The 284,519-nt window shown below is 51.8% G+C and overlaps 7 protein-coding genes and 1 non-coding gene across 18 annotated transcripts; 1 reads left to right on the forward strand and 7 right to left on the reverse strand.

The window, feature by feature from the left end:
• Positions 1 to 23,698: 23,698 nt before the first annotated feature.
• On the reverse strand, positions 23,699 to 62,414 carry CENPC (centromere protein C). 9 transcript variants are annotated; one of them, XM_029073477.2, is made up of 20 exons: positions 62,265 to 62,414; positions 59,309 to 59,355; positions 57,792 to 57,859; positions 55,445 to 55,542; positions 54,743 to 54,839; positions 52,049 to 52,367; positions 50,296 to 50,511; positions 45,748 to 46,619; positions 43,262 to 43,483; positions 41,228 to 42,029; positions 39,818 to 39,958; positions 39,343 to 39,425; positions 38,760 to 38,801; positions 36,876 to 36,944; positions 35,019 to 35,123; positions 33,800 to 33,925; positions 31,449 to 31,544; positions 29,537 to 29,691; positions 26,630 to 26,720; positions 23,699 to 24,071 (listed from the first exon to the last, which is right to left on the reverse strand). In XM_029073477.2, the coding sequence occupies exons 1-20, from the start codon at positions 62,295 to 62,297 to the stop codon at positions 23,953 to 23,955; spliced, it is 3,801 nt and encodes a 1,266-aa protein (XP_028929310.1). In that variant the 5' UTR covers positions 62,298 to 62,414; the 3' UTR covers positions 23,699 to 23,952. The 9 variants fall into 9 exon arrangements, 7 of the variants coding, with proteins under 7 accessions (XP_028929310.1, XP_028929312.1, XP_028929309.1 ...); XM_029073479.2 differs by having other exon boundaries at positions 23,699 to 24,012; positions 39,818 to 39,961; XM_029073476.2 differs by having other exon boundaries at positions 39,818 to 39,961.
• Positions 62,415 to 71,448: 9,034 nt separating this feature from the next.
• On the forward strand, positions 71,449 to 99,874 carry STAP1 (signal transducing adaptor family member 1). 2 transcript variants are annotated; one of them, XM_029073239.1, is made up of 11 exons: positions 71,449 to 71,615; positions 84,341 to 84,415; positions 85,372 to 85,485; positions 86,470 to 86,526; positions 88,224 to 88,393; positions 90,118 to 90,246; positions 95,217 to 95,286; positions 96,144 to 96,240; positions 96,718 to 96,816; positions 98,098 to 98,157; positions 99,073 to 99,874. In XM_029073239.1, exons 1-11 carry the CDS (start codon positions 71,496 to 71,498, stop codon positions 99,084 to 99,086), a joined length of 1,005 nt encoding a protein of 334 aa, XP_028929072.1. In that variant the 5' UTR covers positions 71,449 to 71,495; the 3' UTR covers positions 99,087 to 99,874. The 2 variants fall into 2 exon arrangements, with proteins under 2 accessions (XP_028929072.1, XP_028929073.1); XM_029073240.1 differs by having other exon boundaries at positions 99,076 to 99,874.
• A 1,104-nt stretch (positions 99,875 to 100,978) lies between these two features.
• Positions 100,979 to 151,573, reverse strand: UBA6 (ubiquitin like modifier activating enzyme 6). Of its 2 annotated transcripts, none has more exons than XM_029073237.2 (33): positions 151,169 to 151,573; positions 147,136 to 147,201; positions 141,285 to 141,379; positions 140,589 to 140,617; positions 140,092 to 140,186; positions 139,491 to 139,602; positions 136,810 to 136,890; positions 135,383 to 135,505; positions 131,619 to 131,742; positions 129,782 to 129,885; positions 128,005 to 128,067; positions 127,176 to 127,252; positions 126,269 to 126,335; positions 125,109 to 125,252; positions 124,214 to 124,281; positions 123,600 to 123,678; positions 122,168 to 122,248; positions 120,548 to 120,625; positions 119,370 to 119,551; positions 116,936 to 117,041; positions 114,021 to 114,110; positions 113,783 to 113,863; positions 112,990 to 113,118; positions 112,422 to 112,473; positions 112,270 to 112,333; positions 109,726 to 109,795; positions 108,545 to 108,616; positions 107,554 to 107,671; positions 106,371 to 106,564; positions 105,359 to 105,486; positions 105,016 to 105,103; positions 104,655 to 104,749; positions 100,979 to 103,777 (listed from the first exon to the last, which is right to left on the reverse strand). In XM_029073237.2, the coding sequence occupies exons 1-33, from the start codon at positions 151,225 to 151,227 to the stop codon at positions 103,642 to 103,644; spliced, it is 3,150 nt and encodes a 1,049-aa protein (XP_028929070.1). In that variant the 5' UTR covers positions 151,228 to 151,573; the 3' UTR covers positions 100,979 to 103,641. The 2 variants fall into 2 exon arrangements, with proteins under 2 accessions (XP_028929070.1, XP_028929071.1); XM_029073238.1 differs by lacking the exon at positions 151,169 to 151,573 and adding an exon at positions 146,884 to 147,045.
• Positions 151,574 to 158,549: 6,976 nt separating this feature from the next.
• GNRHR (gonadotropin releasing hormone receptor) lies at positions 158,550 to 168,519 on the reverse strand. The gene is given in 3 exon segments (NM_001123358.1): positions 158,550 to 160,208; positions 161,610 to 161,829; positions 167,978 to 168,519. Coding segments are annotated over 3 exon segments (999 nt in total). The 5' UTR covers positions 168,512 to 168,519; the 3' UTR covers positions 158,550 to 159,963.
• A 6,283-nt stretch (positions 168,520 to 174,802) lies between these two features.
• LOC100080862 (transmembrane protease serine 11C-like) lies at positions 174,803 to 216,036 on the reverse strand. Its single transcript, XM_039913289.1, has 8 exons — positions 215,940 to 216,036; positions 212,373 to 212,491; positions 198,607 to 198,674; positions 197,750 to 197,913; positions 180,767 to 180,956; positions 178,837 to 179,096; positions 177,933 to 178,075; positions 174,803 to 176,545 (listed from the first exon to the last, which is right to left on the reverse strand). The coding sequence occupies exons 1-8, from the start codon at positions 216,034 to 216,036 to the stop codon at positions 176,384 to 176,386; spliced, it is 1,203 nt and encodes a 400-aa protein (XP_039769223.1). The 3' UTR covers positions 174,803 to 176,383.
• Positions 216,037 to 233,810: 17,774 nt separating this feature from the next.
• On the reverse strand, positions 233,811 to 233,947 carry LOC114814868. Its single transcript, XR_003762664.1, has one exon. It is a non-coding gene; the product is annotated as a small nucleolar RNA SNORA7 (small nucleolar RNA).
• Positions 233,948 to 242,859: 8,912 nt separating this feature from the next.
• Positions 242,860 to 249,430, reverse strand: LOC120638660 (transmembrane protease serine 11D-like). Its single transcript, XM_039913377.1, has 5 exons — positions 249,407 to 249,430; positions 248,587 to 248,764; positions 246,541 to 246,800; positions 245,124 to 245,266; positions 242,860 to 244,114 (listed from the first exon to the last, which is right to left on the reverse strand). The coding sequence occupies exons 1-5, from the start codon at positions 249,417 to 249,419 to the stop codon at positions 243,953 to 243,955; spliced, it is 756 nt and encodes a 251-aa protein (XP_039769311.1). The 5' UTR covers positions 249,420 to 249,430; the 3' UTR covers positions 242,860 to 243,952.
• A 943-nt stretch (positions 249,431 to 250,373) lies between these two features.
• LOC100080936 (transmembrane serine protease 11D) lies at positions 250,374 to 278,869 on the reverse strand. The gene is made up of 5 exons (XM_007668394.4): positions 278,752 to 278,869; positions 265,673 to 265,794; positions 262,601 to 262,719; positions 254,011 to 254,078; positions 250,374 to 250,599 (listed from the first exon to the last, which is right to left on the reverse strand). Exons 1-5 carry the CDS (start codon positions 278,757 to 278,759, stop codon positions 250,374 to 250,376), a joined length of 543 nt encoding a protein of 180 aa, XP_007666584.3. The 5' UTR covers positions 278,760 to 278,869.
• Between the last annotated feature and the right edge of the window lie 5,650 nt (positions 278,870 to 284,519).

Below are 284,519 nucleotides of genomic sequence, written 5' to 3' on the forward strand. Positions count from 1 at the left end.
GTGCAGAACTGTGCATGCTGCCAATGTTCAATAAATGTTAGATAAGGCTAATATCCTATCTCTCCCCTTAAATGAGGGTTTGATTTATCTTACTGCAGGTCTGGAGGGCTGTGAATGTTCCCAGATGATCTAAAAATCCCTCCTTCATCAGTAAAATGACTGCTCATTACCTGTATTAATTTTTTCTGCTTTTCTGCATTCAATAACTCCATCTGCTTCAATTCCCTCAGTGGAAAAAAGGAAAGTGAGACACTTGCTCACCCAACGCAGAGACGCCGCAGGTTAAAAACGGTCCTCTCAAGCCAAAGAGGAAAAATGGTTCCTTTTTTCGGTTCTCCAAAATCCACTGCGGTGAACACAACTAACTAAAATAACCAAACAAGATGTGATTTTATTTCTAATCTCACCAAACTGTTTCTGACCGGTTGCTTACTACTGCATTTATTATGTGCCCTCTAGCTATCAGCTAGACTGTAAGGATTTTGAGAGCCGAGGTCACGGCAACGTTGTTTTTCTATCCTTCTTGACTCCCAGGCCCATTGCCCTAGCCAGTTGTTTCAGATGTTTAACTGTCTCCTCCTCCTGTTCCCCGACCTCCCCCACCTTCCCTTGTCCCTCATGTCCTGGTCACATACCGAATTAAGAAAATTGAAACCATCAGGCGTGATCTCTCTAAAATCTGCCCGGCTCCTTTCCGGGCTCTACCTACCTCCTCCTTCTACCTACTCATCCTTCAACTCTCTCATCTTTTCCAACAGTATCTCAAGAGGAGAGCTCCCAACTCCTCTCAAAAGCCACCCCCTCCAACTGCACCTCTGACCCCATCCCTCTGCACCTTTTCAAACTGCTTGCTCCCTCCCTTCTTGTCTCTTTTATCACTAACTTCAACTGTTTTCTCTCCAATGGCTTCTTCCCCACTGCTTTCAAACATGCTCGCTCCTTCCCCATCTACAAAGATCCCCACTTAACCCCACGGTTCCCTCCAGTTACAGCCCCATCTCCCTCCTACCCTTCATCCCGAAACTCCTCGAGCAAGTGGTCTATACTAATTCTCTCCTTCGTCTCGTCCATTCGCTCTCAGAAACCGCCCTCTCGAAGATCGCCAATGAAATCCTTCTTGCCAAATCCAAAGGCCTCTCTACTCCATCCTAATCCTTCTAAAGCTCTCAGCTGCTTTTGACACTGTGGATCACCTTCTCCGGAAAACATCCTCCAACCTCGGCTTCACTGACACTGCCCCATCTCTCCGACCACTCATTCACAGCCTCTTTTTCGGCTCGTACTCTGCCTTTTCCACGCCCTGAAAGTGGGAGTCCTTCAGGGCTCAGGTATGGGTCCCATTCTATTCTCCGGCGACAGCCCCTCCCTTGAAGAAGTCATCTGATCCTATGACTTAAACTACCATCTCCGTGTGGATGATTCCCAAATCTCCAACTCCAGCCCTGACCTCTCTCCTTTTCTACAGTCTCGCATTTCCTCCCTCCTTCGAGTCCATCTCTGCTTAGAAGTTCCATCAACCCCCCAGACTTAACATGTACAAAACTCCTCCTCATATTTTCACCCAGAGCCTATCTTCCCACTGACTCTCCCATCTCTGTGGACAACACCACCCCCTTCCCTGTCTCCCAAGCCCGTTACCTTGGCATTTTCCTCAGCTAATCTCTCTCGTTCAACCCACAGATTCAATCCGTCACCAAATCCTGTTGGTTCAACTTTCACGATATCACGAAAGTCTGCCCTTTCCTCTCCAACCAAAGTGCTACCACTTTAATCCAAGAGCTTATCCTATCCTGACTGGATCGCTGCATCAGCGTCCTTGCTGACTTCCTTGCCTCCTATCTCTCCCTACTTTTCTATACTCTGCTGCCCTGGGCATTTTTCTATAAAACTAAAGGTGCATGTTGCCTCACTCCTCATTTATGTGGATTGCCCCCCTGCCTCCTCACCAAGCCTTAAAGCACTTGATCATCTTGCCCCCTCCTGCCTTACTTCCCTGGTCTCCTACTAGAAGCCAGCCCGCAACTTCCCTCCTCTAATGCCAACTTACTCACTATACCTCGATGTCATCTACCTCACCGCCTACCCCTCGCCCACTTCCTACCTCTGACCCGGAATGCTCTCCCCCTTCATATCCGACAGACGATCGCTCTCCCCGGTTTCGAAGCCTTATTAAAAGCACATCTCCAAGAGGCCTTCTGTGAATAAGACCTCATTTCCTCTTCTCCCACTCCTTTCGACAGTGCGCTTTCACTTGGATTTCCGCTTTTTACTCACCCCTCCCTCAGCCCTACGGCACTGATGTACATATCCGTAATTTATTTATTCATATTGATGTCTGTCTTCTCTCTAGACCGTAAGCTCACTGTGGGCAGGGAACTGTGTCTACCAACTCTCTCAGGTTGTACTCTCCCAAGTGTTTAGTAGAGTGCACTGCACCCAGTTACTGCTAAATAAATATGATTGATGGCTTGACTGATTGGTTGGTTGGTATCCTCAATGGAAAGCATTTTTCCCTTCGTGGAGACCCAACGAAATTCTGAGAGTTAAAACCCAGAAGGATTTAAGAAGCGATCCACTCAATGGGTCGTGTCTGTAATGTCACAGTTTTGGTTGTAATCAAAAATGGCTCGGTTGTAGTCATCCGTTACTATATGCTAGATAAGATTTGATTGATTTATTTACTTGCGAGTTATTTCCCAGGATTACCTCGCAATATTACGGATGATTGGCGTATCCTTTCCCAAGGTTGGAGAGAGTAACACCGCAGTGGCAGAAGCCCGGGGAACTAGATAACTGAAACAGTTCTGAAGACAGTGATTCAGACCAAACAGAACACCTTGTTGACACAGCAGAATGCTTATTAAAGAGTTTCGGGTATCTTAAGCCGTATTTAAAATGGGAAAAGTCATCAGTCCATCCCTGAGAATATGGTCAAAGTTATTCTTTACCACAATTTCGCAGGGCGAGCAGGTGTCTGGAAACGGCAAACCTGAGGTGAGAGTAAAACGCACCTTGAAAGTAGAAAGAAGATGGGCCCAGCCTGCCTCGTGACTAAGAGAAGGGAGTCGGAGGTGTTTCACTAGAGACTCTCTGTTTCCAAAGACTCTTTTCTTCAACCTTCTTGGTTCCTTCTCTGAAAGGGATTAATGGAGTCCTTCTTGTTCTTCCAGTATCGTTGAATCTGTTTTTCAAGAGAGGAATCGGACAAAGAAATGATAGAAGTCGGTCGTCCAGGTTCACTGGGAACCAAGGTAGACCAATCAGTCAATCGGTCAAATTATTCGTTGAGCACTTACTGTGTGCAGAGCACTGTACTAAGCCCTTTGGAGAGAACAACACAAAACCGAACGTTCCCTCCCACAGTGAGCTTACAGTCTAGAGAGAGAGATGGTCATTAATATAAATTGATAAATTACGGATAACAATAATAATGATGGTATTTGTTAAGCACTTACTATGTGCCAAGCACCAACCAAAGAACTAGGATAGATACAAGGTGATCAGATTGCCCCACGTGGGGCTCACAGTCTTAATCCCCATTTTACAGATGAGGTAAATGAGGCAAAGAGAAGTTAAGAAACTTGCCCAAGGTCACACACAGACAAGTGGTGGAGCCGGGATTAGAATCCATGACCTCTGACTCTCAAGCCTGGGCTGCCTTCCCAGACTGAGCTTCCCCTTTTGCCTCTGCTCCCTCTCTGCCCCCGCCCTTCACTTCCCCTCAGCTAAGCCCCCTTTCCTCTCCCCTTCCCTCTGCTCTTCCCCCTCTCCCTTCCCCTCCCCTCAGCACTGTGCACGTCCGCTCATTTGTATAGATTTTTATTATCTCATTTATTTTGTTAATGAGATGTACATCCCCTTGATCTATTTACTGCTATTGTTTCGGTCCGTCCGGCTCCCCCGATTAGACTGTAAGCCCGTCAACGGGCAGGGATTGTCTCTGTTGCCGAATCGTACATTCCAAGAGCTTAGTACAGTGCTCTGCACATAGTAAGCGCTCAATAAATATTATTGAACGAACATAAGTGCTGAGCTAGTTAATAAAGGGAGCAAGTCAGGGCAATGCAGAAGGGAGTGGGAAAAAAGGACATGAGGGCTTCATCAGGGAAGACCTCTTGGAGGAGATGTGCTCTCGATCGGGCTCTGAAGGTGGGGAGGGTAATTGTCTGTCAGGCACGAAAAGGGAGGACGTTCCAGGCCAGAGGCAGGGCGAGAGTGAGAGGTCAGCGGCGGGATAGACGGGATCGAGGTACGGTGAGTAGGTTGGCGTTAGAGGAGCAACGTGTGCGGGCTGGGTTGTAGTAGGAGAGCCGTGAGGTGAGGCAGGAGCGGGCAAGGCGATGGAGGGCCTTAAAGCTCACGGTGAGAAGTTCTGTGGCCTGGACCACCCTATCCAGAGGGGAAGAGTTACAGCGAGTCTCTGCTCCAGGAAGAGCGGAGGTCTTGAAGTGCTTCTGATGGTCCCTTGGACCCTTTTGGCACATTCTTGTTCAGTCCCCTGTACTCCTTGCCCCCACCCCGAGGAGAAAGCAAAAATATAACTTGTGTAAGCAGAGACAAGGGTGGGAAGAGAAAGCTGGCGTTAAAAGATATAGCGGAGGGAGCTTCTTCCTTGAAGCCTGTGAGCACATCGGGGTAGGGAGAAGAGAATGGTCAGAATGCCCTAAACACAGCAGAGACAGACTCTCCGGCCCAGAAGGGAGCGTCTTCGTTGAAGTGGGAACTCTTGGTAGAAAGAGAAGGGGTCACTGGGCAGGGATCGTCTCTATCTGTTGCCGGATTGTATATTCCAAGCGCTTAGTACGGTGCTCTGCACCTAGTAAGGGCTCAATAAATACTATTGAATGATTAAATCGATCAGCATGCGTTGGATGCTTATATGGCCCAGATCACTGAACTAAGCGCTGAGGAACGTACAGTAGAACTAGTAGACACGATCCTTGTCCTTGAGGAAATGATAGTCTCTTGGAATATGGTCAGGAGGGTGGAGGAAGACCGTCGATCAATTAATTATCAGCCATTAGTATTTATTGAGCACTTACTCTGCACAGAGCTCAAAAGAGAGTAGTAGATATGATCCCTAGCCTCAAGGAGTTTTCTATTCAGCAGATTGTCCTCTATCAAGGACAAAACTGGTGGTGACGAGAGTTTAGAAAGGCGGAATACAGGAATGTATAAGTGAATATATCCCTGCGCATAAATATAGTTGGAGTGATATAAACACACAAGGGCAAAGAGGGGTTTTAAGAACCGGTGTTCTCATTCCTACTGCCCCACTTATTACTCATGTTCATTTTCTGATACTCTGTTGCTTCCTCTTACCTGAAATTGATAATAATTATAATAATTACGATCATTATAATACTTGTGGTATTTGTTAAGTGCTTACTACGTGCTAGACACTGTACTCAGCACTGGGTGGATACAAATAAATTGGGTTGGTCACAGTCCCTGGCCCACATAGAGCTCACGGTCTTATTTCCCATTTTACAGATGAGGTAATATTGGTATTTGTTAAGTGCTCACTATGTGCAGGACACTGTTTTTTACCATTGTTTTTTACCATTGTTTTTACGAGATGTTCTTCCCCTTGACGTTGTTTAGTGCCATTGTTCTCGTCTGTCCGTCTCCCCCGATTAGACCGTAAGCCCGTCAAACGGCAGGGACCGTCTCTATCTGTTGCCGACTTGTTCATCCCAAGCGCTTAGTACAGTGCTCTGCACATAGTAAGCGCTCAATAAATACTATTGAATGAATGAATGGACACTGTTCTAAGCAATGGGGGAGATACAGGGTAATCAGGTTGTCCCACGTGAGGCTCACAGTCTTAATCCCCGTTTTCCAGATGGGGTAACTGAGGCCCAGAGAAGTTAAGTCACTTACCCACAGTCATACAGCTGACAAGTGGCCGAGCTGGAATTCGAACCCATGACCTCTGACTCCTAAGCCCAGGCTCTTTCCACTGAGCCACGCTGCTTCACCAATACCATCATTATTATTGTTATTACCGGGAGCAGGATCCAGCCATGGCTATCCAGCAGACTGAGGATAGCAGATCCTTCTAGATCGGGAGTTCATTTCGGGCAGGGATCGCGTCTAACAGCTCTGTCGTACTGGCCTCTTCCAAGCATTCGATAAGCACTCTACACACGATAAGCGCTCGATATATAGGACCCATCGATCGATTGAATGATCGGGCCCTTCCATGGCTTACTTCATCGTGACAAGAGGAGAGGATCCACATCTCCATGCTCATTCAAGTCTTTTTCCGGTTTCCCAAAATGGACATGGCAGTGAGACGAGAGGCTGGATTCTGCTGCTCTTCCTGGCCCCATCCCAAAAATCAGGAAAAAGGAATGATGTCAACTGCGGTTTTTGTAGAGCGCTCATTTTGCGCCAAGCACTGGGGTAGATAGGAGATAATCAGGTCCCATGTGGGGTTGAGAGTTTACGTAGGAGGGAGAAGAGCTACTGAATCCTCATTTTGCAGATGAGAGAACTGAGGTACAGTGAAGTGACTTGTCCAAGGTCACACGGCAGGTAGATGGAGGAGAGGGGGTTAGAACTCAGGTCCTCTGACTTCCGGGCGAACGTTCTTTCCACTAGGCCTTGCTGTCTCCCAGATGAAGATAGCAAGGGGATGAAACCGCAGCCCCGAAGAGAAGGGCAGCCGCCGATGGCACGTGCAGACTCCGGATCTTTGGTGTGTTAAACTGGGCCGGCGGCGACGGCGTACGGATCGTTTGCGGGAGGCCGACCCAACTTAGAGGGTGGGTCTGGTCGAAAGGGTGACCCCCACCCTCGTCCCTTCCTTCCCCCAGATCGTTGCGTTCCTCTGAACCAATCCAATCAATCAGTCGCACTGACTGGGCACTTTACAGCGTGCAGAGCGCTGCACTGAGATCTTAGGAGAGGACAGTATAACAGAGGCGGGTAGACGCACGTTCCCTGCCCTCGGTGGCTTAGTGAATAGAGTACGGGCCCGGGACTCAGAAGGACCTGGGTTCTAATCCCGGCTCCTCCGCGGGTCTGCCGTGTGACCTTGGGCAAATCGTTTCATTCTCTGGGCCTCGGTTACTTCACCTGCAAAACGGGGATTAAGAGTGTGAGCCCCGTGGGAGACGGAGACTGTGTCCCTCTGGATTAACTTGAATCTACTCCAGCCCTTAGAACGGTGTGTGGCACACGGTAAGCAGTTAACAAGTACCATTATTATTATTATTATTATTATTAACTGCAGGACCTAAAGGCAGGAGCAAGGAGACAGAGTGGCAGGGTTTTTCTGATGAGGGTCCCAAACGTTAAGGTGGACAGACCAACTAGAAACTGGACTCTCCATTATAATAACAATAATAATAATAATAATAATAATGATATTTGTTAAGCGCTTACTATGTGCCAATCACTGTCCTAAGCGCTGGGGGGATTCAAGATAATCAGGTCGTCCCAGGTGGGGCTGACAGTCTTAATCCCCATTTTACAGATGAGGTAACTGAGGCACGGAGAAGCTGAGCAACTTGCCCGGAGTCACGCAGCCGACAGACGACGGAGCCGGGATAAGGAGCCGTGACCTCTGACTCCCGCGCCTCTGCCCTTTCTTTCCGCTGAGGCACGCCGCTTTGAATGGGAGCTCCGGGCGGAAAAATCATTTCCCAGAGGTGGGCAAGCCATTGCCTGCCGGCGGCAGGCAGACAAGCGAGGGCTTTGGAGGGAGGGGTGGTCCCTTGCCTTATCCTGACATCTAATGGCCACCTAAGGCTTTGAAGGGAATAGCTAAATTCTTGTAAATGACTAGAAATGCATTCCCTAAATGAGCAAGCATACACACACACACACACACAACCCACCCAACACACATGCACGGATGCACACGCGTCTAAACCTTTTTTCTAGTCCTCTCTCCTCAAGTCTCATTGTCCAATTACATTAAAGTCAATGAAATGTAAATGCCTGGTGCCCTCTTCTTTTTTTTTTTAATTTTAATTTTCTCTTCTACCTTCACTGTTCTCCCTCCTCGCCACTCAGTCACTCTCCAACCTCTCCGTCAACCGGAGTCTGAGGGAAAAATCTCGCCTCTCTCATTAACGGTGACGTCGAGTCAGGGTGCTATTCAGATCCCACCTAGATCTGGGGAAATTACGGCGAGCCCGTTCGGAGATCTGAGCCGGAACAGAGGACGAGCCGAAATGAGCCGCCCGGATACGGCTAAGGACTCGTCTTGGGCCGTCGGGTCGTCTCCGACCCACGGCGACGCGGTGGACGCGTCTCTCCCCGAACGACCCGCCTCCGGCTGCCATCGTCCCCGTAGCGGATCCGTAGAGTTTTCTCGGTAAATGGCACTTTATTAAATCGGAGAAGCTGAGACGCGGCGCTGAGATCTCTTCGGCGGAACAACGGTCCTCCCTCCCTCTTCCCCGTCCACCCCTTCCCCGAGTACGATGGCCTCCCTCCGGAGTTTCAGGTCAGGAGCTTATTGCCGGACCCGAACGGCAGCAGGTGGTCGATGAGACCACCCAGAGGGGAGTGCCCTTTCTCTGTCCGAGAAGCAGGGCTCCCTCTGTTCCAGGGAAGAATTTCCCCCGCGCTGCTTTCTATAAAGAAGCAATAAACTTGATCCGTCGAGGAGTCGATCGGTCCGAACGCATCCGCGGAATCGAAACGTTAGGGTCTCGGGGCCGCGGAGGAGGAGACGGCGGGCCGCTCCGCAGCCTCGATAGCGGAGCTCGACTCGGGGAGACCGTCGCCCCCGGGGTCGGATGCCGACGGGTTTCTTAAAAGAAGGATAATTCATGCGCGATCATGTGAAGCGGGAGAACCCCTGTAGGGACGCTGGACCTTAACCTGCTGGAGAATCGAAAGATCACATCAGAGTGGGGAGATGGACCCACGGCGGCCAGATAACGTCGAACGACAAGACTTGCCTATCGTTTTTTTCAATGGTATTTGTTAAGCGTTTACTATGTACCGGGCACTGTCCTAAGCCCGGGGGGTAGAAAAAAAGCTCATTAAGTTGGACAAAGTCCATGTCCCACGTGGGGTTTTCAGTCTTCATCCCCATTTTACAGATGAGGAAACCGAGGCCCAGAGAAGTGAAGTGACTTGCCCAAGGTCACACACAGCAGACGAGAGGCGGAGTCAGGATTAGAACTCAGATCCTTTTGACTCTGAGATACTAAAGCGCCGGGCCTTAGCCGTATTCGGGCGCAGTACTGAGTGCCGGGGTAGAGCCTAGATCATCAGGTCGGACAGAGATTCTGTCCCACGCGGGGCCCCTCGGTCTAAATAGGTGAGAGAGCAGGTATTGGATCCCCATTTTACCGGTGATGAAACCGAGGCACAGAGCAGTTAAGTGACTCGCCCAAGGTCACGCGGCAGTCACGCCGCCCTGAGAGAGATGATCGCTGAGGGTTTTAACCCTGTTCTGTTCCCCGCTTACCTTTCAGCGGGGGGCCGTTCCCTTCCCAGCCACCGCTGAAGGAAAATGAGGTGCAGCCCCCGGTCTGACCCTGTCGCCTCCGCAGAGGTACAGGGGTACCCGGCGCACGGTAAGCATTTAAAAAATCACGATCGACTGACGAGCAGGAAAAGAAACAGGGAAAGGAACGCGACGGTGGAAGGTGAAAACAGCTTGGTCTCCAGGTGCCGTCGGAGATGATCAAATGACAGCAATCCCCTGAGGAAAGGGAGGCGATTTTTTTTGTTATTGCATATCATTACTCGGTCAACCCTATTTCTTGAGCGATTACTGTAGGCAGAGCACTGTACTAAGCGCTTGCGAGAGTACAATACAACCACATAAAAGATAGGTTCCCTGCCCGCAGAGAGCTTACGGCCTAGAGGGGGAGACAGATATTAATAGAAATAAATAGAATGACAGATACGTTTATAAGTGCTGTGGGGCTGGGGGAGGGGGATGAATGAAGGGAGCAAGTCAAGGTGATGCAGAAGGGAGTGGGAGAAGAGGAGAGGAGGGCTCAGTCAATCAGGGAGGGCCTCTTGGAGGAGATGGGCCTTGGATGAGGCTCCGAAGGCGGGGAGAGTCATCGTCGGTCGGATACGAAGAGGGAAGGCGTTACTCGCGACAACATTTTGCATGTACGTTTCGGGATCGAGGGCTGCAAAAATAGAGCCCTGCCTGACGTTTTTAATATTGACGCGTCTCTTCTTGTATGAAATAGAGAAATATTCGGCTCTCGCTTGGGGTGGCGTTATTATCTAGTGAGAAAAAAGCATCAGGCAGGGTATCAAGCGTCTAAAGGGGTGGGCTAATCAGAAAAGAAACATTTCCCTTTCGATAAGCGCTACTGGGGATCGCGCCGCATATGGCCAGCAACGGGGATATGCGATGTTATTAAATCATAGATACTAGACATCAAAAAGGTCCTAGCTTCGTGAAGCCAAAGTCACAGACTGATGAAACTTTATCTCCTATGGATTAGAGCCAAGAATGGAAAACAAAACAGTTCAGGTTTGGTAATCGAACCTCTAACGCTGGCGGTCCGAGAGCGATATTATCTTTTTCCACAGGCAGAGAAATACGAAGCCAATTTTTAAATTAGTGTTTGTCACCCCTTCTCTTGACTGGAAGCTTGTCTCGAGACTGTACGCACACTGTGGGCGGGGAACATTTCTACCAACTCTGCTTCATCTCACTCTCCCAAGTACTTCGTCCAGTGCTCGGCAAAGAGTAAGAACTCAGTACCATCGATGGATTTCACCTTTCCTACCCAGATAAATTCCCTACAATAGAGCAGTGTTTTAGCTCAAAGAATAGCCTTGATCATTTGTTATTTTTCGCCGGAGCTGTGGACAGGAAAATCGTTTTGGTTGTTAAATTAGCACAGAAGCACTCAGCTAAATGGGCCTCAGTTCATATCAAGTGGTAGTCCCTGAGAAAAAGATTGAAAAAAATATATAGCCAAAAGAGATAAGCGGTCTCTCCGGTCACCAAAAAACACAGAGTTTTCGTAAGCAATGTAAAATTTGAAAACGACGAGGAAAGAATCTCCGAAAGGGAAGCTGAAACATCTGAGCGATTTTCTGGCGTCAGTGATATTAATTTCAGCGTTGGCATGGACTGTTGAACTTGGACAATGCTATTAGATTATTCAAATGAGCCAAAATGATTTGCCAGGGGATTTTCCAAAAGAGAGGAAAGAAGGTTGCAGCTTGTCTTTCTTTCCCACCAAAAAAAAAAAAAAAAATTCCAGTGACCACTCCCTTCGATGCAAGCTCGGAATAATAACAATGATGGCATTTGTTAAGCACTTACTACATGCCAAGGACTGTTCTAAGCACTGACCAATTATGGTATTTTCTAAGCACTATTACGTTCCAGGCACTGTACTGAGCGCTGGGGTGAATACGAGCAAATCGGGATGGACACGGTCCCCGTCCACGCGGGGCTCACGGTCTCTATCCCCTTAGCGGAAAGAGCCCGGGCTCGGGAGTCAGAGGACATGGGTTCTAATCCTGGCTCTGCCACGTGTCTGCTGTGTGACCTTGGCCAAGCCACTTAACTTCTCCGTGCCTCGGTCGCCTCATCGGTAAAATGGGGATTAAGACCGTGAGCCCCAAGTGGGACAACCTGATTACCTTGTGGCTACCTCAGCACTTAGAAGAGTCTTGGCACATAGTAAAAGCTTAATAAATACCTAACTGTTTTGTGACTATAAGGTAACCGAGCCACAGAGAAGTGAAACGACTTGCCCGAGGTCACACAGCGGACCGGTGACGGTGCTGGGATTAGAACCCAGGACCTTCCGACTCCCAGGCCCGGGCTCTAGCCACTACGGAACACACACCGCCATTGTGCAGTCCAGGAAAAAGAGGGCAGAGAGGTCGAGAGACCAAATCTAGAATACGCTACCGGTCAGGACCAGGAGAAGCATTTACCTGCCTCTGCGTGGACTCCAGTGTGTCAAGGCCTTCAACGTTTCCACTCAAACCTGTCAGACGACGGAACATTCACCCTTTAAAGTTAGAATGTCCTTCCCAGATGGAGCCCTCACCACCCATAAAGAACACCCCCCCCCCCGGATTCCTCCAGAACGGGAGAATCTGGGGTTAAGGCCAGATAGGAAAGACGGGGGAACTGGGAGTGTGCGGTGACCGCTTGACGGTATCACAGCAGGACGCAGTGACGGTGTGATGCGATGAGCAGAGCACAGGCCTGGGAGTCAGAAGGACCTGGGTTCTAATTCCAGCTCTGCCATTTGTCTGCTGGGCGACCTCGGGTAAGTCACTTCTCTGGACCTCAGTTACCTCACCTACAAAGTGGGGAGAAAACCGTGAGCCCTCTGTGTGACACGGACTGAGTCCAAACCGATTAGCTTGCATCTGCCCCAGTGCTTAGAACAGTGCCTGGCACAGAGTAAGTGCTTAACGAATACCATCGAAAAACCAAAAACTCTTTTATGGAAAATGGAAGAGGCGGGGGGTGGGGGGTGGGGGGGCATCATCACAGAAGAAATCCTTTAAAGACAAGAACCCAACGACCAGTTTCCTAGGCGACATGAACCTGGCTCACAGCAGATGGGAAGTGGGCAGCTCTACCGGGAAAAGGTTTTGGGGGAGGATTCTGCACCTAAAAGGCCAAGTCCAAGAGAGACTGAAGGCCGGAGCCATCAACCATCCCTTCATTCATTCAATCGTATTTATCGAGCGCTTACCGTGTGCAGAGCACCGTACTGAGCGTTTGGAAAGTACAGTTCTGCCACGGATAGGGACAATCCCTACCCAACAACGGCCTCACAGTCTAGAAGGGGAAGACAGACAATAAAACAAAACAAGTAGACGAGGGGACCACACGCACCGGACGGGAAAGGGATTACTGATCGGACATCTGCCTTTTCAGCCAATCTCACGCAGACGGGCTGTGGTCTCTGTCAATAATGTGTTTTCTCGGGACCAAGAGTAGGTGCTCAGTAAATACCGTTACTACGAATGGATACAGATCGGATCTATCTCTATACATGCACACACACACAGAGTGAAGAGGAACCGAGACATATTACTCTTCCTTCCAAAACGATATGTCCCAAAGAGAGGGTGGGTGGTTATTTTCAATGAACGTTTAAGAGTCTTAAATTTGGAAGTGTACGTGTGTGTGTGTTGGCGGGGGAGCGACAAGAGGGAATAAGAGAGATGGGTTGCGGCTGAAGCAAAAGACGAACTCTTCCCCCATTAAAGTTGGTCTTGCCAGTTGTTGTCAAATGAAGTGCTTTTTCGGCCCCTGCCTTGGCGACTCCCCCTCCGGACGAAGGGGACGAAGACCGTCCCGGCTCCGACTGCACCTTGTGGGCATGGGATACGTCTACCAACTCCCCTAAGCGCTCGGTACTGTGCTCCGGATGCAGTAAGTGCTCAATAAAGTCCACTGATCGATTGATTGCAGACCTCATCTGACACGTACCAGTGAAAGTGTCTGGGCAGCCAAGCGTGCTACTAAGGAATTAAGATTTTATCTATACAGAATTACATTCCCCAGACGGAGAAAGAAAGGAAAATATTAAAAAAACTGGTGTGCTTCTGGCAAAGGAAAAGCTAATGGATTATCGTTTCCCTCGCTGAAGAGGAATTTGCTTTCTTTTAAGGAAAAGCTAATGGATTATATTTTCCCCCATCGAAGAGGAATCCGCTTTCTTTCGGAGGGATCTGTCCGGGTGGTTAGTAATCGGAGCTACCGGCCTTAGGCCATCTGCGTCGTTTTTCTTCATCACAGGATATAACGGGCCCTTTTTAAAAATCGTATCCGTTCGGAGTTTACCGTGTCGGGCACCGTTCTGAACGCCGGGATAGACGGATACAAGATAATCAGGTTGGACGCAGCCCCTGTCCCTCCCAGGGCTCACAGTCCAAGTCGGAGGGAGTTGGATTAAATCCCCATTTTAAAGATGAGGGAACTGAGGCCCAGAGAAGTCAAGTGACTTGCCGAGGTCACACAGCAGTCACAATTAGAAACCAGGTCCTCTGACTCCCAGGCCCGTGCTCTTGCCACCAGGGACAGCGCAGTGCAACAATAAACAATTCTCTGTCCGCCACGAGCTGGGAGATTAGAGGGGGGGGGGGGGGGGCGAGATAGACATCGGTACAGTCGAATGAATGACGGAAATATAGAATAAATGTCAGAAATATACAAAAGTGCTGTGGGGCCGGGAGGGGGGAAGAACAAAGGGAGTAAGTAGAGGCCATCTAGGGGACCGGCCGGGGAATCCACTCCTCTCAGGCCTAGGAGCCGTGGCCGGAGACCGACCTGTCCCTTCAGCAACCCCCGTCCGGCACCTGCCGCATCCCCTCTGCGTCGTCCTTTAAGGACCATCACCGGGGGTCCCTTCTCACCCGCTCCTCGGGATCGTCCTTCTATCTGCACTTTTTCCACCACCTCCAGGCTGTGTAATTAGCCCTTTTCCGTGGGCTTAATTGTTCATTCGTTTGGATTAATTAGCCTCAGCGCTGACTTGGCAGTTACTGAGACACTGGAGAGGGTCCACGGGTTTATTCGGCATCAGACTCTTGGGTCCTGAGGGAGCCACCCCCCTCCCCCCAACCCCACCTCCTCGTCAGCAGTCCATCTGACAGCTCGAAATCATTTACGGTTGAAAATATTTCATCGGTGCGATTAACTCTCTGTCCCATCTGGGGGAAGCGTGCGGAAAGGAGTTTTGGACTCGAGGAGTTCCACGGCGGCTAGAAGCTGAGGACGCGCACTGCACCGTGTAGGTTGGACTGAATTACGGATGCCGCTTGGGTGTCCCATCTGCTCGTCCTCCACACGGTTGAAGGGGTTGATTCACCCGACGCTCGAGAACCCCGTCCTCTGTTCGGCCCCCGCGGACGGGATCCGATTCATCGGCCGATCGGCCGATCTTCAGACGCGCTGAAATCACAGTGGGACAGTCGGTCGGTCGATTGCATCCATCCATTTAATCGGATTTATCCGGAGCTCGCCGTGTGCAGAGCGCTGTAGTGAGCGCCTGGGAAAGTACGATCCAGCGATAAAGAGAGACGATCCCTGCCCACGACGAGCTGAAAACCTTTAAGAGCTTTAAAGTCTGCGGTGGGGAGACAGACATCAGTCCGATCGAACAGGCGTCGAGACATGGGTACAGATCCGCTGTAAATAAATAAAATGACAGATCTGCATAGAAATACTGTGGGGTGGGGAGAAGGGCAAAGGGAGTCAGGGTGAGTCGGAAGGGAGTGGGAGATGAGGAAAAGTGGGGCTTAGTCTGGGAAGGCCTCTCGGAGGAGACGGGCCTTACCGTGTGCAGAACAATGGTCTGAGCGCCGGGGAGGGTAAAATACAACACTATAACAAACACATTCCCTGCCCACAAGGAGCTTACAGTCTGGAGGGGGAGGCTGACGTTAATAATGATAACGTTGGTGTCTGCTGAGCGCTTACTACGTGCAGAGCACTGGTTCTAAGCGCTGGGGGAGATACAGGGTAACCAGCTTGTCCCACGTGAGGCTCACGGCGCTCATCCCCATTTTACAGATGAGGGAACTGAGGCGCAGAGGTGAGGGAACTGAGGGAACTCGCCCACAGTCACCCAGCTGACAAGGGGCAGAGCCGGGATACGAACCCACGACCTCTGACTCCCAAGCCCGGGCTCTTTCCCCTGAGCCACGGGATGAAGGAAGGGGTGAAAAAAGAGAGGAAGATCAGGGTGACTCAGAAGGGAGTGGGAAACGAGGGCTCAGTCGGGGAACTGAGTCTTGCCTTACAACCGACAGAGGACAGGAAATGTGGTTGTTCTTTTGTTCAATAAATCCATATTTACTGAATGTTTACTGGGTGTACTGTGTAAGCCCAGGAGAGTAATAATAATAATAGCAACATCGACGGTATTTGTTAGGCGTTTACTAAGTGCCAGGCACTCTTCTAAGCACTGGGTGGATACAAGGAAATCGGGTTGTCCCACTTGGGGCTCACGGTCTTAATCCCCATTTTACAGATGAGGGAACCGAGGCACAGAGAACAACAATAACGTTGGCATTTGTTAAGCGCTCACTATGTGCAGAGCACTGTTCTAAGCGCTGGGATAGGTACAGGGTAATCAGATTGCCCCACGTGAGGCTCACGGTGTTAATCCCCATTTTACAGATGAGGTCACTGAGGCACAGAGAAGTGAAGCGACTTGCCCGAAGTCACACAGCTGCCAGGTGGAGTCGGAATTAGAACCCTCGACCTCTGACTCCCGAGGCCATGCTCTTATAACAGATTTGGCAAACGTGTGCCCCGTCCACAAGAAGCGTACGGTCTAGCTTTCGTTGTACTTTCTCAAATGCTTAACTCGGTGCATTACACTTAGCAGGAAATCGACTGGAGTCATTTCTGTTACTAGAGAAGCAGGATGGCACAGTGGAAAGGGCAGGGACCTGGGAGGCAGGAGACGCGAGTTCTAATCCCAACCCCGCCTTTTGCATGATATGCGACCCTTCCTTTCTCATTTTATTTTACTTTTATCGTGATTATCATCATCATCCCTATTCCGCCCCTTGTCTGCTGTGCGACCTTGGGGAGATCACTTAACATCTCTGTGCTTCAGGTTCCTCATCTGTACAATGGGGATTAAGATTGTGAGCCCAACCCTAACCGCCCCCCCCCCCCCCCCCCCCTTCCCTTCTCTCCAGGGCATTTTACAGACATTCGTGAACAGGGTCCCACAAGATGCCGGGTCTGTCATTACCTCAGGCCCGTCGGCCGAAACCCGTGAACCGAGATCTCCTTCCTCCTAGTTGCGTCTTTAGACTTTGAAAATGAGGAAGGGGAAAAGAATGGGGGGGAGGGGGGGGGGGGGAATCGTTCCCACTGCACTCTGGGACTGGTGGACTACTGAAACCTTGAGAGCGTACGATCTGAGCGGCTTTCTTCGGACGGTGCCTGTCTACGTCAGTTCTAACTGGGGCTCAGATGGGTCTGGCGCTAATGGTTTTTACAGCGGGCTCCTCCGGGGAATAGAGTCATTACCTGGAGGACGCCGAATAAGGGAAACCGCGTCTTCCGAAGTGCCCGGTCCCCGACTCGGTTATTAAAATGAGTCGACAAACGGCTCCTTCTTCTAATTTTCCTCATCAGCCTCCACGGCTCCTTCCGGACGTCCTCGAGGGTTGCCGATGATAATGATAATAACATCGATGGCATCCGTTAAGCGCTCACTACGCGCAGAGCACCGTTGTCGGGGCCGGGGAAGATACAGGGTGATGGGGTCGCCCCACGTGAGGCTCACCGTCTTCATCCCCATTTTACAGATGAGGGAACTGAGGCGCAGAGAAGTGACTTGCCCACAGTCACCCAGCGGACAAGTGGCAGGGGCGGGATTTGAACCCGTGACCTCTGACTGCCAAGCCCGGGCTCTTTCCGCTGAGCCGCGCTGCGCTTCCTGAGTGCAGAACACCGTACTAAGAGTTGGTAGACGTATTCCCCTGCCGTCAATCTAGTTGCTACTCCACAGTGGCGCAAGCCGATGCCGGGGCCCTACCTTCGACTCTGACCTCTTTAGGGTCTCCAAAATCAATGAATCGAAGGAAGCAGCGTGCGTGTCCGTGCGCGCCCGTGTCCGTGTCCCGATTTGGAAGGTCTCTTTCTACAGCGATCACCCGGACTGACAGGATGGAACGCTGCAGACGATGGCCCAAGACTCACGCCCCTGACATCGTCTTCCCAACCCGAGATCGGCTTTGCAAACCAAGCCTAGTTTTGTTGATGGGAAAGAAGGGTCGGTCCAAGTGGACAGAACCGGTTGTCCATCCCGAACGCCGTTCTTTCAACCGTGAGACCCTCCCCCGGCCGCCGTCGGTCCAGAGGTTTTCCGCGGCCGGTGCCGAATTGAGAACCGGCAACGGCCCGGTGGTTAGGGCCCGGGCCCGGGTGTCAGTTGGAGGGGGTTAATAGTAATAATGTTGGTATTTGTCAGGCGCTTACTACGTGCAGAGCACTGTTCTAGGCGCCGGGGTAGACACAGGGGAATCGGGTCGTCCCACGTGGGGCTCCCGGTCTTCATCCCCATTTTCCAGATGAGGTCACCGAGGCCCGGGGAAGCGAAGCGACTCGCCCACGGTCACACAGCTGACAGGTGGCAGGGCCGGGATTCGAACCCATGGCCTCCGACTCCAAAGCCCGGGCTCCTTCCACTGAGCCACGCTGCTTCTCCGCTCTAATCCCTGTTCCGCCCCACGTCTGCCGCGCCACCTTCGGCAAGTCACTCGACTTCTCCGTCCTTCGGTTTCCTCATCTGTAAGATGGGGATTAAGACTGTGAGCCCCACGTGGGACGGGGACTTGGTCCAACCCGGTTAACGCGCATCCCGATGACCCTGCATCTCCCCCGGCGCTTAGGACAGCGCTCCGCACACAGTAAGCGCTTAACAGATACCAACGTTACTATTCTGTATCTACCCCGGCGCTCCATACAGTGCCCCTGCACACATCGTAAGCACCTGACAAACATCGTGGTCATTAGACCCTTAACGGGATGGGATCGAAGGGTTGAGGTGGGGATTCGAGCCTCATGAGAAGGAACGAGCCCCGGTGCTGCTTCTCCCTCCATTCTCAGAAGGGGATAAGCATCTCCCGGAGCGGGGAACTGAGGCACGGGGGATTTAGAACCGTCCCGGCCCTGTGAAGTCAGTAAAGATCTCACATCCTTGTGAAAGCGCTCAGTTTCTCTTATACGAGGTCGGTCAGCTCTTGCCCCCAGATGGCCTATGACAGCTACGGGGACGGTGAATCGGACATCTTTTAGACAGGTCGGCCCCTTTATCTTTGAGTCACGCTTCTAGCGGTTCCAGGAGAGTCGTTCAAGAGAGGGAAATGCTCCCAGCTCCATCTACAGGGAGATGGGAAAACATCTCTAGGCTGCAGAACTCTCTTAGAAGAGAAGATAAAAAGCCGCATTCCGGATACTTCAGGGAAAACCAAAAAAACCAAACTAAATCCCAAACCATCCTTACGCCAGAGACATCTCTCACGGGTAGCTCACAGTAAACGCGTCACGGGTGCCTCCCGTCTGAGTCCGCCTCTCGTCCCGAAGGTAACGGAACCCCAGCCGTTCCATCGACGGGGCTGCGATCCTCCGTGAGGCTGCGATCTGCTTTTGTTAGTTGGACCTGGTCCTGGAACTGAACAGGTGGATAAGAGCGATCCATCAAGAGTGTGCCCCGAGCGCCTGATCTGCGCCGGGCGCTGTACTGAGCGCGCGAGAGCATTCCGCATGGCTCGATGGACGTGATCTCTGTCGCCGAGGAGTTTACGGTCTAAGGGGAACAGAAGGATTCGACTTGGTCCCTCGATAGTTGCCCTACCTTCAGCCCGACCGCACTTAGATGCCTATACCTAATGCGTACATACTGACATCTGTGTCCTCCGCTAGACCGTAAGCTCTTCACGGGCAGGGATCGCGTTTACTAGCGCCGTTCGATCATACTTTTCTAAGCACTCGGCAGAGGGGCTCCGCACACGGTAAGCTCTCGGTAAATACCACCGACTGATTAATTTCCGTAATTTACTTTCGTCAATGTCTGTCTCCCCCTCCAGACCGTCCTTGTGGGCAGGGAACCCCATCTGCCAATTCTGTTGCACTGTATTGTCCCGATCACTTAATAGAGGGCTCTGCACACAGTAAGAATGCTAGAAATACAGATTAATAGCTGCAAGTTATTTATCTATGTCACCGTCTGCCACTCTTTGACCGTAAACCTGAGGGCAGGGAACGTGTCTACCAATCCCGTACTCTCCCGAGTGCTTAGTACGACGGTCCGCACCCGGGAAGCACTCAGAAAATATCATCGATTGAACGGAAGGAATTCACACGCGAATGGATGAAACGGGATCCAATCGACACTTTCAAAAATCAGCCGCCCAGCCGACGCCAATAATAACGATGACGTTGGCATCCGTTAAGCCCTTGCCACGTGCCGAGCACTGTTCTGAGCACCGGGGGAGATACAGGGTCATCGGGTCGTCCCACGTGAGGCTCCCGGTCCTCACCCCCATTTTCCAGATGAGGGAACCGAGGCCCAGGGAAGCGAAGCGACTCGCCCACGCTCACACGGCCGACGAGCGGCAGAGCCGGGATTCGAACCCGTGACCCCCGACTCCAAAGCCCGGGCTCTTTCCACTGGGCCGGGCCACAGCCGAAGACGCTCGGAAGAGTTCCAGCGTTGGGTGGCTCGATCGTCCATGGGGGGGAGAGAGGCCGGAGGGAGACGATGAGCCACAGACCCGAGCGGGATCCTTCATTTCACTGAGAGGCGATCTGTCCGGGCACGGGACGTGCCAACGTAGGTGACCGAGATCTGTCCCGTATATCTTTCTTTTTCTCCAATTCGAAGAGGAAGCCCGATGAAGATGCTCTGTTTCCAGGAGAAGATAGAGCTGTTAGGTAGGAGCCACCTTTTCTGAGAGGCGTGGACCCGACGGCTTCCATCTCTGCTCACGTCCCCTCCCCGGGCCGAGCCGGGCCAACCGGCCGGATGGTCGCCGCCGCCCGACGAGCGAGGGTCGGCGCTCGGGAAATCCGCGGCGAGGAGGATCCGTCGCCCAGCCAGATATTTTTCCGGTTTTCAGAGCGCGAGGCTAAATAGCCGGGAGCCCCGGCCCGGTGAGCTCGCACCTGACCCGGCGCTTAGCCCGGAGGGAGCGCTTAACCTTTAGAGGAAGAGCTTGCCGCCCTCGGTTTAGTCGACGCCGAGACGAATCCATCCATCACCCGGTTGTATCGCCCATCGCTCGGTCCAGTGCCCTGCACACGGTAAGCGCTCAATGAATCCGATCGAATGGATTCACTGAGCGCTTCCTGGGGGCAGAGCACTAAATCCAATCAGGTGTGGGTGAGCTCGGACATCCTCCCCTCCCCCTCGCTCAGCTGAAAAGTCCCCTTCCCCCCCCGCCCCCGCTCCCCAGGCTCTCTCCTCCGGGTGAATATGGCGATCCCAGCTAATAATAATAACGTGGGCATTCGTTAAGCGCTTACTACGCGCAGGGCACTGTTCTAAGCGCTGGGGTAGATACCGGGGAATGAGGTCGTCCCACGTTGAGGCTCCCGGCCTTCATCCCCATTTTCCAGATGAGGGAACCGAGGCACGGAGAAGCGAAGTGACTCGCCCACAGTCACCCAGCTGACAGGTGGCGGAGCCGGGATTCGAACCCGTGACCCCCGACCCCCCCCAGCCCGGGCTCTCTCCACTGAGCCGCGCTGCTTCTCTAAAAGGGGGCTGCGTCGGCTGGGAAAGCTGCGTGCCCTTCAGCGTCCAGGGCTACGAATCCCGGGAGCCCCCGGGGAAAACCACTCGCGGGGTTCCAGTTCCCCAGAGACGAACACTACCGACAGATGAACGAATACCGACGTTATTATTCTTACCATCGTCATCATTATTCCGAACGCAGATGGATTCTCGGCCCAGTCCTCTCAGTCCTATAAATCGAACGCTTACCGTGTGCAGAGAACCGTCCCGACGGCTCGGGAGAGTACGAAACAACGCCGTAACGATGACGACGACGACGGCGTTTGTCAAGCGCTCACTAGGTGCCGAGCGCCGTCCTAAGCGCTGGGGTGGATACGGGGTCATCGAGCCGTCCCACGCGGGCTCACGGTCTTAACCCCCATCTCACAGGGGAGGTCACCGAGGCACGGGGAAGCGACTTGCTCGAAGTCACACAGCTGACAAGCGGCGGAGCCGGGATGGAGCTAACGGTCCGGGGGGGGGGGGGGGGGGGGGGAGATGGATTTTCATATATATAAACGAGGGCTACGTCCCTAAGCGTTGTGGGGCCGGGGGCCGGGGGGACGAATAAAAGGAGCAAATCAGGGCATCGCGGTGGAGGGTGGGAGAAGGGGAAAGGACGACGCAAATCACGGGAGGCCTCCGGTCCGGCAGGGAGCGGGCAGAGGTGCGGGGGCCGAGGTGGGCCAGGTTCCGGATTCTCGGCTCCCCCCGTCTTCTAAAAACCGAACCCTCCCACTCGGGGAAAGGAGGGTCGTCAATCACAGAGGCACCAAACTCACCCCAATCCCTCGCCCGGCGCTCAGGCGTTGGAAGGACGGGCGGTCGGGGGCTCGACCCTCATGCTTACCGTACGTATTTGCATCATCACCCTACTTATCCTGTTAATACGAAACGTACATCGCCTCGATTCTATTCAGTTGCCGTCGTCTTTAACGAGACGTCCTTCCCCTCGACTCTATCTGTCGCCGTCGTTCCCGTCCGTCCGTCTCCCCCGATCAGACCGGGAGCCCGTCGAACGGCGGGGACCGTCTCCGTTGCCGACTCGTTCCTTCCGAGCGCCTAGTCCAGTGCCCTGCACGTAGTGAGCGCTCGATAAATACGATTGAATGAACCAATCCTTTGAAGCCAGGATCACACAGCGCTCTCCTTTTCCCCCTTCCCCTTCCCCCCCGGGAGGGCAGGACGGGGACCCGCCGCCCCTCCCGTCCTCTCATTTCCAGCGCGGATCTCTCGGTGTCGGGATCTCCGGGTGGCACACGGTAAGTAGTAGATCACAGGCGTGGGAGTCGGAAGGCGGTGGGTTCTGACCCCGGCTCCGCCACTCGTCTGCTACGTGACCTCCGGCGAGTCACTTGGCTCCTCCGTGCCCTCCGTGCCGCGGTTCCTCGTCTCTGAAATGGGGATCGAGACGGGGAGCCCCACGCGGGACAGGGACCGTGTCCACCCCGACGCTTGGTATAGCGCCCGCTACTCGGCGAGCTTGTAACCGACACCGCCCTTGTGATCGTCGTTATCAGGGTCATCCGGTTCTGGGTGGCGGGATGGCTTAATAGTAGTAATATTGGTATTTGTTAAGCGCTTACTATGTGCGGAGCACCCTTCTAAGCGCTGGGGGAGATACAGGGTCATCGGGCCGTCCCACGTGAGGCTCACGGTCAATCCCCGTTTCCAGATGAGGGAACTGAGGCCCAGAGAAGCGACTCGCCCACGGCCCCACAGCTGACGAGGGGCAGAGCCGGGAGCCGAACCCGTGACCTCTGACTCCGAAGCCCGGGCTCTTTCCACTGAGCCACGCCGCTTCCCGGTGGGTGCGAGGTCGGCGGGGGGCGGGGGGCGTCTCTCGCTCTGAGGGAGCGTGAGAGGGTTTGGGGATACGTGGGTTGGGGAGCCGCCCCTCCCTACGTCTCCCTAACCTGGGGAAACACGGCTTTCCGGATTCGACTAGCAGAAACGCGCTCCTTCGGCCGTACGGCTCCGAGGGGCAGAGGACCGCCTGCGAGGGAGGGGACGGATGATGATGATGATAATAATAATAATAATAACGACGTTGGCATTTGTTAAGCGCTTACTATGTGCCGAGCTCTGTTCTAAGCGCCGGGGTAGACACGGGGGAATGGGGTCGTCCCACGTGGGGCTCCCGGTCTTGATCCCCATTTTCCAGATGAGGTCACCGAGGCCCGGAGAAGTGAAGCGACTCGCCCACGGTCACACAGCTGACAAGTGGCGGAGCTGGGATTCGAACCCGTGACCCCGGACCCCAAACCCCGCGGTCTTTCCACCGAGCCTAGCGGGTGGCGGGGCCTGGGGGGGGCGGGGGGAGCGCCCCGCCTCCAGCAGCTGGTCTGGTTGGGGGGTGGGAAGGAAGGGGAAGCACAGAGAGGACCAAGGGCAGACGCCCATTTTAACCGCCACGGAACAGTCCCCCGTCCGACGCCGCCGGAGACGAACGCTAGCTGTAACCAGAAAGATTCAAATATCACATTTTAATACCTAAATATTTTGACAATCTTCCCTCGGATTAAAAACGTATATCCTTTATTTGAACGGGGATGGTTTTTGTATTTTATTCCTTTATATGTATAAATATATATATATATATGTACACAAGCCCACGAGAGGGATTGGAAATTTATCGCGTACGTCGTCAGCATACAGCCTTTCAGAGCCGAGCGGGTCCCGAAGAAATGGCAGAACTGTACAAGAACGCTTACGCGGATCTACTTCAGCCTTCGTCGTCGGCGTCGCTCTCCAAGCGGACACCTTCCAATCTTTCGCTTTTGATCTGAGTGAAGAGAAGAACGCTTTTCTGATTCAGGAGATTTTGTATGTTGTACAGGTTACCTGGAGGTAAAGTTAAAGGTGAGGATTAAAAATAAAACACGGCATAAAGGGCTGCCGGAGCAGAAATCACGGATCCTACAGAGAGCGTGACGCTCCCCGACCCTTGACTTCCTCTCCCCCTCCGATAAACTACCCGTCACCGCAGCTCGGGGGAGTCGATTATTCAGTGAACACCTCCCGGGAACTAGAGCCCTGTACTGAGCGCTTGGGAGAGTGGAACCTAAGGGAGGAAAAAATTACAAGGCAGGCAGACACTCCACGATTTGCATTTAGGAGGATGAAGAGACGCGGTCGGTCACAGAAAGAGAACGGAAAGGTGGAAGAGGGAGCAAGAGGAGCGTCTCTGAACTTCGGGGCGCTGGAGATTGACCGCGCCGTCTCGCGTAATCGCCGCTCTGTCTCGTATAATCTGCGGTGCCTCTTCTGTTTCGGAGCTTCAAGAGAAATCGAAATGGTTCCCGCTTGTCTCTCTCGCTCGCTTTAAACCCCTTCTGCCCGTTGCAGGCAATCTCAGGACATCGGAGGAAGTCTTCTGGAAGGTCCGAGGCGAGGGCTTTGGCGTCTCAAACACAGAAGTAGCTTCGGGAAACAGACACTGAGGAGCGTTGGACACCGCGGCAGACCGTCCATCTTTAAGGCCATTCCGGAGCTCACGCGGCTTAGATCTTCCCGAAGGGCCACGCCGACACGCTCGTCCGAACCCCATTTGCGGGACTGGACCGATCGAGTCAGCGATCTGGTATTTACTGAGCGCTCGACGTGTGCCGGGCCCTGAGCCGAGCGCTTCGGAGAGCGGGACGGGGACGGGAGACAAAGGCTACGAGCCTACCATCCTGACCCCTCGGAGAGAAGACGTCGAACCTTTTTAACGGACTCATCGCGATCAATAGGACCATCGGTCGACCTTCTAAAAACGCGGGCCTTCGGGGTCCAGGAGGGCAGAAAGCTCAACCGAATTAACAATCCCCAACACCTAACGGAAACGAAAGGTTCAGACCTCGGACTAGAGCCGATGATCGGCAGCCAAGGAGAACCGATCGCTCTCTCTCTCTCTCTCTCTCTCTCTCTCTCTCCGCCGCTCGATATTTAAAACGCTCGAGGGCAAAGGAGCCAGCGGGCGGAGGAGGAACGAAGCCGCGGAGGGCACGGACGGACGTGCCGGAGAACTGGCCTCTCAACCGTCCGGATCTGACGGTCGTTTCGGGGACAACGGAGACTTTTTTTTTTTTTTAAGGGAAAGATCTCACTCAAGGGAGACAGGGCAGGCCGGATCGGGAGGTCAGGAGAACGTTGGTGTCTGTTAAGCGCTGACTACGTGCAGAGCACCGTTCTAAGCGCTGCGGTAGATACGGGGTCATCAGGTTGGCCCACGTGGGGCTCACGGTCTTAATCCCCATTTTCCAGATGAGGGAACGGAGGCGCAGAGAAGTCAAGTGACTTGCCCACGGTCACGCGGCTGACGAGTGGCGGCACTCGAACCCGGGACCTCTGACTCCCAAGCCCGGGCTCTTCCCACTGAGCCACGCTGCTTCTCTACATGTCACACGTTACGTCACGAGGATAGGCTAAACCACCAGTCCCCTCCGTGAAATCATTCCACCGCAGGAGAAGTGAGAGCCCATTTTGATACTATTACTTCCTGGGGAGCGGGGGAAAAAGTTACCCGTCTGAATGACCACGGTAATATCAATAACGATGGTATCTGCTAAGCACTTACTATACGCCGAGCACTGTACCAAGCGCTGGGGTGGATACAAGCCAAGCGGGTTGGACACGGTCCGTCCCTGTCCCACATGGGGCTCACGGTCTCGATCCCCATTTTACAGACGACGCAAGCGAGGCTCGGAGAAGCGACCTGCCCGAGGTCGCAGAGCAGGCCAAGGGGGGGGGGAGTGGGATTCGAACCCACGACCGCCTGAGCCGGAGGCCCGCGCCCGATCCCACGATCGCTCTGCCAAAATGAAAGGAGCGCCGTTCCTCCTCCTACGCAATTCTGTTTTCTTTTAGTTATCCCGGCTCCTTACTCTCACTTATTCCCTCAATAATAATAACGTCGGTATCTGTCGAGCGCTGTGCGCCGAGCACCGTCCTAAGCGCTGGGGGGCGATGCAGGGTCATCAGGTCGTCCCACGCGAGGCTCACAATCTGAATCCCCGTCTTCCCGATGAGGTAACCGAGGCACAGAGAAGCGGAGTGACCTGCCCACGGTCACACGGCTGACGGGCGGCAGGGCCGGCATTCGAACCCACGACCTCAGACTCCCAAGCCCGGGCTCTTTCCGCCGCGCCGCGCCGCTTCTCTAACCTTCCGTCGTCAGCTCGGGGGCCCCGTTGGTCGTCGTCATCGGTCGGTATTTACCGAGCACTGTGTGCAGAGCCCCGGACTGAATCCTTGGGAGAGCACGGGACAACAGAATTCCCTGCCCACAGAGAGCCCACAGCCTGGGGGGGGGGGGGGACGGACATTACCGTAAACAAATGCCTAATACACAGATATAAATCGTCTATAGCATCTCCTCGCTCTGCCCTTCCGCTGGAGATATGACCTTCACATCTCACCCGGAGGAACGTAGAAAGTGTCGCCGGCCGTCAAGTAGTAAGGTGTCTTACGTAAGGTACATATGAGTTCGCCCTGGACGATGTAGAACACCTACAGAGAAAAGGAAAACAACGTTTTGTGGGTTTCTTTCCAAAGTCTCGCTAAAATTTTTCCCTTTCCTTGTTCGGCCTTGGTCCTAACTGGATCCTTTGCATTTTTTAATCGCCCCCCCCCCCAAACGGTACCTGTTGCATGCCGGGGTAGATAGGAGATGATAACGTCGGCGTCCGTTAAGCGCTTACTAGGCGCGGAGCACCGGTCTCGGCGCTGGGGCGGATACGGGCTCACCGTCGATCCCCGTTTTCCAGATGAGGGAACTGAGGCACAGAGAAGTGAAGCGGCTCGCCCACGGTCACACAGCTGACGGGCCTCAGAGCCGGGATTCGGACCCGTGGCCTCTGATTCCCAAGCCCGGGCTCTTGCCCCTGAGCCACGCGAGGCTGGACACGGTCCCCTTCCCAGACGAGGCCCAGGGGAGTTAGGCGACTTGTCCGAGGCGCCACGGCATACAAGGGGCGGGATCGAAATCAGAACCCAGGGCCTCCGACTCCCGGACTTTCCGCTAGGCCCAGCTGCTCCTCCGGAACCATCCGCTCTCTTAAATTCCACCGCTCGCCTCCCCGAAAGCCGGGGAGGCGCTCGGTTTCTGCAGAGCCGTTTCCCTAACGTACCTCCCCGGCACGTTCTCTCCGCCGGAATCCACACCACGACGACAGATGTCCCCCCTAAAACGATTCGACGTGGGGTCGAAACTCCTCAAATATACTGGTAGCCGTGGGGCTTCTGTGTGCGGACGTCTGCTTTGGAGATGGTACCTGTGAGGCATTTACTAACGCGCCAGGCCCTGTACTGCGCGCCGGGGTAGATGCACAGACGTGGGTTCCAATCCCGGCTCCGCCGCGGGACCTCGGGCCGGCCGCTTAACGTCTCTGAGCCTCGGTTACCTCATCCGTAGAATGGGGATTCACCGTGAGCCTCGCGTGGGACGACCTGATCGCCCTGCAGCGTGGCTCGGTGGGAAGAGCCCGGGCTCGGGAGTCAGAGGTCGGGGGTTTGAATCCCGGCTCCGCCGCCTGTCAGCTGTGTGACCGTGGGCGAGTCGCTTCCCTCCTCTGGGCCTCGGTCACCTCATCTGTAAAACGGGGATTAACCGCGGGCCTCACGTGGGACGACCCGATGACCCCGTGTCTCCCCCGGCGCTTAAAACAGTGCTCTGCACGTAGTAAGCACTGAACAAATACCAGCATCATCATCATCATCATTATTATTACCCCAGAGCTTAGAACAGTGCTCGGCACGTAGTAAGCGCTTAAAAATCATCATTATCATCATCACCACCAAAAGTTCATTCACTCACTCCTATTTACTGAGCGCTCACTGTGTGCAGGGCGCTATATGCTAAGCGCTCGGAAAGTACGATTCGGCAACAGATGGAGACAATCCCTACCCGACAGCTGAGAAGCGGTCCGTCCTAGCGGATAGAGCACGGACCCGGGAGTCGGAAGGACTTGGATTCCAATCCCGGCTCTGCCTCTTGCCTGCCCTGCGACCTTGAGCAAGTCACTTAATTTGGCCGCGACTCACAGTTACCTCATCTGTAAAATGGAGACTGAGACGGGGAGCCCCACGTGGGACACGGAGCGTGCCCAACCCCATCAGCTTCTATCTACCCCAACGCCCGGCACGGGGCCCGGCACGTAGCAAGTGCTTAACAGATACCATGGATTTAAAAAAAAAAAACAAAAACCCAAAACCAGTTTGAAATGGTAAAGACACAGGTCCAAAGTCGTTGAAATGCTTCAGCAAAACAGAAGGTAAAACTGTTCACTACATTTTCTCTCTGTAGGAAATCCGAAGAGGAAAACGTCCCGATTTCTGAATTTGTGGGTACGGTATTAGCCTCCGGGTCTGAAAGGGCTTCTCCTTCAACTACTCTCAACAAGGAGCAAAAAAGTCATAGGGTTTTTAACGGACGGCACAATCACCTCCGTCACGCTCAAGAAGAAAGGGAAAGCCGACTGCGGAAACTATCACCGGGCCTCTCGCGTCTGTATTTCCGATACGATCTTAGCCAGGATCTTAAGCGATTCAACGGCACTTACTGAGCAGTGTGCAGAGCACCGTGCTAAGCGCTTGGGAGGGTACGCTACAACAGAGACGGTAGAGGGGCCACACTTCCTGCCCATAAGGAGTTTACAGTCTCAACCGGTACCGAAGGGCCCGGACTCTGTTTTCACACGGGCTGATTACGGGTCAGTCACTAATTAGCCTTCAGATGGGATGGATTACGTCCTCAGAATTTGGAACCTTGTCCGGCCCGTCCAACTCAGTCCCCGGCTCGGGAATCTTCCTCCCGGGATCCCGCCATTTCAACTGCAGAAAAAGCAGACTCTTTTCTCCCCCCACCCCCCCCCCCCCCCTTTTCGGTCTGACCGCAAGCTCATTACGAACAGAGAACGTGCTTGCTAATTCCGTTGTACAATATCCTCATATCAACCCCAGTGCCCGGTACAGCGCTCGGCACATAGTAAGCGCTTCATACCACAGTTATTTTTGTTATATCTCTTCCAGATTTCTAGTACGATGCTCTGCACATAACAAGTGCACATAACAGATACCGCTGACCGACTGTCCAACCGCTCTCTCTGTACGCGCCGGACCCGGTCCGGTCTTCGGGCCCACAGCCTCCCAGTGAGAAACGTAAACAAGGGAGCGCTGGACGCTCACTGAGGGTAGGTGAATTTTTGAAGGCCTACAGCGGAAAACTTCCAAAGGCTTTAAGAACAGAGCTCAGGGTAGGAGAGACTTCTAAAAGGGTCCCCCCGTCCACGTGACAACTGAATACCGGGAGAAAAGCGTGTACTCACCAGCGTATCGAAACAGACGTGTTGGCTTCCTTTCACTTTAAACGGTCCCAGGACCAATTGGCCAGCAGAGAATGAAGATGTATTCAAACTTTTATATACCATCAGAGAGTCATCGCCAAGGCAATACGTATATGTACCTTTGGGCCTCACACAACCTAAAGATATCGGAAAAAAACATACGTAAGTTTCCCGATCCTCCTGAACATGAAACTACTGTGTCTCTGGGCACTTGGATATCCTTATACGCAACGACGAGCCCTTAAGCTTGAGTGTGAAAAGTTCCGTCGGTAGGGACGTAAAAGCCGAGTGGCCTAGCGACCGGATCACGGGTCTGGGACTCGGAGGACTCGGCTCCTAATCCTGACGTGTGATCTTAGGCAAGTCGCTATACATTTTGTTTTGGTCTCGGTTTCTTCATCCGTACCAAGGGGGTCCGATGCCTGTGGGACAGGAGCTCTCCGAACCGATTAACTTTTACCTACCCCGGCGCTTAGAACAGTTCTGGGTACATACTGAGCACTTAATCGATGCCATAATAATAATACTAATGATTAAGAACTTGATTCAAAAAATACAAAATCACGTGACTATCAAAACCGCAGTCTTTCTGCCACAGATTTGAAAAGAGGGGGGTCATTTTCGTTGTGGGCTATGAGATTTCGGGAAACCCCTCTGCTGGATCAAAGGAACGGTTAAACGTGAAGAGACAGACCCCGGCTGATCTCTAAATTAGCCTCGGGAGCAGGTCTTTGCTCCTACGTGCTACTCACACGCTGACGGCTCCGACCCACACCGTCTCCTTCTCAGGAGCTCCTCTGCCCGTTCACTGTCCGTCGGACCTTCCGGCTCCCCGGGCCAGAGGCCTTGGCGGGCTCAGGCACCCCCCCCCCGCTTCTCGTTTCCGGGCCTTTATCCTCTCCCGCCTTGGCTACTGTGTCGGCCTCCTCGCTGACCTCCCTGCCTCCCGTCCCCTCCCCCTCCGGCCCCCGCTCGGCTCGGCTGCCCGTCGTTGGACGGCACAGAGCCGTTTGTATTCTTAGTGCCACCTGAGCATCGCCTGAGCGTCTGAGCGCTGTCAAGCTTCCGGAGTCTAGTGGAAAAAGCACGGGCCTAGGAGTCAAAACGCCCTGGCCTCTAATCCCGGCTCTGACACCTGTCTGCTGTGACCTCGGATGATAAGTCACTCCTCTGGGCCTCAGTCACATATGTAAGACCGCGAGCCCCTCGTGGGACGTGGACCGCGTCCAACCCGACTGGCCTGTATCTAGACCGTGAGCTCGTCGTGGGCAGGGAACGCGTCCGACGGTCTCTTCTACTCTCCCGAGTGCTTAGTGCAGAGCTACGCACACGGTAGGCGCTCGATAAAAACCATTATTAACAACGACATCTTCCGCAGGGCTCGGTTCAGTGCCTGGCTTAACGAAGAGCGCCGAAAGAAACGAACACTAAGGGAATAACAGTCACAGCGATAAGCGTGGAATCGGGTCAGCACTTACTACGCGCTGGGGTAGACAGAAGCCGATCGTGTTGGACACGAGTCCTGTCCCGCACGGGGGCTCACAGTCTAAGTCAGAGAGAGGGGGAAGCGATCCTAATTTTACAGATGAGGGTCCGGAGGCGTAGACAATTTAAGTAACCTGCCCTAGGTCACGCAACAGGGAAGTCCGGGAATGGAAGCCGGGTCCCCTGACTCCCGGGCCCACCTCTTCCCACTTGGCCACGCCGCTTCGGATCTCCCACGTGCCAGAATTTCGGCACCAGCTCGTATACGCATCCCTCCGTCTGTAATTTAAGTCGCTACCCGCCTCCCCCGCTAGCCTGTGAGCTCCACGACAACACGGATCACGTCCGGTCTCCCCAGCGCAGAGCGGCGTACGCGAGAGGAGCTCAGTTATCGACGGATCGATCTTACTCAGAAGAACTTCCCGATTAGTATCGTGGCACCACACGGTTGTTGGTTTAGAAGGATCTCCTAGGGACAAATTCAAATTGGCGATGGCATTTCTGCCTGCGGAAAGAAACAGCCGAGAAAAGCGTATCAGACATTTACACCACCGTTCTGAAGTCCAGCTTCTTTGACAGCCGCCCTTCACTGAACGAGGAGGTCTATTCTGAGAGCCGTTCCATCACCACGTTAGACTGGACGGCCCAACTGGGGAGAGGGGATGTGTCCGACCGAACTTGCATCTTCCCAGCGTTAGAACGGTGGCCGGCACGTCGCGTGCCCTCAGATACCACAATACTATTAATATTAATAGTGACGACAGACGAAAGTCGGCCTTCCCAGGGCCACCTCATTCCCAAACATCGGTTTCCCGGGAAAACACGGAGTTTCACCCCAAAGCCCACAGTTCCCTCCCTAACCCTCCGAGGCCGCTGGCTCGACGTGGGCGAGGAGCGTCAGTCGAGCGACGACTCAACCGACCGCACTGAGGGCTGACGCCGTGCAGAGCGCCGTACTGGGCACTGGGGAGAGTACGAGAGAGCAGACACGCCCCCCCCCCCGCCCACAGGCTTACAGTCTAGGGAAGCTAAGGTGCTCGTAACAACTCTGTCGTATCATTCTCCCAAGCACCTAGTCGGCGCTCAGTGAACAGGATTGCCTAAATTATCTGACCAGCCAACAGGTGCATATGGAGGAAAAGGGCTGGAATTTGAGGCGGCGTCCCAAGAGGTCTTACTTATCTTTACTGCGGCCCCCTCGGGACATCGAAGAGGCTCTGGTAATTCTCCCCATGGGACCCGGTGAATTGCTTTCAGATCCAAATGAGGAAGCCACACACTTTCCCGTTAGGAGGGGACGAGTGGAGACGGTCTCGTTCCCCGAATCGGCAGACCGAGCCGGGAAGGCGAATGCTCAGAGCCCCGATTTTGGACTTGGAGGAGGAAGCTGGGGGTGAGGCAGTAAAAATCAAGGTGGCATCTGTGAAGCGCTCGGGATGAGCCAGACATTACACCGAGGGCTGCGGCAGATACAAAGCAATCAGATCGGACACGTTCCAGTCCCACGAAACTCAGTCTAAGGGAGCCGGAGGAGGGGGCGCCGAATCCCCTTCTCGCGGATGAGGAAACCGAGGCACAGAGGAGTCAGATGACTTGCCCACGGTCACCCGGCAGGCTGGCGGCGGAGCCGGGATTAGAACGGGGGGACCCTCCGATTCCCGGACCCATATCCTTCCCCGTTTCTCTCCGCTCCTCCCCCTCTCCCGTCCCCTCCCCTCGGCACTGTACTCGTCCGCTCAACTGTATGTATCTTCGTCGCCCTAGTTATTCTGTTAGTGAGATGTAATTGATTCTATTTATTTGCTATTGTTTTAACGAGATGCTCTTCCTCCCCGTTCTATTTACCGCCATTGTCCTCATCTGTCCGTCTCCCCCGACTAGACCGTGAGCCCGTCAGAGGGCAGGGACTGCCTCTGCTGCCGACTTGTACGTTCCGAGCGCTTAGTCCAGTGCTCTGCACATAGTAAGCGCTCAATGAATACTACTGAATGAATGAATGAATGAATGAATTCCTTCTCCTCTTTCAACTCACTGAGAGCAAAGCTCCACTCCGCTCTGGGGCATCCCAGTAGAGACGCTACGGGGAACAGATGTGGCTCCGAGCTTCTTCCTCCTGGAACCTCCCCCCGATCCGACGGTATTGGCCAAAATCCCTCCCCATCCACCCCAGCGGCGGCAGAGAGAAGACTGCCTTGAGAGGAGGGCTGGCAAAGAGGTCGGAAAGAGCAGCGGACAGACGGTAAATACGCTTCCAATCCAACGAAGAGGTCGCTCACGGAAACTTTCAGCTCCCAGGACCTCCCTCGCCCAACGCCAGGTTCTTTTCACCGGAAGTCCGTCGACTACCCGGGTTGAGCCCAGGAGCCGGGTGACCCCCCCCCCCGACCACAAGCTCGACTTCCCGTGGAAACCGAGCCCGGTGGTAGGAAACACCTCCACCCGACCGCCGCTCAGTTCCACCGGCTCGGAAGCCGTCCGGGCCGGGAGGATCGCCACAGGCGGCTCCGACTCTCCCGCCGACATAAAGCTACCGGTGTGTCCCGCCCGTTCTTAACCGAGCTGAAGATTTCATTTGACTGAAATGGGTCCTAAAACGCCGTAACGTCTTCTAAGAAGCAGTAACGGCCGTAAGCTGCATCGCGTACGTCTGGAAGAACCACCGACTCTGGAAGCAGAACCGAAAAAAAAAGCGGAGAGAGAGAGAGAGAGAGAGAGAGAGAGAACAAGACTCGAAAAACATCCTCAGGAGCAAGTCCGTACTTTTTGCCTTTGCAAGAGGTCTTCCCTTCTCTTTAGCTAGTTTCTTGAGCTTTTCCATTTTTCCGCTGGCTCCTCTGTAGGGTGACACCGCGTCAGGAGAAATGATCCCATGAATTTCGAAGCCCCCTAAAGTGATCAGGAAAAAAAAAAAAAAAAAAAAACAACGCAGTGGAATTACACGACGGAGGGAAGCCGGAGAAAAATAAAAATCGAATGATTTATAGTTACGTGGCCTGCGCTCTATCCCCCCGGGGCCACGCAGCTTAGGAAAAAGCAGTCTGGCTCAGGATGCGTGCGAAAACCCCTATTCGCCCGGTGGGACAACCCGATTGCCCCGTTTCTACCCCAGCGCTTAGAACGGTGCTCGGAACATAGTAAGCGCTTAACAAATACCAACGTCACTAGTACTTCTAACAGGTGAGAAAAGGACTTTATTCTTGGCATCTGCGACCCCATTTTATGATGAGCCAAACCCTTGCGTCCGGAAACCGTATTTCCTAACGTAAAAGTCCAAACGGAGGGGGCACATCCACCCACATCCGGTCTGAGAGAAACAGCAGTCATCCTAGGGCCGGGCAGGGCACGTCACGGCGATGGAAGAGATGAGTCCAGGGACCACGTCTTCCCTCTGCAGCCGCCGGAGAATAGGTTCGTGCCAGAAAAGCAGCAGCCGGGCCTAGTGGAAACAGTCAGGCGGCCTGGGGGGGGCGGGGGGGGTCAGGGTACCCGGGTTCCGATCCCGGTTCTGCCGCCTGTCTGCTGCGTGACCTTAGGCAGGTCGCTTAACACCTCTGGGCCTCCGTTCCCTCACCGGTCGAGTGGAAATTCTCCACTTGCGCTCTCCCTTCTACTTAGACTGGGTGCCCCGTGTGGGACAGGAACCGTGTCCGACCTGATTACCCAGCCCGGTGCTGAAAACGGGGCTTAACCCATAGCAAGTGCTTTAAAAAGCGCCATACTACTAATAATAATCATAATCGTTATTATTACACCGAGCACAGGAGTGCCATATCACTTGCTGCAGAAGGGTAGCCCGGAATATATCTGTATCTGTCCATCATAAATGGACTCACACTAACGGCCGTCTCCCCCTCTAGACTGTACGCCTGACGCGGGCAGTGAACGTGTCTACCAACCCTGGTGTACCGGACTCTCCCAAGCGCTCGGTTCCGCGCTCTGGCGAAATAAACGCTCAGTAAATGCTATCGACGACGATTACCTGACGGGCGGACCTTGTAGTCGACCCGCTCCCCTCTCCAGTACTCCAGAGGCTTCACTCGTATCCTCTTGGTCCGACGAACGTTCGGCGTGTCGGTGGGCAACACTGACAAAAGGAGTTTCCAAAACGAATTCAGTGACGCGGGTGTCGCGTCCCGAAGCGCCGGGAACCCCCCCGAGATACTGTCAGTGAAAAAGTTCACTGTCTCCGGGAGCGCCCTTCTACACCGCGAGCCCGCCGTTGGGTAGGGAATGTTTCTATCTGCTCCCGAGTCGTACTTTCCAAGCGCCCGGTACGGCGCTCCGCACACAGGAAGCGCTCGATAAATACGGCTGAATCAGTGAATGCACGCAGATCCCCTCCCCAGCGGGATGAGCGTTTCTAGCCCGTTTCATAACCACTTCAAACCAAGTACGTCGGACAGAGGGACGGAAACGGCCCCTGGGCCTTCGGCGCATTCACGTGCCCCGCGAAGCCGTCGTAAAAACGGGCGTCCGCCGGGAGGGTCCCGATCCAGTCGAGTCCCGTTTCCTGAGGTACGTTCACTCGACGCCTTCCGAATTCGCCGACCGGCTTTCGAGCTCCACCGAGAGACGGGGCTGCCGAGGAAAAGGCGACCGACCGCCCCCTTCAACGGGACCTTCGGCCGCAGGACGGGTCGGCCGACGCCTACGCGGAGCGGACGGTCAGAGGCAGGGCACCGGCGACCGACCGGGCGGCGCCGTCGGCCGAACCGCCGCCCGCGCCGCCGCGGCCGTGCGGGGGCAGCGGGGCGGCGTCCGACGGAAGACGGGTCCGACGGCCGCCGTCTCCCGTCCTTCCCCTCCCCGCGTCCCTCGCGGCCGCGCGACCTCCTTCGTTCCTGTTTATCGAGCGCTTTCTGTGTGCGCGGCATCGTGGGAGGGTACGCCCTTCTCGCCACTCCGTTCAGAGGGTGGAGGGTACAGTCCGTCCTTCCCAACGCGGGGGGCGGAGTCGGGTTTGGAATCACGGAGGAGCACGTGGACCTCTTCCCTCCACGCTTGTCCCTGCTACCCGTCTCGAACAGAAAGCCCTTAAGGGAATCAAAGGGCGTCCCCGGAGAGAACGGGGCTGCCTCGCCCATAACCGTGGCGGGTGGCGAGCGTCTGCCGTGGGCCAAGCACTGCGCCGCGCGGCGGAGAAACAGCGTGGCTCGGTGGACAGGGCACGGGGGCGGGAGTCGGAGGGACCTGAGTTCTAAACCCGGCTCCGCCACGTGTCTGCCGCCTGACCTCGGGCAAGTCGTCGCGAGCCCATTTTTGAAAATCCAGAGTTCACGATTCTCGCAGGGCCCCAGAGATCACAACCGACGGCACGACAGCATCAACTTCTCGGCGCCTCGGTTCCCTCATCCGTAAAACGGGGACTAACCGTGAGCCTCGCGTGGGACGACCCCATGACCCGCTATCTCCCCCCCAGCGCTCGGGACGGTGCTCTGCGCATAGTGAGCGCTTAACGGATACCAACATTATCATTATCGAATCCCTACCAGAGCGACACGACGCCTCCGGTCAACACCTGTCAACCGGAGGGCCGTCGCCACAGGGTCGCTAGCCGAAAACAAAAAAAAAAACCCGGTTTTGTCTCTGTCAAGTGGCGTTTGCTGTCTCGACCGCGTTTTCCAGCTGAAGAGCGGAATTCCACGGAATGCGGAGACAGGATTCAGTCAATCGCCGGACAGGAACGCCCTGCCCCCTAAGCCTTAACCTCCTCCCCTTCCCCCCCGGCCCCCTTCAGAGAGGCATCCGGGATAACGGTTTTCCGGTTCAAAGCTCCCCCTAAACACTACGTCAGTACTTTTCCCACCAGCAGAACACTCAGTCAGAGGAAGCGTACCGAACTTCCGCTTGGCCTTCTGGTTCGGAGCCAGCCGGGACGGCTCATCCGACGGGTATCCCGCGTCATCTGCAGAAAGCGACCGAGGAGACGATGAGAGGCGGAGGGGGAGTTTCCAGATGAAATCGCCACCCCGCCCATTTTCCCGTCCAACTCGGAGCAGGACACGGCTGGCGGGCCGAGAGGTGGGACGGAGAAGCAAACGCCCCCGGCTCCGCGTGGGCCTTATCAATAATAACAAGGACGATGATCACGGTGGCATCCGTCAAGCGCTTACTAGGTGCAGAGCGCCGTTCTAAGCGCCGGGGTAGACACGGGGGAACGGGGTCCGTCCCACGTGGGGCTCACGGTCTTCATCCCCGTTTTCCAGATGAGGTCACCGAGGCCCGGAGAAGCGGAGCGACTCGCCCACGGCCACACAGCCGACAGGCGGCGGAGCCGCGATTCGAACTCGTGACCCCCGACCCCAAAGCCCGTGCTCCCTCCGCTGAGCCGCGCCGCCCGACCAACCTCGGGCTGAAAGCACACAGATCCCTCTCTACCCTCGGACAAGCTGGCAGCTCCTCGGCCAGGGAACCCTTGGGTGTTTACAGATCTCGGTCACTCCGCGCGTCTCGACGGCCCGGCAGCGCGATCCGTCGACCGGTGGTATTTACCGAGCGCTCACTGGGCTCGGGGCGCCGTCCTAGGGGCTTGGGAGAGTCCGGCACCACCGCGTCGGCAGACGCGTCCTCGGCCCACGGTGAGGTTCCGGTCTAGGGCATCTAGACCGCGCCCGCAGGAACCGTCCCCCAGCCGTCTGGGCACGGCCCCGCGGGGACGGGTTGGATTCGGGGCTCCCTCGGACGAGCCGGCTTCCCACCCCCTTGCGGCTCCGAGGGTTCACCCGGCTCGAGGGCTACGCGAAGGGGGGCGGGGCGGCCTAACGGGTAGAGCGCGGGCCAGGCCGGCCGGCGGCCCCGGCTTCCGGTCCCGGCTCCGCCGCGGGCAAAGTCACTTCGCCTCTCTGAGACTCGGTTACCGCGGCTGGAAGATGGGGATCGAGACCGCGAGTCCCACCCACGTGCTACCGGGACCACGTCCGACCCAGCTGCCTTGCATCTGACCCGGGCGTCTACCGCGGTGCCTGGCGCAGACCGTAAGCCCGTCCACGGGCGGGGACCGTCTCTATCCGCGGCCGAAGCGTGCACTCCGAGCGCTCGGTACAGTGCTCTGCACACGGCAAGCGCCCCAATAAACACCACTGAACGAATGAATAGTAAGTGCTTGACCAACACCACAGTTATCACTATTATATTCAAAAGGCAGGACGCAGAGAATCCGTGAAGCAGCGTGGCTCGGGGGGAAGGGCCCGGGCTTTGGAGTCGGAGGTCACGGGTTCGCATCCCGCCTCGGCCACTCGTCGGCTGTGTGACTCCGGGCGAGTCACTTCGCTTCTCGGTGCCTCGGTCCCCTCATCTGTAAAAACGGGGAGGAAGACCGGGAGCCCCACGTGGGACGGCCCGATTCCCCCGTGTCTCCCCCGGCGCTCAGAACGGTGCTCGGCACATAGCGGGCGTTCAACGAATACCAACGTTGTTACTGTTATTGGCTTTTTTTTCTTTTTTTTGGGGGGGGGGGGGTCTTTTCCCAAGGTCTCGCTCGACAAACACCACTGATATTCTACCGCTACCGACTGCGGACACCCCGAACGATCGGCAGCCACCGTCGGGTCATCCATCCACGGCGTCGGAGCGCTTACTCTACGCCGAGGACCGTACCGGGTTACTCGGGACACGTGCAACGCAACGAGAGGCAGCGTGACCCGGCGGACACGGCCCGGGTCTGGGAGTCGGAAGGAGCCGGGTTCTAATCCCAGCTCCGCCGCTTGGCTGCTGTGCGCACCTGTGTAGGTCACTTCACTACTCTGTGCCTCAGTTACCTCATCTGTAAAATAAAAATAAACGGGGGTATCTGTTAAGCGCTCGGTAGATGCGGAGCACTGTTCTAAGCGCCGGGGGATACTAGGCGATCAGGTCGTCCCACGTGGGGCTCACAGTTTTAATCCCCATTTGACAGACGAGGTAACCGAGGCACAGAGAAGTGACTCGCCCCAAGTCACACAGCTGGCAAGCGGCCGAGCGGGGATTCGAACCCGTGCCCTCTGACTCCCAAGCCCGGGCTCTTTCCCCCGTGCCACGCCGCTTCTCTAAAATGGGACTCGAGACTGTGTGAGACACAGACCGGCGTCCCACCTCATTAGCCTGTATCTACCTGGGCAGCTCAGCGCGGTACCTGGAACACAGTAGGCCACGTTTCTCAAAAAAAAAAACAAAAAACAAACCGAAAACAACAGCAGCGACCCAAAAGAGATAGAGTCGGCAGTCACGATCCCTGCGCCCGCAAGGAGCCTACCAATCCCCGGCACCCGAAAACCTCAGAGGAAGGGCAGTGTTGAACAAGACGAGAAGAGAAAGAAATGCATCACCTGAACTCAAATCTTCCTGCTCGTAAACACGGACTTCATCACCTGGAGGAAATGTTCTCGTAATTCGGGATCTCGCAGGCCCGCTTTAAAAAAAAAAAAAAAAAAAAAAAAAAGCAAAACGAGGTCTCAGAAGACGAGCGGTTTTCCTAAGGCCACCTCCCGTCGCCGGACCGTTCCGCCACTCAACGGGAACGGTTGCGCAAATGTAAAATGAGAACCTCGCGGCCGGACGGCTTTTCCTCCTACTCCGATTCTTCCACCTCGGAGCCGCAGCTGGGGTTTTTAAATGGAAGTGGCACATCCCGGATCCGGCGGGGGTCCGGGGCCGAGAAAGAGGAAGGCGGTTCCAGGACACGTCCGGAGCCACGGACCCAAGTCCCCGCGCGGGCGGGGCGCCCTCCCTGCCCCGATCGCGGAGAGGGGGGCTACCGGGAGAAGAGGGTCGGCCCTCCGTCCTCGAAAGACACGCACGCACCTTCCTTCCACCGTTGAGGTCACGGGGCCTGTAGTATCCGGTGTCAGAGGCGAACGCAGAGTACCCCGGGGGGTTTTCGCTTCTTCCGGGGGATGGGCAAACTCCGGAGATTCGAGGCTCTCTTCGGGAAGTCCGGCTGCACTGCTGAGACGCAGGGTGGGACAGGGGGAGAAGAGAGTTTAGGCCCGTCACGGCTCTTCTCCTAAAACATCGGGAGAGACCCACACGGCTAGATCGATCGATCCGCTACACGGGGGACGTACCAAACGCCCTGGAAGAGCACAGGGGAACGGGCAAAACGCCCAGAAAACGTATCTTACAGATTACTCGGTCAAGCGGTGGTCCGCGAGCGCCTGTCGTGTGCGGCGCGCTCCACCGAGCACCCGGGAGAGTCCCGCGCAACGGAGTCAGAAGACACGTTTCCTACCCGCGGGGACCTTAGAGTCCCTACGGTCGTCAAACTTACGGATTAAGGCTGAGTCTTCGGTTCGACCCTTCCGTGAAACCGAAGAGAGGGCGCGCCCGATAAACGCCTGGCCCATCACCGCCAAACGGGCGAAAACCCCTCGGCGTTCAACAGCGCTCCCTAATTTCCCCGTCCGCGCGCCCGATCGGCTATCAAGGCCGGGCCGAATCAGATTTTAGGCCACCAATGACGTCCCGCCCCAGAAAAAGGGAACGACTGGCCCCACCCGGGGCGCGAGACTCCTTCTTTTCTCTCTAAGGAGGAAAGCGCCGTCATTTTCTACCCCAGTCTAGCATGGAAGGGTGATTCGGGCCGGTCGCTTCACTTCTCCGGGCCTCAAGTTACCTCGTCTGTAAAGATGGGGATTCAAAAATGGGAGCCCCGCGGGGGACAATCTGATGACCCTGTATCCCCCCCCCCAGCGCTTAGAACGGTGCTCGGCACGTAGTAAGCGCTTGACGAATACCATAATCGTCATCATTATTCAACTGGGCATCCTGAGAAGGGAGAGAGAACTTTTCCGGCGATCGGTATCATTTCAGTGCGCCGCAAGGGCCGCGTGGCAAAGGGTCTCGGGGACCCGACGTACGGACCGGACGATTTTTCTCTTTAACGATATGCGTTAAGCGCTCACTACGCGCCAGGCGCCGTCCCGGGCGCTGGCGCAGACACAACCTCAACGGGTCGGCCGCGGTCCGCGTCCCCCGTGGGGCGCACGGTCCCATTCTCCACGCGAGGTACCCGAGGCCCGGAGAAGCAAAGTGAGCCGCCCAAGACGGCCGAGCAGATAAGCGGCGGAGCAGGGATTGGAACCCGGGTCCTCCTGACCCGCGGGGCCCGTGCCCCACCCACTGGGCCGCACCGCTCCTCTAACGTCCTCCTCTCCTCCCGGCGGGCTCCGTGTCCGTACGGCGCGAACCCCGTCGGAGGGTCGAACGCCTTACCCGGCGCGACGGGCCTTCCGCTTCGCCGCCGATCCTCGCCGGCCCTTCGACCGTGGGCTGGGCTCGGAGTCGCTGCCGGCCCGGGATCCTCCCGCCCCAGATCCAGAGGGTTCGTCGCCGGCGAGGACGTTCCCCGGGTCGGAAACCCCAGAAGACGAATACACCAGCTTCTCGGGCTCCGGTCTTGCGGGACCCGCTGATTTCTGGAGCTCGGCCGGGGGGGTCCTCTCTCCCGCGGGCGGGAGCGGCCTTTTCCGCCCACCGCGGTTCGTCCTCTTCCCTCTGGCGGCCGGGGATTCCTTCCGGGACGCGATCCCGGAGGATGCGGACGATAAGGCGGAGGGGCACCGCAGGTTGGAGTAGCCGGCCGACATGGCGGGATCCCGCGATCCGGGAGGCGGACAGTTTTGCCCCGTGGGATTCGTGACGCCCGGAGTCTCCGAACCCGCCGCTTCACCTTCCCTCTCCTCGGCGGGTCTATGTCCGGAGCCGACCGTTCTCCCGTTTTCCCCGACGGACCTTTCGGCTTCCCTCCTCTCGCTTCGGGTCATCTTTCCGGGGTCCTGCTTCCGGCGGCGCGGGCGCTGACGCGTTTCGGCCCCGGGCTTCGGTTTCGCCGACGGTCGGCGGGTCTCCCGCGAGGACGGGGCCGGCGGCCGACGGGCCGCCACTCGGCTCGGAGAAACGGAAGCGCGCAGAGCGTCGTGGGGCGCGAGGCCGGTCTCCCCCACCTCCGGGGCCTGAGACGGTTCGTCTCTATCGCTCCGTTTCGGAGTCGGACCCTCCTTTCGCTCGGTCCCGCCTAAGGGGTGAACACAGGTGCGAGTGGATGGTAAATACCCCGTGGGCCAGGGAAGACCCTCTCGACTCTACCGTACCATACTTTCCCCGGCGGTCGGCAGAGCGCTCCGCACACGGTGAACGCTCTAGAAAAACCATCCATCGACCGACAGAGGCAGACACCCGAGGAGATCTCTACGGCCAGGCTGGACGACGTCGGCTATTTTGGCCCATCGGCAGAGCGTCTGAGTTGCGGGTAATCGGTCAGCGGTATTTACTGAGCGCTCACTCCGCGCGGGGCACTGTACTGAGCGCTGCGGGGGGGGGGGGGTGCCCACGACACCGAATTGGCAGACGTGATCCCCGCCATTAACGAGCAGATGCGCATCGAGCTAAGTCACCTTCTAGCATCTCTCGTGCCCGAAAAGAGATCGGCAGAGAGCGCCCGGGCCTGGCGGGGGCGGGGGACCCGGGTTCTGATTTCACCTCCCCGCCACCTGCCCGCTGTGTGACTTCGGGCAAGTCGCTTAACTCCTCTGGGTCTCGGTCAGGGCCCGGCACGTGGTAGGCGCTCGACGAGTACCGTCGGCATCATTAAAACGGGGATTAAGACCGTGAGCCCCACGCGGGACACGGACTGTGGCCAACCCGACGAGTTCGCGTCTACCTCAGGGCTCAGCGGAGCGCCCGGCACGTAGTACGCGCTTAACGGATACCTTCGTTTTGTTTTACACGTTTATATATATATATATATATGTATGTATAAACCGATAACCCGTACTCAGTCATCTCCTCACTCTGGGCCTCTCAGAGGGACCCCCGCCGTTCTCAGATCAACAGAGGTCCGGTAGGCGGCGCGGACGCTCCGATGCAGCCGCCGAGCCCCGCGCCCGCCGGATTCCCGTCGGCCTCGCGAACCGAGGCCCAGAGGGCCGCACGGCGACACACGCCGCCGAGCGCCGGCCCGACGACTCCGAAGGACGAGTCCCCGGGCGCCGTTTCCTCTTAAGGCTCCGACGCGGGCAACCCAGGGCACCCGAGGGAGTTCCGTCGGGGCAGCGGAATCTGGTCAGGATTCGGTCTGCCCCGCGCCGCCGAGGGCGGGGGAGACGCCTGCGGAGCCCACTCCATCACCGACCGAAACTCACCCCAAACCCACCTTCCCCGACCAAAGGGGAAGTCGCGAGGCCGCAGAGGTGACCGACGGAAGCGGTGGCCCATTCTGAGTCGGCGCTGACCCTCGGGGCGACTTACTCCGTTCCGCCTTCAACATCCACCAATCCGACGGGGGCCTGGACGCTCGTCGACTAGTCCGGATCTCCGCGCGGCCCCGGGCCGGATGGGGATCGTCTTCCGGCCGCCCTTCCGTCACCACCTTTGGCCTCTTCTTCCGCGGTACGCCTGCGGACGGCGTTTTGGGGGACCCTTTCTTACTGGCTTGAATCTGTTCAACGGGATCCCGATTCTTTCTTTTACCTTATGAGCCACGAGAAAAACGAAAGGATTTAGTCTTGAATAAGCAATTTGCGGGAAACGAAACGTTACCAAGATTTTAAAGAGACAAAGCGAGAAACGGTTCGGACTCGGATAGAGTTGGTCTTTTCGGAAGATGATCTCGCCCCCGTCCGTAGCGTATTTTAATGTCCTTCTCCCCGTCTAGACCGTACGCTCTCTGCGGTCAGGGAACGCGTCGACCGACTCCATTCATCCGGTCGTATTTATTGAGCGCTTACCGTGCGCGGAGCACCGTGCTAAGCGCCCGGAAAGTGCAATTGGGCAACAAAAACAGAGACATCCCTAGCCGACGACGGACCCCAGCACACCGTACCCTCTCAGACGCTTACTACGGTGGTAGTAAGGCCCTCTACTGAGCCTTTGGGAGCGGGGCACTACGAAGCACCGGGATAGGGTACCAAGTGGGAATTAGACACGGATCCAGGAACTCAAAGGTTCGCAGCCTAGGGGCATGAAAAATAAACGTGCTCCGCACGCGATGAACACTCGACAGATGCCACCGACTGATTAAAAAGCAAGGGTTACTCCCCTCCACAACAAAAAACAAAATAAAGGGGAAAATCCCGTCCCAATCCGCAAAACGTTCGTATTCGAAGTAGAAGGAGTAGCGTGGCTCGGTGGGAAGAGCCCGGGCTCTGGGGTCAGAGGTCGTGAGTTCGACTCCCGGCTCCGCCCCTCGTCAGCTGGGTGACTGTGGGCGAGTCACTTCACTTCTCTGTGCCTCGGGTACCTCATCTGGAAAATGGGGATGAAGACCGGGAGCCCCACGTGGGGCGACCTGATTCCCCTGTGTCTACCCCGGCGCTTAGAACAGTGCTCTGCCCCTAGTAAGCGCTTAACAAATACCAACATTCTTCTTCTTCTTCTTCTTCTTCTTCTTATTATAGGAATAACCCAAAGATTTTCCCAAGCCTCAACGATCGGCAGCCTCGGGGACTCGGGATCAAAAGGCGTCCGTTTCATTCCGCGTTAGTCTCCTTATTGAAATGCTACCTCATCTGCAAGACAGGGACCGGGACCGTGTCCGACCCGACTATCTTATATCCGCCCCTGCGCTTTGGTACAGTACCCGGCACGTACTATCCTACGAAAATAAATGACTCGCACAGCATCTTTACACGTTTTGGGGTTTTACTGCCTGCCGCTGGGCCTAGAACCCCGACGTCGCCAAACACACTCAGGCTTTCGCCAGTTGGGACCACCGGTCTTATTTTTAACGACCGTAGCCTCAACGCGAGACCTCGGTCCCGCCGACGAACCTGCCGGAGGGCACCGAGAGAGGGTCAAAGGTGGCAGGCCGAGACACGGGCTCCAGTGGCCGGGCACCCTCTCTGACGCACCCACGGAAACAGAGCGGGATACAAGAGCCGCGGAGCGGAGAGAAAACACCGGGCGACAGAGAGGGAGGAAAGGAAAAAGGAAAAAAGGGAGAGACAACGGACCGCCGAAGCATCGGCCTGCAGACCCTCGGCTCCGCGCTGGCGCCGTGGGGTCCGTCTGGGTCTGGGGAGGCGGCAGAGGGCGGGTGGGGATCTGGAGGAGAGGTGCCGAGGGAAAGCCCTCCCCGCCACCCGGGCGGCGTGACCCCGGGTGAGTCGCTTCACTTCTCTGGCCCTCAGTTCCCTCATCTGGAAAACGGGGGTGAAGGCCGTGAGCCTCGCGTGGGACCGCCCCATTCCCCCGGATGTCCCCCGGCGCTCCGCACGTGGCAAGCGCTTAACGAATACCAACGTCGTCATCGTCGTCCTCTGAAAAATGGGGATCGCGACCGAGCGCTTACGCCGCGCGCGGCGCTGAACTGAGCTCTGGGGGATAACACACGGTTGGGAATTCGGGAACCCGCCTACCAACTCCGATGCCGTCCCCTCTCGGGGGATGAGTCCGGTGCCCTGCAGAGGTAAGGGCTCAATAAACACGACTGACCGAGTGAATCAGGCTCAGTCCCCGTCCCCCGTGGGGGGGTTCCAACTTCAAAAAAGCACAACAGAGCGCCACCGCTTCCTTCGAGCTCTTCTCTAGGAAGGGGTGAATCACCGACATTCACGTTATCGGTATTATTCACCCCGGAGACACGCGGGAGGAGGGAGGATACCCTTCAGGGTCTCTTGGCACTAGACCCACTTTCTTCTCTCCACCTAGGCAGCTGTGCAAGATATTACCTCTTTGACCTCTCGTTTGCAATCCCCCCCCCCCCGCCCCCCCCCCCCCGGCCCCCGCTCGCTTACCCCCAGGAGGCGATTTCTGTCCCGTGGATTCCTCCTCTCCGTTTCGGTCCAGATCTCCGCCCGAACCGTCCGCCCGCGATCCCCCTCGGGGCCGTCGAGACGACGGGGTGACGCTTCTCCGCGGCGACCCTCCCGCGTCGGGCCGCCCGCCGTCTCCCCTCCCTCTCGGCTTGCCGCCGCGCTGGGGAAGACGCCCGGGGTTTCTCCTTTCCGGAGAGCGGTCCCCGCGCCCGTCCGGTCTCGAGGAAGCAGGTTCCTCGTCCGAGCGCGAAGCGCTCCGCGGGCCGTCCCGCGTCTCTCTCCCCGCGCGACGCCCAGGAGGCCGTTCTCCGTCGGCGTGTCTACGGTCTGCCCTCGCCTCGGGTTCCTCCCCCCGGTGCCGCGGCCCGGGCTCCACTTCTTCCGCCAACCGAGCCGCCGTCGAAAGAACGGCTTGGTGCCGTACGGACGGGCGTCCGACTCCCTCCCTCCCAGACCGAGACCGGTCGCTGTCCGACCTTTCCCTCCCCCGAGATCTCTCCTCCGAGCGAGGACTCCGTCTGACTTCCCCTGAAGTCCCTTCGCCCCCCTCGGTATCCGAATCGTCGCCGTCTCGCCCGTGACCTCCCTTCTCGCCGGGTCCGGCCGGCGTCTTCGGTCTCCCCGCCTGCTGGGCCTCGGGCCGCGTTCTTTCGCGGGCCTGGGTCCTCGCCGCGGAAGGCTCCGGGCCCCGGTTCCCGGGTCTGGTGGACTTTCTAGGAATCGAAATCCAAGACGTCGAGGCATGGCTGTCCGACTCGTCGATTATAAACTCGTCGTCCGGCAGAGGGTTCACGCCGCTCGGCGGAGGAGACGGGCTCCGGGGCGGAGCCGCTGGAGAGTGCCTGTAGAAGCTGAAACACGGCATTTCGTTCTGTTAATTCGAAACGAGGGGAAAAAAAAAACCCCCACCCGAAAACCTACACAGGCCGGGAGCCTCACGCGGGACATTTATCGCCATCGTTCTCGTCCGTCCGTCTCCCCCGATCAGACCGGGCGCCCGTCAAACGGCAGGGACCGTCTCTATCTGTTGCCGACTTGTTCACTCCAAGCGCTTAGTACGGTGCTCTGCACATAGTAAGCGCTCAATAAATACTATCGAATGAATGAATGAACAAGGACTGCCTCCAACCTAATCAACGCGCGTCGACCGCAGCGCTTAGAAAAGTGGCCGACACGTAGTCAACGCTTAACCCAGTACCACAGAAGAGAAGAATCGCAAACCATTTCTGAGATTAAAATTAAGAAAACTCCCCAAATCATTAGAAGCCGGTATATTTTAAGCGGAGGTCCCGGCAAAATCTGACCAAAAGGAACATGATCTGGCAAGCCTCCTCACGTGCGCAGGCGAAGCCCGTCCCCTTTTATCACAGTCCCATGACTTTACCCGCTCGAACTGAAGTGATACCTTGTTTCTCCTGCCCTTTCACATTCTCCCTTCTCCTGTCTTCCGCTGAGATCAACTTTTATAGCTCAAAGACTAAAAAGAAAGGAAGAGGAGGAATCTCTAGCTTTTTGCAGCTGACGCCCCGCGGGGTGAAAAGAGGAAGGGTGAGGTCTCCGGTTTTCAAGTCAACGGAAAGTACCTAACGGCCGCAGAACGAGCGAGGAGGCTCACGCCCGCCAAACTGGCGGCGGCTGACCTGCCAAATTAAAAATCCTCTTAACCTACTGGATTGCTGGGGGAGACGGCCGATAGGTTGTAGGGCTTAACATTAAAGAGTTAACATTAAAGAGTTTCCCAAATAGAGCTGCGTCGTCGTCGTCGTCGTCGTCCCCCCCCCCCCGCCCCCCCCCCCGCCAAAACTACCAAAGGAAGGAAACGCTCACGAGCGGGTGGGGCCCCGAAGCCACCTTTCCCCGGTGAAGTTGTAATAATAATAACGTTGGCATTTGTTAAGCGCTCACTACGTGCAGAGCACTGTTCTAAGCGCTGGCGTCGATACAGGGTCACCGGGTCGTCCCTCGTGAGGCTCACAATCTCATACTGATGGTGTCTCTCATCAGAATCACCGTAACGGATCGGGTGAATCAACTAACAGTATTTGTTGAGCGCTTCCTCCGCGCGCAGCGGTATACTGAGCGCTTGAGAGAATTCAACGGCGTCGGCGGACCTGTCCCCGGGCCTCAGAACGACGACGAGGTTCGGTGAGCTCGTCCGTAGACCGCAATGAGGACGTCGGCATTTGTTAAGCGCTGGCGTAGATACGGGGCCGCCGGGTTGTCCCACGTGAGCTCACAGTCTCGTAATAACGGAGCCTCTCATCGTAATCACCGTAATAGACCGGGTCAATCAACTATTTATTGAGCGCTTACTCCGCGCGCAGCGGTATACTGAGCGCCTGAGAGAATTCAACGGCGTCAGCGGACCTGACCCCGGGCCTCAGGATGACGGTGATGTTGGGTGAGCTCGTCTGTAACGACGACGTCGGTATCCGTTGAGCGCTCACTGCGCGCAGAGCACTGTTGGAAGCGCCGGGGGAGACACGGGGTCGTCGGGTCGTCCCACGTGGGGCTCACGGTCTTCATCCCCCTTTAACTGATGGAGGCGACTGAGGCCCAGAGAGGTGAAGCGACTCGCCCCCAGTCACCCGGCTGACGAGGGGCGGAGCCGGGATTCGAACCCCTGGCCTCTGACTCCCGAGCCCGGGCTCTTGCCACTGAGCCACGCTGCTCCTCCGCACTCACGGTCACCGAAAGGGACAGAGCTGACGACAGTGTCGGCATTCGTCAAGCGCTCACTACGTGCAGAGCGCCGTTCCAGGCGCCGGGGCAGATACCGGGGAATGAGGTCGTCCCACGTGAGGCTCCCGGTCTTCACCCCCATTTTACAGGCGAGGGAACCGGGGCACAGAGAAGTGACCTGCCCGCGGTCACACGGCTGACAAGGGACAGGGCGCCACGGTCGGGGAACTTCCCTTTGGCCTCTACCGGACTTCCCCAGGCACTGAGCGAGGCGCGCGGTAAATAGCACGACCGCGGCCGCTACGCTGACCGCGGCAAATGCCGTCACCCCCGTGGGAGTCCCACACCGAGGGGCTACTGGAACCGAATCATTTCCGAGAGGAACGGAGAGGGCGGGGAAGCCGCTGCGGGGCACTCCGCCACAGGGGCCGTTGCTTCAGACCCAGCGTGGCCGGCACCCTCCTACCTGGCAACAACCGGCCCCTCTCAGGAGGATGGAGGGTCAAAGCGTAAGCGGGCGACCCTTACCGGCGCCGTCATTAATGCTGCTGATGATAAGGTCGGCACCTGTCGAGCGCCGTTCTGAGCGCCCGGGGAGATACGGGGTCATCGGGTCGTCTCCCGTGGGGCTCCCGGTCTTCATCCCCGTTTTACACACGAGGGAACCGAGGCGCGGGGCGGCGGAGCGACTCGCCCCCGGTCGCCCAGCCGACAGGTGGCGGAGCCGGGATCCGAACCCACGACCTCCGACTCCCGAGCCCGGGCTCTTTCCGCTGAGCCGCGCCGCTTCCCTAAGCTCGTCAGAACGCGCTTCACCGTCCGTTCTCCTTGAATTCGGGTTCCGCGGGCAAGGACTAGGATTCGAGGCTCTTTACACCCAAACATTCTACCCATCACACTCTTTCCTTTAGATCCCAAAGAATCGAATGCGAAAAAGTGACCTGTCCGCATCCGAAAGAGTGAACTCTTGGCGGGATGCAACTGACGGTCGATCGGTCGGCGATATCTACTGAGCGCCAAGGGAGGAGCGGTGCAGGAGGGTCGGGAGACGAGACCCTTCCCGCGAGGGGCTTACGAGATACCGTTACGACTCCCCTGATCGATCCACCCCTCGACGGTACCGGTTATCTACTGGGCACTCGGTGGAGACAGAGTTAAGCGCTTGAGAGAGAGTACAACGGAGCAGCGTTGGCAACGACACTAATAACGTGGGTATTTGTTAAGCGCTCACTATGTGCCGAGCGCCGTTCTAATAATAATGATAACAACGTCGGTGCTTGTTAAGCGCTCACTAGGCGCCGGGCACCGTTCTAAGCGCCGGGGGAGATGACGGGGTCATCGGGCTGCCCCAGGTGGGGCTCGCACACTTTTAATCCCCATTTTACAGACGAGGGGACCGAGGCCCAGAGAAGCGAAGCGACCGGCCCACCGTCACACAGCTGACAAGTGGCAGAGCCGGGAGTCGAACTCACGACCCCTGACTCCCAAGCCCGGGCTGGTTCCACTAGAGCCGCGCCCTCCCCTGGGGGAGATACGGGGTCATCGGGTCGTCCCACGTGAGGCTCCCGGTCTTCCAGTCGAGGGAACCCGAGGCCCGGGGAAGTTAAGTGACCCGTCCACAGCCACGCAGCTGACAAGGGGGCGGAGCCGGGATCCGAACCCACGACCACCCCGAGCTAAGGGAGACACGGGGACGAGGGACGTGTCGACCAACCCCGACGGACCTCACTTCCCCCAAAACAGCACCGCGGCCCGAACGCGGCCCGCGCTCAGTCCGTCGACGGACCGCACGGCCCCAGAGACCCGCGAGCCGGCTGGTTCGTTCTCCGCCTAGTCGCGACTTACCCGGGTCTGTCGTTCCCTACTTTGACGGCATCTAGGAAAATGGACGAAACCTTCCCCTTGCTTTTCGGTTCGTTCTTCGGAGTGTGAGACACCGACCCTCGGGCGCTCTCTTCGGGGGCAACCGCGCTTTCCTTTTTCTGCGAATTCTCCGGCCTTTCGATTCTAATTCCTGCTTCCTTCCCCACAGACGCCGCCGCTTTTCCGTTAAAGTTCAACCTGGGTGGAAGGAAGAGAAAATACCCCAATGCCAGGGTTTGCGGCGGGCCCTCGATTCGGTGCCGGGGTCGCCTCTCGCTCTGCTGCCGAGAGCCCCCGCCCCGCCGGCTCCCGCGTCCCGCCGGACCCGTCTGGCGCCGTGGCTCGCTCCGGTTGTGCGGACCGTACCTTACGCCGGAGAGGCGGATTCGGCAGATAATCCCCGGGTAGCGGGTAGAGCCCGGGCCTGGGAGCCAGGAGGTCACGGGTTCCGATCCCGACTCCGCCCCCCCGTCGGCCATCTGACCTCGGGCGAGTCGCTCGACTTCTCCGGGCCTCGGTCCCCTCAAACGGGGATCGAGACCGGGAGCCCCCCGCGGGACCGGGCCCGCGTCCGACCCCAGCCGCCTGGAACCGCTCCTCCGCTCGGTACGGAGCCTGACGCGTAGTAAGCGCCTCACAGGTACCGCCATTATCGATATGTCAAAATGCTCTTCCCGAGTCAACCCTCCACCCATCTCTGCTCCCAGTACAGCCCCCCGTGCCTCCCATCCTGTCTCTTGCTGGGCTCTGACCTCTTCGGGACAGCGGCAGGGTTTAACAACGATAATAATAATAACGTCGCTATTTGTTCAGCGCTTTCTACGTGCAGGGCACTGTCCTAAGCGCCGGGGTAGACACAGGGGAATCGCGTGGGGCTCACGGTCCTAATCCCCGTTTTCCAGATGAGGGAACCGAGGCCCAGAGGAGCCAAGCGGCTCGCCCGCGGTCACACGGCCGACGGGTGGCAGAGGCGGGATTCGAACCCGTGACCCCCGGCTCCAAAGCCCGGGCTCTCTCCACTGAGCCGCGCCGTCTCTCCAAAACCAAGCCCGACCCACAGACAGGGCGGAGTGGCCCAGTGAAAAGAACGGGGGCCTGGCCTCGAGGGAGAGTCAGGGGACCCGGTTTCGATCGCGGCCCCGCCACTCGTCCGCGGCGTGACTCCTTCCTACTCGGACTGGGAATCTCACGGGGGCGGGGGACCGCGTCCGACCCAGGCGACCTATCTGCTCCGGCGCTCGGTACAGCGCTCGGCACGTACTAAGCGCTTCACGGACGCCTCTGTTATGACGATCGCTATCTCCCAAGGGCAGCTCACCGTCTCTTCCTGCCAGCCCACTCCCATTTCGGGGCTCGTTCGGCGCTCGCTACGTGTCCGGCACCGCTCTGAGCGCCGGGATCGAGACGAGCTAACCGGGTGGGTCACGGATGTTTTCCTTCACTGTGTGACGCGAGCGGGCGCCCGGGGCCGCGGCCGCTCACGCCCCCGGCCCGCTCGGTTCCGCCTCGTGTTTTCCCTCTGCGCGCGGAGCCCGGCCGGAGGAGACCGTCAGGCACCCGCACGCCCGCCGGTCCCCGCCGCAGAGGACGCCGCCGGCGGTGCCCGCCGCAGGGTTCCGCGCGCCCTCGGGTCACCCGCCCCCGTCCTCCTCCGCGATGACACCGTCGGACCGTTTCAGGCACAGGATTGAGATGATTCCCAGAGACGGGCATCGCCCGAAAAGACGACAGTTACCTCTTTTTGGATTTGAGCTCGACGGCGGGACTGGGAGGCCGCCGGTCGGCTGAACCCACCGGGGGACGAATCCTCTCGCGCGAGTGAACGGGTGAGGTCGTTTTCGACGGTAACGCCGCCTCCTCCTCCTCCTCCTCCTCCTCCTCCTCCTCCTCGATCAGGAGATCGAGGGGGCCGACCGCCAAGTAAAAGTCTTCGGCGCCCCGGGGGACCTCGGCGGCTTTCTCGGGGCTCTCGGAGGTACCGCCGAAAGCCGGCGTACTCTTCGCACTGACCGTCGCGGGGACCGGAGATCCCCCATGAGTTTCAGGAGTCCGAACTGACAGAAATAACGGTTGCGATTCAACGGTCGGGATAAAAACAAGACCGCGACAGGGTCGACGCGAGAAGGTCGCTTACGCTTCGGAGCAAAGAGCCCTACGCCGAGCCCATTAAAGCATTTTTATTTCGCCGTAAGCTCCTCTCCCCTCCGAAAGCTTCCCCGTTAACTCTGCCGTGCGGTATCCTCTCGACCATTTAATACGGCGCCCTGACCGCAGTGAGCTCTCGCCTCCCCACGGGCGGGGGACACGTCTGCTAATTCCGGTGTACCGTACTCTCCTCGGCGCTTAGTACAGTGCTCATCACACAGTCAGCACTCAGTAAATACGACCGATCTATATTTGAAATAAACCCCGCTGGCTCATTTCCAATTCCGAGCGGACGCCGTACTTTTTCTTCCAGTAGAGCAGGTGAAGACACCCCCGGCTACGACAAGCAGAGCAGCGTGACACAGCGGAAAGAGCCCGGGTTTGGGAGTCGGAGGGCGCGGGTTCTAATCCCGGCTCCGGCTCTCTGCCGCGTGACCCTGGGCAAGCCACTCGACTTCTCTGTGCCTCGGTCACCTCATCCGTAAGACGGAGATTGAGACCCGTCCCCATGCGGGCCAACCTGACGACCTTATATCCACCCCGGTGCGTGGCACATAGTAAGGGCTTAAGAAACACATTATTCGCCAACCACACTTCCCTTTTCCGAAGCCCTACTGAAGGCTCACCTCCTCCAAGAGGCCTTCCCCGACTAAATCCCCCCTTTCCTCAGTTTCCCCTCCCCATCACCCCGACTCGCTCCCTTCGCTCCACCCCACTCCCCGCCCTAGGGCACTCGTGTGTACACGTACGTATCTGTAATTCTATTTATTTATAACGGTGCCTGTTATTTTGATGCGTATAGATCTACGATTCTACGTACAGCCACGCCTGTTTACGTACGTTGACGTGTATACGCATATCTATTATTTTATTTATTTACACCGATGCTCTTGATGCCCGCTCACTTGTTCTGATGTCCATCTCCCCCATTCCAGACCGCGAGCCCGCTGTGGGCAAGGACCGTCTCTCTCTATCGCTCGGTTGTACTTTCCGAGCGCTCAGGACAGTGCTCTGCACATAGTAGGCGTTCAACAGATAGGCCTGAATGAATGGAAGAAGACAAAGCTACGTTCCCTACTGCACCTGTGGCCCGGAAGCTCTTTCAGAGACCGTGGCATTTGTCAAGTGCTTGCTCACGCGCCCAACGCCGTGCCGGAGACACGGTGATTAGGTCGGACCCAGGCTCTGTCCCACACAGGCCTCCCTGTCCGAGGAGGAGGGAGGAGAGGCATTTGCCTCCCCAGTCGACACATCTACTGAGCGCTCACTGTGTACGGAGCGCTGTACTAAGCGCTTGGGAGGATACGACGTAACAGGGCCATTCTACAGATGAGGAGACGGAGGCACGGGGAAGTCATGCAACTCGCCCAAGGGGAGGGAGCACGGGTCTGGCAGCCAGAGGACCTCAGCTCCAATCCCGACCCCTCGACCTGACCGCCGCGGGGCCCTGGGCAAGTCGCTTAACTTCTCATCTGAAAAGTGTGGATTCCGACTGTGAGCCCCATCTGGGCCACGAACCGCACCCAACCTGATTATCCTGTAATAATGGTGGTATCTGTTCAGCGCTTACTACGTGCAGAGCGCTGTTCCGAGCGCTGGGGGAGATACGGGGTCGTCGGGTCGTCCCACGTGAGACTCACGGTTAATCCCCGTTTTACGGATGAGCGAACTGAGGCACAGACAAGTGCAATAATGTTGGTATCTGTTAAGCGCTTACTACGCGCAGGGCACCGTTCTAAGCGCGGGGGCAGATCATCGTTCTCATCGGGTCGTCCCACGTGAGGCTCCCAGTCTTCATCCCCGTTTTCCAGATGAGGGAACTGAGGCCCAGAGAAGCGAAGTGACTTGCGGCTATCCCGGCGCCTGGTACGGCGTCAGACACATAGGAATCAATCAACGGGTGGCATTTATTGAGCACTTACTACGTGCAGAGCACTGCTCTAAGCACTCGGGAGAGTACAAGACAAGAGAACTGGTGGACGCAGTCCCCGCCCACGACAAGCACACCGTCTTACGGCCGAAAGATACAATTTCCAAATTGCATCTTTTAATTTTTTAAGAGTCCCTTGACGGTTCATTCTCAGTCGGAGATAACGGCGATCTCGGCTCCCCCCTAGACTGCAAGCTCGTTCCGGGCGGGGACCGTGTCCGCTGATCCCGTTGTGCTGTGCTCTCCCAACTAAGCGCTAGAAAACGCCACCGACCGACGGATCCCGTCATCTCGAACGGGATTATTTCCGTTTTCCAATTCCGGAATCGACCCCGGGACGGTAACGGCACCCACCTGAATCGCCGATCTCTCCGGCTGCCCGAGGGGAGGCGAGGATGGAGCTGCTGCTCTCCTCCGGAGAACGGATCTGGGCCGGTTGAACGGGGGACGCCTGACACGCGGCAGGGTAGAGAAGAGAAAACGGAACAGTTAATGACGACCGCTTTCAAACAGTTGTCGACTGCGAATCAGCACGGCTCTATTGCTTAGCGCGGCGCTCCGCACCCGCTAAGAGCTCAACAGATGATATCGATGATCTCTACTCTTTTTTAAAAAAACTCAAATCGATATTTTAAGCGGTCAGAAGGAATAATCTCTAGTCTTTTTTTAAAAAAACCCAAATCGATATTTTAAGCGATCGAAAGGAGAGGATTTTACAGAACGCTGACGGTGAAAATGCCCCCGTCCCCCAAACGTTAACCGTCTTACCGTTGGATTAACTCTAGAAAAATGAGAATGAGAAAGTGGAGGGGAAAGTGCGTTTGTTTATAACTGGTTTAAGAAGTCGGCAAAAGAGAATTTAGATCATTGCCTGAGCCGGTTTTAGCCTGCCACCCCAACATCTGTAAGAATTAACGAAATTCATAATCGATTTGGCTGCCATCCCAACATCCGTAACAATTAACTAAAACCAGCAGTGACCGTCACTAGGGCACGTGAAAATCCGACGGAGAACTGCACACGTCACAATCCGGGTCGGCCCTCCCCTCGACTTGCCTCCTTGCCTGGGGACAAATAGCGGACATCTTCTAAACCCGTGGGACCCGGGGAAACCGCCGGACTCGAAGACTCTAAGCTCGGATCCCAGCCGCGACCTGAAAAGGAAGAGGAAAAAACGCTCGTCCGTAAACCGGAAATCTCTCTCGCCGCCCGGACGTACGGCCCTCACTATCGGCAGAGAGGCAGCGGGGGCCGACGGCGGCCGACGTCCAGCGCCAAACTGAAATGGGTTCTCGTACTCGGGTGAAATCGGACTACGCGTTTCCAGAGTTGAGGATGGGAGGGAGGGGAGCCGGACAAGTTCCGCAGAGCTAGCTGGAAGTGAGGGGGGACGAGAGGTCGTCAAACACCCGGAAACGTGAGGGACGGGAGGCGGAGGAAAGAGAGCAGGTCGCCTGAGGAGCTGCTCTCTCTCCCGTGCCTTCGGGGAGGAGTCGCCCTCCTCGACACCCGCCCGCGTCCTCTGATCTCCAGGCCACGCGGGCCCCTACCCCCGCCGCCCCCCGAGACGTCGGCCGGCCCACCGCCGCGGGAATCCTGAGGGGGCTCGGCACGGAACCACTCCGAACCGATTCCAAATTACCTCTCGGACGAGTAGGCGCCTGAGCCCGGAAGCTGCAAGCTGAACTGCCAGTTTGAAGTTCAGATTGCGCACCGAGGGGACGCGCTAAGCTCTGGGGCTGAAAATAATCAGAACTCTAGGGGAGAGTGGAGAAAAAGGGGAGGGAGACGGGCCAGAAGACAGCGTCAGAGAGGCCGCTCTGGAGACGGACGATTCTTCCCTCTGTCCCTCGGGGAGGACCCGGGTCTCCTGACTCGCCCCGTCCCAGTGAGGAAATTAGGTACGTGAGAGGAAAAGAGCCGCTCAAGCCGAGCCCCACGTGCTCGGGCCTAGACCCAGGGCCGTCCACCTCACTCGGGTGCGTGCGGATCCCCCCCCCCCCGGAACCTGAATTTCGGAGGGGATCCAGAGGTGCCTCAGTTTCCTCATCTGTCCAATAGGGACGAAATGCCCGTTCGCCTTCTCCCTTGGACTCCGAGCCCCTTGTGGGACAGGGACTGTGTGCGACCACACTGGCCCGAATCTCCTCCGGGGCTCGGTGCCTAGTAAGCGCTTAAATATCACTATTCTCGCTACGGCGTGGCTCAGCGGAAAGAGCCCGGGCTTGGGAGTCCGAGGTTACGGGTTCTCATCCCGGCTGCGCCGCTTGCCAGTGGCTTTGGGCAAGTCACTTCACTTCTCTGGGCCCGCCGCCTCATCTGTAAAATGGGGATGAAGACCGTGAGCCCCACGTGGGACAACCCGATGGCCTCGTATCCCCCGCCGGCGCTTAGAAGAGTGCTTTGCCCGGAGTAGGCGCTTAACAGATACCAACATTACTACTATTAAGGAGGGGGTAGGGGGGCTTCGAGAAGAGAGGGCGGGTCCCCGGCCGGCCCGCCCCAAGGCTCCGCTCCACAACTCCTCTGGTCTAACAACTGTCGACGGAGAATGTCCCGAGGAAACTTCCATATCCGACGCCGGTTGGCCTTCTCCTTGGAGGAGTTGGCCAAACCCTTGGAGGGCTCAGAGATTTCGGACGGAGAGTTTCCCACCGGAGCTCTCTTGAAGAGCGGGATGGACTAGCAGACGGCGCACGGTCACCCCGACGGGCACGAGACGCCTGTTTCCTGGGCCTCCAAAGGAAGGCTCGGGCGGATGGATTCACGCCCGCCCCCCCATCCCACCCCCGCTTTTCTCTCTCTCTCTCTCTCTCGTGCCCCCGCTAGAGAGCCCGGGCTGGGCACACGCAGCAGATGTGACCCTGCTCCCCGTCGGGGACAACGCGGATCCCGTAAAACCGGCCGAGGTCCAGAGCCGCCGTCTGTGTTCCCGAAGGGGGTGTCCCTTTCGGCTCTAAAACGGCTTCAGAGGTCGTTGCCCCCTTCTCCCCGGCGAGGGCATAGCTCGGAACGACTCTTTAAACGACATAAACAACCGAAAAAAGAGGAAGCAGCCTGGCTCGGCGGATAGAGCACGGGCCTGGGAGTCAGTGGGACCCGGGTTCCCATCCCGGCTCCGCCACCCGTCGGCTGTGCGACCCTGGGCGGGCCACCTCATCTCTTTACGCCCCCGTTATCGCGTCTGTAAAATGGATGTGAAGGCTGGGAGCCCCGGGTGCGTCATGGATGGCGTACAACGGTTTAGCCTGTATCTACGCCAGAGCTTAGTACGGTGCCCGGCACGTAGTGAGTGCTTAAACACCATACAGATTTAAAAAAAAAAAATACCTAAAAAGGAAACACAGATTCCTGTCATTTGCCAGCTCACGTACTTCAATTCACAGCAGAGAGGCAGACTTACTTTCCTCGAAACAATTCTGTAAAGTTTCCAATATATTCTGGCCTGGCTTCACGTTGATCTTAGGTGACCTGGTAATAGGGAAGACGAGAAGAGGAGAAATGCTAGCTTGGTTTTTCTTCTCCAGGGAGCGCAGAAATCACTTAAATGATCGCCTGGCTTCCCGGCTAAGGGGCACATTTAGGAATCCCTTGGCCCACAGGAGGCGGTGCTCAGGACACGGTGACCAGAAGCAGGAGACGGAGTCGGAGGGTCGGCGAGAGATACGACTCCGGACGGGCCCGAGGGGCGGCGAGGCCCGACGGATAGAGCCCGGGAGTCCCGGGACCCGGGTTCTAATCCCGCCTCTGTCACCTGCCCGCTGTGTAACTTGGGCCAAGTTCTCTGGACCTCATCTGTAAAATGGGGACAGAGACCGTGAGCCCCGTATGGGACTGCGACGGTGTCCAACCTGATTAGCTTGTATCTGCCCCGCTGCTTAGTACGGGGCCTGGCGCATAGTAGCGTGGCTCGGTGGAAAGAGCCCGGGCTTTGGAGTCGGAGGTCGTGGGTTCGAATCCCGGCTCCGCCGCCCGTCAGCCGCGTGGCCGTGGGCGAGTCGCTTCACTTCTCTGGGCCTCAGTCACCTCATCTGGAAAATGGGGATGAAGACCGGGAGCCCCACGCGGGACGACCCGATTCCCCTGTGTCGACCCCAGCGCTTAGAACGGCGCTCTGCGCCTAGTAAGCGCTTAACAAATACCAACATTAGTACAGTAAGGTGCTTAACAAAAAGGGGGAAAAAAAGCCAGCGTAAATGAGGTAAAGGGAAGCTGAAGTCAACTGCGGGAATTGGGAGAAGCAGCGTGGCTCAGTGGAAAGAGCCCAGGCTCGGGAGTCAGAGGTCACGGGTTCTAATCCCGGCTCGCCCGCTTGTGAGCTGTATGACTTCGGGCGAGTCACTTCACTTCTCTGGGCCTCAGTTACCTCCATCTTTAAAATGGGGATTAAGACTCTGAGCCCCTTGTGGGACAATCTGATCACCCTGTATCTCCCCCCCAGCGCTCAGAACAGTCCTCGGCACGGAGTAAGCGCTTAACGAACGCCGCCATGGAATTAAATGAAATCAATTCCACTTCTCGCCTGGGAAGCCGGGGTCGGAGCCGCTGCGCCGGCCCAGCAGAGACAAGAACTGGAGAGAGCCGTAGCCTCCGTTCACAGACGACGAAGATGGGCCCGAAACGACCCCTTCTTCCACCGGAACGGTTCGCGGCCTGACTTCCAGGCTGGGCCCGCCAAAGTTTCCCACTCTCCTTGCTAGGGAGCAACTTAAAAAACAAAAAAACCTCTCGCCCGACCCCTGACTGGTTAAGTCCAAAGGAAACCTGGCATTCCCCGGGTAGCCGCGCGGTCTTCACGTATCACGGGACTCCCTGCACGCTTAGACACGCTGGTGTTTGAGCACGCTTACGCCTTTGGGCAATCACAGTCTTCCAGGGGATGAAACTCAATGAGTCACTTTTTTGAAAAACTTAAATTACCTTCTAGTGTGACAAAATCTTGTTCGATATGAATTTTTCAGGTGATTCTGCGAGACAGGAAAAATGACGCAGTCAGGTTGGCGCACGTTAAATTGATTTAATTTAAATAATTACATTTGAATTCGATTATTTAAATGTAATAGTTTCAATGATTTAACACAATGCATTTAAGTCTCAAGCCGGACCGCATCTAAACCTGGGCACTGCGGAGTAAGGTGCTGAGCGCTTACCGTGGGCAGAGCATCATCGTCATCATCGGTGGCATTTACTGAGTGAGTGCTTACTTTGTGGCGAGTATACTGTATTAAGCGTCTGGGAGAGTAGACTACAACGGGGTGGGCAGTCACATTCCCTGTTCCCGGGAAGTTTATCGATAAGAGGGAGAGACATCAATATCCATTTATAATATGTAATTTAAAGATGTGTACGTTAAGTGCTGTGGGGTTGAGGGTGGGGTGAGTATTCAACTGTCCCCTCGATTCTATCTATCGCCATCGTCCTCGTCCGTCCGTCTCCCCCGATCAGACCGTGAGCCCGTCGAACGGCGGGGACCGTCTCCATCTGTGGCCGATCTGTCCATTCCAAGCGCTTAGTCCGGTGCTCCGCACATAGTAAGCGCTCAAGAAATACTTTTGAACGAATGAACGAACTGTCCCAAAGTCACAGGTCCGAGCGCATCACCATAATAATAACGATAGTGGTATCTGTTCATCGCTTTCTACGTGCCAGGCACCGTATCAAGCGCTGGGGTGGATACAAGAAAGCAGGGTTGGGCAGCCTCTCTCGATCCCCATTTTACAGATGAGGTCACTGAGGCCCAGAGGAGCAGAGTGACCCACCCAAGGTAACACAGCAGACAAGGGGCAGAGTCGGCATCAGAACCCATGACCTTCCGACTCCCAGGCCTGCGCTCTACCCGCTATATCATTAAAGTGGGCAGGGAAAGCCTGTACTCTACTCTCCCGGGTGCTTCACACAGTGCTCGCCACATAGTAAGCACTCAATAAATACCACTGATGACGATGATGATAACGCTGGTATCCGTTAAGCGCTTACTACGTGCAGAGCACCGTTCTAAGCGCCAGGGGTAGACCCGGGGCGATCAGGCCGTCCCACGTGGGGCTCCCGGTCTTAATGCCCATTTTACAGATGAGGTAACGGAGGCCCAGAGAAGTGAAGTGACTCGCCCACCGTCACACAGCTGACGAGTGGCAGAGCCGGGATTCGAACTCACGACCTCTGTCTCCAAAGCCCGTGCTCTTTCCACTGCGCCACGCCGCTTCTCACGAAGATGACCAAGATGAGGACGACGATACTCTGCACGCAGTAAGCGCTCAGTGGCAGCGCGGCCCCATAATTTATCATTCTATGGATTTTATTAAGGATGTGCAGCTGTCTATGATTCTCTTTACCTATTTTGATGGTATTGATTCCTACTTGTTTTGTTGGCCGTCTCCCCCTTGATGGTCTCTATCTTTGGTCGAACTGGCCATTCCAAGCGCTCAGTTCAGTGTTCTGCACAGCGTAAGCGCTCAGTCAATACGACTGAATGAACTGTCTCTGTCGCCGAACTGTTCTTTCCAAGCGCTTAGTCCGGAGTGCTCTGCACATAGTAAGCGCTCCATCAGTACGACCGAATGAATGAATTCTGTCGCCGAACTGTTCTTTCCAAGCGCTTAGTCCGGAGTGCTCTGCACACAGTAAGCGCTCAGTCAATACGACTGAACGGTCTCTGTCGCCAAACTGTTCTTTCCAAGCGCTTAGTCCAGAGTGCTCTGCACACAGTAAGCGCTCAATCAGTACGACAATGTATTCTCTGTTGCCCAACTGTACTTTCCAAGCGCTCAGTCCAGAGTGCTCGGCACACAGTAAGCACTCAATCAGTATGACTGAATGAACTCTCTGTTGCCGAACTGTTCTTTCCAAGCAGTCAGTACAGAGTGCTTTACACATAGTAAGCGCTCAGTCAATACGACTGAATGAATTCTGTTGGCAGACTGTTCTTTCCAAGCGCTTAGTCCAGAGTGCTCTGCACACAGTAAGCGCTCAGTCAATACGACTGAATTGTCTCTGTTGCCGAACTGTTCTTTCCAAGCGCTTAATCCAGAGTGCTCTGCACATAGTAAGCGCTCCAGCAGTACACTGAATGAATGAATTCTGTCGCCGAACTGTTCTTTCCAAGCGCTTAGTCCAGAGTGCTCTGCACCAAGTGCTCAGTCAATATGACTGAATGAATTCTGTTGCCGAACTGTTCTTTCCAGGCAAGTCAGTCCAGAGTGCTCTGCACATAGTATGCGCTCAATCAATATGACTGAATGAATGAATATTTATTGCCATTGTTCTCGTCTGTCTCCCCCCCAGTTAGACTGTCAAAGGGCAGGGACCGGCTCTCTCTGTGGCCGATCTGTCCGTTCCAAGCGCTCAGTCCGGTGCTCTGCACAGAGTAGGCGCTCAATAAATACTATGGAATGAATGAATGAATGAATTCTGTTGCCCAACTGTTCTTTCCCAGCGCTTAGTTCAGTGCTCTGCACACGGTACGCGCTCAATCGATCCGAATGAATGCCTAGGTGCCTTCCAGGGGGTCCCGGGGATGGAGGAGGGGGTGAGGACCACCGGGGGGTGACGTCGCAGCCCGGGATGGGGCGGGATGGAGGCGGATGGAGGCGGATGGAGCGGGAAGGGCGGGAAGGGCGGGAAGGGGGATCCCGCCCGGCTCCGGCCCCCAGGGGGCGCCGCGCGCATGCGCAGCCCGTCCTGGGGCGCGGGTCTCGCGGGCGGCCCCACTGGGCGCGAGACCGCCCTCCCGTCCCTTCCCCCCGCGCGCGCGCGCGCGCCTGCGCAGCCCGCCTTCGGGCGCAGCGCGCATGCGCAACCCGTCTCGGGCGCGGGTCTCGCGGGCGGCCCCTCCAAGGGGCGAGACCGTCCTCCCCTCCCCCGCGCGCGCGTCACTGACCAGATCGGAGGAGGAGGAGGAGGCGGCGGCCATGGCGCCGCCGTGGCGGAGGGGTCGGGGGACGCTCCCTGAGGTCCGCCGCTCCGGGCGGCCCCTCGGCCCCGGTCCGTTGCCTGCCCCACTTCCGGCCCGCTCAGGCGCGCGCCGGCCCCGCGCGGGAAGGGGAGGGGGCGGGGCGGGCGAGTTTGAAAAACTGCCGTTTGGGCGCCGGTGTCGTCACCGCGGGGACGCGCGGCCATTGGTCGGCGCTCGCGGGGCCCCGCCCCTTTCCTCTCCCCCGCCCCCCCCCCCGGTCCGCGCAGGCGCCGTGCGGGCTGCGCGGCGCCCCCTCCCACCCCGTCCCCTCTGCGCAGGCGCCGTGCAGACTTCGCACCCCCCCCCCTCCCCCCACCCACCGCTCCTCCCCGCGCAGGCGCCGTGCGGACCCCGCGGCCTCGCGCCACCGCCGGGGCCTCCTTCCCGCCCAACGCCTCGCGCCTCTTGATTAGGAATCATAAATAAATAATAAATCGTCATCATCATCAGTCATTCATTGGCATTTATTGAGCGCCCACTCTGTACACAGCCCTGGACTAAGCCAAGCAGCGTGGCTCAGTGGAAAGAGCACGGGCTTTGGGGGTCAGAGATCATGAGTTCGAATCCCGACTCGTCAGACTGTGGGCGAGTCACTTCACTTCTCTGGGCCTCAGTTCCCTCATCTGGAAAATGGGGATGAAGACTGGGAGCCCCACGTGGGACAACCTGATGACCCTGTGGCTACCCCAGCGCTTAGAACAGTGCTCGGCACCTAGGAAGCGCTTAACAGATACCAACATTAATGGACAGTTTGGACACAGAGAGGACCATAATAATAATCATCATCATAATAATGTTGATATTCATTCATTCATTCTCATTCATTCATTCAATAATATGTATTGAGCGCTTACTAGGTGCAGAGCACTGGACTAAGCGCTGGGGTAGATACAGGGTCATCAGGTTTGGACAGTTTGGGCACAGAGAGGGACCATAATAATAACTATAATCATAATCATAATAATGTTGGTATTTGTTCATTCATTCATTCTCATTCATTCATTCAATATTTATTGAGCGCTTACTAGGTGCAGAGCACTGGACTAAGCGCCGGGGTAGATACAGGGTCATCGGGTTCTCCCACGGGAGGCGCGCAGTCTTCATCCCCATTTTCCAGATGAGGGAACTGAGGCCCAGAGAAGTGAAGTGACTTGCCCACAGTCACACAGCTGACAAGGGGCAGAGCGGGGATTCGAACCCGTGACCGCTGACTCCCAAGCCCGGGCTCTTTCCGTCAGTGACCTGTCATCTGTAAAAAGGGGGATGAAGACTGAGATATTCCCCCACATGGGACCACCTGATCACTTTGTATCCTCCCTAGCGCTTAGACCAGTGCTTTTGCACATAGTAAGCGCTTAACCTGTACCAACATCATTATCGTTATTATCACGGTTTCCACTGAGCCACACTGCTTCGCAATAATCATTCGTTCATTCGTTGGTATTTATCGAGCACTTACTGTGTACACAGCACTGGACTGAGTGCTTGGAATGTGCAGTTGGGCCACCGAGAGAGACCGTCATCATAATAATGATATTGGTATCTGTTAAGCGCTCACTATGTGCCGAGCACCGTTCCGAGCGCTGGGGGAGATACAGGGTCATCGGGTTGTCCCCCGTGGGGCTCACGGTCTTCACCCCCATTTTGCAGATGCGGTAACTGAGGCTCAGAGAAGTGAAGTGACTCGCCCGCAGTCACACAGCTGACAAGCGGCAGAGACGGGATTCGAACCCACGACCTCTGACTCCCAAACCCGTGCCCCTACCCAACGACAGGCTCACAGTCTTCGAAGGGGAGACAGGCAACGAAACCGAACCGAACGAGTCGTCGGGCGTCAGTACCCGCCAGGTGGATGGTCTCGTAGGGACGTACGTGTCATTAATAAAATAGAGTAATAATTACGTACACAGATACATGAGTGCCGTGGGGAGGGGGAGGGGGAAGAGCAGAGGGAGGGAGAAGGGGGAACGAGGAGGTGGGGAACAGGGAAAAGGGGAGCTCGGTCCGGGAAGGCCTCTCGGAGGAGGTGAGCTTTAAGTAGGGTTTCGAAGAGGGGAAGAGAGTCGGTCCGGCGGAGGCGAGGAGGGAGGGCGTCCCGGGACCGCGGGAGGACGCGGCCCCGGGGGGTCGACGGCGGGACGGGCGAGACCGGGGGACGGCGAGGAGGCGGGCGGCGGAGGAGCGGGGCGTGCGGGCTGGGCGGGAGGAAGAGAGAAGGGAGGAGAGGTAGGAAGGGGCGAGGGGACGGACGGCCTCGAAGCCTAGAGTGAGGAGTTTCCGTCCGGAGCGGAGGTCGACGGGCGACCACCGGAGTTGTTCAAGGAGGGGAGTGACGGGCCCGGATCGTCTCCGCGGGAAGACGAGCCGGGCGGCGGAGCGAAGGATAGACCGGAGCGGGGCGAGAGAGGAGGAAGGGAGGCCGGAGAGAAGGCCGACACGGTAGTCTGGCCGGGATATGACGAGAGCCCGTAACGGTGAGGTAGCCGTCTGGGTGGAGAGGAGAGGGCGGATCTTGGCGATGCTGTGAAGGTGAGACCGGCAGGTGGAGGTGACGGATTGGATGGGTGGGGTGAGTGAGAGAGCGGGGTCAAAGCTAATATTAATAACGATAAGGTTGGTATCTGTTAAGCGCTTAGTAGGCGCCAAGGACTGTTCTAAGCGCCGGGGCGGATACGAGGTGATCAGGTCGTCCCACGTGGGGCTCACGGTCTTGGGCCCCATTTTCCAGATGAGGTCACTGAGGCCCGGAGAAGCGAAGGGACTTGCCCGAGGTCACTCAGCTGGCTAGCGGCAGAGCCGGGATTAGAACCCGCGACCTCCGACCCCCAAGCCCGGGCTCTTTCCACCGGGCCACGCGGGCTTCTTACGACGCCCGGGTTGCGGGCCTGTCAGACGGGAAGGATGGCGGCGCCGTCCACGGTGACGGGGGAGGTCAGGGAGAGGACGGGGTTCCGGAGGGAAGATGAGGAGTTCGGTCTTGGACCCGGTGAGTTTCAGGTGGCCGGAGGACATCCGGGCGGAGACGTCCCGGAGGCGGGAGGAGATACGAGCCCGGAGGGAGGGGGAGAGGACGGGGGAGGAGATGGAGATCTGGGTGACATCGGCACAGAGATGACAGTCGAAGCCGTGGGAGCGGATGAGTTCACCCAGGGAGTGAGCGTTGACGGAGAACGGAAGGGGGCCGAGAACCGACCCCCCGAGGAACCCCGACGGATAGAGGACGAGAGGGGGAGGAGGAGCAGCCCGCGAGGGAGGCCGAGAATGTCCGGCCGGAGAGATGAGAGGAGAACCGGGAGACGGCGGAGTCCGCGGAGCCGAGGTGGGACGAGGCGTGGAGGAGAAGGGGACGGTCGACGGCGGCGAAGGCCGCCGAGAGGCGGAGGAGGATGGGGATAGAGTCGGGGCCGTTGGATCTGGCAAGAAGGAGGTCGCGGGTGACCTCGGAGAGGGGACGGAAGCCACATCGGGGGGCGTCCGGGAGACGGTTGCGGTTGAGGAACCCAAGGCCGCGGGTGTAGGCGACGCGTGCTAGGGGTTTGGAAAGGAAGGGCAGGAGGGAGACGGGGCGTTAGCCAGAAGAGGAAGCGCAGTCGAGAGAGGGTTTTTTTAGGACGGGGGGAGACACGGGCGTGTCTGAAGGCGGAGGGGAAGAAGCCGTCGGAGAGTGACGTCCCGGCTCCCGCTTTCGCGCTCCTGTCGCCGGATTAGACGGGGTGAGGTGGCATGCGGTGGCCCTGGGGACAGGTGCCAGCGTTTAGCCGCTTTTCATTCGTTCCATCCTATCTGAGAAGGAGCGTGGCTCGGTGGAAAGAGCCCGGGCTTTGGAGTCAGAGGTCGTGGGTTCGAATCCCGGCCCGGCCACCCGTCAGCTGGGTGACTGTGGGCAAGTCACTTCTCTGTGCCTCAGTTACCTCATCTGGAAAATGGGGATGAAGACGGGGAGCCCCACGTGGGCCGACCCGATTCCCCTGTGTCTACCCCGGCGCTCTGCACATAGTAGGCGCTTAACAGATACCAACGTTATTATTGTTATTATTATTCGGTGAGTGCTTACTGTGCGCAGAACGCTCTACTCAGCGCTTTGAGGTCGGCACCGGGGCAAAGAAGTCACAGAACACCGTCAGGCCTGAAGATAAAACGCCTCGTTCCCTATCACCTGATTCAGTTCCATGAGAACCTCCAATCCGTCGATCACATTTATTGAGCGCTTCCCGTGTGTGGCGCGCTACACTTTCATTCATTCATTCATTCATTCATTCCTTCCTTCGATCGTATTTACTGAGCGCTTACCGTGTGCGGAGCACTGTACTAGGCGCTTGGAATGTACGATTCGGCCACAGATAGAGACAGTGCCCGCCCGACAAAGAACATCCCACTTTCAGAAATTGGCAGGGAGCTAAAAAAAATTACCGTGCCAAAAACATCATTTTTCAGCTACTTGTGGGCAAGGAATACGTCTACCAACTTTGAAATATCGTACTCTCCCAAGCACTTAGTAAAGTGTGCGCTTTGCTCACCCTAAGCGCTCGATAAATACCACCCACCGATTGATGGATCTACCTGAGTTAAGGAAAGTAGACTTTAGCACCTTCATTTCCTTCTCTTTTCTCTGATGGTAAAGGGTTGCCGGCGGACAGTCCACCTACAGTAGTAGTAGTAGCGATATTTGCCGAGCGTCCCCCGGGTGCGACGCTCTGTGCTAAGCGCTTGGCAAGTACGGCAGAAGCTCGAGGACGCGTTCCTTGCCCCCGAGGGGTCTACGCGCTAACGGGGAGAATGACGTGGAAACATTGGGGAGCAGTGGAGTGAAAACGAATAAATGGAATGTTCAGTTGAAGATGGTAATAATAATAATACCGTTGGTATTTGTTAAGCTCTTACTATGTGCAGAGCGCCGTTCTGAGCGCTGGGGGAGTTACAGGGTCATCGGGTCGTCCCGCGTGAGGCTCCCGGTCTTCATCCCCCTTTGACAGATGAGGGAACCGAGGCCCAGAGAAGTGAAGCGACCTGCCCACCGTCACCAAGCTGACAAGTGGCAGAGGCGGGATTTGAACCCGTGACCTCTGACTCCCAAGCCCGGGCTCTTTCCACCGAGCCACGCTGCTTCCATAATACACGTACCGTCACCAGTTTATGAGTGCGAGGAGCCTTCTGGCCACCCCTCACCTTTTAGTTGATGAGGGGACAGCGGGGGAGTCCCGCAGCCTAAATTCTACCGCATTCAATCATATTTATTGAGCGCTTTACTCTGGGCAGAGCTTAATAAGCACTTAAATTCCTATGTTTCCGGGCGGTGTTTTTGCTCCCGGAGCACCTTATACCGCTTAGTTATTTACTCCTCACGACACACCTGCGAGGCAGGGTTTAGGTGTTACGGCCCCCAATTTACACCTGAGGAAACTGAGGCAAGGGGAGGTATATAAGTGACTCGCCCAGGGAACGCGGGTCAGAGCCAGGACTCGAACCCGGGACGTCCGGCTTTCTGGCCCGCGGCTCCTCCGTCACACCGCACTTACTGCCGTCGCTCTCGTCCGTCCGTCTGCCCCGATCAGACCGCGAGCCCGTCGAACGGCAGGGACCGTCTCTGTCTGTTGCCGACTTGTTCATTCCAGGCGCTTAGTACGGTGCTCTGCACCTAGTAAGCGCTCAATAGATACGACTGAATGAATAAAATCGTTGTGGACGGGGAATGCGTCTGCCTGTTGCCGTGTTGTCCTCTCCCGAGTCCTTAGTCCAGGGTTCTGCACACGGTTAAACGCTCAATGAATACGACTGGCCGATTGACCATTCCCGGCTCTGCCGTGTGCCTGCGGCGTGACCTCGGGCAGGTCACTTGACTTTTCTGTGCCTCAGTTCCCTCCTCTATAAAATGGGGATTCGAACCTGCTAATAATAATAATAATCACGGTAATAATTACCAGGCGCCGTTCTAAGCGCTGCGGTAGATAGGAGGTAATCGGGTCGGACACAGTCCCCGTTCCACACCGGGCTCACGTTCTTAATCCCCGTTTTTTCCAGACGAGGTACCTGAGGCCCAGAGAAGCGAAGTGACCTGCCCAGAGTCACGCGGCGGACGGGTGGCGGAGCCGGGATTAGAACCCACAACCTTCTGACCCCCAGGCCCACGTTCCATCCACCACACCAGGACGTTCCCCCTCCGACGCAGACCGTGAGTCTCCTACGGAGCTTGGCCATATAGCACTGGAGAAGCAGCGTGGCTCAGTGGAAAGAGCCCGGGCTGGGGAGTCAGAGGTCATGGGTTCGAATCCCGGCTCCGCCCCTCGTCAGCTGGGTGACTGTGGGCGAGTCACGTCACTTCTCTGGGCCTCGGGTACCTCATCTGGAAAATGGGGATGAAGACTGGGAGCCTCACGTGAGACCTCCCGATGACCCCGTATCTACCTCAGCGCTCAGAACAGTGCTCGGCACATAGTAAGCGCTTAACAAATACCGACATTCTTATTATTAGTAGTAAGCGGCGCCAGGTGAACAGTCAGGCGGGCAGTCAGTCCGTCAGTAATCCCAGGAGACTGTGGGGGGTGGGAGAGGAGAAGAAAACACGGCCCACTCATTCCTTCCGTAGTATTTATTGAGCGCTTAGCACGTGCAGAGCACTGTACTGAGCGCTTGAGAATCCAGTCCCGTTTTGCCCTTCCTCATCACCAGCAGCTCAGCCGCCCCTCTCCTGCCAGCCACGTTCGGGTCAGTCGGAGCACCGGTCAGTCGATCCTATCTATTGAGCACCTACGGTCCGCAGAGCGCCGTACTGAGTACCCGGGAGAGCGCGACGGAACAGTGAACGGACCCGTTCCCTGTCCACGACGACCTGACGGCCTAAGGGGAGGCAGGGGCACAGAGCTGTGGGAAGACGGAAGAAGGGACGAGGGGAGAGAGGGGGGAGAGGAGACGAGGCGGCGGAGGAGGAGCGGTGCGGAGCCCAACCGAGTCCGTCGTATTAAGCGTTTACCGCGTGCAGAGCACTGCAGTAAGCGTTTGGGAGAGTGGGACGGAACGATATGGCAGGCACAATCCCCTGCCCACAACAAGCCTACGGTCCGGAGGGAAACCCGAGCTTGGAAGCCCAAGCCTCGCTTTCTTTTTTTAACGGTATCTGTTAAGCGCTCCCTCTGGGCCAGGCACTGTACTAAGTGCCGGGGTAGGTACCAGATAACGGCGTTGGGCGGAGGTCCCGTCCCCCACGGGGCTCACCGTCTTCATCTCCACTCTACAGACGGGGGAACCGAGGCCCAGGGAACTGTAAGGGACTTGCCCGGGGTCACCCGGCGAGCAGTCGGCAGAGCCGGGATTAGAACCCGGGGCCTCTGGCCCCCGGGCCCGTGCTCTCTCTATCAGGTCGCTCGCTACGCCTCGGTCTCCGTTCCCAGAGAGACAAGATAAAACTCCTCAGCAACCTGTGGGCCTGGCCACAGGACTTTTAGCCACTTCTGGCTTGGACAGTTTTCACCTCTCCCTGACCTGGCCCTGGAAAACACGGGCCTGGGCCGAAATGATAACAATGATAATAATAACGTTGGTATTTGTTAAGCGCTCGCTATGTGCGGGGCACTGTTCTAAGCGCTGGGGGAGATACGGGGTCATCGGGTTGTGTCACGTGAGGCTCACAGCTAATCCCCGTGTTACAGATGAGGGAACTGAGGCCCAGAGAAGCGAAGTGACTTGTCCACAGCTGACGAGCGGCGGAGCCGGCATTCGAACCCATGACCTCTGACTCCGAAGCCCAGGCTCTTTCCACTGAGCCCCGCCGCTACAGTAGGCTCGTGGCGTGTTCCGTGTTCCCTACCCCGCTGTATTATTCGCTCCCACGGAGCACGGTGCCCTGCGCTCAGTGAACGCTCAAGGAACGCCGCCCCTTGATTTGTCGACTGAGCTCCTACTACGTGCCCAGCCCTGCGGTAGATCTATAAGATAAAGAGTCTGCACACGGTTCCTGTCCCGCACAAGGCTCGCGGTAGAGGGAGAACAGGTACCGAACCCCCATTCCGCGGATGAGGAGACTGAAGCGCGGAGAGGTCGAGTGACCGGCCCGAGGTCTCGCAGCAGACAAGCGGCGGACTCGGAATCCTCTGCCGCCCAGCCCGGGCTCCCGCCGCTAGGCCACACCGTCGGAGAACAGCGCTCTGCGCAGAGTAAGCGCTTAACAGATGCCATCGTTATCATTATCATTCTCCGGGCTACTCTAGAGAAGCCCAGGGGTCCAGCGCTGAACACTTTCATTCGGTCATTCACTCCATAGTATTTATCGAGCGCCTACTAGGTGCAGAGCACTGTCCTGAGCGCTTGGAATGGACGAATCGACAACAGAGCCAGACAGGCCCCGCCCTCTGACGGGCTCACGGTCTAATCGGGGGAGACGGACGGACAAGGACGAGACTTGAGGTTGGAGAGGCCGTGCGGGGCAGTTGCCGCTAGAGCCGTACCCGCCGACGCTCACGCTTGCCGGGCGGGTCCCGCCGGGGCAAGGGGGCGGATAATGAGTAGGTAAAAGCGTTGCACGTCGTACACCGCGGGCAAGAATTCCGTGGACCCTCTACCCTCCTAGAAGGAGGATCGTAATAACGACAGTAACGATAACATTCATTAAACGCCGCGGTGGACGAGATAACTGGGGTGGGGGGGGACACATTTTACACGTGAGGAAAGGGAGGCATAAAAGGAGTGAAGTGACTTGCCCGAGGTCACACAGCAGGCAAGTGGCAGAGCGGGGATCGGGCCCCAGGGGGAAGGGGACGACTCTGGTCTGCTCCGGCTTTTTCCTGCCCACCCCCCCGACGCTCCCCTAAGTGGGGACAGAAAATCCTCTGTTTTTGTCGCGTGCCTGCGAAGCTCGGGGCGTAAATCGAGTGCCAGGGCCCGTATTTAAAGAATACCGGTCCTGTTCTTCCTCATGGTACAAAGAGAAAGAGAAAAAAGAGAAGGCGGTTAAGTGGGGGAGGCTGGTGGTTATTAAAGAGCAAGTGCTGAAGGACTTCCTCTTTGCACCGTTCTTTCCCCGCACACCGGGGAGAAAGAACTCAGTCTGCTTCTGGACGAAACTCAGCCGCCTCCGCCCCCTCCCTCCCTCCCTCCCTCCCTCCGGCCTTCTGTCCGGAGCGCGAGAGAAAGCCCGGGAGAGAGCGAGAGAGGGAGAAAGGGAAGATGATGGCAAAGAAGCCCCCCAAGCCGGCTCCTCGACGGATCTTTCAGGAGAGATTGAGGATCACGTCTCTGCCCCTCTATTTCCAAGGTTTTCTAGACATCAGGCGTACGAAGCACGAGGTAAGATCGCTTGGCCCGAAACGTCAGATTACGACTGTCCCTGGGCCGGTCGGGAGGTGAGGGAAGGTGGTGGGGTTTTGTCGTTCTGTGAAGGAGTTTCGCTCGAGTGGTTCCGTTGAGATATTTCTCAGGGGAGACGAACGGACGTTGGGTTTTTTATTTCACGGGGACCGTCTAGGCTCACGAGAATATACCTAGGGGCCCTCGACGATAACGACCTCAATAACAGCGATGCAAATAATTCCAAATTCCGTAGAGGCTGCCGCCAGCAGGTGCGACTTCGGAAACCTGCACCGTGAAACTCTAACAGCCTGGAGAGGCTTTTAGAGAGGCTCGAAGAAATCAGAGTTTGAGAAATCAGTCTCTCCTCGCCTATCTCCTTCCTAATCTGTGCCTGTTTTGACACGGAGAAAAACGCCACTGAGTTTGGACCCATTTCCACGGAAGGAACCCAGTCCGGGCTGCCCTAAGAGGCAGTTTCTTGGGGGTTTTTGAGTCATTTTAATCACCGAGGTTCTTTTCTGGAATTTAGACCACGGGGAGGGATCATACTGTGACGCGAACCGCTTAGGTAGCGAATGAGTTTTCTTCTAAACGGTCAAGGGAAAGAATACTCGGGTGGGCAGATCATTTTTACGGTAGGTGGATGCATTCGCTCGGATTTACTGAGCACGTGCTGCGGGCGAAACACCGTACTAAGCGCTCGGGAGAGGACGAGACGACAACAGTCACATTCCCTGCCCCCAGTGAGCCTAGAGACGAATTGTCGTTCGGATTCATCTTTCCTCTATCGAAGAGTTACGGCAGACCCCGAGGTCGGAAAGCTGCCCGCTGGTTACTCGGCAAACGCCCAAAGTGGCTGCAGAAACATCAGCCTCGGTTGAATTTAAACAACGGGTTAAACCGATCTGATTTGCTTGCCTCTACCCCAGCACTTAGCACAGTGTTAGACGCACGGTAGCACTTAATAAATACTGCAATTATCATTACCGTTAATAACCATAGCAGTAGAAGTGGTCATCTGGAGTACCAGTAATAGTAAGTCCAGTGGAAATTATAGAAGTAATAGGTAATAGTCAATCAGAGAAGCAGCATCGCTCAGTGGAAAGAGCCCGGGCTTGGGAGTCAGAGGCCACGGGTTCGAATCCCAACTCTGCCACTTGTCAGCTGGGTGACCGTGGGCAAGTCACTTCTCTGTGCCTCAGTTACCATATCTGTAAAATGGGGATTAAGACCGAGAGCCTCACGTGGGACAACCTGATGACCCTGTATCTACCCCAGCGCTTAGAATAGTGCTCTGCACGTAGTAAGCGCTTAACAAATACCAACGTTATTATTATTATTAATCATTCATTTGATCATATTCATTGAGCGCTTATTGTGTGCAGAGCACTGTAGTAAGCGCTTGGGACAGGACGGGACAACAATAAACAGACACATTCCCTGCCCACAGTGAGCTTACAGTCTAGAAGGGGAGGCGGGCATTGACAGAAATCAAAAAATGACAGATATGAACATAAGCGCTGTGGGGCTGGGAGGGGAGTGAAGAAAGGGAGCGAGTCAAGGCGACGCAGAAGGGAGCGGGAGAGGAGGAAAGGAGGGGCTTAGTCTGGGAAGGCCTCTCGGAGGAGACGGGCCCTCGGTAGGGCTCCGAAGCGGGGGAGAGTCACGGTCCGTCGGATTTGAGGAGGGAGGGCGTTCCGGGTCGGAGGCGGGACGCGGGCGAAGGTTCGGCGGCGAGATAGGCGAGACTGAGGCCCGGTGAGAAGGTTGGCATCGGAGGAGCGAAGCGTGAGGGCCGCGTCGGAGTAGGAGAGCAGCGAGGTGAGGTGGGAGGGGGCGAGGGGATGGACGGCTTTGAAGCCAGGGATGAGGCGATTTTGTTTGATGTGGAGGTGGATGGGCAACCACTGGAGTGTCTTGAGGAGTGGGGAAACGTGTGCTAAACATTTTCGTCGAAAAATGATCCTGAGGGCATTGATGATACCGATAATATTATTGGTATTAATATTACATTGATATGACCGATAATGATAGGGAGTACCCGCCCCCTCTTCAAAGCCTTACTGAAAGCACATCTCCTCCGAGAGACTTTCCCTAAGCCCTCTTTTCCTCCTCTCCCACTCCCATCTGCGTCCACCTCGCTCCCTTTGCTCATCCCCCGTCACAGCCCCACGGCACCTATGGACATATATGGCATTTATCTATTTCTATTCATTCCCGTCACCTCCTCTAGAATGTAGAGAAGCAGTGCGGCTCGGTGGAAAGAGCCCGGGCTTGGGGGTCAGAGGTCATGGGTTCGAATCCCGGCTCTCCCACTTGTCAGCTGGGTGACTGTGGGCGAGTCACTTCACTTCTCTGGGCCTCAGTTCCCTCATCCGTAAAATGGGGATTAAAACTGTGAGCCTCGCGTAGGACGACCTGATTACCCCGCATCTCCCCCAGCGCTTAGAACAGTGCTCTGCACCTAGTAAGTGCTTAACAGATACCAACATTATTAAGTGCACTGTGGGCAGGGAATGTTTATCATTAATAGGAACATTTATCACTAAGAGTAGGCGCTCAACAAATAGAATTGACTGGCTAGCAATAATGACATTTCCCTGAAAACTTTAGAAAATGAACTGTGGTGGGTGCGGTTGATATTACTTCAACTACTTAGGTAGATACAGGCAGCTTGTTACCTTATCTACTTATTTAGATATAAACAGGATGAGAACAGGAACCGTGGTGATTTATATCTTATATAGAGGCCTTGGCACGTAGGGGTGTTAATAAAGGTTGAACTATAATATTGCCCCTCTGTTAAAGCATTCGGGGGCATTTACCGGCGTTACGGAGCGAGGGTGTCCGCGGGGGGATAGGAAACTCCGGCACCCGGAATACCGGTCTCGGGAAAACTGAGACGTAGCAGGGAGGAGGCTGAGGAAGAGTCCCATTGTGGACGCTGGATCTCCCGTCTCTCTTCCACCGAGTTCATCCCCGTCGGCTCCCTCCAGTCATGGCGTGTCGGGAAGCAGCATGGCGTAGTGGATAGAGCCCGGGCCTGGAGGCAGAAGGTCATGGGTTCTAATCCCAGATCCACCGTTTGACTGCTTTGTAACTTTAGACAAGTCACTTTGCTTCTCTGTGCCTCAGTGATCTCATCTGTAAAGTGGGGATTGAGATTGTGAGCCCCATGCGGGGCAGGGGACTTTGTCCACCCGGATGTGCTTGTATCCACCCCAGCGTTTTGTACGGGGCCTGGCAGGTAGTGAGTGCTTAACAAAATACCATTATTATTATTATTATCCTTATTATCATTCCCTCCTCCCCACAGCTCCTTCTCCTCACTGCCACTGTCCCTCACCACCCCCATCTCTCACTGGGGCTCTTTCTCTCTCTGTCTGTCTCTCTCTCTCGGGATTTCCTGGTCCTTTGGTTCCTAGGGAATCTGGGCTGGGAAACTAGAGGAGGGCAAACGGAAGGAAAGATGGAGATCGGCTTGGGAAGCTGCGGTGTCGAATGGCAGCCTTCAACAGTCCCCGCTGATGTCCGGCCTTGAGACACGTGAAGCGGCTTTCCCTAGTGGATAGAACACGGGTCTGGGAGTCAGAAGGACCTGGGTTCTAATCCCTGCTCCACCAGTTGTCTGCTGAGTGACCTTGGGAAAGTCATCAGCTTCTCTAGGCCTCAGTTCCCTCATCTTAAAACGAGGATTGAGACTACGAGTCGCATGTGGGACGGGGACGGTGTCTGACCGGATTGGCGCTACCCCAGCGCTTGGAAAAGAGCCTGGCATTAACAAATACCATTATTCTTATTATTATGAGAAGAGACTACATCTTCCAGCCGAATTTCATTTTCGGTTTCTGCCCCCCTGGGAAATAGATGCATTCCCGGCTCAAAAAATGCCGTTAATTGGCTGATCGATCGATTGATAGCCGAGCAAGGGAAATGATCTATTCAGCAGGTTTGAGTGGTCACTTTGAAGTCGCCCGTAAAAGAGCACTATTATCCCTGCTATATTTTCATTTACAAGGAAACAAATTTATTCTTCTCTCCAACTGGACAGAAAAAGGAGAGGACATTTTCTTTCACCTTCTGATCCATCAGGCCGACACCTCACTTACGCACAGGGAAGAAAGTCAAACCGTACAAATGCGAGATGGAGAATAATTGGTTATGGGGGGGAAGGTCTAAAAAGAGGGAGAGGTAGAGTCCATCTTAATCGAAATGGCATCGAAACCTAGACATGATTCTGGGAGGTAAAATGGAGGACCTGCAAGGTAGCTTCCCATCGGCCTCTCCTCAGTTCCCCAAGCTGAATATGCTCACGGGCTATCTTGAGCACTTGTGAACGTACTTATATCTATTTATACCGCCACACGCCCTGACGTATGTCTGTATGCCTCATAAATATATGTCATTTAACTGTACTTTCAACTGTTTGACTTCTCCATTTGTAAATATTTGAAGGTCTGTCTTCCCCTTTAGAGGACAAGCTCCTTCGAAGCAGGAATCTGTCACTTCTTGGTTTTGTCCTTCCCAAGTGTGGTCTCATGTGTGTGGGGGTACTCAATTATAATTATAGTACTCGCTATAGTAATGATAATGATAATGGTATCTGTTAAGCGCTTACTGTGTGCCAAGCACTGTTCCAAGCGCTGCAGGGGATACAAGGTAATCAGGTGGTCCCACGTGGGGCTCACAATCTTAATCCCCATTTTACAGATGAGGTAACTGAGGCAAAGAGAAGTGAAGCGACTTGCTCAATTTCACACAGCTGACAAGCGGTGGAGCCGGGATTCAAATCCACGACCTCTGACTCCCAAGCCTGTGCACTTTCCACTGAGCCACGCTGCTTCTCACTTAATAGTACTTATTAAGTGCTTACAGTGTCAAGCGCTGGTCTAAGCACTGGGGTTGATACAAGTTAATCAGGCTGGCTACGGACCCTGTATCCACATGGGGCTCACACTGACGATCCCCCTTTTACAGATGAGGTAACTGAGGCCCGGAGTAGTGAAGTGACTTGCCCAAGGTCACAGAGCTGGGATTAGAACCCAGGTCCTTCTGATTCCCAGACCTATCCTCTATCCACTAGACACGCGCTCCTCTCTCTCTCTCTCTATACATATATATAAACTATAGACTTATACATATATCTAGAGAGAGAGAGAACATATATATGATGCATATGTATTTATGGAGAGAAAGAGAGAGAGGAAGGATAAGCAGAAACACTTGCACGTCTTCAGATTTACAGGCTCTATTACAACCCCGGTGCAGGAATCAAAAAAGGCAAGCGTGCAACCCAGAGCCCCTCACACACTGAGGGAACGTAGAACTGACCCTTTTGGTTTGTGGCTGTGGCTCCATTCTCTAGGCTCTTTGGTGTTTGCAGTTCTATCTCCTCCTCTTCCTCCTCCTCCTCCTCCCCATGAGCTCGAAAGGAGCAGCTCCTTCTCTGCTGCAGGGCCTGCTGGTCTACCGCTATTTCCCAGCAAGCCGCCTCTGCCACGGTCCCATTTTTAGCTACGCCACGTCCTTGCAACACTTCTTCAGCTCAGCTCGCTCGCAGTGACCCACGGTGCTTGGGGTTTGCAGGGCAACGCGCTCTGAGCTGTGACTCCGCTTCCAGCCGCCCAGCAGAGCTGAAGGCCAACCACCCTCCAACTGGCTGCATCCCAGGCCTACTTGCTCATTACCTCTTTTGCTCCATCTCACGCTCGGTTGGGTGATCAGAGACTCAGGAAGCCGAAGAGACCACCCGTCACCGATTCCGAACCTCCGGCATATAAATAGAGCGGAATGATTATAAACGGAGAGGCAGTGTGGCCGGGTGGGCTTCTAATCCGGCTCCCACACTCATCTGCTGTGTGACCGTGGACAAGTCGCTTCACTTCTCTGGGCCTCGGTTCCCTCATCTGTAGAAGGGGGATTAAGATCGGGAGCCCCATGGGGGGAACAGGGGCTCTATCCAACCCAGCTTGGATCCACCCTAGTGCTTAGTACAGTGCCTGGCACGTAGGAAACGCTCAACAAATTCCACAGTCGACTACGAGGACGGTGGGAAGGATCACCGGCGGCCGGGGCTCCTGTGGGCCGATCCGCAGCGGGTCCGCGGAGATGGGGGATGGGCCCGGGGTGAAGCCGCTGGCGTCTCGCAGGCTCCGGACATCTGGAAGGAACAGTGGGTAGGCGGAGGTAGTCATGGGATGAGGAGAAGAGATAGTATTAGATAATACTATCTACTATAATAGTCATAATAGTACTGTAGTTTTCGCAGGAGGAGGAAGAGGAGAAAGAAGGGTAGTCTTTGAAGTAGTTGGAATAATATCGTTAGAAGTAGTGCTAGGAAGAGAATTGTACATTCCAAGCGCTTAGTACTGTGCTCTGCACGTCGTAAGAGCTCAGTGAATACTGTGGAGTGAATGAATGAAGAGAAGGAGGAGCGGTAGGAAGAGTCGTAATAGTATCGGGAGTAGAAGTCGGAATAGGAGGAGGAGGAGGGGCGGTCGTAGTAATAATAATAATAGTGATGGTATCTGTTAAGCGCTTACTATGTCACCGTTCTAAGCGCTGGGGTGGATCCAAGGTGATCAGGTTGTCCCACGTGGGGCTCCCAGTCTTCATCCCCGTTTTACAGATGAGGGAACTGGGGCTCAGAGAAGTGACGTGACCTACCCAAAGTCACACAGCTTCCAAGTGGCGGAGTCAGGATTCGAAACCACGACCTCTGACTCCCAAGCCCGGACTCTTCACGCAATCATGACAGAATCGGCAGAGGTTTCAGCAAGAGCGGTAGGATTAGAAGTCGCAGCATTTATCGAGCACTCGCAGAGCTCGGCGTCCTGTGCTAGGCCCTTGGGACTTTACAGAATAGAGATGTGACGTGTTCCCTGCCCACAAGGAGCTTTCACTCTAAGGGGGAACCAGAAGGAGCCTGAACCAGAAGTGAAAGAACTTCCACTTCCTCAACCTCCCCCCAAGACCCCTAGCCTCTCTCTCAATCCCCCAGCCCTGGGGGATTTCCCTAGGAATTTTCCGGAGCCAAACCGGCCTCGTCCGGCCTCGCGTCTAACAGGTCGCTCCACTCCAGGGCTTCGGGAGACTCGGACTCGGTCTCCTTCTCGGTGCCACGGTGACGCCGCGCTCTCTTGCGGACCTGCCCAAGAGCCTGCCGGCTTCTCGACTGGATTCCTAACTACTGACGGGAAGAGTGGAGGGAGTTAATAGAAGCGGGATTTGGGGCAGGGGTCAGCGATCCCGTCACCCAAACATCCTGGTAATCTTCATTTTTGGCCCGTCATCCACTGCAAAAAGCATTATCTACTTTCAAGCCAGAATTGTTTAGGAAAATAAAAACACCTTCTTCTGAAAATAGTTTGTAATCTACAAAGAGATTTCCGCAAGTTCTATTATTCTCGTAGTACAGATCCAATCCAGGAAAGAGAATAATTTATGAATGATTCCCTTGCACGTAGCCTTTCTGATCTGATAACTTCCCGATGGTGGAAATTTTATGTAGCTCTGAGGAAAATCTGTAAAAATAGCAATAATTCCTGAATTTGGATTACGCGCCCCCAGGAGTACCGGGCAAATAGGATGATCTTAATTTTATGTATTATTATTATCATTATTATCATGATGATGATTCTTATTCTCCTAGTCATTAAGTGCATGCTATATATATTCTAAGCCCTACGCTAGGCACTAAGACAAATACACACTAGTCAATTTAGGCCCAATCTCTGACCCACAAAATGATATTAATGGTGTGTACTGAACCTCCACTTCCCTTTATCAGGTGCTTGTAAAAAACAAAACAAAGTAGCGTGTTCCTTGCCCACAGTGAGCTTAGACTACAGTGAAGAGTAGGAGACTTCTACTATTCTACACCATCCTTCCTGTCTCACAAGCCCCTAACCTTGGCGTTATCCTTGACTTCCACATATTCAATCCATCACTAAATCCTGTCGGTCCCACTTTCACAACAGCGCTAAAATCCGTCCTCTCCTTTCCATCCAAACAGCTATCACGTTAATACAGTCACTCATCCTATCCCGCCCGGAGGCTGCATCGGCCTCCTTGCTGACCTCCCAGCCTCCTGTCTCTCCCCACTCCAGTCCACACTTCCCTCTGCTACGCGGATCACTTTTCTACAAAAAACGTTCAGGACACGCCACCCCGCTCCCCAAAAAACTCCAGTAGTTGCCTATCCACCTCCGCAGCAAACAAAAAACTCCTCACCCCTGGATTTTAAAGCATTCTATCACCGTGCCCCCTCCTACTTCACCTCGCTACTCTCTGTCTACAACCCAGCCCACACACTTCACTCCTCTAAGGCTAAGCTTCTCACCGTGCCTCAGTCTCGCCTATCTCACCGCCGACCCCTCGCCCACGTCCTGCTTCTGGCCTGGAACGCTCTCCCTCCTCAAATCCGACAGACCATGACTCTCCCCCGCTTCAAAGCCTCGTTGAAGGCACATCTCTCTCCAAGCTGTGGGGCCGGGAAGGGGGGTGAATAAAGGGAGCGAGTCGGGGTGACGCACAAGGGGGTCGAAGAGAAGGAAAAGAGGGCTTTGTCAGGGAAGGCCTCTTGGAAGAGATGTGCCTTCCATAAGACTCTGAAGAGGGGGCGAGTAATTGTCTGTCGGATGTGAGGAGGGAGGATGCTCCAGGCCAGAGGCAAGATGTGGGCGAGAGGTCGGCAGCGAGGCAGGTGAGATGGAGGTACAGTGAGCAGGTTGGCATTAGAGGAGCCAAGTGTGCAGGCTGGGCTGTAGTAGGAGAGCAGCGACGTGAGGTAGGACGGGGCAAGGTGATTGAGTGTTTTAAAGGCAAAGGTGAGGAGTTTAGTTTTCTATGATGACAAGGTGTTCCCCGTTTCTTTGCCAAAGGGTCTCTAGGGTCGAAATGATTCTGCCCATTCATGATAGGGAGTGCATTCTCCTGCTCCCAAGACCCGTAGGGTTTCTCTCTTAGCTCCGGGTAGCTACCCCATCGTTTCTGCTCCTTACCCTCACCCTTCTCAATCAATAATCATAATTGCCGAGAGCTTACTCTGTGCACGGCGCTGTCCTAACCGCCTGGGAGAGTACAACACAACAGTATAACTGACACATTCCCTGCCCACGATGAGCTTAGTCTCCCACGCACTTCTAATTTACAGGGTCCCCAGACAGCTGCTGGGCACTGAAATCGGGAAACTGAAAGCAAGGGGGCAGAGGAAGTGTTTTAAATACCATCATCATCGCTATCATCACTGTGGCGCATCGTCGTAAAGCTAGGAGTGGTTCTCTGTGAGCAAAACTTCGTGGGGGGGGGGGGACAAGAGGGCAGAAGAGAAAACAAGGCCAGGCGCTGCAAACATTAGGCAAGAGACACAACGCGACAAGGGACGGTATTTTTGCACAGTGTGGCTGGGACTGTGTGTTCCGTATCGGCCTTTTCAGTTACACCTACATTCTGGTGAATTTCTTCAAATACGAAGGACAAGTGTGAAGATTTATTTATACACAAACACCCAAAGACACTCATACATATAAATATATATATGTATAAATATAGTGGGGGAAGGAAGAGGTGAGAAGTGCTTGTTTCCTGATTTCTCTGTGAAATGGTCTCTCTCAAACTCCACTGGCACCAGCCCCTGCTCCTGAACCCTGGCCATCACCTAGAAATACCAACGCCTTTTCACGACACTGGGACCGATCACCTCGTCTGCCCTTCTTGCCTCCTACCCAGTCTCTTTAGAAGTGGCATCTCGAACGAGGGGGTGTCCAGAGCGGACAGGCATCTTGCTTCACATCCCACCTCCTGTCCCTGTGTTTTGTTCTGAATTTTCTCTCTCCTCTCTGGCCCTTTCCTCAGCATGGGACCACCTTGCAGGGGGCGGGGTGCTGTGCCCAGTGGGAAGAAAGAAAGGGCCAATAGTGGAGGACCCCTACGTTGGAGCTCTCTTGGAATCCGTCCAAGCCCATCTTAAGTGTGAGCCTATGTGTGTCTATCAAGGGAGCTTTACGGCCCAAGTGCCCCCTTCAAGATGGCACTCCTTTTCCTCTTCCTCCTTCTCTTTGTCCTCCTGCTCCCCTCCCTCCTTCTCCTCATCTTCCTCGTCGTCATCATCGCCGTCCTCCTCCTCCTCCTCCTCCTCCTCCCCCACTTCCTCTCCCTGACCCTCTTGGAGAGGCGGGAAAAGAAACGAAACTCAAACCAGACTAGTTTATGACAGTGGAAGGCAAGGGGAGCAGCGTGTCACTGTGGCCCTGCTGGCTTTCGTGAGAAAAAATTCCAGCCTTCCTCCCTTCCCCTCATCGGGTCTGGCGTGGCGTGAGTTCCATCTCCCTGCATAATATGGGAGTCTAGTTGGGCAGTTTGAATCCTCAACCCTGTTCGGGGAGAAACAGTCAGTTCCCCCCTGCTCCGGGATGGTATCTCACTGACGGCAGTGCCATCTTGCAATTCCGGTGCCGTCTTGCAATTCCAAGGACCGATGCCTATTCTCATTTTACTGAGCTTTGGGAATTGGGAATGGGAGCCAGAAGCTTGCGGGGATGATAATAGATGAACCGCTTCCCCCTCCGAAAGTTCAGATTTGGGTTCGCCTGTCATAGGGAAAAAAGTTCCTCTTGGATAGTGAAAAGGTCGGCCACCAGGGCATTGGTCATTTGCCAAGTCGTTTTCAACATCGCCATTTCATCGTTAAATTATTTTATCACCCGGCACTCGCAACTCTCTTGGTTTCCATCGGACTAGGACTCCATCAGCCAGATTCTGCTTAAGAGAAGATATGATATCACGATAAGCGCTTTGCGTTTTATCTGGGAAGCAATGAATTGCCTCACGAACTGCACGAGGACACTTTGACTGGCCAGATGCTATTAACAACCATCTAGGAAGTCTTAGAGTGTAAGGTGATCATTGGACAGGCTAGACCTCAGGGTCTAGCATTACTTGGGATCTAGAATGGAGGGTTTTTTTCGCCCCTTATGTTCAGAGTCTGTCAAACTCATGTCTGTCTCTGTTCTCTGTCACTAGCGAGGGGCACGGAGAACTTTCAGCGTTCAGGGGAGAGATATTTTTATATCCCTTTTCCCTATTAGAGCGTACGCTCTTTAAGGGCAGGGAACGAGTCTTGTGCTTCTGTTTTATTCATTAATTCATTCATTCAATAGTATTTATTGAGCGCTTACTCTGCGCAGAGCACCGGACTGAGCGCTTGGAATGGACAATTCGGCAACAGATAGAGACGATCCCTGCCCATTGACGGGCTCGCAGTCTAGTCGGGGGAGACAGACGGACAAAAACGACAACTTAATAGCGATAAATAGAATCAAGGGCGTTTTACTCGCGCGATCAGTTGGTGGTGGTGGTAGTTAGTAGCAGTAGAGTACTAATATGGCTCAGTGGAAAGAGCCCGGGCTTGGGAGTCAGAGGGCGCGGGTTCTAATCCCGCTCCGCCACCTGTCAGCCGTGTGACTTTGGGCAAGTCACTTCACTTCTCTATGCCGCAGTTACCTCATCTGGAAAATGGGGGTTAAGACTGTGAGCCCCACGCGGGGCAACCTTGTATCTCCCCAGCGTCTAGAACGGTGCTTTGCACATAGTAAGCGCTTACCAAATAGCGCCATTATTATTAGTAAAAGTTGCGGTCGTATTTATTAAGGACCTACTAGGTGCAAAACAATCTTCTAAGCACTGAAAAAGAGCTACATGGGTGAAATCTACACAACAGTCTGTGGCTCTCAAGGGGCTCACAAACTAAGGGGGGAGAGGTTGGCACCAGACACACGGGGAAAGGCAAACAAAACTCCCCCACTTGTCTGCTGTGTGACCTTGGGCCAGTCACTTCTCTGTGCCTCAGTTACCTCATCTGTAAAAATGGGGATTAAAAAAATGTGAGCCCCACGTGGGACAATCTGATTCCCCTGTCTCTACCCCAGCGCTTAGAACAGTGCCCCGCACATAGTGAGCGCTTAACAAATCCCACCGTCATTATTATTATTAAACAAAAATATGGGGCCTTGCACTCAGTAGGTGGCCAGTAAATACCTTTACTACTGTTACTACCAAAAGGGGGACTAAACTGTCAGGACATAAAAACCTCAGAGAAAACATCGAAGAACCGGCCAACTTGTAGAAGAGAAGGCCAAAGGGTCTCCTGTCGTCTGCTCGGGGTCTTACGCTGAGCCCTCAGTCCCACACTCGAACTCCGGTTCTCCTCGGCACCGGGGATGGCAAAGGAGGGGGGGATTGAGGATGGCTGGAGGATTTGGGGTAAACTGCCACCCAAGGGATAATCCTAGTCATTGATCTGTCATATTTTCTTGGTCTCTGTGGCCTCTCCTGTTCAGTGGGCTCGAAACCCACTGAACACCACCACCACAGGCCGAGTAGTAAAAAGCTCGTGCCGTTCTCGCCCTAGCATCTAGACCGGTACTCGCTGTACGGTAAACGCTGAATAAATACCACTGATTGATCGGTAACCACTGACCGTCAAGCCCATCCCGGGTGGAAAGGCCGGCCGGCCAGCTGAACCCATCCAGCTCAGTCGAATCAGAAACCCAGAGCAAACTCCAATTGGTGGTTTCCTTCGTCGGTAAATGGCTTACCGGTTTGTGCCTTGGTTTACCCTGCTAATCTCACCGGGATCAGCTAGGCATCGATGTGTTATCTTTCTCACTCGTACCCCTCGGGTCCAAGAGATTGCCCGAGAAAACTCTAAACTTCTCTTCCAGCAGGAATTCACACAATATTGGACGGAACTCAGGGGCACCACACTTTTCTTTTACGTGGATAAGAAAAGCACCATGGTAAGCGGCCGGGGCTGGAGGAGGGGCCGGGGCCGGGGCTGAGGACATCTCTCTGCTACGTGAGTAGTGCCCTCTGCCCCGGGCCCGGGGGGAGCTAAGAATTCTCTTGTCCCAAGGGGATTTTTGTGCGTCAGTTGAGGCTGAACGGGGCGACGAGGGGGCTGTTGCTATTTATGTCTTCCCAGCTTTAAACGAATTTCTGCCCATGATGCAGACGGAGCTTGGCAAACACCTTGAGTCCCTGGGGGCAGATGGCAGGCGGCGGAGTGAAGGCGGAGGAAGAAGGGCGGGGGGGAGGAGAACGAGGAGGACGGGGGAGGAGGAAAAAGTGGAATAGGAGAAGGGGGGAGGTGGAAGAAAAAAGAGAGGAGGAAGAGGAGGAAGGGAGGAGGAAGAGGAGAGGGAAACCGAGGCACAGAGAAGCCGGGCGACTTGTCCGAGATCACCCAGCAGCCAAGTGGCAGAGCCCGGTCTAGAAGGCAGGTCCTCTGACTCCCAGATGCACGACCTTTCCACTAGACTCAGTAAGATACTCTATCAATCAGGCAATCGAACAGTCGTGTTTACTGACCTCTGTGTGCAGAGCACTGTACTGAGTACTTGGGAGAGTACACTCTAACAGAGTTGGTACGCACATTCCCTGCCCACAGTGAGTTCATGATCTTACAGTTTAGAGACGAATTTACAGTCAGTAAATCAAATGGATTGATTTATTGATCCTCCTCCTGCCATTTATAAATAATTTATAAATGATTGAGAAGAAACACAATCTTCTAATCGTGTACTCTCCCCAATGTTTAACCCAAGGTGTTGCACGGAGGAGGTACAGAATCGGCACCAGTGATTGACAGATTAGATTACAGAAAAATGTCTTTAAAGGAGGGATCGTTCAGGTTCCCGCCGTTGCAGGGGGAATCGACTCAAACCATCCCCCTTCTTCACCTTCCCCCCTGCAGTACGTGGAGAAGGTAGACCTGGCGGCCCTGGCCTGCCTCCGTGACCGGGAGTCCGGTGGGAAGCGTCCGGCCGAGTTCCACCTGGTGCTGGCCGACGAGGAAGTAGAGGTGAAGGTGAGTGCAGAAGCGAGTGGGCTGAGCTCACTCCCCAGAGAAATTCACCCCAGATAACGCCGTGGCCCTTCTGTGGGAGGGCTTGGCGGGTATTTCTGGACCCTCTTCATCTTGTTTAGGAAACAGACGGTGAGTGAAACCAGACACTTCTCCCCTCTGTCGAAGCCTTTTCGAATTCTCTTCCACAAAAACATTTCAATTCAGTCAGCCGCCTGCGGGGGTGGCTGAGGGTGGTCTTTTTTTAGAGGCTTTGCTTGTTTTTTTGTGGTTTCCATTAGCAGAAATGCATATTTTGAATAGGCGGTCAAGTGAAATCGATACCACAAAAATGAATGAGAATGAAAAATCTCAGATAACTTCCTGTTGAGGGTCTCCGATGGGGACCTGAGGAAATCTGGTCTTTAAGGAGCCGAGAGACAAGCTGAGAAACGACTACCCGGTGGCTATCACCTCGCCGCTTTCTTCCCAGGGCCTATCCGTTTCCCTCTCCATCTCAAGACCCAGAATACGTTGCCGCTGAACTCTCGGTCGAATGACACTCAACTCCAGAGAAGCCGTCCCAGAAAGAGTGACCCCGATTAGCTTCGTTGCTCCTTCGAGGCACCGAGCCCTCTCCCTTAACCACCCTCCAGTGACAGTTTATCCTCGTTCCTCGGTCCTGAAGACACGGACATTCAGTAGCCAAGAGGAGAGGGTGTAGGATTGGATTTAAGTGTGTTTAGCTTTCCATCCTGGCGGGAAATGAGAGACCAGGGAGGAGATGGCCCGAGCGGGTTCCTCCTCATCAGCGGTGGAAGTTTGGCTTTCCTCCGCGTTGAAATTTCAGAGGCAGCCCGGGGCTGATTTGACGTCCCGTCGTTGTCAACGGTCGTTACGGATGGGTTATCGGGCCCCACCAAGGGAGAGAGCAAAAAAAGGAGGAGAGGTTCGACGCCTGTAGTAACCTCACACGTTTTCTTCGATTTCGCTTCTCTTTCCCTTCAGGCGGAAAACTCCGAAAGCCAGGAGGAGTGGAGGGGGTTTATCCGGACGGTCACTGAGGTAGGAGGTGCCAGCTGCTAGGCCCCCGGAATGATCCTCTGGCCGGTCCCCTGACGAAGTGGTCGGATGAATGCCAGGGCCCCTCAGGCTCTGCCCTCCATCTGGCCATCTCCTCCCGACTGGCCCGAGAACCCCCGGCTTTTACCTCTAGTCGGTTAGATCGGAGAGAATCTAGGCTTCCAAGGTCAGTTCAGAAACGGGTGGATTGAACCGGTCTCAGCAGGCCACTCTTCGCCCTTCCTCGAGGGCTGCTCACCGAGAAAGGAGGGCTCAGCTGGGCAGGACGGATAAGTTCCACGGTGACACCTCTTTGGAGGAGACCTTACTGCCAACAACCGAATCCAAATCCCCCGGCACGTCAGCCGGGAAGTCCGGGGTCACTGGGAATACGCATCCGTCACAGCATAGTAGAGGCTGAGAAAAACTTCCCCTCCGGAAACAGGTATCTCAGTGGAGAAGTGACACAGCCCAGAGGACAAGGTCACAGGATTAAGAGAAGTCTCGAGTTCCAATCCTGGCTCCACCACTAGCCGGCTGTGAGACGTTGGCCCGGTCACTTAACTTCTCTGGGCTTCATTTTCCTCTTCCGTAAACTAACCGATATTTGTTTAGCGCTTACTAAGTGGCGAGCTCTGGGCTGAGAACCTGGGCTAAGGGCTGGGGTAGATTCAGGATAATCTCCCTTTGGAGAAGATGCCTGCAGTCCCCCCTTCCTAGCAGGACACCCCTTCCCCTGTTGGAATTAATTAGTGATGGTATTTATTAAGCCCTTCCTATACACCCAGTCCTGGGACGGACCCACCGTCTTCGCTCGACTCGGAGGTCATTCATTCATTCATTCATTCATTCAATCACATTCGTTGAGCGCTTACCGTACTAAATGCCTGGGAGGGAACGATATAACCATAAACTGACACAGTCCCTGCCTACGACGAGCTTACGGTCCCGAGGAGGTCGCAATCTAAGGGGTAGGGAGATGATACCTTCCGCCATAACCATCTCAACCCCATTTTACAGCTGAGGAAACCAAGGTACAGAGCGGTTAAATGATTCGCCCAAGGTCACCCAGCAGCACAGTGGCGGGACTGGGATTGGAAGCCGGGTGCCTGATTCTGGCCCCACCTGTCTCTCCACTAGGCCGTGTCATCTACTCTTTTCCTTGCAGGAATTCTCTTTCTGCGTCCTTCAGAGAGATTTCCCTAAAGCCACAGACCCCATCCATCACAAATTCCCTTCCTCTATCTCTGATCAGATCATCGTTCGGTCAATGAAATAGGAAGTCAAGACTACCTTTAAGTAAACTCTACCTTTAAGTAAACTCTGTTAGCATGAAAGCAAGCTTTCTCTGTAATGTCCTCCAGAGAAGCAGGGCGGTCTAGCGGATAGACGGGCCCGGGACTCGGAAGGACCCGAGTTCTAATCCCGGCTCCGCCACTCGTTCGTTGTGTGAGCTTGGGAAGTCACTTCACTTCTCTGGGCCTCAGTCACCTCATCTATAAAGTGGGGATTAAGACCGCGAGCCCCGCGTGGAACAGGGGCTGTATTATCAACCCAATTTGCTTATATACACCCCAGCGATTAGTACAGCGCTTGGCTCATAGTAAGCACTGAACAAATACCATTATTATTATTATTATTCTTATGGCTCAGCCTCTGGTTTTCCACTGTACCTGGCTAAAGTTTGGTCCGTCTCTCAGCTGTCCCTTCCTCAGCTGTCCCTGCCCCCGGGACAGATGATCCGACTGCAGGAAGTGCTGCAGAGGGAGAAGAAAAGAAGAAGCGAGGCGAGGCAGACCCCGGACCCTCCGGAGGCCGGAGAGAAGTCGCCCTCCGAAGACTACAGCGATGTAGAGAACCCGAAGCCCGGGTAAGTCCGTCTGTCAGTCGGGACCATTTATTGAGCACCTCCCCCTAAGCAGCGTGGCTCAGTGGAAAGAGCCCGGGCTTGGGAGTCAGAGGTCACGGGTTTGAATCCCACCTCTGCCACTTGTCAGCTGGGTGACCGTGGGCGAGTCACTTCACTTCTCTGGGCCTCAGTGACCTCATCTGGAAAATGGGGATGAAGACTGTGAGCCTCACATAGGACAACCTGATGACCCTGTATCTACCCCAGCGCTTAGAACAGTGCTCTGCACATAGTAAGCGCTTAACAAATACCAACATTAATCAATTAATTAATCAGCCTTTCATTTAGATTTGCACCCTTCCCTCAGCTCCGCAGCACTAATGCACGCGTCCGCAATTTATTCACATTAATGTCTTTCTCTCCCTCTAGACTAAGTTCTTTGTGGGCAGGGAACGTGTCCATCACCTCTGTTATACTGTACTCTCCCAAGCGCTCAGCGCACATGGTAATTGCTCACTAAATTCGATTGATCGAAGAAACTCTGGGCTAAGCGCTTGGGAGAGTACAACAGAAGCCACAACGGGCCGAGAAACAGCAAGCAGTAAGTTCGTTGTGGGCAAGGAACGTGTCTACCGACTCCGTTAAATACAGTGCTCTGCACACAGTAAGCACTCAGTAAATGCCACTGACTAATGATAATAATAACGATTATGGCTTTTGTTAGACACCTACTAGGTGCCAAGCACTGTACTGAGCGCTGGGGTAGTCACACTATAATCGTTAAAATCATTTAACTTCTCTGTGCCTTCATTTCCTGTCACGGGACCTGTCCCACATGGGACTCAGTCTTAATAAATTGCCACGGGCTGGATCCCGGATCGCCCTGGCCCTGTTTTAATTAGTAACCCGCATGAATGATAATAATAATAATAATAATTGTGGCATTTGTTGAACATTTACTATATACCCAGTAAGTACTGTACTAATCTTTGGGGTAGATACATGATAATCAGGCCCCATAGGGGACTCGCAGTCTAAGCGGGAGGAAGAACGGATCGAATACCCATTTGGCTGATGAAGGAACTTAAGGGACTTGCCGGAGGTCACGCACAGCAGACAGGTGACGTAGGCAGAATTAGAACCCGAGTCCTCTGACTCTCAGGCCCGTGCTTTTTCCACTAGGCCAGGCTGCTTCTCTAGAAACCAATCTCTCTGTGGGCAGGGGACCGGTCAGTCAATCAGTCAATCAGTGGTATGAATCGCTTGATTCCCGTATGCAGAGCGATGTACTAAATGCTTGGGAGAGTACATTACGACGGAACGGGTAGTCCCAATCCCTGTCCGCAGTGAGCTTGCGGTCCACTTGTTTTGTTCTGGTGTCTGTCTCCCCCTCCTACACCGTGAGCCCGTCGTTGGGTAGGGATTGTCTCTATCCGGTGCCCAGTAGTACTTGCCAAGCGCTTAGTCCAGTGCTCTGCACACAGTAAGCGCTCAGTAAATACGACTGAACGAATAGAGGGATCTTACAGTCCACCGTCTAGAGCTAAAGTCTACCGAGTCTGTTGTCCAGCAATTAGTACGGTGGCTTATAGTAAGAGCTTAACAAATACCAATATTATTATTATTATTATTCCTGTTGCGTCGGTCTCTCCCAAGGCCTCTGCGCACGGTAAGCGCTCGACGGATCCCGCGGATCGTCCCGCTGAACCGATCCTCCTTTCCTCACCCTCGGCCTCTCCCCTCAGGTGCTTCTATGCCGTGACCCGGAAAGAAGCCGTGGAAATGCTGGAGCAGAATCCTTCTTCCGGAAACATGATCCTGAGGCCTGGGAGTGACGGCGGGAACTTCTCCATCACCATCCGCCACGAGACAGAGTACGCGGAGCCGAGAAGGATTTCTCCCATCGCGGGCGGGGAGGACGCTGCCCCAAATCCGATCCAGTGGATCCGTCCACTGTCCGCGGGGCTCCGTCTTTTCATCGCCTCGGGCCGTGTGCATCATGGGGGGGCTTCAGCATCCCGGGGGCACTGGGGGACGCCTATTACCGCTCTGCTCTCGGCGACTTGCCCGAGGTCACACGGCAGGCAAGTGGCGAAGCAGGATTAGAACGCAGGGCTGACGACTCTGGGCCCATGCTCCTTTCACTAGGCCGCGCCCAGGTGGAGGCCGAGGGGCTCAAGATGAGGGCCAGCCCCTAGCTCCCGACGGGCATTGCCGGTGCTGAAGAAGGAGCCGATCAGTCAGTCGGTCGTATTTACTGAGCGCTGACTGTGTGCGGAGCACTGTACGAAGAGTACGATAGAACGATATAATAGACACATTCCCCGCGTTCCTGGCTTTTCGTCTGAGGGGGTAGCGGCACCTTGTTTCTACGTCAGCACTTAGTACGGTGCCTGGCACATAGTACGCACTTGACAAATGGCATTAGGTGGGGAAGCGACATGGCCTTAGTGGAAAGAACAGGCCACTTGCCAGCTGTGCGACCTTGGACAAGTCACTTCACATCGCGCTAATTCGGTTTCCCCGTCGGTCAAATGGCCATTCAACACCCGGTCTCCCCACCCTTTATACCGTGATCCCCGTGAGGGAAAGAGGGACCGTGACCGACCTGATTATCCATCAGTCGATCGATGATCTTTATCGAGCACCTATTGGGTGCAGAGCACCGTGCCAAGCACTTAGGAGAGTATAATAAAAGAGAGTCGGTAGACGCGTTCCCTGTCCACAACGAGCTCACGGTCCAGAGGATTATCTTGTACCCATCCCCCTGCTTGGAACGGTGCTTGGCACGTAGCAGACCCTTAACGAATATAAAAGGAATCGATCGACCGATCGATCCATAGTATTTACCGACCTCGGCCCCTGGAGCACCGTACCGAGCCCTTGAAGGAGAATAAAACTCTACTAAGCTCGTTGTGAGCAGGGATGTGTCTGTTGATTGTTAGATGCTCCCGGGCAGCGTACAGTGCTCAACTCCCAGTAAGCACTCAATAACTACCATCGACTGGTCGATGCGATCCCTGCCCTTAAGGTGCTTCCAATCGAGTGGGGAAGACGGGCGCCAACATCAATTCCGGGTAGGGGAGAGGAGCAGAGTTTGAGGTTGTGTAGACAAGCGCACCCAGGGGAGGCGTGGAGGGAGAAGGGGGGGTTAGCCAAGGGCTTAGCTGAAGCGGAAGTTCTCGGAGCCCAGCCACGGTTCGGTGACGGAGAAAGGGAGTAGGTGGGAACGACGGTCGTTCCCGGGAATGTTCAAGAGCCAAGAGCCCAGTTTCTGGGAGAAAGGACCATGGCCCAGTTCAAATCGACAGGCCAGGAGGTCGGAGGCCCTGGGTTCTAATTCTGCTCTGCTACGTGCCTGCTGTGTGACCTCGGATAAGTCACTTAACTTCTCTGTGCTTCGGTCCCCTCGTCTGCCAACTGGGGATCGAGGATCCGTTCTCCATTCTAGACTGTCAGCCCATGGGGGACCAGATTATGTCATGCCAGCGTGGCTCAGTGGAAAGAGCCCGGGCTTGGGAGTCGGAGGCCACGGGTTCGAATCCCGGCTCTGCCGCTCGTCAGCTGTGTGACTGTGGGCAAGTCACTTCACTTCTCTGTGCCTCAGTTACCTCATGTGCCAAACGGGGATTAACTGTGAACCTCGCGTGGGACGACCCGATTCCCCTACATCTACCCCAGCGCTTAGAACGGTGCTTGGCACACAGTAAGCGCTTACAAATACCAACATTATTATTATTTTTATTAAACCTACCCCATTGCTCGGGACAGTTCTTGGCACACCGTAAGCGTTTAACGAATAATCACCCAATCGTATTTATTGAGCACTTACTCTACGCAGACCACTGTACTAAGCACTGGGGGGTGAGAAGAATCGAACGGAGTTGGTAAGTTTCCTGCTCACCGTGAGTTTACGGTCCAGAGGTGACATTAGCACTAACGTTGTTATTCTATGAGGTTTGGACAAAGAAGCTGAGAGAATTAGGTGTGGACTTTTCTGCGGAAAGAAAAGAGGAACCGGCCGAAATCATGAGATCAGCGGCCTTTTTATCGGCCGCCCCCTCTCCCCTGCCCTGCGGCCGCTCCGCTAGGGGCCTTTTGAAGGCTTTCACTTGCGGTCGTTTCCGTGTCTGCGAAGGTGACATTAGACCTCTTTGTCTTCCAATCCTAGGATGGTTGCCACACTGAATCACTATGGTATTTGTCGAGCGCTTCCTCTGTGCCAAATTCAACCAAAGTGGTCACTGGAAGGCCAGATGGCTCCACTCAGATTAGCGTATTTGGGATACAGAATCAGGAGGACTAATTCTCTGGACGCTAATGACACTAATGCCAGGAAAAGTCCAGGGAAAATGTGGACGAGGCAGGCCTGCAGCTAGATAATAATAATGATAACAGTGTTGGTATTTGTTAAGCGCTTACTACGTGCAGAGCACTGTTCTAAGCGCTGGGGGAGATACGGGGTCATCAGGTGGGCCCGCAGGGAGGCTCACGGTCTTAATCCCCATTTGACAGATGAGGTCACTGAGGCACAGAGAAGTTACGTGACTTGCCCACGGTCACCCAACTGCCAAGTGGCAGAGCTGGGATTCGAACCCACGACCTCTGACTCCCAAGCCCGGGCTCTAGACGGTCTAGACGGCGCTATGGTCTCCAGACGGACAGAGACCATGACGACGATAACGGAAGAACCGTTAGGAAGGTTGCGGATTACGGCAAAGGATGGGACGTTCTGGAGAAAGTATACCCGTGGGGTCGCTGCGGGTCGGAAACCACTCCAAGTCGCGTAACGATAATAATCATAATAATGATCCGATGTGCCAGCCAGGAACTTTACTAGGCACTGGGGTGAACACAAGTAGAGAAGCAGCGTGACTCAGCGGAAAGAGCTTAGGCTTGGGAGTCAGAGGTCACTGGGTTAGTATCCCGGCTCTGCCGCCCGTCAGCTGTGTGACTGTGGGCGAGTCGCTTCACTTCTCTGGGCCTCGGTTACCTCGCCTGTAAAATGGGGATTAACCGTGAGCCTCGCGTGGGACGACCCGATGACCCCGGATCTCCCCCGGCGCTTAGAACGGTGCTCTGCACGTAGCAAGCGCTTAACAGATACCAACATTATTATTATTACAAGCAAATCAGATTGGACACGGTCCCCGTCCCCCGTTGGGGCTCCCCGTCTTAATCCCCATTTGACAGATGAGGTAACTGAGGCCCAGAGCAGTGAAGCGACCAAGGTCACCCAGCAGACGTGCGGCGGGGCTCATTCATTCACTAGTATTTATTGAGCGCTTACTATGTGCCGAGCACCGTACTGAGCGCTTGGAATGAACAAGCCGGCAACAGACAGAGACGGTGCCTGCCGTTTGCCGGGCTCACGGTCTAATCGGGGGAGACGGGCAGACGAGAACGGAGGCAGTAAATAGAGTCGAGGGGAAGGGCGTCTCGTAAAAACAACGGCAACTGAATAGAATCAAGGCGATCAGATTGGAGCCGGGGTTAGAACCCACGACCCTCTGTCCCCCAGGCCCGGGCTCTATCCGTTACACCGCGGGAGTCAGTGACGGTGAGCAACTGAGCCGGTGGGCGTCGACGAGCTCTCGGCCTTGCGGGGACTGAGTGGCTTTCGGCCCGCCCACTCTCAGCACCGCTCTCTCCATCGGGTCGAGCTTCGAAACCCCAGTCCGGCTGTGGTCGCGGTGTTTGCCCAGGTGACACGACCAGAATAGCTCCGGATTAGCGTTCCGTGGAAGGCCCGCCCCGTTAAGATGCTCTTCTCCGGCGAGTCCCACGGGGCCGGCTACCCCGTGGGAGGATGAGGTGTGAGAGAGTTGGAAGCATCTTATCTAGAAACTTTACTCCGTCTGAGTAGGCCACCTCTACTCCGGATATGAGCCGCAAGGAACCGACGTGGAAGTCAGGGCAGGCTTGTTTGAAGGAATTCCTGGCGCGAACTTTCTGGAAATCTCCATCGTAGGGCTGGGTTTTGGATCGTCCGTCGGTCTGAAAGGGAACGGGACAAATGAGTGAAGGAAGGCGGTGAGGAACCGATCGATCAGGAGTGTTTATTGAGCATTTAGTGCAGAGCGCTGTACCAAGCGCCGAGTGGGAAGCCTACGGCTTCGGCGGGAGGCTCTAAATAATGATAATAACAATGTTGGTATCCGTTAAGCGCTCACTATGTGCAGAGCACCGTTCTAAGCGCCGGGGGAGATACAGGGTCATCGGGTCGTCCCACGTGAGGCTCACGGTTAATCCCCATTTTACAGATGAGGGAACGGGGGCACGGAGAAGTGAAGCGACTCGCCCACAGTCACACTGCTGACAGGCGGCAGAGCCGGGAGTCGAACCCAGGACCTCTGACTCCGAAGCCCGGGCTCTTTCATAACGACGGCATTTTTATCAGCCGCTTACTACGTCAGGTGCCGGGGCGGGTTCGGGGTAACCGGATCAGACGAAGTCCATGGCCCACGATTTTACGGATGAGGAAACGGTGTTCCGGAGAGGTCGAGCGACTTGGCCGAGGACGCAGAGCAGGCCCGTGGCAGAGCCTGAACTTGAATCGATTGATCGATCTATCGGTGGTATCGAGTACCGTATCGGGCACTTAGGAGAGTAGGGGTATATGACCCATTCCTTGCACACGAGGAGCTTACGCTCTAGAGGGAGAAACAGACATTAAAGATAAAGTAGATGGGGGAAATGGCAGCGTAACGGGATACGCGTTCGAAACCAAAGCCCACAGCCGCCATGACCTGACAGATGTGCTGGTTTCCACCCTGTCCTCATTTTAATTTTCAGCACGGTGGGGGCTAAATCGCGGGACTGATGTCTTCATTTTTTTTTTCAGCACTCAAAACATTAAGCACTACAGAGTGAGAAGAACGGGGAGCAGTTACACGATCGATCTGGAAAAACCGGTGAGTGATGCTCTCGGTTAAGGCGTCCGTTAAGCTGTCGGTATGTGCTAAGCGCCGGGGTAGGTAGGTGCGACATAAGGAGACCGGCAGGGATCTTATCCCCTTTTCGCAGATGAGGAAACGGAAGCCGAGAGAGGTTAGGTGACTTACCCAAGGTCTCGGTGACGGCGATGGGATCAGAAGCTGGGTCTTCTGACTTGGAGTCCCGGGGAAGCGGAGTGGTTTCGCGGAAGCTTGGACGAGGTTCAGTTCTAACTAAACCTCGCCTCACCAACAGAAGCGTCTTACAGGACAAAGAGTGTATGAGACAAGTGGCGGGGGGGTGGGATTCGAACCCAGGCCCTCTGGCTCCCAGGCCCGTGTTCTTTCTCCCCCGGGCCGTTCTGCTTCTCCAGTTGGAAGCCGGAGGGTTCGTCCAATACCGTTAGAATGCTGCCCGAGCGGGTAGCCGTAACAGTTCCTCCGAGCACCCTCTTGCCACTACGAGAAGCACCGAGATCCCGCGGAAAGAGCTCAGGCCCGGGACTCGGGACGCCTGGGTTCGAGTCCCGGCTCCACCACATGGCTGCCGCGGGGTCTCGGGCGAAGCTCTTAACTTTGCCGGGCCTCAGTTTCTTCATCTGTAAAATGGGGACTACATAGCAGTTTTTCCTTCCCTTTAGACCGCGAGCCCCAGGTGGGACGGGGACCGTGTCCGGTGGGATCCATCTCGTATCTTCCCCAGTGCTTGGCGTGTATTACGTGCTTAACGGAGACCGTGATTACTATGAGTACGGGAGGAAAAATCCGGGGTCAGCCCGACCGCTAGTCTGAGCCAGGATTAACTTCGATGGCGGTCGTACGTTCTCGTTACCCAGGTGACGCTCCCCAATCTGTTCAGCGTGGTGGACTATTTTAGGACGGAAACGAGAGGACTCCTGAGGCCGTTTATATATCGAAGCGCGGAGGCTCCGGGTACGTTCCTCGTTTCCCCGCTTCGGTACGGAAGATGCTCCCTTCCTGGACCACTCGGTTCTGAACACGGGCCCAGGTTGGGGGCTTTCCAGCGAGCTGGTCGTGTCGCTCGTTAAACTCCTGCTATGTCCCCAACCCGGTGCGCCGGGAGCCCTCGGTGGGACGGGGACCGCTTCCAACCACGTTATCTTTTTATCTATCCTAGCGCTTAGTACGGTGCTTGGCACACGGAAAGCACGTAACCAACACCATTTTAAAAAATACCATGAAAGAAAAGACAGTCCGGCGAAACAGAGTCCCCGTCCTTCACCGGGCTCATGATCTCGGTTGTGGGGCTGGGCCCGCTCCTCAGAGAGAAGCTTCGAGATTTCTGGCCGGGGAGAGCCACGCTCTCTGTGACCTGTGGGCCGGATCACGGGCCAGCTCCTTCCGGGTCCCCGGACGAAACTGCAAGTAGCTCTCCTTCGCCTTCTACAGGCTCCGTCTCGACAAAGAGCCCGCCGGAGGCCCGGGAAAACACGCTCACGCCTTTAGCTGAAATGTCATCTCATCCCCAGGAGAACGATTACACCGACGGTGAGAGACGGCCCCCTTCTCTCCGCTTCCGATAGCCACCTTGATCCCGGCGGGGGGGGGGGAACCTCACTGTCTTCGTGCTCCGGCATCCCGACTCCTCACTTCCCCTCTCCCCGCCAAACCTCCGGTGATACCTGCTGAGGAGAAACTATCTGTGGAAATAACGGCAGGTGGTTGGCAGGTCGAGGCGCGGGGTGGAGTCAGGCTGCGGGCTGTATCCTCTGGGCTTCAGTTTCCTCAGCTGTTAAAGCGGAAGAATTACGGACCCAAAAGTCCGATGAGGAGGAGGGACTGGCAAAGGTGTCCTGCGGCTAACAGAGGACAGCACTTTGCTCCCACGTGGGCTGCGCGCTCCGACAGGCTGGCTGTTGGGATGAGGCGCCTGAAGGCTCCTGGAGTGGGTCGTTACTGGATCCCGCTCTTCCCCCCCGATCCTTCCGCTGGCCTGGAAATCGCTCGAGGACCGGGACCGTACCTTAACTCTTTTGTAATCTCCCAAGATCTCAGGCCGGTGTCAGTGACTTGGGCCGTACTACCGAGTGATAATAATAATAACGACGATGGTATTTGTTAAGCGCTTACTATGTGCAGAGCACCGTTCTGAGCGCTGGGGGAGATACGGGGTCATCAGGTTGTCCCACGCGCGGTTCACAGTTAATCCCCATTTTCCAGAGGAGGGAACTGAGGCCCGGAGAAGTGAAGCGGCTCGCCCACGGTCACACAGCTGACGAGCGGCAGAGCCGGGATACTAACCCGTGACCTCTGACTCCCCAGCCTAAGCTCTTTCCACTGAGCCGCGCTGAGTACGGATCGAGCAGTCCTTCGCGTCCTGCAGAGCGCTGCACTAAGCGCGTGGGAGAATGCAATAAGGCAGAGCTGCTAGACACGTTCCCTGCCCACGACGGGTTTATCGTCTACAGCGCTAAGCGAAGGCAGAAGAGGGACTCGTCTCTTCCCACGGCTGGCGAGCTGGGAGAAGGGGAAGAGACCCTTCAAGGCAGGGAACGGGGGGGGGGGGGGCAGAGGGCATCTCCGCTGACAGAGATCGCCTGACACTGCAGAGAAGAGCGCTTATGGGCGGAGAATGTGTCTACCACCTCTGGTATACTGCGCTTCCCAAGCGCTTAGTCTAGTGCTCCGCACACAGTAAGCGCTCAGTACGGCCGATTGACGGGATGATTGCCTCACCACAGAGACCCCCGCTTTCCCCCGCCACTCTGAGAACCTCTCCCGGTTCCCGTCCGAAAACCACCGCGGTTTCTGTTTTTCTCTCGTACCCAGCCCCGACCAGAGCTCCGTCCCCCGCGGGCAGGAAGAGGAGAGGAAACAGAGCTGCCCGAGGTGGGACTTTTCCATCCTTCGACCTTTCACGGTCGCGGCTGTGGGAGGGCCGCTTTCAGATGGGGAGAGGGGGAGAGAAGAGGAAAGGGCGGGGGGCGGGAGAGGGAAAAAGGGAGAAAAGGAGCAAGTGGAGGAGAAAGAGGGTGGGAGAGAGAGAGAGAGAGAGAGAGAGACGCACACACACAAGGAGGGGGAGAGTGCGTGATGTAATGGCCGAAAGGAAGACAGCTTAATCTCTGGGACCAAAAGGCGCTATTTCCCCGCATCCGACTGCGCTGCCCAGGTCCCTGCAGGCCCCAGAGGTTGCCGCCGCCTATCCGCCCTGAAATAGTAATTACGCTATCTACGTGCCGAGTGCTGACTTAGATATACGGGTATGAGATTGGACTCGGTCCCCGTCCCCGACGGGGTTCACGGTCCGTATCCTGTTCCCATTTTACAGAGGAGGAAACGGAGGCCCAGGCAGGTGAAGTGATTGGCCTGAGGCCACGCAGCAGGTCAGTGGGAGAGCCGGGACTAGAACCCTCGTCGCCTGACCCTCAACATCCAGCTCTTTCCACTAGGCCATCCCACGCTCGCTCTCCTCGGGGCTGTGGGCAGGGAATGTATCTGTCTGCTGTTAAATCGGACTCTCCCAGGTGCTCAGTAGGGCGCTTTTCACACAGTTAAGCGCTCGATAGATGACTGAATGGATGAAAGAACTGTCCTGACCACGGGGCCGTGTCCTCCATCTCTCCCCCGGCCGCGCGGGACAGCTCGGGAAGGGTCGGCGTCATTAGGCCCAGGGTCACGAGGCAGCCTACGGCAGCACGGAGTCGAACTTCGAAAGGGGCAGGTAGCGGCGGGGCCCGGAAACTCCGTGACCCGCCTAGCCTTCGCTCGTGAGGTTTATTCCGCGTTTCCCCGCCTACCCAGCAGTTCTAGGGTGAGAGCCGCCAGCAACGAATGGGGAGGCTGGAGCTCGCGAGGGAAGGCTCCCACCGGGCCCGGGCGGACGGAACCTCGCGCCCCCGATCGAAGACGAGCCCGTCCCGAACGGGCCGGTCGCCACCGTCCGGAGCTCTGCCTTCCTCGCCCGGGAGAACGTCCAGCGGCCCCTGGAAAAACGGCTGGCTCCAGCCGGGGGTTCGGGGTCACGGGTGCGGCCGCCGGGCGTCCCCTCTGTCACCCTCCTGTGGGGGTTGGGGGTCCCCCACCGGGCCGACGCCTCCGGGCCGTGACGGAAGCAGAGGTCGGCGCAACGCCCCCTCGGAGGTTTCCGCTGGCCCCGAGCCGGAGGGAGGCGTGTTTCCTGAAGACCGCTCGAGCCCCAGACGCTCCCGGGGAGCTGAGACCTGGGACGTCGACCCGGGAACCGTCGCCCCGGTTCAGAAAGGCCGGGCGCCTCGCTGTCTTTTCCGTTCACCCTTTGAACTGGCTTCACCGGAGGCGCTTTTCTGGATCTCTTCGGTTTACTGGCTGCGAAGATATCCCCTCCCAAACGAGTCCCGTCCAGCTTTCGCCTCTTGCGAGCACGGGCCGGCCCGACGGCTCCCCTTGGTTCCCCACCCGTCCCGCAACTCCTGGCGGGCGGGTTCGCCCCGGCTGAGATGTCTCTCGGTGTCCTCTGCACCTTCCGCTCCCTCATCCTACGGGTCTCCGCTTTCTCCTCTTCTCCTCCCACCCTTCCGCTCCCCCTACGTTGCGGGCAGGGAACGCGTCTACCGACTCTGCCGTATCGTACCCTCCCAAGTGCTCGGTACGGTGCTCCGCACTCGGTAAACGCTCAATAAACACCATCGATCGACTGGCCGGACGCTCGTCTCCCTGACTGGGGGTGGAACGAAGGGGAAAATCTTCCAGCATCCGTTGGGCTACGGAGCCCGACCTCCTGCGGTCCCAGGAGGCCGCTGCGGGGCCTCGCCCTCTAATGATAATTCCGGCGTTCATTAAGCACTCAGAATGCGCTAAGCGCCGAGCTAGAGACGAGGGTACGAGATTGGATCCAGTCCCCGTCCCCCACGGTCTTGTTCCCGTCTCACGCACGAGGAGACGGAAGCCCGGGGAGGCCGAACAGCCCGCCCGAGGTCACGCGGCCGGCCAGCGGTGGGGCCGGGACTGGAACCCGTGTCCCGTGACTCCTTCCCTCGCACACACGTACACGCCCCCTCATTTCGGGCAGGGAACACGTCTGCCGATCGGGCTGTATCGTCCTCTCCCGAACGCTTAGTAGGGTGCTCTCCGCACGTCGTAAGCGCTCGATATTCACTGGTTCCTGCCTTAATTACGGCGGGAGAGACGAGATCCCTGCCCCGCCTCCACGCCCCTTCCCTCGAAGGCCGTGCTTCTAGCCCGCCTCGGAGTCCGTCTGCCGACCCCCCCTTAAACGAAGAACAAACGCCCGCCGTCCGACCGGCCGCCATTTGGAGACGGAGCGCTCGGTCCGGTGTTCTGCACCCAGCGAGGCCTCGTTAAATACCATTTTCATCCATCGCGCCCCTCCCTCAAGGCTCCGCCGACCACGACCTTGCGTACAGAAGGAAAGCTAACCCTTTCCCGCCGCAGTTGGTCCACTTCCTCGCGAGTCGAGGCCGATAACGGTATGAGCTTGAAAAGCCGAAACGGGAAATGCAACCCAATCTCGGCGGCCACGGTGAGGCGCGGGGTCGGAGGGAGGGAAGGGGGGGTGGACGACGCCGGCGAGCGGACTCGGGCCGCCCCGGGCTTAACGGACGACGACCCCGCCGAGGCCTCGGTGGAACGGGGTGGTCCCCGACCCCCCTTCCGCCCCGGACCGAGACCCGTCGGCTCCCCGACTCTCAAAGGAAGGATCGCTCCGTCGTCGGCGTTTTCATCACGTTTAATCGGTAAAAAAATTAATTCTTCTTCTGACCTAATGGCGCTTGTACAAACGACCAAGAAACGTCTCTTTTCATCGGGTATCTCGGTCAGTGCTGTGGGTGGATCAACTTACAGAGATGCGCACACGGACACTAGAGGGGTCCCCGGAATCTCAACCCGTCGCCATCGGGGAGAAAGGATTCACCTGAAGCCGCCACCGTTCCCAGAGAAGACGGACGCGGTTCCGCCGAGATCACGGGACGGACGTAGCCCCTCGTCGAGCGGACGCCAGGCCGGCGCCTTGCGGGAGGATCCGAAGCCTCGACGGGATCGAGGGCCGGTGCCATTTGACTATCGGCTGCTGCCAAACCGGCCGCTGGGACTGTAAGGTCCTAGAGGGCGGGAATCGGCCCGCTTTCTCTACTGTACTCTCCCAAGCGCTCAGTACGGGGCTCAGCACGGTCAGCACTCGATAAATACCACCGATCGTTCGACCGGTCTCCGGTTTCCCTCGGCTGCTCTTGGCTCCGGGGCCGCCGGGCGTCGTCCACCGTCGCGGCCCTGCTGGGCTTCGTAGACGCCCGCCGCCGTGCCAGGGCTTCGCGCTTACGCCTGCGTGGCACCGATCACCTTAACGTGTTTGGGGGGGGTGGGGGGAGAGAGTTCTGAATTCCCGAACAGTGACGCAGACCGGAGGACTTCCCACTTCCCGGCGCGAACCCCGGCTCGCGTCTGTCCCTCTGGGATTCGAGCCGGCGAGGGGGCGGAGGGTGAGGGGGGTGGAGAGGACGGATCCAGGCCCGGGAGGCGGTACCGGTCCCCATCCCCCGGGACGGGAGACCCTCGGGATCGTCCCGGAGATAAGCCGGCCGGGGGCGGGGGCGAGGGGCCGGTTACGCAAATTTCATTTTATTGTCGCCGGCCCCTCGGCTTTATTTCGAGTCACAGTGCTTTGGGTGCCCCCGCCTCCCGGGAAACACGTTCGTACGAAAGGTCGAGGGTCACGGGAAGCTCGGGATTCACACCGGGACGTCCGGCGACGCCGGGGGGGAGAGGCGTCGGAGAACGGTAGCGAAGGTCGGCGTCCCTTCGGGGGCGCCCGGGCCCCAGCCCCCTTCCCTACCGGCGCCCTCGGCGCCAGCTCCCTCGGGTCTCTTCCCGCACCCTTTCACGGAATCGACGTCTCGGAGGAGCCAACGCCGGAGCGACACGAAGCCGGAGTTTGGGGGTCGACCCGGCGGCCGGACGCGAACGAAATCAACGTACTTCTCTATAAATAAAGGGTCACGTGTATAAAAAAATACGCACACAAATCTTAAAACGGGGAAGTCCTCGGACCCGGCGGGCCGCGTTCTGACGCGGCATCCACCCCCGACGCATCTTCGGCGTCTCTACGGCCACCCGCCCGCCCGTCCGTCCGCGCGGGGAGAGAAAGAGAGCCGACCCCTCCGACCTGTCCTCTCCCGGTCCACCCCGCCGGTCCCCTCAGCCTGCACGACGATCCCGAGGTAACGATTTACCAGCGACGCCTGACTATTCCCTGCCGAGACGATTCGGCGTCCACTTCGAAGACACCTCCTCGCTTGGCGCGATTCGTCTGGCATCCCAAAGCTTAAAACGACGTTGAGCGTACGGGGGCTTTATCTTTCGGGGGGAAGGAGGAGAGGAAGCGGCGGGGGCGGAAACGATCGTCTTTTCGAAACGGTGCGTGGAAAGTATTTCGTCAGCCTGTCTGTCCCGTGACCCGACCGACTTCAACCCCGCCGCTTCTGCCCGCGCCCGGCTCGCCCTTCCTCCCCGGCGTCCGAGGCGGAGCCCGACGGGCCTCTGGCGGGGGCGAGGGGAGAGGAAACGGGCGCCGCCTTTAAAGGGGCAGGCCGACCCGGCGGGCCGTGAGGGGGGCAGGCTGGACCTGGGCTACGGGCCCAACCCCAGACAGGAGCGAATGCGGCGGCTCGGGAGGTCGGGCCTGTCCGAGTCCGAGGCTCAGAGGCAAGGCCCAGAATAGTCGCGGCGCTTCCGGGGCAGCGACGGGTGGGCTTCGGGGCTGAAGCTCCGGGGACGAGGAGGCGGCAGCCGCCGACGGGGGTGGCTTGAGACGAAGGTCCCGAGGTGAGGGGGCGACGAACTCCCCCCGGACACCGGCATCCGACCCGCGGAGCCACACCCTCGGAGGGGCCGAGAAAGGGTGCCGGAAGGCGGGGCCCCGGACCCCGCACGCGGCCCCCGGGCAGCTCCTCCTCCCCGTCCACCCACCGCGCGGGCGCCTGGCCCCTCGCTCCCGCCCCTGCCCCGCCGGCCTCTGAGCCACGGATCAAAACGTCTCCCCTTCCCCCTCCCCGGGGCAACCCCGACATCTCGGCTACCTCGAATACCACCGGGTGGCCGCTTCACATCCCTACGATTCCGGAGACGGGGGAGGGCGGGGGATGACAGATAAACGCGCAAATAAACAGAACGGAGGGACTCTGAAGATCGACCGGGCGGGGGGCTGTCGGACGGCTCTCCGGCGAGGTTCACCGCCGACTTCTGCGGGTCGTTTTTTTTTGTTTTCGTTTTAAGTTAAGGCTTCACCCAAGGGCGATACATAATACCGCGCGGCGGCCGTTCCGTTGCCGCGGCCGGGGTCCGGTCCCGGGGGGGCCGCCGGCGGGAGGCTGACGGTCAGACGTTCCCTTGGCCGAAGTAGTATCTCACGGGGGGACCGGGTAGATCTTCCTCCCCGTCCGTTTCCGGGGCGAACGACACGGTCAGATCCACGTACTTCTTATCGGATGACGGTTTCACGAGCTTGTGCATCCTACGGGGGGGGGGGGGAGCGGAGGGCCGGCGGTCGTTCCGGAAACACCGCGCACGCCCACCTCGCCCCCCGCCGGGAGCCCGACGGGGGACAGGGACTCCGTCCGGCCCCGTTATCTTCGCTCCGACCCGGCGTTTAGTACAGCTCTCGGCACACGGTGAGCGCTTAACAGACGCCAGTGAAAAACAACCAAATCGCTATCGGGACGGGGGCGGTCTCGGAGTTTGTTTGGTTGCCCGTTTTTGTGAGCAGAACGTGGCCCGGATATGCCCTCTCTCTTTGCCGGCTCCCTCCTTCCCTCCCCCGGGTGCGCCCGGAGAGTCGCATCTGGGATCCGCCCCCCTCGCTGCTTGCCGACCTCCCGACCTCTGTCCCGCCGAGGGGAATCACTCAGGCCCCCGGCTCGACGGAAACCCAAACCACCGAGGAGGCAGACTGCTGGCCACGGCCGGGGCCCCATCCTTCCGGACCGAACTGCCGGGTCATTTCCTTGCTGTGGAACTGCTCACAGTCCCACGGCTGGTGGGATTGAGGGCTCCCTGCAGCCCTTAATTATGTTGTTGTTATTATTATTGATAACCACAATAAAAAAAATGGCAATCGTTAAGCGCTTACTGTGTCGAGCACCGGGTAGATACAAGTTAACGAGGTCGGACACGGGCCCCGTTCCACATACGCTCACGGTCTTCATCCCCGTTTTACAGATGAGGTAACTGAGGCCCAGGGGAAGCGGAGCGACTTGCCCGAGGTCACACAGCAGACAAATGGCGGGGCCGGGATCAGAACCTAGATCCCCCGGACTCCCGGGCCCGTGTTCCGACCACCGGACCGCGCCGCCTCTCCGACTGAGCGTCAACCCCGCCCTACCGATACTCACGTCAGCTTCAACCTTTTGATGTGTCCCGGCATGACGGGCACATACAGCATCTTGACGCCTTGCACGACCATCGTCGGCTCGATCCCGTACTTCTCCTGGAGGGGAGGGTCGTGGCGACGCTCGGGGGTCCCCCTCGCCCGGGGTCGGCCCCGCGCCGCCGGGGACCCTCCGGGGAGGCTCCGGCGGGGGCGGCCGGCCCGCCCGCTCGTCGGGGAGGGGACGGAGAGCCCCCGGGGGCGGAGGGGCGGCCGGATCCCGCCGGAACCGCCCCCCCGCGTGCGACGGATCCGAGGGGGCCCGCCACCCCGTCCCTCGGCCGCCTCCGCCCGCGGCCGGAGCGAGACCGACGCGGGGCTCTTACCCTGACGGCGTTGATGAAATCCGAGAGGGTGAAATCTTCTTTGCCACAGATGGTCCACCTGTCCCAGATGGTGAACGAGATTCCGTTCCTAGGGGACGGACGGGAGCGCTCAGGCGGCTTCGGCCCGAGGGGACCCGGCCCGGCCCACGCCATGGAGGGGAGGAAGGGGGTGCGCTCGCCACACTGGGTCTGGGGTGTTCGGGGCCGCCGGGGGAGCGGGTGCACGCCGAGGCGGGCTGGGCCCAGGGAGGAAGGAGCGCGGCGAAGCCCAGGAACCGGCTACGGGCCGGGGGACTCCGGCGGCCCCGCCCGGCGGCCCGCCGCCCAGCCGCCGGCCGCGTACCTGATGGCCGTTTTCCTGACTTCCGTGGTCTCGGAAAACACGATGATGGGAATGGCTAAGTTGAGGAAGCAGTTCTTGTACGCTTCGAAAGGGTGGCCCCCTGCCACCTTGATCAACTCCAGGGCCACCTGCGTAAGAGAGCGCACGGCCCGGTGACTTCGACCTCCCGACGCTCGGGGCCTACCTGGAAGCCCCCCTCCTCCAGCGGCCTCTCCCGCTCCGTTCCCAGAAGCCCGAGAGACCGCGAGCCCGTCACTGGGGCAGGGATGGTCTCTGTCTGTTGCCGTACTGTCCGTTCCAAGCGCTCAGTACAGTGCTCTGCACATAGTAAGCGCTCAAACGCTACGGAATGAATCCCTCAGAGCGCTCTCTTCCTCTCCTTCCCGCCTTTCGTCTTTCTCTCTCTCCCTCTCAAGTCACTTAACGTCCCCGTGCCTCAGTCACCTCATCTGTACGATGGGGATTAAGACCGTGAGCCCCACGTGGGACACGGACCCGAGTTGCTTGTATCCACCCAAGCGCTTAGTCCAGTGCCTGGCACGTAGTAAATGCTTAACGAATACCATTATTATTATTATCATCATCACCGTCAGGAAGAGCAGTAGTACCCAAGTCCTCTGACTCCTAGGCCCGGCGCCCCCTCCACTACGTCACGCCGCTTCTCCGGAAATGCTTTCGCTATTAGTATTTCTAGGATTATTGCTGCTGCTGGGACCGACCGCTGCTGCGGTGCATCTGCCATCCTGACATTAGCTCGGAGGGCCCCTACCCGTCTCCTCTGCCCTCAAACCCTTCGCTGGCACCACCCCACCCGCTCCACAGGGCAGGATCGGCCCGGGCCCCTTCCGGCGGCGATTCGCCGGCCGCGGGACCGCCGGCCCCCCTACTCTTGGGGCGAGGGGATCCCCGCTCCCGCCGGAGACCGCGGCAGAGTTGAAGGCCAATCGACCCAGCCCGCCCCTCTTCCTCTCCCCGTCCCCCGCCCGTCCCCCCGGGGGGGCGGCGTCCTCACCAAGCCGGACACGGCGGCCGTGGCCGTGGCGATGGCGGGGATGATCTTGCCGGCGATGCGCTTGGTTTTGAGGCGGGTGGCCGGCTCGATGCTGTACATCTTGGCTCGGAGGTTGGACGCCGCCGTGATGAAATCGATGTGCCCGTTCCTGTCGTCGTCTTTTTCGAAAGAGAGCACCTTCATCTGCAGGTCGTCTAGGCGGGGCAGCCAAGAAAACCAAGCGCCACGGTGAGTTGTTGAGGATTTGCAAGGAGAACGGGCCGCTGGCCTCCTGCCGGCTACAACCGCCATTCCGTGACGCCCCCTTCCGAATGCGACGGCCGGCCGTTCTCCCCGCCTTCGGAACCTTGTTAAAGTCACATCTCCTCCAAGAAGCCTTCCCCGATTAAACCCCCTCTTCCCCTGCTCTGTTGCCATTCTGCGTTACCTACGCGCTTGGGTCTGTTCCCTTCAAGCACCTGACATTCGCCCTGCCTGCCGCGCTTACGTACGGACCTGTGATTTATATTAATGTCTGTCTTCCCGTCTAGGACTGCTCGCTCTCTGTGGGCAGAGCGCGTGCTTAGCAACTCTCTTGTGCCGTACTCTCCCAAGTGCTCCGCACACAGTAAACGCTTAAAAAGTACCGCCGGTTCACTGACTGATCGATGGAAGGAGGGTCGGCGGGTGAACGAGGAAACGCGGGCCCGAGCGAAACGTCTTAAAATGATCCAAAGGGTTCATGAGAGACGGGGGGGGGGGGGACAGAACAATGAGCCTACCTCCGCTCTTCACTCAACTCTCGTTCAAGAGATGCCGGGGATAGGTCGGAGGGAGAGCGAAGCCAAAAGGGGAATGGATTTCCGGGGCGGCTCTGCCCCCCTCCAAAACCCACTGGAGCGTCCGCTCCGTCTCCCCGATTCGACCAGAAGCTCCTTGAGGGCAGGGCCCAGACCTCCTACTTCTACCGTACCCTCCCAAGCGATCCGCACGGGGCTCTGAGCCAAGGAGGCTCTCAGGGACACGATCGGTCTAACGATTCTGTGTTCGTTCATATTTACCGAGCACTTACTGTGTGCAGAGCACCGTACTAGGCGCTTGGGAGAGTACAATATTAAATCGGTGGCCCCGACGACACCCTTTCCCGCCCGCCTCGGTGCCCGGGGACCCGCAGAATCGGGCGCCCGTCACCGCTCCTCCTTACTTTTGGTAGCCTCTTTGGCGGCGATGGCTTTCTTCAGCTGGAAGATGGCCACCCTCTCGTCCTCGCTGCTCACCGGAGCCTGGTCGGGCTTCCTCGCCGTCTCGTCGGTTTGCACAACCTGTAAACGGGGCTCGCAATTAAATCCCTCCAACCCGGACGACCGCCTCCTCGCCCCCGTCCCCGAGGGTCTACCTCCACGGCACCCCCGAGAAATCCCAGGAGACGGGGGGGGCGGGGGGGGGGGGGCGGTCCCGGAGAGATTCGTTGCGCGGTCTCGCCAGGGACGACGCGTCAGCGACGGTCGGAGTCCGTGACCGTCAGAAACGCCGACGGCCCTTCCCGTTACCCCTCACTCTGAGGGTCCCGGCTGTCCGAATCTGGAACGCCGGGATCAAACGAGGACCGGAGCGGGCGGAAGATACCAATCTGGGTTCGGCCGTCTCCACACGGGAGTGGAACCGGGGAGCGTGCGGTAAAAGGTGACGAACCTACCGTGCTGACCTACGCGATCTCTCGGAGCAAGAGGAAGCAGCGTAGCCCGGTGGCTAAGAGCAGGGGTCGGGGAATCGGAGGGACCTGGGTTCTAATCCCAGCTCTGCCACTTGTCTGGTCTGTGACCTTAGGCGATCATTCCGCTTCTCCGTGCCTCGATCCCCTCATCTGGGAAATGGGGGCTCGGATCACGAGGCCAGGGCCACGCGGCTCTCGCCGAGCCGGGCAGGGCCGGCGAGCCACGTGGCTCCGGACGGCTCCTTCCCGGGGTCAGGGTATCCGGCGGGGCCCGCCGAGAAGCCGGCGCCAGTGGGAGAGGCGAGGAAGGCCGGGAGGAAGAGGGATGCTCGCAAGGCGTCGAGGGAGGGGTCGTCCGCGGTTGCGGGCCAACGAGACGAGCCCAGGTGGGATTTCGGGGGGCAGCCCGGCACCCGGCCGGAGTCGTCGGCCCAGGGAGGGCCGTGGGGGGAACCGGTTCCTGACCAGACGAGGACCGCACCTTGTTCGATGGTCTGAACTCCTGTATCGGTACCGAGGAGAGGATGGTGGCCAAAGTTTCCATGGACAGGTCCTGTGGGTCGGAAACAGCGCCGTCAGCGACTCGAAACCGGGCCCCAACTCGGCACCGGCGCCCCGGGTTTCCCTCGCTTCACGCTCCTCCATTAGAAGAGCGGTTCCCGCAACCCCCAACGAGCCGCGAGGCCCGGTGGATAGAGCTCGAGCTTGGGAGTCAGAGGACCTGGGTTCTCAGTCCGGCTCCGCCACTTCCCTGCCGTCTGACCCCGGGAAAGTCACTTCGCTTGGGCCAGAGACCTTTGAATGATAGGAGTGTTCCAGATCGTAAGCTCCCTCGGGAGCAGGGAACGTACCATCTCTGCCGTATTTCACTCTCCCGAGTTCTTGATAGAGTGCTCTGCACACAGCGAGTGCTCAATCGATACCGCCGATCGACTGACTGATTCTCCGGGCCTCAGCGATCGCATTTGTAAAACGGGGATCAAATCCCCCTCCCTCCAATTTGAGACCGAGAGCCCCACGTGGGACAGGGATCGCGTCCAACCTGATCAGTCCGGCTCTTGGCACGTATTACGCGCTTACCAGACACCATGGGGAAAAAAGGGCTAGTTGCACTCAGGCTAATAAAATCATCAGCCACCCCCGACTTTCCTATTTAGGAATCCTGCCAATAAATTAGGTGAAGCCGCTTGGCCTAGAGGACGAAGCTTGGGCCTGGGAGTCGGAGGACCTGGGTTCTAAAGGGCTCTGCCGGTTGCTTGCTGTGTGACCTTGGACGAGTCACTTGATATCTCTGTGACTCGGTCTCCTCATCTATCAAACGGGGCATCGATCCCCGTTCTCCCACCTACTTACACTGTGAGTCCCACGTGGGACCCGGACCGGATCTGACCCGATTAACCCGTACCTAACCTAGCACTTAAAACAGTGCTTAACACACAGTAAGTGCTTAACACATACAGTTCTACTATGACTAATAATAATGATAGTTCACGCTCTCTTTCGGTTGAGTCGGCCTCACTACAGCGCTACGACCGTTTTTAAAGCACCCTCGTTCAACGGCCGCGAGAATCAGAAGGCCCGACCGTGGTCCGAAACGGGAGGGAGATACGTTGCCGCCATGAAAATCCGGAATCCTCTTCCGGGACCCGAGGGACGGCTCACCTTTTCCGTGCACGGGATGCAGTAGACGGTGGCCAACAGCCTGGCTGTGTTCTGGATGAAGCTGAAGTGCCTGACGGGATGGAGACGGGAAAACAGGTTTACTGACGAATGCCATCTAAAGAACGGTTTTTTACTCCGACTCGGCCGGGCTCCGGCGGTTCTTCACATCCGCGCCGCGGATACTCTCAAAATCGATCGATCGATGGCATTTATTGAACGTTTACTGTACGCGGCACAACTGTGTACGATATGACAGAGTCGGTAGATGCGTTCCCCGCCCACGACGAGCTTCTAGTCTAGAGGCGGCGGACGTTAAAATAAATAAATCTTGGACACGTAGAAAAGTGATATGGGGCTGAGGGAGGGGTGAACAGAAGAAGAAAATCCAAGTATAAGGGCAGTGGAGAAGGGAGTGGGAGAAGAGGAACCGGTAGCCTAGTCGGGGGATCATTTCTTAAATGACTGTTGCTAAAAAAAGAAGAGAAAAACTAGGAAATGAGATTTCCTCCTTCACAAACCAGAGGGAGAGGAGAGAGGAGTAAAATGACTGTCGACTTCTTCTGACCCAGGCGTGACCTAATGGATACCACGCAAGGCTGAGAGTCGGGGGACCTAGGTTCTAAGTCCAGTTAGACCACCTGTCTGCTGCGTGGCCTTGGATAAGTCCCTGGGCGTCAGTTTCCTCATCTGTACAATGGGGGTTAAACGGGTGTTCCTCCTCCTCCCTGAGATGGTGAGCCCCGGGCGGTGGGGCGGAGGCTGCGTCCGATCTCAGCATTCCCTATCAGGAGCAGCAAGGGGTAGCGGTTAGAGCCCGGGCCTGGGGGATCAGGAGTTCTAATCCCGGCTCCGCCACTTGCCTGCTGCGTGACCTTAGGCAAGTCACTTCACTTATCCTCAGTTGCCTCATCTGTAAAACGGGGACTGAGACGGTGAGCCCTACACGGGACAGAGACTGTGTCCAGCTCGATTTGCTTGTATCCAGCCCAGCGCTTAGCACAGTTCCTGGCACACAGTAAGAGCTTAACAAATACCACAGTTATCATCATCATCATCATTATTATTAATAACAATAATAGACACGAGGGAGAGCATCCAAGGGAAGGCAAGTATGTGCATATTCCTCAATCTTTTCTTTCACTTAGACTGTAACCTCCTGGTGGGAAGGGACGGGATCACTTCATCACTCTCCTCTTCACGGGGAGCGGTGTGGCCTAGTGGACAGAGCCCAGACGGGGGAGTCGGAAGGACCTGGGTTCTAATCCCGGCTCTGCCGCTAGTCTGCCGGATGACCCTGGGCAAGTCTCTCCACTTCTCTACGCCTCAGTTCCCTCGGCTGTAAACTGAAGATTAGGCCTGTGTCTCTAACCCGACTTGCTTGTATTCACCCCGGTGCTTAGTGCCGGGCTTGGCTCATGTGTAAGCACGTGACGAATACCAGAGCTATTATTATTATTATTATTATTATATTGTCTCCTGTGAATCGACGCCTTACCATGTCAGGAATGTTTGCATAAGCTGATGAAGGCTAGAGTGATGCCGAATAACGGTGATAATAATGGTATCTTTTAAGCACTTACTAGGTGCCGGGCAATCTTCTAAGCAGCGAAGCGGACAGGAGATAATCGGGTTGGATACAGCCCCTGTTCCACACGAGGCTTACGGTCTTAATCCCCATTTTACAGATGAGGCAACCGAGGCACAGAGAATTCCAGTGACTTGCCCAAGGTCACGTAGCAGACAAGTGACGGAGCCGGGAGTAGAACTCATGACCTTCTGAATCCCAGGCCCACGCTCTCTTCACTAGGCCACGCCGCTATACCGGAAAAGTCTAAACCAAAGCGTCCGATAAAATCGATTCACCTGTGCTGGGCAGCGGCGGCATGGGAAGGGGTGAAAAAACGGACGATCGAACGATGAAGACGTTGATCAGAGACAACGGCAGCGACTCAGGTTTTTACCGCGTGGAAGAAAGGTGACGGTAAACCACTTCCGTATCTCTACCGAGGAAACTCTACGGCTACACGTACCGGAACGCATTTACGACAGAGGACGGGACGTTCTGAGGAAGGTGTGTCCCCGGAGTCGCTACGGGTCGGAACCGACTCGACGGCATTTGGAGGAGAATTATTCTCATTACTACTCTGCGCTTCCCGAGTACTTTCTATAGGGCACCAGGCCAAATGAGCCCACCCTCAATAGATCCCCTTCCTCTTCTTGTAAGCGTAATAAGAATTATGGTATTTGTTAAGCACTTACTACGTGCCAAACACTGTTTTACGCGCCGGGGTGGACACGAGGTAATCAGGTTGTCCCACGCGGGGCTCACAGTCTTAATTCCCATTTTACAGAAGAGGCCCAGGGCAGTGAAGTGACTTGCTCAAGGTCACACGGCAGACAAACGGCGGAGCCGGGATCGGGACTCACGCCCTGGGACTCCCAAGCCCGTGCTCTCGACGCTAGGCCACGCTGCTTCTCACGTACGAAACCCGCGCGCTCCTACACACCCACGCGCCAACGCGGACGGACGGCGGCAATACTCACAACGGATCGTTCAACTCAAACGTTATCGGCGAGGGTGGTCTCTTCGGGGACTGCCAGAACAAACCTGATGAGGACACGCGCGGTCAGGTTCAGAATAGAGACTCGTGACGGAAATCACCGGAGCAGAAGCCGTCTGGGACAAGGATACTTACTGCCGTCTTTTAACCGGGTGTTCAGAGGAAAGCAGTAAAGCAGCTGAAGAGCCTAAAGAGAAACAGAAGGACGTCAGAGATGAGGCGCAGAGTAGTTCTTCGGAACGAAAAGACCCGTCAGGGCCCAGTGGCCGGACCAGATGCGGCTCCTTTTAACTCCCGCCTGGCAGTAAATGCGATCGAATGGATGAGCGTGGGCCCTTATGTGGGACCCGATTATTTTGTGTCTACCCTAGTGTTTCGCACACAGTGGGTTGTTGGCCCATTCCGCAGTTGTCGCCGTCGTGCACGACTCTGGTCTCCCCATCAGCATGATGAGCTGGGGACGGGTCTGCCGAATCCGTCGTACCGGACGCTCCCAGGCGCTAAATACAGTGCTCCGCGCATAGCAGGAGCTCAACGGATACCCCCGATTAACCCTGCTGGGGCCGCGAGTTGGGCCGTTCCCCGATTCGGTTGGGGGGAGGGGGCGGAGTCACCCTTCGACTCGTGTGGAGACCACCTCCCACCCCCCGGTAGGCTGTCGGCCAACCCCCTCGCACCTCCTCCGCTTAATTCACCGACTCACCTTATGATTAAAATACTTTTCAAATTTCATTCTTGCTAACTCCACGCACTGGGGCCAGTTTCTGGGTCTTCTGTGAAGCGATTTAATCACCTGAAAGCAGCCTTCCAGACTCTCTCCGGATTCTATCCTCTGGAGCGGGGGAAAAGGGAGGACGAGACGGAAGACCCGATTCACAAATCGGAACCCGCGTGACGCACGGAACCGCTTAGCGGTTTAGAAATTTGAGCTTCTCCAGCGCCGAAAGCGATGCCCCCAGAGGAGTCGTGACAAGAAAATCCTCTTGTTCCCCAACTCTCGGAAACTGCACTTCTTTTCCTTCCTTTTTGAGTTTTCCCCTCCTCCAGGTGCGAGTGCAAGTGGAAAGAGCAGGGGCCGGAGAGTCAGAGGACCCGAGTTTTAATCCTGGCCCCACCACTTGTCTGCTAGGTGACCCTGAGCAAGTCAGTTAACTACTATGCGCCTCCATTACCTCACCCGTCAAATGGGGATTAAGACCGTGAGCCCCAAATGGGCCACGGACTATGTCCAATCCGATGGTCCTGTATTTATCCCAGCGCTTAGTTCAGCACTCGGGACACGTAAACGTTCAATAAATACCACTGATTGGTCATGTTTTTGACCACGGCATAATCATTCACTCCCGCTGACCTCAAACCCATCCTGCTCAATGAGAACGAGGCTCACGGTCTCTCTCTCGGGAGCCGGGAGACGTATCGGCTTGAAAATACCCCACTGAATTCAACCTCCCAAGGCAAGAGCGAAACCCTCGTTTTACAATGACTTCAGTTCCTACCTGTAACACCTCTTTCGCAGATGAGTACGTTTGCCAAAATTTGTTAAACAAGGAGGGCTTGTGGGAAAACAAACTTTCAAACTACAGGTGGGAGAGAAAGAAAACACAGTTTCACACTCGAGAAGTCTTCGCAGGGATTGAAACACATTCTCTCCCCGCCCCTCTCCACCAAAATTCCCAGTGAACGCCCCCCGACCCGCAGAAAAAAAACACAAAACGAAAATAAAATAACAGTTACCTTGTCTCTCGCCCACTGGATAGTATGTTCTATAGCAGCTGGAAAAGATTTTAAAGTGCAAAAAGGTATTTCTTCTTCTGGGGGATCTCGCTAAATTAAAGTTAACGACAACAGCAACACAAGTTAGACAACAGCACAGACGCCGAAGAAAAGGTTCACGGTACGACTGGAGATAGTTTTGGCTGAGTAAAATGCTGAAATCGCTGCTCTCTTCTTCAGTGGTTTTTAGCCCTCCAAACTGAAGAAAATCTGAATAAGGAAACAACTCAGTCCTCTAACCTCCCGCAGGAAGGCGGGAGGACTGGGTAACGCTTCCATTTCAGCTCACTGCCCTGGCAGGGCAATCCATCAATCAGTGGGATTTATTGAACGCTTACTACAGTCAGAGCCCTGTACTGAGCGCTTGGGCGAGTACAATGCAACAGAAGTAGCAGACACGTTCCCTGCCCGTAACGAGCTTACGGTCCAGATGGGGGGACAGACGTTAATAAGTAATCTGTGCCAAGGCGGAAGAGGCACGCGGCATTTGTTAAGCGCTTACTCTGTGCCAAGCACGGTACTAAGCACTGGGGTGGACGCAAGCAAATCGGGTTGGACACAGTCCCCGTCCCACATGGGGCTCACGGTCTCGATCTCCATTTTACAGACGCGGTAACCGAGGCCCGGAGAAGTGAGGTGACTTGCCCAAGTGGCGGAGCCGGGATTAGAACCCGTGACCTTCTGACTCTCAAGCCTGTGCTCTATCCACTGTGCCGTGCTGCTTCCCTTAATGATAATAATAATAATAATAATTGTAGCATTTGTTAAGCGCTTAGTACGTGCCAGGCACTGTACTAAGTAGATACAAGCAAATCAGGTTGGACCCCGTCCCGTCTCACGTGGGTCTCACAGTCTTAATCCCATTTCAGAGATGAGGTAACCGAGGCCCAGAGAAGGGAAGTGACTAACCCAAGATCCCACAGCTGACGAGTGGCAGAGTGGGGATTAGAACCCAGGGCCCTCTGCCTCCCAGGCCCGTCCCAGAATTCCCACGTTCTCCACTTCCTCCAGCCGGGAGGGAGAGGAATCAAGGGGCAGGGAGGAAGGGAGAGGAATCAAGTGCTTGGTAGAGTACAATATAACAACAACCCCTCCCCCCCCCCCCCGAGCATTCAGTTCAGTGCTTTGCACACTCCAAGTGCTCAATAAATACGACTGAACAGGCGCATTCCCTGTCCACATCGAGCTCACAGTCTAGAGGGGGAGACAGACATTAATATAAATAGATGATAAATGAATAAATGACAGATCTATACAGGCATATACATATGTGCCGTGGGGACGGGAGGGAGGATGAATTAAGGAGCAAGAAAGAGCGGTGCAAAAGGGAGGAGAAGAGGACTAAGTCAGGGAAGGCTCCTTGGAGGAGACGGGCCTTCGCTAAGGCTCCAGGAAGCGGCGGAGGCCGGGACCGTTGGCCTCCGAGCCCCGTGGAGCCCCAAACCCGGCTCCTCTAGTCACGGACCGACCCCTAAGCTCTCCTGCTGACCCGGTCTCCTCTGTCGCTCCATCGACTCTATCAGCCTCGCCGCGTGTCCGTCGGCAGCCCGCTTATTCCAATCAGCCGATCGTATTTCTTGGGCGCTTGCCGTGTGCAGACCACTGCGCCAAACGCCTGGGAGGGCACGCTACGACAGAGTCGGTAGACACTTTTCCTGACCACGGGTTTAGAGCGTAGAGGAGGGATTTACGGTCTGGAGGTCGTGAGCTCCTCGAGGGCCAGGGACCAGATTAAATCTTCGGCTTTGAAGGTACTCTGGAATTTAATACGCGCTCGTTCATTCAGTGGCATTTATTAAGGGAAGCGGCGTGGCGTAGTGGATAGAGCACAGGCTTGAGAGTCAGAAGGTCATGGGTTCTAAAGCCGGCTCCGCCCCTTGGGCAAGTCATTTCACTTCTCCGGGCCTCGGTTACCTCATCTGCAAGATGGGGATGGAGACCGTGAGCCCCATGCGGGACAGGGACCGATCTGCTTGTATCCACCCCAGTGCTTAGTACGGTGCTCGGCACGTAGTGAGTGCTTAACGAATACCATCCTTATTATTGTCATCATTGAGCACTTAGTGGGTGCGGAGCACTGTACTAAGCACTTGGGAAAGTACAATGCAACAATAAACAGTGACATTCCCTGCCCACAATGAGCTCAAAGGACTCTACGCAAGGGGTGCATTCAACAAATATCACTACGGCGACTACTCTTGAGATAGTAGGCCCGTCCTCTCTTCAGAAATGAGGGGTGCCCGTAAGAGCTGAATTTCACAAACGACCCATACGGAGGTTCGGCGTTTTTCTCTCCCTCCCGTCCCTCCTCTACGCCGTGAGCTCTTCCGGAGCCGAGAGCCGCCTTCTACTTCCGCCGTACGCTCTCGGGCGTCTGGTAGAGGGCTCTGGGCACAAGTAGGTGCTCCACAAATACTGAAGAAGGGTAATGAACAATACTGAGCGCTCTCACTTGAATTTGAGACTTCCTGGCTTACTATAATTACTTTTGACTTCTCTTTGAGAGCAAAATTGTTCTAATTTCCCCACAGAGGCAAGGAAGCAAAATAGCCATCAGTAAATCAGGGATCCCACGCACCGGTGTACTGCATTCATGCAAACGCACCACAGGTGTTCCTTAAGCACGAACACAAAAGCACAGGTGATTCACATGTGTACATCAAACATTTCAAGGTCTCAGATTTTGCAAATGGGCATTTTACCACCACCGGCCCCAACACTTATTGCTAACACTATGGTTTTTTTTGCGGGGGGGGGGGGGGGTCCGTGCGGCTTCCGCTGCCGGCTGATCCGAGAGAAGGAGGGAAAGCCAAGGGAGGGATGAAAGGAGAAGACCCATCGGACCCCGGGGGTCACTCTGGGGGCGCGACACTTACGTGGCTGTTGTAGGACTCTGTCAGGTGAGGCACGATCACCTCCGTGTGTCCTTTTGTGCCCATTGTTCCAGAATCTAAGAGGGGGCGCAGGTTTGCTACGCAGCGGCTGTGGAAAGAGGGAAAGGGAGAAGGAGAAAAGGCCATGAAGTGAAGAGCCGTTGCGCCTTACGGGCTAAGAAGCAGGTGTTCTTAAGCGGCGTGGTCCAGGGGAAAGAGCGTGGGCCTGCGAGTCGGAGGAACTGGGGTCCCATCCCAGCCCTGCCACTTGCCGGCCGGGTGACTTGGGGCCAATCATTTAACTTCTAATTGCCTCAGTTTCCTCACCTCTGAAGAGGGAGTCCAGTAGCTGTTCTTCCTCCTACTTAGATCATAAACCTCATGTGATACAGGGACTTTGCTCCATCCGATTATCTTATATCGATTCCAATTCTTAGGTAGTGCTTTTTTTTTTTTTAATGGTACACATTAAGCACTTTTTTATGGTATTAAGTGCTTTCCGGGTGCCAGAAACTGTACTGAGAGCCGGGGTCAACGGAAGCTCATACAAGCAGCTGACTCCTGTCAGCCCCCACGCCTGCTCCTTTTAAGAAGGTCTGTGGGTCCACGAGTGTCTCCCTACGCCGGGGGCCCGCTGAGGTGGAGATGGGTGGGAGGAGGAGGTGGCTCGCTCAGGACTATTCCATCTCGCCAGAACCATCCGTCGCGATTCTGTCCTGCTGCTACTCATAGCGGTTGTACAGGAGTCGGAGTAGGAGCTAAGAACGGGAGCTGGAGAAGCAGCGTGGCCTAGCGGATGGAGCCCATGCCCGGGAGGCGGAAGGACCTGGGTTCTAATCCCGGCTCTGCCACTTGTCTGCTGGGTGAGCTTGGGCAAGTCACTTCACTTCTCTGGGCCTGTTCCCTCATCTGCAAAATGGGGGCTGTGAGACGTGGACTGTGTCCGATCCAAGTATCTTGTTTCTACCTCAGCACCTAGAACGGGGCCTGGCACGTAGTAAGCATTTCATAAATGTCACTTAAAAAAAAAAAAAAAAAAGAGTACAAGGCTCCTTCCTCCCATCTTCCTCAACCTTAAAAATACGGTTGATAGTCCCACAAAGCTCAGTGATATTTACTGTGCGCTTTTGTGTGCAGAGCACTGAACGACGCACTTGGGAGAGTAAAGTATAACCGAGTTGTACGACAGTTCCCTATCCGCAAGGAGCCTAAGCCTAGAGGAGGAGCCGACGGTTTACGACAATCGATCGATCAATCACTGCAGTTCCATCCTCCCCCCCCCCCACCCCCCCACCCCCAACCCCAAACTATGGACTTCGGTAAATAAGCAGTTCTGGACCAGTTCTTCGGTCGGTCCCTAGAGAAATAGCAACACCTAGCTGGGAACACACTGTTCTCTCTCGGGGGAGAAAGCACTTTTTTCGGCCACAAAACACAAAGCACTCATTCAAGAGGTAAATAAATACATTTGGGTATTTGTTAAGTGCTTACCATGTGCAAAGCATTCATTCATTCGATAGTATTTATTGAGCACTTACTACGTGCAGAGCACTGGACTAAGCGCTTGGAATGGACAAATCGGTAACGGACAGAGACGGTCCCTGCCCTCTGACGGGCTCACGGTCTAATCGGGGGAGACGGGCGGACGAGAACAATGGCAATAAATAGAATCGAGGGGAAGAACATCTCGTTTAAACAATAGCAAATAAATAGAATCAAAGCACTGTTCTAAGCGCTGGGCGGGGGGGGGGGGGGGATACAAGGTGATCGAGTTGTCCCACGTGCGGCTCACGGTCTTAATCCCCATTTGACAGATGAGGTAACTGAGGCTCAGAGAAGTGAAGTGACTTGCCCAAAGTCACACAGCCGCCATGTGGCAGAGCAGGGATTAGAACCCACGACCTCCGACTCCCAAGCCCGGGCTCTTACCACTGAGCCACGCTGCTTGCCTAATAATAACGATGGTATTTGTTAAGCGCTTCCTAGGAGCCAAGCACTGTTTTAAACACGGGCTGCACGAACACCTAATGTGCAAAAATCACCTGGGCTCTGCAACAGTCCGACGAAGAGCAGCAAGTCCTCCTCCAAGAGGCCTTCCCTGACTAAGCCCTCCTCTTCTCTTCTCCCACTCCCTTCTGCCTCGCCCTGACTCGCTCCCTTTATTGATCCCGCGCCCGGTCGCCGGCCCACACCGCTTATGTCCACGTCTGGACTTTATTTATCTCTATTAACATCTGTCTCCCCCGCAAGACCGTAGGATCGTTGTGGACAAGGAACGTGTGCGGGTAACTGTTCTACTGTACCCTCCCAAGCGTTCGGTACAGTGTCTTGCACCCAATAAACACGTCTGAATCAAACGGAATTGAAAACCCCGCCCGGCCTTCCCTTAGGCGGTCGGGGCGGGCGGTGACGGGGCCGCAGCCGAACGCGCTACTACCTGTCCACGTATCTCCTGGCCTCCACGTTGTCCAGGGCCGTCACCACGACGTCCTGCCGCGTGTAGAACTCGTCGTTGTAGAGGGCCTCGGTGAGCGGGCAGACCTTGCTGAGGTGCGGTTCGATCTTCAGCTGAGCGTTGATGTTCAGCGTGGCGGCGGCGGCGGTGCAGCTTTTCGGTTTCTGAGGGAGTTCGGACGACGATTTGGTCGCCCGGCTTCTCCACGGAGCCGCCCTCAAGCCCACCCAGCCGGCATCGTGGAACCTCACACGCCCACTCCGGCTTCATCCTCTAAACCGGACGCTCGTCACGGGAAGGGAACGTGTCCGCTTACCCTCTCGTATAAAAGGCGCTCGGTAAATACCGCTGATTATTCCAAACGCTACAAGACTCTGAAACGCGGTGCTTTTCGGACAGCGGTACACCTCTCTGTTCGGACTTAGGGCCGTCATACAATCCCAGATGAGCTTTTTTTTTTTACGACAGCTGCCGGGCGCTCACTACGTTCCCCACACCGCACCAAGTGCCGCGGCAGATACAAGCTAACCGGGTTGGACGCGGTCCCTGCCGCGCGTGAGGCCCGGAGGAGGAAACTGAGGCCCTGAAGAGACTCGCCCAGGTTCACACAGCAGACAAGTGGCACGGCGGGGTTTAGAACCTGGTTTTTAACTATTCTTCTCCCCGACGCTCTGCGCTTAGTAAGTGCTCAATAAATGCCACGGATTCACTGGTTGATCACTAAGAGTTCTGGAGTCACAGGGGGACCACTCCTGCCCCAAGGAATGCAAACACTGCCCCTGCCTCCACGACACACAACGCACAACCGAAAACTGCTCCTTCCGGCCAGGTGCCTGTTACAACCAGGACCTGCAAACCCAGAGTCTTTAAAAACGTCAGAGCACCGGGAAGCTGCGGCACCTTGGACCCGATGGCTTCGAAGACTCATTTCCCTCTCTCGGACCTCGGTTATCGATCCTCTCATTTGCCTACCTACGCCCTGAGTTAGGTACGTGATGTTTTCAAACGCTCCCGTCATCTACCGCTTCATTTCTCTGGGCCCGCCCTCCCCACCTGACCTGGATTATCAACCCCCGGCGGATCTGAATCGCTTCTCTTATACCCACTTGGACGTTGCGCTCGGAGCCCGAGTCAGGGCTCGACGCATACCATCCCTGTACCTGTATGTGATGGGGCCGAAAGAGAAACTGCCTGTTCAAGTTGGACTTTTCTATCAGGTCGGGATCCGTAATGGTCACCTAGGAGCAAGACGTAAAAAAAAATAAATTGCAGTGACACACTGAGCCTGTTTCCAGTCCTTTTCCCGATATCTCTGAGATCTGCATATACCGTCTTTCTCCTGCAGTACCTGCTTTTTAAAAAAACAAACGTTAAAATAAATGTACCCACCGAAAACGCTATATTATAAAACAATCCTGGCTACATAATTCTCCTAACGTACACAGGGGCGGGGGCGAAATTGGACGTCGGGTTTTCAGTTACAGGCGGGACTGATTTGGATCGTTTCACATTACTTTTCATGCTCTGTCAAGATCATCCCGGTGTACATTACCTGAAGGCAGGGCTGAGTACCACTTCTATTCTGCTCTCAAGTGACGGTATAAAGACTCTCCTTATGCACACATTTTCGCTCTACTGATTTAGACAGCGCTGTAAATATTTTTATTTGTCCCCGCCCTTTCTCCCCAGTGACACTGCAAGATTCCCGTGGGCAGGGAAGGCATCACTTCATTATTCTGTACTTCCCAAACCTCTAGTATGGTGCCCTGTGCTGAGTGGGTGCTTAATAATGCCACCACAGACTGTAAGCTCATGAATAATAATAATAACATGGGGTATTGAAGGACTTACTATTTGCCAAGCACTGTACAAGCGCTGGGGTGGCCACAAATAAAACTGGTTTGGACACAGATCCTGCCCACGTGGGGCTCACAGTCTCGATCCCCGTTTTACAGATGAGGTAACTGAGGCACAGGGAAGTGAGGTGACTTGCCCGGGGTCACACAGCAGACAAGTGGTGGAGCCGGAATTAGAACCCATGACCTTCTGACTCGCGGGCCCGGGCTCTATCCACTACGCCACGCTGCTTCTCAGACTGTAAGTCTGTTGTGGGCTGGGAACGTTTTTTGCTAATTCTGTTGTACTGTACTCTCCCAAGCACTTACTACGGTGCTCTGCACATGGTATGCGCTCAATAAATACCATGGATAAATTGACCCCTACGAAGGGGCAGGTGCATAATAAATACAGATAATAATAATAATAATAATGTTGGTATTTGTTAAGCGCTTACTATGTGCAGAGCACTGTTCTAAGCGCCGGGGGAGATACAGGGTCATCGGGTTGTCCCACGTGAGGCTCCCAGTCTTAATCCCCATTTGACAGATGAGGTAACTGAGGCCCAGAGAAGTGAAGTGACTTGCCCACAGTCACACCAGCTGACAAGTGGCAGAGCCGGGACTCGAACCCATGACCGCTGACTCCCAAGCCCGGGCTCTTTCCACCGAGCCACGCCGCTTCCCTAATGTCCGATGTTACAGCCTGCCTTATTCAACCTTACACTGAGAAAAACCAAACCGAGACAAACGGGAAAAAACCTCCCCCCTTGAAAAAAACCACAAAAAAGGACCCTACTTTGAAATGTAAGATTTAGCGTTTTGGAAAAGGAGCAGCCCTTCCTAGAGGCCGGGCTCGCTTCTCCGCTGTCCTCAACTCTGATCCACAGCCAGGAGGCAGCCATCTCACCCCACCCATCTCGCAAGGAGAGACCGGCGTCTTACCAGGCCTCGCCCTTTGCCGGTGCCGACTCCCAGGAGGGCGAAGTTCTTTAACATCTCACAACCTATGGCGCCACAGCCGACCTACGGGAAGAATCCAAAGAGTCCTCGCGTCAGCCCCGCGGGTGACCGTTGCCCAGTTCCTCGCGGGCAAATGAGAAAAGGCCCGCTTTGCCTTCCAACGAGATGCAAGACGAGAAGGTTACAGGGAGTAGCGACCCATTTATTTCACTCAGCTGAACAATTCGAAAAGGGCAAGGGCACGGCACTAGTTCTTAAACGTCAAGATAAAGCTCCCGGTTGCTAAGACGAGCCGAGAAAGGAAAAAGGTCATGAAAATAGCGATATCTGACCATCTATGGCTTCTGGCCTGTAAGCCCCTTGTGGGCCGGGAACGTTTCTGTTCATTATATTTGATTCTCCCAACGCTCGGCACGGCGCTCCGCACACAGTGGGCGCTCGGTAAATGCTACTGATCGACTGAGGTCCCAGGCCCGAAGCGTACGGGATTGGATCGAGGCTCGTCCGTCGTTTACGGCGGGGAGACCCCAGCATCCTCTGGACTCCTCTAGAATCTTCTAGACCGTGAGCTTGTGGGCGGGCAGCACGTCTACCAACGCCGCTGTATTCTCTCGAGCGCTTAGTACGGTGCCCCGCACCCAGGAAGCGCTCAATAAATGCAACCGATCGATGGTTGGGGACACCGTCGGGATCAATGATTCCTCAACGGTAGGATGAGGAAAAATCAGCTGATACTTTCCTGGGCTTTAGGTGCCAAAGAAATGTAAAACACAGCTGGCTAAAACTGGGTCACGCTGCGGGTCACAAAAACACTTGGTTGGTGATTTCCAAAGGGCGCTAGGTTGACCGTCCGAACTGGAAGGGCTTTTGGAAAAAAAATAATCGCCTGACCTACGAAGCCTTTAGATTTTTTTTTTTTCCTTTTAAATAAAACACAGATTCATTATAGCCATCATCACCACGCTGCTTTTTAATCACTTTCAACCCCGGGGCTGATCTGAAGCAAGAAAGCAAGGTTTCTCTTCTAGACTGTAAACTTGTTCTGGGGAGGGAATAAGTCCACTCATTCCGTTGTATTGAACTCTTCCAAGTGCTTAGTACAGTGAACTGCACACAGTAAGCAATAAATAGCACTGACGGATTGATTGTTCCCTATGCATTCTTTCTAGAGTTCAAACTCGGGTGACTCCCAGATCTGATTATTGGGAGAATCGAGTTCTCAGCCCCCAACTCTCCAGGATCCTTAACGGGAAAGTTTATAGCATTTCGCCGGGGGGGGGGGGATTTCCACATCCGGACAGCCCACCGAAGGCACGCAGCTTCAACGAGGCCATCCGTACGTCCCATTTACACTACGGGATTTCCCCGTCCACAAGGCCCACGTATTCCGAGAGCCAACGCGGAGCGTACTTACCAAGAAGACGTTTAGACTGTGCAGCTTCTGACACAACGAGTCGCCGATGCAGGCTCGGAGGGCGTCGTAGCGATCTCCTCTGTGCAGAGACATAGAGGCAGGCAGGCGGCATGAGTGAGTTCGAAGCCTTTGCCCTGAGGGGAGTGAATCTTACTCCAGAAAGTTACTGCCGGCTGAGCCTCCCCGCGTCAGGAGAAGTGGGAGAGAGCAGGCTGTCCCCAGCCGCACGAGGAAGTAGCGCTTCCTGGGAAAACCCCCGACTGACGACTTCGACTCTCCCCCTCTCTGAACGTACCTGGACTCTTCGAGAACCGGGGTGGCTTAGAGGCCAGTGCCCGGGCCTGGGAGTCAGAGGGACCTGGGTTCTAATCCCAGCTCTGCTGGGTGACTTTGGACGATCTGAGAGACCGGAACGGTGCCGAGGGGAGGCCAATACCAACCGATGGGGTGACAGACCCCCACGGCAGTCGAGGGCCACCCACGCCAGGTCCCAGGCCGCCACCGTCCCGTCCGGGCCCCAGCTGGCGCCACGGTGCGTCTTGGCTCCCGACCCGCGGGCGCTGCGCTTTTTAGTGGAAGACGCGGGGCGGGGGCAAGGTCTGGCCTGTATTTACCGGGGGAGGAAGTCGTCCCTGCTCGGGTTGTCTAGGGAGTCCACGATGTCCGATGCCTCGATAAACAACTGCAAAGAAAAAGGAACAGGTTGACGTGGCGGGATTCCCTTGAAAACTCCTCAGATTCTGACACGGCGACCAAACCCGTGGAAGGAGACGATGACAACTGTATTTTCAAATTCCAAAACCCAGGACACAAATTTAAGAAGGATTCTCCCAGACTTTATGACATATGTATCCAAGTAGTGTTCGCACCCACACCCACTCACCTAACATAGTAAGTGCTCAATAACTGCCACTGATTATTTATATTAATGTCTGTCTTCCCCTCTAGGTAGCTCATTATGGGCAGGGGTTGTATCTGCTCGCTGTGCTGTATCGTACTCTCCCAAGTGCTTAGTACAGTATTCTGTATATAGTAAGCGCTCAATAAAGACCACCGATCGATTGATTGGGATCCTCATTTTAGACGGAGAGCGGCCCCCTTGGGCCTGGGCTACTGTCTGGGCCACTTTCTGGGCACGCGTCTCCCCTGTGCTTAATACGGGGCTTTATCCCTCGGGAGAGCTTAATAAACAGCCCTCCTATTGCTGCCGATTTGGTGGCCCGAATTTAGCTTCGGCTCCACATGCCACACAGGGGTAAGAAGAACCGGACCCCCAATTTAGCTGCTTCTCCTTGAGAATCCACTTACCTTATCAGTGCAGTTATCTCTCCCACCCTTTGGGCAGCGTTTATAAGACCCACTATCCGCCCCCACCCAGGTGGCATTCGATATTCATCAGAGGAGAACCCGAAAGAGTGATCCCGAGGCCCAGGAGTCAGATGTGTGATATAGGAGGAGGGTTCCCCTGCCCCTCCCTGACGGAGCGCGACACCGAACGAGAAAACTCACCCACTGGCGCAAGGGTGAAAACTTGCCCGTGACGGCCTTCAAGACTTCCTGGCTGGCCACGCCCCCCACAGCGGCGGCCAGGGGGGCTAAGAAACCTTGGGCCGTCCAAGAGAGCCAATTCACGATGTCGTCGTCCACCTCCGGCTGAAACGCACGTCAGGAGAAGAAACGACGATGAAGCCGGCCCCCCGACAACGTGCAAGCGACCACGGGCTGACTTTGGACAGATCTGGGCTCCAAACCTGTCCGCTCTTACTGCTGGTGATGATGGTGGAGCTGGGAATAGGACCCAGGTCCTTCCGACTCGCACGCTTTAGCCACTAGGCCACACTGCTTCTGTCTTTAAACTCAGATGGCGAGCCCCTCCCCGACCACCACGGGACAGGGCCATTGCCTCATTCCCACCTGTGTATTCTCTCTCAGCGCTTAGTACAGTGCTCTGCACAAAGTAAATGCTCGATAAATACGACCGACTGACTGCTGCTACCGCTATCTTTGTCTACCCCAACCAAGGTTGCGAGTTCCCACGTGGAACGGGACCCGTCTCTGATCTGTCCCGTTTGCAGCGCTCGATACAGTGCCTGGCACAAACTGATCACTAATCAAATACCATCACCGTCATCATTATTATTATCTATCCCACTCCCATCCCAGCCAGCGCTTGGCACAAAGAAGTGCCTAATAAACACGAGAAACAGCGTGGCCTAGTGGAAACAGCCCGGGCCTGGGGGGGTCAGAGGACCCGGGTTCTAATCTCGGCTCCATCGCTCGTCTGTTGTGTGACCTTGGGCCAAGCTGCCGCACTTCTCTCTGCCTCATCTGTAAAATGGGGATTAAATCCTCCTCTCTCTGACTTAGACTATGAGTTCTATGTGGGACAGGGACTGTGTTCAACCTGTTTGTCTTGTATCTACCCCAACAATGCCTGACACACAATAAGCACTTAAAACCATTAAAAACAACAACAAAAAAACTAAGTAGCGTCATAAACGCCGAACGACGTTCGGGTTTTCTGAGCTGCCTCCCACCACTGAAAAAACTCCCCCAGGGCCCCCCGTCTTTTTGGAATAAGATCCAGCATGTTTACGGAAAAAAAAAAAGCCGTTCATGATCTCAGCAACAAGCTGATGGCAAGAGCAGATGGACTGCAGAATCCTCACCTTTCCTTCCACGGTTTCGCTTATGGATGCTGCCAGTTTCAACATCTCTTCCGAATCTTGACGGCACCTACGGTACAACGCCCGAAACGGGTCCCGCAAGAGGTTACCGCGTTTCAAAATTTGGATCAGATATCCATCTGATTTCCACAGTCAGTTTTTTCAAAAAAAAAAACAAACAAAAACAAGGGAACGGTCTGGAATTTGCCAACAGACAGCTTCGACCTATTTCCCTTCTGTTTTAAATCACCCCAGTCTCACATTTTTCAATCAGAAGGCATTCGCAAAGCGTGTCTGTCTTCGCATTCTTAAAACAAATCGGCAAGTCGATGGACTTCCCTGTCGGGAACAGACGATCCTAGAGTCGTAAGATTTCAGGGCTGGGGTCCGGCAAAGAAGAATACAATTTGGGATACCAAAAACAGGGGCCAGTCCTCCAGAGGAATGATTCCTTGAAGGGGAGGTGGGAGCTTGAGACTTGGAAGCTAAACCCTGGCTCAACTAAGCCCATCAAGTCACCTCAGGGAACAATGGCTCCTCAGACCAACCAGGCAAATTGCGAATGAGAAGTTTCTTTCTTTCACTTAGTCCCTTTAGTCAAGGGGCAGATGGAAAGACAACACTCCGTCTCTGAGGCAGGTTCGATATCTTCAACTCAGCCGGTGGCATTTAGAGAGCACTTACTACGTGGGGAGCACTGCGTAAGCATTGGGAGGCTACATTTCAAAGGAATGAACAAAACACTCTCCTTGCCCGGAACAAACTCTAACAATAACAGACCGTCTGCTGGTTGTGGGCAGAGAATGGGTCTGTTTTTTGTTATACTGTACTCTCCCAAGTGCTTCGTACAGTGTCGTGCACGCAATAAGCGCTAATAAATACGACCGAAGGAACGAACAAACGAGCTTACCCGACGTTGGGCTTGCGGCCGTACCTCTCCTGGAATCGGTCCAGGGCTAGCATGGCGCTGTGAATCTGCAGCGGGGCCTAGTCGGGACAAGACAGGGAATCGGCGCGGCACCCGCCACCCGTCATCCCCTCTGACTGTCCCACCCATGTTGAGGGGGGACGCTGTGACCGAGCTCCCTCTCCCGACCCCATCGGACATCGTATCATCCCCTTTCCTTCTCCTTCCCAGAGACTCCGGTTCACCTTACAAAGCCCACCTGACCCTGACCCACAGACTCGAGGGCAATTGGGATTGGGGGAAGGAGTCGGGGGGGTGGGAAGGGATGGCAAGGCCAGAGAGAGAGAGAGAAAGCTGAGCGGGACTATCCCTCTTTGCCCCAACCACACTGAGCTGAACAGAAAATCAGGAGGCGGAGCCTGGAACGTCTCCTCCGTACACTCAATCAGTAGGATTTTTTGGGTGGGCGGCCACCGTGTTCAGCACGATCTCCGCCCTCAAGGATCTCACCCGCTAGCTCACGTTCCGACGCGAGCCACTACTAACCCCTCAGCGGGGGGACGGGAAAGCCGCGGCCCTCCCCTCCTCACTTCGAGGCGGGGGTGCGGGGCTCCCCCGAGCGACCTCATACCGGCCCCTCTTCCGTCCCCCGATCCGGCAGGTCACACGTCAGACCCAGCAGGCGCTCAACAGATACCTCCGATCGCTTCGTCTCCTCTAACCTTAGTTCGCCGGTCCTCTCAACCTCCTCCCAAAAAGAAGTCATCCAGCCAACTGGGCACCGTGGATTCACCCTGCTCTACACAGACCCCACCCCGAAAGGGTTAATCACCTCCGGTTTGCTGAAGTCGGCGAGAAGGTAAGTTGGATCCGTCAGCTGCTTCTCCAACCGTTCCTAGTAGAAACAGACAAAAAATAACGGAAAGCACAGGCGCTCGGGCCCGAAACCTGCTTCGGCACAAGGGAGGTGACTGGAAGCGACGAGCGACATCCGCTCCGAGCCACCTGGTCTCCCCTCAGGGGAGATCGGGGCAGCGGAAGTCCTCGCCAAGTGCTAGGGAATCACGCCGCCTCGCCGGTGAGCTTCGGCCCACCGGACCGAGAGAAAGCGAACTCGGAGCGGAAAGCGAAGCGGGCTGCAGCTCGTACACGTTTTAAAAACTGAGGCCGTGTGACCCCGTCAGCATCACGCAGATCTGTTCTGACAAGCTAGTCAAGGGAGAACTGGAAAAAAACCCAAACAAACCTTTCTGGCTAAGGGACTGAAGAGAGGTGTGGGGTCTGTTTGTATATGTGTGTGTAGAGGGGAAGTGATCTGTAAAGGCTTTTTTACAAGGCTGGGGGATTTTTTTTTTTTTTTAAGGGTATTTGTTAAGCGCTTACTCTGCGCTAAACCCAGTTCTAAGCACTGGGGCAGAGACACGTTAATTACGTTGGACGCAGTCCCTGTTCCGCCTGGAGTTCAACGGTCTAGGTAGGAGGGAGAACGGGAGAATTGAGGCACAGAGAAGTTAACCGACTTGCCCAAGGTGCCACAGCAGGCATCTGGGAGGCAGGATTAGAACCCAGGTCCTCTGATTCCCAGGCCCGTTCTCTTTCAGCTAGGTCACACTGCTTCTTCTGTACATGATTCTTCTAAATACAAAACCACAATGGCCCCCAAAAGACGCTTGACCAGCACTCTCCCGAGCCTCTCTTACTCGCGGTCAATTTGGGTCTCCACTGAGCAAGCAGTGAGGCCTAGTGGAAAGAGCAGAGGACTGGGAGTTCTCATCCTGGCTGCGCCACTTGTCCGCTGTGGAACCTGGGACGAGACATTTCATTCTCCTCCTCTGTAAACCTGGGGATTTGATACCCGATCTAAGGCTGCGAATCCCACACGGACAGGGACTGAAACTCATCTGCTAACAGCCTAATGGAAAGACCGTGGACTTGGGAGCCGGGGGACCTGGGTTCTAATCTTGGCTCCTCCACTTGTCCGCTGTGTGGCCTTGGACAAGTCACTTCACTTCTCTGGGCTTCAGTCTCCCCTCTGGTAAAAAAGGGATTCCATCCATGTTCTCTCCTACTTAGACTGTGAGCCCCACGTGGGACGGGGGCCGTGTGCACCCCGATAGACTGGTATCTACCCCAGCGTTTAAAGCAATGCCCCAAACAGTAAGCGCTCAACAAATATCATTCAAAAAGAAGTCTTCCTACCACAGAACTCAGCCTAGTGCTCGGTAGCCAGAAGTCACTTAAATGCCACAATTATTATTACGCTTCGGATCCAAAGAGCTCCATCACTAGGCCCCCTTGAGGAATCTGGTCCGCTTTCCCTCATCACTCCTAACCTGAACTGTCCCTTCAAAGGCTCGAGGCAACGGTCCATCCAACAATCGTTTCCAGACTGGCCAGCAAACCGAATTAACGAGGGCCGATAACGGTCGAGCCGTTTACGCTCGTCAGCGGCCTGCGGCTTCCTCTCCGGGAAGCTCTGTTAGGTTTTCTGACTTGGGGGGGAAAGCGGTCGAGGCCCAGAGGCTCCCCGGAGCAACCTGGGTCGGTGCTCTTACGTGACCTTTTCACCTGAAAATAAAAACGCACCGGTACCGGGAGGAACTACTTACGAAGTGAAAGGTTTTCGATCTCTTCACTTGGACGGCTATGCCGCCATACAGGTAGGGAGCCATCTCTGTTGTGTCGCCAATACTGAAAGAAAATGGCGACACCACTGAAAAGAAAATTAAAAAGTCAATTTTACCGTGGCTTGAACAAACAGAGGCCATTACAGAAAACATACCGAGTTATGTCACGCAGCTGGGGTGGGTGCCTGCGCTACTCTACTTCCCGGGGCTTGGAAGGTGCGTGTTATCGGAGTTTCTAATCTCCTGCCAGATGGAGTCTGGCGGAAAAATAACGAAACTATCCATTCAATTCTAAACTAGGGATTCAGCTCAGGCCCCGTGTGGTTTGACCTGATTATCTTGTATCTATCTCAGCCCTTAGTATTCATTCAACAGTATTTATTGAGCGCTTACTATGTGCAGAGCACTGTACTAAGCGCTTGGAATGTACAAATCGGTAACAGATCGGTAACAGATCACAGTGCTTGGTGCCTAATAAGAACTCAATAAATCTGTGAGGCCCCAACTGCCTCGAAGTCCAAATTAAAATACCCACCATTCGACGGGCTGCCAACTTAGTTCCGAGCCAAATGCGGCCGACGTATTTTATTTAAACAAAACCCGGCAGGTGTGATGAACATGGGTTTCCTGTTATTCGTTGTGTTCTTCATCCCAGAGAAGGGACTCGAAAACACTTTGCCCAGGAGTTCAACGGGGGAGTGTGGATAAGAGCACGGGCCTGGGAGTCAGAAGGACCCGGGTTCTAAACCCGGCTCCGTCACTTGTCTGCTTTGGGACCTTCCCCGAGCCTCAGTTTCTTCTTCCGCAAAATGGGGACGAAGACCGTGAGCCCCATGGGGGCGAGGGGCTGTGTCCAACCTGATTAGCTTATATTTACCCTACAGTGCCTGGCGCACAGTAAAGCTTGAATACCATAAAAAAAGGAGAATGGGTGTTGCTTCAGCATGCGGAGTACGATGCTAAGTCACTGAAAGAAGTCACTTAAAGACGTCACTTTTTTAGGTGTAATGAAAGAGACCCCTGCCCTTTCCAATGAGTGGATTAGATACTGATCTGCCTGGAAGCTGGTGAATCCATCGAGTCATCTCTCCCCGCTTCGCCTCCTACTCCACGATCCTGCCACTTTGGGAGAGATCACTTCCTTTTCTGACTGCCAGCAGATACTACCCCAAATTGGCACTTAGCCTCCGCTAGGGAGATTCAAGATCTAAATTCGGACAGGCAAATAAGATGCGCACCCAATCAATCGATAGCATTTATTGAGCGCCCTCTGGGTGCCGAGCACCGTACTAAGCGCTTGGGAGAGTACGATGGAGCAGAGTTGGTAGTCAAGTTCCCTGCCCACAAGGACCTTACAGTCTAGAAGACATGGGGAAAAACAACTGGGGCTCCCATGCTGGAGAAAGGAATCTGGCCATTTTGGGGAGACAGAGATTAAAAAAAAAAAAAACTGCATCCAGAGAAGCAGTGTGGCTCGGTGGAAGGACATGACCTGCTGTGGGACCTTCGGCAAGTCACTTTTTAAATTTCTCTGTGCCTCAATTTCCTCATCTGCAAAATGGGGATCAAATACCCGCTCTCTCTCCGCCTTCCATGAGAGCCCCATGTAGTTTGACCTGATTATCTTGTATCTATCCCAGACCTTAGTACAGTGCTCGGCGCCTAATAAGAACTCAATAAATTATTGAGGCCCCAACTGCCTCAAAGCCCAAATTAAAATACTCGCCATTCAATGGGCTGCCAACTTAGCTCCGAGCCAAACGTGGCCGACCGTATTTTATTTAAACAAAACCCAGCAGGTGTGGTAAACACGGGTTACCTGTTATTTGTTGCGTAGACCCATTTAACGCAGTCATCCCATTAATTTCCCGGAAGGTTACAAACTGTCCTGTTTCCAGCTTGTGGGGGTGGTTTTCGAGGCAAGTCACGATGCCGGGATTTGCCTGCAAGAGAATCGTCCAGAAGGCTATTAAGGCGGGGAAGAGAGTCTCACACACACCGAACCGAAAGCCAGATTCTCCAGACACGAATCCCCCGCCCCGGAACTCAAACCCTACCCCCTTCCTTTCCTCTTCCTTTGTCAGGAAAATCCCAGTGGCTGACATTCGTCGGTGGATCCCGGCAGAATAGCGCGAACCACAAATCCGAAAGAGGGAGGAATGATTCCAGCGGGAAGCAGTCGATGAGATCCTCACTTTCCTGGAGGTCCAGAGCCCCAGATGGGCCCTGGTTTCATGGAAGCCCCAAATTCCTGGCCTGATCATGTTGCAGATTCACCCTAGTGCTTAGATGATAGTATCTGGCACTTAATAGGCCCTCAATATCACAAACTATTATTATTATTTATAAGGCATTCATATCTGAAGATTTCAGGCTTGTGGAATAAAAACTAGAGAAGTCAGTTTGGAGATCCTGCACAGTTAAACAGTCGGAAAACCTTCCATTTGCCTTATAAGAGAAATATAACAGCACCAATGAATCGTATGGATTAGAACTTCACAAGGGCTTGGGAGTCAGCGGACCTGGTTTCTAATCCTGGCTCCACCACTTGCCTGCTGTGTGATCTTGGGCAGCCCCTTCACTTCTCTGTCCCTCAGTTACCTTACCTGTAAAATGGGGATTAAGACTGTGAGCCCCACGTGGGACCTGGACTGTATCCAACCTGATTAGCTGGCATTTACCCCAGCACTGACAGTATATGCCTGACACATAGTAAGCGCTTAACAAATACCACTTAAAAACAAACAAACAAAAAAAATAAGGATTATCTTGTACCTATCCTAGGGCTTAGTACAGTTCCTGGCACATAGTAAGCACTTAAGTACCATTTAAAATCAAAAACAAAACAAAAATTTAAAAAAAACCCTGATTATCTTATATCTCCCCCAGTGCTTAGAACAGTGCCTGGCACATAGTAAGTGCTTAACATATACAATAAAAAAAAGGCATATAGAAGGAAATCTGGATTTAGATGCTTCCAAAGGGGGAAACAAAAGGGACACCCTGGCAGCTTCCACATTACCCCCTGCTAAAGTGGGGTAAAAGGCACAGTGACGCAGCTCCTCAAACGTGACCAAACGCAGAAAAGGACAGAGACCAGGATGACTTCTTGATGTCCAGTGGTCTTTACCGCTTCCCCCCACACTCTTTTTCCTTGAGGACTGTGGAGTTACCTCACCAGGTTATTTTTACCTCAGCCAGCAAAAAAAGGCCTCGACTGACTACAGCCAGAGCAGCCGTACCTTGGAAAATCGATTAATGGCCTCGGGAAAAGCAAAATGGCAACATTTTACTTTGAAGCTAGAAATTCAGAGGAGGCTTCCTTAAGTGTTTTTTTTTTTTTTTTCCTGGAGCCAAATGTTTTAATAAATTATGACAGGCAAAAGAAGCCAATTCCCTTCTTGACCAAGGATGGCACAGAGGCGACGTCACGGCGCATTAGTCCATTGGTCTGCCAGGCTCCGGTCAAGCCTCTGACGGAGGCACCAAAAGATGCCCGGAACGACAGCGAGACGGGGCTCCCTTCTCTGCCATCCGTCCAAGAACCCAGATGGTGACTTTTCACATTTCTAACCTTCTCCTTTAAAAACCATTCACAGACCTCAAGTCCATGAATCTATTTAAACCATTTTTGAACCCACCTTGGTTCCATATTTTTTTTATGGTATTTCTTGAGCGCTTACTACATGCTGGGCACTGTTCTAAGCGTTGGGGTAGATATAACCCCGGTGCTTAGAACAGCGCTTGACACGTAGTAAGCGCTTAACAGATACCATCATCATTATTATTAATCCCGGCTGATCAGGTTGGACACAGTCCAAGGTCAATGTGGGGTTCAGTCTTAATCCCCATTTTACAGATGAGGTAACTGGGGCCCAGAGAAGTGAAGTGACTTGCCCGAGGTGTCACAGCAGGCAAGTGGTGAAACCAGGATTAGAACCCAGGTCTACCGACTCCCAGGCAGTGGTCTAACCACTAGGCCGGGCAGCTTCTTTACTTCCTCTTCTGAGGTGGTAAATTCCACACACACCTATCCCTGTTTATCAGGGAAGTGGTGACATCCACGTGCTTTCATTCCGAAAGGAAACTGAGTCGCACTTCAACTCACTGTAACAAATGGGACAGAGAAACTCAAACGCCGGGATAACTAGGAAAAGGCAGGCCAGTCTCTGTCTCCGCGGGCTACGAGGGGGTTCATTCACCTGACGGAACCAGAGAGCGTCAAAGGGAACAACCGGGAAACGGCGAGAGTGTTCAAATAGATGAGCCCGGCCGGACTGTGCCCTGGAATTCCCAGTGAGGACTCGGCGAAGGGAAGGGGATAGTTAGGGGCGTTGATGGAATGGGATATTTGTGATGAAAAAGAACAAACAAGTCTGGGAGGTATTTTGGTCCCCGATAACTTTCCGAAGGGCTATAGGAATACTGCCAGAGAAGGACCTGGCTGGGGGCAGTGCTGCTGAAGAAAAGAGGGAGAGGTTGGGGAGGAGAGAGAGGGAAACGGATGGACTAGTGATAAAGAACAGGGATCCGTACGTGCCGTCAGTTGAACACGAGGCAGAGTGGAGGTCCCAACGTGTACCGTCAGATAATAATAATAATAATGGTATTTATAAAGCGCTTACTGTGTGCCAGGAACTGTATTAAGCGCTGAGGAGGATTCAAACAAATCGGGTTGGACACGGTCCCTGTCCCAAGGGGGGCTCACAGTCTCAATCCCCATTGTATAGATGAGGTAACTGAGGTCCACAGAAGTGAAGTGACCTGCCCAAGGTCACACAACAGGCAAGTGGCGGAGTCGGGAGAAGCACCCCAAGACCTCCGGACTCCCAGGCCCGGGCTCTAGCCGCTATGCCACGCTGCTTCTCGCAATGAAGACGAGGCAGAGGGGAGGAACCAAGGTGCCCCGTCAGAAGACGAGGCAGAGTAGAGGGAGCAGTGTGTACCATCACATGAACACGAGGCAGCGGGCAAACACCTACAATAATGTTGGCATCTGTCAAGCGCTTACGACGTGCAGAGCACTGTTCTCAGCGCTGGGGTAGATACAGGGTAATCGGGTTGGACCACGTGAGGCTCACGGTCTTCATCCCCATTTTACAGATGAGGGAACTGAGGCCCGAAGAAGTGAAGCGACTTGCCCACAGTCACACAGCTGACAAGTGGCAGAGCCGGGATCCGAACCCATGACCTCTGACTCCCAAGCCCGGGCTCTTTCCACTGAGCCACGCTGCAGCCAGCCGTCATCCCCGGGTAAAGATAACAGCCTGGAATCGAAGGTGTTGGCCGTCAGTCGGAAGACCGAGAACTTAGAGGAAAGGTCCGAGGTAAACCTCACCCTAAAACACGCCTACTGGGGAAGAGGAAAAACTCCTATGAGTCTGAGGAGGGAATCAACTCTACCCTTCTTAAACTTTCCAAGCAATTCATCTGTCCTGACCATTTTCGGATCGGAATATGTTTTTTTTATCTGAATAATGCTTTGTGTTCACTCCCTCTGTTGTGAAAAGAAACGCTCCCGTAAAGCTCTGAACAGATAAGTATCCGCAAGCATCAAGTACTTCCGGAAAATCCGCCCCTTACCTGAGTAACGTTGGAAACGAAGATTTCCTTTGGTTCTTCTCCCGTTGAATCCAGCACTTCAAACTCATCGCCGAAGTCACAAAACAAACGGGACCAAATCCCATGCACATCTGCACTGATAAACTGCAAAGTGACGGGACACAGGTGTAAGCCGAATCATCTGCACCTTGAAAACTTCTCTGACTGAATTCTTGGGGGCTACTTTTTGAATCGGAGCAAACACACACAAACAGCACTAAACATCTGCATACCCCCAAAGGATGGAACGGTACATTTGGATTTGGATAGGTCAAAATGAGATTTTTCTTCGACGTAATTACGTCGGCAAGTTTTCAGCACTTTTTTTTCCCGCCAGGCTGGAAAGAAATGCCAAAAGCTTGCGTCCCGGCACACGAATGAAAATACCAGTGCTGCCTCTCGTTTACCAGAATGGACTTCATGGGCTTTTTGAATCTCTTCCTCATTTTCAGTGTCTGTTTTTGGGGAAGCAGCGGGACCTAATGGAAACGGCACAGGCCTGGCGGTGAGAGGACCTGGGTTCTAACCCCGGCTCCATCAAATATCTGCTGTGACCTCAGGCAAGTCTTCTCTGTGCCTCAGTTCCCTCATCTCCAAAATGGGGTTTCAATACCTCATGCTCCCGGATTAGACCGTAAGCCCGTCAAACGGCAGGGACTGTCTCTATCTGTTGCCGACTTGTTCAGTATCGTATTTATTGAGCGCTCGTTGTATGCAGAGCACTGTATTAAGTGCTTGGGCGAGTACGACACAACAATAAACAGACTCATTCCCTGCTCACAACGAGCTTACAGTCTAGAGGTGGGGAGACAGACGTTAACAGAAATAAATCAATTACGGATATGTACCTAAACGCTGTGGAGCTGGGAGGAGGGAGGAAGGAAGAAAGGGAGCAAATTAGCGCGACGCACAAAGGAGTGGGAGAATAGGAAAGGAGGGGTTAGTGAGGGAAGGCCTCTCGGAGGAGAGGCGCCTTCGTTAAGGCCTCGAAGGGGGCGGGGGGGAAGCGTAATTATCTGTCGGATTTGAGGAGGGAAGGCGTTCCAGGCCAGAGGCGGGGCGTAGTCGCGAGGTGGGCTCTCCTTTCCTCTTCTCCCCCACTTCTGCGTCACTCTGACTTGTTCCCTTTATTCATCCCCCCTTCCATCCCCACAGCACGTATATACCTCTCTGTCATTTATTTATTTCTATTAATGCCCGTCTCCCCCTCTAGACTGTAAGCTTGCTGTGGGCAGGGAATGTGTCTGTTACATAATATTGCCCCAACTGCTTCGTACAGTGCTCTGCCCCCAGTAAGCGCTCAATACACCTGACTGTCGGAAGAACCCAGAGACCGGCCACAGACTCTGACGGGCCCGAGGGTCCCCCCGCGACGACATACCGGGGGAGCGGGAGTGGTTTGGCATTACCTTAATAGGAGGCTGCTGAGCGTGGCAAAAGTCATTGATCTTCTTCTGGAGCGAAAGCCTCATCTCAGTCAACACCACACACTGTTGAGAAGGTACGGAAAGAAGAGCGAGGAAAACTTGGGGACACACACGAGACCTGGATGGAGGCTTCCGACCTCCTCTGACCAAACAGTCGGGGGAAGCGTCTCTTTGAATGGAGGGAAGCCAGTTCTGAGCCAACAGAATCGCTTTTTCACAGTCCGTGCCAGCCGGGAGAAGGGAACAGGTGGTGGGGAAGTGGATTCAAATGAACTTAGGTTCTCTGGGAGGGACCTGGGTATTTTTTTCTAACGGCATCTGTTCAGCACTTTACTACGTGCCAGGCACTGTTCTGAGTGCCGCGGTCAGATCCAAGTTCATCGATTTGGATACATTCCCTGTCCTGCAAGGGGCTCAGAGCTCCAATCCCCATTTTACAGATGAGGAAACTGAGGCCCAGAGAAGCGATGAGACTTGGCCCCGGCTGCTTCCCAGGCTTTCGAAACTGAACTCCAAGTCAGATGCCAGGATTTAATCGCCCCAGCTTAAAATGTGCTGCGGGACTTTTTGGCCCACACGAGAATGGGAATATCCGTTCTACTCTTCCCACCCTCTCCTGGCCCTTCAGGACAGGCCCTGACTCCTCTACAAGCCCCTCCTACACTCTGAGCAGAGTGGGCAGAAGAGGAAGGGACAGGCGATCTCACCACACGCTGACACGGCTATCAGTTTACGGTTTTCTATCTTTGGAAAGCTGTCCTGCACGTTTGGAGACGCTGCTGTGGGCGTGGCTCCGGGCCCATGGGGTTGGAGGTGAGAGAACTCTCTTCCAAGTGGTGACCACATAAAGACCGTGCACAGATCAAAAGAGAGGAGAGGCGGCGGGGCCGAGCGGAAAGAGCCACCGGGCTGGGACTCGAGAAACTCGATTCCTCGTTCCAGCTCTGCCGCTATCTCGCTTATCGGCCCCGGCCAGGTCCCAGAACCCCTCGGCGCCGTGGTTTCCTCATCCCGCGAGGTTAAAGAGAGATCGGGGCTGGGACGAGGATTGGGAAAACCAAAGACTTCGGACAACTAGAAGCTACTATTATGGGACAGAGCCATCCCAGGCTCCAGGGCTGGAGGGAGCGGGTACAATTCCTACCCAGAGCTGGGACGACACCTAAGCCGCAACTGACCCTGCCTCTATCTTTCCACGGGCCTTCAGTTCAGGGTTGAGGGCAGGGTGGGGTCGGGGGAGAGGGAAAGCGCTCCATTTATTTTCCCAGCGGGCTGGGGTTAGGCTGTACCGGCCACTCCGTCGGCCAAGGGCCACGGAGCCGAGGCGTGAGCCGGTCGCCGGCTGGAAGGGACCGCGGATCATAATGACGACAACCGGGGTCTTTGTTTAGCGCATCTGACTCTGTGCCAAACACTGGGCTAAGCCCCGGAGTGGATTCAAGATAAATCGGGTCGGACACAGCGTGGCCTATTGGCTAGAACGTGGGCCTGGGAGGCAGGAGGATCTGGGTTCTCATACCGGTTCTGCCACCTGTCTGCTGTTTCCTTCATTTCCTCTGCGCCTCAGTTACCTCGTCGGGAAAATGGGGATTAAGACCGCGAGCCCCGTGTGGGACAGGGATTGTGTCCGACCGATTAGGTTATATCTACCCCAGCACTTAGTGCAGCGTCTGGCACGTAGTAGGCACTTAACAAATACCATGAAAAAACAAACACCAACGGCACCAAAAAAACCCCACCACAGTCCCGATCCAACACGAGGCTCACGGTCTAAGGGGGAGGGGAAATCGGTATCTTAACCCCATTTAAGAGATGAGGAAACGGAGGCCCAGAGAGGTTAAGAGCCTTGCCCGAGGTCCCACAGCAGGAGAGTGACAGAGCCGGGATAAAACCCCGACTCATTTACGAGGGGAAAAAGGTCTACCTTCAGACCAAGGACAGATCCAAATCACCGAATAACCGGGTGACAGTGACTCGTACATTTCTTCTCTAGCATCTGTTCCGTCATCCCTCCGAGACATCTGAGGCCCAAGTCTGCCCTGACTTACTCCCCGCGTTTGGAAGAAGGGAAGGGACGGCCTCTAGCCCATCCTCCCGGACCTCTCGGCTGCCTTCAACGGTGTGGACTACCCCTTTCTCTAGAAAACATCATCTAACCCGGCTTCACGGGCACTTGTCCTCTCCGGGTTCTCCTCCTATCTCTGGCCGCTCATTCACAAGCTCTTACGTGGTCTCCACCTCCGCCTCCCACCCCACATCTCTTCAGCCCTACAGCCCTTACGTACATACCCGGATTTATTTAAATGTCTGTCTTCCCCTTCTGGACCGTTTCAGTTAGGGAACATGGCTACCAACTGGGTTATGCCGCATCGGACACGGTCTGTGTCCAATCCGATCGGCTTGTATCTCCCCCAGTGCTTAGCAAAGTGCCTGGCCCATAATAAATGCTTAACAAATACCAGTGAAAAGAAAAAAAAAAGATCAGCACCGTATAATGTGTTCTAAAGGGCCGGCTGTCCGCTTCCAAATAGGGGTTAAACTGAAATAATGTAGTTACCGGACCTTCCCTCAGGTCCCCGTGCCTGGGCTCGAGAAGGTTTTACCGCCCAGTGGCACCCACGCCGTCCCGAACACGCTACGCTCCCGTGAGCCGCCGCGCCTACCTGATACTGCCTGAGGAAGGAGAGGTCCGTGGCTTCGTCCAAAGGCGCCGAGGACGACGTGACCAGGACGTACGGATTCAGCTCGGCAACGTGAGGGAGCGTGGCCTCCGCCCTGCAACGCACAGTGACGGTGGGCGTCCGTCCCCACCCGGCCAGCGCAGGCGGACGGAGGGACCTGGCAGCCGCGGCTGGGCGCGGCGTGAAGTCGGCCCGGGACCAGACTCGGCAGCTGGCTCGGCGGCCCGGGCGAACCTTTGGCCGAGGGGAACGCGAGTGTGGACACGGTCCGGGCCGGCCTCCCGGACCCCCGTAGGCGGGTCAGGCTCCCCCTCGCCCCCAACAACCCGTCATTCGTGGCCTGAGGCCAACGAGGCCCCGCGGCCGCCTTCAAAACCTCCCACTGCTCCGGCCCGGGGGACGTCCCCTTCCACCCACAGTTGAGCCGATAGAAACGCACTGTGGTGGAGCCAAAAGGCTGGCCGCTCCACGTGGGAAAATGTGGCTAGGGAAGAAGACCGGTCTTGGTGAATTCCTCCTGGCCAACGACGAGCTCTATTCTCCCACCCCGAAGAAACGGAACCACCCCAAATCTGGCCCTGACCTGTTCCTTAGATTCCTAACGTCGTCTTCGTGGAGAAAGAAGTTGCTTCCCAGATCCCAGGCTTGGCACTGCTTGGTGTCGTGAACCGTCAGTGCCTTCGGAGGAAGCGGAGAGTGCGGTTAACGTCGATGAAAGGAATAACACTGAAAACGAGCGTTGAGTGATGCTGCCCGGCTAATAGAAAAGTGAAAGGATCCCTTCCTTCTTTCATTCGGTACTATTTACTGAGTGCCTTCTGGGTGCGGGACACTGTTCTAGGCACTTTGGAGAGTACAATGCAAGAGAACATGCCCTGTCGTCAAGGAGCTAAGGATCTAACAGGGGAGATGGGCGGGCACACACTGCTCACAGAGAGTAGGAACGGGATTTACGATATACAACTGGGAACGATAAGAACGAGCTAAAATGAAGTCAGTAGACAGACGGAGTATGTCATCGTAGTAAACGTAAGCTTTCCCGCGAATGAGATTTTTCATCAAATGAATGCACTCACGTACCTTGATTCCCGCGAGAACTATGTTCTTAGCTACGAGGGGGAGAAAAAGAGAAGAGAGAAAACTTCTTTGAGCGCAAGACTTGGAAAGCTGGTGGCAAACAACCGGACCGAGTCCCCGACCTGCAGGTGACTGGAGATGAGATGGCGGTCCCCATTCGGGAAAGAGTCGCGGAACGTCCACTCTGGCCGGGCCAGATCTTTTCCGGCCCAGGCCCGCTGGTATTTAAAGAGGACGCATGCGCCATGTGGCCGCCCCCGCCCCCTCGAATATGGCGGCCAGACGCTATCGCTCCCTGGGGGGGGGGGTCCCGTGGTCTGGAGCATCTCCACGGGAGATGGAACCAAAATAAATGTCCATTTATCTGTCCTTGCTAGGCCCTTCCCACCACCTCGGGGACAGAGGTTGATGGCTGGGGGGTGGTGGAGAGAGTGGGGGTGTGTGTGTGTGTCCACTGGGGGAGAGGACTGGGACCCCCGGAGGACTCTAGCGGGAGGGAGGGCTGAGAGGGAACAGTTGACTACTCATCTGTTTCTTTTTCCTAATGGGGGAAGCTCAAATCAAACCTTTCCTGCTTTCTTTCTTTTTTCTTTTTTAAATCATCATGATTATGTCAATGATCTTTGGGCTCGGGTGATACCTGAAACCGGGCAGGGAGGTGGCGGGGGGGGGGGGGTGCAGAAAGATTAGGCAATTTACCAATTTCTACTCCGAGGCCACCCATTCCGCTGAGGAAGACATGAGACCTGGCCATCTTCTGCATCGCCATGTCTCCAAGAACATACCTTTGCCGACTGTGTAAAAAGAAAAAAAAAAAGCCCAGAGAAAAACGAATCATTAAACCCGCCGGCCCACCGAGAGAAAGGAAGATGTCCCGGGACCGATGCTCACCTAAGGAATGGTCGGATCGGTTTAGGGAGCACGAAACTAAACTCATCCCCTTAAAGACGTAAATGAGGGCAGGGTTTGCACCTACCAACTCTGCTGTCCTCTTTCAAGCAATCCGCGCGGTGCTCCGCACACGGTACCACAGATCGATTAATCGTATGAAAAAAACGTCTTGGATTTGTGTGAAAGGACAGAAAGGAGCCAGGATGCTTTAGGAAGGCAAACCTCCAAAGCTCAGATGGGTGAATGCTTACACTTAAAGGAGGAATGGCGGGGTTTTGTCTGGCTTTCAAAAATACCCACGACGGGGGAGGAGATGAATGAGCCACGGACACCGCGCATCACCGACATCGCTCGGTCACACGGACTAACCTCTTAACAACCGCAACGACCCCTCTGGGATGTAAGCTCGATGTGTGCGGGGAATGGGTCTACCGCCCGTTCTAGTGTACTCTCCCAAGCTCCTAGTTCAGTGCTCCGCACACAGTGATCGCTCAATACATTTGCCCGATTGACTGAACCGGAACGTCTCCTGAGCTGAGGCGGCACGATTTTAAGAACAGGTGCAATGATGCCCTTCTGTAAACCTGACTATCCAGTGGAAAGCCACGTCAACCCGGTGGAGCTCAAAGTGGCCTCTTATTTTCCACCATCCCTCCCCCGGGCCGGGGCAAGATGGGTTTTAAAATTCAAAGGCAGCAAGGTGACAACTGGCTTGGGGCAAAGTCATTACGAAACTTGGGTAAGCCAGAGAGAAAGGAGGACCAATCGGTTTGCTACTGAAATGAGCACTGCTAGATCGTTTGGCTCCTGGCTTCTGGAGTGTTCTTCTGAAGCTCAAATGAGCATTGTAAGGAACAGAGGGAAATCTGTTCTTAAGGTCCTGCGAAACTCAATCGGTAGCATTTACGGAGCCCTTACTCGGCGCGGGGCACTATATAAGCACTTGGGAAAGCACGCGGTAAGTGCTCAGTACATCCGGGCACTATATAAGCACTTGGGAAAGCACACAGTAAGTGCTCAGTACATCCGACTGAATGAACGATTAGTGGACATGAAACCTGCTATCGAGCAGCCTGCAATCTTGTAGGGGAGGCTGCCGAAAGACCTTACAAGTAGGGGGAAGCTATCAGATATAAGGTAAGTGCAGAACGGCCACTTGGGTTGAGATCCTAAAAAAACAGACAATACTGGACAAGGAGCTCCATTTTCTCACCGTTTTTCAGACCGAGTACCAGAAAACTTCTCGCAAGAGCGATCCCCTCGCTCTGAACACTTTTTTAATGGTATTCGTTCAGTGCTTACCATGTGTCAGGCACGGTACTGAGCTCTGGGGCAGATACAGAGTAATCGGGTTGGACATGGTCCCTATAATAATGATAACGTTGGTATTTGTTAAGAGCTTACTATGTGCAGAGCACTGTTCTAAGCGCTAGGGTAGATACAGGGTCATCGGGTTGTCCCACGTGAGGCTCACGGTTAATCCCCATTTCACAGATGAGGTCACTGAGGCATCGAGAAGTTCAGTGACCTCGCCCACAGTCACACAGCTGACAAGTGGCAGAGCCGGGATTTGAACCCATGACCTCTGACTCCCCAGCCCGGGCTCTTTCCACTGAGCCACGCTGCCACATGGGGCTCACGGTCTTAATTCCCATTTTACCAAGCCCTGCCCCCTACTAGCCCCTGACCGGTTGGGAGCTGGAGGAAAAACGGGAGCAGAGCGATCCCAATCCGGGCCTGACCGGGATGTTTTTTGAGCCAGCATTCACCCGGCTGGATGGTCGTCGTCCAACCGGGTCCTCCGGAGTTTTACCTGGAGACCGTTTTACCTCTAGACTGTAAGTTCCTGCAAGCGGGGAATGTGTTTCTATTGAGTTGTTACGTCGGACTCTCCCAACTGCTTAATACAGTGCTCTGCGCACGGGAAGCACTCAATAAATACGATCGACTGACGGAATGACATATAATAATAATAATAATCTTGGTATTTAAGCGCTTACTATGTGCAGAGCACTGTTGTAAGCGCTGGGGTAGATACAGGGGCATCAGGTTGTCCCACGTGAGGCTCACAGTTTTAATCCCCATTTTTACAGATGAGGTAACTGAAGCACAGAGAAGTTAAGTGAGTCGCCCAAGGTCACACAGCTGACAAGTGGCTGAGACGGGATTAGAACCCACGACCTCTGCCCGACCCTTGCGGGAGTTAGACCGGGCCCGGGTTTCTGGCCTGTTCTGAGTTTCATAAAATCCCGAGGAAACCTTCTCTCTTCCGAGAGGGTCTCCCTGACTGACCTCTCATTTCCCACCCTATTTCAAGACTTTATATCCCTCGAGGACTTTAATACCCGCCTCGATCTCCACAGCACTTACGTGCGTATCCTTATACTCTGCCGTTTCCCCTATTTGTATTTTCTGTTAATAACCCTCTCCCCCACTTGACTGGAAGCTCCGTGAGGGCAGGGGTGTTGATTGCCTATTCTGCTTTATTGTACTCTCCCAAGCGCTTAGCACAGTGCTCCACGCACCATGAGCACTCAACAGATACCAGTGATCGGTCAGCCCGTGCAGGATTCCAGCCCAAGGTAGCATAGGCCCCGCAAAATGCAAGAGGGGATCTTATTAGTATTTTATCTGTAGCACAGTGTTTTAAAGTGGGAGTTAGTTTCCTAGACAAGGGAAAGGGGTGCAGAAACAGAGAGAAACGTCCTGCTACAAATGAGGGCGGAGGGCATGGAGCTGGTGAGAGACTTAGCCCCATCTTAAGGTATCAAACCCCCAGCTTCTCCAGAGCCTTCCGGGCAGCAGGTTTCCCGGCTCCACCGCTTGTCCTCTCTGTGACCTGGGGCAAGTCGTTTCACTTCTCTGGGCCTCATTTCCCTCTTCTGAAAAACGGGGATGAAGACTGTGAGCTCCACGTGGGACAGGAACCCTGTCCAACTGATTAGCTCGTCTCTATCCCAGCACTGAGAACGGTGCCTGTCGCACAGTAAGCGCTCAACAAATACCACGGGGAAAAAACAAAACAGGTATTGGATCAAACCTCCTCTCCCACCGAACGGAGAGCTCTTTTCCCAGCCCGGGGAGCAGGAACACGACATTTCCTTTCTGTTTACTCGCACCCAGATTTCAAAGCAATCAAACACGGTTTTACAACGGCAAGAATATCGACAGCAGACCTAGCACCGTCATCGAGGGTCAAAGTCCCTTAACCACGTGCTCAGATTCTTGCTCTGCCCCCACACAAACCTGCTCTTTCTCCGTATATCTGGGAAACAGCGCGGCCAGGCAGACAGACCTTCACTCCTGGGAGTCGGAAGGACCTGGATTCTAATCCTGGTTCCACCACATGTCCGCTGTGTGACCACGGGCAAGTCGCTTCACTTCTCTGGGCCTCGGTTACCTCATCTGTCCAATGGGGATTAAATCCCACTCCCTCGCACTTGGACTGTGAACCCCGTGTGGGGCAGGGCCTGGGTCCAACTTGACGAACTTGTATCCAGCAGCCCCCACGCATAATACCCTTTCCCAGCCCCACCCACGGAAACTACAGCTGAGCCCTTGGTTAAGTAAGGGTGGATAGAATGCTTGCCCCATAAAGGAATCTAGCCATAAGATTCGGGATAATAATACCGATAACGGCATTAATTAAGCACTCAGTCGGTACTGTGGGTTGCAATATACAACTGGTCCAATACTTGGATTTTTCGTATTTCTTCTGCTCAAAAAATCAGAGCCCAACTCGATTAAATAAGAGTAAGGAGAGGAGGAGGAAGAGGAAGGAGAAGCACAAGGCCGAATGGACGGAGCACAGGCCCGCGAGTCAGAAGGACCTAGGTTCTAATCCCGGCTCCGCCACTGGTCTGCTTGGACAAGTCACCTCATTACTCTGTGCTTCGATCACCTCATCTGTAAAGTGGGGATTAAACCTGGGAGCCCCTCATGGGACAGAGACTATCTCCCCCAGCACTTTGTACTTAGGGTGCCTGCCTTAACAAATTATATATATATATGGAATCGATTCTGGATGCTTCCCCAGCGAAAGACAGGTGCCTCACTGCCACTGACCACAAATGTCCTGAGGCGGCCCCTTCACCTGGAGGTCCGACGAGGGGCTAGATCGTCATGGCCGGAGGGGGAGGAGAGCTGCCGACATGTCCACCTAGGCCTGGATCGGGGCTACTCCTCCCTGGTCGACCCCCCGCCTCTGGCCCGAGCAGGGCGATTCTTTTGAGGCCGCTTCCCCCCCACCCCCGTGACTCTGCCTTCCTCTCCTTACTACCTAAAGCCTAAGAAGAGCGACCCAAGCCTTTGGACGCTCGCGCCCAGGACCCGCGGGATGTCGCGAGTCGTTGTCGTTGTATCGTAGTCTCCCAAGCGCTTAGCACAGTGCTCTGCACAAGGTACGTGCTCAATAAAGACCATCGCTTGACTGACTGATCCGTGGAGAACAGGGCGCAGGGGATAAGGAACAATAGAAGCAGCGTGGCTCGGTGGAAAAGAGCCCGGGCTTCGGAGTCAGAGTTTGACTCCCGGCTCTGCCACTCGTCAGCTGTGTGACTGTGGGCGAGTCACTTCACTTCTCTGGGCCTCAGTTCCCTCATCTGCAAAATGGGGATTAACCGTGAGCCTCACGTGGGACAACCTGATCACCCTGTATCTACCCCAGCGCTTAGAACAGTGCTCGGCACATAGGAAGCGCTTAAAAAATACCAACATTATTATTATTATTAGAAGAGGGTACTTCGGCCCGCACCCTAGACCAGCCGGCTAATTGTGGATCTTGTCAGCGGCCCCGGAGTGAGGGGATGCGCTACTGACCAGAGCCCACGAAGGGGTGGCTGTGTCTCCAGGAAGAGAGAGGGACCGCAGGCTAAATCCTCGGGCAGGCCGGTGGGGGCACGGGTTGCCCACCTGAGCCATCTCTCCAACGTCTTCCCCAGTGTCTGAAAACTGGGAACGCCGCTTTCCTTGAATCTATGGACTCCCGCTTCATCAGGCCACCGACATCACAGCGGTCGACCCGCTAATGTACACCGCTAACTAAAATCAAAATATCTAATCCCCATTTTCCAGATGAGGTAACGGAGGCACAGAGGAGTGAAGTGACTTGACCAAGGCCAAACATCACACGACGGGCAGAGTCGGGACTAGAACCCAGGTCCTCTGACTCCCAGGCCTGAGCTCTGCGTCTTTTCGAACGTTCGCGAGCGGGGAACGTTCCCTGAATCGACCGACCCATATTTCATCGGGACCCAGCTGTCACGGCGTTCGACCCGCCTGGGCAGAACAAACCAAAATATTTCTCCTGGCTCACCCCCGGCACCACGCTAAAAAAACCTGGTTTTATATCTTCATCAAAGAGACCCTTGTTTTCCAGTGGGCAGTGGAACTACTTCTCCCAGGTCACCTTAATATGCGCGGTTTCAATTAGACTCTTTGAACAATTTGGATTTTCGCTTGAAACGAATTCTGGCCATCCCGAAGTGAGATCAAAAGAAAGGCTCTGGGGCCATCCGCAAAGCTCTTCAGACATCTTTAGATCATCATGACAACTGCAGACAGACCGTGCCTATTAAAGAGACCCGCAGAGAAGTGAAATATGGAGGATTATCCGCACAGACGCAGCCACTCAAATCTACCGCCTTCAGGAAACTCTTACCTATACAGAGCATCGTCGATCTCCATAGCGTCGGTCGTCACGGTGGGAGAGGGTTTGTCGTTTGGGCTGCAAAGAGATGAAGATAATGAGCGAATGTCTGATTATTAAAATTCATCCCCCCCCCAACACATCTACCTTCGATTCCCAATGTGGTTCCAGAACCAGATTGGGAGATTACTTCCAACGGATACTGCCCAATCCACGACTAGAGACAGGCGGTGGGTCTATTCCCTCCCCTTGTTTTTCAGCCTTTTCCACAGAAACGCCGCAACTCCGGACGACGGCGGAACTGTTTACAACAGTGTACAACCGTGAAACCCATCACCGGTCCCAGCTTGGAGGAGTTTGGGACTTGTCTTTCTTTGCAATTCAGACAATTTTGAGTTTCATTCCATTCGCTGGGATTCTAAAATCTACTTTAGAATATTATCTGTCGGTTGGGCCTGGGTCTTATTTCCACACAGGAAATAGCTAAATTAAGAGAACTGCAATGCCTCGCCCCAGCCACATTTCGACATAACAGATGCCTCCTGTTCAGAACCTCTCTCTAGGGTGTTAACTTGGACCGTAATAAACCGACGAAATGTGACTGACCACGGATTCTACCTGAATTTACATGAGTATAGACATCGAGCCATTCACATTGCACCGGGTTTCTGTACCCGGTTTCCGGAGATGCTTCCGAAGTGTGATAATAGGAAACAAAAGTTCTCTCCTCCTCTGAGCACCACACTTTTTGCGTTCTTCAGCTAGAAAAACGTAGAAACTGCGCCAGTAGAGTTTCCCTGCTGCCGCTAATCCGGGGAGGTATCACTGACTCTCGGATTCCTTCCACCAGAGAGGGGGGGAAATCTGGCCTAAGTAGCGCGGCTTAGTGGACCGAGCACGGGCCGGGAGCCGGAAGGACCTGGGTTCTGATCCGGCTCCGCCACCTGTCTCTCGTGTGCCTTTCGGCAAGTCACTTCACTGCTCTGTGCTTCAGTTACCTCATTCCCCAAATGGGGATTGAGAGTAGGAGTCCCATATGGGAGGGGGACTATGTCCGACCTGATTAATTTGTATCTACCCAGTGCTTAGAATAGTGCTTGGTGCATAGTGGATGCTTAACAAGTATTATTATCATTATTGACCACTGCTTTGGATCAGGTGGTCTGGTTCCTGGGTCCGGCTCTGCCTCTAAAGACCTCTACCCTTGCCTCAGTTTCCCGGAACACCTACCATCGAGAGCTTTTGTAAGCAGGATAACTGAAGACGTGAATGAGTGCCCCTGATAAAAATCCTAACTGTGGTAATAGTTCAGTGCTTATTCTGCACCGGGGACTGGGGCAGAAACAATTAAATCAAATCTGACAACATAAATAAGAATAATGATATGGGTTAAGCACCTCCTATGCGCCAATCACTGTACTAAGCACTGGGACAGATGCAAGATAATCGGGTCCCACGTGGAGCTCACCGTCTAAAGGGGAGGGAGGACAGGGATTAAATCCCCCGTTTTACAGATGAGGAAACGGATACGGAGAGTTAAGTGCTTGGCACAAGGTCACCCGACAGGCAAGTGACGAAAGTAGGATGAGAACCCAGATTTCTTAACTCCCAGGCCCACGCTCTTCCCTCTAGGCCGGGCTGCTTCTCACCGAAAACTACTTCTCCCATGAAAACCACTCCACCAGCAGCTACGGGCTTCAAGACCAAGAGACGGATATTCACCATCGGTCATCGTAATGACGGTGCCATCTGTTAAGCGTCTACTACGCACTAAGCGCCGTGTTACGTGCTGGGGTAGGTCAAGTGGGAAGCAAGTTCATTTCACTGGGTGGATCCCTGGGGTTCCGGGCAGCTGGGACAGATGGGTGCGACTCTGCTGGAAGGGGCGGGTTTCCGCCAGCCCGCGGCGGTGGGATCTCCCCTCCGTCGGGCAATCGTTATTTACCGAGCGCTTACTGTGTGCAGAGCACTGTACTGAGCACATGGGAGACTATAACAATCCAACAACAGACATGTTCCCTGCCCACTTACTGTCCAGACACACGGGCAACCCACGACAGTGACGCTTTCGGGGGGGGGGGGGTCTACGTGATAATAATCATAATTATGGTATTTGTTAAGCGCTTACTATGTCCAAAGCACTGTTCTAAGCACTGGGGTTGATACAAGGTAATCAGGTGGTCCCACGTGGGGCTCACTGGCTTCATCCCCATTTTACAGATGAGGTCACGGAGGCACAGGGAAGTTAAGCGACTCACCCCAAGTCACACAGCCGATAAGGGCGCACGACGGCGGGCGGGCCCTGCCACCCATCCTACCTGGGCTTCTCCGGCTTGAGGGTCGTGCAGGATGAGACGGCAGCTTTCCCCCGCGGGCACGGGGCACAGGGAAGGGTACCCCACGCACAGGCAAGAGAAACTTCGGGTCCCCGGTGACCACGAGCCCCAGGCCGGGCTGGCCCGGCTTTCCTCCTTCCTTTTATGGTATTTGTGAAGCATTACCGTGTGTCAAACACTGCTCTAAGCCCTGAGGTAGGTACAAATCAATCAGGACGGACACTGTCCGAGGCTCAGTGGCAAGAGCAGGGGCTCGGGAGTCAGAGGTCGTGGGTTCTAACTCCGGCTCCGCCACCTGTCCGCTGTGTGACCTTGGGCAAGTCGCTTCACTTCTCTGGGCCTCGGTTCGCTCATCTGTAAAACGACTGCGAGCCCCACGCGGGACAACCCGATTAGCTCCTATCTACTCCAGAGCTTAGGGCAGGGCTCGGCACATAGTGAGCACTTAAATACCAACATTATTGTTATTATTAAAAAGAAGGAGGGAGAACAGGCATCCCCCATTTTAGAGGAGAGGAAACGGTGGGATGGAGAGCGAAGTCACTCGCCCGAGGTCACCCGGCAGACGAGTGACCGGAGCCAGGTCCTCTGGACTCCCGGGCCCGGCTCCATCCGCTAGGCCACACTGCTTCCCGCCTCCCGGCCGGGGCCTCTCCGGGAGCAAGGCCGGGCCGCGCCGAAACCTCCCGGACCCCCGTGTCCGGGAGGCCTCGGTCGGGTTCCCGCTTTCCCACCGGAACGGGGGGTGGCATCTTTCCAAGGGGTCTGGGGTCGTGGCAGGAGAGACCCCCTCTTCCCCCCAAACCTACCCACCCCTCGATTCGGCCGGTCCTGGCTGCAGGAAAAGGAGGACGACGAGGAGGAGACGTGACCGGGAAGGGCCATTCCCACATCGGGGTAGGATGGGGGGGAGGGGGAATCGGGCTGAAGCCCCCACTTCCCGGGAAAGGGGAGGGAGGCTCCAGCCCGGGAGTCGCCCCCACCCAGGACCGATGGGGAGGGGGGGCGGTTTCCGCAGGAGACGCCCCAGGGATCACCCCCGCGGGGGGGTGTGCGCAGAGGGGCTGGGAGCAGAGCGACCCAACGGTGGTTTCACCCTGGTGGATGGGGGGGCTTGGGACCCCCCGGGACGTGACTCGCCTGGGGGGCAGAGCCCGCTCCTGCTTGGCCCGGCCCCGGGCCCCGGACCCCCGCCCCCCGCCCCGGGGCAGAGTCCCTGTCCTGCTCCTGACCCCGGCCCCTCCCTTGGGGTGGGGGGGTCCGGCCCTGGCACCGTCCCTTCTCCCAGAGAGAGGTGGGGGGTGTCCGGCCTCGGCCCTTCTTCCCAGGATGGGGGGGTCCGGCCCTGACCCCGGCCTTTCTCTTGGGGTGGGGGGGTCCGGTCCCGGCCCTTCTCCCAGAGAGGGGTGGGGGGTGTCCGGCCCTTCTCCCGGGGGGGGGGGGGGTCCAGCCAGGCCCTTCTCCTAGGGCGGGGTGGGGGGGTCCAGTCCTGGCCCCGGCCCTTCAATTGGGGTGGGGGCGGGGGGGTGTCCGGTCCCGGCCCTTCTCCCGGGGAGGGGAGGGGGTGTCCGGTCCGGTGGGGTCCGGTCCTTCTTTCGGGGAAAGGGTGTGGGGTGTCCGGCGCCGGTCCCGGCCCTTCCCGGGGATCGGGGTTGGGGGTGTCCGGCCCCGGTCCCGGGGTCCCCCCCTTCCCCTCCCCGCGGCCTCACCTGGCGGATGGTCCCGGGGGCTGCGGGGGGCCCCGCAACGACCCCTCGCCTTCCTCCATCGCCGTCTGCGGGGGTGGGGGGAGGCCGGCCGGGTGATGGACGGTGGGGGGAGGACCCACGGATGATGGACGGATGACGGACGGGCCGGAGAGGGAGCAAAAAAAGGCGGAAGTGCAGGCCGCACCGCACAGCCCGCCCCGCCCCGCCCAACCGGGGACGGATCCTGCGGGAGGGGAGGGGACGGCAGGACTGGGCGGGACAGAGAGACATATATAGACACGCTATACTGTGCCCTCGGCGGGCACGTTAAGGGCCGTTCAATCCCTTAAAGGCGCGGCCCCCTCCACCCCAGGCTGGAGGGGCCATGGCCGATTTTCCTGCCCCCAGGAAGGGGGGCAAGATGGGCGGGGGGGGGGGGTCGATGCGCCCTGCCCTCCCCCACCCCACAGCCCCCCGAGGTCGGAGCACCACGACTGGCACAGTCTCCGACAGGGGCCGGGGGGGAGGGGAGGGCAGGAGGGGTGAGAAGGCCACAACTATGGCGTCTCCCGCCTCCACTTCCGGTCTAGGCCTCCACTCCTGCCCTCCTATGTCACCCGCCCTCCTTTTACTCCCTTTATGCGGGATAATAACAATCATAACAGTGACAGTATTGGTTAAACACTTCCTACACCTCCCCCCCGGCCCCACGCTACAACTCTAATTTTATTAATGTCTACTCCTGCCCGTCTCCCCCTCCACGCTGGGCAGAGCACGTGTGTGTTCATTCGGTCGTCTCTCTCGAGCGCTTACTCGGTGCGGAGCACTGGACTAAGCGCTGGGAATGGACCAATCGGTAACAGATACAGTCCCTGCCCTCCGACGGGCTCACGGTCTAATCGGGGGAGACGGACGGACAGAAACAATAGTGGTAAATAGAATCAAGGGGATGAACGGCTCATTAAAACAATAGCAAATAAATACAGTCAAGGTGACGTACATCATATTTGCCTCTCCCAAGCAGTCAGTACAGTGCTCTGCACACTGTAAGCGCTCAGTAAGTACATTGACTGTCTGACCGACTGATCAGAAACAGGGAATATATCTGTTATATTTCCCTCTCCCAAGCAGTACAGTGCCCTGCACACTCTAAGCGCTCAGTAAGTACAATGACTGGTCAAAAATGGGGAATATATCTGTTATATTTTCCTCTCCCAAGCAGTTAGTACAGTGCCCTGCACGCTGTAAGCGCTCAGTAAGCACACTGACTGACTGGTCGAAAAGCGCCATGGTCGTTGTGCAGCCCTACGTTCCACCAATCGATCAATCGTATCTATTGGGCGCTTAAAATGCGCAGAGCACATACTAAGCGCTTAGATGAAGGCCCATCTCCTCCAAGATTTTCCTCATCTCTCGCTCCCTCCTGACTTGCTCCCTTTGCTCTTCCCCCCTCGCCCTGCCCCGCGGCACTTACGAATATATATATCTGCCTGTCTACTTGTTTTGTTTTGTTATCTGTCTCCCCCTTCTAGACTGTGAGCCCGTTGTTGGGTAGGGATTGCCTCCATCGGTTGCCGAATTGTACTTTCCAAGCGCTTAGTACAGTGCTCTGCACCCTGTGAGTGCTCAATAAATACGATTGAACGAATGAATCTGCTACCTTATTTATTCATATTGATGTCTGTTGATTTGTATTGGTGCCTGTCTCCCCCCCCCCCCCCCGCTCTAGACTGTGAGCCCGTTGTGGGCAGGGATTGTCTCTTGTTGTATTCTACTTTCCCAAGCGCTTGGCACAGTGCTTAGCACACAGTAAATGCTCAGTGAATACGAATGAACGAATGCGAGTACGCTGCAGTGTAGTTGGTAGACACATCCCCTGCATACAAGAAGCTCACTGCCTAGAGGGGGAGGCAGATATGAATATAAATAAATTACGGATATGGACATTCATTCATTTATTCAATCGTATTTATTGAGCACTTACTGTGTGCGGACCACTGTACTGAGCGCTTGGAAAGTAATAACGGTAACGGTGGTATTTGTAAAGCGCTTACTATGTGCCGAGCACCGTTCTGAGCACTGGGGTTACAAGGTTGTCCCACATGGGGCTCCCGGTCTTAATCCCCATTTTACAGATGAGGTCACTGAGGCTCAGAGAAGTTAAGTGACGTGCCCAAGGGCACACAGCAGGCAAGTGGCGGAGCCGGGATTAGAACCCGCTACCTCTGACTCCCAAGCCCGGGCTCTTTCTGCTGAGCCACGATTCAGCAATCAAGAGAGACGATCGCCGCCCGCACCGGGTTTACGGTCTGGGAGCCTCTAAGGGCCGACCCCGTCCCGCTCTCACTGGCTCCCTCGACCTGATCTGCCCAGCAGCTGAGGCAGGGGCTTCTCATTCATTCACTCATTCAATAGTATTTATTGAGCGCTTACTATGTGCAGAGCACTGTACTAAGCGCTTGGAATGTACAATTCGGCAACAGACAGAGACAGTCCCCGCCCGATGACGGGCTCGCAGTCTAAGTTCTCACAGAACTTCATGCCAGTGGCTGCCCTCGGGGCATGGGATAATAATAATAATAATAATAATGTTGGTATTTGTTAAGCGCTTACTATGTGCAGAGCACTGTTCTAAGGGCTGGGGTCATTACAGGGTCAACACGTTGTCCCACGTGAGGCTCACAGTGTTAATCCCCATTGTACAGATGAGGTCACTGAAGCACAGAGAACTTAAGTGACTCGCCCACAGTCACACAGCTGACCAGTGGCGGAGCCGGGATTCGAACCCGTGACCTCTGACTCCCAAGCCCGGGCCCTTGCCCCTGAGCCACGCTGCTTCCAGCCATCTGGCCCAATCCATCAATCAATCCATCAGTCATACTTATTGAGTGTCTACCGTGTGCAGAGCACGGTACTAATGGTCTGAGAGAGGGCGTTACAACAACGTTGGCCGAACTCCCGCTCCCTCTCTGGCTCTGACAAGCTGGAGCGGAGGCTGTGTGGGCAGAGGCTTGCGGGGGAGGCGGCTACGACTGCTTTCCCTCCTCTAAAAGCTCCGCGGGTGGTCCCTTGGCTGTCGGTCCCCTGGGGGCCGGGGCTCCCCCCGCCTCCGCGGAGTCAACCTCTGTGGCGGGGGGTACGAAGGCAAGCTGATTTAGGCCTGGACCGAGACGGGAGGGGTCGCGTGTGCCAGAAGGGAGAAAAGAAGGGAAAGCAGGGAGCAACAGTCCCTCCCGACAGGCTGCAGCACGTCTCAGACGAGGCTTACCTCAGCCATCCTGACGGCAATGGGGCCCATTCATTCGTCAATTCAGTCCTTCGTCCGTCCGTTCCCTCCACGCACCCATTTATTCATTCATCCGGCCAGTCCTTCATTCGTCCGTCCACCCCCCGGGCCATTTAATGATAATAATAATAATGTTGGTATTTGTTAAGCGCCTACTATGTGCCGAGCACCGTTCCAAGCGCTGGGGGAGATACCGGCTCATCGGGTTGTCCCACGTGAGGCTCACGGTTAATCCCCCTTTTACAGATGAGGTCACCGAGGCGCAGAGAAGTGAAGCGACTCGCCCACGGTCACACACCTGACGAGTGGCAGGGCCGGGATTCGAACCCATGACCTCTGCCTCCCAAGCCCGCGCTCTTTCCGCTGAGCCGCGCCGCCCCAGTCCCCATGCATTCACAGCGATCCCTTCCGATCCGGGTCCACATCCAGTACTGATGACGGGATGTAACCTGCAGCTTCTCGGTGGGTCCCTCTCAGTCATGTCCAGAGCTCCCCGTGGGCAGGGAACGTGTCTGCCCACTCTATTATACTGTTCATTCATTCAACGGTATTTATTGAGCGCTTACTATGCGCAGAGCACTGTACTGAGCGCTTGGAACGGACAATTCGGCAACAGATGGGGACAATCCCTGCCCATTGTCGGGCTTCCAGTCTAACCACGGGCTTACAGTCTAATATTGTTAATAATAATAATAATAATGTTGGTATTTGTTAAGCGCTTACTACGTGCAGAGCACTGTTCTAAGCGCTGGGGCAGATAGATATAGGGGAATGAGGCTGTCCCACGTGAGGCTCACAGTCTTCATCCCCATTTTACAGATGAGGGAACTGAGGCCCGGAGAAGTGAAGTGACTTGCCCACAGTCACACAGCTGACAGGGGGCATTCTCTCCCAAGGGCTCAGTACAGTGCTCCGCACCCAATTAACGCTCAATAAATACGGTTGATCGACCGCTGGGTACACAGTAGGCGCCGAACAGATACCAGCCTCGTTATTAGAAGAAAAGCGGAAGGTGGGGGAGAAGGGGAAAAAGAGGGGGAGGGAGATGAAGGCAGATGAAGGGAGGAGGAACCACCAAATGCTGCGGGTCTCCGTGGTTGCCTCAGCCGGCCGCCAGGAGCTTCGCTGCGCCAGCCCAACCGGGCCTCACCAGGTTGTCTGTCTTCTCGGCCCTGCTGGAAGCCCCAAGGAATGAGGCGGGAAGGGCCATTTCGGCTGCTGAGATGGAGGAGAAGGAGGAGGAGGGAGATGGGTTGGCCCTCGTTCATCCACACTTCCTGCCATTTTCCTAGTCTCCCCTCACCCAGGTGGCAGAGAGTGAACTGCTAATGGGGCCCGCCCGAGGTGAGAGCGGATGGAATCCTAAACAGCAAGCCCGGTCCTTTCAAACGGGGACGCCTAGTCGTTCTAACCAGGAAGGCAGATTCTCTCCACGTCCCGATCGCTCCTTGGAAATTATCCGACGTTTCACAACGGACCGAGTTAACAAGCGGGACACGTTGGACGGCCGCTTGACCTACTCCGTGCCCCGGTACTGGTGGAGTTCGAGCTCGGTATCGCTGATCGGAGCCCATCGGTCCGAAGGATCCATAGCTGCCTGTCGAGGCCCCGGGGGACCAAAACCCCTCCTGAGCCGACCCAAATTCTGGGGGTCTGGGTCGGTTCCGCTTCCGCTCCTCCTCTGCCCACCTCGCGTGGGCTGCATGGCACCAGGCGGTGTCTTTAGGACACGGTCTCCTCTACCGGCCAGGCCCCCCGCCAAACGCAGTTATTTGGATTTTCAGATGGCAGGGCGAACCCTCGGCGTCGATTCACTCTCACGGGTCCCCGGGGGATACCTTCCTGGGGTCCATCTGGAACTGAACCGTCGCCGTGGCCGTGAGTCAGAACTTCCTATAATCGGACTAGTAATAGCAGGAGGATAATGCTAAGAAGAGCGGTGCTGAAGGGGAAGTACTAGGAGGAGGAGTATTCATTTATTCAATAGTATTTATTGAGCGTTTACTATGGGCAGAGCACTGAACTAAGCGCTTGGAACGGACAATTCGGCAACAGAGAGAGACAATCCCTGCCCAGTGACGGGCTCACGGTCTAAACGGGGGAGACAGACGGCAGAGCAAAACAGAACGAAACAAAAACAAGACGACATTATCAAGACGGATAGAATCGAGGGATGAACACCTCACTGACAAAATAAATAGGGTAATAAATAATATATACAAATGAGCACAGTGCTGAGGGGAGGGGAAAGGAGGAGAGGAGGAGTACTAGGAAGAGAAGCAGTGTTGCCTAGTGGAAAGAGCCCGGGCCCGGGAGTCAGAGGACCTGGGTTCTAATCCTGACTCTGCACATGCCTGCGGGGTGACTCTGGGCAAGTCATTTGAGTTCTCTATAAAATCCCATCTATAAAATGGTGATTAAAGCCTCCTTGGGCAGGTTGGACAGGGATGACGTCCAACCTGATTATCTTGTCTCTAACCCATCGCTTAGAACAGTGCTCGACACACAGTAAGTGCTTAACAAATACCATAAAAAAAGAAAAACACCAGGAGGAATATTGAGGGAGTACAAGGAGGAGGAGGAGTGTTAGGAGTAGGTGTGCCCTAGTGGAAAGAGCTCGGGTCTGGAGTCAGAGGATTTGTGTTCTAATCCTTGTTCTGCTACTTGCCTGCTATGAGACCTTAGGTAAGTCACTTAACTTCTCACTTTCCTCATCTCTGAAACGGGGGTTCAATACCTGTTCCTCCTCCTCCATAGACTGTGAGTCCTAAGGGGGACAAGGACAGTGTCTGAAATGATTACCTTGTCTCTGTCACAGCGCTTAGTACCGTGCTTGGCTCAGAGTGGGTACTTAACAAATACCATGATTATTATTAGTAATAGTCGTAATAATAGTTGCATTAGTATAGTACTGATAGAATAATTATAATAATGTTGGTATTTGTTAAGTGCTTCCTATGTGCCAAGCACTGTTCTAAGCGCTGGGGTAGATATAAGATAATCAGGTTGTCTCACGTAGGGCTCCCAGTTTTCATCCCCATTTTACAGATGAGGTCACTGAGGCCCCGAGAAGTCAAGTGACTTGCCCAGAGTCACCCAGCTGACAGGCGGCGGAGCCGGGATTAGAACCCATGACCTCTGATGCCCGAGCCCGGGCTCTTGCCACTGAGCCACGCTGCTTCTCTAAGCGATACTGGTAGCAGTGGTTGTGGTAATAATAATAATGACGATGTTGGTATTTGTTAAGCACTTACTATGTGCCGAGCACCGCTCTAAGACCCGGGGGAGATACGGGGTCATCGGGTTGCCCCCCGTGAGGCTCACAGTCCTCATCCCCATTTTACAGATGACGTCACGGAGGCCCCTAGAAGTGAAGTGACTTGCCCAGAGTCACCCAGCTGACAGGTGGCGGAGCCGGGATTAGAACCCATGACCTCTGACTCCTAAACCTGAGCTCCTGCCCCCGAGCCGCGCCGCTTCTCTAATCGTAGTATTCCCGGTAATACTAGGAATTGCGGTATTAGTCGTAATACTGGTGGAAATAGTGGTGGTCTTCACATTATTTGAACTCCCTCTGAATCATCGCGGGCCCGCCCCATCCCACTCCATCCCGCCCCATCCCACTTCATCCCGCTCCATCCCGCTCCATCCCGCCTCCGGCCGGGACTGCGATGTCACATCCAGTGCCCCCACCCCCTCCTGATTCTCTGGGACCACCTGGAAGGCTCATATGTGTTATATCTATAATTCTATTTATTTTTAGTGACGCCCGTTTACTTGTATTGATGCCTGCCTTCCACCCTCTAGACTGTGAGCCCATCGAGGGCAGGGATTGCCCCTGTTTGGACTTTCCAAGTACAGTGCTCAGCACACAGTAAGCGTTCAGTAAATACGAATGAATGAATGAATGCACCACACCGTACCAAATGGTTGAGAAGTAGGACGAAACACGCCCCTGCCCTCCGGGAGCTTATACTTATAATAAACATTTAGCTATTCAAGCGGTTAACCGGCTGAAGTCTGTGCTGCCCCGTTACAATAAGTTGAGCACTAAGTTAGACTCCAGGAGGTTCACACACTTGCTCAGGAGACCAGGAAACATTCTGTGAAAGAAATCCTTCGGGCTGACAGTGTTTATTGTTCACACAAGTGTTGGGATGAATGATAAGGCCTAGAGGGAAGGCACAGTTTTTTGAAAGGGGACTGAGCGGAGGCAAAGTGTCTTCAATGGTCCCGCTAGACTGTAAGCCTCTTGCGGGCAGGGAATGTGCCTGCCAGTTCTACCCTATTGCACTCTTCCAAGTGCTTAGTACAGTGCTCTGCCCCCAATAAGTGCTTAATAAACACTATCGATTTTTTTTGCTCCATTGAGTGTCTGCTTATTCCTCAGGAGAATCGGATCCATGAAGTTTGCATGCTCGATACAGCAAAGGTTTACATTTTGATTAAGAACGGAAGGGATTAGTCTTTCCTGAATATTCATTTTCCTTATCAAAATCAGGCAGGTGCTTCCTATTAGTAAGCAGTTAAAAAAAATCTTCCCTATTTCATGCCAAGTTCGGGACATGGGGTCGAATGGGACAAAAGGACCTAGAACTGGTATATAGTGGACATAACTGAAAGTTTAGATCACTGTACTAAGTGCTTGGGAGAGTGCAATATTCCCTGCCCACAAGGAACTTTCAGTTTAGAGGGGGAGACAGACATTAAAATAAATAAAATTACAGATATGTACATTAGTGCTGTGGCGCTAGGAAGGGGGAGGAATAAAAGGAGAAAGTCAAAGTAAGGTTGATATTTGTATTTGTTAAGCGCTTACTATGTGCAGAGCACTCTTCTAAGAGCTGGGGGAGATACAGGGTCATCAGATTGTGCCACGTGAGGCTCACGGTTAATCCCCATTTTACAGATGAGGTAACTGAGGCCCAGAGAAGTGAAGTGACCCGCCCACAGTCACACAGCTGACAAGCGGCAGAGCCGGGATTCGAACCCATGAACTCTGACTCCAAAGCCCGGGCTCTTAACGCTGAGCCACGCTGCTTCTCCAGAGGGAGTGGGAGAAGAGGAAAGGAGGGCTTAGTCAGGGAAGGCTTCTTGGAGGAGATGGGCCTTCAATAAAGCTTTGAAGCGGGGGAGAGTAACTGTCTGTCGAATGGGAAGAGGAAACATTCCAGGCCGGAGGTAGGAGATGGGCGAGAGGTCGGGAGATGGAGGAGATTGAGGTACAGTGAGGAGGTTGGCAGTAGAGGAGGGAAGTGTGCGTACTGGGTTGTAGTAGGAGAGTAGAGAGGAGAGGTAGAAGGGAGCGAGGGGATTGAGGGCTTTAAAACCGCCGGTGAGGGGTTTCTGCTTGATGCGGAGGTGGATGCACAACCATTTCGGGAACGACGGAGAGGCACCGGTGACGTAGAAAACGGGAACAGTGAAAGGATTTAAAGAGGTGCTCTGTTTGGACGCGGCTTCCCTCGGGCGCTCTCTGTCCAGAGAGCGCCAAGCTGTGTGACTTTCTGTCGCCCTGGAGATGCAACCGCTACAGAGAGAAATACCCGTATATTAGCGGGTCCAAGCATGGATTTAGTAAGCCGAAGAGGAAGAAGAAGTGACTTACTGGGTCGGGCACCCTATTTAGCATTTCTGGCTCAAACCAATACCAAATTCCCAGGATGTAGTAGGGAGTCCAGCAAACGGTAAATAAGACAGCGAACGCCACAGTCATCTTCAGCGTCTTCAAACGGGCCCTGGGGATGTTGTTGTTGGATCGATTGAGTTCCAGGCCTACCGGAACAGAGAGAAATACTTGCTTAGTCTCCTCTGAGCTCCCCTACACCGTATCACCGAGAAAACGTGCCCGGGCAACACGGGAATCCAAAAATAACCTGGCCCCTGCAGAGAGTCCCCCAGAGGTTCGGATCTTTACCTATGTTATTCTTTCCGACGATCCGATAGTCCACTGAATCCATACGCGATACTTCGATCCTTCAGTGCCTATTAGCTTGCGCCTACATTCCGAAATTGTTTTCCCCGGGTTTTCCGTTTTTCCATTTAACGGCGAGGCCTAGTGGGAACAGTATGGGTCCGGCCATCGGGGTCCTAGGTTCTAATCCTGGCTTTGCCACTTGCCTGCTTCGTGACCTTGGGTAAATCACTGGTGTGGCTCAGTGGAAAGAGCGCGGGATTGGGAGTCGGAGGTTGTGGGTTCTAAGCCCGGCTCTGCCACTGATCAGCCGTGTGACTTTGGGCAGTCACCTAACTACTCTGGGCCTCAGTTACCTCATCTGTAAAAAGGGGGATAAGATTGTGAGCCCCACGTGGGCCAATCTGATTACCTTGTATCCCCCCAGGGATACAGTGCTTGGCACGTAGTAAGCGCTTAACCAATACCATCATTATTATTATTATTCCCTTCTCGAGGCCTTAGTTTCCTCATCTCTAAAATGGGGATTCAAAATACCTGTTCTCCCTCCCGCTCAGACTGTGAACTCCACTGGAATCTGGGACCGTATCTGACCTGGGTTATCTTGTATCTACCCTAGAGCTCAGAACAGGACTTGGCACCTAGAAAGTGTTTAGCAAATACCGCAATTTTATTTTATTCTTGGGTACGTGACTCAGGAGGAGGAGTTGGGTTACAGGGGGACTAATCGTAGCCAACGCAGGAAGAGTTGGGTCAGGTGAAATGTGGAGGAACACACAGCCTCCTTCGCTTTGCCCCTGATCTCTTGGAATCTGTCAGAGCCCTAGGGAGATGCCCCTGCTTGGCATAATGATGATGATGATGATGATGGTGGTATTTGTTAAGCGCTTACTGTGTGCCAAGCACTGTCCTAAGCACTGAGTATATACAAGTTAACCAGTCCAGGTACAATCCCCGTCCCACGTGGGCTGACAATCTAAGCAGGAGGGGGAACAAACGTCGAATCCCCATTTTACCGTTGAGGAAACCGCGGCGGAGAGAAGCGAAGTGACTCACCCCGGGTCACGCGGGCGATGGAGAGGAGATTAGAACCCAGACCCCCAGGGTCCTCGGCTCGTGCCCTACCCATTAGGCCGTGCTGGATCCCGCACTGCCGTCGATTCCTTGCCCCCGAACACAGTACCTTAGCCTGCCTGTCAGGGGTCTACGAATTCCGAGGGAGGACCCTCCCTTTTCTATCAGAAGACCTCAGGGATACGTACTTTGAGGATCCTGGCGCAGGCCCCGCGTCATGGCGAAGATGATTCTAGCATTACAGACCAGCGTGATGAAGAGAGGTGCAATGAAGAGGCAGTGGAAGGTAAAGAGGTTATAGAAAGCCTCCTGCCACCATTCTGGAAAACTGCTGTGAGTCACACACTGAGAGAAAGTGTCCATCTTCCCGGAACTGTCTGTTATGTAAACCACTCGGAAAATGTAGAGCTAGAAGAAGAAGTTCAAAAAAAAAAGGTTACGACGCTCTGAAAAATTACTCTTTTTTTTTCCCAGAAACTCTTCTCTATTTTTAAGTGCCTGGAACGTGCATCCTTTGAAAGACCTTTCCAAATCCGTAAGTCGTATTCATCCATCAGTGGTATTTATTGAACGCTTGATGTGTGCAAAGCGCCGTACGGAGCTTTTTGGAGAGTACCGCGTAATAGACTTGGTAGACATATTCATAGAGAAGCAGCGTGGCTCAGTGGAAAGAGCCCGGGCTTGGGAGACAGGGGTCACGGGTTCTAATCCCGGCTCTGCCACTCGTCGGCTGTGTGACTGTGGGCGAGTCACTTCACTTCTCTGGGCCTCAGTTCCCTCATCTGGAAAATGGGGATTAAGACTGTGAGCCTCCCGTGGGACAACCTGATCACCTTTTATCTACCCTAGCGCTTAGAACAGTGCTCCGCATACAGTAAGCGCTTAACAAATACCAACATCGTTATTATTATTATGATTTTCCGTCCCCAAGGAGCTTACAGTCCAGGGGAGGAGGTTCTAGCAGAAGCAGCGTGGCCTGGCAGATGGACCACCGGCCTGGGAGTCAGAAGGAGTCAGAGGCCCAGAGAAGCGAAGTGAAGTAACGATGACGACGTTTCTGAGCGTCACAGATCTCGGTGTCTTGAAAGCCACAAGCGGTGTGGAAGGACAAAGGTTCCCTTTACATCCACATTCTAACTGGCCCAAACTTTTATTTATTTTTTTCCTTTAATGGCATTTGTTTAGCGTTTACCGTGTGCCAGGCACTGGACTGAACGCCGGGATGAGTACAAGCTAATCAGGTTGGACACAGTCCGTATCCCACCGCCAGCAGACAGGCGGCGGGGGCGTGATTAGAACCCATGACCTTCTGACTCCCAGGCCCGTGTTCTCTCCGCTAGGAGGGACACTGTCTGTCCACTTGGAGGGAGAGTGTCTTCTCTTCCAAGTGTTTAGCACAGCGCTTTGCCCAGGGAAGGATTCTTTTTTTAAAAAAAAATCAAACGAGCAAAAGCAAATGCCCTGCCTGGGTGGAGAAAACTAAAAAAGTAGTTTCTACTATGAACCACCAGAGGGCCGCCTGGGATCATAATTTCATTAACGTTAATAACTCGAGAGAAAATAAGGAGAAAAATAGTAAGCCGTTCTACACCCACATCCTCTTGATCGCCTTCGAATTTCACCTGACCGTCGTAATAATAATAATAATAATAATGTTGGTATTTGTTAAGCGCTTACTATGCGCAGAGCACTGTTCTAAGCGCTGGGGGAGACACGGGGGAATCAGGTCGTCCCACGTGGGGCTCACAGTCTTAATCCCCATTTGACAGATGAGGTAACTGAGGCACAGAGAAGTGAAGTGACTTGCCCACAGTCACACAGCTGACAAGTGGCCGAGCCGGGATTCGAACCCATGACCTCTGCCTCCAAAGCCCGTGCTCTTTCTAAGCACTTGGGAGAGTCAAATACAGCAGAGTCGACGGACACATTCCCTGCGAGGCTCAGTGGAAAGAGCCCGGGCTTGGGAGTCAGAGGTCATGGGTTCGAATCCCCACTCTGCCGCTTGTCAGCTGGGTGACTTGGGCAGGTCACTTCCCTTCTCTCAGTTACCTCATCTGGAAAAGGGGGATTAAGACTGTGGGACAACCTGATCCCCCTGTGTCTACCCCAGCGCTTAGAACAGTGCTCGGCACGTAGTAAGCGCTTAACGGATACCAGCATTATTCCTCTATTGTAATCTCCCAAGCGCTCAATGCAGTGCTTTGCACACGGCAGGCGTTCGGTATGTATCAACTGACGAGTCGATTGATGGATTGGCTATTTTCCAATCTTGCCTGCTGCCTTTCGGAAGCGATGTTACCCTCGAGTCTTCTCCCCCTCCCAAAGTCATCACTGTCGGCCGAGGAAGGAAGTTTCATCCCCGAAGTGTCAGTGGGCGAGAGGTGTTTCGACAGATGCTCTGCACGGAGTAAGCGCTTAACAAATACCAACATTATTATTATTATTAGTGAAGCAAAAATTTCGTATTTGACTTCAAAAATACTCAGTGACTTAAGGACTTACCCGTAAAACTACTTTTCTTTCTTCCCCCTTGTTTGGGAATTATTTCAGGGCGAGTGTCCCCCATAGAGTGCGAGCTCCTTGAGAGCAGGGATCGTGTCTCTCGGTTCTATCGATTAGACCGTCAGCCCGTCAAACGGCAGGGACCGTCTCTGTTGCCGACTTGTTCATTCCAAGCGCTTAGTCCAGTGCTCTGCACATAGTAAGCGCTCAATAAATACTACTGAATGAAATGCCCTGTTTCTGAGAGAATCTTGTGGACGAACAAGACTGTAATGTTAGAAATTAGAATTAGATACGGACATGCCCTTTCTGAGACATGTTTTCGCCCCTCCTAATGAGCAGCCCGTCATAGGTCTGATCACCGATGGTCTAATCGGTCTCCACCCGAGGCGGGGAACGAAGCCAGCTGTCTAACACCTCTCTGGAAAATCAGGCTTCCACAGTCTCGGTGGTTTTGTTTCTGCACTGAGCGACGATGGTGTTCCTGAAAGTTTGGCCTTCAGAGTAAGTGGCAGGGACGGAGTGGTGAGAGAGTGCCTAGAATCTTCTCGGCAGGTTGCGAGTAAAGTCACGTAAACCGTTTTCCGCATCCCGTCGCATCTGGAGGGCAACCCAGAAGCAGAAGCAGCATGGCCTAGCGGATAGAGCATGGCCCGGGAGTAACAAGGACCGAAGCGTGGCTCAGTGGAAAGAGCCCGGGCTTGGGAGTCAGAGGTCATGGTTTCCAACCCTGGCTCTGCCACTTGTCAGCTGTGTGACTGTGGGCGAGTCATCTCACTTCTCTGTGCCTCAGTTTCCTCGTCTGGAAAATGGAGATTAACTGTGAGCCTCACGTGGGACGACCTGATGACCCTGTATCTCTCCCAGCGCCTAGAACAGTGCTCTGCACCTAGTAAGCGCTTAACAGATACCAACGTTATTATTAATTCCGGCGCTGCCACTTTCCACTTGACTCGGGCAAGTCGCTTCCGTGGCTTACAGGAAAGAGCAGGGGCTTGGGAGTCAGAGGGCATGGGTTCTAATCTCGGCTCCGCCACTTGTCTGCTGTGTGACCTTGGGCAAATCACTTCACTTCTCTGGGCTTCGGTTACCTCGTCTGTAAAATGGGGATCGAGACTACGAGCCCCACGTGAGCCGATCTGATTACCTCGTATCTACCCAAGCGCTTAGAACAACGCTTGGTACACAGTAAGCGCTTAACAGATACCATAATAATCAATCGGTTAACTTCTCTGTGCCTCAGTTCCCTCATCTGTAAAATGGGGATGAAGACCGCGAGCCTCACGTGGGACGGGGACTGTATCCAACCTGATTTACTCGCATCCACCCCAGCGCTTAGTTCAGTGGCTGGCACAAAATGCTTAACAGGTACGACAATTAAATGCAACAGTCGTACACTCTGCTTCTATTCCTGGTTGTAGGGTCGAATATTATTAGTGTACCCGTTAGGGACTTACTCTGTGCCCAGCTCTCTGCTGTAAGCACTGGGGTAGATACAAGCTCATCGGGTTGGACACTGTTCCTGTCCCACATGGGGCTCACAGTCTAAGTAGGAGGAGGAACAGGCATTTAATCCCTATTTTAAAGTTGGGGAAACCGAGGCACAGAAGTGTTAAGTGACTTGCCCCAGGTCACACAGCAAGCAGTGGTCAAAAGAGGGATTAGAACCCAGGTCCCGGCATTCCCACGCCTATGTTCTTTTTCACTAGGCCATGCTGCCTCTCTTTTCAGTATCTAGTACATGTTATAAATTACTATTAAACCACTATAAATTACTACAACTATATAATTTGTTATAAATTGATAACATAAATCATGTTATAAATTGCTTATTTACATTACTGTCTCTCTCCCCCTCTAGACCGTAAGCTCACTGTGGACAGGGAATGTGACTGCCAACTCTGTCGTACCGTAGCCTCCGAGGTGCTCAGTTCAATGCTCTGCACGTGGTAAGTGCTCAATAAATATTGATCGATTGACAGTGGCAGTACATTTGTAGCATTTGCTAAGCACTTTATAGGAGCCGAGCCGGAGCTGGAATGGAGACAAGATAACCGGGCACTCAAAACTTCCCATCTTGACTACCGCATCAGACTCCTGGCTGACGTCCCTTCTTCCTGCCTCTCCCCTCTCCAGTCCGTACTTCACTCCGCTGCCCAGACCATTTTTCTGAAAAAAACACTCAGTCTCTATCTCCCGACTCCTCCAAAACCTCCACCGACTGCCCTTCCACCGGTGCGTAAGACAGAGACTCTCCGCCGTCGGCTTTCAGAGGCTTTCGATCTGTCGTCTCCCTTTTACCTTCTTCTACTACAAACTAACCCTCACGTGTTCACTCCTCTAACCCCAACCTACCCCCGTACCTCGATATCACCTATCCTGCAGCTAACCCATTCTCACTTTAATAATAATAATAATAATAATAATGATGTTGGTATTTGTTAAGCGCTTACTATGCGCAGAGCACTGTTCTAAGCGCTGGGGGAGATACAGGGTCATCGGGTTGTCCCACGTGAGGCTCACAGTCTTCAACCCCATTTTACAGATGAGGGAACTGAGGCACAGAGAAGTTAACTCACTCCCCTTTCATATCTGAGAGTTCACTTCACTCCCCGCTTCCAAAAACCTTCTAAAAATGACGTCTCTTCAAGAGGTTTTCCCAGATGAAGTCCTTTACCTCCTCCTTCCACCCTCCCTTCGGTATCGACTGGGACCTCTAGACTATGAGCCCGTTTCTAGACCGTGAGCCCGTTGTGGGCAGGGAATGTCTCTATCTGTGGCCGAATTGTACTTTCCAAGGGCTTAATACAGTGATCTGCACACAGTAAGTGCTCAATAAATACGACTAAATGAGTGAATGGATGAACTTGAAACCCTGAAGCATTTTGATACACCTCCCAGCCTCATCATACTTCAATATTTGTATACTATTTCCCCCAGCCCTAATCTATCTCCCGCTGTAGACTGTAAGAATCTCATGGCAGGGATCACATCTAGCGACTCTTGTTATATTGCATTCTCCCCGGCGCTTAGGACAGTATGCACTCGGGAAATATCGTTGATCGAATATGACGCGGTTCTGCTTTAGTTTTTCGAGATTGCTTATCTGGACCATTTTCTACTCCAAAACTGACGAGTAACAAATGTTTTTCGCATTGAAAGAGACTCCTCTCACTAGTGAAACTCCAACTTCACCCACTTAGCCAAGCTTAGAGGCAAGAATAGAGATTCCTTAAATTTATGACACATTAGCTCTTTTAAATATAATTAATGAGTTGCAATTAATCGATCATTCTATGATTTAGTTGCAACAGGGTCCTCCCCGCAATCCCCAATGTAGCTCAGACCTGACTTGTAATCTCTTGGGGGAAACGGAGGAAACTAGGATTTAGGGGATAATAATGATAATAACATCAGGCATAATAATCATAACAATAATAATGGGGTTCGTGGAGCGCTTACTATGCGGCGGGCATTGTTTTAAGCGTCGGGATGAATACAAGCAAATCAGATCGGATCCAGTCCTTGTCCCACACAGGGCTCACAGTCTCCATCGCCATTTTCAGATGAGGGAATTGAGGCACAGAGAAGCAAAGCGGCTTGCCCAAGCTCACGCAGCGGAGCCAGGAATAGAAGCCAGGACCTTCTGACTCCCGGGCCCGTGCTCTATCCACTAGGCCGCACCGGAAGCAGCGTGGCTCAGTGGAAAGAGCACGGGCTTTGGAGTCAGGGCTCATGAGTTCGAATCCCAGCTCTGCCACTTGTTGGCTGTGTGACTGTGGGCAAGTCACTTAACTTCTCTGTGCCTCAGTTCCCTCATCTGTAAAATGGGGATGAAGACTGTGAGCCCCACGTGGGACAGCCTGATTCCCCTATGTCTACCCCAGCGCTTAGAACAGTGCTCGGCACATAGTAAGCGCTTAACAAATACCAACATTATTATTATTATTCTTTGCCAGCCAAGTAATCCGCAAGCCCCACCTCCCTAACCGGCCCTCTCCCAGTTATTATGGACGTGACCTCCCTGGGGCCGATGGGGAGGGTTGTTGGTTACCTGCGGCCCAGCGAAGGCCCCGCTGAGAAGCCAGGCCAGGCCAATTAGGCCCCGTCCAAGCTGGGTCAGGCTTTTCACCGCCAGGGGCCTGGTCAGCGCCAGGCAGCGGTCCAGGCTGATGGCCGCCATCATGAAGGCGGGGGCGTACATAGAGAAGAGCTTCAGGTAGCTCAGGGCTTTGCAGAGAAGCCCCCCGGCGTACCACTGCACCGTCACGTTCCAGACCCCATCCAGGGGCATGACGATCAGAGTTTCCAGAAGGTTGGCCACCGCCAGGTGCTTGAGGAGCACCTTCATTCGGGGCAGCCTCTTCTTCTTGCCTCTCTCTTGCCTCTGGCCCCCTTTCCCGAGCTTCAGCAGGAACGAGACGTTGAAGGCTGTGGAGACGAGGAAAAGGAAGAAAGTGAGCGACACGCGGATCTTTCCGGACAGGGTCAGGACGGGGAGGTCGGCCGGCCCCTCGGGTAGGGGGACGCTGGCGTTGCTGGCTGGGCAGGACTTCGGGTCCGGCCCGGTACAGACACCCGCCGTCATGACCGTCACTGATCTCTCTGGCCGACTCGGGTCCGGGTAGGGAGGCTGCTAATGGAAAGGGTCGGGTTTTATTCCTGATTTTCTAAACGGAGACTCCCACCGCTTAGTCTGGGAACGAAGGCCGTTCCTCGGATCATAGTGGAAAAGCTCAGGGAGAACTTGTTCGGCGGAATCGGGATGGACACAAGTCCTGGAACAGATAATGCTGCTTGTTCCAGGCGGGTCAGATGTAACGGTAGAAGCTGAGCAGATGGTCTTTATCCCTTTTGGTTCTGTTTCACCCCAACCGTTTGTTTTTGGAGCCCCGGGAGCCCTGTTTAGATTTTAAGAAGGAATTGCTCTCCCGTGCTAACGTCACTCGTGACAGTTTCTTTTTAACTTGTTTGGTGAACCTGCTGTGTAACTTAGATTCACAGACACTGAAAACGTATCTGAAAATGAATAAATGGTGGCTTGTTGTGGACAAGGTACATCCCTACCAACTCTACTGTATTCTTCCAAGAGCTTAGTGTCTAAATATTACTGATTGATTTATTAATTGATGATTGATTTATTGAGTGCTACTGGGTGTAGAGCCCTGTACTGAGCACTTGGGAGAGTACAGTACAATAGAGTTGGAAGACACGTTCCCTGCCCACATAGAGCTTAGAGTCTTGACATTAATATAAATAAATGATGAGACTGTCTCTCTGTGTCTGCCTTTTTCTATTTCAGCCTCTCTCAGTTTCTTTGTGAATCACTTTCTGCATTTCTACATTTCTGCCTCTGCATCTTCATCTCTGGTTCTCTTTCAGTTTTGGTCTCCATGACTTGCTGTCTGTTTTTCTGCCTCAGTGACCTCATCTGTAAAAAGGGGATGAAGACTGTGAGCCTCACGTGGGACAACCCGATTGCCCTGTATCTACCCCAGCGCTTAGAAGTAAGCGCTTAACAGATACCAACGTTATTATTGTTATTTATTTTTTCTCAACTGTCCCATCTTCGATCTTTGAATGTGGATCTCTACTTTTCCGTCTCTGCCCTTTTCTTTCCGTCTCTCTGTTCTCTTTCCCTACTGATCTGTCTCGTCTCTTCCGTAACTGATTTTCGGGTCCGTCTCTCCCTCTAGACCATGATCTCCTTGTGGGCGGGGGACGTGTCGGCCGAGTCTGTTATATTATACACTCCCGAATGCTTAATACAGTGCTTTGCACCCAGTACATGGTCACTAGAAGCAACGTGGCCTAGTGAAAGCAGCATGGGCCCGGAAGTCAAAGGTTGATTGCTGTCATCCGATACTGTCGTTGTCCCTCCTCTGGGCAGTTACAGAACTTCCCATCTGACATTTCCTGCTGCCTGATGGACAGAAGATCTGTCCTTTGTCGTTTTCAGGAATTCTGTCTTTTTTTATGGTATTTGTTAAGCGCTTTCTATGTGTCACTGTTCTAAGCTCTGGGGTGGATTTGGTTGGACACAGTCCCTGACCCGCGTGGGGCTCACAGCGTAAGTAGGAGGGAGAGCTGAGGCACGGAGAAGTGAAGTGACTCCACGTCAAACGGAAACTCCTCACCATCGGTTTAAAGCAATCAATCACCTTGCCCGCTCCCACCTCACCTCGCTACTCTCCTGCTACAACCCAGCCCACACACTTGGTTCCTCTGATGCCAACCCCCTCACTGTACCTCGATCTCGTTTATTTCACCATCGCTCTCTCGCCCATGTCCTGCCTCTGGTCTGGAACGTCCTCCCTCTTCAGGCAGACAATTACTCTGCCCTCCTTCAGAGCCTTATCGAAGACAAGTCTCCTCCAAGAGGCCTTCCCTGACCAAGCCCTCCTTTCCTCTTCTCCCACTCCCTTCTACATCCCCTTGACTTGCTCCTTTTATTCATCCTCCCTCCCAGCCCTACAGTACTTACGGACATATCTGAAATCTATTTATTTATATTTACGTCTGTCTCCCCCTCTAGGCTGTAAGCTCGTGGTGGGCGGGGAATGCGCCCGTTATATTGAAGCAGCGTGGCTCAGTGGAAAAAGCCCGGGCTTTGGAGTCAGAGGTCACGGGTTCGAATCCCAGCTCTGCCACTCGTCAGCTGTGTGACTGTGGGCAAGTCACTTAACTCCTCTGTACCTCAGTGACCTCATCTGTAAAATGGGGATTAAGAATGTGAGCCCCACGTGGGATAATCTGATTCCCCTGTGTCTACCCCAGCGCTTAGAACTAGTGCTCTGCGCATAGTAAGCGCTTAACAGATACCAACATTATTATTATTATTATTATATTTTCCTCTCCCAAGCGCTTAGTACAGTGTTCGGCACACCATAAGCACTCAATAAATACAATTGACCAACTGACTGACTTGCCCAAGTCACACGGCAAACATTTGGCAGAGCCGGGAGTAGAACCCAGGTCCTCTGACTCCCAGCCCCGTGCTGGTTTCCACTAGGCCAGGCTGCTTCTCTACAGAGAGGCTACGGTCGTTTCATATTTATTTATCCCCCACCCCGGTTCATTCTCTCTTCCCTATTTATCGTGCATCAGTGGTTTCTCAGCAATCACTAATCTCTCCCGTAGCTCAGTTCTAGTCTCACTTGTGCTTTTAATACATTTGTTCTGTGCTATAGCTTGTCTAAGCCCTGCTTTAATTCACCTTGCAGCTGTTTCCTTCCTTCGAAAAACTGCGCTACGGAGATGTTCAAATGCTCACTGATCCGAGCTCAGTCCCGTTGCCAGAGGATCCCGTGCTTCATATTTGAAGAGCAAAACGTTAGTAATGTGGCTGGCTTGACATTTTTAACTTCCCCAGAATGCATCTGGCTCGTGGAACTATTTATAAAATGTTCTTCCTCCTCCAAGGTCAGGAGCAGTTTAATGAAACATGTTGAGCCGTGACCGTCATTTAATTTTCTCTCTAATAATGTGCTCTGATTTCCCAGAATGTTTTTTTCTCCCGAGGAGCTCAGAATTCTTATCATGAGCTTTCTGGCCACCTGGAGTTTGTCCGGTCAGAAGAGCAGAGGTAATAATCACGGTTTCAGGTGCGAATGTGGAGTTCAAGTCAGGAGGTCAAAACTCTGGACCGTAATGGCCAGCCTCGAATCTGAGATGGGGACGTGGGGTTGGGAGAGAAGGAGGGAAGGAGACGGATCCCTCCCCGGGCTAATACTTGGGCTGGGTCCATTATGGGCAGGGAACGTCTCTACCAACTCTGTTGAATTGTACTCTCCCAACCACTTAGTACAGTGGTCTGTACACAGCGAACGCTCGGTAAATACCGTTGATTGATTAATGGAGGGCATGGAAGTTTGAGGAAAGAGCTGGAAGCTGAGGGAGAACCTCCTCCCCCGCAACTGCCCCGGGCCCCTTTCATCCCTAGACTGTAAGCTCACTGTGGGCAGGGACTGGGTCTGTTTATTGTTCTATTATACTCTCCCAAGCACTTAGTACAATGCTCTGCACACGGCAATTTGTCACTTAAATATGAATGGATGAATCTGGAGCGGGTGCCTTTCTCCTTTCCCAGCCATGGAATTGGATGGAAGAAAACCAGGGTGGCCTAGTGGAATGAGCACAGGTCTGAGACTCAGAAGGATCTGGGTTCTAATTCTGGACCCGCCACATGTCTACTGTGTGACCTTGGGTGAGTCACTTTGCTTTTCTGTGCCTCAGTTACTTCATCTGTAAAATGGGGATTCAGACTGCGAGCCCTACATAGGACGGGGACTGTATCCAAACTTATTAGCTCGTATCTACCCCAGAGCTTAGTACAGTGCCTAGCACATAGAGAGCCCTTAACGAATATCAAAAAAAAGAGATTCCATTTACCTCTTCAATCAGTCAGTGATATTTACTGAATGCTTATTGTGTGCAGAACACTATACTAAGAGCTGAGAAGAATACAGTACAGAAGAGTTGGTAGACATGATCCCTGCCCAGAAAGAGCTAAGAGTCTTCAGTCTTCAGTATCTAGGGGCCAGGGTTTCTCTCCCTTGCTAAATCTGGAAAGAAATTGTCATTGCATTCAGGTACTACGTAATGCAGAAATAATTTGAGAAACAAATCTTGGCTGCTGCCCTGAAGGCTTTTATTGAATTCTTTCAGCTCATCCACTGGCGCTCTGACTTCTCTGCTCCCATTTTTCCTCGGGTTAGAGGGTCTTATATTTAAACATAAACCTGCTGAACAATAACCATGTTTAAGTCTATATTTCATCCACATATTTTCACATTTCTATTGTCTGAAGAAAAATGAACGCTTTTAGGGATGAATGCTGCATTTTTAATACGCTTGTAATGATAAATACCAGTCTACCCATCTGTCCGTCAAGCAGTGGTATTTACTGAGCATTCACTGTCTTCTGAGCACTGTACTAAGTACTTGGGAGAGTACGATGCAAAAGGATAGTTAGACATGACCCCTGAACGCGGGAGTTTTACAGACTATTGGAGGAGATACATTAAAATGCATTACAGATGGATAGTAATAATATCATTATCAATAATAATAGTATTTGTTAGGCGCTTCGTATGTGCCAGGTACTATGCTAAGCACTAGGGCGGGTACAAGCAAATCAGGTTGGACACAATCCTTGTCCCACATGGGGCTCGAAGTCTTAATTCCCATCTTCCGGATGAGGGAACTGAGGCACAGAGAAGTGAAGTGACTTGCCCAAGGACACACAGCCGACAAGTGGCAGAGCCGGGGTTAGAAACCGGGTCCTTCTGACTCTCTGTCCCGTGCTCTATCCACTAGGCCAAGCTGCTTCTCCAAGGATATATGCTAAAGCTCTATAGGACCGGATTGAAAATCCAAATACTAAAGCGGTATCCAACCAAGTGCGGAGGAGGCAAGTAAGGTCCATTCATCCCTCCGTAAATCTGCCCAGCCATTCATCTGCCTACCCGTCTACATCTAACTATTAATCTGCTTTAATGATCCATACCATTCAGTCGGTCTGGCGGTCTACCTGTCTCTCCATCTATCTCTTTATGATTAGCTGATTTTCCAGACTGTTTATTCTCCTGAGGAACTCAGAATTCTTATCATGAGCTTTCTGGCCACCTGTAGTTTGTCTGGTCAAAAGAGCAGACTGGACAATTAAATACATCTAACTATTAATCTGCTTTAATGATCCATACCATTCAGTCGGTCTGTCGGTCTCCCTATCTCTCCATCTATCAATTCATGAAAAAGAATCCAGAGTTTAGGCAACAAAACCGAAGGAAAACAAATGAGAGAGAATGCTCTGAAGCAGATGGAAAATAATCACCAAAAAGATCTTATTTATTATTAATCAAAAACAGACAAAAATCACCCTGAACAAAAGAAGTGAGCATTTGAAATCGGTTTCAATGATAAATTTGATATATGTCAGTTGTCCTCCCCCCCTTCATATACCTATGTCTTTTAGGGAGAGGGAAATACCAACATTATTAGGGAGAGGATTTCGGGATGGTTTCCCAATCAGTCAATAACACTGAGCACCTACTCCGTACAGAGCACTGTTCTCGATGCTTGGGAGGATACGTTAAAAACGTAAGAGGCGCGGCCTTTGTCCTTGAGGAGTTTCCAATCGAACGGAGGATCTGTGATTCCTCACAGCATCTCAGGCCTTTTACTGTTAATTTATGAATATCAATAAACACTCCTAACCATTCAGCCGCTGAGCTGTGTGGGCCGGCATTTTTTATTTGTAATTTGTGATTATCGACAAACTTCCATAACCAGTCGATCGCTCAACTCTGTGGGTGGGCATTATCCTTGCAGTAGGTCGGTTCATCATGAGCTTGTGCTTGTGCTTGTGCTGGGGAGGTGTGTGAACGAATCGGAGAGCCCGAGACCTGTTGTTGCTGCTCTGGTAGTGAGTGGGAGGCACGACCGATAATACCATGCCGTGGTTACGATCGAACACGAAAGCCAGAGGGACTCTCCCGTCCTGAATCTTGCGGCACTCTGGGGACGTCTGGTGATCGATATCAGCGGTGAGACTGGCTCGGTGAATCGCCAGAAGACCTGCTTGGGGCTGTTCCCACGATGGTGGTCCGGGCGGGGGTGGCTTGCCAACCCAGAAACCCCTTGGGGCTGGAGATAACAATAATGATTACGGTATTTGCTAAACGCTTACTACGTGCCCGGCACTGTTCTAAGCACCGGGGTAGAAACAATCAAATCGGGTTGGACGCAATCCCTCTCCCGTGTGGGGCTCAGTCTCAATCCCCATTTTACAGATGAGGTAACTGAGGCCCAGAGAAGTGAGGTGACTTGCCCAAGGCCACCCACCAGACAAGTGGCAGAACCGAGATAAGAACGCGTGACCTTCTGACTCCCAGGCCCGTGCTCTATCCACTACGCTATGCTGGATGGTTATTGATTGATCTCTGTGGAGTCTGGATGGGCCCCAGAACATTGCAAGGGGAATATCCAGAAGCCTAGTTTCATCCCAAACTTATCACATCCTGTCCAAAATTCTCCCACATCTCATAGGCGTCCTGAGAGGGGTTTAGGTATACTCTGGACCATTTGTGGGCGTGCGTGTGGTGGGGCATATCTGCTCATTTCCCTCCGCCAAGGGGCTTACAGTCCCAAGAGGTCCCTGGAAGTCACCTGGGCCAACCCAAAGCTCCCTGATAGTCCGGGAACACCCCCAAAGCACCACACAGTTGAGGAAGTCCCCCAGATGCCTGATTTGGGCCCTGTGATATGACCACAGTACTCTGAAGTACTTTGGTCGCAGCTCTGACAAAATTTTTCAAATAAAGGGCGTGGCAGAAACATGGAAAGATGAGATCTGGTTACAAAAGTACACTGGCCAATCACGTATTAAAGAAACGAATCCACAAATACTGGACCGCACCCATAACCCTTGACCCACCCGATCCCAAGAACCCCACAGGGTGGGACGTGCAGGTGTTAGGTAAGAAGCACAATAACATCTACACAGCAGTTGGCCAGCTGGAAACAAATAAGTCAAAATCTGACTAGGGTGCGTGTCTTCCTGCCCTCCTTTTACACCATCCAATTATAGTGCGCATTTCCCTGCTCTATCAAGTGGCTTTTCGCCCAGTGAAAATCCCAAAGAAACAATCACTTTGTATTTCAGAAGGATACGCACTGCTGTGAGTTCGTTCTCTGACTCCCTTTGCAAAGTGTCAGGCACTTTTTCCAGAGTTATTCCCGATGCCTTGATTTTTCCAAGTTCGGTAGGAGGGCAGAGCTGTATTTCGAGCCTTTCCCTTTGAATGGGAATATTTAAGATGGGCCTGGTGAGTTGATTAGGATCCAGAAAAGAGTGACAGGCTTTTTCTCTTTATGGAGGAGCATCATGGATGAATTATCCCATAGGGTAGCTTAATGTAAAATAATGTATGCTTTCTATGCTGCCCCTGTGGGTTTCTGTAGCTCGGCTACAAAGTCCTGTAAAATCATTTTATGAGATTCTACTGCAGCCCTCGAAGAATCACTGAAGACAGATTTGGTTTCGTATACCGTTCCGGGAGAATTTCTAAACCCACCGCATTATTTTGCTCGTGCATTTTGCCCAGAAAGTTTTATTTTGACTCTCATTCCTTCTTATTAAAAAACCCAGACGACATAGCTACAACTTCAATATTTGTTTGCGCATTTCGATTTTCCCGAAGCCCTCCAAAAATTGGGGTTTGTGTGGCGAGTTCACCCCTATATCGTTCGGAAGCCGAAATGGATTCTGAAGGAAATTGGGGTAAATCATGTGGGTGAGAAATTAAGCTGAGGCCCCTTCTTCGAATCGTGCATTATATGTGTTTAAATTCTACATCTCAGATGGGCATAAAGAGAGCGTGGGATGAAGTGTGGATTGAGAGCTAAGAGCCGACGTGATTTGTCAGTGCCCTTTCTTTCGTCCAGAGGAAGAACTGTACTAGAGGCCCGTTTTGGACTTGATCCAGTCGCGATAGTAAGTCACTCGAGTGTAGACGCCAGGCTTGTTGGGCAGAGCGCATTCATCTCCCCAGCTGACTATTCCAGCGAGATACCACATGTCTCGAGCGTCCGAGCCCACCAAAGGCCCTCCGGAATCGCCCTAGAGGGAAAAAGAACAGCTGATGAACAGCCAGGACCTGCGTCTTTTCCTTGCTTCAAGATAAAAGGGATGACAGGGATAACAGTCTACGGAAAATCTAGGTAGCCTGATACTGAAGTGAATGGAAATCTACTGTGTATCTGATTCTGTATTTCGGCGGAATCCTTCCACGCGCTGAGGTTTCTCTGACACCAGAGTCCCGGGACGTGTCTGTGATCACATCAATCAGTCGTACAGTGGTTTTTATCGAGCGCTTATTAATGTTGGTGTTTGTCAAGCGCTTACTATGTGCCGAGCACTGTTCTAAGCGCTGGGGTAGACACAGGGGATTTCAGGTCGTCCCACGTGGGGCTCACAGTCTTAATCCCCATTTTACAGATGAGGTAACTGAGGCACCGAGAAGCAGAGTGGCTCAGTGGAAAGAGCACGGGCTTTGGAGTCAGGGCTCATGAGTTCGAATCCCAGCTCTGCCACTTGTCGGCTGTGTGACCGTGGGCGAGCCACTTAACTTCTCTGTGCCTCAGTTCCCTCATCTGTAAAATGGGGATGAAGACTGTGAGCCCCACGTGGGACAACCTGATTCCCCTATGTCTACCCCAGCGCTTAGAACAGTGCTCGGCACATAGTAAGCGCTTAACAAATACCAACATTATTAACATTATTATTAAGTGACTTGCCCAAAGTCGCACAGCTGACAGGTGGCCAAGCTGGGATTCGCTTATTGTGTGCAGAACAGTGGACTGGGCACTTGGGAGAGTAGAATACAATAGAGTGAGTAGACACCAACTCTCCCTGCAAGGAACTTAATAATAATGTTGGTATTTGTTAAGCGCTTACTATGTGCAGAGCACTGTTCTAAGCGCTGGGGGAGATACGAGGTCATCAGGTCGTCCCACGTGAGCCTCACAGTTAATCCCCATTTTACAGATGAGGTCACTGAGGCCCAGAGAAGTGAAGTGACACGCCCACGGTCCCCCAGCTGACCAGTGGCGGAGCCGGGATTTGAACGCATGACCCCTGACTCCCAAGCCCGGGCTCTTTCCACCGAGCCACGCCGCTTCCACAACCTAAGGGCTAGAGGGTGAGCTTGCAGTCCAGAGGGGGAGTTTGCCGTGTAGAAGAGAAGCTCAGAGTCTAGAGGAGGAGCTTACCGTGAAAAGGAGGAGCTGGTAGTCCAAAGGGGGAGCTCGCGATAAAGAGGAGGAAGATACAGTGTAAATGAGGACGTTACAGTCTTGAGGAGGAGCTTGCAGTCTAGACTTCCACCAATCAGTCAGTCAATCTGTCGGTCAGACAACTACCACCAGGAAACGTCAGAGTCCGTTGAAGATTTCTGTCAGGGGGGATTCTTCCGGCAACGGCCCGTCAATCCTGCATTTCGGCCTACCTGACAGGCATCTACGTTGCCTTCCAGGTAGCCAGCGCACAGCATTCCCGGTGCGATGACGCCACTGTACACCTCTTCTCTATTGCACGTCTCCGTATCGATGATTTTCACTGCCCCTTTCTGGAGAATGTTAGGGCTTGCTCCTGCAGGAGGGAAATGCCACACCTGATTTCCTTTACAGACACGGGACCCCACCGACGCTCCCGGGGCGACGGGGACCATGCCTACCGACTCCGCCAGATTGTAACCTCCCAAGCGCTTAGTACAGTGCTCTGCGCACAGTAAGCGTTCGACACGTACGTTCAATTGATTGATCGATGGCCCTCAACGGGTGTCTGCCCCGGACACCCATCCTGAGTCTGTCTCCATCCCTTCTTAAACACCTCCCCACTTTTCACTCTCCACTGCTCACGGTGGAGAGTTGGTCCGTACGGGGCGTCCGCCTTCTCCTCTGTAACCCAAATATCTGCGAAATGGAGATAAAATACCTGTTCGGCCTCCCTCTCGGACCGTAGGTCCCGGCTGGGACACAGCAAGCATCCGATCTGATTACCTTGCATCTACCCCAGTGTTCAGCCCAGTGCTCGGTATAGAGTGCACGCCTAATAAACACCCTTATTGCAATCTCCACTTTCACTGATTTCTCTGCAATCCCAGGTCTGCCATTCATTTGCAGCGTGGTCCCGCGCAAGCCACTTCGCTTCTCTGTGCGGCTTTTTCCCCCACCGTAAAATGGGGATTCCGTGCCCGTTCTCCCTCTTATTTAGACCGTGCGCTCCATGTGGGACGGGGGATGACGGGGTGGTCGGTTTTTGAAACACACCCCACCTAGGCCCCCGGAAAGGGTGCTTTCGGCCCCCTGGGCCGGGACCACGAGGGAAGCGGAGGAGGCAGAGGAACCCACCGTCGGTCCTGGACGACCCCCATCCCGTGACCACCACGTCTGAATTGGGCGGGAAGTAATGACCGGGCTCCGGGAGGCAGACGCGGCGGATGACGTTCGAGTAGAGCACCGGCGTGGACAGGTGCACCAAGGCGATGTCGTGGTCGTGCGCGGGGTAGCGGTACTTCTCGTGGATGATGATGGTGTTGATTTTTCGCCTCATTTTCGGATAGCTTAAGAGGAGCCCGAAGCTAACGCTCCATTGGCGGGGGTCGTTGGCGCTGAAAAGAGATTCGGTCTTCGATTTGTCCATTCCAAGCGCTTAGTACACTGCTCTGCACATAGTAAGCGCTCAGTAAATACTGTTGAATGAATGGTCTTATTAGCGAGAGCCGACGGCCTTCGGAGAGAGGGAAAATCCCCTCAGATCGTGTCGACAGACTTCCCGAGGGGATGGATGTTCCGGCTAGGAGAAGGCGCAGTGAGAAGAGGAAAGGAAGTTGGTCCTGCCAGAAACTCACCGGACCGCGGGCTCGGTAACCGATCGATCCTGTCAGAGTAGGCCTGCCTGGGAGTTTCGGAACACGCTGTGATCCTCATCAGTGATCGTATCTATTGAGTGCTTACTCTGTGCAGAGCACCGTACTAGGCGCTTTCATTCATTCAATAGTATTTATTGAGCGCTTACTATGTGCAGAGCACTGTACTAAGCGCTTGGGATGAACAAGTCGGCAACAGATAGAGACGGTCCCTGCCGTTTGACGGGCTTACGGTCTAATCGGGGGAGACGGACAGACGAGAACACTTAAGAGAATACAGGAGAGTTTGTAGATGTGTTTACTGCCCACAGTGAACTTCCAGTCTATAATATGTGATTTATAGATATGTACATCGGAACTGTGGTCTAAAGGTCACAGATCCAAGCGCACAGACAACACAGAAGGGAGAGGGAGGAGGAGGAGGACGGGGGTGGGCATGGCCGGGTGGGCCTCAGAGCCAGGGGAGTGGGATCTTTCCCACTCCAGTTTTTACTTGGAGGGAAAACCCTTTCCCCTCCCACCGTAACGTCCGGCCGAGCGCGGGCCCTCGCCCGTTTTAGGCAAACTTAGTTCTGCGTTAAATGTGCATTTGTGGGGAAGGGACTTGTGACAGGAAGATCTTCCCTCCCCCTCCCGAGCATGTAAGTTGAGAAATTCTGGTGGATGAGAGGAGGGGTGCGTCAACTCGGAAGACGCCAGCAAACGTAGTTGGGTTTATGGAACCCAAGAGAAGCAGCGTGGCTCAGTGGAAAGGGCCTGGGCTTGGGAGTCAGGGGTCATGGGTTCGAATCCCGGCTCTGCACTTGGCAGCTGTGTGACTGTGGGCAAGTCACTTAACTTCTCTGTGCCTCAGTTCCCTCATCTGTAAAATGGGGATTAACTGTGAGCCTCACGTGGGGCAACCTGATTACCCTCTATCTACCCCAGCGCTTAGAACAGTGCTCTGCATATAGTAAGCGCTTAACAAACACCAACATTATTATTATCATCATTATGGGCCAACAGAAGGTCTCCGGTGAGGGCTCGGGCTGCTCACGCGTCTGGAACATTCTACTCCCAGCTCCTTTAACTCTCGGAAAGTGCCATCATTCTGCAACTGGGAGTCAGGAGACCCAGGGTCTAGTCCCAACTCTCCCAGTGACCTGCTGTGTGACCTTAGACGAGTCTCTTAACTTCTTTGGGCCCGTTTCACTTATCGGTGTCTTCAAATGTAAAGGACAAGCGGGTGCGCACGCGCACACATTTCCTTTCTAGTGTCACTCCCTGCCATGGCTCAGGTGCCATGATGGAGTTCCAGTTCTCCCCTCCCCAGTCAGGATCACCCAAACCCCAGCCGTTCCCCTAGCTTTCCTTGGAGGGCCCAGATTCCGTGCCGGGCCATCGCCGCCCTGGGCCTAGGCGGCGGGACTTACTTCCGGAAGCAGTGCGCGGCGGTCACCAGCCAGCTGTTGCTGATCAGCGCGGCCCCGCAGCGATGGACGTTGTTCTGTTTCAGGCTGGCCTGCCACGGCCACTCTCCCTCCCGGGCATCCAGGCCCCCGGCGATCCGGTCGCCGATGGAGAGGATCGCGGGCTGCTGCTTGACGGTCCGCCGCCCGCAGCCTGTCCGAGAGAGACGCCTAACTCGCCGTGCCCGGTGCCGCGCCCGTTTCCGTGCCCGGCACCCGGCGGGTATCACTTGGCGGTAGAGGGTGTTTTTGCTGTTTTCCGTTCTAATAATATCAAGCGGCGGGGCTCAGCGGATAGAGCACGGGCCTGGGAGTCAGAAGGACCTGGGTTCTAACCCTGACTCTGCCACTGTCTGCTGTGCGACCTTGGACAAATCACCTAACTTCTCTGGGCCTCAGATTCCTCATCTGTAAAATGGAGACTAAGACCGTGGGCCCCACGTGGTACAGGGACTGTGTCCAACCGGATTAACTCGTATCTCCCCAGTGCTTAGAACAGTGCTTGGCACATAACATTTCAACAAATTTCATAATTATCATTATTTACTACTAATCCGGGTGTCACAAAACACTTGGGTAGCCAACGATTAAAGAGACATCATGACTGTGCTTGTCAAAGGCCAAAGGGAAGACTCTAAGCTAAATTCAAGACTGTATTCTCGTTGTGGGCGCGGAACGCGTCTACCGACTCTGTTATATGGTACTCTCCCAAGTGCTTAGTACAGTGCTCTGCACGCAGTAAGGGCTCAATAAATGCAATCGATTGAAGACTCTTCCCGACAACTCAAATTAAGCTGGATGTTTAAAGTCTGTTGTCTTGAGTTCTAGTTTTGTAGCATCTCAGCTAGCTATTCTAAGGCATAATGGCGTGTGCTCCAGCTTTAGGAAATAGCTGTTCAACATTAGATATATTAAGAAACAGCATATTCTAGGGGATAGAGCATGGGCCTGAAATTCTGAAGGATCTGGGTTCTTATCCTGCCATGTCTGCTGTGTGACCTCGGGCAAATCACTTAACTTCTCTGGGCCTCAGTTACCTCACCTTTAAAACGGGGATCAAGACTGAGAGCCTATATGGGAGAGGGATCGCGTCCAACCTAACTCGTACCTACCCCAGCGCTTAGTACACTGCCTGGGTACATCATAAGCGCCTAACAAATACCATTAAAAAATGTCTACCACAGTCTTACTTACAATACCCATTATTCCCAGCAAAGCTTGCTTTGAAACTTCTTTGACGTGAAGTTACTTGGGAACTGCAGAGACAGTCCAGCACTCAATACAGTGCCTGGCACATACTAAGTGCTTAAGAAATACGGTAAAAAAAAAAAAAGCCAAAAAACAGGAAAGGTTCCTCTACTCAAAAGTCTGCAAAGATGGCCAAAATAATACGTACAACATGTTTATATAGCCAAGTAGGAAAGGCAATTCTATAGTGATTCTAAGTCATTTTCTTCAAATTTTGGCACTCATTATTATTGTGATGATGACTGTTACCATTATTTATTAAGCACTTACTAGATGCTAAGCACTGGGGTAGATGAAATATACAAAAGATCAGAAAAAGTCTCATTTAAAGAGAATCTTATCCCCATTTAACAGTTTGAGGAAGCTTGGCCGCAGAAAGGTTAAGGTTCTCATCCTAGGTCCCTGTATATGAATACGCTCTCGTAAGGGACCTTGCCAAGGTTTCTTTATGTGTGTACTTCCAGATGTGTTTCTATCATTATTATTATATCTGCTAAGAGCTTACTATGTGCCAAGCACTGCAGTAAACACTAAGGTAGGTATAAGTCAATCTCGGTGGGGCATAGTCCCAGTCCCACACGGGGCTCACAGCCTCTGTTTGGAATTTCTCTGAACAAATACCTGTATACATTAATGTGTGTCACCACGCGTGTGTTGTGTCAGCGTGCGGCTCGGTTGGTATGTGGTTTTTTTTTTTTTTTGGGTCAGCATGTGTGCCTCGTCAGCAGGCTGGGTATTTGTGATAATGAATGGGTGTCCGTGGCAGGTTGGGTGGGAGTTTAAGTGTGGGTCAGGGCGGCCTGACAACGTGGCATGCTTCTCGGCATTCTTTTGGGTTGGTCGAAGATATCTTAGGGCAAAACAGCTCAGTGGCCTCTCTTTCCTCTTCCAAAGCCCCTGCCTCTGGTTCACCCTGCTTCCCACCCCCTCATATTACACCCCTCTTCTCTGGCCCTGGCCTCTTGGACATTTGCACTCAGGATGTCCCGACCTGCCTCTCTCTCTTTTTTTTATGGTATTTGTTAAGCATTTACTATGTGCCAGGCACCTCTCTAAGCACTGGAGTAGATACAAGATAAGCACGTTGGACACGGTCCCTGTCCCACGTGGGGCTCACAGTCTTCATCCCCATTTTCCAGATGAGGCACCTGAGGCCCAGAGAAGTGAAGTCACTTGCCCGAGGTCACACAGTAGACAAGTGGCAGGGCCAGGACTAGAACCCAGGTCCTTCTGACTTCCAGGCCCATGGTCTATCCACTAGGCCACTCCGCTTCTCTCCCCCGACTCAGCCCTGCCTCACGTCGGGAACGTTCTTCTCCGAGCGGAGCTGAGGTGGAGTTGGGAGCAGCCGAGGCGTGGGCGGCAACGGGACGATTAATTTTCAACAACAGGGGAGCCCCACGGACTCGGTTAGCATCTTCCTCCCGGGTCCAGGAGACTTCGTGTGGCAGGGGATGGTTCCCATTGGCTGGCACCGGCTAGCCCCGGGCAAGGCTGGGTGGGGGCCGGGCTGGGTGAGAGTGCTGACTAGTATTTTGTTGTCTTCTCTTCCACTCCCTTATCACCGATGCCAAGGAGGACAAACAGGCTAAAGCAGAGCCTGAGGTTTAATGACTCCTCCTTACCCTCCCTCTCCATCTGGAGTTTATAGCTTGTTTTCAACTTCCTCCTGCAGGTAGTGTCCAAGACAAAGGCTCTTCTCTTTGGAAAGGAACACCCTCGGCAACTCCCTCTTCTTTCCTTGACGGCTCTCTCCCCCGGCTCTCTCTGTCATTCCCCTCGGCCAGGATTCAGACTGGGAATTCTTTTCCTACACCTATGGTGTCTGTTAATCTCCCAGTCACCACTCATTCAGCCCGAACTTGACTCAACCTCGGCTGAAACGTCCTCTTTGTCTCTTGAGGATAAGTGAGAAGAGGGTTTGGGACGGTTTACCAGTGGCCACAGACTGTGCAAAGACAGCCACCAGCTCTGGGAGCTAGAAGAACAGAGGAGGTTACTTCCTCTCATTTCCCCCAGGACCTTAGACGCTCCATAAAACTAGGAGTTTAGGAAAGCGTTTCCTTTCTTTCCACTGCATTCGGAGAGTTGATGGCAAACTTACAATCAGGAAGCGCTTAGTACGGAGCTCTGCACACAGTGAGCTCTTAATAAATACGATTGAATGAAAGATGTGAGTTCTGGGGAAAATGGACTGGTTGCAGATTGACTTTTGTGGTGCCTGTTTCCCTTTTGTAAAGGTGTCTACCATTCCTGGCACTCAGGCACATTCAGTTACTTGGCTGGCACGCCGGGATACCCCTGTCCTGGGAAGCTCTAGTGTGGCTTCTACACCTACTTACAGTTGGCTATCAAGCAAGTCAAGGTGGCCCAGGGCCACGTAAAGATGACCAGATGCTCTGACTTGGGAGGTGGGGAGAAGGGTCTTGGCTATCTGGGCCCCATCTAGCCTATAATCACTGTGGTATTTATTAAGCTCTTGCTATAGGCCGAGCACTGTGCTAAACCCCGGAGTAGGTACGGGATAAAAAAGTGGAGGAAGAACAGACATCTGATAGATGATGGAATGGAGACTTGGACAAGACACTTAACTTCTCTGGGCTTCAGTTTCACCATCCAAGGTCACACAGCAGGCAAGTGGAAGAGCTGAGATTAGGACCAAGGTCTCCTGTATTCCCCCACTGTGTTCTTTCCACTTTCCAGGGACTGTGTCTGATCTGTTTTTTATTATATTTATCCCAAAACTTAATACAGTGCTCCGCACGTAGTATGAAATATCCCAATTATTATTATGGCCTGCTCTTTTCTTTTGCTCATAATCTGGGTTCACTAAGGGAGACTTCATCGAAGCCCCGTTCCCTTGAACCTCTGTGGATGGGAGTCCATTTTAACTGCCCATCAAGGTTAGGACGCTGCCTAAAGCCTAAACTTTCTCGACCATCGCAGTGGAAGAGGATGCCTCTTGGAAAGAGCTAGAATTCCCCTCTGGCCACCTCTGGACCTGACAACCAGATCTCAGGACAGACTTTCTTTTGCTCCTCGGGTTTATTGTTAAAATGGCCTCATGGAAGGACTTACAGTTATTGAGAAGATTTTCCGCCGCGTCCTTGTCAATATCTGAAATTGAAGAAAGAATTGGAAAAAAAACGGTTGTCACCACAGAGGCATATATTTAGGATCATTGAATTTCGCTTCATTCTCACTTAAGCTCTATTATTTATTCTGCTGGGAAGTTTTATTGATAAATTCTGGCCCTTCCTCTCTTCCTTCATTCCTTTCTCTTTTCCTTTCTTGCTTTATCTCTTTCTTCACTGATTTGTCTACCAATTTAAGCTATGTCTTTTACCTATCCTTTTCTCTATCTTTTATCTACCCTTTTCTCTGGTTACGTGTTATTTCATGCATCCATGAATCTATTATTTAATCTTTCCTTTCACTTGCTGTGTCCAGTTGTTTTTGCAGTTTGTCTCTTGTTCTCCGTATGGACATACAATTTCGGGCAGCCCCTTTTTCCAGTAGGTGCTCAATAAATACTATTGCATGAGTCACCCTTACTACTTACATTAGAAATTTTGAAGTCCATAAACCCAACAGCCAGTTCCACTTAATAGACCTCCTCTTACAAAGGAGTCATAGGGTGCACCATAAATTAAACCCTGTAAAAATCAATGTGGGTTAGCTTTCTTGGCATAATAAAGTCAGACAAAGCTGGGCGGAAGTAAGCAGCAGTACATGTCAATTGTGGTAACAAAGCCTGTAATCTATCTCATACGTACTTACCTTTTGTTGAAATATTAACCGAAAAGACAAGGGAACCCTCCACAAGGATGCAATTTATCTCAGAAGAAGGCCAGGGGCGATTGTGGAAATGAGTTATTTGGACCATAACACGGACAGGCTGTTCTTCGTATCCCCTGCCTAACGCTTCATTTGTCTTCTGCAAGATGGGGAAGAGCGTGGATGGGACGAGCTTGAAATTGTGGTAGACTGTAAGCTTACCGTGGGTAGGGAATGGTCTGTTTATTGTTATATTGAACTCTCAAGCGCTAAGTAGAGTGCTCTGCATACAGTGAGTGCTCACTAAATATGACCGAATGATTCCCTGAATCCCATCCTACCTACTGAAGCCAGAAGACGCAAGGTCCTAGAGAGCAGAACACATATTTACCAACTCGGGTATACTCTGGTGTACGCTCTGCACATAGTAAGCGCCCAATAATTGCTACTGATCGACTGGTCACGAGAAGATGAAAAACTCCTCACCCAAAAGATGGCTAGCAATGGGCTTCATTACCGCAGGAAGGGGATCCAGTAGCAAAGACCAGTAAGTTCAAATGATTAGGATGAACTTGTGAATGAGAATAATGAGTTATTATAAGATAGAGGTAGAGAAATTTGGGGGGCAGATGATAGGGTGTGAGGAGCCTTGAGAGTTTAGGCAGACACATGGAAGATTTAGGGCAAGAGAAGTTAATGGGGACAAAAGTCAGAGATCATGAGGGGAGGGACGTCAGACTGGCAATCGATCACATTTCGCCCAATCCCTTTCAGGGGCAGAATACCAGGCAGTTACAGGTATTAAAGAGTTATAGATCTGGTGATTGCTTGCCAATGGGCTGATGTTTGGCACGCTATTTTGGTGGTACATTTGTGATATTCAGTTCTGGGGATTGAATTTCCCCTCCTGAGAAAGAGATTTTAGGTAGAAAAATAGATTCCCCTCCTGAAGATTTTATCCTTACAATTGGCCTTTTTCGATGCTGTCAAAAAAGCTTTTGCCCCTCTTTTTACAAAGCTTATGCCAACTTTTCCTGGGTGGTTTGAGGGAAGAAATATTTTCATTTTTCAATGAAAATTATCCACACAAATTATGTTTTCCAAATATTTTCGATTTTCAATGAAAATTATCCACACAAATTATTTTTTCCACTGCTTTACGGAACCAGCTATCCTTAGGACGGGCTTGGCCAAAATCCATGTGACTGCTACAAGGCCCTTCAATCCCTGGGGTTCTACGAAAGAGGCTGAGAGCAGCAAAATGGCCACCTCAATCTCTCACTGAGGAGAAATTCTTGACGCTTTTCACCTCAACAACAGGTGAAGCCTCGATGACTGTGTTTCTGTGGCTCCCACTGACTATCTCCAGATCAGGTGCCCAGGGCTTGGGCCCAACCGGTCAGTGGTATGGAATGACTAATCGATGAGCAATTGACTAAAGTCACCTATCAATCCGTATCCTAACTGTAAGCTTCCTCCGATTCAGTCGGCAAGGCTTTATGAGGTCCCCTGTTGGGCAGCGCATTGAACCAGGGGCTTGACGACGGTCTCCAGCAGGAAAGGTGATGGAACGTCTGAGCTTTAGCTGCAGTGCCCCTGCTGAGGGGGAGAGTCTAGCCTATTTCTGTTGGATTGGATGACGCTTATCAGTTTGGGGGATGAAAATTGTAAGGGGAAATTTCATGAGGGAGAGTCGCTGTTGACCACAGTTTCCGTTATTCCTTGAATGCTGGGGGCCTTTACGCAACCAGTTTCTCCATCATAATAGCTACCCAGAGACCCCCAAAATAAGGGAACCCAAAGAAAAGAGCTCAGTACAGTTCTCTACACACAGTCAGCCCTCAATATATACAACCGAATGAATGAACCTACCCTGCAGCTTGGGGATTTGAATTTGAAAACTAGTGGGTGTGGAAGGCACTAGCTTAGAGAAAACAGAGTAGAAGTTGTGTTTGACTGGAAATGTAATTTAGGAGCATTTGATGGGTGTGGTTCCAGGGTAAGGTTTTCCGATCCAATCCCTACATTTTGCCGTGTGCTTATATCACACTCAACTTTAACATCTAGTGGAGGGAGGAAATCTCCTTTTCTATGTCTTTCCTTTTGTTTTGGAGTAGTGGAGAACCACACGGCCAACTCCCAGGCTTGGCCAGGACAGAGTCTTTGCTTTCAGTCTTTAGCCAAAGGCCCAGGGAAATGGGGCTGGTCAAGTCCAGTTAACTGGACTGTAAGAAGGAGGGTTGGAAGAACATATAATTTAGCACCCAAAACCTACTGGCCTCAGACTATCTGCAGGGCTGTATCGAGAGAAGAGATTCTGCACTGGAGGGAAGAAAGGCCTGGGAGTCAGGAGGATCTGGGTTCTAATCCAGTTCTACCACTTGTCTGCTGTGTGACCTTGGGCAAGTCACTTGACTTCTCTGTGCCTCAGTCTCCATAACTGTAAAATGGGGATTAAGACCGAGCCCCAAATGGGACAGGGGTGGTGTCCAACCTGATTAACCTGTACCTACCCCAGCAGTTAGTACAGTGTCTGGCGCATAGTAAGCACTTGACAAATACCATAAAAAGAAGAGTTAGAGAGAAGAGAGGGGAGTCCTGTCCATAGCCCTGACTCTGCCTTCACTCTTCTTGCCCTTTCCTCTCCCACTCCAGGATGTCAGGCTTTGGTACTCATGTCGGTCAGTCAGTGGTATTTACTGAGCACTTCACGTGTGCAGAGCACTGTATTAAGCGCTCGGAAGAGTACAAAATAACAATAAACAGACACATTCCCTGCCCACAGTAAGCTTACACTCATGTATCCTGGGACTGCTGAGACTCCAGCAGCCCCAGGAGTAACTGAGCCTATGTGGGTGGCTCCCTTCCCACCACCCCACCTCCTCACCACTCCATCCTCACAAATAATAACTGTGCCATCTGTTAAGCACTTTCTACATGCCAAGCACTCTACTAAGCAATGAGGAAGAGAGAAGATAATCAGTTCCCACATGAGGCTCACAGAATAAGTAGGAGGGAGTGCAGGTATTGAATTCCCATTTTGCAGATGAGGATATTTGGGCACAGAGAAGTTAAGTAACCGGCCGAAGATTACACAGGAGGTAAGTGGCGGAGTGGAATTAGAACCCAGAACCTCTGAATCCCAGACTGTGCTCTTCCCAATAGGCCAAACTGTTTCCCCAAAAGAGCTTTAAATCACTTCCAATTCATCCCCCTTGTGGGCAGGGACTGTGTCTGCCGACTCTGTTAAATTGTACTCTCCCAAGCATTCAATATGATGCTCCGCACGGTAAACACTCAATAAATATGACTGACTGATTTATTGGCCTAGGCTCAATTCCAGCCCAGGTCTGCACTCTGGGGCCCGGAGCCAGTATAGAGATTAGTCTGACCAGCTGTAGACTCGCTAGCCTTATATTTCTGGCTCCTGTAGAACTCTAGAAGGGAGACGGCTGGAAGCTAGAGAAACAGGTTGGGGAGGGGGAACAGGGGAGGAAAACAGAGAGGAAGGAGTTTCGGAGAAGCTCCCACTTTTAAATAAGCTCAAAACCCCCCTCAAATCACTTGGGATATGAACCAGCGGCAGTTTTCACTCCACAGACCTGAAGGTTTCACTTGCTTATCCATTTTTTCCATCGAAAGACGCTTGCTAACTAAGGAACTCTTAAATGCCAGCAGCTGGTTAGACAGCAAAACAGGACTGTGGTGAAATTAATCCTGCCTGCTTAGTCATTGTGGACTTTGGTAAATCACTTGGCTGTATTTTTAAGTACACCAAGTGCTTTGGGCCCGTGTAACTAATTAGGATTAGAATGAATCTGTTTTGCTAAGCATTATATCTTATTCATTTACTAGTCCTATTAATGGGGTGTAGATTCACTATCAAATAATTTTGAGACTTGCCTTTAGATATTAGAAAAGAATGAGGTTAGAAAAAGGTATCTTTCACACGCTAATCGCACATACAAATGGAAAACAAGAGTCCAAAAGGACTCTGAAATTCTAGGAGAAATTTTAATGAAGATCACCATACCAGGTATTGGGAAGAAGCAAGTCTATCTCCACTGAGATTTTGTGTATATTTGTACATATTTATTACTCTATCTTATTAACGACGTGTATATATCTTTAATTCTATTTATCTATTTTGATGGTATTGATGCCTGTCTACTTGTTTTGTTTCGTTGTCTGTTTTCCCCTTCTAGACTGTGAGCCTGTTGTTGGGTAGGGATCGTCTCTATCTGTTGCCGAATTGCGCTTTCCAAGCGCTTAGTACAGCGCTCTGCACAGAGTAAGCGCTCAATAAATACGATTGAATCAATGAATGAATGAATATCACAAAGACACCTCTGCCAAGCCACTGTTGGGATGAAGCTGCCAGGAAAGGATCAAGTAATACGTATGACAGACCAAGAAAAGTCATGCACATAATAAACAGTGTGTAGTGGGCAGATTCTTCGTGAGGTTTCCAACTCTCACTGTGGGTGCTTAATTTAGTGCCAAGATTTCCCTCAGAAGCTCTTTCCCCTCACACTTTCAGTGAGCTCTTTAACTCACACGAGTCACAGGAATCCCCTCCAATGACACCAGCCTGGAGTGGAGAGAGTCCCTACTCCCCTCAGTGCCTCTACCGCAAACGCAGAGGGATTCCGGAAAGGCACAGGATGAGGTGATGGTGGCGACCGTGAATTCTACCTCCCGTTTAGATTTTCTAGGCTGCGATTAGGTCAATCGGGGCGTCGGTATTTCATCCCCCAACTTCTAGTTCTCCTGGGAGCCGTAAATTCCGGAACTCTGGCCAGTTTCAGACATTTGACCTTCCTGAAGTGGGGGGTAAAAAAAAGTTCTCCTTCTGAAGGGTGGCCTGGCGGGGGAAGACCAAGGGCCCTGGAGTCAGGAGACCTGGCTACTAGGCCTTACTCTGCCATTTTCTTGCTGGGTGACCTTGGACTAGTTACTTACCTTCTCTGGGCTTCAGTTCTCTCATCTGTAAAATGGAAATTAAATATCCATTCTTGACTCCCTTTTAGACTGAGGACCTCATAAGGCACTGTGTTCATTCTGATTATTTGGTATCTACCCCAGCATTTAATGTTCTTGGCACACATTAAGCATTTAGTAAATGTCATGATCACCCTCATTAACTTCCATTTAGAAAAGAGAAAAGAAACAAGAAGTACTCCAAATGCATTAGTTTAAACTCAGACTAAAGAAAAATCATCTGCCGGAACATAAACAGGAAGTCGATATTTGAGGTTTGATCGTGTAAAGAAAAACACCCTCACAGTCACATAGTCTCTGACGAGACAAATTGAAGCTTGTTGATGTAAATCTCGAAAACTGTGTCTCACTGGTGAATGTTCCACATTCTTCCATCTCCCTGAACACACCTAGGTTAAACCAAACACAAAAAAGTGCACTCAAGGCTGGGGATGGGAAAACCAGCTTTTAAGGAATCCACAGTCTTTCCCCCAAACTTAAATCCTATCTATCTAAACAAGCTTCAGTGGAGATATGTGGAAAAAAATATACATATATATTAGTTTATCTTATGAGCAGTGGAATGCCACAGATGGGCTGCAAGATATTTGGTGAAAGAGCCAAAGGAATTTACAAATGTGACTTTACCACCAAACTCTTCCTATCAGGTAGGGTCTCATTTCCGGGGAGCTTCAAATCCTTTCCTCGGGAATCTATCTGGGGAATACTGGGCTACCTTGGGCAACTCGCTTCGCTTCTCTGTGCCTCGGTTACCGCATCTGTAAAATGGGGGTTAAAACCGTGAACCCCGTATGGGACGTGGACTGTGTCCAACCCGATCAGCTTGTATGCAACACAGCGCTTAGTACGGCGCTTAACAAATCCCATTAAAAGAAGTACCGACGTCATTTGACGGGGAGCAGGCAGGACTCCTACGCTCCCAGGCCATGTCTTTTTACCTCGCTGCCCCCGACATGGACTCTGTGTATTCCTGAATGCCCCTGGAAGCTGTCAGGTAGGTAAGGGAGCAGTAAAGCCCTACCCGCACCCCAGGCAACAGCTGTCAGCTGGGCGGACCCCTCATCTGACCACAAGGGCGTCATCGTAGGGGAAAAAAAAAACCCTCTCTTAATTCTTTTCAGTCATTCTTGGCTGAATTGCGACAAAAAGTTTTCATAGCAAATCTCCCTATTGTTAGGTTGGCTAATGAGGGAGATTTTGTTAGGGCTGTGAAGAAACCAGTGAATTACGCAAAAGTTTTGGATATTGACATTAGATTTGCCTAAGCGGATTCAGCCAAAGAGAGGGCATTTCACTCAGGAGATCCTTTTTAAATTTTCTTTTTTTTCACATCTCCGTAAAGATGTGACCTTGTATCAGCTTGCCTCGAGTCAGCTTGCAAATATACCAAGGAAGATTTTCGGAGCAAGATCAGCGGTTTTATTTGTTGGAAGTAATCTCTGTTCAAATTTCTAATTTCCGAAGAAATATTTTTTCGACCCAAGAAAGAAGTTCTCTGGCATATTGTACTCTCCCAAGCGCTTAGTACAGTGCTCTGCAGACAGTAAGCGCTCAATAAATTGATTACTTCCCAGCCAGGTACGGGATCTAGAGGTCAGCTTCCTATACGTGGGGTGGAATAGACCCAAACTGAGAACGAACCATTTCCCACTGTATCAAGTGAGCAGGGAAAATGAAACGATCATGTAACTTGAGATCAAGTGATTGCTGAACTTCAAATAACCTTGAAAGTTGAGCAGTCACGGAAAAATGATCAGAGGCGTTTCATCTCCCCATCTGGAGAAAGAGTTCCCCCATTCAGCAGCCTAGCATCATGACTCTAGTAGGGATGACAGAGGCTGCTGTAGGAGTCGGCCGGAAATTCTGCGGGATTTAGCCACCCTGACTTTCTCATCTTCTTCTGTAGACTGTAAGCTCTTCGATGACAGGGATCACACCTACCAACTGTATTGTAGTTTCTTTCCTAAACGCAAATCCACAGTAAGCACTCAGATGCCACTGATTGATCCTTCACTGAAATGTGGTCAATAGGCCACAAGGCAATCGGCGACGCCATGATGGCATCAGAGAAGCAGCTTGGCCTACTGGATAGAGCACCTGGGAGTCAGAAGGACCTGGATTCTAATCCTGGCTCTGCCACTTGCCTGCTGTGTGTGACCTGGGGCAGGTCACTAGACTTCTCTGTGCCTCAGTTACCTCATCTGTAAAAAATGGGGATTACTACTGTGAGCCCCATGAGGGGCATGGATAGTGTCCAACCTGATTAGCTTGCACCTATCCCGCACTCAGTACAGTGCCCGGCATATAGTAAGCGCTCAACAAATGCCATTAAAAAAGATCAACGATCTATGCTGCGTCTGATCGTGGATCCTGGTTGCTGGGAGGGTCCTCCGATGTCATCCATCTCGATGGATAGGGAAGACTGTATGCTCGCTGTGGACCGGGAATGTGGCTATTTATTAGTGCAGTATACTCTCCCAAGCACTCAGTACAGTGCTCTCTCTGCACACAGTAAGCACTCAATAAATACAATTAAAAGAATGAATGACCATCTAACATCCTCAGTGTTCTCTCTAGCACTAGCAGCAGCAACAGCAGAAGTAATAATATTTATTAAGTGCCTACTGTGTGCAGAGCACTGTATTAAGTGGCGGGAGAAAATAGCCAGGTGGGAATTCGACATGGTCCCTGTCTCCCGGATCCCTGATAGCTCATAATCAGCGTCTCTGCCATGAATTCATCCAGTCCCTTCTCAAACCTACTGATGTCTCTGCCCTTTCCAAACACTCCAAAACCATCATTATTCTACCACTACTATTCTTCTTATTACTAAATTGACTTTCCCACTAGTCATCACTGAAACAAAGGTTGAAGTAAAATGTAAGCTAAGCCAATCCCAGTCTTTCTGGACTTTCTGATCTTTTATAACTTTTTCTCTTTGGTACCAACTACACTTTATAGATCAGGACCCCTCACTGTGGGCGAACGTCAAAGTACAGCCTTGGCTACTCTGCTGTGAGCCCGTTGGGGGCACGGGATTGTCTCTATTTGCTGCTGAATTGTACTTTCCAAGCGCTTAATACAGTGTTCTGCCCACAGTCAGCGCTCAAAAAATACGATTGACTGAATGACTGAATGAGTGATGTGGGGGAGGATGTGGGAGAGCTTCCTTCAGGGTCTCGTGTCATAGTAAAATTTGTCTTTCACCAAAAAGTCTTGTGTCTTCTTAGTGTAGCCCAGTGGATAGAGTACGGGCCTGGGAGTCAGAAGGACCTGACTTCTGATCTCGGCTCTGCCACTCGTCTGCTGTGCATCCTTGGGCAAATCGCTTCACTTCTCTGGGTCTCGGTTATCTCCCCTGTAAAAGGCGGATGAAGATGGTGAGCCCCAAGTGGGACAGGGACTGTTTCCTACCTGATTATCTTTTATTTACCCCAGCACTTAGAACAGTGCCCGGCACAGAAAAAGGGCTTAAACGAATATCATAAACAAAACAAAAAATCCACAGTGTTTTAAGCTGCTTTTCAGAAGTATGGAGTAGTTTTCCAAAAGAGAGCTCAGTACCTTGATCTCGACGTTTGTTTTTTTCCCTGACTAGACTGAAGGTGATGTTGACTCATCCAAAGAATTCTATCTCCCTCCTCTCCAGTGCAGGGATACACTTTTCACGTGTCTATTTATCTAATCTTGGACTTAGACTTTGTGTTGCCTAATCTGGAAGGGAGACCCCGAAAAGAATAACCTCTGTGAGAAACGCTGGGACTTTTCCGACTATGCTGCCATACGCAGTCACCCGTCTCTGAGACCATTCTTGACAGACACTGGTCATTCTATAGCATTATAGTCATTAGGTCCGATCCACACCGCGTCGCTTTAGCTCACCAATAAGAAACACAATCGAAATATTGGAAACAGTAATAAAAACAATAATAAGAGCAATAATGATAGTAGTTAAGTGAATTCTAAGTGCTGAGCACTGTGCCACATGCTGGGAGAGATGCATTTCAATCATGTCAGACCCAAACTCCTCTCGCACTTGGGGCTGACAGTGGAAGGGAACAGCGAGGCCTAGTGAAAAAGAGCACGGACTGGAAGTCACAAGGACCTGGATTCTAATTCCAGCTCTGCAAATTCCGGCTCTGGGGAAGTCACTTCGTTTCTCTGCTCCTCAGTTTCCTCGACTGTAAAATAGGGATTATTCATTCAATCGTATTTGTTGAGCGCTTACTGTGTGCAGAGCACTCTACTAAGCGCGTGGAAAGTACAATCCGGCAACAGATAGAGACAATCCCCGCCCAACAACGGGCTCACAGTCTAAAAAGGGGAGGCAGACAGCAAAACAAAATAAGTAGTCATTCATCAGTACCATCAAAATAGATAAATAGATATATACACACCATTAATAAAATATAGAAAATACCAGTTCTCCCTCCTACTTAAACCGAGAGCCTCATTTGGTACAGGGACTGCTTCTGACCTAATTAACTTGAACCTACCGCAGTGCTTAGAAGAGTGTTTGACACGTTGAAAGAGCATAGTTCTTTTTAATGGTATCTGTTTAGCTCTTCCGATGTTCCAGGTGCTGTATTAAGTAGTGTAGTAGATGCAAGCTATTCGGGTTGGACGCAGTCCGTGTTCCACATGGGGCTCACAGCCTTAAATCTCATTTTATACATGAGGTCGATGAGGCACAGAGAAGTGAAGTGACTTGCCCAAGTTCACCCAGCAGAGAAGTGGCGGAGCGGGGATAAGAACCCAGATCCTCTGCCTCCCAGCCCACTGCTCTATCAACTAGATCATGCTGATTCTCAGAAAATAAAGGGAATTTAGTAAACTCTAGGTCTTCCAAACAGCAGCACAAGTCCATTTTATTAAACGTGGGATTCTCTCAGCATCGGACTTAACACTGGAGCCTGAGGACGGGTATCTCTGCAATAAATGATGGACTGTTAAAGATGTAACAGAGAGAACGTGCGCCTGGGATTCAGAAGGTCATGGGTTCTAATCCTGGCTCTGCTCTGCTGTGTGACCTTGGGCAAGTCACTTCATTTCTCTGGGCCTCAGTCACATCATCTGTAAAATGGGGACTGAGACTGTGATTTGCTTGTATCCACCCCAGCACTTAGTACAGTGCCTGCCACATAGTAAGAGCTTAACAAATAGCATAATTATTATCATAATTATTTGATTTGTCAAAGTCAGGGAGAACCAGTCTGATCTAAGTAGACCAGGAACCTCATTCTAGATATGACTCTGACACTGATTGGCACCGAGACCCTGGCTAAGTCACTTACTCTTTCCGTACCTCACCTCCTGATGTTTCTCATCGGTGTTTCCTAGCCGATAGGGGAGTTGTGAAGAACGACAAAATTAAAGTTGTGGGAGCCACTTCTCCAAGACAAAGCTCATTACCTAGAGGCTGGCTGGGGAAAGCGATGCCTTCTGGGTGGTTTCGCTGAGTTTATTATGTGCCCTGCCGAAGCACAGAAGGAGTCTGCCAGTAACCCAAATTGCTGAGACGTTATTCTTGATTCTTGATTAGACACGATTCTGTTAAATCCGTGTCCATCAAGTCAGAAACTTGTCTGCATGGAAATTGCTGAGCGGGAACAAACCCAGCTCTCTCCCAGATTAAAAATATCCCCATCACCCTGACATGAATGAGATTTCGACTCATTTTTGATCTAAGGATTTCTGGAGGGGCATCGCGCAGAGCTTGTCCAGTCTGGTTTCGAGTCACCCTTTGCGACGTCTCCCCTCTCCTTCCCCTAGCTCCCCCGTCCTCCCGGACTCACAACAACACTTTTGAGCTTCTGGGGGAGGACAGAGCTGAGGCTGCTGGGTTTCTGGCTTCAGGTTTCAGGCTGGGGAAAGAGGGAGAGGCAGGAGGGGAGGAGATTAACAGGGATTAGGCCGCATTTAGGAAGATTACGTAGTCTGCCTTATGCCAAAGTGGTGAACATTTAGTAATCACTGGCCTTCGCTCTACCGAGGCTTCATCTCTGCAAAATCATGAGGCAGGGAATGTCATACCATCGAGGCGATGACTCTAAGAGTCATCAGATGCACTAGGAGTCACAAGGAAGCTCACGGAGTGACTGTTTGCTTTGCTTTTGTGGTCAAACAAGTGTTCTTTGATGGCAGTGAGCAGCAAATCCAAGCTTCTCCACTGGCGATTTCCTTAGAGAACAGAGAGATCCGTATCTTTTCCCTCACGGTGCTGCTGGATCATAGGGGATTCAGGTGACCCACTCCAGGGAGTAGAAGGCTTGCTCTGGGAATCTGTCAGAGTTGCAGTCAGTCAGTCCTTTGTATTCACTGAGTGTTTACTGAATGCAGAGCACTGTATTCAGCACTTGGGAGAGTACAACCATATAACTGACACCTTCCCTGCCCACCAGGAGCTTACAGTCTCCACTGGAGTAATATAAATAAAAATTTACAGATATGTACATACGTATTGTGGGGCTGGGAGGGGGGATGAATAAAGAGAGCAAGTCAGTACTTTAAACCTGACAGGCAGATTGTCCAACCTGATTAACTTGTATCTGTCCAGTGCTTAGTACAGTGCTTGACACATGATAAATGCTCAAAAACATCATCGTTATTACCGCTTTGTGGTATTTATTGAGCATTTACTGTGTTCAGAGCACTGTACAAAATGCTTGAGTTGGTAGAAACATTCCCTGCCCACAGCAAGTTTATATTATTATTGCCTCAGGATGGCCAAGTGTCTGAAGCCAATTCCTAGCCGGACTTTAGGGATTCTCTGCTTTTGGGAGCTGCCGACACCTCAAGAACCCCTGATGTAAGAACGCCCATGGCGGTCCAAGAAAGCAGACCAAGGAGGAAAAAAAGAATAAAACACCAGTCCCCTGCCCGCCAGACCCAGCAGGCCTCTCCGTCCGGACCGAGACTCACCCGTGAGTTGGAATGACGAGGGATCTATGCATAAGGAACCTGTGTCACCTTTCAGTTTCTGAAGTAAAATGTTTTCCGTCCTTTCCCGAAACATCACTTGATTGTTGGTGTAGCAGGACTTGAGTTTCAGCACAGCATACACCATCACGTGGGCATCGGCCCGGCTGCAAAAGGGAATCAGTGGATCCATCGGTCAAGCGATCGCATCCTGCAATTGCCAAGGATTTGCAGCGGCCTCCGCTTCCCTCCCGATGGTGCCGGCTTGTTTCCTCTAATCCCGGGAGGAGAGGAGGAGAGAGTTGAGGGGCAAAAGGTGTAGGAGACTACCTTCATCCTTTTTGAGCAGAGGTGGGTAAAATCCTGGGAACTTTGTGGAACGTTTTCATTTCATGAGAGGCAGCGTTGCCGAGTGGATAGAGTTTGGGCTTGGAAGTCAGAAGGACCTGGGTTCTAATCTCAGCTCTGTCACTTGTCTGCTATGTGTGTGACCTGGGGCATGTCACTTGAATTATCTGTCCCTCTGATCCCTCGATTGTAAAACGGAGATGAAGACTGTGAGCCCCATGTGGGGCATGGACTGTGTCCAACTTGATTAACTTTACGCCAGCGCTTTAGTACAGTGCCTGAAACAGAGTAAGCGCTTAACAAATACCACTTAAAAAACCCAAAAAACTCCCCCAGCGTTGAGTACAGTGCTCAGTCTTTAGTAAACAGCAAATGCCACAATTATTATTACTAAGATTGTGGCCAGATGATCAAACTCATCCAGCGCTCAGTACAGTGTCTGACACACAGTAAGTGCTTAACAGATATTTATTGTTATCCCTCCCTGTGGACTCGAGGTTACACTTACGGACCTGATTTTGACAAGACGGCAGTTGGCATATAATCTTCTCAGTTTGGAACCTTGAAATATTTCATTCACCTGTGGGAAAAAAAAGAGAAAAGACATGGTCACAGGCCCAGGGAAAAGTGTAAAGGATGACTCATTAGGTCCCTGATGCTGGAAACCATCGAAATGAAAAAACTCAGGAAGCCCACTCTCTCCTCTGCCTTGGAATCCATTCTTACATACCAGATTGTAATTCATTAATGCCCTTTTAAAAATGCTATTAGTTAAATGCTTACTTTGTGCCAGGCATTGTACTAAGTCTGGGGTAAACCCAAGATATTCAAGTCGGACATAGTCCAGCAAGGGGTTTGCAATCCTAATGCCCATTTTATAGATGAAGTAACTGAGGCACAGAGTAGGGAAATGACTTGTCTGAGGTCTCACAGCAGACAAGTGGTGCAGTCGGAATTAGAATCCAGATCCTTCCTACTTGCATACTTGAGCTCTATCCACAAGGCAGAGCTGCTTCTCTTTCACATCTTTCAGAAAATATCCATTTCTGCAGCGCGGAAGTGGGGCAGAAAGGTTCCCAAAGAATGGCTTGGGATGAGATGTGCATTTCAAAATGTTTTGCAAAGACATCATCATCATCGTTTTGGGGATTTATCGAGCACTTACTGTGGGCAAAATCTCTAACCCTCGAAGCATGCATTTGGGAACATAATTAGAAATAGAAGACCTAGTCTTGGCTCTCAAGGAATTTACACTCTAAGAGAAGTTCCAAGAGGATCAAGAGGACCCAAGTCCAGTGACTCCCAGGCCAATGTTCTTTCTACTAGGCCAGGCTACTTACTTTTTCATTCTTTCATTGGTATTTAATGAGCAACTCCTGTATGCAAAACACAGTACTGAACACTGAGAAAGAATCAATCGGTGGTATTTGTTGCATGCTTATTGTGTGCAGAGCACTGTACTAATTAGTAATGATAGTAATAATGCTGGTATTTGTTAAGCACTATGTGCAGAGCGCTGTTCTAAGCGCTGGGGTAGATACAGGGTAATCAGGTTGTCCCACGTGAGGCTCACGGTTAATCCCCATTTTCCAGATGAGGTAACTGAGGCATCGAGAAATTAAGTCACTTGCCCACGGTCACCCAGCTGACAAGTGGCATAGCCGGGATTCAAACCCATGACCTCTGACTCCCAACCCCGGGCTCTTTCCACTGAGCCACGCTGCTTCTCTTCTTAGTAGGCATGATCCCTTCTCCCAAGACACTTCCTGTCTACCGGGGGAGACAGACATTCAAATAAGTAGGAGAAACGGGAGTGCTTAAGGATATAATCAGGTGCTGTTCATTCATTCAATCATATTTACTAAGCACTTACTGTGTGCAAAACACCGTACATTGGGAGAGTACAATATAACAATAAACAGACACATTCGCTGTTTCAGTACAACGCCGGGAACATGGTGCTCAGTGAATACCATTAAAAAAAAATCATAGTACTTAAGGGGTACAGCCCCAGGTCCCCAGAAAATGCAGGGGAGAGGACAATCAGGGTGAGGAGATGAGAAGTTAGTCAGAGAAGGCTTCTCGGGGGAGGTATGGTCTTATTAGGGCTTTGAAGATGGGGAGAGTGGTGGTCTGTTGGCCTGAGAAGCAGCGTGGCTCAGTGGAAAGAGCCCGGGCTTGGGAGTTAGAGGTCACGGGTTCTAATCCGGACTCCGCCACTCGTCAGCTGTGTGACTGGGGGCAAGTCACTTCACTTCTCTGTGCCTCAGTTACCTCATCTGGAAAATGGGGATTAAGACTTATGAGCCCCACGTGGGACGACCTGATCACCTTCTATCCCCCCCAGCGCTTAGAACACTGCTTTGCACGTAGTGAGCGGTTAACAAATGCCATCATCATTATTATTATTATAGTGTTGGTATTTGTTAAGCGCTTACTATGTGCCGAGCACCGTTCTAAGCGCTGGGGTAGATACAGGGTCATCAGGTTGTCCCACGTGAGGCTCACAGTTAATCCCCATTTTACAGATGAGGGAACTGAGGCACAGAGAAGTGAAGCGACTTGCCCACAGTCACACAGCTGACAAGTGGCAGAGCCGGGATTCGAACTCATGACCTCTGACGCCCAAGCCCGGGCTCTTTCCACTGAGCCACGCTGCTTCTCTTCGGCCTATAGGAAGGGTCAAGGACTAAAGGTAAATAAAACATAGTCCCTAGCCCTCAGTTACATGGGTGAACAGTGGAGTGTTGGGAGTTAATTAATTAATGTTGGTATTTGTTAAGCGCTTACTATGTGCCGAGCACTGTTCTAAGCGCTGGGGTAGACATAGGGGAATCAGGTTGTCCCACGTGGGGCTCACAGTCTTAATCCCCATTTTACAGATGAGGGAACTGAGGCACAGAGAAGTTAAGTGACTTGCCCACAGTCACACAGCTGACAAGTGGCAGAGCTGGGATTCGAACTCATGTTACCTGCTGCCAGTAGACAGACAATCCTCAACTGGGGGCATCAGAAGAGTGATACCTCTTGATCATATGTGAGTGCTTACTGTGTGCTGAGCACTGTACTAAGTCCTTGGGAGAGTTGGTAGACATATTCCCTGCCCACAACGAGCTTCCAGGCGTCAGTCTACCTCTCCCGGAGCAGAGGTTTGGAGTGATTTGGGAGCAAAGAGGTGGATTTGAAAAGCAACGGTTGCTGCAAATGGCAAACGCAACAGCGTCTCAAAGAATATCGATTCCATCTTTCGATGTGGAAAGATGACCTCTGTATCCACACTTGTTTCCCGGAGGAGGAGCAGCTCTCCAAATGGAGCATCTAGTTCGAAAACAAAAGGAAGCTGCCTGCAGTGTGACCTCGCGTAAATCGCTTCGCCTCTCTGGGTCTCAGTTTTCTCATCTGCAAAATGGAGATTTTTATGCCTGTTTTCCCTCCCCTTTTGACTAGGAGCCCCATGTAGAAAAGGGACTGTCATCTGATTATCTTGTTTCTAGTCTAGTGTTTACAGCGGTGCCTGGCACAGAGTTATAACAACAAATCACATAATCGTCGTCATCATCATAATCATCCCGGGTCTGATCTGATTACCTTTACTCAACTTTTCCACAAATATTAGCAAATAGCAGAGGATATAAGCCATCCATTCAGAACGGTGAATTACTCTTTAATCAATGATATTCACTGAGTACAGTGCAAGAGAGCTGATATCATCAATGACAGAAGCAACTTGATTGGTTTGTATCTACCCCAGTGCTTAGTACAGGTTCTGGTATGCAGTAAGCGCTTAAGAAATAAAGAAATAAAAGAAAAAAAGCAGAGGGAAGGAGAAAGCACGGTGCGTCCATGCAATTAAACTACTTGTAAATCCCTTCCCTGAATGTAACTTCATTACGGATAGGGAACATGTCTGTTAATTATCTTGTACTGTACTCTCCCAAGCGTTCAGAACAGTGCTGTGTACATAATATTGTTTTTGTCTATCTGTGTCCCCCGATTAGACTGTGAGCCCGTCAGTGGACAGGGATCATCTCTATCTGTTGCCGAATTGTCCATTCCAAGCACTTAGTCCGGTGCTCTGCACAAAGTAAGCGCTCAATAAACACTATTGAATGAATAATAAGCGCTCAATGAATACCACTGATTGAATGATTGAATTACGGCAACAGGTTACTTATATTGTACCCTCCCAAGCGTACAGAACAGTGCTGCGTACATAATAAGCACTCAATAAATACCACTGACTGATGGAATTACAGCAACAGATTGCAGGTGATCCCTGGAAATTTCAGTCACCCATTCAGAGATTCCAAGTCAGTCTTTCTAATAAGAACACAAAATTCCCAGCCCACGTATACTTTTTAGCAGCACACCCTTCCTCTTCCTGGAGTTCCAGTGGGGGGTAAGATCATAGAAATCCCCATCTGTTCCTACTTGCCCAGTGTCGAACTCTGGGTGAGCGACTCTTTGCAAAACAGCTTTGTTTCCCTTCCTGCACTGGTCTCGTTTTCACAGATTTGAGAGGGAGCGGGGCGAGGTGAACTGTGAATGAGCCCAGTTCTCCTTCCTGATGGGATTGTCCTCCTTCTGGGGTCTGAGCCGAAGTCTTCAGGAATTCTTGGGATTCCCCATGCCCTACACCTCCCTCCTCTTCCTTCCCATCACCATTGTGTGGGAGCAACTCCACCGGGAAAGCCTGGCCCCTGTTAGGGTGTATATTTCCGACGAGTAGGGAACAGTTCACTTCCCAGTTCCTCATAGAGCACATCAGTCAATCAATTATGTTTCTTGAGTGCTTACTGTGCACAGAGCACTGTACTAAGCACTGGGGAAGACACTTTATAACAGAGTTGGTAGACACATGCCCTGCCTACAATGATTTTATAGTCTGGAGGGAGGCTTATATTTTATAGCACATGGGAATTTAATGAATCATTCATCTTCTACTGCTGCTGCCGTGACCTAATGGAAAAAGCACAAACCTGGGAGTCCTGGATTCCAATCCCAGCTCCCTCACTTACCTTGGGCAAAACCCTTAACTTACCTCATTTACCTCACTGGAAAATGGGGATTAAGACTGTGAGCCCCACATGGGACAACCTGATCACCTTGTATCCCCCAACGCTTAGTACAATGCTGGGTGCATAGTAGGCACTTAACAAATGCCATTATTATTATTTTCTTCCATTGATTTCTCTCTGGCAAATACAGGAATCGGTGTCATCTCACAGACCAGCCTCTAGAGTGAGGCGGGGAGCCGCCCTGCCAAGACGTGGACCAGGGTGGACCAGAAGAAAAGTCTTTCTAATCTAGGAATTGCAAAAACCCCAAGGAGGTGGCACTCTAGGTGTCACATCACTTTTTCCCAAAGAGCCACCCCCTTATAATTACTGTTATTATTATCAATCGTATTTATTGAGCGCTTACTGGGTGCAAAGCACTGTATTAAGCACTTGGGAGAGTACAATTCCCTCCTCCAATCTGCCTTAAAGCCCAAGAAGATGCCACGTACATCCCCCAGATGACAGTGTACAGGAGGTACGGACTACTCGATTCTATTTATTGCTATTGTCCTTGTCTGTCCGTCTCCCCCGATGAGACCGTGAGCCCGTCAAAGGGCAGGGACCGTCTCTATCTGTTACCGATTTGTACATTCCAAGCGCTTAGTACAGTGGTCTGCACATAATAAGCGCTCAATAAATAGTTACTGAATGAATGAATGAACTACCTCAGCCCCGAGCAAACCCAACGTATTAAGGAACCTCCTTCTGGGGGATCTCTAAGGACAGGGTAAACATCTGTCCGCCCAGATGGTTTGTCTATTGTCTACAGGAAACCAAGGTCTGAGATACAACATGGCTTAGTGGAAAGAGCACGGGCCTGGGAGTCAGAAGGACTTGGGTTTTAATCCCAGCTCGGCCATGTCTGCTGGGTGACTTTAGGCAAGTCACTTCACTTCTCTGGGCCTCAGTTCCCTCATCTGGAAAATGGGGCTTAAGACTGTGAGCCCCATGTGGGACAGGGACTGTGTCCCACCTGATTTACTTGTAACCACCCCAGTGCTTAGAACAGTGGTTGGCACATAATAAGCACTTAACAAGTACCTTAAATAAATACAGACAGAGGAACAGAGGGACAGACTGAAAAACCTCAGCAGGTACCTTCTGGTTCTGTTCTCTAGGGTCAAACCTGTGCTTAGAACATGAACCTTACCAGTGCCTTAGCGGTGTGGCTAAATGGGAAGAGCCCGGGCCTGCGAGTCAGAGGATTTGGGTTCTAATCCCGGCTCTGCCGCTTGTCCGCTGTGCAACTTTTGGGCAGGTCACTTAACTTCTTTATGCCTCAGTTTCCTCATCAATCGCTGGTATTTACTGAGCACTTACTATGGGAGGAGAACACTTGACTAAACGCTGGGGAGGACGTCGTGCAGTAGAGTTGGTATACACATTCACTGCACTCTCGTGGGAGTCGACAATCCAGTGGAGATATGATACCTGTTCTCCCTCCTCCTCACCCTGAGAGCCCCAAGTGGGACAGGAACTGTGGATTATCTTTTCACCCATTGCTTGGCAGAAAGTAGGTGCTTAATACCATTATTATTATTACTAGGAGACACCGTAATACCTAAAGGTAGTGAATCACTTCTTAATGTGGGCGTCAAGAGGGCTTTAGTGAATCCTGAGCAAGAAGATACACATGATGTCACCCGAGGCCAGGCCCGCAGTGTGGAAAAACGATGTCGTTCACCCCCTTTGGGGAAGTCAGCCCAAAGCCACCTTAACCTAGAGCGTTTGGTGGGGGAGGGGGACTCCTGACCCCCACATTTTCTTCCTGAGCCGTTGCATTCCTCTGCAAGGTCAGTGTGAGCACAGTTAGTTTGGCTAAGCTGCGGCAGCTGGCGAGGGGAGTGGCGGGAGAGGAGCCTGGTGGTTCCCAGTACAAACACCGGAGATAATATTTACTATCACGATAATCATAACGGTGGCATTCGTCAAACTCTTACTATGTGCCTTGAGCCGGATTAAGCGCCGGGGGACAGTCAAGACGATCGAGAGAGATGCAGTTCCTCTTCCACATGGGGCTCACAGTCTAAGAGGGAGGGAAGGCAGGGTTCGAATCTCCACTTTAAAGACGAGGAAAATGAGGAACAGGAAAGTGGAGTGACTTGCTCAAGGTTACACAGCAGGTGGTGGGGGAGCCAGAATTAGGACCCAGATCCTGACTTCCCGTCAGTCAATCATATTTATCGAGAGCTTACTGTGTCCGGAGCACTGCACTGCTACTACTAATTGTGCTAAGCACTGTTTTAAGTTCTGGGATAGATACAAGGTATTCAGAGTGTTCCACGTGGGGCTGACAGTCTTAATCCCCATTTTACAGATGAGGTAACTGAGGCCCAGAGAAGTTAAGTGGCTTGCCCAAAATCATACAGCTGATGGGTGGAGGAGCCAGGATTAGAACTCACGACCTCTGACTCCCAAGCCCGGGCATTTTCCACTAAGCCATGCTGCTTCTCTAAGGTTCTAACTTCTACTAAGTTCATGAGAGAGTATATAACAACAATAATAATAATTATGGTATTTGTTGAGTGCTTAGTATGTGCCAAGCACTGTTCTAAGCGTTGGATACAACAGGCCTCCACCCTTTCCATTAGGCAACACTGTTTCATTGTCAAAACCACACTCTAGTTGAAATGATGCCTATTCTGGTCACCCCGCACAATAGAAAGAGCACAAGAGTCATGAGTTTAAGCTGTACGGCAGTGTCCATATTCACCTTGTCCAGAGACGCCGCTGGTGGATTTACAGGGATTCTTCTAGCGACACTCACGCGGTCGCTATTTTTTAACAGGCCCAATCAACCCGGTCCAACCCACGGGACCAGGACGGTCTGCAGTGTGACTCGGACACGGAGCTCCTGTCTGAGGATTTTCCGGGAGACAGCAGATCAGGGAATTCCACTCCCACACAGTCAAGGGAAGACGAGACAGTACTTCCAACGTGCATTAGGAGAAGACTGACCAGAAGCAAAGCATCTACAGGACGATGATCATTCTGACAGAGGGAGGGACACCTCAGACAGCGGGATACCCCCACCGGAACGTGCCTGATCTCGAATCCTTCCAAGGTTCAAATCGAGGTCCGTGAACGGGAAGGCTCAGAAGCACACTGTGTGTGTAATTTATTTACTTATAACATGTCTGTCTCCTCCTCTAGACTATAACCTCCTTGTGGGCAGGGACCGTGTCCGTTTATTGTTGTGATTTTACTCTTTCAAGTGCTCGGTAGAGTGCTCTGCACACGGTAAGCGCTCCGTAAATATGATTGAATGAATGAAGGGTCACTGGGTCCCAACCCATCCAGGGCTCTTAGAGGTTAATGATTCCGTTAGAAAAGTCGGTGTAGAGGCAAAACCTTTCGTTACCCTGAAATAATGCAGGGCCCAGGTGCAAAGCCCCGTCTCTGCCAGCCGGCCCTGTAACGAGGAGGCCGGAGTTGCGAGGCACCGTGACAGAGACGGGTAAGAAGCCCCGAGGCCTCCAGGACGCGACTCCACCCCGTGCCCGGCACCCAGGGGAACCCGAGCAGATGTCAGGTCAACCCATCACGTGACTTGCCCTTCCTCCTCTAAGAAGGGATGACAACACTGGCCCGTCGACTCATTCGTGCCTCAGACAGTCAGTTGGCCTTACCTCACTCATCCCCTAATGATAAAAATAATGATGGTATTAAGCTCTCGTTATGTGTCGAGCACTGCTCTAAGCACTACGGTAGATACAAGCTGAGCCGGTTGGTCCGGTTGGACGCAGTCCCTCTCCCGCATGGGGCTCATGGAGTGAATCCCCATTTTACGGATATGGCAACTGAGGCACAGGGAAGTGAAGAGACCCTGCTCTAGCCACTAAGTCACACTGACTCTGGGTCACATGCATCTATCAGTTACATTTGAGGGAACAGGTCTACAATACCGACAGTCTCCAACCCACAAAGGGCTTAGAGTCTAAGTGGAGGAGAGAACAGGTATTGAATCCTCACTTTGCACATGAAGAAACTGAGGCACAGAGAAGTGAAGTGACTTATCTAAAGTCACACAACAGGCAAAGGGTGGAGCTGGGATTAGAACCGGGCAGAAACCAATCCCTCTGTGGCTTCACGCTGTGTCCCGACCTCCCCGGAAGCATATTTAGAAATAGAAGCAGAAAGGATTTCATCAGTTGATGTGATTGGGAAAACCCAAACGGAGAGTAGTGGAAGGATGAAAATTGACTGATGGCCGAAAGAGCCACGAATACAGGCTGACATCTAATCTCTATACCACAAGTGTGGAGAAAGAGCCGATTCCACACCTTGGATGTGCTCCTCAGCATTTCTGCTTCTCTACATCAGGCACTTGACCTTCCGGTGAGTTTTGAAACAACAGGATTCCTCCGTCGGCCATTCCATCCGAAAACAAGGCCAAAAAGCGAGGGCTGCCATTTTGAAAGAATTCCCCTTCCTAACCTTTTTCTATGATCCCCTGTTAGTACGGAAGCAACATCCATAAAGTCTTTGGGGTCTCTGCTAGGGAACACCCAAAGGGACTCAGAGAGGGAAGAGAAAGAAGACAGTCATACGACCTAGGCGTGATATGACTGGAAGGTTCAGTATGTGGCAGTCGATTACTAAATGATTCACATCTTCAGGTTGTGTATATTATTATCTCCAGTGTTGTAGTTATGAATGGGTTGTCGTTGGTAATAACTATAATACAAGAAGCATCATGGCAATGAATGGAAATGGGGAGGAAAGGCACGTAAACCAGCCCCTCGGGAAAGCTGAGATGTTCCTGCCGACCGACTGTGGTGCCGGCGAGTTATGGGCCGAGAATAATGAATGGTGAGGGGGGCTGAGCCCCTCTCAGGGTCACACTCGGAGAGTTTCCAGCCCTCTACCGTTCTCGACTACGGGAGGGAGAGATAAGCAGATGCATACTCATTCCATTCCTAGCTTGGGCAGTGGCCAGCGAGGAGAAGGCACTCTGCCGCAAGTCAAAAGTCCCCTGCGCTGGGCAGCATTGGCACGGGAGAGAGTCTCGGGCAGAGGCTCAAGTTTACTGCGCGGAAAGAGGCGATGGTAAACCATTTCCGTAGTTTTACCAAGGAAACTCTGTGGATCTACTACCAGAATGACTGCAGATGGAGGTGAGGCGTTCTGGGAGAGACGCATCCCATAGTGTCGTTACGGGTGGGAGACGACTCGACAGCATGAGACAAGAGGGGGGCCTGAAGAGGGCGGGAGTCAAAGATCGGCATTACTACCCCTCAGAGAAGTCTGTGGTGTGAGAATCCAGTCTCCTGAGGTAAATGTTCGTCTAAGAGAGTTTCAGGATTGTTCCACCTGCCCCTGATTAGGGAAGGAAAGGAAAGAGCGCGGGATCTAGGACTCCGAAGACACAGGTCTGATCCCTGTTCCGCCCCGACCTGCTTGTTTGAGCTCGGGGAAGTCACTTATTTTCATCTAAGCTCAGTTTCCTCATCTGTGCAATGGGAATAAGACACCTGCTGTCCCTCTCAAATGAAGGGACAGGGATGGGAGGAGAGCTGATCATTTTGCATCTATCTGGCTCTTGACACACAGAGAGCACTTATTAAATGACATAATTATTAGTATTACGAGAGGAGGGTGGAGAAGGCTTAGACCACTGGGAATTGCATCGTTTCCCCTGCATTTAAAGGGTGTGGTCAGTAGAAGTGCTTTGAGAGTTGGCAGGAATAAAGGATCCCTGGGGAACTGGGGAGAATGTGCGCTGCAGTAAGGCGTTAGGTCCTCCCTGCATGTCTTTCCCTCCAGTTACCTCAGTCTCCCTCCCCGACTTCCCTGCCTTGGCTCTGAAAGGCAAAGCTTCCCCTGAGATTGCCGGCCAGGCCCTTAGGCAGGGGCTTAACACAGCATCATTTTGTTTCGAGGAAAAAAAATACCAAAGATCCCCCAAAAGCTTTTAATGGAATAATTCCAGGTCCCTGAGCATTCGTTTTTCCAAATGCACTCTACACCCAACAGAAACAGCCTAGTATAATAATGTTGGTATTTGTTAAGCGCTTACTATGTGCCGAGCACCGTTCTAAGCGCTGGGGTAGATACAGGGTAATCAGGTTGTCCCACGTGAGGCTCACAGTCTTAATCCCCATTTTACAGATGAGGTCACTGAGGCCCAGAGAAGTGAAGTGACTTGCCCACAGTCACACAGCTGGCAAGTGGCAGAGCTAGGATTCGAACTCATGACCTCTGACTTCCAAGCCTGTGCTCTTTCCACTGAGCCACGCTGCTTCTCATAACGGAACACGGGCCTGGGAGTCAGAAAGTCATGGGTTCTAATCTTGACTCTGTCACTTGTCTGCTGTGTGACCTTAGGTAACTCACTTCACTTCTCTGGGCCTCAGTTCCCTCATCTGTAAAATGGGGACTGAGACTGTGAGCCCCATGTGGGACAGGGACTGTGTCCAGTCTGATAAACTTGCATCTACCCTGATAGTTATTACAGTGCTTGGCACAAAGTAAGCACTTAACAGATGCCACCCAACAAAAATGGCTCCCTAGGAACTGGTCAGATGATCTGGTCACACGGCCACCCAGTAACCAATGAGAAGAGCTGACTTTATGGCCACACAGTAACCGAGGAGGAGAATTCGTCACATGGTCACCCAGGAACCAAGGTGACAACTGATCACAGAGTAGTAATAGTATTTATGAAGCGCTTATGGTGTGCAGAGCACTGTACTAAGTGCTAGGAACGTTTACAGAGGTGGCAGTCGTGAAACTGAAGTGCTACTGAGCACATGTCCTAAGCACTCAGTACAGTGTTCTGCCCACAGTAAGTGCTCAATAAATACCATTGTTTGATGTCCACCCAGTAACCAAAGAGATGATCTGATCTCCCCTGTTCCCTTAGGACCATCAACTCCTTGAGGGCAGGGGTCATATCTACCAATTCTGTTGTATTCTCCACATCACCTAGGACAGTGCTCCACACAGAGTCAATCCTCAATAAATACCCCCCGACTGATGGGAATCCAGTAAGCGGTGTGGCCACCAAGTGACCAATGCAGGGCAGGTCCCTGGACCTGAAGCACAGTGCTTTTCTATTTTTCAGTTCCTCGGTGATGGCACAATAACAAATTCTCTCCAGAAGGTGAGCCTACAGCTGACACTTCACTCGTTCCTATCTCCTGGGGCCTTCATCAGTCAATTAATGGTATTTAATCTCCAGTGGTTGCCTGTCAACCTTCGTAGGAAGCAAAAACTCACCCTTGGCTTCAAAGCTGTCCATCCCCTTGTCCCCTCCTACCTCACCTCCCTTCTCTCCTTCTACAGTCCACCCAGCACACTCCGCTCCTCTGCCGCCGCTAACCTCCTCACCGGACCTCCGTCTCGCCTGTCCCGCCGTCGTCCCCTGGCCTACGTCCTACCTCTGGCCTGCAATGTCTTCCCTCCTCACATCCGCCAAACTAGCTCCCTTCCCCTCTTCAAAGCCCTACTGAGAGCTCACCTCCTCCGGGAGGCCTCCCCGGTCTGAACCCCCCTTTTCCGCTGCTCCTCCTCCCCTCCCCATCAGGAACCATCAGCCAAGAACGGCGGCATCCTGAGCGGCATCACTAAAAGGGCAGCCGAGGGGGTGGTCCAGGGGCCCGGCTTTCGCCCCTCCTCCTCCCGTCCTCTTTGGAAAAGTACTAATATTGATTCCCGTCACTGTAGATGGCACCACCATCCTTCCCTTCTCACAAGCCCGTAACCTTGGCATTGTCCTTGACCCCTCTGTCACTCAACACACTTATTCAACCCATCACTAAATCCTGTCGGTCCCGCCATCCCAACAGCACTAAAATCCGCCCTTTCCTCTCCATCAAACCTTCTACCACATTAATACAATCACTCATCCTATCCTGCCTGGATTACGGCATCAGCCTCCTTGCTGACCTCCCTGCCTCTTGTCTCTCCCCACTCCAGTCCATACTTCGCTCTGCTGCCCGGATCATTTTTCTACTAAATCACTGAGGACATGTCACCCTGCTCCTCAGAAATCTCCGGTGGTTGACCGTCCACCTCTGCATCAAACAAAAACTCCTCACCATTAACTTTAAAGCATTCTATCACCTTGCCTCCTCCTACGTCACCTTGCTTTTCTCCTTCTACAATCCAGCCCCCACACTTCAGTCCTCTAAAGCCTACCTTCTCACTGTGTTTCCAACTTACCTGTCTCGCCACCGACCCCTAGCCCACATCCTGTCTCTGGCCTGGAATACTCTCCCTCCTCGAATCTGACAATTACTCTCCTGATTCCCTCCCTCACTTCTACCCCCTTCCCTGCCCCACAACACTCGTGCATATTTGTTTCGTTTTGTTGTCTGTCTCCCCCCATTTAGACTGTGAGCCCGTTGTTGGGCAAGGATTGTCTCTATCTGTTGCCGAGTTGTACATTCCAAGCTTTTACCACAGTACTCTGCACACGGTAAGCACTCAGTAAATACAGTTGAATAAATGAATGAATAATAGCGATGGTACTTGTTAAATGCTTACTGGGTTCCTGGCACTGTACTAAACGCTGGGGTGGTTACAAGCAAATCGAGTTGGACACAGTCCCTATGTCGTGTGGGTCTCACAGTCTCAATCCCCTTTTTGTAGGTGAGGTAACCGCGCACAGAGAAGTGAAGTGACTTGTCCAAGGTCACACAGTTGACAAGTGGTGGTGCAGGGATTAGAACCCATGAGCTTTTGACTCCCAGGCCGTGCTCTATCCATTACTCCATGCTGCTTTTCAGTTCCCAAAGGGTCCAATACTCCATTTCCTCCCTCGTGGTACCTAGGAATTGCCAGCTCGGGCTCTGGAGGTGACCCATCTGAGAGCGTTGGGTGAAAAAGAGTGATCAAGTGTATACATCACGGGAGTCAGAAGGTCATGGGTTCTAATCCCGGCTTTACCACTTGCCTGCCTCGTGATCTTGGGCAATCGCTTTACTTTTCTGTGCCTCAGTTACCTCACCTGTAAGAGGTACTTTGCTTGTACCCACCCCGGCGCTTAGTACAGGGCCAGGCACATAAGAAGCATTTAATAAATGCCATTATTATTATTCTATGAGCCTCAGTTACCTCTTTTGTAAAATGGGGTTTGAGACTGTGAGGCCTACCTGGGACAAAGACTGTGTCCAACTCATTTTGCTTGTATCCACTGTGGTGCTTAGTAGAGTGCTTGGCACATAGGGCTTAATACCATCATCATCATCGTTGAAAAAAAAATTTCAACTTACCAAAGACTCTATCCTCTCGCCAAGTTTTAGAGACTCTGGGGAGTGCAGCTTCTCAAAGTTGGTGTCGTAGTCAACGTTAGTGATTTTAAAGCGGATGTGGTAATAGAATGGCGTCTTCCCTATGAGGAAAAGAGGGGGAAAATGAATGTTCTTGTAACCTTCCGGGCACCTGGATGCCATAGACCCACATCACCTTCTGACGTAAGGACTATTTATTTCTCCACCAGAGTAGGCAGAGATGGTGGCACCGTAAACTCCTTGTGGGCAAAGATCATATCCACCAATTCAATCAGTTGCATTTATTGAGCATTTACTGTGTGCAGAGCACTGGATTAAGTGCTGGGGAGCCTACAACGAAACAGTTGGGAGCTTACAAGGACCTTAAAGTCTAGAGAGGAAGACAGACACGATATACAAATTATGAGTATATACATAAAAGTGTTGTGGGGCAGAGGGTGGGGTAAATAATGGGTACAAATTCAAGTGCAAGGGTGATGCGGAAAGGAGCAGGAGAAGAGGAAATGAGGGCCAAGTCGGGGATGTGCTTTTAATAAATAAGGCTTTGAAGGTGGGAGTGATGATCGTCCATAGGACCTGAGACGGGGAGGGAGTTCCAGGCCACAGGAACTTATTATATTTTCACCTTCCGTGGGTGAAGGATGAGACCGACGAGATATTGATGTACAGTGGATAGGTAGGCCTCAAACGAGCAAGGTGTGGAGGGCTGGCTTGTAGGAGGAAATCAGAAACGAAAGGTCAGAGGGAACAAGATGACTGAGAGTTTTAAAGCCAATGGTAAGGAGTTTCTGTTGGACGTGGAGGTGGATGGGCAACCACTTTTGTATTTTACAACTTCTTGTACTGTACTCTCCCAGTTGCTTAAGACTGTAAGCTCATTGTGGGCAGGGAACGTGTCGATTGTTCTACCGTACTCTTTCAAGCACTTATTAGAGCGCTCTGCACACAGTAAGCACTCAATAAATTATTCAATTGAATGAATAAATGAATGAATACAGTGCTCTGCACACGATTGATTATGGCCTACAAGGTTAAAATCACATCTCTTCCAAGAGAATCACATCTCCTCCAAGAGAACTTCCCCCAATTAAATCCTCTTTCCCCCCAACTCCCTCTCTCCTATCTCATCTAGGCACTTGGATCTGTAGCCTTTAATGTCCATACCTGTAATTTATTTTACTGTCTGTCTCCGGCTCTGGATTGTAAGCTCCTCATGGGTAGGAAACAGATTTACCAAACCCGTTGTAATCTCCCAAGAGCTTAGTATAGAGTTCAGTAGAAACAATGGATTGATTGACTCCGTTGTAAAATCATTGTTCCATCACTGCCCTAACCACAGGGGAGTGCAGTAGAATTAGAAGATATGATCCCTAACCTCAAGGACCTGACGGTCTCGTTATCCGATAGAGCACGGGCCTGGGAGCGAGAAGGACCTGGATTCTAATCCTGGCTCTGCCACACATTTGCTGTGTGACCTTGCGCAAGTCACATCTCTTCTCTGGGCCTCAGTTACCTCATCTGTAAAATGGGGATTGAGAGTGTGACCCCCCATGTGGGACAGGGACTGTGACCAACCTGCTTAACTTGTATCTACCTTAGTGTTTAAAACAGTGCTTGGCACATGTTAAGTGCTTAACTAGCACCATGAATATATTATATATTAACATAAAGATGTTGGAGAAAAGAGTGGCCCAGAAAAGAGAATAATAAAAACAGGGAAGGAATGAAAATATCAGTGGAGATTAACCCCTTCCTCACCCTCACCACATGGAAGAGCAGTGAGACAGATGGTGGTCAAGAGAAAAAAATAGTAGATTGGGAAATGGAAAATCCTAACGACTAGGCTTCCTACACGAATATATGTGCATTTGGACACTGGACAGAAAAAGAAATGAAGTCTTATATCTGCTAATTTCTTATTAGTAGTATTCAATCGGATATACTGAACATTTACTGTGTGCAACTAATTAATAGTAGCAGCATTGATAGTGACAGCAGACTATAGTCACTACCCACAAGGCGAATTGCCCTGTACTGAGCACTTGAACAGCTGTTTTTAGGTAAATTGTTATTTTTTACGGCATCTGTTAAGTGCTTACTATGTGCCAGGCACTGTTCTCAGTACTTGGGTAGATATAAACTAGTCAAGTTGAACACAATCCATGTCCCACGTGGACCTGACTGTCTCAGTCCCCATTGTACCTGGGGCTCTATTTTCCAGATGAGGTAAATGAGGCACAAAGCAGTTAAATGATTTACCCAAGGTCACACAGCAGACAAATGGAGGAACTGGGATTGCAACCCAGGTTGGGAATGATCAGTCACAGCAGGACAATTTGTATCCGTTGGATAAAAAAATCTAATAAGATAATCTGTGGTTTTTGTAAAGCTCTTTATGCCCAGCCCTCTATTAATCCATCAGATAATCGGGTCAGACACAATCCCTCTCTCTCATGGGGATTCCGGTCTAAGTCAGATGAAGGGCCCCCATTTTACAGATGAGGAGACTGGAAGCACAGAAAAGTTCAGTGATATGTCCAAAGTCACACAGTAGGCAAGTGTCATAGTTACAGTTAGAACTCAGATCTGACTCCCAGATCTGTGCTCTTTTCACAGAAACAGGTTGCTATTCCTCCAAATGCCCTTTAAAACCCCACTCCACCACGTTCTGTCACTGATCTCGTAGGTAAGAGTTACAGAATTCCTCAGAAAAGTTGCCTCAGCCTCTAAGGATTATCTCCCACCCTATTGATACCTTAAGGTGTGGCTTGGGAGGGCACGACAGGAAAGGGAAGAGTTTCCTCTTGCTCCCCATGCACCTGATCACAGGCACCAGGGAAGGAACAGAACAAGTCAGGAAAATTTTCCTCAGCTCAAGGTTTCAGGGCAGGATGGGGGAAAAACCGGTAAATCCTGTTTAGAGGGAAAGGGAATAAAGAGGGGGACGTAAAGCCAGAAATTATGTCACTGGTTGAAGAGGATTGCTCTGGGGGAGTTCTCCAGGGATTAGTTCAACAAAGAGAGTGAGTCAAGGCAGGGACCATCTCAGTGTTCAGAAGACAAATGCTGCTTCAGGTTGTCAGGAGAGACTTGAGGGAAACCTCTATATCTGGCCTGGAGTCCCAAATATAGCCCTGACATTTTTTGAGTGATGACTGGGGGCAGGGCAGGGGATATATTTTAAGGCTGGTTTTTATTTTCATTTTTAAAGGTAACTTTGTTACTAAATCCCAATAACGTTGCAATGACCAGAAGATGGCTTTAGCCAAGTCCATCGATCAATTGTATTTCTTGATGCAGAGCACTGTACTAAGCACTTGGGAGAGTACAGTACAACAGAGTTGGCAGGCACAATCCCTGCCTACCAGAAACGAGTGTTCTGGGATGTTCTTTTTTTTTTTTTGGTAATGAATCCATCTCAAGGGAGAGGGTGATTTGTATTTCCAGAGATCTCTTTCCCAAAGTAGCTTGGAGAAAGTGGTCTTTGGGAGAGAAGGAAGGGTACTGGAAACGCGACCGCCAGTGAACAAAGTTAGGACCGATACTTACCATAGACCACAAAATAAATAATGAGACCGATGGCCGCCGCAGCTATCAACACCACCAGAACGATAAGGGCGATTTTTCCCAACCGGCCGAGTTTCATTTTGGCGACTGATGGCGTCCGCCTAAGGGAAGGGAGGAAAACAGACGGGAGAGAGTGAGCAGACTGACTTGGGACTCTAAAAAGGCCCATTCCACTTAGTCCTTCTGGGATGTGATATCCCAGTGAGATCGTTCATGACCTATTGACAGGTGGATTTGATCGGCTCTCCGTATCTGCTCTCTTCATGTTTGCCCGGGTAACTTCTTGCTGAACTCAAGGCTGACACGGGAGTGGGAAGGGGGTGGGGGTTGGTCTACTCAGCTCTTTCAAAAGCACTAAGCTCTTCTCCTCTTCCTTGAGCTGGCAGAAGCAGCGTGGCTCAGTGGAAAGAGCCTGGGCTTCGGAGTCAGAGGTCATGGGTTCGACTCCCAGCTCTGCCAGTTGTCAGCTGTGTGACTGTGGGCAAGTCACTTAACTTCTCTGTGCCTCAGTTCCCTCATCTGTAAAATGGGGATTAACTGTGAGCCTCACGTGGGACGACCTGATTACCCTGTATCTACCCCAGCGCTTAGAACAGTGCTCTGCACATAGTAAGCGCTTAACAAATGCCAACATTATTATTATTATTAGAAGAAGGAACAGAGCCTCTGTTCTCATGACTTCTTCCCCTCCAGCAGTGTTATTTATACCATCTCTAACCTTCCCCTCAGCTGGAGGCCTCTTCTGCTATGGCTCCTACACTACAGCTGCAGCCAGTCTTCATTACCCCGGGGGTGAGGGGAAAGGACAGCGGGAGGAGAGGTGAAGGTCATTATTCACCCATATGATGGGCAGATTTAGATCCTCTGCCATTTGAGCACTTACTCAAGTTCACACCCATTTTTCTGTTTTCTTTTATCTGCAGATTGATTTGCGTCAGTCTCCCCTGCTAGACTGAAAGTTCTTTGAAGCAGGGATCATATCTTTTAACTAGGTTGTGCTTTCCCAAGGGTTTAGTACAGTGCTCTGTATACAGGAAGGCCTTATCAATGGATTGGTTGATTGAGTGAACTAACACTTTTTCTCTAAGTGTAAGGAGAAGCAACGTGGCCTGGCTGAAAGAGAATGGACCTGGGAATCAGAAGACCTGTGTTCTAACCCCAATTCTGCTGTGTGTCTACTGTGTGATCTTGAGCAAGTTACTTAACATCTCTGTGCCTCAGTTACCTCATCTGTAAAATGGGGATTACATTCTACCCCCTCACACTTAGACTGTGGGCCCCATGTGGGACAGGGACTACGTCTAACCTGATTAACCTCTATCTACCTCAAGGCTTAGAACAGTGCTTGGCACATAGTAAGCGCTTAACAAGCACCGTAATTACATGCTGCTGTTATGGTTTTGTTCATTCATTGCTCTGCTTTGTTCATTATGTGATTTCTTTCCTTGTGTGTCTGTGAACAGTTGACCACTCCTTCACACCCTATGACTTCCTTTCAGATCAGGAGCTATCGGGGTCCAGCCTCGGAGTTGGAATGGCTCTACTTGAAACTTTCCCCGAAGCTCTATATGGTGCCTTGCTCCAATGAAGCACTTGACAGATGCGATGAATAATCAGACTTTTAGTATTTGTGTTTGAAAAGAGGGGGGTCCAGAGGCAGGGATGTGGGGATAAAGGATTCTGGGCACCCTTTTATCAGTCTGAAGTGGTGAATGGCACGTAAATTTCACACAAGAATACGTACATACACACAAGAAAATGTTCTCTGGGGAGTTTGAAAAATCTTTAGAATTGCTGAGTTTATCAGCAATCAGCGGGGGACCTTCCTCCCCTCCCCCCCTTGACCCTCTCCGTTACTTCAGAGCCACTGTAAACTTCCTCCCTGGTCCCTCTGACCTTGGGTGCCACTTCCAAGCCACGACATCCCTTTATTTTATTTTATGGAATTTGTTAAGCGCTGACTTGTGCCAGGCACTATTCTAAGTGCTGGGGTAGTTATAAGCCAATCAGGTTGGACAAAGTCCCTGTCCCACATGGGGCTCACGGTCTTAATCCTCATTTTACAGGTGAGGTAACCGAGGCACAGAGAAGCAAAGTGATTTGCCCAAGGTCGCATGGAAGACAAGTGGTGGAGCGGGGATTCGAACCCAGATCCTTCTCACACTCAGGCCCGAGCTCTATCTATTAGGACACGCCGTTTCCTACTCGGTGTCAGGGGCCAAAGCTAAGAGCTGTTGGGTGCTTAACGTACCTGTCCCGGGTTGAAAGGAATGGGGACAAGATAACTGAAAGCAGGGGTACTATGGTACAAAACTGGACATGTAGCCAGTGTGTTTTATTGGAAGGAGGGGAGGGGGGTAATAGATTCCCCAGTTAGACTGTAAACGTCTTGAGAGCAGGGACCGTGCCTTCCAACTTTAGTCTCTTCTCCCACGGGCTTAGTGTTTGGGGCTGCAGAAACACCCACTAGAACCTGGTTCCTGACACGTATCCATTCATCTGTCTCTGAGGAAGCGCAGAGACCGAGAGTGAGGCTGGATTTTTAAAGCTATTTTACTGACCAAAGAATGAACCAGACGATGTTTCACCCAACCGTCACCTCAGTTTTTCTGTCAAGATGTTCTTTTTCGATTAGCACAAAACGGAACCAGATATAAGGCAAGGTCATTTTTAATCTAACCGTCTGTTTTGCTGCTGCTGCTACCGGTGATGACCTTTTGATGAAATTTGAGCAGGGAAATCATTTCTCCTTTGATGAGAAGCTTCTAAAAATGACTTAGTGACCAGTGGAGGGGATGAAAGTCACTCTCAGAATAAAATGTCCTATCGTCTGAGTTGATTTGCCTCTATGACGGTGGATGAAACGTAACCCGACTGGAAAGGATAGAGCATGCGGAAATGACTCTCGTTAACCCAAAGCAATTACTTGCTGTTTTAGTTCATATCAGTAGAAAAACATATCGAGTAAAATAATTTTTTCTGAAACTGTGTTTAAAGGGGTGGCTGAGTTAACGATCTTTGAGTTTCATAATTACAAATTCATCAAATTCTGATATGTCTGAGGTATTCTCTTACACCTGCCCCAGTGCATAGCCCAGTGACACACAGTAAGCACTTCCAAAAAAATCTTTAGATAACAGAAAATTTAATCCTCGGCCCTAAATTTATGTCCTTTTTTTTCTCTCATCTTAGTCTTTTTTAAAATAGGCAACTTGAAATGAGTCTCATAGAGTTCTTAAAATGAAAGCATCCCAAAACTAGCACATTAATGAGAAGTGGAAGCGATTCTCTCCTTCAGTCTCAGAGTAGGCTGTTCTTTCGCCGGCTGGTACAACTAAAAGACAAATCAAAGACTCCTGAAATTCAGAGGCTAGATCAACGAGCTGTTGTGCAATCTCATTTGGCTTTGAAAAGGCTTCTGGGTCCCTGAAAAAAGAACAGCCATGCTTTCCCAAGTTACTGTTACACCAACACATATGGAGCCATTCATTTTTCAGCATTTCTGAAGCGGACCTGGGGATTTTTCCTTTCTCGAGAGGTCAGAAAAACCTATATATGAGGAGGCAGTGGAGCCTTGTAGGAAGTGTGTAAGGCTTGGATCTGCCATTGGACTGTTGTGATCCTGGGCCAGTCACAATCTCTCAGGGCCTCAGTTTCCTCGTCAGTAAACTAGGGCTAATAGACTGTGAGTCCTGTGTGAGAGGGAGACTGTATCTGTTCTCATAACCTTGTGTCTGCTCCTGTGCTTAGCACAAAGTGAGCTCTTAATACATGTCATCACTATTAGAAGAGAATTCTCTCTGTGTCTCTTGGATAATTCCCACTAGGCTAAGTATGATAATAATCAGAGAGACAGCTGAGATCTGCAAGTCATTAAATGCCCAAGAGCAGGTGATTAACTGTTTGGGGTCTTAAATAGTGCCCAGGGTCACAGAGGGGTCCTGGTGTCTCCTGGTGTCTCCTGGTGTCACGCTGGAGAAGCAGCGTGGCTCAGTGGAAAGAGCATGGGCTTTGGAGTCAGGGCTCATGAGTTCGAATCCCAGCTCTGCCACTTGTCGGATGTGTGACTGTGGGCAAGTCACTTCACTTCTCTGGGCTTCAGTTCCCTCATCTGTAAAAAATGGGGATTAAGACTGTGAGCCCCACGTGGGACAACCTGATTCCCCTGTCTACCCCAGCGCTTAGAACAGTGCTCGGCACATAGTAAGCGCTTAACAAATACCAACATTATTATTATTATTGTCTATGTCCGTTTGTGCTGGTTTTTGTTATTTTTTAATGGTATTTGTTAAACGCTTACTATGTGCTGGCCATTGTACTAAGTGCTGGGGTAGGTACAGGCTAATCAGGTTGGACACAGCCCATGTCCCACACCGGGCTTATAGTTTTAATCCCCTGTTTACAGATGAGGTAACTGAAGCACAGAGAAGTTAACGGCTTTTCCAAAGTCACACAGCAGCCGAGGGGCAGAACCGGGATTAGAACCCAGGTCCCCTGACTCCCAGGCCCGGGCTACTTCTATGCTGCTTGCCCCCATAAGGCATCTGAGCAAGTATTTATAATGGATGTTCCATTCACCTCGACTTGCAAGGAAACAGGCCCAGTGAAAACAAGGCTAGGAAAGACACGTGGGAAATATATAAAGAAAATACACGGATTAAGATTTCCTGTATGTGGCACCTTTTAAAGCATCCCCTTCTATTTTTCCCTCTCATGTCTCTATCTAGTCATCGTGGACCCATAGGCTCGTAGACTGTAAGCCCCTCCTGTAGACTGTAAACTCGTGTGGGCAAGGACTGCATCTATCAATTTTATTGTATCGTACTCTTCCCAGTGCTTCATTCAGTGCTCTGCACACGGTAAGAGCTCAGTAGATACCTCTGATTGATTGGTTGAATGGCAAAGCGACTCATCTTTTTGCTGCTACAAAACATTAATCATCCTCGTCATCATAATTGTGGTATTTAAGCGCTCACTATGTGCCAGGTAACGTACTAAAGCACTGGGAAAGATACGAGATAATCGAATCACAGTCCCTGTCCCCCACAGGGCTCACCGAAGGAAGAGAAGGAAGGTGAGGTAGGAGGGGGCAAGGTGATGGACGGCTTCGAAGCCAATAGTGTGGAGTTTTTGCTTCACGCGAAGGTTGATAGGCAACCACTTGGAGAATTTTGAGGACGGGGTGACGTTCCCAGAACGTTTCTGGAGAAAGATAATTCGGGCAGCACAGTGAAGTAGAGACTGAAGTGGGGAGAGACAGGGGGTTGGGAGATCAGAAAGGAGGCTGATGCAGTCATCCAGGCGGGATAGGATGAGTGACTGTACTAACGTGGTAGCGATTTTTTATCTTCTATCACCTCAGCGCATAGTACAGTGCCTGAAACATAGTAAGTACTGAACAAATACCACTGTTATTATTATCATTGTCTATATCAATCAATCAACTGCATTTATTGAGCAATTACTCTGTGCAGAGCACTGTACTAAGCATCTCGGGGAGTAGAATACATCAGAGTCTGTAGACATGTTCCCTGCCTGCAAAGGAGCTTACAATCTAGGGTCTACTCCTCTGTACTGGACTCCCCCGAGCACTTGATAGAATGCTCTGCACGCGGTCAGTGCTCACTAAATACCATTGATTGATGGATTGATTGAGTGAGAAAGCGAGGCTTCTCCTGTTGTTCTGCACTGATGTCCTTACCTATAATTTATTTATTTGTATTAATGTCCCCCCCCTTAGAGTGTAAGCTCGTTGTAACCGTTTATTGTTCCATCATACTCTCCTAAGTGCTTAGTACAGTGCTCTACACACAAAAATCGCTCAGTGAATACAAATGACTGATTTCCACCACCTTCCCTTCCTCGCCACCTCCTCCACGACCGCCTCCTGGCTGGCAGTTGCCGGTCCAAACCGCAGTCACCCCGAAAAGGCAGGGACACTGTCCAGAAAACTGTGGTTGTCCCAGGAGACGCTATAGTCGGCCCATCGCCACTCTCTGTCGGGGAACCCTAATGCCCAGTTTCATCTCCGGGGTCACTAATCAGTGTGGCTGCTACCAGGGTGGTTGAAATGGTTAATCTCACAGAACCGTGGGGGAAGCTTTGCCCCCCGTATATTGAAATAAGAAGAATCACCAGATAAGAACCCACCCAGTTCCTCATTTCACTCCGAGAGCCTCATTTCCCACTCAGGCAAAGTCTGATTGACTGGGGGAGGAGAGGGAGAGATGTGATGCTAATGACTTATAAAAACACTGGAGAATTTCCCAGCTCTATCCAAAACAATTCCGCAGCCCTGAAAAACAACTCTCAAAACCGAGAGCGTTTCCATCATAAACAAAGCCATTGCCTGCCTGTACCCTGTGCCTTATAAACTATTCATCCGGCCCAGGATAGTTATCATACTTGGAAACATTTTCTCTAAATCTGGCTTTTACTCAGCCTACGGTGGCTCAATTAGAAAAAGAGAAAGGGAAATAAAAACCAACAACTCAAATGGACTGGAAGAAATGAAAAGCAGTTCTCTCGCTAATATTCATATCCTTATCTGTAATGTCATTTTAATGTCTGTCTCCCCCATTACAGTGTACATTTACAGTGTACATTTACAGTGTAAATCCACTGAGGGCAGAAATCATATCTACCAACTCTATTGTTTTATACTCTCCCCCAAGTGCTCAGTATATGCTCTGCACACAGGAAGTGCACGATAAATATATTGAACGATCGAATGATTGGCAGCCACCAAAGATGCTTCTCGTACTTTAGGGGGATAGGAGATTGCCAATGACAACGACTCTCTCTCTGCTGACCCACTTCCTTCCTCTGGCCTGGAACTCCCTCTCCCTTCATATCTAGAACGGCGCTTTGCACATAGTAAGCGCTTAACAAATGCCATCATCGTTTTTATTATTATTATCTGACAGACAACCATCTCTCCATTTTCAATGTGCTCCTGAAATAATATCTACCCTAGAAATCTGTCCCTGACTAACACCTCATTTCCCGACCTTATTTTCCCTCCCCTCTGGGTTGCCTTGGGTTTGTACCCTTATAAGCAGTTTGATATTTGATGCGTTCCCCAGCCCCGTAGCACCTATGTACCTCTTCCTCCTCCGCTTCCCCTAGCTTTAAATTATTTTAATGTCGGCCTTACCCCCTAGATTGTAAGTTCCGTGGCCTTCCCAGACTTAACCCTACTTTTTCTCCTCTCCCACTCCCTTCTGCATCGCCCTGACTTGCTCCCTTTACTCTTCCCGCCTCCCGCCCCCACACCATTTATGTACAAATCTGTAATTTTATTTTTTGGTATTGATGTTTGTCTCCCCTGCCGCCCAGACTATAAGCTCACTGTGGGCAGGGAAGGTGACTTTTTATCATTATATTGTACTCCCCCAAGTGCTTAGTACAATGCTCTGCACACAGTAAGAGCTCAATAAATGTGATTGATTGAATGAATGAATGAGGGCAGGGATTGTGTCCACCAACTCTATTGTTTTTCCCTTTCCCAAGGGCTCAGTACAGTCCTCCGTAGAGAGTAAGCACTCAATAAGTATCAGAAATGGTGAGAAGCAGTGCTGCCTAGTGGATAGAGCACAGGCCTGGGAGTCAGAAGGACCAGTGTTCCAATCCCAGTTCTGCCACTTGCCTGCTTTGTGACCTTGGGCAAGTCACTTCATTTTCCTGGGCCTCAGTAATGTCATCTCTAAAATGGGTATTAAGATCGTGAACCCCATGTGGGACCGGGACTGTGTCCAACCTTACCTTGTAGCTACCGAGTGCTCATTACAGTGGCTGGCACATAGTAAGCGCTTAACGAATACCATCAAAAATACCACTGATGGATCCACTTAGTACAGGGCTAAGTGCTTAGAACAGTGCTTTGCACAGTAAGCGCTAAATAAATACCACTGACTGAATGATTGATCGGAGCAAAGAAGAAAGTTGTGAATTGCCTTAGACACCCGACGAATATATATTTAGTGCCCCCAAGCCCCTGGTACATAAGAACTTCGTGCTCATGATTCCATAGGAACAAAATGTTAACCTCATTGATGGATCATTGCCTTTCCACGGAATGAGTAGTGAAACTCGTTAACTTTTGAACCAAGGCACATTTAGCACATTAACCCCAGCTCCACTTTGTCTTAAAATCTAAAGCCTCAAACTCTACTAAATCAGACCTTCTTTGTATCAATAATCTCTGCACACAAAAGAGAAAATCACCAAAAGTAAACAGTCCTAAATTCCATTCTCTCCCATCTTCTTTGTCGAGCCCAGACATTCTTATAACATGCACCTACGGATGTCAAAACACACGGGGGATTTTTTTTTTTCCATAAGAAGAGTCCACCACTCTTGGGTATTTTTAGAAAAGAAAGAACAGATCAGGACGCAGACTTCATTCTCAAAGACGGTCATCAACAGCTATAAGCCCGAGAATAACACGACTGGATTCCTTCGATTTCCAACACAAAATTAAGCACTCTCGAAATTGAGAACCCGCCAGTTGGCAAAGTTACGAAGACGAATCATACTCTTTCAGACACCTAGAGAGGAGTTTTCTTAAAGCCAAAGGAAATATCTGGGGCCATCCGAGACATGTTAGACAGGCTTCTGTAGGTGGAGCTGCAAATATTACCGTAGGCTTCTTCTACCAACCTAAGTCTTCCTTTTGACAAAGGATTGAAATAAATCATTCTGAGTTACCTGAGTGACTTGAGGTCCTCAAAGGAGGTTTCCCTTGGGAAGGAAACCACCCTCTCCACCTGCTTCCTTAAATCTCTTTTTAAAGACCTACCTGTTTTGCCAAGATGGCCAGTGCTCATCTTCCTGCTGAAGTTGTCCCTTTGCTATCATCTTCAGGTGTGCATCGTCATACTGTCTTATTGTCTTTCCTATTTAGCTTGCACGCTCCTTAAGGAAGGGCCCCGGCCTTTTATGTGTTTTATGATAATAATGCTAGTAATCATCCTTAGGCCTTAAATAACACTTTTCATCTTCAAAGTGCTTTCCTCGTATTAACTAATTAGTTTTCCATTAGTAAAGCACCAAGTGCATATATGTCGCTCCATAAACGACAAATAATCATACGCTGGAAAAGCACTGCAGGTGGCCGAAACCACCGGGGCTCCATCTCGGGTCATAGGTCACCCAGTTTGCTCCCCGGGACCAGCCTTGGCCCTTTTCCCAGAAGAATCCAACCCTAGGAAGATTTGGATCACCCCAAAGATGGGTTTTGCTCACTCTCCCTTTATTCCCAACTCCCCAGATGTGTTCCTGCCCTGCCATTTCCCGAACCGCCGATGACTGTCTCAGCAGCTGAATACGTGCCAGCTTATGACTCCTTCACTCCAGTTCTGAAGTCTTCCTTAAAAGTCTCACTCCAACCCGATTGCCGCGATTTACCATGGGACTTAGTATCTCTGCAGCACAAGTATCTTTCTATTAAGTTTCAATCCGGGATTCATTTTCCAGTCACTTGGTCAGCTCCTGGGCAGCTTCTTGGTTGTTTCATCTCTCTGAATCGGTAGCTTGTCAGGGGGAGCAGTGTAGAATTCACAGTTTGGAGGTTCTTGGATTGGGGTGATGGTTTCCTGGGGCAACTAAGCTTTGGTTGATGCTCCTGTGTCTTGTTAACTGGAAAGGTAGAGACAGTGTTCTACTGCAAGCATCTTTCCGGCCTCCGACATCGGGAAGAAGCAGTGACACAAGTCAGTAGTTGGGACCCTGTTTAAGCTCGTCTACAGTCACGTAAAATTCCTCTGAAAATTGTTGTTCGTTTTTGTGGTCCCTAAAGCTCTTATGATTCAGCTCAGAGGAAGAGATCTCAGCTCTTATCAACAGTATTGATTAGGCTTCTGCTGTGCTCCTCTATACTGTAAGATCTTTCTGGGAAGGAAACGTGTCTACTGATTCTTTTACTTTATTCTGCCCGAAACGTTTAGTATGGTAGTCTGCACAGGATAGCACTTGATAAATGCGATTGATTGATCACTGAGAAATTGGCTAGATTGATCACTGAGAATTGCCCGGAACATTAAGTACGGTAATCTGCACATGGTAAGCACTTGATAAATATGATTGATTGATCCCTGAGAAATTGGCTAGTTATGGCATAGCAGGCGGGACACATTCAGTTGCCCATGATTCCATGTGTGGACATGCAGTGCTGGCGTAACATCGTCACAAGTGACATTTTGCAGAAGCCCACCAAACCGGAGTGCTTTTCTAGAGGGACCCCGACCATGTCTCCAGCTTGCTGTCGTGCCCCCGAGTTCCCCTCATTCATCCTTTCATTCACTCAATCGTATTTACTGAGTGTTTACTGTGTGCAAAGCACTGTACTAAGCGCTTTGAAAGTACAATAGAGCAATAAAGAGAGACAATCACAAACACGGGAGTCACTTCCAAGTTGTGGAACTTGGAGTCAGGAGCCAGGCGAGAGGGAGGCTGGCTCTGAAAATCAGAACGCTCACCAGAAAGGCATCCTGTGCTGACCAGACAGAGGCACACTGGCTACAAACTGGACTGGCCAGTATAAAGCAGGATGAATGGTCACCTTAGCTATGCTCAGAGCACTCTACTGGGCCCTTGAGGATTGCTCGTTGTGGGCAAGGAATGTGCCTGCTTATTGTTATATTGCATTCTCCCGAGAGCTTAGTACAGTCCTCTGCACACAGTAAGCACTCAATAAATATGATTGAATGAACGGATAAATGAATAGAAGTGCCAGAGTCCAGGCTCTTGTTGAGTTTCCAACTCAATTCACCCTTCCTGACCTCTGCGACAATACTCTGGCGGCCTTTCATCTGGGAGAACACTGAGTGGAGAATTTGGAAAATGTAGAGTGGATTGTTCCAGGAGTGGGGAGGCTGTCAGAGCTATGCACACCTGCAGGACAGCATTCAAGGGTTAAAGAGGAGATACCTAATGCCTTAAGTCATCTATGTAAAAAGCATTTTATAGAGGAAAAGTACCATGTTAGCTGTATGATTAAGGTAATTGTTTTTATTGTTCTCCCAGGGAAATGTGGATAGAGGAGGAAAGGGCCTAATTCAACCCATTGGGGGGTTTATCTGAGGTTACAGTAGGGTCCTTCTCCCTGGTTTCACCAGGCCTCTCCCTCACCCCTGTTCCAGGACCTAGTTTCGCTTTCATCACCCCCACTCTCCCCACCTTCCAAGCCTTCTTGAAAGCACACCTCCTCCAGGAGGCCTTCCCTGACTAAGCCCTTATTTCCTCTTCTCCTCCTCCCTTTTGGGTCACTCTGATTTACTTCCTTTATTCACCCCTCCCTCAGCTCCACAGCACTTACCTTGTACGGATGGGTAATTTATTTGTATTCATACCTGTCTCACCAACTAGATAGCAAATTTGTTGTGGGCAGGGGAGGTGTTTGTTAAATTGTTCAGTTGTACTCTCCCAGAGGGTTACTACAGTGCTTTGCACATCGTCAGCGCTCAGTAAATATCACTGACTGACTGGCACAATGAAACTGGCAGCATCACTCATCCTGGTGATCCGGGAGCGCCTACCCTGAATGCCTTTTCTGGACATTACCCGCTGCTGTCGTTGTTGACCGCCCTTCCCCAAGAGATGACGTCTGGGTAAGCGTTTCTGCGTGGGTGGGTAGGGGAGGGTAGGGGTGTGTGTGGGTTTGTGTGTGTGTTGTGTGTGTTGCCTGTGCGTCTTCGTGGCTTCCCCATTTACTTCTCTGTTCTCTTTAATCTTTTAATCTTTCTCTCTATCCCTGTCTCCATTTCCTATATTTTTCACGTCCCGCTTTTGAGTCATTGGCCCTGGAAGCCCCTGTCCCACTCGAAGCTCCAGAGAATAGGGTCCGGTGATAGTGGCCAGCCAGGGCAGGCCAGCTCCAGGCTCAAATGAACTTCAAGTAGGGCCGATGACTAGTCCTAAACAACTACAAAACAATGCCAGTGACGCCTCTCTGGATCAGATAGATGCCTGGGAGCTTAGACCTACTTTCACGACTATTAGACTATTATCTAGCTCTTACAGCACCCACTGTGACCTCCCTGTCAAGAGGTGGGGGAAGGGGCCCGGGTCATTTCCATTTTACCGAGGGGAACCGTAAAGGGAGGAGAGGTGAAGTTCTGCCTCTCTCCAAGCTGCAATCCTCTAGACTGGAAGCTCGCTGTGGGCAGGGAATGTGTCTGTTATATCGTTATATCATACTCTCCTAAGGGCTTAGTACAGTGCTCTGCACACACTAAGTGCTCAGTAAATACAATTGCCTGTGTGACTAGCACAGAATCCAGGACTCCCAACGTATTTTCCTTACCAAGTTTAGACTCCCGACCACGATCATTCAGCTGTTGAGGATCAGCTTCTCATCTCATGAAACTGAGGTTTGTTAACTTCTAGATGTTCCCCCCAATTTTTTTTTCCTGGAAAGATTCTTGAACCCACAAATATTCATTCATTCAATCATATTTACCGAGTGCTTACTGTGTGCACAGCACTGTACTAGGCACTTGAGAGAGTACAATACAACCATAAACAATCACATTCCCTGCCCACAATGAGCTTACAGTCTAGAGCAGGGGAGACAGACATCAATTCAAAGAAATAAAATGGCAAGTACGTAAGTTCTGTGGGGCTGGGAAGGGGGAAGGGCAAAGGTTGAAAGTCAGGGTGACCAGAAGGGAGTAGGAGATGAGGAAAAGTTGGACTAATCTGGGAAGGCCTTTTGGAGGAGATGTGCCTTGGATAAGGCTTTGAAGGGAGGTAAAGTAATTGTCTGTTAGATTTGAAGAGGGAGGGCATTCCAGGCCAGAGGTAATACGTGGGCAAGGGGTTGGTGGGGAGATGGAGGTGCAGTGAGAAGGTTAACGCTAGAGGAGTGAAGTGTGTGGGCTGGGTTGTAGAAGGAGAGAAGAGAGGTGAGGTAGACGAGGGCAAGATGGTGGAGTGCTTTAAACTAATGGTGAGGAGTTTTTGTTTGAGGAAACAAACCACTGGAGATTTTTGAGGAGCGGGGTGACATGTCCTGAACATTTTTGTAGGAAAATGATCCAGGCAGCTGAGTAAAGTATGGACTGGAGTGGGGAGAGACAAGAGGCTGGAAGGTCAATAAGGAGGCTGTTACAGTATTCCACGTGGGTTAGGATGAGTGATTAGATTAACACAGTAGCAGTTTGGATGGAGAGGAAAGGGCAGATTTTAGCGATGTTGTTAAAGTGGGACCGACAGGATTTAGAGATGGATTGAATATGTGGGTTGAATGACAGAGAGGACTCAAGGGAAATGCCAAGGGTACAGGGTTGTGAAACGGGAATGATGGTGGTGCCATCTACAGTGATAGGAAAGTCAGAGGGAAGACAGGGTTTGGGTGGGAAGATGAGGTGCTCTGCTTTGGACACGTTAAGTAGGAGGTGACAGGAGGACATCCAAGCAGGGATGTCTTGAAGGTAGGAGGAAATGTGAGACCAGAGAGAGGGAGAGAGATCAGGGCTGGAGATGTAGATTTGGGTATCTTCCGCATAGAGGTGAGAGTTGAAGCCATCGGAGTAAATGAGTTCTCCAAGGGAAGGGGTATAGATGGAGAATTAAAGGGGACTCAGAACTGGACCTTGTGGGACCCCCACAGTTAGGGGGTGGGAGGTGGAAGAAGAACCCGCAAAGGATCCTTGGGCCCTGTCAGAGTGGGAAAGAGGGAAGGGAAAATCACTCAATCACTTCTCCCCCTCCTACTTTACCTCCCTGTTCTCCCGCTACAATCCAGCCTGCACACTTCAGTTCTCTAATGCCAACCTACTCACTGCATCTCGATCTCATCTATCTCAGGGTCAACCTCTCGCCCACATCTTGCCTCTGGCCTGGAACTCTCTCCCTCTTCATATCTGACAATTAGTTGCCCCACCTTCAAAGCCTTTTTGAAGGCACATCTTTTCCAAGGGACCTTCTCTGATTAAGCCCTCTTTTCCTCTTCTCCCACTCCCTTCTGCATCATCCTTGGACTTGGATTTGCTCCCTTTTCTCACCTCCTCCTCATCCCTAAAGCACTAATGTACACATCTTTAATTAATTTATTTATAGTAATCCCTCTACACTGTAAACTCCTCACGGGGAGGGAAAGAGCCACTGACTCTGTTAGATTGTTCTCTCCCAAGCGTCAAGTGGGGTGCTCTGCACACGGTAAGTGCTCAACAGACACGATTGCTTGATAAATATAATTGATTGATTGGTTGAAAAGGGGGAGGGGAGGACCCAGAATCCACAGAATATCCCAGAGTTCCCTGAAATGAAGGACACTCTCATTGGCTGTAAAAGTTCCCTTGATATAGTTTATTCTTCCTTGACTGTGAATCACACTGGCATATATGTACATGAGCCCTTCGGGAGATACTAAATACCAACCCAGAAGACTAGAAATGCAGTATAATATGTCCTGAATGAGTGTTATTTGTGGTGTCCATATTCCCTGTATAGCCTGCATACTTTGCAGATGCTTAGCCACAGATTTCCTCTGAATAATTTGATCACTTTACCAGGCTTTCTGAGCAAAGATAATCCCACTCTTTTCTCCACTCTAGAAGAAAAATAATAATTCGATAATACGATATGTATAAATAATAATACAATTATACAATGCTGAATATAATAATAACACAAGGTCACACAGCAGACATGTGGCAGAACTCTGCTCTCCAAACAGCCAGAAGCCGCCGTCCTTCCCCGTCCCCCCATGATATGTGGCGCTTCCATGAGCCCCTGCCCCATCCAGGGAAGGACTCAACCGAAGTCAGTCCTGAGGCCTCTTCAACTTTTAGAAGGTTAAGAAGGTCACTTCCATGACTGCAGCTTGGATGTCTGTGACTGGTCCATCATTCCCCCTCTCCTCTGCTTCCCAAATTCACATCCAGCTACCCCCAAATAGCAATGATAAGAAGAACTGTGCTATTCGTTGGATGCTCACTCTACGCAAAGCATGGTACATGAGAGCTGGGATAGATACAATACAATCAGATTGGACCCGGTCCCTGTCCCACGTGGGGTTCACCGTCTAGTGGGGAGGGAGAACAGGTATCGAATCCCCATTTTACCAGTGAAGGAACTGAGGTACAGAGAAGCTAAGGGACTTCCCCAATGTCACACAGCAGGCAATTGGCAAAACCAGGGGTAGAACCCAGGACCCCTGCCTCCCAGGACCGTGGCTCTTTCTACTAAGCCTCGCTGCTTTGTAAAACTCTTTTCTGGGGAGAGTTGTGAAAGCAGGTTGCTTTCCGTCAAACTCTATTTTGACACTTTTGCAGATGGCCTCAGATAACAGAGCCCCAGAAGCGAAAACTTACCTGTGGGCCTCTTATTGAAGAAAAGGGCAAGGCAAGAAATCCTTGATTCAGCCTACGTGTAAGGGACCGAGGTTGACCATTTCGCCCCGGCCATTTCAAGGTTCAAGCGATGTTTTCCGAGCTAGATTTGGATTTAGAAAGAGGAATTAAAGGCAATTTAGGAAAACGAGTTCAGCGAGTCTTGAAGACAAGCAGCTAGAGCCCAGTTTGAGGCAAAGGACTTGGAAAGGCTTGTGAGGAAGAAAGCTTCCTTGTGTCGATTAACCGAAAACCAGAAAGATTTTCAGAGGCATCAGTTTTCACAGGGAAATGTGTCAAGATCCATGTAACCTGCAGGATGATGAAAATATTCTTTGAAAGGGAGGGTGTTGGTTTTTTTTTTTAATATTTGTTGAGAGCTTACTATGTGCCAGGCACTGTACTAAGGGTTGGGATAGGTACAAGCTAATCAGGTTGGACAAAGTCCTTGAAGGGGCTTGAAGTCTTAATCCCCATTTTACAGATGAAGTAACTGAGGGAAGGTAAGTGACTTAAGGGTTTATCTACCCCAGGGCTTCCTACAGTGCTTAATACCATTTAAAAAGTTGCTTTAGAAGATATTAATGGAACTGAAGCTATAGTAGAACACAATGGCGAAAATAAGTAACCTTTCAGGCTAGGCAGTTGTGGCAATGGGACTGATTAAGCCCTTACTGTGTACCGAGAGCTGTACTAAATCCAGGGAAAGAATGTCCAGGTGAAAATTCAGTTATAATCACTGCTAATTTTGGCTAGGCACTTCAGTTATCTTGTATACCTGGAATCAACCAACTAACTAAGCAATCGATCAATCAATCAATTTGTATATGCTGAGTGCTTACTGTATGGGCGAAATTGTACCGAGTGTTTAGGGGAGCACAATAAAGTTAGCAGACATGCCCCTTCCCTCAAGGAGTTGAAATCTAGAGGCAAAGATAGACACAGAAGCTACAGATGGGAGGAAAATTTTGCACTTGGAAATCCCTTCCCGGAAAAGAGGAACTCAGTAAACTCGGAAAAAATAATAATAATAACGATGGCATTTGTTAAGTGCATACTATATGCCAAGCACTCTTCTAAGTGCTGGGATAGATGCAAGATAATCAAGGAGTCCCAAGTAGGGATCACAGACTTCATCCCCATTTTAATAATAATAATAATAATGGTATTTGTTAAGAGCTTACTGTGTGCCCAACATGGAACGGAGACCCAGAGAAGTTTAGCGACATGCCCAAAGTCACAAAGCTAACAAGTGGCAGAAGTGGGATTAGAACCCACGACCTCTGATTCCCAAGCCCGTGCTCTTTCCACTAAGCCACGCTGCTTCTCCGAAAAAGAGGTGATGATGATGATAACGATGACTATGAGAAGGAGCATGATCTTGTGGAAGGAGCATTGGCCTGGGGGTCAGAGGACCTGGGTTCTAATCCCAGATCTGTCAAATGCTTGCCATGTGACCTTAATTTCTCTGTGCCTCAGTTTCCTCAACTTAAAATGAGGATTCCATGTCTGTTCCCCCGCCAACTTAGAATATGAGCCCCAAGTGGGACAGGGTCCGTGTGTAATCTGATTATTTTGCATCTACCCCAGCACTTAGAACTGTGTTTGACATATGATAAGTGCCGAACAAAATACAATAATAACGATACTAATAAAAATACAACCACCACAACTACTAATAAAACTATAGGCTGCACCTGACAGCCCAGTACAATCCCTTTAACTTTTTGTCATCTCCTGTGCAGATGCAGTTGAACAATTGAATTTTTACCCCATTCATTTATTCCATTGTATATACTGAGTGCTTACTGTGCGCAAAACTATCTTTAAAAATGCACCTGCCACGCAGGGCAGTTAAGCATTTATTTGAAGGAAAATGGATTAAACATCACATAACTTTGGAGAGAATGCTTTCATTCAGGGCACTGAATGAGGTAGAAGCGATGGCCGATTGAACCGTAGCTCATAAAGATGAACTGAAAGACGGATCAGAGGTCGGTTGACAGGTTTTGGTGACGCCTTGGGAGACCGTGAACTTGGGCTCAGGGTGACCCCTAATAGGACTGGGCAGGGGTGGTGAGAAGATCTGGGGCTTTCCTGATTCCCTTACCAAACATGTCTCTTGACTGGAGAGATTCTGAAGTCACGCTTAAACTGATAAAAAATCTCCTTTAATATGAAATGTATCGATGTTTGATTGGTCGAGGTCCGGGAGGAGAGTAGGCCTCAGCAGGATCCCTAAAGAGTGTCCAGGTGGAGAGCTGAAATGGGGAATTCACAGCCAAAGTGGGCGACCGAAACATTTCACAGACACAATAAGGGATCATGGGTTTCCGACCCATAGCGACACCACGGACACATCTCTCCCACAGCGCCCCGCTCTCCATCTGCAATCGTTCCGGTAGTGGATCCGTAGAATTTTCTTGGTAAAAATCTGGAAGTGATTTACCATCGCCTCCTTCCGCGCAGTAAACTTGAGTCTCTGCCCTTGACTCTCTCCCATGATGCTGCTGCCCAACACGGGTGAGATTGCCTTCCCCTCGCTAGCCACTGGCCAAGCTAGGAATGGAATGGGTAAGCCTCTGCATGATTCTCCCTCCCATAGCCGAGACTGGTAGAGTCCTGGAAACTCTCCAGGGGCGACCCTGAGAGGTGCACGGAGAGCTGGGGAGAGCACAATACACCAGAATTTAGCAGACGCCTTCCCTGCCCAAAATGAGCTTAAAAAATGTGGCGAAGTCGTAGATGCGGTAGGCAGAGCAGCCTGGGAGCGGAAATGACGAATGAAGTGACCCTCTTAGAGCAGCAGATTGGAAAGTTACATTGGAAGCTCCTCCACCAGACTGCAAGCTCCTTGAGGGCAGGGATCCAGTCTATCAACTCTATTTTATTCTCCCAAGAGCTTAATACTGTGTTCTGCACCACAGTGAGCCTCGATAAAGTCCAACGATGGGGAAGACTGAACCACAAAAGAAATGATAACTGATGATAATTGTGGTGTTTGTTAAGCACCGACTACGTGACAAGCACTGTATCGAACGCTGGTGTAGATAAAATATAATCAGGTCCCACATGGTGTTCACAATCATCTCACCAGCACTGAGGAGACCCAGTAACACAGCTCTGGTAAATCAATACCCGTTTCCCCTCCTCCTTCCGCTGTGAGCCCCGTGTGGGACCCGGTTGTCTTGTATCTTCCCCAGTGTTCTGTTCAGTGCTTGGCACGTAGTAAGGGCTTAACAAATACCCTAATTATTATCCGTCATCATTTCTCTTCTGCGGTGCGATCTTCTCAGTCAATGGAATTTACAGAGGCTCGCTGTGTGCAGAACACAGTAGAGTTGATAGACAGGATCCCTGCCCTCAAGGAGCTCACAGTCTAGTGGAGGAGCTTACAATCTAAGCTCTCAAATTTGCTGTTCTAAGAGAGTCATTTCATTCATCACCGTCCCTCCCAGGCTGCTCTGCCTTCTGTTCTACCTGTTACTTCGCCACATAGTCTAAGCTCGCTGTGGGCAGGGAACGCGTCTGCTAAATTCTTTCGTATTATACTCTCCCAAGTACTTAGTAAAGTACTTAGTATAGTAAGCACTCAGTAAATACCGCTGATTGATCGACGGATTGATTAATTCCCCTTACTGTGTCTGTGAAATGTTTACATCGCCCACCTCGGCTGTGATTTCCCCAATCCAGCTCTCCATATGGAAACTATAGGGGTATATCGCCGAGGCCTACTCTCCTCCCAGATCCTGACCAAACAAACGTCTATACGTTTCATATTAAAGGAGATTTTTATGAGCTTAAGCGCAACTTCAAAATCTGTTCAGCCAAGAGACTGGATATAGCGTAAATGGGCGGCACCTAACAAACCAGTTGCCAATAAAAACACTGGAGTCCTTGTAAAACTGTTTTCTCTAGAGCAAGTTTTAACAGATAAACTGGAAAATTCTTGGATAATCTGCAGATTTTTGCGAAGAAGGTTTCGAGGCCCATTGGAATAGAATTGAGTGGATGTCCGAGAGAAAAAAAACCCTTCAAACTACTGATATTAGTTCTCAGGAAATTAGCATAGGAATCTAATTTCAATTATCTTTCAATCTAGTAAATCTCAAAGAGAAACTCTGTTCTTTAGGGGTTTATGGTTGAAAGAGTAATCTCAGTTGTAACTTCTCTAAAAGCTTCAGGTGACTGGAGCTGGTCGAGAAAGAAGAGGGAGATTCTTCGAAGTCTAATTTCTTCATGGCTTTCGAGGGTTCTGAGAGTCAGAAGATTTGAGAGTTTAATCGCATCTCTGCCACAGCCTAGCTGTGAGACCTTGGGCAAAGTCACTTAACAGTAAATTCCTCTTGGTCAGGGATTATGTCTTCCAACTCCGTTGTACTGCACTCTCCCAAATGCTTAGTACAGTGCTGTGCACACAGTAAACACTAAATAAATACCACTGAGTGATTGATATATGATAACTGCTCTAATGTCCGACCTGAATTGCTTGTATCCATCCCAGTGCTTAGTACAGTGCCTGGAACAAAGTAAGCACTTAACAAATGTCATTATTATTGCTACTATTATCTCTTGGGTTGTGAATCTACTGTGGGGCAGGGACACTGTCAGATCTATTTATGTTGTATCTGTCCCAGGGCTTTGAATAGTGCTTGAAATCTAGTTAATGCTAAAAAAAAATCAATCTGGTGTTTACTGAGCTTTTTCTGTGTGCCAACCAGTGTACTAAGCACTTGGGAGGGTAAAATAGAATAGGAAGACACAATTTGTACTATTATTCATTATTAGTTTACAGTTAGATGTTACCAACTTATCCTATTCCACCTTGATTACCGTATCAGCCTCCGTGTTGATCTCCCTATCTCCTGTCTCTCCCAGTCCAGTCCGTGCTTCACTCTGCTGCCCAGATTATTTTTCTACAGAAATGTTCAGTCCATGTTTTCCCACTCCTCAAGAACCTCCAGTGGTTGCCCTTCCCCTTCAGCATCAAATAGAAACTCCTTACCATCAGCTTTAAAACACTCAATCACCTGGCTCCTAACAATCTTACCTCCTTCCACAACCCTGTCTGCGCACTTCGTTCCTCTAATGCCAACCTACTCATTGTATCTCGTTCTCATCTATCTCACTGGCGACCTCTCGCCCACGTCCTGCCTCTGGCCTGGAACGCCTTCCCTCCTCAAATCCAACAATTATTTGCCCCAATTTAAAAGTCTTATTGAAGACGCATCTCCTCCACGATGCCTTCCCTGTCTTGGACCCTCGTTTTCTCTTCTCCCATTCCCTTCTGTGCCACGCTTGAACTTGGATTTTCTCTCCTAATTCACCTCTCCCCTCATGCCCACTGTACTTATATACATTTCTGTAATCTATTCATTTATATTAATGTTTGTATCTCCCTCTAGATTGTAGGCTTGCCGTGGGCAGGGAATGTGTCTACCGACTGTTATATTGTTATAGTGTACTTTCTTAAATACTTAGAACAGTGCTCAGCACACAGCAAGTGTTCAATAAATATGACTGATTGATCGAGATATATTGAAAATCTCATTTATTTATTTATTTTTTGTCAGAGTGGGAAGAATCATTTTAAAGAGATCAATGAAGCCTAATCTAAAATAGTTGAAAAAACTTTTATCGGATTTTAGAAAAACGTGCTAGATTGGAAACAACTTACCTATATGTTCCCATGAATGGTAACACTAGAAACCCTGGCTGTGAGAGGACATTGAATTGAGGAGTTGAGTTTACTTAAATGTTTCGATGGAGAAAGTATTTTGTTTTAAGTGCAGAAAAGCATCACTGGAGATGAGATTCTCAGAACCGGGCTTGTTCTTGGCAGGGAATGTGTCTGTTTAGTGCTACATTGTTCTCTCCCAAGTGGTTAGTACCATCCAAGTGCTTAATACAGTGCTCTGCACACAGTAAGCGCTCAGTAAATATGACTGAATGCTTGGATGAACAGTGCCGGAAGCCGCAGGAGAAAGGGATCAGTCCAGATTTACAAATCCTTCTTTTTCGGGCTTCATCGCTGAGAGCTCAGAAAGAAATGAAGCCAAGACAAAAATCGGACGGCCAAACGTACCTTTAGCATCCCTGCTGTTATTCATATTAATGTCCGTCTCCTCCTCTAGATTATAAACTCGTTACAGACAGGGAATGCGCCTGCAAATTCTGTTGTATCGTACTATCCCACTTAGTACAGTGCTCTGCGTATTGTAAGTGCTCAATAAATAGAACTCATTGCTGATTGATTGCCCCTGCAACTCCTCCACCCCCTCAACTGAGTATTCGATGCCTGTAATTCAAGGCAGAGAGGCAATCAGAGAGGCAAGCAGGAGGAGGAGGAAAGACGAAGGACTGTTCCAGCTCTTAGGAACCTAGCAGGGTAAATAATGATAATAATAATGATGATGGTATTTGTTAAGCGCTTACTATGTGCCAAACACTGTTCTAAGCGCTAAGGTAGATATAAGGTAACAAGGTTGTCCCAAGTGGGGCTCACAGTCTTAATCCTCATTTTACAGATGAGGTAACTGAGGCACAGAGAAGTTAAGTAGCTTGCCCAAGGTCACACAGCAGACAAGTGGAGGAGACAGGATTAGAACCCACGACCTCTCAGTCCCAAGATCATGCTCTTTCCACTGAGCCATGCTGCTTCCCAAATCCTCTCTAAACCAAACTCGGACTTGCAGACTCCCCAAGTCAGCTGGGTTTCTCGAGGCCTCTTCTGAACTGGAGCAGCCAACAGGAAAATCTTCTCCATTCATTCAGTAGTATTTATTGAGCGCTTACTATGTGCAGAGCACTGTACTAAGCGCTTGGGATGAACAAGTCGGCAACAGATAGAGACGGTCCCTGCCGTTTGACGGGCTTACAGTCTAATCGGGGGAGACGGACAGACGAGAACAATGGCACTAAACAGCGTCAAGGGGAAGAACATCTCGTAAAAACCGATGGCAACTAAATAGAATCAAGGCGATGTACAATTCATTAACAAAATAAATAGGGTAACGAAAATATATACAGTTGAGCGGACGAGTACAGTGCCGTGGGGATGGGAAGGGAGAGGTGGAGGAGCAGAGGGAAAAGGGGAAAATGAGGCTTTAGCTGCGGAGAGGTAAAGGGGGGATGGCAGAGGGAGTAGAGGGGGAAGAGGAGCTCAGTCTGGGAACGCCTCTTGGAGGAGGTGATTTTTAAGTAAGGTTTTGAAGAGGGAAAGAGAATCGGTTTGGCGGAGGTGAGGAGGGAGGGCGTTCCGGGACCGCGGGAGGACGTGACCCGGGGGTCGACGGCGGGATAGGCGAGACCGAGGGACGGCGAGGAGGTGGGCGGCGGAGGAGCGGAGCGTGCGGGGTGGGCGGTAGAAAGAAAGAAGGGAGGAGAGGTAGGAAGGGGCGAGGTGATGGAGAGCCTCGAAGCCTAGAGTGAGGAGTTTTTGTTTGGAGCGGAGGTCGATAGGCAACCACTGGAGTTGTTTAAGAAGGGGAGTGACATGCCCAGATCGTCTCTGCGGGAAGATGAGCCGGGCAGCGGAGTGAAGAATAGACCGGAGCGGGGCGAGAGAGGAGGAAGGGAGGTCAGAGAGAAGGCCGACACAGTAGTCTAGCCGGGATATAACGAGAGCCCGTAATAGTAAGGTAGCCGTTTGGGTGGAGAGGAAAGGGCGGATCTTGGCGATATTGTAGAGGGCTCCATACAGTACACAGGGCTGAACCTCTCTGTCAATCACTCAATCAATCAATCAGTCATATCTATCGAATGCTTACCGTGTGCAGAACATTGTATTAAGCACTTGGGAGTGTACAATATAACACAGTCGGTAGACACATTCCCTGCCCACAACGAACCCGTTGTTGGGCAGGGATTCTCTCTATCTGGTGCCGAATTGTACATTCCAAGCGTTTAGTACAGTGCTCTGCACGTAGTAAGTGCTCAATAAATACGATTGAATGAATGAATCAATATGATTGAATGAATGAGCTTACAGTCTAGAGGGATACAAGTTAATCATGTTGGATGTAGTCCCTGTTCCTCACGGGACACACACTCTTAATCCCCATTTTGCAGCCGAGGTAACCGAGGCACGGAGCAGTCGAGTGGCTTCCCCAGCGTCATGCGACAAACAAGTAGTAGAGGCAGGATTAGAACCCAGGTCCTTCTGACTCCTCAGCCCATGCCGTATCCACGAGGTCATGGTCTGTCTCAGCCTGCCATGTCTCTTTATCTCTGACTCTCTGTCACACACACAGACACACACACACACAGAGACACAGAAATAGAGACACACACGCAGACATATCTTGAACTGCCAGGAGAATGCTGGCTTCCTCTGAGTGTAGGCAGGGAGTGTCCAGCTGGCAGCCCGCTCTGAGTTATTCAGCTGAAATGATTACAAGGCACTAGAGAAGTCAAGTCTTCACGGCCTAAGTGCCACTTCACTAATTTAAGAAGCAATTAAAACCCGTCTCCTTGACTGGGTGCCAAAAATCTCAAACCCACAGTTGAAGGCAGAGGAGAAATTGATTTTGAGCCCCAGGAGGTGCAAAGGGCAGGCTCAGGGGAGAGATTCAGGTAGGTCCATTAAGGGGGGGACGGGGACTGCTGTGCTTGGGTGATCGCCTAAGAAGGTGACTATTCTAATTTCAATCAGTCCAAGATTAGAAGAGCCAAAAATCCTCTTTCCAGCCTTATCACTCAATCAGTCATATTTATTGAGAGCCTACTGTGTGCAGACTACTGTGCTGAGCCTTTGGGAGAATACACTACACCAGAGTCTGTAGACACGTGCCTCGTCTACAACGAGCTCACAGTCTAGAGGGGGAGGCAGACATTTATAAAAATGAATAAACATTTATATCTATGCCAATATGAGATGCGGTCGGGCCTAGTGGACAGAGCATAGTTTAGGAGTCAAGGGGACCTGTGTTCTGAACCCTGTTCTGCCACTTGCCTGCTGAGTGACCTTGCAAAAGTCACTTAACTGATCCGTGCCTCAGTTTCCTCAACCGTAAAATAGGTGTTCCATCCCTGTTGCCCCTCTTACTTCGAAGGTTAGCCCCATAAGGGAAAGGTATTGTGTTGGACCTGATTATCCTGTGTCTATCTCTAGCACTCAGTACCAGGTTAGGCACAGAGTAAGTGCTTAACAAAAATCAGTTATTATTAAGCATTCAGTACAGTGCTCAGCACACGGTAAGTGCCCAGTAAATGCCACTGATTAATTGATACTGACGGGGCAGTCATATGTACCAGCGCACAGGCACACATTGTATTGCATTGTATGTTATACACAGCTCTGTCTTTCACTTTCAAAAACGATGCTTCTAATGGTGAGGTCCTATTGATGAGTATCTGAAAAGCTCACTATATGATGATGTTGGTATTTGTTAAGCGCTTACTATGTGCAGAGCGCCGTTCTAAGCGCTGGGGTAGACACAGGGGAATCAGGTTGTCCCACGTGGGGCTCACAGTCTTCATCCCCATTTTACAGACGAGGTAACTGAGGCACAGAGAAGTGAAGTGACTTGCCCAAAGTCACACAGCTGACAAGTGGCAGAGCTGGGATGATAGCGATGGTATTTGTTAAATGCTTACAGTGTGCCGAGCACTGTTCTAAGCACTGGGATAGAAACAAGATTATCAGGATGGATGCAGTCCCTGTCCCACGTGGGGCTCACAGCCTTAATCCCCGTATTTCAAACGCGGCAACTGAGGCACAGAGGAAGTGAAATGACTTGCCCAGGGTCACTCAGCAGACAAGTGGCGGAGCCAGGAGTGGAATCCTCACCCTTCCGACTCCCAGGCCCGTGCTCTATCCACTAGGCCGCTCTGCTGCTTGCCGCTGCTCCATACCTCATCGTTCGCAAGAAGGAATCCATCCTTCACGCGCTCGTGGGTCTCCCGTCTTGGCGTCCCACCATGGGGGAAGGCTTCGTTTACGGAGAGCCCTGCTCCTCGGACTGTTGCTGGCCGGACAAATCCTTCTGCTGCGGTGGTCTCCCAGCGGCCCCCCGCTACACTGCATTAGTAACGCGACCCAGCTGGCAATCAGAGAGCTGGAAGACTGTGCGTCGTGTAGCTTTAAGTGCACTCCCCGGAATGGAATTAAAACCAAGTGACATATTGCTTCATGAAGCAGACCATTTGACACTCCAGTGTTGAAGAATTTTAATGGGAGCAGTGAATCTTTTTACAGTAGGCATAGACAAATGTGAAAAGAAAAGGCTTCTTCCCCAAATCATTTCATGGGCGAATAGTCACTTAACTCTCTGTTGACAAGATCTAGTCTAGTCTAGTCCCACATTCCTAAAACTTCCACTCCGCCAAAATCTTTCTATTCACGCATCTGACTTCTTCTCCACCCCATCCTTTTGGTTGGCTTCCTTTATACGATTCTGCTTCTAAACCACTCCCACGTCACGCAACCCCACGGGTCGCCTTGATCTTCCTTGGAATGTTACTGGATTTGGTATTTGTCAAGATTGTAAGGTACTTGAGAAGGGATCGGGATGGGGGTGGATCTCAACACCGGTCTGCAAAGAAAATAGATCTCCTCACCTTTCCTTATAATAGTTCGAAGTAGAACGGGTAAAACGAGCACTAATAGTAACAGCAGAAGTAATAGTAATAATCGAAGTCCCGGTAAGAGTAGCGACAACAGCGATAGTAGGGATGATAACGGTACAGATAAGAGTAGGGGTAGAACAGTAATAGTAACATTTGTCGACTTCCCCCTTGTTAGGGTAGTTATTGAACGCTTACCGTGGGCCGAGCACTGTTCTGAATGCTGGAGTAGATACAAGTTATTCAGGATGGACAAAGTCCCCATCCCTTGTGGGGCTCACACTCAAAACCCCCATTTTCCAGATGAGGTAACTGAGGCCCAGAGAAATAGCGTCTTTTCCATGTCACACAGCAGACTGGGGATTAGGACTGAGGTCTTTCTGACTCCCAGGCCCGTGCTCTATCCACTGGGTGCGGGTTACTAATTAGGCACTTGGGGAATTCAGAAGAAGGTGGGGATGGGTAAACCGGTACGTCACTTCACTTACTCTCAATAAACTTTATCTCCTCTCAAGCACTACTAAAATCATACCTCCTCCAAGGAGCCTTCCCAGACTAACCTCTCGTTTCCTTACCCTATTCACCTTTCATGCTTCACCTAAGCTCTTGGGTCTGTACGCTCAAGCACTCCGATATTTCCTGAGCACACACTCTGTGCAGAGCACTGTACTAAGCTCTTGAGAGAATACAGCACCTACCCACTCTTCAGAAGCCCATAATGGTTTCCCATCCACTTTTCCATCAAATGGAAACTTCCTACCATCAGCTTGAAGACACTCAATCGGCTCTCCCCATCCTGGCCCTTAGGTGGGAAGCAGCAAGGACTAGTGTGGCCTAATGGATAGAACATGGGTCTGGGAGTCAGAAGGAGTTCCGTTCGAATCCTGGCTCTGCCACTTGTCCGCTGTGTGACTTTGGGCAAGTCACTTAACTCTTCTGTGCCTCAGTTATCTCATCTGTAAAATGGGGAGCAAGATTGTGACCCCTCCCCCCCCCCCCACTGGGCAGTGTCCAATCTGATTACTTGACAAATACCATTTAAACAAGCAAAGACTGTCCGTCGGCAGTAGAGAACAGAAGCGCGATCACCAAGAAGATGAAGGAAATGGAGACGTTTTAACTCGTGGATAGTCTGAGAAGATTAGGGCTCTCTCTCTTCTTATAATGGTACTTGTTAAGCACTCACTATGTGCCAGGCACGTGTTAAGGGCCGGGGTAGATACAAGATAATCAGGTTGGACCTAGTCCCTGTCCCACTTGGGGCTCAGATTCTAAAGAAGGTAATCTAAACTCTTCTTCTGCCAGGAAAGGAAACAGCTAAAAGGGGACAAGACCAAAGACGGAATCATGAAGGGCGATGCCAAGGGCAAACACGAAATGATTTCTGACCAAATCCCACATAATCAAGCAGAGGGATAAATCTCTAGAGCTCCGGAGCGGTAGATTCAAATGAAACAAAAGAAAACACTCCCCGACGTATGCGGAAAGCGTCCTTAATTGGTTGCTTCTGGAAGTGGGGCAGCCTGATAATAGCCGTAGGTTGGAGAGGGGTTTGGGTCAGCTCGCTGTCAAGAAAAAGGTCACTGTCTGTCTCTTCCGTCACTCGCTCTATCCAAGCATCGGATACCAGAAAGTCAGCCGATCGCCGGGCTTGCCTCTTGTCCATCGAGTTCAATTTAGGATCCTGGTCTCTTGGTCCGTGTCCGGGCAGGGAAGACGAGGCTGTCCCTGGGTCTTGGGGGAGGCTCTGGAGAGGAAGGCCTCAGCTCCAGGGGATAGGAAACGATTAGGATGCAGTGACTGTTCTCTGGCGGGTGGATACTCAGCCTCTTGAAATGGGAAGATAGCGGGTGCCTGGGATCTGGGGTGTCGGCGCTCCCCCGAGCGGCGTTCCCGGGAAAAAGTACACGGAAGCAGGATGTGATGCAGCAGGGACTTGGGCTGCTCCAAGGGGAAAGCTCAGATGAGGAGCTAAATGAAGAAGTCACGGTGGCACCGGCAACTGAGAATGGCTTTTGATGTTCGAGGACTAAGCCTTGGTGGAATAAAGCCGCGGGATATCGGAGGAGCAGGCCCTGCCTCCCGTAGGGGACTTCAGAGACCAGTCTGCTCCTTAATCCAGTCGCGGTAGGCCGTCACGCGGGTGTAGACTCCGGGCTTGCCCGGCACCCCGCATTCGTAGCCCCAGCTCACTAGTCCAATGAGCGTCCAGATCTGCCTCGCGTCTCTCGTAACTAACGGACCACCAGAGTCACCCTTGGAGGGAAAGAAAATATCGGTCAGGAATTGGAACCAACTCCCGGTAGACTGAGGCATCCATCCACCCATCCATCCATCCATCCATCCATCCATCCATCCATCCATCCATCCATCAACCGCATTTATTGAGGGCATAGTACGTGCAGGACACTGACTGAGCACTTGGGAGAGCACGACACAATGGAATTAGCTGGCGTAGTGGATAGAGCACGGGCCTGGGAGTCAGAAGGTCGTGGGTTCTAATCCCGGCTCCACCATTTGTCTGCCGTGCAATGTTGGATAAGTCACTTCACTTCTATGGGCCTCAGTTATCTCAACTGTAAAATGGGGATTGAGTCTGGGAGCCCCACGTGGGACAGGGACTGTGTTCAACTGAATTTGCTTATCTCCCCCACAGGGTTCAAATCCTACCTTTGCCACTTGTCTGCTTCCTGACCTTGGGGAAGTCACTTAACTTCTCTCGTTCTCAGTTTCCTTGTCTGTAAAACGGGGATTCAATATCTCTTCTCTCTCTCCCTTAGACTGAGAGTCCCGTGAGGGACGGGGCCTGTGCCTGATCTGGTTATCCCGTATCGACCCCGGCACTTCCGACAGGACTTGGGACAAAGTGAGTGCTTAACAGAAACAGTAATAATTCTAAATCACTCCAAATAATGGAATTATTATCATTATTAGTATCGCTTGAATGAAATGGCCTCGGCAGCACCCCTTCAAAGGAGAAGATCCTTTTATTCTTTTTCCGAAGGACATCCAGGTGAAGAAAGGGTTTCAGACTGTACGCTCCTCCTGTAGACTATAAGCTCCTTCTGGGCAGTTATTGGGTCTACCAGCTCTCTTGTATTGTGCTCTCCCAAGTGCCCAGTACAGTGCTCTTCACAGAGTAAGAGCTCAGGCAATACCAATGATCTATTTGGGGGTCCAGCGACGGGGGGAGGGGGGCACTCCGACCACCCCCGGCCCTCACAGAGCTCCCCCCGAGGCCCGGGAGAACCTGGTTTGCCCCTACCTGGCAGGCGTCCACTCCACCTTGGGGTAGTCCAGCACACAGCATGCCTTCGGTGATGGCCCCGTCGTACCCAGACGGGCTGTTGCAGACATCGTTGCTGATGACTTGCATTTCGGCTTGCTGGAGCTTGGCTTGGGTGGGCCCTGGGCGGGGGGAGGAAAAGGGTCACGGCTTTGACAGAGACGGGGACCCTGGGGAAAGCGTGGGGTGGGTCTGAGAGCCTTATGGTAACCGTACCCTCCATTCCTCCTCCCCGACCTGCCCCACCTCGCCCGAACAACCCCTTCCAAGCTGACGTGTGAGCAAGGCATTTGGAGAGTCCCTCCGACAGCTGACAGAGCGATGCGGGGGGCGAAGCAAGGCTTTTCATCCGATTTTTTTTTTTACTGACGTCTGCCCCTATAGACTGGAATCTCCTTATGGGTAGGGATCACAGTGCTCAGTGCCTGGCACATAATAAGCGCTTAACAAATACCATCATTATTATTATGAATTATTACAGTGCTCCAAACACGGTTAAGGGCTCAGTGAAGACCAGCGATTGACTGATTCTCGGGACCAAGCGTGAGTCGACGCTTCAGAGGTGACGGAACCATTCGATCCTGACTAGCCCTCACCTGTGGTCCTTCTCCAACTATTAGGGCTCTTCTACCCCTCCCCGAATTTCTCGGCCATCTGGCACACCAAGGATGCTCTATCGGGGTACTAGAGACTAGAAATCTAGGCTTGACGAGATAACCTTAATTGGGAAATCAGTGTATGGTATCAAAGGCAGCGTGATCTAGTGAAAAAATCAGGCACCGGGGAGCCAGAAGACCTGGGTTCTAATCCTGGCTCCCTCATTTATCTGCTGCGTGGCCTCCGGCAGGTCGCTTAACCTCTCTGTGCCTCAGTTCCTCCTCTATGACATGGGGATAATCCTGCTTCCTCCTATTTCATTATTGGTATTTACTGAGTGCTTACTACGTGCACAGCACTGTACTGAGTGCTTCAGAGAGTACAATACAAGAGAGTCGGCCGACTTGAACTTGAGTCCCGTGTGGGACAGACACCATGTCCGACCTGATCATCTTGAATCTACCCCAGTGTTTAGTTAAGTGTTTGGCACAGAGTAAGCATTTAACAAACACCACCAGCTTTATTATTACTTTACTATCGCTGTGCGGAAGGATTGAGTAACGGGGATGAAAGCATCGACCAACCTGCCTGGCTGGCAGAGTCAAATGGTTCGTGGTGGGACTCTGGCACGTTTAGTACAGTGCTCCGCACACAGTGAGCGCTCAATGAATATCACCGTTTGATTGATTCTGACCTCCCAGAGTGATGACAGCCCGATTGCGGTTTCCACCGGGAACAGACTCTGACCTCTAGGACCCTTCCAGGAAAACCAACTCTCCCCTATTGTCCTTCCACTCACCGCCGGAATAGACGGATCCCCACCCCGTCACGTAAGCCATGGTGTGCGGTGGGTATTGCGGGCTGGATCCCGGGAGACATACTCTGTGGATATTTTTGGTAAAAGTGATTCCGGAGGACAGTTGGACCGCCGCAATGTCGAACTCGTGAAATGGGTATCGATAGTTCCTGTGGATCGAAATCCGCTGGACTCCTCTTCTCTGGCCCGGTGGACGTATGGAAATGCCAAAAGTAATTGACCACTGGCGTGGATCAGTGTTTCTGAAAGGGATGGAGAAAGGAGTAGTCTTAGGTTTCCGCCACAGTGCGGAGGGGTGGAAAGGGTGATGTGCACCCGGCTGGAGATTTTGGGGGGATTTTCCATGTTTGAGCCTGAATAAGAACTCAGTCCTGTCCCTCCTTCCCTCCTTCCTCCCCTCCACCAGTGCTGGGAAGGTCCGAGCGCTGGCCCAGGGAGACTATTGGTTGCCTGGATCTTGTCTGTCTCATTGCCGACCCCTTTCCCACTTCCTTCCTCTAGCCTGGAACTCCCTCCCCCTCCATACACACCGGACCACCGGGCTCTCCACCTTCCAAACATTACTAAGGTCTCATCTCCTCCAAGATTAAAAGCTCTTTTCCCAGACTAATTCTCCCTTCTACATGATCGATGAGCTTTACGCTTAGAGACTTGATATTCGCCCCACCCTTTACCCCACAGCACTTATAATAATAATGTTGGTATTTGTTAAGCGCTTACTATGTGCAGAGCACTGTTCTAAGCGCTGGGGTAGACATAGGGAAATCAGGTTGTCCCACATGGGGCTCACAGTCTTAATCCCCATTTTACAGATGAGGTCACTGAGGCCCAGAGAAGTGAAGTGACTTGCCCACAGTCACACAGCTGACAAGTGGCAGAGCCGGGATTCGAACTCATGACCTCTGACTCCAAAGCCCGTGCTCTTTCCACTGAGCCACGCTGCATATCTTTAAATGATGCATATTATTTATTCATATTAATGCCCGTCTCCCCCTCTCGACTGTAAATTTGTAACGGGCGGGGAACGTGCCCGCTACTTCTGTTGTACTGTACCTCCCAAGCGCTTAGAACAGTGCTATGCACATAGTAAGCGCTCAATGAATACCACTGATTGATTGCACCCTTGGTCCAATAAAGTCCAGGAATCAACTTCAGCCCTTGGGTCATGGGGAAGCAGCGTGGCTCAGTAGAAAGAGCCTGGGCTTCGGAGTCAGACGTCATGGGTTCGACTCCCGGCTCTGCCACTCGTCAGCTGGGTGACTGTGGGCGAGTCACTTAGCTTTTCTGTGCCTCAGTGACCTCATCTGTAAAATGGGGATTAACTGTGAGCCTCACGTGGGACAACCTGATTACCCTATATCTACCCCAGTGCTTAGAACAGGGCTCTGCATATAGTAAGCGCTTAACAAATACAAACATTATTATTATTATTATTAAGTGGAGCTTGCCGTTATTTCTCAGAGAAAAGAATTAAGGTGACAGAGTGGAGTCCCCGGCCCCGAGGCCAAGGATTGTCTCGAACGCTGTAACCCCCTCAGTTCTGCCGAAGACACCGGTACCACTCAGCTAGAACAAGAGCAGGAAATTAGGAGACGCTGTTCTGACCGGGCCGGCCCGCTTGGGCCCTGTTTCGGGGAGGCTGCCGAGGACCAAGAGAACCGTCTACTCGGGACGAAGCCGCCCCTGGGTGCTCTGTGGTTCAGCGGTGGGGGTGCCTCGGAAGGGAAGTGGCGTGGCCCGGGGGCTATAACACGGGCCTGGGAGTCAGAAGGACTGGGTTCTCATCCCCGCTCCTCCATTTCTCGGCTGTGTGACCTTGGGCAAGTCACTTCACTTCTCTGGGCCTCGCTCCCCTCATCTGTAAAATGGGGATAAAGACCGTGAGCTTCACGTGGGACACGGACTTCATCCAAGTTGATTAGCTTGCATCTACTCCAGAGTTCAGAACGGTGCCTGGCACATAGTAAGCAGTTAACAGATGCCATAAAAAAAAAGAGGGTGGATGTCTGGAGCTGGGGGAAGACTTACTGTCGGAAGCAGTGAGCCGCTGTCAACAGCCACGTGTTGCTGATCAGGACGGCCCCACAGTGATGGATGTTCCGGAACTGCAGGCTGGCTTGCCACGGCCAGGATCCCACCTGGGCCTGCGAGCCACCGATGACCCTGTCGCCCGAGGAGGTCATCGGGTTGGACCGCATCCCACAGGCTGGAGGCGAGATGTCCGTGAGTTTCCGGCTTCTGCCTCGGCGAATCCGACCCTTCCCTCTTCATATCCGGCGGGCCATTACTCTCCCCTCCTTCAAAGGCTTAATGAAGGCACATCTAATCTCCAAGAGGGCTTCCCTGACTAAACCCTCCTTTCCTCGTCTTCCACTCTGTTCTGCCTTGCTCTTTATTCACTCCCTCCTCTCAACCCCGGAGCACTTACGTCCGTATCTGTAATTCATTTATTTATATTATCGTCGGTCTCCCCCTGTAGACTGTGGGCAGGGAATGTGTCTACCAACCCGGTTATATTGCTATATTGTACTTTCCCGAGCACTGAGTCCAGTGCTCTGCACACAGTAAGTGCTTGATAAATAAAATTGATTGATTGACTGCCTGATAATGAATCTCCTCTGCCCGAAGAGTGCCCAAAACTGGGTAGGCCTTTGCGACGAAGCCCACCTGAAATAAACCCAAGTGGGGCCGAGCAATTCTACCTCCACTGACCCATCAGACTGGACAGACCTAAATGCTACTGGGGAGACCAGAGCTAGTGGGTCTGGAGAAGAACCCGATCCGACCCACAGCCCAACCCTCTCAAGCTTTATCATTCCCGAGGAGCCAATAGATTTGCGGAACTCACCACTGATGAACATGTTCTCTATTTCTTCGTTACTCAGTGCTGGAAGGAGGAAAAATAAAAAAGGGAGTGAACTCAGCATCCATTGCGTTTCCCTCAAGCCCCACGCAGGGATAATCATAAAAATGACTGTGGTATTTGTTAAGAGCTTAATACTCGTCAAAAACTGTTCTAAGCGCCGCGGTAGATACAAGGTAATTAGGTTGGACAAGGTCTCTGTCCCACATGGAGCTCACAGTCTTGATCCCCATTTCACGGATGAGATAACTGGCACAGAGGAGTGAAGTGACTTCTCCAAGGCCACACAGCAGACCCGCGGCAGAGCCGGGATTAGAACCCCTACCCTCTGACTCCCAGGCCCGTGCTCTTTCCGCAAAGCCACGCTGCTTCTGGGGATCCTGGTTGGTGAGTGGGTGACAGGTGAGAGGTGTTTCTGGGGTGGCCATTTGCCCAGTTTCGTAATGGTCAGTGTGGTTTCCAGTGGGTCTGACCCCTCGCTGGCGCCGTCCCGGACACCATAACGTCTGGAATCTTTTCTTAATCCACAGCCCCTGCCTCAGTTTCTGCCACTGAGTCCTGCGGCTTGGAGGGGGTGCCCATATTCAGAGGGATCCAGAGGGGAAACGTGAACGTCGGGGGCGGGGGGAGGTGGGTCAGAGGTGCCCCTGGAGGAAAGCTTGGGGTTCAGGTGGACTGGGGCAGACTTCCGTATGGTATCGCTGTGTGCCAGGCTCAATTGGCACGGGGGTCAGTGGCGCCCGAGTGCCTCCGCCTAGGGAGGGAGGCCGCCCTGGGGAGACGGAATGGGTGAAGCAGCCCCGGAGCCAGAGAGAACCGGATGAGCTGGTCCCGCTGATGGTCCCATCTCAGTCAGGATTCCCTTCCACCCGAACCATCTTGGACGTTTCACCAGGGAGAAAACAGGTGGAAGTCCAAAGGAAAAGAAGTCCCACATGAATCTCCGGCCAGGTCAGGGCAGCTGGAGGAGGGTGGATGGCTCAAGATAGCTTAGCCTGAAAAAACCCTGTGACTTGCATGTTATCTCAGTTGAGAAGGGATTTATTTGCAGTGTCTCCGTTGTCCCCAGCTGCTCGACCAAAATCTTCTCGATTTTGCTCTTGATGGAGGCTCCGTTGTTCCTGGCCCTGAAGCGAAATTTCATCATGATGTCTGCGTCCACACCTCTGCTGCTCGGTCTGCACACCCCAGAAGAGAGACGAGAAAGGATACACATCCATCAGTCACTTGATCAATCGTATTTACTGAGTGCTTTCTTTTTGCAGAGCACTGTTTTAAGCACTGTACCGTACTGAGTACAATCTAGCGTACCCTGCATACGTCGAAGTCATTTTCTTCAGCTCTGTTACTGCTCTTCCTAACGAACACCAGGTGGTTTGACTTTTACCAACTGGCCACTGGAACTTGCCTTTTGAGGCGTAATGGTCACCGCACGAAAAGGAAACTCCCGGGTTTTCATGGACTAAGTTTGCGGACGTACAAGAGATTCTCTCTGGGGTACTCGCACCAACCGACGGAGCCTCGGTGTCATTTAACCTCGCTGTTCCTCGGTTTCCCTCATCTGTACCATGGGGACAAGAGAGCATCTCTCCTCGCTTCTAAGATGTGAGGCACTTCTCTGTGCCCCCGTCTCCTCATCTGTAAAATGGGGATTCAATATCCCTTCTCCCCCCTTCTAAGACTGTGAGCTTCATGAAGGATAGAGATTACGTCCGACTCGATTATCTTGTACCTACCCCAGTGCTCAGAACGGTGCTGGACACATAATAAGTACTCAACAAACACCACTATTTTTATTATTATTATTTTGCGAGGCCCATGTGGGATAGGGACTGTCGGATCTGACTGTCTTTTATCTACCTCAGCTTCATAGATAATTTTAAAAAATTATTAATATGAATCGATCTTCTGTGTTCAGGGTACCGTTCTAAGAGCTTGGGAGAACACAATATAACTTGGAGAGATCTTTTCTAGTAACAGCAGCTGTATTTCATGAGTGCATACTATGTGCCAAATAAATACATAGATGTAGTTGACACAGTCATGGTAGGAGGGAGAGCAGGTATTAATAATAAATAAGAGTGGTATTTGTTACTATTTGCCAGGCACTAAAATAAACGTTAGGGTGGATACAAGCAAATCAAGTTGGACAAAGTCCCTGTTCCGTGTGGGCTCCCGGTCTCAATCCCCATTTTACAGTTGAGGTAAGTGAGGCACAGAGTAGTGAAGTGACTTGTCCGAGGTCACACAGCAGACAAGTGGTGGAGCCGGGATTAGAACCCATGACCTTCTGACTCACAGGCTTGTGCTCTTTCCACTTGGCCACTCTCGAATATGCGTTTTACAGATGAGGAAATTGAGGCTCAGAAAGATTGAGTGACTTGCAAAGGGTATACATCTGACAAAGGATTAGAACCCAGATCTTCTGATTCCCAGGACCATGCTCTTTCCACTAGGCCTCACTGCTTCTCCCTACTCTCCAGGCATTGACATTTTCACGTGAGTTTTCCATAGCTTCCCAAATCTCTGAAGATCTCTTCCCCTCACTACACAAGTGACATTCTTTTTCCTTGTTGAAATAAGGGTGGAGACAGAACAATCTGGGGAAAAAAAATTGCCAGTTCTGAAACAGGAGCATGAGGCACAGAAAATTCTCCGCCATTGTCAAACTGAAAGTGAATAAAAATATGTCCCTGAGAGAGTTGGTAATTCTTTCTCTGAATACATGAACAGTTGCTTGACTGCAGTGGGATTTTTTAAATCAATGGGATGGAAGCCCCCTTTGGGGAGGGTGGAGTTGAAGAGAATAGGGGGGAAAAGCTGGTTATGCCTCCCGTCCCGGGGACCTCGTTGGACTGAAAAAGTGTGCATAAAGTTAGGGAAAGACTTATTTAGTGACATTTATCAGCAGAAAGCTCCCGACCCCAGCCGGATTCATCCTGAATCACCCTGAGGGCGGTGTGGGCTTTATCCTGAAAAACCAGTCTCATTCAATTCAACCCGACTTTTTTTTCAAATGGCATCTGCTAAGCGCTCACTCTGCACTGTACTGAAGGCTGGAGTGGCTACAAGATGGTTAAATGGGGATGAAGACGTTGAGCCCTTCGCAGGACAGGGACTGTGTCCGACCTGATTTGCTTGTAACCACCCCAGGGCTTAGTACAGTGCCTGGCACCAAACAGCGTGGCTCAGTGGAAAGAGTCTGGACTTGGGAGTCGTAGGTCATGGGTTCGAATCCCAGCTCTGCCACTTGGCAGTTGTGTGACGGTGGACAAGTCACTTCACTTCTCTGTGCCTCAGTTCCCTCATCTGTAAAATGGGGATTAAGACTGTGAGCCTCGCGTGGGGCAATCTGATGACCCTGTATCTACCCCAGCGTTTAGAACAGTGCTCTGCACATAGTAAGCGCTTAACAAATACCAACAGTATTATTATTATTACTAAGAAGCGTGGCTTAGTGGAAAGAGTGGAGACAGAGGAAGTGGGTTCTGATGCCAGTTTCACCACTCGTCTGCTTTGTGACCTTGGGCAAACCACTCAACTTCTCTGTGCCTCAGTTACCTCCTCTGTAAAATGGGGACCAAGACTGTGAGCCCCACATGGACCACCCTGATTACCTTGTAAATACCCCAGCGCTTAGAACGGTGCTTGGGCTTAGCGCTTAACAAATACCATAATAATTATTATTATTAGGTTGGGCCCCTGTCCCGGCAAGGGGCTCACGGCCTAAGTCAGATGGAGGAAGGATTCCCTCCATTTCTCCGATTATATGGAAAATAATACTCAGTTATCTAGATTCTCCGGGCTGGCTTTAGTCCCGCCTGCTGCAGAAAACTGGGTGTCGATTGTGCCGGTGTTCGTTTTGAGCCGTATTTGAGCAAAGGGTAGAATTGCACCCGGGTTTAGACGTCCCGAACAAGGAAACAAACTTTTCCAGTGCTTAGAACAGTGCTCTGCACATAGTAAGAGCTTAACAAATACCAACATTATTATTACTGTTATTCTGTACTCTCCCAAGCATTTAGTACCAGGTTCTGCACGCAGTAAGTGCTCAATAAATACCACTGACTGACTCGTCTAGACTCTAAGCTCATCGTGGGCAGGGACTGTGTCTACCAACTGTTATATTGTTATACTGTACTCTCCTAAGCGCTTAGTACAGTGCTCTGCACACAATAAATGATTGGAAGCAGCGTGGCTTAGTGGAAAGAGCCCGGGCTTGGGAGTCAGAGGTCACGGCTCCTCATCCCGGCTCTGCCGCTTACCAGCTGTGTGACTTGGGGCAAGTCCCTTCACTTCTCTGGGCCTCAGTTACCTCAACTGGAAAACGGGGATTAAAACCGTGAGCCCCACGTGGGACAATCTGTTTAGCTTGTATCTATCCCAGCGCTTAGAACAGTGCTTGGCACGTAGTGAGTGCTTACCAAATACCATCACTGTCATTATTATTATTATCGATTGACCGTTCTGCACACAGTAAGTGCTCAGCGAATACCGTTGCTCGATCGATCGTCTGATCGATGACCCGGCCGGCAACCGGCCCGATTTTGCAACCATTTATCCGTACAGAAGCGTGTGGCTGGACTCACCTCAGCCTGACGACGTGAGACTTGATGAACTGTTTGCTCAGTTCCGACTGATTAAAGGTAGCTTCTATCTGTTCGGGGAATAGAAAAGACTGTCAACGGCAAGAAAGCTTGATGAATAGAAATTAGGTTCTCCGCCACTCTTGGCTTCAGATGGAACCAAGAGGAGAGTCAGGACAGGTCAGAGCAAGACACTTTAGATCTCTGCTCCGCCTTGCCAGTGGGGTGTATGAGGAAATAGTGGAATCCCACCCACTTGAGTCAAGAAAACACATATACGGATGAATAGGTATTTAAAATAAATAGGAACAATATGTGAACAGAGGGAGAAACCCTTCCTGGTTCCACTCTCTTGGTGTGAAATCCTTCCTGGCACATCAAAGTGGTAATTCAGAGGAGGTGGACGAAAACGTCTCCTCAGACACTTCGTTCATTACGACCTTTCCACCGTTTGACAGTAAACCTTCAAATTTAGAACAATAAAAGGAGCTTCATTTGCAAGCCACGGCCAAAAAAGGCGAAGCGGCGGGGGCTGGTGGATCGAACACGGGCCTGGGAGTCAGAGAAAACTGGGTTCTAATCCCGGCTGCTCCGCTCATCTGCTGTGGGACCTTGGACGAGTCATTTCGTTTCCTCTGTGCCTCGGTTACCTCATCTGTAAAATAGCTATTAAGACCTGGAGCCCCAAGTGGGACAAGGACTGTGTCCAATCTGTAGGGCTTTTTTTCTACCCCAGAGCTTAGTACGGTGGCCAGAACATAGCAAGTGCTCCACAGATACCATAAAAATAATGACATTGGCAGGACATGGGGAGCTTTCAGATTGAGAAAAGAAGTGGGCAGAACCTAGAGGCAGAGGAATGTTCCTTAGATGGGTCATGACTAGTTTGAAGAAGAGTCGAAGGACAAACTTTATCATCCTCTATCCCTTCCGTTTAGAGGAAAGTCTGTATTCCATTAACCTCGATGAAAACTATTCCTCTGCGTCGATAAAACCAATCAATCGGTTAATGGTATTTATTGAGAGTTTACTGTATGCAGATCACTAAGTGCTTGAGAGAGCACAACACAATAGTTAGTAGACACAATCCTTGCCCTCAAGGAGCTGAAGATATTGTGAAAATGGATAGTGTTCTAAATTTGTAGAAATTTCTGACTGGTTATTATACAGGGTCGGGGGAGATAACCAGAGATGACTCCCACCCCACAGCCATCTCTCCCATCTCTCTTCATCTCTATTCCTGGAAATTCTCCCCCACAGCCCCCAAATCCAGTTAGGTCTTTCAATCAATCAATGGTATTTATTGAGTGCCCGCTGTGTACAGAACACTATACTAAGCACTTTCAGAGTTCTTCCCCCTTATCCGGCTCCTCCAAGCCCCAGCCAAAGAAAACAATTACCCTTGTGCTGATTCAGATTGTTTAATAATAATAGTAATAACAATTATTATTATTTTGGTATCTGTTAATAATAATGTTGGTATTTGTTAAGCGCTTACTATGTGCACAACACTGTTCTAAGCGCTGGGCACTTACTATGTGCCAGGCACCATTCTCTGTTCTGGAATGGATACAAGATAATCGGATTGGACAAGCTCCCCGTCCCACATGGGGCTTGTAGTCTTAATTCCCATTTTACAGATGAGGGAACTGAGGCACGGAGAAGTTCAGCGACGTGTCCAAGGTCACACAGCCGACAAGTGGTAAGCTTTGTGTCCTGGCCCCTTTTGCTTCCCCTCTACTTCCTTAAACCCCAAATGACCCCAAACGGCTAAGAAACCAGTGCCAGCAGTGTGGGGCTACCTTACCATGCAGCAGTGTTTTAAAAGCAGTGTGGCCCGGTGGAAAGAGCGTGGAGCCGGGAGTCTGGAAACCTGGGTTCTAACCTCGGCTCTGCCTCTGGCCTGGGATGTGACCTTGGGTAGTAACCTGGCCTCTCTGAACCTCGGTTTACTCCTCTGTAAAAATGGAGCTGATCTCCCCCTCCCCGCCCTGTTAGGCAGTGAGTCCCATGCGGGACAGAGGCCGAATCAGATCTGACTGTATTACAATCACCAATAATACATATATATAATAATACATTATATAATATATAATGTATAACACAGCGATATAACTACTCCAGGGCTTAGCACAGAACTTGGAGCTTAATCAGAGAAGCAGAGTGGCCTGGTGGAATGAGCACAAGCCTGGGATTCGGAGGATCTGGGCTCTAATCCCCACTCTACCCGTTGCTCGCTGTGTGACCTTGGGCAAGTCACCTAAATTTTCTTTGCCTCGGTTTCCTCGACTGTAAAATGGGGATTCGATCCTACTCCCTCAGGGACTGCGTCCAACCTGATGAAACTTATATCTATCCCAGTGCTTAGAACAGAGCTTGACACACAGTAAGCGCTTAACGAATACCCGAAAAAACAAGTAAGCATTGCACAAATACCCCAGTGATTACATCATACGATCACGAAAACCTGGGTCAGAAAGGGCTACGCAAATCCCCATCCTTTGACGTCAAACTGGATCCAGATGCCCCCTCCTCAGGGGTGATGGGGTGGGGGTGAGGCCTGCCACGGCTGTGAGAGCGGAACGGGCTCACAACCTCACAAACCCCAGCCCTCTGACAAGATCTCAGCGCTTCCCACCGGAACGGGAAAGAGCCGTTTCCGGAACGGAACCAGAAAATGGCGACCTCCTGCCTATTGGCCTTTCCAGGCCTGTACCCTCCCAGTCCTCATCGGCTCCTGAATCCCCGACCCCCTCCCGCCCCCTGCCCCCCAGATGCAAAGCCGGCACGTCGGCCTGGAGATCACGCTGACCTCAATATGCCTACGCCGTTTAGTACAAATCAAATGAACAAATCAAATGTGAAGGGAAAGCACAATAAAAAAGACTAATAAAAATGATTTAAGACACTTGGCAAAACAGGGAGCGATTACAGATGTCAAGCAATAAACGTCAGGACGTGCCGGGCTGTGGCTGCGGGAGTGGACAGGTGCGGACAGGTCCGGGAAACATCTCTGGGACGGAATTGACGGGACCGGGTAACGAAAAAGATACAGATCTCGAAAATGTCTGGGATGGGCTTGGATCCTCCCGTTTGGGCTGAAATGACTGCTGAGAAGGGTCGGGAAGACCTGGGTTCTGTTCTCGGCTTTACCGCTTGCTTGCAGTAAGACCTTGGGGCAGTCACTTAACCTCTCTGTAAAACGCGGATGAACCACCTGTTCTCCTTCTCTTAGTGGGGCAGCGATGTCTCCAGTTACCTCATATTTCACCCGAGTGTTTAGCCCAGCCACGCTTGGTACGTAATAAACCCTTAATAGATACTAACATCAACATCGTGACCATTATCGTGATCACAATGGGATCGTGACTTCTTTTAACTTCTTCTGTGTGTTCCCCAAGTGCCTAATGACAATAATAATGATTGTGGTATTTGCTAAGCGCTTATTATGTGCCAGGCACTGGACTAAGCACTGGGGTGGATGCAAGCAAATGGGGTTGGACACAGTCCCTGTCCCACGTAGGGCTCACAACTCAATCCCCGTTTTACAGATGAGGTAACCGAGGCCCAGAGAAGTGAAGCGACCTGCCCAAGGCCACAGAGCAGGCAAGGGGTGGAGCCGGAATTAGAACCCAGGACCTTCTGATTCCCAGGGCTGCATGCTATCCACTACACTATACTGCTTCTCATGCTTCCCTGGGCCAGATCCCTGCCCTCAGTTATGAGAAGTAGCGTAGCTCAGTGGAAAGAGCCCGGGCATGGGAGTCAGTGTTCATGGGTTCGAATCCCGGCTCTGCCACTTGTCGGCTGTGTGACAGTGGGCAGGCCACTTAACTTCTCTGTGCCACAGTTCCCTCATCTGTAAAATGGGGATGAAGACTGAGCTTCACGTGGGACAATCTGATTACCCTGTATCTACCCCAGCGCTTAGAAAAGTGCTCTGCACATGGTAAGCGCTTAATAAATACCAACATTATTATTAAACTGCTAGAAATTCCTGCTGAAATGTCACTGACGCTGTGCTTCCCACTGTTTTCCACTGGAAGCAGAATTCTGTTCTGGAAGGACACTCAATCAATCAATCAGTGGTAGTATTGAGCACTAACTATGTGCAGGGCTCTGTGCTAAGCGCTGTACTAAGTACAACAGAATTAGCGGACGCGTTCCCTGCCTAAGGCGAGCTTAAAGTCTAGAGGACAATTGAGTTGAGTTGAAAGTCTTTGATTTTTTAGCTTCTCTACCCCAGAGATAATGACCTTGGTTAAAAGCCTTGAGGTGGGTTGCAAGCTCCCTGAGGAAAAATGAGTCTTGCTTCCTCTATATTCTCTCTGTATTCTATATTCCTCTATATTCTCTCAAGTCTTTTATACGGTAGGTGCTCAATCAAGACCATGGATCAATTGATCTAGTATACTATTTTGGCCTGTCAAGCCTGTATTTGATTATGTGCACATCTGTAATTTATTTACTTCTATTAATGTCTATCTCCCCTTCTAGACTGTAAGCTCGTTGTGGGCAGGGAATGTGCCTGCTTATTTTTATAACTGCTTAGTACAGTGCTCTGCACACAGTAAATGCTCAATAAATACGATGAACTGACTGACAGAGCTCAAACTGGCAGTTTTTTCTGGCCCGCTAAGGTGTTTACAGCTAATGGGCCCCAAACTTCCTGCTTCTGAATGCGTTCCAGTTCGGTTTCTGTTTCACCCGAGCCGCTGGACAGTTGCCACCTGATCTCCGTGGTTTGTTCTGAATGTTTCAAACGACCGTCTGTTTACAGCTTCCCGCTAGCTGACTTTGCCGATTACCCGATCAACACACAACCGTCTTCCCAATCTTTCCCTATTACTCCTCCTCCTTTTCCTCCTCCTCTCCATGAACAACTCTGCATCTGTCTCCTAAGACCGTGTCTTCTAAGACTAAGAATGACTGTGGTATCTGTAAAGTGATTATTATGTGTACTGAACGGTGGGGTGGATAGAAGCTAATCAGGTGAGACACAGTCCCTGTCCCACGTGGGGGCTCACAGTCTGAATAGGAGGGAAAATAGGAATTGAATCCCCATTTTACGGATGAGAAAACTGAGACACGGAGAGGTTAAGTGACTTGTTCAATGTCACAGAGCCGGCAACTGGCAGGGCCGGGACTAGAACCCGGGTCTTCTGATTCCCAGGCCTATGTTCTTTCCACTAGGCCACACTGTCCTCTCCCTTTATTATACTCTCCCGAGTGTAGACTGCAGTGCTCTGCTCACAGCTGGTGCTCAGTGGACACTCCCGATGGATGGATTGATGACCCGATTGTCATCTTGTATTTTTATAAAAATCGATCCTTGTGCCCAGACTGATTGGCCACAATCTGACGACCTTGGAAGTCTAAATTCTAAGTACGTTTCCCTTCCCTTCAGTCCCTGAATCAGATCTGATTATTTATTTATATTTGGTTAAGCTTGTTGTGGGCAGGGAATATGCCTACCAACTCTATTGTATTCTCCCAAGTTTTTAATACAGGGCTCGGCACGGAGGAAGGGCTCAATAAATGATGTCCATCTTCCCTTCTAGACTGTAGGTTTTGTTTTTTTTTGGGGGGTGGGGCAGCACTCTGTGGTCAGGGGATGTGTCTACCAGCTGTGTTGTACTCTACCGAGCACTCAGTATAGTGCTCTGCACACGGTAAACGCTCAATAAATACCATTGATGGACTGATTTATCTGCTCCAAACTTGCTGCTTGTTCCGTCACTCCGTCGGTGGACCCTTGGAGCTCAGTTCATCCTGAGAAGAGTTGCCATCTGTCTGCTTTCCCTAATGTGAGTTTGTCACTCAGAACAGAGCTTTGATTTGCGGTGGGTGGGAGTGAGTGGGTGGGGAGGGGGAGGCCTGAGCGATTTTCCAAAACTTTGACACTATCTAGGTATAGTGGAGCATTTTCAAGGAAAGAGCCCTGCCCGGCCTGCCTGGGAAATACCGCTGGCCCGTCCCCGCACCCTTGCCAGCGAGACCCGTTGATTGCCTTCAGAGATGCCCACGGTAGCCCCATTCCAACCTTCCCACCGTGCCCTCTCCAGTGGCTGCCAGGCTTTCAGATCATCCCTCTTCCAAAGTGGGTTTTTGGCCACGTTGTAATCTGACAGTGTGGGGTTTGGCGGGCTCGGGTGGAGCAGTGGCCGCGGAGACCGGTTCCGGGGGTGAAGTCCGGTCCCCCTGAGTCAGGAGGAAGTCCCGCTCGGGGCACGCCGGGGAGACGCGGCCTCGTCCGACTGTTGAAAAGCGAAGAGCAGCGCTTTCCTCCGTGCCTCCGTGCCGTACCCCACCCAGCTCGCTCCCCCTCCAGGCCCAACAACGCTCTCTTTGTTCTGAGGAAAGGGCTTGGCACGAGGAACGCGGTCCCGGAGCGCTAGTCGTAACCCGGGCCAAAAAGAGATCGGGTGCTTTGGGAGGACGAGTGTCCGGAGAGGATGGGGTTGAAGACTGGGCTTGTTAGAAGGGTGGCCGTTTGACCCGTTTTATACTGGACAGTCTGGTTCTAAGCCGGCCCGTTCCCCCTCCGCTGAGGACGTGATGCCGATATCCTGAGTTGAAGTACCTCAGCTCGTGCTACCGAGACCCGTAGCTTTACGGGGACGTGGGTTGGGAATGCCAGCGGCGAGGGATCAGAGGTCAGAGGTTCCCACAGCAACATTCTCAGAAATGCTCTAGGTTTTACGAACTTCCTCACGGAACCTTCGAAGGCGCGTTTCTATTCCGCGTTACGGTACTTCGGTGGTGTTTCGGTGGCCTCCCTCCCCGACCCTGGGTCCGGTGGGATGAGAGGGTGACTCCCGGGATTGATCCCACCACAATCCAAAACTGAGGGGATTTTGGAAGCTCAGATCGATACTGTTTCAGGATCAGAGGACTCAACTGTATCTGCACGGTGGCCTACTGTATTTTCCGTGTGCCCCCGATGATTCGGGAAAGACCTCTGGTTTCATCTCCCTCACCCTTCCCTGGGCCCTCTGTGCCCTCTTTTCCTTTAATTAATTACTGAATTAGTTAGTTAACCAATTCATCCGTTCGTTCAATAGTTTTCATTGAGCGCTGTGTCCAAATAGTGAAAACAGCAGCAGGAGCTGCAAACAGCATCCCCGACAAAACGGCATCAGCGTAGCCTCGTGGGACGATCACTGATCTTAGAGTCAGATGACCTGGGTTCTAACCTTGGCTCTGCCACTTGCCTTCTGTGTGGCTTTGGGCAAGTGTCTTCAATTCTCTGTGCCTCAGTTTCCTCATCTGTAGTTTGGGGATTCAATCCCTCGTTTCCTTCTTACTTTGCTGTGAGCCCCAAGTAGGACAGGGACTATATCCCACCGGAGCTTAGAACGATCCTTGATACAGGGTAAGCACTTAACAGATCTTACCCCCGCTGTTATTTTTCCTTATTGCTATTATTGTCATCGTTAAATTAATAAAGTGTCAGTATTGAATTGTTCATAATAAAGAAATTAATAGATTAATTCAATTAATAAATTAATAATAAACACCACACTGGTGTTTTCAGTCACAGCATGTGCTTAGATGTCAATTTCACTGTCAAAGGTGTCTTCTTTGGATACAAGTATAACTATGTGTAATATAAATATTACACACACATATATATATATATACATTATACGATATGTACTAAATATATAATGGGGATTAAGACTGTGAGCCTCATGTGGGACAACCTGATTCCCCTGTATCTACCCCAGCGCTCAGAACAGTGCTCGGCACCTAGTAAGCGCTTAACAAATAGCAACGTTATTATACAAAACACTGAACTAAACTCTGAAGAAAAATAAAGGAACTGGGTCAGCCAAGTAGGGAAGACTGGTGAGTAGAAAAAATCTGGAGGTGATAGCCTTCCAGGAAATATCTGAGCAAAGAATGTCCAATTTAAGACTGCACATTCCAATGATACTTAAATACCTGTGTCTCGCCTAGCTGCTGTAGCGGGATAACTCTAGTGGAGGTTGACATGACAGTGGGTATAGAGAGATAAGATAAAGAAAGATGTATTTTCTGGTCAAGAAGGGGGAAGATTCAGGAAATCTCAGGCAGTTAATAATCGTAAAATCGTTTTTACAAAACAGCGTCATTCTTGCTTCTTGCCACTTTGCCACCAAGAACAGAGAAGCAGTTTGTGGAGAGACCCAGACAGAAAGCATCGCGGCCTAATGGAAAGAGCACGGATCCGGGAGACAGAAGGCCTGGGTTCTAATCCCGACCCCATCGCTTGTCTGCTGTGGGACCCTGGGCAAATCACTTCACTTCTCTGTGTCTCAGGTACCTCATCTGTAAAATGGGGATTGAGACTCTGAGCCCTACATAGGACCAACGCGATTTGCTTGTGAACATCCCAGCGCTTAGTACATACACTAAGCACTTAACAAATACCATAATTATTATTACTATAATTATTATTCTCTGGGCCTCGGTTACCTCATCGGCAAAATGGAGATTTAGACCGTGCCCAACCCGATGAACTTGTATCGCCCCCAGTGCTTAGTACAGTGCCTAGGCATAGTAAGTACTTAACAAATACCATGAAAAAGGAAGAAAAAGGATAACGTACCATATTCTCAATTTTCTTACACAGATCTCTGTATTGTGGTGATGTCGGTACTTGCAGCTGCGAGGTATACTGGACATTGGTGATTTGGATCGTGCCTTTGTAGTAGAGTAGCTTCTGATCTGGAAAGGCAAAGAAAAGCAGAATCGGTGTTTACATTAATGCATATCCGTAGAGGCAAAGGTTCTCGATTGTCTTGCCCGAGTTGTGGTTTCTCCTGGGATGAAGGCCAAATGAGACTTGACAGGTTAATGAAAGGATTTAAAAATTGGACCCTTGTTTCTCTTTCAGGTTTCTCATTTCTTCATTAGTTCCGTAGAAGTGTTAAATTTCAGATCTGTGGGTGACAACTAGCAATACCAGAAGCAAACAGACTATTAACAGATACAATCGTTGTATCCGCTAAGATATGTACAAGATATACAAGATACATACAGTTTTACTTAGAGAGAGACAGAGACAGAGAGAGATACTCTAAATTAAATGCAATTATACAGAGAGACCGAGAGAAACAGAGAGAGAGAAAGACTGTAATTTCCAAGATCTCCAACTACCTCGTTTGATTAATCATCAAAGATTGTACACTAGATTGTAAGCTCCTTGAGGTTAGGGCTTGTGTCTACTGACATTATCCTTCTCTCTCAATGAGACTGGTGCTCTGCATACAGTAATCCTTCCAAAAATATTAATAATAATAATGTTGGTATTTATTAAGCGCTTACTATGTGCAGAGCACTGTTCTAAGCGCTGGGGTAGAGACAGGGGAATCAGGTTCTCCCACGTGAGGCTCACAGTCAATCCCCATTTTACAGATGAGGTAACTGAGGCACAGAGAAGTTAAGCGACTTGCCCACAGTCACACAGCTGACAAGTGGCATTACTGAACAGACTCCAAAACAATACCATTCCTTGCTTTGAGTGAGGCCGATGGTCTACCCAGCCCGCTCTTCTGTCTCCACCAGTCACATCCAGGTCACTTAGCTCAACAGTGTAATGGACACCTCCTTGATGTCCACCTTCAGAGTTAGCGATGGACCAGCTAATTACCCTACTTGCCTTGTAAAAGCCCATCATGGACCACTAGAGACCTGTCCAAGGCTGCGTAGGTTCCTGGATCCTGCCTGACCCCCTAAAACAATATATCGGAATCCTGGTGGTCCCGGCCCAGGCTAGATTGCGTCCAGACACCTACCAAGGCAGACAGCCCGGATTCTAATCCCAGCTCTGCCACTTGCCTGCTACGCGATCTTAGGTAAGTCACTGCTTGGTGCCTCATTTCCTCATCTGTAAAGTGGGGATTAAAATGGGAACGTTCTGCATGACAAGGACTGTATCCAACATGATTTGCTTGTATCCATCCCAGCGCTTAGAACAGTGCGTGGCACACAGTAAGCATTTAACAAGTGCCACAATTATTACAAGTATTATTATTATGATTACAATAATCGTTACTATTATCATTATTATTGTTACCATTGCCGGACACAGAAAAAGTAGGGCTAGAAAGATCATGTTGTGACCATGTCATTTCCTTTATTTTCCTTTTTTTTAAAATGGTATTTTTGAAGCATTTACTATGTGCCAGAGACTGTACTAAGTGCTGGGGTAGATAGAAGTTAATCAGGTTGGACACAGTACCTGTCCCACAGAGGGTTAGTGGTCTAATCCCCATTTTACAGATGAAGTAACAGAGATATAGAGAAGTTAAGTGATTTGCTCAAAGTCTCACAGCAGGCAAGTTCCAGAAGTCAGGATTAGAATCCGGGTCTTTGGACTCCCAGGCCAGAGCTCTTTCCACTAGCGCTTAGAACAGTGCTCGGCACATAGTAAGCGCTTAACAAATACCAACATAACATAGGCCATGCTGCTTCTTAGTTCTTCATGTTATCTGTTTTAACCAAGCTAGATATCCACATATTTGCATAATTCATTCCCTTATTCTGTTTATTCTGGTTCTGTGATATAGTGAGAGGGGATGTGTTGTCACTGAGCAGCAAGACTAAGTAGAAAGAGCATAAGCCTGGGAGTCAGAGGAGCTGGAAGCAGCATGGCTCAGTGGCAAGAGCCTGGGCTTGGGAGTCAGAGGTCATGGGTTCTAATCCCAGCTCCGCCACTTGTCAGCTGTGTCACCTTGGGCAAGTCACTTCACTTCTCTGGACCTCAGTTTCCTCATCTGTCAAATGAGGATGAAGATTGTGAGCCCCACGTGGGACCACCTAATTCCCTTGTTTCTACCCCAGCGCTTAGAACAGTGCTTGGCACATAGTAAGCGCTTAACAAATACCAACATTATTATTATTATTACCTGGATTCTAATCCCGGCTCAGCCAATTAATTGCTTGCTGCCTTGGGTGAGTCACTTAACTCGTCCGTGCCTCCATTAGCTCAACTGTAAAATGGGGATTCGATACCTGTTCTTCCTCCTACTTAGACTGTGAGACTCATGCGGGACGGGGACTGTGTCCGACCTAATTAACTTGTATCTATCCCCAGTGCTTAGAACATTGTTTGAGTCAGAGTAAGCGCTTAGCACATATCATTAAAAAAAAAAAAGACCAAACCTAAATCTGTCACCAGCTATCCAGAATCTGCAGAAATGTAGAAATGTTAACAAGTGGGTTGGCTTCTTCAGGGAGGGGAGAGGGAAGACCGTGTTGTCCCTGTCCTGCCCTTCCTACATCCCCTGACTGCATGCACGTGGATTTCAGTCTGGGCGTGCAAATCCCCTGGGAGCTCCTTAAAGAACCCACCTTAGTAGCCCTCAGGGGTAGCAGGGCAAACACAGTAACCATCAGTCTAATCAAAAAACAAAATGGGGCCCATGAAAATCAGATGATTAGATGACAACCCTAAAATCCCACATCCTGTTCAGAAAGTGAGGCCATAGCTATTTGTGCATAGGATTTCAATACAATTTGGGAGTAATAATAATGATGATAACAATAAATGTACATGTCCTATACTCTGTCGCTTCACCTCTTTGTAGTTCATTTTTCTACAGAAGTAAACAATGTCTCTCCACTCCTCAAGGAACTCCAGGGGTTGCCCATCCGACCCCACATCAGACAAACTCACCGAAGGCCAAGAAGTAGACGAGGAGGCCAATCACCAATGCCAATATAACCACGGTCACTCCGACCAGCAGAGCGATGGTCCATGGGTTGAACGATCTGGGAGGCTGGGACACCCAGGCAGGCCTGACAATGGGAAAAGAAAATCAGACGTCGCAACGGGGATGCTGACCACCCCTTCCGCTTTTTCTGTCTTCTACCCTAAACACGGTACCCCTGGAATTTGAGAACGGTTCAGTAGGTGGTAGATTGGGTCCCTCAACCTTGATTTTAAGGTTTAAGGGAGGCCGATGAGTAATATCTGTGGTGTTCGTTTAAGCGCTCACTATGCACCGTGTGAGGGGCTGGGGCAGATCCAAGAGGATCGGGCCGGACAAAGTCCCTGTCCCACATGGGGCTCGCTGTCTACGGACAAGGGCTGGGGCTAGATGGAAGTCAGGAGATGTGGGATCTGATTCCAACTCTGCCACTGGTCTGCTGTGTGACCTTGGAAAAGTTTCTTAACCTCTCTCTGAGGGCGTGGAATCATCTCTAGACTCTGCGTTCAGGGAAAATAGCTACTAATTCTGTTATATTGTACTCTCCCAAGTGTTTAGCGCAGTGCTCTGCACACAGTAAGCACTCAATAAATAAGATTTATGGGTTGACTGATTGATTTCTAGGTTACTTCTTTCCCTGAGGGGATTTGTCCATTCACTTGTTCAGGTTCATTCATTCGTACTTATGTTCATTCACAATCTTGTTCATGGCTATTTACGTTGGATCGAGTTTTATCTCAATCGGAATGCATTTTCAAGCCCTCTGGCCAGTAAAGTACACTCTATCGGTAGACTGCCCACTGAAGTTTAATTAGAGCTCAAGTCTGGTCTCCAGAAGCCTGAGTCTGTATTTTGAGAACCAAAGGACGGTATCCTGCATTCCACTCACTGGATTAATAATAATAATAATAATAATAACGTTGGTATTTGTTAAGCACTATGTGCCGAGCACTGTTCTAAGCGCTGGGGTAGACACAGGGGAATCAGGTTGTCCCACGTGGGGCTCACAGTCTTAATCCCCATTTTACAGATGAGGTAACTGAGGCACCGAGAAGTGACGTGACTTGCCCAAAGTTACACAGCTGACAAGTGGCCGAGCTGGGATTTGAACCCATGATTACTATATCTTAAAGTAATTACTGTATCTTAAATTACTATATGACTTATATATTCCTCATTATATTACCTACTAGATTATATTACTCATATTATCATCACTATATGATAATGTTGGTATTTGTTAAGCGCTTACTATGAGCAGAGCAATGTTCTAAGCGCTGGGGTAGATACAGGGTAATCAGGTTGTCCCACGTGAGGCTCACAGTTAATCCCCATTTTACAGATGAGGTAACTGAGGCACAGAGAAGTTAAGTGACTTGCCCACAGTCACACAGCTGACTAGTGGCAGAGCCGGGATTCGAACCCATGACCTCTGACTCCGAAGCCCAGGCTCTTTCCACTGAGCAACACTGCTTATTATATATTACTACTTAAAATCACTATATTTTAAAGTAAACAATACTTATCCACCAACTCCGTTACAATGTACTCTCTCAAACGCTTACTACAGTGCTCTGCGTACAGTAAATACTCAATAAATGCATTTGATTGACTGATGGATTGATTGATTATAAGAGTTTTGTGGCTAGAAGCTTTTAGTAGAATGTGATTACTTTTGGGGGATTTATTTTGTTTTGGTTTTTTTGACCAAAAGAAGTTCTGGGAGTGAGACTGGATGATAAGGGGATGATAAGATTCTTCAGGGACGCCGCTTTGGGACACTAAAACTGGGCTGAGGGAGGGGTGGGGGAAGAAGAGCGCAGGGAAATGTCAAATTGCTGAAAACCTATCAAATATCGCATCCACCCAGAGAAGCGTTTGTGACCTGGATGAGATTTAGAACTAGAGAAAAAAATTCCCTCCGCAAAACCTGGGGAAGACAGTGGTGGCTGCTGTCGGAGAGGTCACCGAGGCCGCGGTTATAACTGTGGCTGAAACTCTGCTCCCTGGCCGCAAAATCCTGCACATCTTTGTTTTTGGTGTTCATGTTCTGTTTCATCTCTCCTTACGTATCTGACAGCCGTCCCCTCTCCCCCTTTTAATTTTCAGATCGTGAGCCTCCCCAACTCCTGACAGACAGGGACCATGTCTACTTCCCACCGTGCGTTGTTTCCCAGTGCTTAGTACAGGGCTCTGCCCAGACTAAATGCTTAATAAATTCTATTTCTCCTACTTCCACCACATTACCACTCTCGCCAGCTCCCGTCCCTGCCCTAGGCCAAGAGTCATCTTCCCTGAGTTTTGGTGTCACGATGTTTCGATATTCCAGTCATGTTGCCAGGGCACAGTCCCTACCCACCGCCTGATGACAGATACGCTCCATCACGAGCCACTGTTGGTGAAGACTGTGGGGAGGTGGTTCTTCAAAATAGCCTTAAGCCTTTTCTTAGCCTTAAGTGTTGACTCCCCAGGGAGCATCTGAGTAGGAGCTGTGGCTGCCTGAACTTTGTAAAATTCTCGATTTAAAGGGAATCCGAGGGCATTTTCCTTGTGAGAAGCAGTGAGAGAGCCCAGGCCTGGGAGCCAGAAGGACCTGGTTTCTAATCCCAGCTCTACCACTTGTCCCCTGTGTGACCTTGAGTGAGTCACTTCACTTCTTAGTGCCTCAGTTGTCTCATCTGGAATATAGGGATTAAGACCGTGAGCCCCATATGGGACAAAATAAATCCCCCAAAAGTAATCACATTCTATTAAAAACTTCTAGCCACAAAAGCCTTATAATCTTATACTCTTCACCTCAGCACTTAGTACAGTGCTTGGCACGTAATAAGAGCTTAACATGTACCATTATTATTATTATTATTAGTATTATTATTTCATTCTGAGTAGGAATGTGTCCATTCTATCGTTATACTGTACTCTCTCTAGTGCTTAGAACAGCTCTCTGCATACGGTAAATGCTCCGTAAATACGACTAACTTCCTCTCCCAGAAAAAAAAAAGGCCTCTTGGAACAAATTCCCGAAAATTGATTTTGGCACGAGTCTGAGCCAATCACATGGGCCCAGAGGCCTGGATACAGCTGCCAGGAACGCATATTAGCGAGCAGGGAGGTGACGAGGCCACACGTGTTTGCGAAACGTTTCCTCTTCAGCGATTGCAGAGGAGGATTCCTTCAGATAAAGATCATAATCGAGGCCTCTTCCTCTAGGATAGAATTTTCACATCAATGCATCAGGGAGCCACGGATACCTTCTCCCTCCCCAGCCCCTGCAGAGACCTATTGGATAGAGCATGATCTTAGGAGTCAGAAAGCCCTCGGTTCTAATCCTGGATCCACCACTTATCGGCTATGTGACCTCGGGCAAATCACTTCTCTTCTCTGTGCCTCCTTTCCCTCTTGTGTAAAACGGGGATTCAGATTATGATGCCCAAAAGAGACTGGACTGTGACCGACCTTATTACCTTTATCTACCCCAAGTCTTAGTACAGCGCCTGGCACATAGTAAGCTCTTAACAGACGAACACAAAAAAACCCTTAAGGTCCACATCTGCATTTCACCTGGCTTGAAAAAGTCCATTTCACCACTTTCATTAAACAGGGGGCAGATGGGAAAGGGGAATCAGCATCAATGGAATTGTTCCAGTTTCTAAATAAAGAACTCAGATATTTAAATACAAACCGTCACGACATTTTTGAGGGTGAACATTTATCCAGGAGTTTGAAACCAACATGCAACAGTGCTCAGTGAATACGAATAAATGAATGAATGAATGAACAGACACCCAAGGATCGGCAGCAAACCCAAAGCACATTTAAACGTGCTTTTAAATGCTTTTAATTGGGGACAATAATCCCCTATTTGGGAGATGGGATTTGAGCCTAAATTCTAAGCGTGTTCTTCCACTACTCCATTTCCCTGGGTAGAGACTGTGTCTTTTACTTCTGATATATTATTCCGAGTATATCAGTACACCGCTCTGCACCCCACAGGTGCCCAATAAATGCCGATATTTATCAACATTATCATCGACCGGGTTCAACGTTATTCCGCGATTGTTCAACGGCCAAAAATGTCAGCATCTTCCTGATATCTCTCGTGCAATTTAGATCTTTCCATCATTTCACTGTTCTCTGGAAAATAATGGATGTTAAATTTCTGGATTACCTGACCTAGTGACTCCTTTTTAAACTCCGAGTGATTAAAGCTATTAAGCAATGGGGCCGCTTCTGACCCCGCTCTGTTTAGGACAATTACCACCTTCCGAAGATCTCCTTCAAGAGGAGATTTAATCCACTTGCTCTGAGGGACGAGTCAAAAGAGTCCCGTGTAAATCATTTCCAGTCACGAGAGAGATGTCACTTTTAAATTGCCACTTTTCTTGAGCTATTCCAGGCCTAACTAGAGTTCTGGTTTCTCTCACTAGATTGTGTTCCTAAGAATCACTGCAGGCTTTCATGAAACGACAGATATCTTCTTTATTTCTGGGAATTAACGAGGTAGAAGTGAACCTGTTTCAGACTTTGCCCTGCGACTTCTGCTAGCTTTCCCAGATATCCTTGTATCCCTCTGGAATAATCCCTCTATTGAAGGTATAATATCCTAATACCAGATCCTTAATCAGAGTGGTAGTTCAGACTGGGTCTGGGAGTCAGCAGACCTGGATTCTTTTCCTGACTCTGCCACTTGACTGATGGGTAGGTCACTTCATTTCTTTATGCCTCAGTTTCCTCGACTGGAAAATAGGGATTCAATTCAATTAGTTCTCCCTCTAATTTAAACTATGAGTCCCATGTGGGATTCATTCATTCATTCAATTGCATTTATTGAGCACTTACTGTGTGCAAAGGAGGGTGGGGGCTGACAATTCTGCTATTCTCGGGGTTCTCCAGACATGCTAAGATTCAGAGTCCGCCGTGGCGAAAAACCCGTGGAAGAAGCCCTGCTCCCTGGTTCCGTGCCCTCCGATAGCACTTGAGAGTACAATATCACAATAAACAGACACATTCCCTGTCCATTGAGCACTTACTGTGTGCAAAGGAGGGTGGGGGCTGACAATTCTGCTGCCCTTGCTCTGGCCTCTATTCTCAGGGTTCTCCAGACATGCTAAGATTCACAGTCCGCCGTGGCGAAAAACCCGGGGAAGAAGCCCTGCTCCCTTGTTCCGTGCCCTCCGATAGCGCTTGAGAGTACAATATCACAATAAACAGACACATTCCATGTCCATACCCGAGCTTAGGGACTGGGTCCAATCTGATCGTATCTTACCCCAGTGCTTAGAACGAAGCTCGACCCACAGTTAGTGCTTAACAAAAGTTATTTAAAATTATTATTATTTACTGTAATTATTATTACTATCATTATTATTATTCTAAGCACTTAATAAATAGCTCCTCCAGGGAGGTCAGCTAACCTCCAATAAACTGAGTTATCGGGTTCCCCGATATCATGTCCCACAGCTCAGATGACTCCAAACCTTGTTCAAGCCAGTAGAATTTCATCATTTTTCCAAACAGCCCATTCACGGGAGCTTCCCGAAGGGATCCAGAGTCCCTGATTAGAGTCTCAGAGCTGCTCTCTTCTCTTGCCTCTTGATGGAAGAATATCATTCATTCATTCAATCTCATTTATTGAGCACTTCAGGTGTGCAGAGCACTGTACTAAGCCCTTGGAAAGCACGATACAGCAATGAAGAGAGACAACCCTGCCCACAGTGGGATTACAGTCTAGAGGGGGGAGAGAGACATTAAAGCAAGTAAACAGGCATCAGTATAAATAAATAGAATTATAGATATATGCATATATACATAAGTGCTGTGGGGCGGGAGGGGAAGGAAGAGCAAAGGGAGAGAGTCGAGGTGACGGATGGGAGGAGGAGCTGAGGAAAAGGGGGCTTAGTCTGGTGCTTCTATCAGTGAGCAATGAAAGGGCCTAATACAGGAGTGAATCAAAGGACCTGAATCTCTTCGAATGAGATTGTCAACCTCTAGCTTAGGTCTAGGGATAACTCTATGTCTAGAGCAGGTATTTAGGAAGCCTCTACTCTGGAAACATTAGATTGGAAGTTTTTCCTGCTTATTTTATTTTATGGTATTTGTTAAGTGCCCACTATGTGTCAAACAGAATTCTAAACTCTGAGTTAAGGACATGTTAATTAGGTCAGACACAGTCCCTGTCCCCCACGGGGCTTGTGGTCCAAGTAGGAGAGAGAACAAGTATTGAATCCCAATTTTCCAGTCGAGGAAACTGAGGCACAGAGGAGTTAAGTGATTTGCCCAAGTTCACACAGCAAACAATAGGCAAAGCTGGAATGAGAACCCAGATCCTCTGACTCCCAGGCCTAGACTCTTTCCACAAGGCCACGCTGCTCCAATTTTTTTTTTTTTATATTTGTTAAGCGTTTACTATGTGCCAGGCACTATCTAGGCACTGGGGTAGAGACAAAGAAATCACAAGTTGGACCCAGTCCACGTCTCACATGGGACTCATAGTCTAAGTCCTCAGTTTGCAAATGAGGGAACTGAAGTTAGGTAGCTCGCCCAAGGTCACAAAGCAGACAAGTGACGGAGCTGGGATTAGGAAGAGGCCCGGGTTCAATAGTATTTATTCAGTAGTATTTATTGAGCGCTTACTATGTGCAGAGCACTGTACTAAGCGCTTGGAACGAACAAGTCGGCAACAGATAGAGACGGTCCCTGCCGTTTGACGGGCTTACGGTCTAATCGGGGGAGACGGGCAGACAAGGACAATGGCAATAATGTGTTCATTCAATTCATTCATTCATTCAATAGTATTTATTGAGCGCTTACTATGTGCAGAGCACTGTACTAAGCGCTTGGGATGAACAAGTCGGCAACAGATAGAGACAGTCCCTGCCGTTTGACGGGCTTACGGTCTAATCGGGGGAGACGGACAGACAAGAACGATGGCACTAAACAGCGTCAAGGGGAAGAACATCTCGTAAAAACAATGGCAACTAAATAGAATCAAGGCGATGTATTCCATCCACAGGGCCATGCTGCTCCTCACAGTTCCTTGAAGGCAGGGTCTTTGACTAATACTTTATCATTCATTCATTCAATAGTATTTATTGAGCGCTTACTATGTGCAGAGCACTTCCCAATCGCTTGTTAGGGTTCAGTAAATACTAATGGGGATGAGGAAGGAATGGAGACCTCTGAGATAGAAAGGATGAGAGTTTAGAGCTTGACCAGCTAGAAATTTATACATAAGGCACAAACTTGGGTCAATCAAGTGCCTATTTTATTGTTCTCTGTTTTAATTAGCCTTATTTTCTTTGGGCCAAGGCAGTGCACGAATGCTATTGGCCCTTGTGTTATGCTATGCAAACTCGGCATGTCTTTCTGACGTGTTCCTAACAATAGATTGTTTTCTTGAGTAATGTGGAAAGCCCTGTCTTTGAAATGCAACTCAAGCCACGCTGTATTGAAAGAGCAAAAGTGGCCAGGAAGAAAGCGCCGGTTGGGCTGGGAGGGGGGTGGATGGGCTGGGATTTTTGCCGGTCAGGAGGAGTCTGGGTTCTGAAAGTTTACGCTGTTGACGAGTTTCTCGGTGGAAAAGAGGACGGCAGTGGGACGGAGTTAGGAAAGATCAGACAGGATCGCAAATATGACATCAGAAGCAACTACCATTAGAAGCAACGTGGTCTAGTGGAAAAAGCCGGGGCCTGGGAGTCAGAAGGACCTGGGTTCTAATCCCAGCTCTGCCACTTGTCTGCTGGGTGACCTTGAGCAAGTCACTTCACTTCTCTGTGCCTCAGTCACCTCATCTGTAAAATGGAGATAAGAACGTGAGTCCTATGTGGGATAGGGACTGTGTGTAGCCCGATAAGTTTGTATCTACCGCAGAGCTTAGTACAGTGCCTGGCACATAGGAAGCACTTAAATACAATAAACAACTAAACAACGACAAAAAAACCCATTAACCAAGATGGTGCCTTTTGCTGCTTTTGCTTTAATTTAATTCCCTATCAATGAAGGAAAACTGAGAAAAACGAATATGCCGAAGGCTAGATCTGTTGGCCATTTTGGGGCTTCCCAATAGGAGATGACAAGACACACCGCTGTTTTTGTTGCATGAATTCCTCCAAGACCCACCCCAGACCACTGATGTGGAGCTACCAAGCACTGTAAGAGGAAGTGAACGGCTGGAACCTAATAGTGACCAGCTCACTATTGGCCCTTGAGCTACACAGTCAGTAAAATGAAGAAAATCAGTATTCTGGACTATTGTTCTCCCCACTTCCCCCCCCCAAAATTACTAGTTGCCTTAAAAAATCAGGCCTATGGCCATTTCTAAGACTGAGAAGCACTTAGTACTCTGCATATAGTAAGTGCTCAATAAATACAATTAATACATCGATAAGATGGTGCAACTCTCTGAGTTTGGCTGACATCAGACAACCTTGGACACGATACTTGTCATTAAGATTTCTAGTTCCTTTTCTACATCATCTTCATTATCTTGATTTATTAAGCTCGCGTTGTTAATATGAGAACACCTTGTGGGAAGGGATGGTGTAACTTTTCAGGGCTGTATTTTTCCAAGTAAACAATCAATCAGTGGTATTTATTGAGTACTTTTAAGCCCTTGGGAAAGAATAACATAACAGAGTTGGTAGACACGATTTCTGCCCACAAAAAGCTTACAGTCTACTGCGCTTGGTCCAGTTTATTGTGTCCAGTGGGTGTTCAAGCACTTAGTAAAGTGCTCTGCACACAGTAATTGCTCAGTAAATACAATTGAATGAATGAATGAATAATAAAGACTATTAGCATTAAGCCCATCCCTCTTGACTTCAAGCTTACTGACGGGAAGGATTGTGTCTGTTTATCATTTTATTGTTCCCTCCCAATTGCTTAGTAGACTGTTTTGTACTCAGTAAACGTTCAATAAATACCGCTGAATGAATGATTGATTTAACAGGCCAAGCCCTAAACTAGACACTGAGGAAAACGAAATGAAAATCAGATTATTCCCTGCCATCAGTGTGCTCTACTGTAATCTAGAACCGAGGGAAACACGAACACACAGATATCCCGCATGGTAAATAATCCAACTTTCTAAATCGACTAAATATGTAAATAAAAGAGTACCGACTGTTGAAGTAGTATTTACTGAGTGCTTATGCTTTGCAGATCACTGCACTCAGTGGTTGGAAGAGAACAAACGTAAGTTCCTCCACAGACTGTAATTATAACTGTGGTTTTGGTTAAGCGTTTACTATATGCCAAGCACTGTACTAAACTCTGGGGCAGATACAAGATAATCAGGTCCCACATGTAGCGCACAGTCAGTCTTCCACAGTTGAATTGTTTTATTCTCTGAGGAAGTGAGGATGTGAAGTCCAAAGGGAAGGATGGGCTGGGAAGTTCAAGCAGGCCGGAACTGTATTAGCAGAATTGGGGTTGAGTTGGTTTCGGGATTGTCCACCATTCTCTCTGTAGCAGATGTAAGTATTTTGATGTAAGAATTGTGCCCGACTTCCCCCTTGAAATGGGGTAATGCTAGAGATGCAGCCTGGCCTACTGGATAGAGCACAGGCCTGGGAGTCAGAAGGACCCGAGTTCTAATTTCAGCTCTGCCATTTTTCTGCTGTGTGACCTTGGGCAAATCACTTCATTTCTCTGTGCCTGAGTTACCTCATCTGTAACACGAGGATTAAGATTGTGAACCCCATGAGGGACATGGACTTTATCTGACTTGATTATCTTGAATCTTTCCCAGTGCTTAGAGTAATGTTTGACACACAATAAGTGACTAACAAATGCTACTACTATTATTGATAGTAGTAGTCGAATTTGTTATTAATAATAATAACGATCATAATCATAAACCAAATGATTATCATTGTTTTGGAACTCAAGGGTTCCAAGAAGTCACGGGTTCAAGAGTTCCGGGCCTTGAAGAATTTACAATCGCGTGATCATATCTGCTTGCCTTGCCTGGCGTCTTTTAATTCTTAGTAATACCTTGCGTTTCAAAATGTGTTCTTCTGAAGGAAACATTGCACCCCAAGAAGAGGAAATGATGACACTTCGTAGAGACTTATTCCGGGTGGAATTAGCAGGGTTGGGGAAGGAGTATTCAAATGTTTATTGGGCTGAGGAGCCCAGAAAAGGTCCTGGCTGGGGTAAGGTCACAGTTCCCGGATCCTATCTGATAACCCTGGATTTCCCCTGGGTGACCAGCAAAGAGTCAGCACTTGATAAATGCCATTGTTGACATGAGACCAGAGGGCCACCAGGCTATGCTGAAGTCACGGCTACACCTGCTCTACTCCCATCATCCCCCCTCCCGCTCTAACAACAAAATTTCTTCTCCCCGCTTTGGGAACAGTGGCTCTCCGTCACCTGGACAGTTGCCGGGGACAAAGGAGCGGAGGCAGGATTCCCGACTCGACCGGGAGGGATCGGTGAGGGGTGCGGAGATGGGGTAGCAAAGGGGAGAATCATGCCTGTTAAAGCTGTGGCAGAAACAGAAGGAAGCATTTAAAGAAACTTTAAAACACACCCCAGCCAGCTCCTTCCCCCAACTAAGCCCTAATCTCTTTTAAGGTTTATATTAACTAAGAGCACTATTCCTCTCTTCACCTTTCTCACTGAGTCACCAAATGACTGCCTCTTTATCCTTTTGATTTTCTGAAAGTCTCTGGCATCAACTCTCTCTTGCAAATACCTTTCTTTCTCTACCCTCCCCTGGGGGGGGAACCCCAAATCCACCAAAACCTCCCTCACATCCTCCCTCCCTCCATCTTCCACGGTTACTTTACCTCCCTTAAATCTTTTACGTTCCAACTCCTCACACAGACACCGGAGCCCGAACCCCAGAAACGATTTAGTTCAAACGCTTTCTTCCTCATTCCTCCGTTTCTGGTTTCTGATGTGGCAGTAATCGACTAATCGATCCGTCGCTGGTACGGAGCTCAAACTGTATGTGTACTAAGCGCTCGGGAGAGCGTGATGCGATTAAGTTGGCAGATACTCCTCAAGGAGTTTACAGTCTAGTCGGGGAGTGAAGAGGGCAGCAGGGAGGGGAGAATGGAAAGGGAGTCCTGAGTTGGAAGAAGGTGGGCAGGACATCACACCGGGAGAAGGTTAGGAGGTCTGAAAAGAGAGAATGAACCCCTCCCTCGGACTCACCCTCTACCCGAGATCTCGGCACCCACGGCACACTTTACGCCGAGTCCCAGAGCCCCATTTCTTCCTCCTGAGATAATTCTCAATCTCAATCTCAATCTCACCCAATTCTCCCAGGCAAAATCAACATTACTTGACAGGCTGCCTTTTGATGGGAAGTCCTCAGAAGGAAAGACTGCAGAAAAGTCATTGCCCCAAATCCGACTAGGTGCGTGAGCACTGGGGATTTTGCTTTCTTTTCCGCAGTTTGATCTCACCTCCTATCGTTTTGCTCTTGGGTGTCAGAACGTCTTGTTGGTTTTGGCAGGGGCTTGATTCGATTCCTCCGCAGCTCATTCCCCGTACAAAGAGGTGGAAAAGGTAAAGAATACCACGGAGGGAGGGTCGGCCCTGTTAAGACTTGTCCCTGGGTGAGATTAAATAAAATATTTCCTGCTCATTGCCTTGAGGTTTGCCTCAAACTAAACGTGGAGCAGCGTTTCTGGGATCTCAGCAAATCCCCCTCCAAAAAGACCTCTTTATAGTTAACACTCTGCCCCCCAGAGATCCCTGGAAATGGAAGATCTGGAGAAGACGGATAAAAAGGAACTGGAAATAGTGGTGATGGGATCTTGTCGAAGCGAAGTCGTTGGAAGTAAGGAAATGGCAATAGGGGGAGAATAAGGTATGTTTTAGCAAAAAATGGAGAGGAGAAGGGTGAGCCTACCTTTATAAAAGGTTCAGAAAAGGGGTATGGAAAGATACTGTCAATTTCAGATCATTCCCCTAATATACCTGGGTTACGGCAAAAACTACAGTAAAAAATTCTTCCTTTACTACAACAGCCCAACCAGGCACAACTGAACCGAGAAAAATGATTGACCAGTTAGTTTCCCTCCTAGTGACACTAATCTATGGTACTGATAGCCAAACAACTTTCCCTTTAACTGAATCGGACCCAATTTCTTTGAAACTGCCCAAGCCCCAAAGAACCAACTGTATTCTGCAATCCCTAAGAAACCCTCTGAAAATGAAGAAATTCTCCTTCATCCCTTGTTCTGTTACTGCACGCCTCAGAGGTGTTCAAAAAGATGAGAAATTCCTGAGTAGAATTCAGAAATTGAACCTTTTCAAATTGCAGTTTAGACTGTAAGCCCGTCATTGGGCAGGGATTGTCTCTATCTGTGGCCGAATTGTACATGCCAAGTGCTTAGTACAGTGCTCTGCACATAGTAAGCGCTCAATAAATACTATCGAATGAATGAATGAATATGCTTTAACGAGGTTCTAATAGCATGGCAAAAATAAATACCAGATCTTTACGGTACGTTTCCTGATTCTCTGTACTTTCTTCTTTGGGTGAGCCTCTGTCCTGTGAAAAACAATCCATTCTTTTCAAGTGAAAACACTGTTCTTCCATGTGCTTATGAAGGGAATAAGCCTAAAATCAGACTAAAATCAGTGTGCATTTATAATACACCGCTCAGGTTCACCTCAGATTATATGATGACCTCTATTGGCTTCATGGAGAGTTGGAATGCTGACTTCCAAGAATAAGGATCCATGCTTGATTTAATAGGAAGACTGGATCAGAGAGCAGAAAGGTCCACATTTGAGTATTCAGATTTCCAAAGAGGTTTTCCATAGAGGTTCCAGGAATTCCACGTTGGAAACTGAAAAATCCACTCCAAATAACTGCAATGACATTTTAAAAGAACCCAACGTCTATATTGAAAATCTGGAATAACGATCCCTATTAAGCAAGCTGTCGTTCCTCAAGAGAGAATTTAGTTACAAACATTTATTTTTCCAGAAATTTTACATAAAAAAGTCTCAAATCAAAACCCAGTGCTCTTTGGACTATCTATACATTGTCTTAACGTAAAAGAGACAAAACTAGACTCACCGATACATTCTTTACCGGCGTAAGAAGGGATCCTTCGTTCAACTTATACACCGCTCTGAGATTTCCAGGCAAAGAATCAACATCTCATGTTTTTGTTATTTATGGGACGGCGGAAGATGAAGAAAGAAATCCTTGGTAATTAATATGTAACTCGCTTAACGAGTCTGGAAGCATCGAGTTTATCCAATAGTGTGGTTCGAAGAAAGGAATCAGAGGAGGCAGGGGTTTTTCGCAAGCTAGCAAGAATTTCCTCGTTCTGCACAATTAAGATCAAATGAGAAAACAAACAAAAACTTTTAAATACCTGCGAGAGAAACTCCCCCAGATGTTGTAGGAAGTAGGAGGTGTGATTCACCAAGACATGGTGCTGTTCTGTGAGTCACTGGCACGCTGGGATGGCAGCGACCAGTTCGGCCAAAATAAGCCGAAGCCAACCAGAGAAACATCCTGGACCTTTTGGGTAATGGAACTTAAGCTTTCTTTGTGCTTGGGATTAAAATAACAATTGGCGGCAGGGATTGAAGCTCCTCGGGATCAGGGGACGTGTCTACCAACGCTGTCGCATTGCCCTCTCCTAAGCGCTCAGTACAGAGCTCTGTGCACAGTAAGCGCTCAATAAATACCACCAACTGATTGACTGGGGTCCCCAAGTACCGACCGGAGGCCGGAGAGATGACGAGTTTCCGGATGTCTCCTCCGGACACGATCTCTCTCCCCTGCCAAGACAGGTCATGTCCATAGCATGTGCCTCTCCTGAATGAGCGAATGACAACCACTGGGTAAATATCATAAATAGTTGTAAATATTCCCAGGTCTGTCTCCCCCATCAGAATGCGAGCTTCTTGGAGGCAGCGTGTGAATCGCTTTTTTGACTTTTTCTTCTTGGGTGTTCAGTACAGTGCATTACAACCACTGGCTGCTCAAAAAATCTTTCGATTATTATTGAAACTGCTCTTCCGACTATAACTGCTGCTCCGGCAACTAAAACTGTTATTACTTCTATTACTAATGATAAGTAGCAAGGCGTAGTGATGATGATGATGGTGCTTGTCGAGCGCTTACTATGTGCAAAGCACTGTTCTAAGCGCAGGGGGGGATACAAGGTCATCAGGTTGTCCCACGGGGGGCTCCCAGTCTTCATCCCCAGTTTCCAGATGAGGGAACTGAGGGCCAGAGAAGTGAAGTGACTCGCCCAAAGTCACCCAGCTGACAAGCGGCGGAGCCGGGATGAGAACCCGTGACCTCTGACTCCCAAGCCCGGGCTCCTTCCGCTGAGCCACGCTGCTTCCCCAAGTAGTGGACAGAGCACGGGCATGGGAGACAGAGGTCGTGGGTTCCAATCCCGCCTCCCCCACTTGTCAGCGGTGTGATCTTGGGCAAGCCACTTCACTTCTCTGGGCCTCAGTTCCCTCATCTGTCAAACGGAGATTAAGACCGTGAGCCCCATGTGGGACAACTTGATTTCCTTGTATCTTCCCTAGTGCTTAGACCAGTGCTTGGCACATAGTAAGCACTTAACAAATGCCATTATTCTTATTATTACTACAATTTCTTCGATTGCTGCTACTTTACTACTACCAGTCCCACCTATTGCTCTCCTCCCGCACCTCCCTCTACCCCCGTTCAAGGATCTCGTCAAGAAGGATCACTGTTTTCTGCAGGGGCAGAGATTAGGCCCGAAGGAGTCCCCTAATTATCAACACCCCAGTGGGAGCCGCACCTAGGGGCAGGAAGAGAGGTTGAGGAGTTTCTGGAAGGGTGGTTCACTCCTGAACAGCCTCTCTTGAAGAGAGATTCGGTCTGCTGCGGCGGGGCGTCAATCACTTGTGCAGCGACTCCACCTAGGTCATGGCGAATAACAGGGGAGGACTGGAAGGGATCATCGTCACGATAATGATAATAATAACCATTTTTTATGGTATTTGTCAAATGCTTACTATGTGCCAGGGACTGTACTAAGCACTGGGGTAGACACAGACTAATTAAGGTGGACAGAATCCATGTCACTTGGGATTCATGGTCCGAATCCCCATTGTACGGATGAGGCAACTGAGGCACAGAGAAGTAAAGTGACTTGCCCAAGGTCACACAGCAGTCATAGTTATTGACTGCTTACTAAGGGCAGAGCTCTGTACTAAGCACTTAGGAAAGTACAATACAATGGAATTAGCAGACACATTCCCCACCCATAATGAGCTTACAGACATAGATATGAATTAAATAAGTAATTTATAATATGCCATTTAAAGAAACGCATATAAGTGCCAAGGGGTTGGGATCAGGGGTGAATATTAAATGTCCAGAGGTCACAGATCGGAGTGCATAGATGACACAGAAGGGAGAGCGAGCAGGGGAAAAGAGGACTTAATGGGGGAAGGCCTCTTGGAGGAGATGTGACTTTAGTAATGCCTTGAAGGTGGAGAGAGTAGTGGTCTGGTGTAACAGAGCTTAATACAGTGCCTGACACATGATAAGCGCTTAACAAATATCCTAATTATGATTATTGTATGGAAGGGGACGCCAGGGGAGGATGAGGAAAAGGGGTTGCCAGTGAAATAGATGATACTGGGGCACAGTGACTAAGCTGGTCCTAGAAAAGTTGGGCTGTAGTAGGAGATTAATGAAGTGGGGAAGGATTGAGTGTTTTAAAGCCAAGGGTAAGGAATTTCTGTTTGGAGAGGAGGTGGATGGGCAGCCATTGGAGGTTCTTGAGGAGTGGAGAGACAAAAACTGAACGTAAGTGGTGGAGCCACGATTAGAACCCAGGTCCTTCTAAGTCCCAGGCCAATGCTCTGTTCATTAGGCAACACTACTCTCTTTATTATTATTATTTTCATTACTATTATATCTGTTAAACACATACTACGTGCCAAGCACTGGGGTATTTACCCTACACTTATACCAAGCACAGTCGTTGTTTTGTTTTTTTAATGGTATTTTTTAAGTGCTTACAATGTGCCGGGCACCGTAGTAAGCACTGTGAACTGATCCGGTTGGACACAGTCCATGTCCAACATGGGGCTCGCAGCCTAAGCGGGAAAGAATTCAATTTCCATTTTACAGATGAGGAAATTGGAAAAAATGGCCAGAGGCAGAGACGGAATTAGAATCCAGTTCTCCTGTCTTCCAGACTTGGCTCCGCTGGGCCATGCTGCTTCTTGTTGTGTGGGGAAGAAGTCTTAAGGCTATTTTAAAGACTTTAGTGGAGGCAATTTAGGGGATTTAGGAGCAGAACTCAGTGTCCTGCTGGGAAACTTAAGGAAATGAGCCACGGAGTGAGTATGAAAAACTAGAATCATCCTGTGGAGGATGAGTCCGGGAAGGAGGATCACCAGAAATTAATCAATCAGTCAATTAATCAGTGGTATTTAGAGAGTGCTGACTGTGTGCAGAGCACTGAGCACTTGGGAAAGTACAGTACAAGTTGAAAGACACGGTCCCTCCCCAAAAGGAACGTACAGTCTAGAAAGAGCGTGGATTTAGCAGCCTACAGAAGATCTGTTGTGGGGAAATGGAAAGGTTTGTGTATATTATATTGTAATATACTGTTTTATATATCTTGTCTTTACTGTTATATCCTACTCTGCCAAGGGCTTAGTGCAGTGCTCTGCACAGAGTGAGCACTCAATAAATACCACTGATTGCTGTGATGGCCGAATGGTTAAGGCGTTGGACTCGAAATTCAATGGGGTTTCCGCACGCAGGTTCGTATCCCGCTCGTTCCCCGCGCGGGTTCGTATCCCGCTGCAGTGACTTCCTTCTTCTAGACTGTGAGCCCGTTGTAGGGTAAAGATTGTCTCTATCTGTTGCCGAATTGTACTTTCCGAGCACTTAGCACAGTGTTCTGCACACACTAAGCGCCCAATAAATACGATTGAATGAATGAATGAATGAAAAACGATTGATCGGAATATGGGTTTTAAAAGGAATTCGTTTATAACTGTTGTCTAATTAAGCCGGGGGATGGTAAGTTTCTTTTATTATTGAAAATACCCCGAGCCCTGCCTTCCCCTGAGGGAGGGCAAGTAGATATCAACCTCTTTTTTAATGACATTTGTTAAATGCTGACTCTGTGTTCAACACTGTTCTAAATGCTGGGGTGGTTACGAGTTAATTAGGTCGGACACAATCCCTGTCCCTCGTGGAGTTTGCCAGTCTAAGGTTGGAATCCCTCTGGCTCATACGTGATTGAGCCAATTGTTGCCGCCTGTAATAATGATAATGGGCAAAGGTAATGAAAAGGTAGCAGGACGTAATGGAAAGCACGAGGGTCCAGCATCCGAGATTGTAATCCTGTGTGATCCTGGCCAAGTCACTTTGCCTCTCTGGGGTTCAGTTTCTTTATGGGTAAATTGGCAGTGATAATACCAGGGATCCCGTGAGGATTAAATGAGGATATCGATGAGGAAGTGCTCCGAATCTACAAACCACCACAGTCCCCTTGTCTGTGTCCTTGACTTTTGTGGTTTTGTTCTCGTGTGTGTGCTTATGGTTTCTTTTTTTCTTATGTGCCCATCGCCCTCTTTCTCTGCTTGATTCTTACATTTGTAAGTCGCTGCGGGGAGGAGGGGAAATGGTCACGGACTTTGTATATTTCCCCACCTGTGCGTTTTGTCTCTGTGCTTCATGCTTCGCAAGCAGGAGGTACATAATTAACTTTAGTACTACTAATAAAAGCAACCTGTCTTCCCTCTAGATTCTAAGCTCCTTTATGGCAGGGAATGTGTCTATCAGTTCTGTTATTTTATACTCTGCCACACACTTAGGACGGTGCTCTGCTCACAGTAAGTGCTCAATAAATATCATTGAGCTACTGATTGATTTAAAAAAACCAAGGGAATTGGATTTCTCATGCCAGTCATCTGCATTAGGCAGTGAAATGATCCTTGAACAAATGCTGTGTTGTGAATGGAAAAAGGAGGAGTTTTGCACCTTAAATTCCCGGGGTCTAGGAAACGGGAAGGGATGAACGGAAGGCTCAGAGCAGTTGGTTCCTAAATCAAACCTCTCAGAAGCAAAGGAGGCAAGATGCTGCAGCTGATATTTCTGGTAGGAAATTCCTCGAAACCCATTATTGGAGATGGAGGCAGTTTCGGATAGTGGGAAAAGCACGTGACAGGGAGTCAAGGAGACCTGGTGTCTAATCCTAGTTCCGTCACTTGTTTGCTGTGTGACCTGGGTCACTGAGTCCGTTCTGATTCTCCTGGCTCTTCTCTAGCATTCAGCAGAATCCTTTGGCCCACGGTGAATGCCTACGAAATGCAACAATCAAATTAAATTAAATCTGTTGAGGATGTCGAGGAGTTCGAAGAGATGATCTGGGTAATGGTAATTCCAATTTTGGTATTTGTTCAATACTTACTCGGTGCCAAGCACTGTACTAAGCAATGGGATAGAGAGAAGATAATCAGGGCTCGCAGTCTAAATGAAAGGAAAGAGCATGGGCTTGGGAGTCAGAGGTCCTGGGTTCTAATCCTGCCTCCACCATATACTTTCTGTGTGACCTTGGGTAAGTCACTTAATTTCTCTAGGCCTCAGTTCCCTCATCTGTAAAATGGGGATTCAACACCTGTTCTCTCTCCTACTTACACTGTGAGTCCCAAATGTGAAGATTGTTTTTTATCTAACCTAGCACAGTGCCTTAACACACAGTAAGTGCTCTGCAAATACCACAATCATTATTATGATTATTACTACCAGATGCGGGAACTAAGGCAAGTTAAACAACTTGCCCACGCTTACAAAGCAGACAAGTGGCGGAGCCAGAG

The sequence above is a fragment of the Ornithorhynchus anatinus genome, chromosome 10 (genome assembly GCF_004115215.2).
Source record: "Ornithorhynchus anatinus isolate Pmale09 chromosome 10, mOrnAna1.pri.v4, whole genome shotgun sequence".
NCBI classification, from domain to species: domain Eukaryota; kingdom Metazoa; phylum Chordata; class Mammalia; order Monotremata; family Ornithorhynchidae; genus Ornithorhynchus; species Ornithorhynchus anatinus.

Excerpts from the sequence above, each read along its gene's own strand:
- CENPC (XM_029073476.2), bottom strand. The coding sequence starts at position 62,297 with ATGGCCGCCGCCTCCTCCTCCTCCTCCGATCTG. Across the intron at positions 54,840-55,444 it reads ATTTGTCCCCAGGCAAGGAG|GCGTCCCCCGTTCAACCGGC; the intron begins GCAAGTCGAGGG and ends GCCGCGTGTCAG. Across the intron at positions 38,802-39,342 it reads GCAGGAAGATTTGAGTTCAG|ATGAGGTAACTGAGGCACAG; the intron begins GTGATGCATTTC and ends TTTATTTTACAG.
- STAP1 (XM_029073239.1), top strand. The coding sequence starts at position 71,496 with ATGATGGCAAAGAAGCCCCCCAAGCCGGCTCCTCGACGGATCTTTCAG. Across the intron at positions 88,394-90,117 it reads GTAGAGAACCCGAAGCCCGG|GTGCTTCTATGCCGTGACCC; the intron begins GTAAGTCCGTCT and ends CTCTCCCCTCAG. Across the intron at positions 96,817-98,097 it reads GGAGAACGATTACACCGACG|CCCCGACCAGAGCTCCGTCC; the intron begins GTGAGAGACGGC and ends TCTCGTACCCAG.
- UBA6 (XM_029073237.2), bottom strand. The coding sequence starts at position 151,227 with ATGGAGGAAGGCGAGGGGTCGTTGCGGGGCCCCCCGCAGCCCCCGGGA. Across the intron at positions 140,618-141,284 it reads TGGCCTCGGAGTAGAAATTG|CTAAGAACATAGTTCTCGCG; the intron begins GTAAATTGCCTA and ends TCCCCCTCGTAG. Across the intron at positions 105,487-106,370 it reads CGGCCGCCGTGTCCGGCTTG|GTGGCCCTGGAGTTGATCAA; the intron begins GTGAGGACGCCG and ends TCTCTTACGCAG.
- LOC100080862 (XM_039913289.1), bottom strand. The coding sequence starts at position 216,036 with ATGAAACTCGGCCGGTTGGGAAAAATCGCCCTTATCGTTCTGGTGGTG. Across the intron at positions 198,675-212,372 it reads GCGAGAGGATAGAGTCTTTG|GTGAATGAAATATTTCAAGG; the intron begins GTAAGTTGAAAT and ends TTTTTCCCACAG. Across the intron at positions 180,957-197,749 it reads CTCGTCATTCCAACTCACGG|GCTGCGGGCGGCGGACCGTC; the intron begins GTGAGTCTCGGT and ends TCTCTCGGACAG.
- LOC120638660 (XM_039913377.1), bottom strand. Across the intron at positions 246,801-248,586 it reads GCGGCTCACTGCTTCCGACA|AAACACTGATCCACGCCAGT; the intron begins GTAAGTCTTCCC and ends CATCCCTTTCAG. Across the intron at positions 244,115-245,123 it reads GTGGAGTGGACGCCTGCCAG|GGTGACTCTGGTGGTCCGTT; the intron begins GTAGGGGCAAAC and ends TTTCCCTCCAAG.
- LOC100080936 (XM_007668394.4), bottom strand. Across the intron at positions 254,079-262,600 it reads GTAAGAAAATTGAGAATATG|ATAGAAGCTACCTTTAATCA; the intron begins GTACGTTATCCT and ends TTCCCCGAACAG. Across the intron at positions 250,600-254,010 it reads TCTCACGTCGTCAGGCTGAG|ACCGAGCAGCAGAGGTGTGG; the intron begins GTGAGTCCAGCC and ends TGGGGTGTGCAG.